This window comes from Pseudopodoces humilis, chromosome 4, assembly GCF_049639895.1.
Source record: "Pseudopodoces humilis isolate 2021_Gansu_Grassland_sample_001 chromosome 4, ASM4963989v1, whole genome shotgun sequence".
Taxonomy (NCBI): Eukaryota; Metazoa; Chordata; class Aves; order Passeriformes; family Paridae; genus Pseudopodoces; species Pseudopodoces humilis.
The window spans coordinates 39,955,470-40,243,499 of record NC_142203.1 but is presented as its reverse complement, the minus strand read 5'-3'; the positions used below and the strand labels follow the sequence as shown (position 1 = coordinate 40,243,499).

General features: G+C 38.6%; 1 protein-coding gene across 3 annotated transcripts; it reads left to right on the top strand.

The window, feature by feature from the left end:
* The first annotated feature begins 65,252 nt into the window (after positions 1 to 65,252).
* On the top strand, positions 65,253 to 263,435 carry NTRK2 (neurotrophic receptor tyrosine kinase 2). Of its 3 annotated transcripts, XM_088053983.1 has the most exons (18): positions 65,253 to 65,491; positions 83,871 to 83,945; positions 84,179 to 84,250; positions 90,183 to 90,251; positions 93,330 to 93,484; positions 105,953 to 106,089; positions 109,084 to 109,216; positions 110,719 to 111,018; positions 115,822 to 115,854; positions 120,022 to 120,122; positions 121,388 to 121,487; positions 142,173 to 142,244; positions 177,942 to 178,130; positions 210,513 to 210,643; positions 216,355 to 216,527; positions 219,975 to 220,209; positions 257,123 to 257,281; positions 258,109 to 263,435. In XM_088053983.1, the coding sequence occupies exons 1-18, from the start codon at positions 65,283 to 65,285 to the stop codon at positions 258,292 to 258,294; spliced, it is 2,529 nt and encodes an 842-aa protein (XP_087910109.1). In that variant the 5' UTR covers positions 65,253 to 65,282; the 3' UTR covers positions 258,295 to 263,435. The 3 variants fall into 3 exon arrangements, with proteins under 3 accessions (XP_087910109.1, XP_005522685.1, XP_014107804.1); XM_005522628.3 differs by lacking the exon at positions 142,173 to 142,244; XM_014252329.2 differs by lacking the exons at positions 177,942 to 178,130; positions 210,513 to 210,643; positions 216,355 to 216,527; ... (1 more) ...; positions 257,123 to 257,281; positions 258,109 to 263,435 and adding exons at positions 151,830 to 151,898; positions 152,782 to 159,238.
* The last annotated feature ends 24,595 nt before the right edge of the window (positions 263,436 to 288,030 follow it).

Genomic DNA, 288,030 nt, shown 5'->3' with positions numbered 1-288,030 from the left:
GCAGTATAGAACTTGTGTGACAGAAATATCAAGCCTCTGCCTGCACAGAAATCCCAACTGTCTATCATCACATGGTACAGATAAATTACACTTGTGTCTTTGCAGATATATCACTGGGTATATTGCATTCCATTATATCAGTTTAATTTGATCTAAGAATGCTAACAGGATGTGAATGGCCTGTAATCCGTAAAGCAAGACATTAAGATAATGCTTTAGAAACCACATACGACAAAACCTTCTTTGTTTAGGAGATTAATATGAAATATGGATAGGTGTAGCTGCCTTCTTAGAATACCTGGAAGAGAACATATCAAACTGTAAAAATGACTATATGTAAAAAGAGTTGAAAACTTGGTGACACCTTGCTGTGTGACTCATGAGAACTGAATTAAATGAAAGAAGACAGGAAGAGCTAGAAATCTAGCCTATGTTTATACAAAACATTCCAACTGTTGTAATTTTCCTTCATTACTGAATAGCTGTGTAAAATCTTTTTTTTTTTTTAAGAAAGAAAATATTTCTAGATTTGGCATGTAGATCTCACTGAAGCCTTAATTCTTAATTTCAATATGTTAAGTATTATGCCACTGAAATGCTTGTATTTTTAATAAGGGCTTTGATGAATCAGGGCAAAAATATCCTAAATGTTCTACTTTTAAAAGTAAAATTTTCTTTTACACCTTCATTAGACAGAGAGAGCACAGAGACTTCTACATAAAGCACTTAGAATAAGTATAATAATACTTCATTAGTTTTAGAATAAAGTAATGCATCTTGCCTAATTTTAATATACTTCAATAAGCCAAGGGAAAACAGTATGGGAAAACAGTATTTTGAAGCTGTACTAGGTAAAGGGACCAGTATTTGAGAGGGGTGGGTTGAAGCAGCTGGAGCGGTTCCTACTGCTGAATGTTTACAGTTCACAGCTCAGTACCATTTTTTAAATTACATAGACCTGTGATTTCTAGTGATTTCATTGCTACTATCTGAAAAGTGGTGGTCATTTTTACAATAAGGGTGCAATGCAGGAAGCATCACCATGGCTTAGGCTTTTCTGGCCCATGGAACTGAGCTATAAAAGATACTTAGACTTTGCAATCCTATGGACTTTCTTGGATTTGCAGAACAAAGTCTTGAACCCTTCCCATCCCATAGCACTGTAAATCATAGAATGGAGTGGAAAGGAGGAGAGTTAATCTGAAAAATAATTAAATAGCTGATTTTGATGTCTTTTTGCCAGCATCAAAGTACCTCCTTAAAGGCAACTTTAATCTGCGGCATCCTTGTTATATCCATTCAGAAGAGGTTTAGCTACAATCACCATCACCAGAAGATTAATTTAAAACAACATAGAGCTTCAAATCAGGTAGGGAACTAAATGCTCATTGATTGAATGAGGAAAAGAAGCTCATCAGTGCTCCAAATGTTCTGTGAGGATAAGGTGCTGGATAATAGTTTAGTTCCCTCTTCTCTGGCAAAGATTTCATACTTTGATTTCAGAAGCTTTTGAGATAGTAGTCTGAATATGGTATTGCCTCTGACAGGCAAAGGTCAGTGGAAGGTAGACTTTGAATATTAAGATATTCTGGAACTGCATCTAGTGAAAACATACAAGCTTGTAAATTTACTTATGCTTAGACTGGAATGGATGAAAAATTAGGAGTGATGAAAGGCTATAATGTTTGCAGATATGTTTCATTCTGTTTTTCTTGAAATTTTATCTGTGTCTAGTTTCATTAATTGAAGGGTAACTTACTAATGCACTAATGCACTAATGCTGGTCATTCAGCTCACTGATCCTGAAACGTCCTTGTATCTCAGGGAAGAACAAGAGGATTTCTAAGTTTGGATTTAATCTGGTACTGCAAGTGTACATTAATTATAATTTCATTTGTTTTCAAATACATAATGCCAGCTCTTTAACAAAGCATTTCCTTAATAACCACATTAGAAATTGAACCTCATACATCAATCAAAGCTGGTTAATTTTTACTGCCTTTGAATCAATAGGGAAATTGGTAGGATAGTAAAACATTTTAAAGAAAAGATATAAAGTTAGTGTTTAAGTGAAGAATTATTTTGTCACGGTCTTAATTTGTAAAGTAATCTGCATATACTCAACACATCATCACCAAGAGGCAATTTACTACCAGTGGGAAAAAACCCATTGAATATTACTGAAAACAGATATTAATTTCTCTTACAAAGTCATTCATTTATAAAAAAGATCAAAGTAACATCTAATACATGTTCTAAAATATATTCTCTCATGCTATAAAAGTATTTGTGTCCTATTATTAGCCAAGGACAGGTTAATTTTCCACAGTAAATGAGAGAGAGTGGAGCCTACTGCCGTATGGGTGTGTCTGGATTGTTATTCTATATCAGCTCCTGACCTTGCGGGACCCCAAGTGGGGGATTCTGGCTTTTGGGAAGAAGTGGATTGTGACATCAGCTGAAAAAAAAGGGTGCCAGGCAGGGAGGTCATTGCCATCTTGTTCCTGTTCTGAGGGAGCAAGTGGCTAATGGAGCAGTGGAGTGGCTCTGACAAGAGTCACATCACATCAGGTTGGACTCAGTGAGCATTTTTCATATAATCACCCTCTTTTATACACTATATTTATTAGCATTGTTGCTGTTACGGCGTATTTTCTTATCTCATTGCTGTTTCCAGTAAACTATTTCTGTCTTGTATTGGAATATTTGCCTTTTGTCTCTCTCACCTGAGGGGCTGGAGGGACTTGAGCAGCTGCATGGGGTTTAATTTCCAGCTGGGGTTAAACCATGCAATAGCTCCTGTCAATTTCTAAATAATAGGAAAAATGTTGCTCCAATGTGGTTAATGGCAAAACAAATGGATTTGACAGGCTTGTAATTTTACCACTTAGAAAACGGACTGGTTTGACTCTTGATGACTGCAGATTGATGAAGCTCCAATAGAGCTGGTGATTTGCACCAGTTGGGGGCTTAATCTATACACTTCTGTAACAAGTAGTTTGCAGGTACAGAGAGCCTCTCTAATGCTGCATTACCCCAGTGTGAATGAGAAGAGAATTAACTATGTGTGCCTAATGTCTCCTACTCTTCTAGCTCTTGAGATCCAAAAATTGGAATATAAAAGCTTTTTTTCTTATAGCTTAAGGGAAAAAAGACTCTTTACCCAGTTTTAAAACTGACTGTTCACTAAATGGCTGCTCCCAATGAAGGTCTTTTCTGTGTTTTTCTTTAAATTTGTAACAATAGCCTATAAACCTCAGCTAGACAGAGTGGTGATGAGGGCCTCTGCTGCATTAGCATGAAAATTAGAGCCATAATTTCCTCTTAAGTTTGATTTTTTGTGGTTTTTTTTTCCCCAGAGGAAAACTAAAGGACAAGCTTTCTTATTGTTCCTAACCAATAAAAGCATTGGTAGAACAATTCTTTCATTTGTATGGGAAATTTCATTTTGGGTAAATACAGAGATGAGTCAGGGAAAGAAATCATGAGATTTCTGCAATGCATTATTTTACCATGTGGAAATAAGTTACGTTGAAACAGCTGAGGCCAGCCAGTTTCATTCTTGTACTCTACAGTATACACTCAATACCAAACCCCTCTTCCTTTGCTTTTATCCTGCTCTATTTTTTTGAACCTTGTTTTTCTTTTGCTTCTGCTCTGCATAGAGACGTATACACAGCTTAGCTTGGGTATACAAGATATCTTCATGTTTTGAGTTTTGGAAATTTTCCATTTGCACATAAAGATAATTATCCTCAGGCTGCCTTTTCAGATATTTCTAATGTACTTTGCTTAGGTGACACCTAAACCATTCAAAGTTACATGAACAACTTCTAAACCCGTTCCAAGGTCAGCATGTGGAATAATTGAATATAACTCCTGATTTCTATGTTTTACAAAAGCAACATTCCTCTGTCTTTTCAGAAGCTGCCCAACACAGTCACATGCATGCAGCAGCAAAACAGAGGTAATCTGTATGCTGGTTAATCAAAGCAATGATGACATCTTGATAAACAGGACCCCAAATAATAAATTGATCAGAGTAGAAACAAATAGGCAGACTCTTTAACAGTACCCTGTAATGACCAGAATACTACCGATATGACAGATGCTAGATTTAATTTTGTTACTTCAGGAGCAGAATTACTGTAACCACAACTGCAATGTACAAAATAGCACACATTTGCCAAAAAAAGAGATGCACTTTTGTTTAGAAAGCTTCCTGAAATCCACATGGGAAGACGTTGTAGTCAGCATCCACTAGTGTCGCTCTATTGGGAACGGCGAGAAGAACGACACAGACTCTTTTGTGAGTTGAAAAGGAGTGTTCCTATATTGTTTATTACTTCAGATCTTCTTTTATAGACTGATAAGTGAAAGCACAGAAAAGTAAAACTCTTATTGGTTAGTAAACTAACACATCACCATCATTGGTCAGTGGTGTACACCACCCCTTGACCTTCTCTTGCAAGAAAACAAGATACTGACAAACAGCACCTGCAAGGCTGTCTTCTATCTCTGAGGATTGTTTTAATTCCTCCTTATGATTTCCCAGGCCACTTTGTCAGGCAAAACTGAGAAAATTATGCGGCCTGCTATTCCACAGGCACTGTGCTACCTGCTTCATAGTTAGCATCAATTCACTGGTACTGCGCAGCCCATTCTCTTCGTTGGTAGTCTTAAGCACAGTTGAATATGCACTTATAAATCCCATGCATTTCACAGTCTTGATGCCATGAGCACATAACTAAAATATCCTGTAGCATGGCACTTTTATGCAGTGATTTTTCTGATAAAAGGAGAAAAATCTATTTCCAAAAGTGGAGGCCTGAGGTATTTATTGCTAAGGTCATTGCCAAACATGCCAACATTTCTATAAAGTTTTGTTGGTGAAGTTCAATTCCCAGAGTTGTGGGCACTCAGTTCTTTTACTCTTAGATAGAAGGCTGAACCCTTCTCAGAGTTTAGGTAAACAGTGACAGCAGTTAGCTCCCAGGGTTAATAAGATCAAGCTCTTCTTTCGAAACTTGCCAGAAATAGCAAACCTGGAAGCTAAGTGTACCAATTAGATGCATGGGAGAAATGAAGAAGGATTCAATTCTGTAGTACTCTAAGAATAATCCATAGATGACCAAGACATAGGCATTTGGTTTAACCTATATAGGGAGTAGGTTTAACCAGTTTCTGAAACACACTGGGACTGAATTTTGATTGTATTGGTGCTGATTATTAACAATTCTGGAGTATGATAAGTGGAAACCAAACCTTTAGAAGAGGATTTTTACTTTACATAATGTTCACACTGGGTTTTCTGATGGGAAGAAAATGTGTCAAAACATGACAGCCAAAACCTGAGTCCATGCTAGAAATGAAAAATATGTTCAAGGTCGCTGATAGACCTGTATACTATTTGCAATGTTAGTCTCTGTAGATTAAAACTGGCTTGGAAATTCTTATGTATTAAGAGCCATACTTTCAGTATAGAGACATAGAATTGTGGAATGCTTTGGGTTGGAAGGAACTTTTAAGGATCATTTAGTTCTAACCCCCATGCCATGGGCAGGGACCTCTTTCAATAGACCAGGTTGTTCAAGGCACCATCCAACCTGGCCTTGAACATTGCCAGGGATGGGACATCCACAATTTCTCTGGACAACCTGCTCCACTGCCTCAACCACCCTCACAAAAAATATTTTTTTCCTAATGTCTCTTCTAATCTCTGCTCTTTTAGTTTAAAACTGTCTCTCCTTGCCCTATCAGTATCTGCCTGTGTATAAAGTTGCTCTACCTCTTTTTTTATAAACTCTACTGCTGAAGACTGCAGGGAGGGCTCCCTGGAGCCTTCTCCAGGCTAAAAAATTCCAGCTCTCTCAGTCTTCCCTTGTAGGAGAGGTGCTCCATCCATCTAAACATGTTAGTGACCCTCCTCTGGACCTATTCTAACAGGTCCACGTCCTTCCTGTGCCGGGACCCCAGAGCTGGATGCAGGATTCCAGGTGGGTCTCACCAGGGAGAAGCAGAGGGGCAGAATCTCCTCCCTTTATGTGCTGCCCACACTGCTTCTGATGCAGCCCAGGATGAGGTTGATCTGGGCTGCAAGAGCACATTGCCAGCTCATAGTCAGTTTTTCATCTGCCAGTACACCTCTTCACAAATTACTTAGCCCACATAAAACCTATAGACATATCTCCTATATAGACATATACCATATAAACCCTTTGGTATACATGACTTGATATAACTGTGTTGTAAGCATATGCCAGAGACTGTTTGGCATAATTTCTCTTTTGTTTATTTCTGTACCCAGTGTGAGACTAGATCTTAGAGTAAAATAGGTTCTTTGGTTTGGGAGCAGACCAGCTAACTGACAGTTAGTTTTCTCTAACTGTCAAAAAAATCCTTCCTAAACACCTCCACAGGTGAAGCTGAGCTGAGCAGGAAGAGAACGTTCTCTGCTGCCTCTGAAGACACAAATGTGGCACAACCTTACACCACATCATTGGAAGAACACAAACTCTGATGAAGTATTAGATGAATATCTTGAAGCCATTGCAATAAAATAGGATTAAGCAAACTACTGTTATTTACAACTTTCCACAGAAAATAAAGAAAGACTTAGTGAATCAGGTCAAATATCTACTGGTTTACTCTTTAGAGGAGTATCATTCTTCTAAAGTGTGAAGGAACTTAATGTGTGGTTTATGCAGAGCCAACTGTGCCCGATATAATTATTCATATTGTGAGGTATCAAGAAGTCTCAAGGTGATGTCTTTACCAGGTGAAAACACTTGTCAGGCTTTTCACAGCTGGAAATTAATTTTTATTTTGCATACTGCTATTTATTTGTATTATTTGCACAGACTGCCTGTTTCACTGCTTCAGAATGTTTATGAATACTTTTGCTAACTCTGTAACATCCCCTAATGAACACAAAACAGTGAGAGAGATAATTTCATGCATATTGGTCAACTGTTTTTTTACCCCCCAGATATGACAGGAATAATGCCTCCTTGCATGCTAGCCTTTGTGACTTCCAAACACAAACCTGCACTTGTGCTGTTCTTATCTTTATTCAAGTGGACTAAATCAATGCTCTTGACCTGCAAGGCCAGTTAAACAAAACCTTGCTGAATCTACACATCTCAGAATTGTATTGAATTAATGAAAACCAAAGGGAATTACCATATTACAGCTCTGTTGTAAGGAATCCTAGCCAAAAAACTATGGAGTAATATTTCAGTTGATAATGCATAAGAGATGAAATAAATGTATCACTGTGTATTTCTCTGCAATTTATAGGCAATATTCTAACTGTAAAATTGCCATTTTCAGACTCCAGAGGAGATTCTCCAAGGGCACTGGTGGGATTTAGGAGGCCAATCATGGTTAGATTTTTTGATAGAAATTAAACTTCTGAGGCTCAGATGCCTATTAAAAATATAATTAAAAATATAATTCCTACTGAAGTTGAACAGCAACTAGACCTCTAATACTATGTGTGTTGGTAGGAACTTCTTAACTGCAGAAGTGCACAATCAACAGGGACAACACCTCTCTTGTTAGACCACTCATTCATTTCATCCTCATCATCCTCACTTGATCACTGATAAAAAGCCAAGTCCCAAACTTTGACAGCCTCCCTCCTGCAAACTGAATACCAGCTGCATTCATTATTAAATAAGGAAAGACTAAAAGTATTCTGGTTATTTTCAATACTTTTTTAGAATTACTGACTGTTGAACTACCTGTAATTTGTACCTTTAGCAAGTAGTCATAAATTGTAAGGATTGATTATCTTTCATCCCTGGCTTGTCTCACCCATGGCAGTTCTGCTTCTAGAGCAGGTCTGAGACATATTTGTAAGGGAAAAGCTCACCTCATTTCCTTAGTAGGTAAAGGTGGCTTCAGTTGCAATTAAGTTCACTGTGGTTCAGATACACAAAGTTTAATACAATGTTAATGATAAGCAAAATAGTTTGCTAAAGAAGCAGAAGTATTATTTTCTCCTTTTTCAGATCATTGGGGTCTTTTGAATTTAAATTTCAGCATCCTGAGAGGTGTCTGAGATGACTTTTTGTTGGAATACATTGTAAATCTGATTCATTGCCAGTGACAAAAAAGTCTAAATTGTAAAGAATGAACACTTGCAAGAAGTGTACATACTGTTCTTTTGAGTGTCTGTATTTCATAATTTCTTTCAATTATATATTTTTCTGTCACCCTGCAATTACTCACTGTGATTTTTCTCTATTACTTACACTATTTAATTTCTACTTTTTGCCTTAAAAGAGATTATTTTCTTATTGTTTTGTCCTTTTCCTATGGCCTCTCCTGGGCTGCTTGTTACCATTCTGTTTAGTTTCTATTAGTTTGTAGCAACCACTGTCTACAATAGTGACCTCAGATTTCTAGAAACTATTAAAGACAGGACACTTCATTGATTGTCCTGAACATAACATGTTTCAGCAATGGACATGAATGGACATGAAATCCCAAGATGACAAATTGGTGAGGCTTTTAAACTATGGGGCTCTTAGTGCACCTCTGTGATTTCTTATTTAGTATGCAGTTTGGAAACTTGATAGAGTTAATAGCTAAAAAATGAAGCAAGAAAGGGCATTAAGACTTAAACACAGGCTTAGACTCTGCTTTGTAGGAATTGTCTCAAACATCAGCTTTGTAATGGAACATAACTACATCTTACTACTTTGCAGAAGAAAGAGAGCCAAGTTACTGTGAAAGTGTAGAGGCACCATGTTTCTATTGACAGAACTGTCAGACTTTACCAGCTTTTCAAGTCAGAGTGGCTTCAGATAGACTGGAAGGTAGTGGAAGTTTTTTAAATGGGAGCTCCTCAGAAAGAAAGCTCTCCTTTTTATTTTCTAAGACTGAAAAGATATTGGCAAGAAGAATAGGACACAGCTTTTGCTTCCGTGAAATTATTTGCTGTGTTGAGCCCTGGTCCATCTTTAAACTGAAACTCTCAAAGAAGGTTCAGTTTCACATACTGAGAATTCATCACCTTCCCTCTGTAGCAAGCAGGTGGCAGACAGCGTCTAATCTAAACAGGAGCATCAGCTGTTGTTCAGTGGAAGAAAACATTTGACTTCCATATTTAATTGAGTTCTTTAAGGTTGTGGGTGAAGGAGTAGGGCATCTGTATGGCCAATTCAGTATGAATCTATTGCAAAAATAGTCAACAAGCAATGAATCGCAAAGGAAAATCAAGATATCTTTTCAAGAGAAAAGTGCATGCTTTTCCTTGCAGTGTGGGAAACAATAGCAGAGAGGTACAGTGGCTTATCTTCATCTGTGTGTAACACTTTCATCATTTTCTACCATAGTCTTGGTCTGCATATAATCATAGTTAAGAAAGCATGCAAGTGATTAAAACATGAAAGAGGGGTGCTTTTTCTAACAGATGTAGAAAACACATCTTACCATAGAAAGGGAATAAATAAGATGTGCTGTTTTAATGTATGTATGTTTAAAATGATTAGTGAAGTAAGCTAGATCAGGATTCAAGAACATATGATTTCTCTAGCAAAACGAGCTATTCAATTTTACAAGAAGGTATAAAATTCCTAACTGATAAAGGCTGTACTTTTCTAGAGAAATAGTATATTGCATCCATGGAACTCATCATCACAGCAAGTAATCAAGAACTGTAATCTAGCAAGTATAAAAAGAAAATAGTGATTACAGTCTCAAAATTTAGAGCTATTGCAGCAATAGGCACTTAGAAAGGAACAGGTTTGTTAGACAGAGAGTCTAGAAATTAAGCTGAATTTTACCTATTAGAACTTAGATGGATACACTTGTAAAGGACTTTTATTCTACTGCCACTCTTGTAACACTCTTATACATTCTTCTGAAGCATCCCGTGCTGGTCAGACTGGGAAATGGAAAGATGGATTAGAAGGTTCTGAAGATCTAATTGTAGAACAATTCTTGCTTTTTAAAGATGATATTCCAACTCTCTGCTTGCATGTAAGTACCCTGCTCAATATAATTTAGGTTGCTCCATTCCCACACTTTTCCTACTGCGTTTTTAAACTGGAAGCAATTTTATTTGCTGTTTTGTAAAATGCAAATGATGTAATTGCAAGTGATGGTAATAATTGCATTGGAAACAAGCTCCATATTAAACTGTCCAATACACAGTGGACTGTAAATTTGTTATACAGCTACTATAAACAGAATTTTGTATTTAAAATGCCTACAAGTACTACAAAGCCAACCTTAACAATTATAAACAAGTCATACCGCAAAGGCAGCAAGTTTGCTACATCAGCTAACATGGAGCAGAAGATGACTACAATTTTGCATTTACCTATAGGCTTGTAATTACAAGACACAGAAAGAGTAAGCTCTTCTAGTCTTTGTTATTACTGCAAGTCAGTGAAAAATGGTCTCTGTAATATAACTGTGAAGACAAGAAAGTGTACCTAAGCAAACATCTCCACTTTTCTAGTTGATAGAGATTACAATTTCGGTCACAAAAAAGCATTAAAACTATTCCCAGTTGGACATGTCTCAGATGAATACACATCCCTCCACATCAACATCCTAAATGGCAAAGTTGTACCTTAGTGAAGTGTGCAACATCTAAGGGAAAGAAGCCATTTGAGCTGAAAGGCTAGAATCATTGTAATTTCTGCTTTCATGGCACCCTGTGTCGATCACTGTCCTGTTGTGCAAAGTCTGAATGAATAATATAAAAGCATCTGAGCTCTCAAGAATTTACATTTAAAGAGGGGATGCTGTTGACTGAGGAGAATGGTATAGCACTGTGTTGAGATGTATCCCTAATGTTATGATCTCCATGTACGAATTATGGCTGTCTTCTGTTTAAGAACCCAGGAGTTCTTCAGCACACATCACCGTGACAACATTTATAAGTGAGACTATACTAGATACATACTACAAGGGGGTTTTAATTTATGTACTATTTTTTGTACTATGTATTAAGGGGAAGGTTTTGTTTTAAAAAATGAAAAATAAAAAATGAAAAACAACACAGTGAAACCAAAATGCTGAATCTGTGAGATTAAACTGCCAGATCTAAAATGCCTGAACCATATGGTGCACAAAATAAAAACTGACATTTTTATTTTCCTGCAGATCCTTGAAAACTAAATGCATAACAGATGTAAAGAATCAAGGTGCCCAAACACCATTTTCAGGTCATAGTGCAGGACCATTTAAAGTTCTGCAGTGCAATACACAGAGAGCTCATATTTATACAAGTTGTCAGAAGTCACTTACATGTAAGCAGAGTTGCTAAATCTTGCCTGTAACATAATTTTCCTTCTAATATAAGTTCTCATCTCCATTTAGAATATATTGAGTACGGCTCTGGAAGGCTGTGTTTATCTTGTAACTGAGCTGATGTCCCATGTGCCAGAATCATAGAAACATAGAACAGTTTGGGTTAGAAGGGACCTTAAAAATCATTGAGCTCCAACACTTCTGCTGTGAGCAGGGCACTTTCTACTAGACCAGGTTTCTCAGAGGCCCATCCAGCCTGGTCTTCAACACCTCCAGGGATGGAGCATCCACAGCCTCTCTGGGAAACCTGCTCCTGTGCCTCACCACCCTCACTTCAAAGAATTTCTTCCTAATGTCTAATCTAAACCTACTCTTTTCCAACTTGAAGTCATTACCCCTTTTCCTCTCATTACACATCCTTGTAAAAAGGCCCTCTGCAGCCTTCTCCTAAGACCCTTTTAGGTACAGGAAGGCTCCTATAATGTCTCTCTGGAAACTTTTCTTCTGTAGGCTGAACAGCCACTCTTCATAGGAGAGATTTTTCAGCCCTGTGATCAACTTGTTCTCCTCTGGACTCCTTCCAACAAGTCCATGTCTTTCTTTTTTACCAGTCCAGAGGGCTTCTCAGACAAGCAGAGGGGCAGAATCACCTCCCTCAACCTGTTGCTCATGCCTCTTTTGATGCAGCCCAGGATACCGTTGACCTTCTGGGAGACAAGCATGCAGACCTGAGTCATATTGAGCTTTTTTCTGCAAACACCCTGCAGGTCTTTCACCCCAGGGCTAGTCTGGATGTTCTCCACCCAGCCTGTATCTGTGTTTGGGATAGCCCTGACTCACATGTAGTAATAGTACAGTAAACTATGAAATTTGTGTAACTATGTACTCTCATGGACTGCAAACGACTGAAGTTTCTACTGAAAAGATAAGCTCTGTTGCCATATGCCACAGTATTTGGAATCTAGTCTGTATTTAGGACACTTAAGACAATGATCTGTACTCAAGGTCTGTATGTACACTCATTAGGCAGCAGTCCAATTTTTCTTCTTCCTTACTACTTACTAGCTTTGTGAGCTGTGCATGTGGTTATTATTACAAGGAGTGGGTTCTCTTATGTCTTTACTGATTTCATTTTGCCTTAACTGCATTGAAACCAAAGGCAGCAATTTCTTTTCCAATCTTTTTGCAATGGGCAGGACATGGTAAGGCAAGTTATGCTTCTGAAAGCTTAAAGCCTTAGAAACTATTCTTGTTCCTTATTGCTTATTATATTTCTGAGAAATTATTCAAGAAAGCAAAAAGATGTTGGGGATTCAAAACCACTTTTTTTTTCTTGGAACATTCAAAGTTATTAAGATCCTAAGCATTTAGAAAGAAATTATCTTCATTACTGATTTTGTATTTTAGCCCAAGACAAATATTTTTAATATTAATATCTGATTAATATCAAAGATCACGAAGTACTTCCCAAGAAGCCTAGAGTCTGATTGGTAATGTTATAATACTTAAAATCTGCATGTGAGCACACAGACTAATTTTTGAAATATAAATGGATTTTTAGAAGAATTCTGACTGTTTCTGCTGTTCAGTGGAAAGAGTGAGCCCATGAGTCTTATACTTCTTGTACTTTATGTCAGGACCTGGAACATCATGTCTCTCTAGGGGTTTTGCCACTGGGAGTTGGGACCAGCTCATAGGACAACTGTGTTCCCCTAGTGCCAGGGCCTTCCAGATACCCTGCAAGGAGGCATTGGCCAGAGCCCCTCCTGTTCTCTGGGAGCTGATTTTCAGCTGTGCGTTGAGCTGGGGCTGCCCTCTTTCTCCCTAGCTGGTGTGGTGGGACAGCCCTGGCTGCTGGCTCTGTCCTGCCCCCTCAGGAAGCCCCCACAGCTGTTGGTCTCCAGGGAACAGCCAGTAGATCCCACCTGAAATGACAGCGCTATTCACCTACCGCTCCTTGACAAACCCCATACTGGTGCCATTTGGAAGACAAGAGCTTCCCTGCCAGCAACAGTGCATGGATCAGGCAGACCTTGCTGGAATAATAAAGACCAATCAACTTTACCATCTTTTAGCTTTGCATGCTGGAAGAAGGGCATATTCCAGAAAAGCTGCACTGTGAGGTCAAATCATGAGGACAAAGGTTCCAATCTGCAGTTCTACAGGAAGAAGAAAAACAAAATTAATGTTCCAGGTTGGTGCTCCAGGTTTTGAGCATCCTTTTAACATCGTCCACATTGACTTAACCTTGAAGTTCTTATGGAAGTCAGAACTGGTGCAAAGCATCTCAGCAGGCAAGTTAAAAGGCCTTCCAGAATTAAGTAGGAGTAAACTTGTAAATCAACCTACAAGGTGATTTGCCATTTTTGTATAAACATTTTGGCTTTATGAAAAGGGAGGACATGCAGAGCACCTCTGTGCTGCTGTTGTGCTCCCAGCAATCCATAAAGGTCTAACCCCAGCATTAGATTACCAGACTGTCAGTTCACTAATCCATTAGCTATTTCACCTGCATTTCAGGGTTTTAATAAGAAATTCTACAGCTGACCCCTTATATGCTTCTTGAAGCAATGACATACTTCAGCTCAGTCCTCTTCCCTCCAAATTAGCATAATGTTGTCCTATGGTAGATGGTTGATTGTATGCCTTAGACACAGATATGAACTTGTGGTGAGAGAACCACAAATTCTACTGCTAATCTAGTGGCAATAGAGTGTAGTGCTCAGGTTTTTTTCCCCTGAGATTTCAGATGTAAATTGTAACATTAATCTGTCAGCATTTTCTCTGTAAGAATATATCTGCAGTTTCTTCTGGACATTCTGGAGTATGTAAAGGGTGATATTGTTCTGAATTTAAAAATTCTGTTGCAATTCCTTACTCTTATACATTGTAGGGCATGCATTTGATGTCTGCAGTGGAATAATGACCCGTTATTATCAGTGTGACATAACTCATTCCTCATCTATAATTTTTTTTCTTCTCCTGAAATGTATTTTTGTAGTTGAAAGGCAAAGGTTTTAATGATCAGAAGCCTGCATAAAACATGCCTTCCTGCAAACTGATTACTCTGATTGATTTCCTAAATTGCAATGCCCTGTTTCTCTTCTCTGGATGAACAAAAAATAGGAAAAGTTCTGAGAAACTGAGTAGATCTTGATTCTATCAAAGAGAGGCTATAGGGAATTTTTTGACAAAAAATTCAACAGAGGAAATGAGTAATTATGTCTGATAAGTAAGCCTGGGAAAACATGAAGCCTTTTCAATAGGTTGCACCCTCTTTTTTTTTTTTTTCAGAAGTAAGTGTATTTTTTTATGTGACATTCATTCCATCTGTGTATCTAATCATATCTCAGAGTCCCTTTTGAGGGGGGGATTAAATAAACAGTGGTTTGGATAAAATATTTGTCCTCCTTTGTGATGGATTTATTGATTTTTATTAAACAAAATAATTTATAATTAAATAAAGTAACAGTTGAGTTTACTGGCCCTTACTCCCAAGTTTTGACTGCAGGTTCCAGGAGAACATGGACTAGTGCATTTAGAAAGTACTCCAGTACTCTAGTAAAGAATAACACCAAAACAAAGTTGTACCCTGCCACCATTTTACCAGACCAAGTTGCATGTATGTTGCTGAACCACCAGGATTTTTCTTTTTTGTCAGGAAGCAGACGATCTATAAATATGCTTGGACACTTGCAGGGTGGGACACTGAGTAAGTGACACTACCATGACAAAACTTAGAATTCTTCCTGGTTAATTATGTGACAAACAAAAGGTCTTCACATTCACCTATGAAGGAATCATTAGCAAGATATTTTAACAAAAATAGAACATGAAATAAAATGAAGACATCATGAGTCACCAAAAAGTTTCAATATAGTTACTACAGAAATAGATGTACCTTCCAATACCTCATTTATTTTTGCACTAAAATCTCTATAAGCAGTTATTATTATAATATATTTTCAATATATTATATTGAAATAATAGTGACATTTTGCACTTAAAAACTAAATTCAGACTTTACTTTTGCCACAAATTTATTTTCACATGGTTTTGTTTCAAAAGTGAGGAATTCAAGTTCAGTATTTTGAGTAATATGACTTCTTAGGCATAAAGGGTCTTGAAAACATACTCTCTAAAGCAATATTGAAACATAGGAGGTTTGTGTATTTTGGCCTGGGCAGGGTTGAGTTTTTACAGTAGCTGGGAGTGGGGGCATGTCTGAGGGGATATGACCAGGACCCAGATATCATTCTATACCATCTCACATCACTGCTGGGGTTGGAGAAGGGGCTCTCTGGCTCTGAGGTAGAAGGGCAGGTCTTCCAGTAGAAAAAACATGTAAGGCAGGTGAAAAGCTGTCCACCATTGCTCATTACGTCAGAGTCTGTGGTGACCATTTTTGTATGTGAATGACCCTATTTTTTGTATAATTTTAAAACTAAGATTGTTACTGTTACTGTTTGTTTTCTTATCTCATTGCTGTTTCCAGTAAATTGTTCTTAACTTGTGATCTTCACCTTCTGTGCCTCCAGTTCCCAACTCCATCCTGCCTCAGCAGGAAAGGGAAGGGTGAGAAAGTGGCATGTGGTTTGGGAGGGTCTCCGTGGGGGCAGTGAGTTGGAGAATACCACTGCTAAACTGCAACAGTTCTTGTAAATAAGCACTTAGGGAAGGCAGAGCCAATTATGGAGGGGTGTCACTTTGTGGTTAACCATGTTGTACTCTGAGGGGTAGGACATGAATGTTCATTAACCAGATGAACTTGGGGACTTTCAAAATGCTGCTACAGAAGACTACTGCAACTAGTACAATTAACTACACCCATGCTGTTCTGCAGCATCTTACCTGCAAACCCCACCCACAAAACATACCAAGCTGAAACAAACCCCAGATATCTTTTTCTTTTTCTGTTTTTGTGAAATTGAAGAATTGTCCTTCAGTTTTGCTGTTGAACATTTTATAGGGAGCAGCTCCATACTTAAAGGCAGTTTCAGGAAAAGCAGTGTATTTGAGATTGTGAATTCAATCATAAACCTGACACTATTTTATAAAGGAGGTACATCCTCTGTTTTATTTTTCTGTCTGTGCTGCAAAACTTTAATTAGAGTCAAAAGGTAAATACCTCCTATCTACAGAGCATCTCCTTGTTCAAAATTAGAAGCAGATGATACATGCTCTTCAAGAGCTATGATTTCATAGCTAAATGTTTCCACAACATTTGTTGAAAAGGAAATGTTCTCCATTTGGGAGCACTGAAAACTTTAGCAGACTTAGGAACTGCTGGAGGGCTGAGAGTTCTTGTCTTACTCATGTTGATTATGCCAGTGTATGATGCTTAAAGACCCAGTCAATATGTCTCAGGCTGTCTTCAGATTGCTGTGGCAACATTAGTGTATTGTCCTAAATATCCCCCAGGTCACTCTGCTTACAAGTGGTGAAATGTCCTAATTTCTCCTTGGTGATAGAAAACCGAATTGGAGAGTGTCTCTGTGTGGGAGTGGACAAGGAGAGATAAGACAGCAAAGTGCTGATAGTATTAAATTCACTGAGAGATTTGGAGGTACTTGATACAGTCTGACAAATTGTCATTTATCTGATTGAATGGGATACCAAAAGCTTTGGTTGGCTCTACTTCATCTATTGCAGAGCTGCTGTCCTTTTGAGTTTCCAAAAATAGCAGTCAAAATGGTTTAGTTTTATCTTCATTCTTGGATAAAAAATCCTTAGCAAGTGTTTAAAGGAGCCCAGTATATTTAGAAATGAGTCAGCATCCTTGAATGAAGACTTTTCACTTACCATTAACTTTAAAAACGACATCTTTCCCCAGGCATTTAAACTCTGTATTTATTCATACGTTGAATAATACATATATAAGAAAAGAACACATATATTTTAATATCTAGGAATTACACTAGAAAACAAAAACATCATACCATATCATAGCACAGGATTTCATATCCCTAAACATGCTCAGCAAATATATACTTGGCATAATACTTACCTTTCATCTTGGCATCTTGGAGTAGTGAAAAATCAAGCTAAATAGGGAAATAGGCATTTGGTGTTATAAAATTTGATATGATACCATTTCTTTCAGCAACAATAAAGTAATATTATTAAGGCAGTTGTAAAAAAATAAGACGAAAAAGTCATATGGATAATCTTGACAAATTCTGAGTACTTATGGCATCTATGGCTCAGACTTGCCTGGCTCACCAATAAAGTGATTGGATGGTTTGCATAGCACTAATATATAATAGTACTAATTTTTCAGTATTTGTCTTTTTCTCCTTGCCTTTGAAGAATTTTATCCTTGGAGTGAAGCTATTGGTAAATATTAAAAAAAGTAACAAAACCCCCCCTTTTTCCATTAGAATACTTTACTTTTGTGTCTAGAGGCACATTAAAATTCTCTGTAACCAGAAATGTAACTAGAAATGTGTAACTAGACCTTAGTTCTGCAGGCTTTTGAAGTGGAAGACTTTCCATTCCAAAGAATTTTGATGGGTTAGGAGCACTCATATGCATGCCATTGAAATGCCACTGACAAACGCTGGAAATGAATGGAATGTGTTTTAGCAATATCTGTGATATTATCAACAAACAACTGAGTGGAGTTTTTTAGAGCTTACGGTTCTGACATCAAAAACTTCTCAATAAAATGAGACATGTCCCTGACAGTTGAATTTTTTTAAAAAAGTAAGAAAAACAGACATGGAATTCTTCAGGTTTTGATTTTTTTCCATAATAATCATTAAAAGGAGAATTTATCAAAATATTTTTGTACTGTAAGACCATTGGCAATACATATCTAAGCTCTGAAAAAGCTGAAATCCCAATTCAATTTAATTTGGAAGTGGCAAAATTCAAGAGGAAATTCTGCTAGCACATTCATTCATGACTGACAGGAAGCAGTGATATAATTGGAGACAGGCTGGAAAGACACCTTATTGAAGAGTTCCTGAAATATAATCCCAAGATCACATAGAGTCCCTAGGGTCTACTAATCAAAAGGTTCTTCATTTCAAGTGTCAAATATTGCTAATTAACTGCAGATTACAAAAAAAGATTTTATCTATCATAAACGTAATATAAAAATTAAATAGGAGCTTTCTCTAACAAATTATCCTGGAGACAGAATATGGGAAGTTTTGATTTTAAACTGATAATCACTTATCAGGAATAATAAGCAAGTTTTGTTTTCAGACAAGTGCCTCATTATTCAAATCACAGGCCTTAGATTCTCATGTGAGTTTGGTAACTTTTTGTTTGGTTGGCTAGAGTTTTTTTAAGTAACAGCCTCAGGCCAGTTGAGATGTAAATTCATATGAATTCTAAAACATCAATGTGTTGGCAAGAGATTAATGCAGAAAGGATCAGTTTGTTCTTGAAACACCACTAAACCTAATTATTTCAGAGAATATTCATAGAGTCAGTTATAGGAAAGGTAAGAATAACTATTCCCTAGTTGTTATCTGTTTAGGTAGCAAAGGTATCCAAGTGGATGATAGCTACTTAAAAGCCCTTTGACAATGAACCTATGACATGAAATACCGAAACACCACTACGCATTAAAATGAGACCTTTCTGATTTTAAGTGCATTTAAGAGACACTTAAAGTGCACTGATTTTTCCTAATTTTACATAGAGAAATTAATATTTCTATTCTACACTGTTTGGTAATACAGGGTCCTGAAAGAGTGATTTGCTATGTTATTTTTGTCACATCAGGTTTTGTCTCATGTAAGAAAGCTGGCAGGGCTGAACTGGATGACTCTGCTAAAAGCTTGTTTAATATACCCTTAAGGAAACATCTGCTGCCAGAGATGGCCAATTGCTTTTATTAACTGCGGAGTGTAAACTTTGAACTGCACCAGGCTGACTGTCCTGGCACTCCTGCTATAATCAGATGGCCTTGGATTTCTTGGAGCATTACCTACTAAAAAACTGGCAAAAAACCTTCATGGCCATTTCAAGCCAAGATGCCCATTGAGTTGCTATCAGCCATGGCCAGGAGGAGTCTCAGGAGGAATCAAGCTTCCACGTCATGCTTTAGTTAACAGTTTTTCAAACCACCTTCATCCCAGACTGGCTAGGATGTAGGCAAATGCTTGACAGAATCCAGACCTCTGCACAAGTAGGCATGGCAGAACTCACCCACATTAAATGTCACATAAGGGGCAGACCAAGATTTGTTACCTATTATGCTTCCTATTATGCTTCCAAGCTGTGACTTCACTCCTTGTTCAATTTCAGGGTACATGTCGCCATTCACGGCCATACATCGGTTCATCCTGCTGAATACATCATTCATACATCCTGCTGTGCTGCCTCCACCAACCTCCAACCAGTGATGCTCCCTTATGTACCAGTGTTACCAGTCTTATGAGGATTCAGTACCATAGCTGGTTTGCAACATACAACACCACCTGTACAGGGACCATGTCAGTTTTTTGACTTCTAGAAGGCTACACTGAGGGCAGATGTCTGTAAAAGCATATAAAAGCTATTCTTAAAATAGCCATTAATCAGGGGGTTGGGAAAGTTTGGCACCTTCTATTTAGGCAGGGTACATTATTGATATAATTCTTTAGGTATCAATGTAATTACTAAAGCAATTATAAAAGCTCAGTGTATCTTCATAAGAGTTTGTTGTTCTCAGTATTGACTAAAAGTGTTGCCTCAGTCCATAAGGAATGAGGTGGATTACTGGCATTATCCAGTCAGCCTCTTAATTTCTGATAGCTTTCATCTTTCAGCAACTTGAAGCAATTAATTTCCTCCACTGAGCACTTATATAAGTGTATATATACTTTAATTATTATAAAGTATTTGACAATAATATTTAAGTGAAAGGTATATATCCCATTTTTTCCACAAAGATATGCCATTCTTACATAGCACCAATGTGCCACATAGAGCCACAGAAGCTTAGGAAGTCAGAAAGTTTTACATCAGCAAGTGCTGCTTTAAATTCTCATAGATTCAAACTTTTACTTTTGCTTACAACTGTGACTCTTTTTGGAAGCCTTTTTAATGATGTTTCATGAAGCTGAGAAGAATACATATACATCTTTCATTTACCATCCGCACTGTGCAGGGTTTGTTATAGATGGATAAATTCTTCATATTCTCTACTTACAGAAATGTGATAGGTTTTGAACTTTTCAGAAATCCAATAAACATGATTTCTTTCAGTACTGAAGATCCCAAATATTCCCTTAAGTTTCAGTAGCTTATCTGATTTTTCTTCTTTGAATTTTTTACCTGGAGGATGAAAGTCAAGCGCTAGGGTAATTTCTGTGGCCTAAGAGTAAAGCATCTAAGCATTGAATCTGTTCAGAGTTGTTTTAACTCTTGCCATTAGAATTTTTGGCCAATATTTTCTAGTCTCTCTAAGAATGTTTGTGTTTCAGTTTGAACTACAAAGATGCTGGAGTACTTAAAAAAATACCAGCCAAAGCATAGGTTTAGTGATTGTGAAGTCACTTGCATACCTTAAGACTTGAAGGAATCCAGAAAGGATTATATTGCTTTAAGGCCTTGGGCTGCACCTCCTGCAAGGAATTTTTCCATGGAGATTCCTGGCACCATCACAGCCATCAGAGTAAAGAATATTCAACAACAGTCACCTTACAACCTACTATGGGCGTCTGGCCTACTCCCTATCTATCCCACTATACTACTGGGATAACTTTTTATTGAAATGAATAACAAAGGGCTGCTAAAAGCAGATTTCCCTTATCTTCCTTGCTCTCATCCCAAATCGTTTTATACTGCACTTAAACCCTAATTCTGAGGGCTTGTAAATGCCTTAAGAATTCCTCTGTCTTTCTTTCTGTTTTAGCCTCTAACTTTGTGCTTTACATTTTGGTGGAATGGTAAGCAATTTCTTCCATTTATCCTGCTTAATATGTGAGCTTTCATATACACAGTTACTTTTAGACAATATAAATGTGGCTATTTAGTTTGTTTGTTGTTACAGTAAAGTCACATGTATGTTTTTAAATATTTTTGAAAGGGTGGGGGGGGTGTTGATAGGTATAGGAAGATAATGTTAGGCATTATTTCTGTAGCTGCTGCTGTAAGTCAATATGTCTATCCTGAACTGAAAAATTAAACTGAACAGATAAAATGAATGGAATTTTTGCCAGAATGAAGTTTAGTGTTGTGGCCCTAAGTGAATACCCTCCTGCTCCATAAGTACTATGGGTCTTAATCCAACACATCAGTAATTGTCAAACAATTTTATACAGTTTGCTATTATTTGTTGTAGAGCAATCATCTGATCTGTCTTGTGTGGCCACCCATGAGCTGCTCTTGCCTCTTTTCCAGCATTAGTTTTAGACAAAGAAGGGTGGATGAGGGCAGAGGTTGGATATGGGCACAAAGACAGCCACAATGCAGTCCCATTTAGATGGTGCGATCCTGGTGATTCAGAGCCTGCAGCAGTCCCAGGTGAGACTGTCCTGCTGCAAGGCCCAGGGCTGCATGAGAGCAGGAGGTGGGAAGACAACCGTCTCAGTATGACTTCTCCCTCCTGCCTTTGCACAAGATGCAGCTTGGAGACAGACAGAACAGTGACTCATTACTACCTTTTTTGGTTTTTTGGTTTTTTTTTTGTTTTTTTGGTTGTTTGTTTTTGTTTTTATTATTTAATTTAATTTAATTTAATTTAATTTAATTTAATTTTATTTTATTTTATTTTGCTTTTCTGATGTCAGTAGTTCAGGTGAGACTCAGAATTAGATGTAGTCGCAGGATGAAGATCAGAAATCGCAAAAGTCTGGTTTTGGTTAAAATCAATGGCATTTGTTGTATGAAATTCCATGCAGGTACATGTATGGACATGGAGAGAGAAAAGAGTCATGGCTTGACAATGTGAGCAATGATAATGCAGTGACAGCCATCTGGTCTAAACCTCACCAATATCTCACCGAGGCTAATGAAATCATTATAAAAGTAAAGTGAGTGAGAACCAGATCAGACAGCATAAGTAACAGTTTACAGCATGAGCTGAGAGTTCAAATCTATATCAAAATGTTCTATTACTCTGAACAAACCCTAAAGTTTCATAAAATAAAGGGTTCAATGGTAAAAGATGAGGCAACCAAGCATCTGCAAGGAGAATCATATGAAACCTGTAATATCTCCTTCCTTGCATTAAATAGAAATATTTAAAACATGCACGTTCCAAGCTACTAGTTTACACCTTTCTAGATGACACCTAGGAAGTGTCACCTACGGTGACAAAATGTGACTTAATTCCCTCTTCAATAAAGCAATTGAAAACTGAAAAGTCAAAAAAGACTGTGAAATAAAGTAGACTTTGAAGATTTACAATATAAACACTGGCCACTGTTAGAACTATGAAGCAATTAAAACTACTCTCTGAGATGACTTTCTTCCTCTTCTTTTTCCTTATTTTACCCCCAGTTAACTTCCTATATCTGTTAACTGAGGGTACCTACAGTGCAATTACTTTTTTCCTGTGTAGTATAGAAAGTTGTGTATGCTTCAAGGTCATGTTTGCTCCATTTTGCCCAATGTCATAGACTATATTTTTCTTTCCTATTCCGTCCCACACTGGTGTTTTGGTAGAGGAGAAGCATCTGCTTCCCTTGTGCCCTCATCTCACTTGATCCAGTCTCGGAAGGAGCAGAACAAACTGATGTAAAGTCATAAAAGCAAGAAATATGGCCTCTTGGTATGTATACTTTCAAAATTGCTATGCTCTGCATTTTCTGGTACCTTGCTTGAGCATTGATCTATTAACAAACTGTGTTTGGAGAACAATCAGTACAGTTTCCTATTAATAAGTAGATAAAATGTGTGTCCAGATTGCACTAATAAGGCTTTTCAAAATGCTTGTAAAGGGACACCCCTCTTGCAGTGTGGGTAAAAATACTAGAAGTTAGTATAATTTTCAAAGTTTCTTTGTGTCTAAATATAATCCCTAGAGCACCCAGAGGAACTGAACAGTCAACAGCTTTGACAGTTAGGCTATGTAGATTGTAGATTGATACCTAACCATGGAGCTGCAAGTATCCCACACATATGTTCATGAAAAATTTGAATCTTTTGTATTTAAACTTTGCAACATCTGTTTTAATTTAATATTTTAGTACTGTTAGGAAATACACTTCCATGGTCACACCTTATCTATTCAGCCTGTGTCTTATTTCATCTAGTATGTCAATTAAGCAGGAGGAAATAGCCTGAATATTTTATAAAGTAATAAACTGACATAAACTGCTCTAAACTAATATGTTGTTCTAAATAATTTTTCTTCATCTTTCAGCTCTAAAAGTATGTAACTTCATTTGACATTATGTTTTCACAAGCTCCCTAAATCCAGCACAGATGGTAGCTCTTGGAAAAATATAATTTCTTTATTCTTCACGGATAGGTCTTAGATTTTTGAGAAATAACATAAACTAACAGGAACAAATATAGTTGGTAGCTGAGTCTAAACAAAGACGTGGTACCTTCTCCTCTGGAAAATGTGTTATTGTCAGGAACCATGTAAGTTTCTTCATCCAATTAAATTCAGTGATATGATACATGCTAAAAGAATCTTTAGCCAATATAGCTAAAAGTGATACAAACTGAGCCATAATATTTATACATATAAGACATAATGTTGACTTGCTGAGTTCACCTTTAAAATAAATGATACTGTTTTGGGAGGATAATTCTCTTTGTACTTGTTATGTGATCATCAAAGACCTTAGGACTTGTCTTCAGTGTGTCTGAAATTACCTGCTATAATGCCCAGAAATTGCAGTTTAACTATGCCCAAATTAAAAATTAATTCTCTCTCTCTTGTTCTTTTCTTCTACCTCCTTCCCTGACAAGGGATAAAGAATCATTACAGTAGAAAGCAGTGCCAGCACTTTCAAGATCAAGGGATAATCTCAATGGGGATCTTAAATGGTGAAAGGTTCATGAATGGTTCATGAATGGTTCAGAATGTTCCAGATGGAACACAATTTTTATAAAGTGAGATATGCATTGGTAGAGGTTCAAAGATAATACATGAGTGTTTTCATAGTCATTTGCCTTATATTCTTAATTTCATTTTCAAGATGGATTGTACCCTAGGGATGAAATGCAGACTGCTTTTGAGTTCAGATGCCTTAACCTTGTGATTCTGCACTCATTCAGTATGGATGTATGGTAAAAAGCCAAAATGAGTCCTTCCTGTGAAGGCCAGACTTCACCTGCCTGCTGTGGTCTTCCAGATGAAATACAACCTGTTTTAGACACTCGAGTTTGAATGTAACTCATTTAGCTTTGACCAAATTCTCAGCATGAATTTCTGCTTTGTGTTCTGTCAGAGGGAAGGAGGTCAGCTAGAGACATTAGCCATCTTTGTCTTTCCTTAATGTTTGAGAGACCAAAGATCATAATTTTCAGAAAGAGAGATGAACTATCTTTACCTTCATTATCTCAAATTAAGGTCTGAGAAAAGCTTGAAGACTTTCTATAAATTCATTTTTTTAAAATCAGAAGGCAAAGATTAAGGGTAGAGAGAGGAGAAGCAATTTAAATGTCCTGCTTGTGGTTTGGGTATCCCTTAGAATAAAATTGCTTTGCTAATGACTCTTTGTGGAGCTTCACACAAGTTAGATTGCTTGAACCTTAAGCAATCATATTCATTATTTTTTCTTGCATTGCCTTGAAATAAGACCAGAGACAGGACTCAAGGAAACAGCATTAGGCTGAGTCAAGGGTGGTTAGTCTGGATAGCGGAAGGTTTTTCAGCCGGAAGGTGTTTGGGCACTGGAACAGACTCCCCAGGGAAGTGGTCACAGCACCAGCCTCAAGGAGTTCAAGAAGTGTTTGGACAATGATCTTTGGCACATGGTGTGATGGGGATTGGGATGGCAGTGTGCAGAGCCAGGAACTGGACTCAATGATCAAACTCAGCATATTCTGTGATTCAATGATTCTCTAAAATGCTATTTATTATCTCCAAATTTAATTTTAACTCATTTTCTCACTTTTCATGCCCTGAGAATGTTTTTAGAATATAACTCCTTAGAATAACTTCATTTAATAAATGAAGTTGCTCTTTTAGTTAAAAAAGTCTGCATGCAGGTTCCCTTCTTCCTCCAGCTTTTTTGGACTTGTTTATGCACCTCTGAGACACGGGGTTTATCTCAGCCTAGGGAAAAATATTTTTCTTCAAATGTCTGCTGAACATTTTGACAGCAGATCACTGACACTCTTGGAAAAGAGGGAGCACCTGAAGGGTAAGAATTCTCAGAATTCAGTAGGAAAACTTTTCCCTTCATTCACCACCCACACTTCCACTGCTCCCAAGATCTGCAGGGATTAAACAGTCAGAGGTTATCCAGAATCCCTTCCAGCAGCATGAAGCCACAGGGGAAACTCCATCCTGTTTTAAGGGAAAAGGGAGTGATAATCTCCAGTCAGTCATTGCTCTAGGAGACACTTCAGATAGTCACAGCTGTTGCATTTCTTATGAAAACTCTGGAATGCAAATGTAATAGCTAATGGATTAGTGAACCCCTGTGCATCTGGTAGTCTAATGCTGGGGTTAGCCCTTCTGGATTGCAGGAGCACAACTGTGTAGTAAGAAATTGCTCTGAATTTCCTCCCTGCTCAAAATATGATGTATCTGTCAATCATATCCAAAACTGGCTAAAGTGAAAAAGATGTGTGCAGGAAAAGGATGTTTTGGTTGGATCCCAGAGCCATGCCATGACCTCTCCTCTTTCAGTTTACTTAATGGAAGTTCTCTGCTTTGTCATGGGGATTTTTTGTCATTCATCCCTGTGACAACTGGTTTTTGTGACCTCTGTTTCTGTTACTTGTGTCACTTAGTTCTGAAAGTAGGAACATTTTTGGCCTGTAATAAGTTACTGTCTTTGTCCAGGTGGTGCTTCCAGCACTATATGTTCCCACCTCTTGTGTCTTTATCTTGTGTCTTAATGTGATTTTATCACATGCTCTTCTGGTCAGTGAAGGCTCTCGCATAATTTCATTTTAAGAAAATAGACTACCTGAACCTCACAGAATAATGTCAATCTTTCATTTTATTGTGAGGCTAAAACAGGAAGGGATTGCAAAACCCTGAAGAACATGAAAAGAATACCACATAGCAGTCTGGAGGCTTTAAAAAGACTTTCTGAAGGTTTATAATGCCCCATTTAATAATAGATTAATTAACCCCTTCTGAAGGAGAACTGTACTAGTATTTTCTAACCCCATCTAGGAGTGTATCCCAGAACACAAAGACACTAGAGATCCTCTTATGTGGAATAATGTGAAAAGAAATTTAGCAGCCTGACTGCTTTACTCTAGACACAATAAATAAATAATACCATATTCCATAATCCAGTGCTGTACATTTTCTTCTTCTCCTAATCTGGTGTGTCCTACTGTAAGAAAATCATGTTCTACCAAAAAATTGAGGTAATAGGGTATTCTGCTGAAGTACAATGAAAAAATAGCAACTTAGGTCTACCATGAATAAGTGGAAATTAAATATGTAGATATGCACATAAATATGTGCCACTTTTGATACATTTGAATATGCAAATGTAAACTCATACCTTGTATAAATAACCTTGTAATTCACTGAAGCCTTATATTTTGACAGCATTGGGGATTTGCAAGTTATTATTAGGATATTTTGCAGTGAATGATTTCTCAGCTATTGGTGTTTTGGGCCTGCTCTAAGGGAAGACCCAACTTCACATGCTCAAATTAAAACAGATATACTTACAGAGAGCTCCTTAAAGTCACTGTATAATACAGGCTTTCCATCAATTCAATTATGATGTGGTATATATTTTTGTGCTGTGATCAATGTGAGGTTGATAGAATGAAAAGAGATAGCTAGACATATGTTACACATTTGCATTTCAGGTGTGAGCATGAAAATAAACCTTCATTTTCATATTTCACCCTGTGTACTGCACACCCAATTCTCAATATAGTCTTCTATATAGTCTATAGTCTTCTATAATCTTCTATATCTTTAAAATGTAACTCTGCTATTTCTTCATATTCCAGGTCTGACTGTAATTTTATGCTGCTCTAAATTAGGTGTTTCCCATTAAAATGAAGGATCTAGATCCTGATCTCACTGTCTGTAATCTGAAGGAAGACTTTCAGATTAACAGAGAAACTTTGAATGTTCGTAAATTAACTGTAACCATATGCAGCTCCACACTGCCTGTGTATTGAAAACTGACATCACAGTCAAGTCTGTGTTTTTTCTTGGGAAAATAATTTATGTTTACTTTAAAATATGATCAGAAATCTTCTAATAACAGTCATGTTAAGCAATTAGCTGAAGGCTGACAGAATAATCATTGTTTGAAGTGCTTCCCAGCTGATACTTTCAGTTAATAACATTAATTCTTTTTTTTTTTTTTTTTTTTTTTTTTTTTTTTTTACTTCATATTCTTCATACATCCTGTTTCCACGGAGAAATTCTGATATGTGCTAGAGTGGACACCAACAACAATGATTAGAGCCCTGAAGACAACCCTTCCATTTTGAGAGAAAGATAAATGAAGTTGTAAGAGACCTCAAGAAAACCTGATCCACATTTTCATGGGAAAGAGAAACTAGATGAGATTATCTAGCATCCTCCAGAGCTGCGTCTTGATCATCTACAGTGATGAGGGTTCTACTGGTTTCTGGGAATGAAATCCAATGAAGGATTGTTCTCACTGTAAAAAATGTCTTTCTTATGTCAAGAAAATATCTTCTTGTACCTTTTGCCCCTTGTCTTCACCAATGTGACTCCTTGTGATGCAAGAACATCTGTGTTCTTTGTAGCCACCTTCTAAGTACTAGAATACTGTGCTGATGCCCCTTCTGATCCTTCTCATCTTCAGGGGTAGAAGGCCTAGCTCCTTCTGTATTTCCTCACAGGGGAGGTTCTGCAGCCCTTTGTTCATTTTTTTGGCCCTCCTTTAGACCCTCTTGTGTCTTTCTTGAACTGTGAGGACAAGGAGGAGATGCAATGCCTCAGGTGCTGCTGGACAAGCTCTGCTCAGAGCGTGGTGATCCCTCTGTCCCTCTGCCAGCAGTGTCCCTGCAGCTGCAGCCCAGGATCTGATTTGCCTTCATAGCTGCAGTGTCACACCAGTTACTTGGTTCAAGCCATCGTCCCCTGAACTTCTGTGTCCCTTTCAGCAAGGCTGTCCCCAGACACGCGGGTCACAGCCTGTGCTGGGCCCTTTGGGGATGTCACCCCAGAAGCAGGGCTGTACACTTGTCTCTGCTGCACCTCACACTGCTCTTGCAGCCCTACCTTTCAGCCTGTCCAGGTCTCTCTGTTATGGCACTGTCCAGAATATCAGTGAAGATGTGGAACATTAATTACTGAGGAAACACCCATTGACAGGCTGCCAGCCTGGGTGAAATACATTGAATATCTCTCCCTGAGTGTGCCCTGCTAACCAATTTCTTACCCATTTCACAGACTACTCACCCAGTCTTGTCAGTTTGTCCTGGAGAAGGGTGTGGGAAAATCCCTGTCCTTAATTCAGTTTCCACTCTAGTAGCTGAAAGTTCTTTGAAAGTTTATGAGTTGAGAGTCAAAATCCTGATTATGTATGAACTGTGTTCACTCCCAATTACCATGTCCAGTGCATCATCCTAATACCTGCATAATCGTATTTTCCCCTATATGAGAAAGTTATCTTCACTTTTAAATCAGAATTACTACCCTGGTGTTTTCAGAATTATGCAAAATTAAAGTCAGCTTTATTGGAGAGAGGAGATTGTGTTTGCTATAAAAATCTTCACTGTAGCTGTTTTGATATGGTCTCTCTGAGAAGGGTTCTTTAACTTTTATGTGTAGGACTGTACCTACTCTGTACAGTTTTGAGGTGGCTGGATAGTGGTGGGTACTTACAGCAGGCAATGGATGTACTGTGTTTTGGCAGACCTCCTTGGGAAGATTTGCTGCCCCCAAAGAACTTGGCTTCACTCAGAGCCTTGATCTGAACAAAATCGTACATCCACTTGATAAAACAGGTTACCTGCTTTCATTCTTTAGTCTGGGCTTTATGACTAAATTATCATGATTTAATTAAGTTATTCCTGGTCTACACTGTGGTAGAAGCATAACTGATTAATATCATAATTAATATCAGGGAGTGCTACCTTTCTAATCCGCATTTAGCAAAAATCCCCTCCTACTAAAAGCCTCCTTTACTAAGTTCACATATATTCAAGGTTACATCCCATGACCTTTAGTGAAGCATTTCATCAATGATCTTAAGTACCATGACTGAAAATCATATTTTCTACTTATTTTTGCTTTCAAAATCTATCTTTCAATACAAACTTCTAGATTTCCTGTCTCTGTTGTTTTTTAACAGGTAGAGATACATTGATCATTAGGATTAAGTGGAAGTAAATCTCCTGAATTTTGATTTATTTGTTCTCCTAGTCATTTTTACTAAATGCATAGTGGATTGTAGATGATTGTTCATTGGTCAGTGTAAGAGAAAGGATCCTGGCAGGTATGTGAGATAGCAGTCATGAGAATACCACAGTCTCCATAGATTCTATATATGATACATAATCAGAACAGCTTCTTAAATTGAAACATTTAAATGTATGAAAAAAGAAAAGTTATTAACTGATAATATATATTTAAAACCAGATTTGAAAGTCTATAGTGGTAATTTTAGAGGAAGAAAACTCAACATTAACAAACTTTTTAACAATTAAAAAGCTCTTACTTTTAAGATGAATGTATATATTAAACAGTAAAACTCAAACTAACCAATGAACCAACCAAGCAAGCAAAAAAAGCTGAGTGAAATTATGAAAAAATATATATTTTTGTAAACTATGCAGCATTTGTTTACTCAACTGTATCTAGCTATAAAATTAATACTTTCTTTATCTCTTCATTACTAGAATGAACTGAAGCTATTTTCAACTTTCATGGGGGAAATATTCTAGAAAATTAAAATTAATGTTTTTCATTATTTTATCACTTTGTAGCTGCTGACAGTCTTAACAAAATGTATCAAGCTGATGAATGGACAACATCCTCTTTGAATGGATAAAGCAATGCTATTCAGTTGTCAGCTATCTTCTCCTTAATTCCCTGGAATGCCATTATTTGTCTTCTAAAATTAGCTTTCTGAACAAATGTATATGACTTGCCAGAAAACTACTATTTTCTAAATCTCCAGCATAGATATCTTAAATATATACAGTTAATCTGAATAACAACAAGTTATGTTGAAATAAATCATGTGATGGAGATCGGGTTTTGTGAGAACCAAGAAGGTGGCAGGAACAAAATCTGTGTACTTGTAGTTTTCTAAATCTCTTTATTTTTGGTAAATGATTGACTGCCTGTGTCATAACTAACTGAAATGGCATTGATTAATGTGCATTTACCTAGACATGGTCAGAAAGAAAGACCTCAAAAATAAGTGAAGATAGCGGGATAAAATAACATCTGTAGTATCATGGAAATTATTTGTATTTCTACAAATTATAGGAACCCCTCAATGTTAACTACAGCAACAGGCTATAAAGGAAGGAAGAAGATGTATTTCAATTTGTGTATCTGATTCAGGGAGTTTAGCAAAATATCACTTCGGATAATGTATTACTTGGGACCAAACTCCATAATATTACTTCAAAATTTTTTGCATAATTTAAAAAGGCATGGGTATGACTTGCTTTTATGTCACTTGAAGAAGGAAAGGCTAACAAAAAGAGAAGTGAAAAAACTTTGTGCTTAACAGATATTCAGACAAATTTACAAAGTCAACAATAATTTATATTTAACGTAAATAACCTCCTACCTAAAATATATTGTCCTGGGCCACAATTCACAAAATTGTTAAGTGAATTAAGCAAAGGACTTGAGCATGTGATGAGCTCTCTTTTGAAATGCAGTAATTTGTTCAAATTCCTGTAAGATTTATTGCTATCAGCAATTTAATTAAACAAACATAACAATGACAAGAGTACTATCAGGTCATATCTCCATTTTATGAGATGGTGAAGCACACAAAGTTAGGATCTATTGTCCGGAAACCCGCACAACCTCCTCTAACAATGCCAGAAATATTTTCAATTGCTGTTCACCAATTCACAAAAAAATGCAGTATGTTTTTCTTGTCTAAACAGTGGCCCTAGTATTTTTTTACTTTTGATATCACTTTGTTGGATATAAAATTGCTAAGTGACACTGGAAAGGATGTAGCATTTTTATAAAAAATAAATTGTTTTTTAATTGCAAATTGCATTTAATTGCATTTAAGTGCAAAAAGGACTGACAGTTGTAGACATGTTGTCTGCTGCCCAGGACAGTGACAGGCAAGAAGTTGCATACTTCATTTCCTTTGTGTTCCCAGGTAGGAAGGTTTTAAAAAATTATATCATAATACATGGAATTAATTTTGCTTTTCTCCAACATTCTTTGTTTTCTAAAGGAGTTGAACTTTTTTGTCCCAATTTTATCAACAGAAAAAAAAAAAACCCTTGAAAATTTCAGGCAGAATACATATGTATGTGTAACAAAAAAACATCCAATAGGTCTGAATTCCAATGGATTGGTGTTTCACAGAGACACACTTCTTTTTAATGAAGATTCAGGTTACAACTGCTGCTTTTCTAAAGATATGAAATGTGTAAAGTGGATTTTTGGGCATCTAGTAACCTTTGTGTTTATGTTAATCTCTTTTCCTCATTTGAGATGATACAAAATTCAATACACTGATCTAAAAAGTCACTTACTAAGCCTAATGTCTTGGGTTGCAATGCAAGGTATAAGCAAAAGTATGAATTCCATTACCATCTGTTGAAACCAGGTGTGGCAGTGTTCTTTATCTCTTCCACAACCCATCCTCCCTCCAGGGGGATATCTCCTGTTAATGGGCCAGAGAGTCTCACTGCATGACTGATAAAATTACATCATCCCATTGGGAGATGCTCCACCCAGGGGGAGGAGCCAAGCATTCCTACCTGGATATAATCTGATACTTGGAGCACTGAAGTCCGCCTTTTTCCACTGGATTCCCAGAAGAAGAAAAGCCAGACCCATCTACACCACAAGACCTTCAGAGGAAAACGACACCCTCCTACAGGATCATTGCTTTGACAGAACCACATCTGTCACTGCAGGAGGGCTGCAGCCACCATTTAATCTGACTGCTACCAACACCCTGACCAACAGGGTGCCAGGCTGCATTCTGACTCTGTTGGTGGGTTGTTTTTTTTTGTACTACTGCATTTTTATTATATTTTTCCAAGTAAAGAACTGTTATTCCTATTCCCATATAATTGCATGAGAGGCCCTTGATTTCAAGATTACAGAGGGGGGGGCGTGATTTACATTTTTTATTAAAAAAAAAAGAACTTTCTGCTTTCCTTAGCAGACACCTATCTTTTCAAACCAAGACACATAACCAAAAAGCCACATGTTTTCCCAGAACTTAAAAGAAGTGATTCCTTCCTATGACTGAAACTACCTTTTCATTGTTTCAAATATGAGTTTATGGGAAAGACTTGGCAGACTGCTGATCACTCTGATACTGAGATCAGCAGGGCATAGCTGTTTAAGCTTGTCTTCAAGCAAATTGAGAAAAAGAATGGAAACCAATGTTCACTCTAAAATGCAGTTGGTGATACTAATCTAAATTATCTGTAAAAAAATATTTTTTTCAGCTCTTGAGGAAGTTTCAGGGGATATATTCTGAAGAAACACTCCAAACTGCTTTGTCATTTTTGGAGAAAAATATTTTGGTTTTTGGTTGGGGTTTTTTTTGGTTGTTTGTTTTTGGGTTTGTTTTTTGTTTTTTTTCCCAAGCATCTCTTCTTGTGCAATGGTATGCTCCACATAAAGAGTTTCTCTGGCTGCTTACTTGTGAGGCTGTTGAACTCAGGTCTCACTGTATTGGATGGTTTTTTAAAACTTGCCTTTGACTGTGTATCTGTTTGACTTTTTGTCTTGAATTTTTGAGCACATTAGTTGCATGGTTTAGTCGACTTGTTTCACATCCCAGATGCAGAGGCTTTGACACTCAGATAACCCAGTGACAGAAACAGAGCAGCTGACCCATCCTCACCTTGGACATGACTTCTGTAGAGAGCTAGTCTTGACTAACCGTTCAGCTCTTCAAGGAGCTAGAAAGGCAAAGACAAACAAATACAGAGGCTTACTCATTTTACAAGAAACTATTTGAAGATATAATAATATTTAGAACAGGGTAATGTAAAGTTTGTCATTCTTGCTGTCTATCTTCTCAATAGCTCCGTAAAAGCAATGCTCCCCTTACTTGGATTCAATTTTTTCTGCAAATCATGATTTTTTTTCCTGTGGTTACTTTCCTTCTATACTTCCTATGAAAAAGTGGTCTTTCTCCTCTCTTGGCTCAGACTGTATTGTTTTTTTTTAAGAAACACACTTACCCCAATGTGAGTACTTGCATGTTTTGAAAGAAGTATGTGGCATTTTAGGTGTCATATTTCTGCCCCGATCTGTATACTTATGCTATTTTGGGGAAGTTGGCTAGATCTCATTTCCATTAAGGTATCATTTTCCTAGACTGAGGTAAGTATATACATATTTTTTTTTAAGGTGCAGTTCATTAGCATCAAAAGATAAAAGGTGAGGTATGAATGCTCAGTGTATAGAAGATAGAAACAAAGTATATATACCTAGTATATATACATGTATATATATATATATATATATATACACATAGTATAATTAATCCAGTCCTTCATCTGGCTTTTGGCATGGATTTGACTAATTTCTCCTGTATTAAGAAGTACCTGTTTCCTGTTGTTTACTGTAAAGGGAGGCTGACTGGTAACATTGTATTTAATGCCTAATTTAGATGTCTAAATTTCAGTGAGATGACTTCTACCCAGTGTGCTTAGACTTTAAAAGACTAAAATTTTTCTGCAATACTTTATTTTGCAGATATATTCCTTAATATGCAGATTTTCAAATTCCCTAAATCTTTGTGAAGCAGAGTGCTATGCCCTGCCTATCATTTTTTCTTGTATGCAGTAGATTGCAGGCAGGTTATAGTATTACTAAGTCACAAGTAGGCATGCAAAAATAAAATCAGAATGTCAGTCACATTATCCTAATTACACATACATTGCCACCTGCAATCAGTAATTCACATCCTGATGAGACTGAGAGGTATTTTGCATTGACTGAAGTGCACTCAACTCAGACTTGAATACAACTGAGTAATTTGTAAAAGATAAAAATACCATCAGCTGCATTTATAGGTGGGAAATTCAAGGTAGATAGTCTTTTCTGTCTGCTTTTTAACTTTCCTTTTGTCTCCCTGTCTTTCTGTCCTTTCCAGTGACTGTCCTCTTTTCCACCTCTTTTTGCCTTTAACAGTTTTTGGGCAACTAAGAGCCTTGCAGAGGTTATTGATTTTTGTCCAGAAATACCTGAAATCAGCAGATTATATACTCAAATACTGAGAAATAGAGCCAGAGGCACTAAATTGGCAACTAGTATGCCACCAAGATATTTTTTGTGTGCAAGGAATGTGCCCATATGGTTTTTGTATCGCTTTGTTGTTAATGCTTTAATGGTAAGGAGATGAAGGTGCATGGGTGTTGAGAAAAAAAGGGAGGGTGTATGGAGATTATGACCATAGGTTTCTAGGATTCCCTAGTGCTCAAGCATATGGAGACTTTATCCTATAAATTTCTCTGCTTTATTACAGATTATCACAAATACAACAAAATTTAAAACTAACAAGTAAACTGGCACAAAAAAACATAGTAAAAAATCACCTATAGCAAGTGTACTTATGATTAATAAACTAAATGTGTACACACAGAGATGTGTATATATATATATATATATATATATATATATATATACACCCATCTATTCCAATCAATAATATAGTATCAGTCAATAGTATGGCAGCAGTAGTATGATAGCAGCAATCAGTCATAGAACAACAGTCACTAACAGCAACTACCAATTAGGTATGCATTTTTACAATGAACTTTTCATTACTGAAGCCACTTATCAACAGTGTAATACCAGATGTGATAGATTCTTTACATGGATTTATAATATCAATATAAAGGGAACCAGACAGATTTCACAAGGGGATAGACCACCCAAAGTGGGGGCCAAACTAATCCCAGAGGTGAACCCAACCATCCCAGAAATGAGAGTACAAATGTGGGTCCAAAAAAGATTACAGGCTGTCTCACTTCAAAGGTGATCTGTAGTACAAAATGTGGAGTGAGAACTCAAGATCTCATAGAAAGTTAATGTGGAAAATTCAACCTGTTTAGAAAAGAAAAAGTAGGTGTGGAAAGGTATGCTCCCAGGAAGAAAGACATAGCTTTGGGTAGAAATTAAGCTTGTTTTATATTAGAGACATAAAATGGCATAGAATGTCTGCTTCATGCAGCCAATAGATGATACAATTTCTGTTTTTCAACTGATGATGGGCTTTTCTGTTCTTTCAGAGAAATTTCTGTTTTTCTTAGACTGTTTTCCCCCTTCTTGAATTATCAGGTGTCATTTCAATTCCTTGTGTTTGCACTTATTAATAGTATCTCAGGATGTCTCCTCTTTCTAGGTATACCAACAATATTTCCAAGAGACCAGCTGCACTTGTCAGGGATGGTACTGGTTCATAAACTTAGCTCCCAAGTTCATAGCTTCCAAGTTGGCCTTTTTCTGTCAGTATTTTCCAGTAGACATTTTCTTCAGGTCAGTTTCTTTTTCCCCTCTAGCCAGGCTGTCCTTCAGGTAGCTCACATTACTGGTGCATGTAAGCAGAAGTCTCATTGCCAGTCTGATAATGAACCGTAGAACCTCTCAGAGTTCTAGTTTTGTTTGTCAGATGTTTCTTAGGTATCACATTGATTCCACATGCTATCTTAAATATGTATTTTAATTTGGTCTCTATTTTGTACCACCTTGTTTCTCAGCATCGTAACATTTTTAGAGAAAACAACAACAACAACAAAATTACAGCATTCCAGAACTGTAAAGTTATAAGTCACTTTTATTTTTATGGCAACAGACTACAGAAATAGACCAGAGAACACAGAGGATTTTAGGCTAAGCCTAGCATGAATATTTTGGAAGATTATGGCAAATTATCTACATTTTTTGCCACACATAATAAATTTGTATAAATAATGTTTTTTCAAGGCTTGAGATTTTCAGGGTAGTATATGTTTATTCAGATATTATCTAAAGGTCAGGAGTATACAATAAAAAAGGAGGCAGGAGATATACTGTGAAGAAATAAGAACCAATCAGTCTTCAGAACTTGACTGCACATAGCAAAAGCTAATTCACAGAATCACACAGCAGTTATGTTTGAAAGGCATAACACCTGGATTTCTTCTAAGTCCTAGATATCTGCTCTCCTGTCCTGTCAGTTGTTACCCAGGAGAGCTACACTACTTCCAGGTAGTTGCAGACAGTGATAAGGTCCAACCTGACCCTCCTTTTCTCCAGTTGCTCCTCATAAGACTAGTGGTCCCTTCACCAGCTCCATTACCCATCTCTGGACATGCTCCAGCACCTCAGTGTCTTTCTTGTAGTGAGTGAGGGTCCAAAACTGATTTGACATGTGGCCTCCCTGGTGCCAAGGAAAGGGGGATGATCCCTTCCATAGTCCTGTTGGCTACACCATTATAGATGAAAAAACGATGTTAATTTGAAACAGTGGTATTAATTATGGGAATAATTGTGAAAAGTGAGAGAGTTACATTACACTTTTGTGGTCTTTGTCATAATATCAAGAAATTACAGAAGTCCTTGTGTTAGAGAGAAGAAAGATCTCTTATTTCAGTATCCTTCCTCCTCCTTTCTTCCTAGTCTTGACGGACTGTTCTTTTTTCTAGAATTATTCACCCACCCATTGTACTCTATGTTAGCAACTCTGATATGGCAGTAGCAGGGAGATGTCACACTCCATATCTCACAACCACATTGGTATTTTTCCTCTGGTTCTGGACTTATACATCTTGAAGTGCCTGTGAATGCACTTTCTGCAAGCAGGAAGTAGCTCACACCCAGGGTTAGTTGCTGCACAGTAGTCAGTAAAGATTAAAAGTATTACAATTCACAGATCACTGATATTTTGCTGACAGACCATTCAGCAACTTACATTTTATATGTCTCAGACATGAGCATGTGATGATGTTTCTTGTTTTCCTTTCATTTCAGAATATTTAATTTTTGGCAGAATTAATAAAACCCCAAATCAGCCAAGGAGAAATTAATGATCATACAGAAGTTAAGGGTATGTTTTAGAGCAACAACTCTGATGGTGAAACCTGTTTGTAAAGAAACTCATCTAGTGAAGTTTAAAATTGATTACAGCTGTGTGTTTTAGTAGGTAGAAGATTGAAATCTGTTGCTGTGAAGTCAAAGAACTTTTAAGAATTATAGGATTAGTTGTGGTATGCAGAATAACAAACAGAGGAACTAAGGCTGAGGAATATTTGGTTGGTTCTGTTGGCTCAAAGAAGATCTAAAAGATCTTTGAAAGATCAAAGAGCATTATTATCCTGTACTTTTAGTACTCAAATTAGTTTATTGACTAGCTAAGCAGCTAGTTTTTGAAATAAGATTCCATGCAAATCGTGACATACAGAACATACTGCTCTAGGATTCGTGGTGAGGATGTCATGATTTAGCAAATCACTGATTGAGTAATTATAGAGCACTCCAACAGGACTGGACCACACTGAGAAAATACACTGAGCTACTGATGGAAAAAAAACCCAAATCAGGGCTACTTGTGAATTTTAGAAATGTGGAAGATGTTTGGAAAATCCTTAAAGAGCACTTGGTGGTGCTGACCTGTTGAGAAGATGACCACAGTAATTTAAACATATCCATGAAGTGCCCAGAAAAGGTGGCTGGGCAGAGAACAGGCTCTGAGAATTGTGTGTGCATTAGAAATACACGCATATGTGCTGTGGCTTCTGATAAATGTGAAGGGAAGGGTTAGTGCTGTGCTGCAATACCAGCAGGCATGCTCGTACCTATAGCTGAGAAGGCAACATTGAGTCAATAAGCACACAATTGTGCTGTTAGAGTTTTGTGCATGAATGGAAGCAGTTGAAGCAAGAGAAGTCTTGGCCTGTGTCAGTCAGAAAGGCAGATACTCAAAAAGAAAGCCCAGGAGCAGAGCTAGTATTGCTCATAGTCCAAATAACTCCCACTCACATCAGAATGTCTACATCCAACCCTCCTTTTGTGATGGCTTTCACTGCATCACACTTATGTTTTTCAGACTTTTGCTCTCTGCAATCTGAAAACTGGTGAATCATAAAATAGCCAAAAAAGGTCCTTTCCTACAGAGAGTGAAACAGAGCCTCCCTAGAGATCCTTGTGTTGAAAGCAATTGCTCAGCACTGTGTTTTCCCTAAAGTCCTTGCTCTTTCTGCAGCGCTAGAAAAGAATATATTGTTTTTGGAAGAGCTAAAGAAAATAGTGAAGTGTATGGAGTTTTTGTTTGCAGTGTTAAATTTTAAAATACCCTACATGTATTGTATATTATTTTAGTATAGAGGAAAAATAATAACTATATTAAGTCAGACTTTATTATTACAATGTCCTTACTTTCTTTTTGAGATTACAGATTCCTTTCCTAACCAACTATCCACATATTAATTGACAGGTACTGTGCTAAAGCTAGACAATTTCATTGCTATAGTGTTGATTTTTTTCTTTAAAGCTGTTGGAATTTCTGTGTTCCTTACAACTTTAATGTCAGTAAAAATTAAACAGAGTGTACTACTTTCTGACTTTCAGTGTGGTATTCTAAAGTCTATGGAGTATTAAAAATACTGCATTATTTATATGGCTGTATAATAAAACCACAATTACAATGCACTTGTGGTTTTGGGCTAAATTGAAATATTGAACATAATAATCTATTCATTCACTGGAAAGGGTCAATGACTAGTCTTACACTTAACATTGAGCATGTTACTGATCTGCATGATGATTAAACAATTGTTAATTTTCCTACTGCCTGTAGACTGGAAGATGAATTCCTTTATTAACTTTCTAAAAATAAGTTTCCATTACAGAAAGCTTGGTACTTTATTAGAAATGGGCCTGCTTGTGCATCTAATATTTTATCTTCTCAGATTTCATCTGAGAATTGCATTGCATTAATTGGTATGTAACATAAGATATGAAGGGTTCGCAGTTTGAAAAATGATGGATCACATTAGAAATATTCAGGGAAAAGGGAGAAGAGAAATTCAGATGGATGAATCAGTGTTACTGACATATCATATGTGTGGTTTTGATGTGTTTTGTATGAGAGAGAACAGCTACTAGCATGAATAGGACTACGTTTCTCATATACCATTTGGTAGTCCCATTTGAAAAGATTTTTGAGGAAAAAAGGCATATTTCTAGCTTGGTGTTATCTTGCTGTGGTAGCCAAAGGTTCCAGTCTGAATCAGGGCCCTAAGATTTGAAGCTGTAGGAATAAATTCTCCCATCTGTGAAGTGGTGTAGTCCAAAGGAACTGGAGAAGACATAACTGAAATGTGTAAAGGAAATGGAAAAGGCAAAAAAAAAAAAAAAGCACAGAGGGGCAGGGTCAATTTATAAGAAAAAGTTTTGCATTGGTTTACAACTTGGTAATTTTACTGACTTTCAGAACAGATTTATGCAAGTGGAAGGATTTATGCCAAGTTCCTTGTCTTCCGAGAGTGTCATGTAAGGCTTCTGTCATCTGATTCCTTCACAGGATTTTTCATTTGGGGTTGTTTTTAGGTTTGGAGGCTTTTTCCCTACAGGAAATATAAATGCTCCTAAAATCTAGTAAGGGATTAAATTTCAGTATAAGTGTCTTCTGCTGTAAAGTTCTACCTATGTGTTTTAGATCCTACAGTTTGCCTTGGCTTTACTAGGAAAATCAAGAAGAGAGCAAATGAGAAGAAAAGAGATGTTCAGAATGCTTATGTATAATGGGTTGACCCTGGCTGGATGACAGACACTCACTCAAGCCACTCTATCACTCCCCTCTGCAACCAGACAGGGAAGAGAAAATATGAAGGGCTCATGAGATGAGCTTAAGGACTGTCATCAAATAGTGTCACGGGCAAAACAGACTCAGTTTGTGGCAATTAATTGAATTTAGTGCTAACAAAACCAGATAATAGGATAATTAGAAGTAAAATAAATTTTAAAAACACCTTTTCCCAACTCCTCTGTCTTTCTCAAGCTTTACTGATGCCTAAAGATTTTCTTTTTGTTTTTATATATTTTTCATATATTTGTAGCTTTGTGGATTTTTAGTGCCTAGTTCTATAGCCTCTAGCACCTTAGTACCCTTTTTCACATTTTAGAAAAGTAGCTGTGTCTCATTCTTAAAATTCTTATTTTCAAGAAAAGAATTTCTAACAAAGACACTGTTTTGCAGTAGAACTTAAGAGACATAACATAACAAGAAATAGGGAAAATAAGCCCCTGGAGCAACTCCAAGGGGCTGACCCAAGGGCATATTCCTGGGGCAACTGATGTCTTATCGGATTCACCTGCTAAATCTACTAATAAATTAACCTTATAAAAACAGTAGAACTCCTGTACTGTGCATGTACGTCCTATGTTTTGTGCACCAGAAAGCTTTAATTAAAGATCTGCTCCTTGTACTACTACTTTAATATTGGTTAGAAAAGTTTTCCTTCTGATTCCGGCAACATTATCCACTCCCTCACAATGCTGCAGGAAGACAGGGAATGGGGGTTACAACCACTTCATCACAAGTTCTTCCTGCTGCTGCTCAGGTAGAGGAGTCCTTTTCCTGCTCCAGTGGGGTCCCACAAACTACCACAGGAGATAGTTTTCCACAAACTTCTCTCTCATGAGTCCATCCTGTGGGCAACAGTTCTCCACAAACTGCACCAACGCAGGTCATTCTTCCATGGAGTGTAGGCCTTTAGATGCAGCCTACTCCAGTGTGGGTCCCCCATGGTATTCCAAGTCCTTCCAGGAAACCTGTTTCAGAGTGCACTACTCTCTCCACACGCCTGCAGGCCCCAGCCAAGTACCTGTTACAGCACAGGTCTCCCCCAGATTTCTCTTAGGCATCCCTCTGCTCCTCCAAGGGCTGCAGGTGGATCTCTGTATCCCCATGGACCTCCACGGGCTGCAGGGGCACAGCTGCCTCACCATGGGCTGTACCAGGGGCTGTGGGGGAATCTCAGCTCTGGTGCTTGGAGCACCTCCTGCCCCTCCTTCTGCACTGAGCTTGGTGCCTGCAGAGCTGTTCCTCTCACGTGTTCTCACCCCATTCTTTGCTGGCTGCAGTTACATCAGTGCAATCACATTTTTCGTCCCCTGCTCTTAAATCTATTATCACAGGAGCGTTATCACCATTTCTGACTGGCCCAGCCTTGGCCAGCAGCATGTCCATCTGGAAGCCAGCTGGGATTGTTTCAACAGGGGGTGGCTTCCAGCAGATTCTCACAGAAGCCACCCCTGTAGCACCAAAAACCTGGCCATGCAAACCTAATGCACTGTGATATATAAAACACCTATCAAAAACACTTGGAACGTGTTAGAATTAGTAAAAATTAGTAAACAAATGCTGAGCAAAGATCAGACTAGATTTTTAAATAAATCTAAATGAAACCTAATATTTGTAAACATCAAAAGGTCTCTTTTTCATTGAGTTAATGCCTTATACATTTTGTGTAAGTGCACATTGCGCTTACAAAGTTAGTTTCCAGCCGTACTCTGCCACAGCCTGGGCAGTGGTCTGGGTGCCATGGCCTTCCCAGAGAAGCATCCCTGGAAGGACACTTTCGGGTGCTCAGGCACTCCCTGCCCTGCCAAGAGTGATCTCAGCTCTGAGCCCTGAAAAGGGCTCTTGAGTCATTGCAGCTCTTTGTTGATATCTGGGAGACACAAAAGGAAGGACGGGAGCCTCGTGTGGTGTTCCACAACAAGCCTTTATTCTTGGGCCATGGACAAGGAGAACTCTGGCTTCCACAAAGGGGTCAGGGACAAAAGACTCCAGATAGTCAGAGGGAAACAGGGGCTTATACAGGAGCATCAGGACTAGTCCACTGAGGGTTCAGGGGCAGAGTAAAGGGGAATGACCCTTCCTAGAGTACATAGAATTTGCACAGGGTACATAAAATTTGCAGGGGCTGCAAGGCATGCTGGAAGTGACTCCTTTTGTTGCCCCAAAAGAGAAGGAACTCTTCTAGGAGCTTTCCCTCCAAGGGAGAGTTGTGGGTTCATTGTTAATTGGCCCACTGGCCTCCACAATATTCATTTATTTATTCTGTAGAAGAAAATTTAAACTTTTCTTTCTTGAATTTGCATGCTTGTTATACAACTGCAATTGCATTGCTATCACATGCCTGTGAATATTTTTCCCCTGCCATTTTCAAAGTATTTTATGCACAAACTCAAAAGCTGTACTCCTCTTCATCTTTAGCTATAAATATAGCTTGCTTTTTTTTTTTTTTTTTTTTTTGCCAGCACAAGAACTGCTCTAAAAACTCTCCTGGAAATTCTTACGGATGTAAGATGCAGACAAAATCTCCAATTCTCAAATAAATAGTGACAAGTAATGCAGTCCAGGAAAAGATCAGCCAGGTTTTCAGTTGGCTTTTATTTTTTGCATTTTTCCAGTATAAATTTTTATATGAATGTCTTATTTCTCTCTTTTCCCTCCATAAATGAAGAATATGGCTCTTGAAAGGTGACTTGCAAGTACACTGTGTCCTGAAGTTCTCCCATTTAAATGGCAATAATGCTGGATTAATCCCCAAGAGTTTGTGACTTCCTTTCTGCAAGCCTACCAAAACTCACCTCAGCCACGGAAGATCCTTGATATAAAATGGCTCAGTGTCTCAGCAGCAGTGCAGAGGAAGTGATCTGAAGGAGACCAGGAGTGGGGGGTGGGTATTTGTTTAGATAGCCCACTAACAAAGCCTGTGTAATTGCATCACAGCCTCCCAACATCCAGTGTTTGACATTCAGTGTAGGAGAAACTGATGACTTGGAGGAAATCAGATATTTATAAACAATATCTTATACTTTTCAAATTTTCTTGGCTATCAGGAATGGTAAAAATATGGATTTAAAAATGCACACATGCAGCACTTAAACCCCATCCATCTTAAAAAAGTTCTATTTCTGTGATGTTATGCTTGTATACATGTTTCTCTTCTGTTCAAATACTGTAAAATGGATCCTCTACTTGTTTTTCTGAAGAGTGATTGTATCATTTACTTTGATGCCCAAATATTTCTGTGTCTCTGAAAAGACATTCTTTGTCCTTGGATCCAGAGGTGATGTGAGTTCCTCTTCTGACCCATTAAAGTGCCTAGGACTGGCTCCCATGTTGATATTACTTATTGGCATCAGCTTGTAAATCAAACTGGTCTAAAAAATGCACTGAAGGGGTGACATATTGGGCAGACCAATTGATTCCCTTCAGAGTGAGGGAAAGCAAGGGATCTGAGAACACATAGAGTCTGAAGAAAGCCAGATGAACCCCAAGGGGAAGCAGAGGACAGCACTGCCCTGGAGGAAAACTCATTTGAAATCAGTAGAAAGTTTATGTTTCCTCTCTGGGAGATTCAACCTTCATTGCTGAATTTACATTTTCTTCATTGTTTTAAACTCCCTTTCAAGACCCTGTGTCTCTGACTTGGTTTCTAATTTAAGTCCAGTATTTTAAGGACTGCAGAGCACTATATTTTTTTTTCTTTCCCTAAATCTAAAATGGCTTATGCAATTAAGTGCGTTGTGCAACTAAGTGTTTATCAATTCCTGAGATAGCAGGTACCACAACACATCTGTCACTTTGTCTGTCAAACCTTTCTTAGTGATAGCTGGCTGTACAATTAATAACATTCAATGAGGAAATGGAGAAGGAGATCACCTGAGATTACTGTACATATTTTGATCCATCACCCTTTGTAAACCATATACATTGATGTTCAACATTTTATTTTTATGAACAGGATTTTCTAGGACCCTGCTTCTCCTTTATAGCTTGTTACCCTCTGATCTGAAGAAGGTTTGGCACCTTTTTCATTGTTGGTCTCTGAAAATAAACAAGTGTGAAATAAGGTATAAATATTTTCTGCAATACTGCTATTAAATGTGGATATTCAGTGTAGACACCAGAGTTCTTGTGACACTAACAGAGCTGCTCAGCATTGACTTCCCAAAGTTCCTGTGTGCTAGGTACACAGCCCAGGGCTCACTCCAAAGTTTATGAATCACTCCTTGCATCCAACATCAAGAAATGAAAGTCATTGAAGTGGCAACTGCTGCCTCTGATAAACAAAGTTGTGGCATCTTTTCCTTTTCTTTATCCATAAGGCTGAATCCTGGAGCTTGTACTTCCTGCAAGCTCTGTGTTTTTACCTGGCTGTGTCCTCACCCTTGTCCAGGAGAGGCCCTGTGTTGCAGTAGCCTTCTGAGCAATGAGATGTGTGTGTTCCACACAGCAAGGTGAGCCAGCAGCAAGGCACCAGCGTGGGGCTGGCAGATGGGGTGGTGCCACCAGTGAGAACCCAGTTGTATGTGCTCCCACCCGCTCCAGTGCAAAGGGTTGTGGCAGTGTGGAATAATATGAAATGGGATTTTTTTTGGAATGTTTCCTACTCTCTCTTAGTCTGTCTGGTCATTAGTCTATGAATGGTGTAAATTCAACAGATTGTGCAGGATCAGAAGATAAGACTACCACAGAAAGTTCTTTGAAGATAAAGGGCCTCTTTCTTCATCCAGGGAAGATGAACAGGTCCTAACCATACTCAGGGGAGAATAGATTTTGTTTATTTTGCATGTCATGGAGATTGCTTGGCTCATGCCCGAGCACTGTACTGACCTTCAACTCATGCTTCAGTAGTAAACATGATATCAGATGTAGAAGAAAACAAAGCAAGACAAAAGAAGGCAATTTATGACTGGCTTCTAGTCTGAGTAGTATTTTTTTCTCTTAAACAGGAGCCACCTTGGGTCATCTGGAGACTGTCCAATAGTTTTTAAACTATGTGCTTAGTTCCTATTGCTTTTTAAAGCTATTACAACAGGAGCAGGATATAAATCTATGTTTATTAAAGGCAGTATTTATGTGTATTCAATTTCCACAGGCCTGAGGCAACGTGTTACTACAAACATGATAAGTAATTTCAGTGAAGCCCTTAAAGAAGATATTAGCTGTAAGTATTCCTTAAAGACCATTTGTCCCAAAACTAATGTAATGTATACCTGAATGTATAACAGGAGAAGTAGGTACCTCTGTAATTTAAGAAACAACTCAGATCTCTGTGGATCCAGTGTCTTAGAAAGGGTATTGATATTTTGGCTTTATCTCCTGTAATTGCCAAAGATAAATTTTTGCTTCAGTGTTCTTAGTAAGTTTTATAGGTACTTGAGCACAATTGTCCTGTGCTTGTGTTCGATAAGCCTATATTACTGGCAGCATCAGACAGAGCAAACAGGTCTCTAAAAATCTGAACAGAGAACAGAGACATTTGTAGATGTAAAGATAGCTAACATGAGCTGATACATGCTTTGAATTAATATTTTTAAAGTCGGCAGTTTCAGCTATACAAAGAAAAATTCTATCAGTAATGCAGAATTTTTAATTTAGAATGGTGTCTTGGGGTGATTTTATGATGATACTCTGTTCCCTAATCATCTGCTTTATGCCCAGAAGTGGCTGCTGTACTTGAACCAGGTGGCAGGCCAGCACCTGGGAACCCCAGGTGGGCTCTGCTCAAACCTTGGTCTCTCTCTGGTGTGCTCGGGCTGTGGCACAGACCAGGGCCCTACATTGTTCTTTTGGTTGCATTGGTTTCTGCTAGCTTGAAGCAAGAAGTCTCTTTTTTTTCCCTTCCTCTAGCTTGGAGGTGGTACTAGGAATGCTATCAGTGGCTTTTTGTTTTTGTTTTTTTTTCCCTTGCACTGTTTTCAGCTTGGGATTTTTTTTATCTGTCCAGGGAGCTGGCAGGGACTATCCTAAACCCAAAACCTTGGAGAAGCTGAACAAACATGAGAAAGGACACTAAAATCCACCAATTTCACCTGCTGTGAGGAGGAGATCAACACCAAGAATCCAACAGATTCCCAGCTACTGTGTGAACATTTTTTTCTCCCCTTCCCCTGAGACCAAGAGGGCAACCTACCATCTTTACCTTCCGACTGCGACTGCGAGGTAAGGTGGGTGTGAGGTGTGAGGTTAAATTTTTTTTTCAGTGTCTTACAGGCATCTTGTTTTGTTAATAAACAGTTTCACCTTTTTTTCATTTTCACCCACTGATATTAATTTCTCTTACTGGCAAAAAGGGATTATTGGAGCCCTTTTCTTTGGAGAAAAACACTCTTACCAGGGTGTTTTCTCCTAAAATTTGTCCCTTAACTGAGACAAATGGCTATGGAGATATGTCAGTCCATCTGTATCCCTGAAGTAGTATGGGCATATGTGGTATTGGCAAGGTTGGATGTCACAAAATAAGCAGCACAAGCACTGGGAATATGGAAAAGGTCTATTCTACTATTTGAATATTCTATTCAAATCTAGAGTAATATTAAAATAGAGCACTAAAGCTAAGGAAGCTGATAAGCTAAGGGATACAGGAGGTGTTTCTAAGTAATGCTACTGGCTTTAAAGCTATCTTTAAAATTTTTCACTTACACACTGGCAGTAGAGTAAATGCAGACCTGTGCTCATGCCTGAAGATGAACCTGCTAAGGATGTGCCTTTTTGTATCTGGTATTCAGATCCTGTACTAGCTGTGGTAAAGCCCTGGTTCTGGAAACATTTTTGCTGGTGATACTACACGAGGTTAGCAATGAGAAGTTCTCTTCTGTCATAATTTCTAACAGAGAAAAAAGTCTCTGTCCAGCTTAGATGCTATTGTTTGGTCGTCTGTGGGTGACTTTGTCATACTTTGCTCTCAGTCCTTAGAAGTAAATTAACTAACTGATTTCAGGAGTTAATATAAGGACTAAAGTGGCATTTTCTTCTTAAAAAGCAACTAAACAAGATAATCAAGTCTTGTTTTTTCAGTGAAAAGTTAGAATTTTCCACCCAGGGCTCCAGTCTGAAATTTGAGTGGAGTACAATAATTCTCAGCCAAGCAAGCTCTGTGAAACATAAAGTGGACTCAGGTTCTTACTAAAATTTTTAAAGCATCTGTTTTATTATTAATATACTTTTAATACTATCTCTCTGATTGTTTTACAGGCTGACTACAATTTAAGTTAATGCAAAGACATTAAAAGGTTGCCTTTTAAATTTTTAACAGGAATAAAAATGTACACAGAGCATGGGCTGTTTTGAACTATCTGGATCTTTCACACTTTGTTTTAAATATTTTCCTGGAAGTCACAGATGCTTCTGATTTGTATTTTTGTAGCCACAGTTTCCTAAGTGCTCTAAATACCAGTTAAATGATTTTCTGGAGGTTCCCAAAAAGTCGAGACCGAATTTCCACCCAGGTGAAATATACTTGGAAAATAAAAGATGGAGATTAAGTAATTTGAATTGTAGTAAATCCCCCCAACGACTGCAACAACAAAAACATCAAATAAAAGTAACCAACCAGACAAAACCAAACCCACCCCAAAACTACAAAAAAACCCCAACCCTTCACCAACACATATCAAAGGACATTGGAGAAATGAAAGCAGAGGAGAGAAAAATAAAGTAGCTTGAAATACTTTCTTCCCTTGCAGAAAGCTCTAATGGGTTTGTGGACTAAATACTGTGAAGAAATTCTGATTGGATTATCAGCAGTATTTTTGGCTGGACTCATCATCTGGCTCAAATGGAGAAGTGAAAAGCCAGTTATCTGATAGGGTGAGTTTAAGTGGTTTATACTGTGTTACAGTTGTGAAGTGTGGGAACAGAACAAACAAATGTGCTTGTCTACTTAAAGGAAAACTCTTTTTCATTGTTTTCTTATTTTTTTTTCTTCCCCTATTGAATTTTTAGCTGTTAAATCCCATAAGTACAGGAGTTTTGTGTGGCAGAAGAGTAAGTTTGCTCACTCACATGAACCATAGAGTAAAAGCCTGTTTTAAAAATGTAAATCTCCTAAAACACTGCATTTGCCACGTGTACATTATAGTTTATGAAACCTCTTTTTTTGCAGGTTTTCTTTCAAATAAATAGCAGTGATTTGATAAGGTTTTCTGCATGCTTTTAAGAAAAACACATGCAGCTTCTCTTTTGTTTTTCTGAACAATGTACATATCTAGAGCTTTAATGACATGATGATATTGGTAACTTCTAATATGACCCTCGTTCCATTTCAGATTATTTTCCTCATCCTTAACTAGTCCACAAAACTACGATTGAACACAGGAAATTCTGAGAGGTCTAATATCAGGCTTGAAGGTCTGCAACACCTCTCAGCTATCAGGATTTGAGGAAAAATACTGACTGTCACTCCAGATCTCATAGCTGAATTTGGAGGATCCCAGCTGCCCAGATTTGTGACTTGTTTGGATAAGCTATGCCTTGAATTTCCATTTCAAAAACCAGAAACAAATATGGGGAGGACACTGCTGGTGCTGTCCAGTGTCTGGAATGCATGTGTTGGCAGAAGAGCAGGGAAGTGTGCCTGCAGTTTCTGACTAAGAGATGACCCAAGGGATCTAGACCCAATAAGGATCTACTATTGCCCTAAATGGATGCACTGCAGAGCATGCATGCGAGTTATAGATGCCCCTAATCAGTCTAATCTAATCTGTAATGGAGAACTACCAGTTATCCTTTACTATCCCACAAAAAAAAAGCTGCATGTCTATACACATGTGAACATTGTATCATTATATACATAGGAACATTGGTTCCTATGCACCTATGATCTGTTCCTGTGATTACAGATATGAGGGTATGCCACACTTTACATGTTAACAGAGTTATTGACTCGGAGAAATAGTGAGCAAAACATAAATATTCTGTGCTTTGGCAATCAAATCTTTCTCTTATTAAAACTTATTTAATGTGCTGCTTTATTAAATTTTTACCCTAAAAACAACTAAAAAATTTTTTTTTTTCTCCTTAGAAATTAGAATCTCAATCCAGCTCAGAGTAGAAGATGACTTTGAAAAAGACAAAACAACAAACTGTGGCAGAGAAATGATACTTCTAACTATTGCAGTGAAAACATGGTTATAAACAGAAGTGGACTTCATTTCCTTTCTCTCTCTTCTTTTCAGTTTGGCTGTAATGAGCAGTGTTCAGAGATCACAGGGTGTTTTACACTGCTGATGAGTCAAGCCAACAGAGAAGAGCTTCTGAGCTGGGACCTACAGTAGCTTCCAAGTGTGAGTCATAGTCACTGGGGTGCCTATTCTTTGCATTTTCTGGGAATCACAGAGTCAAGAAGGCTTGTCACAGCCATCAGCTTTACCAGGAAGTCCTGATCTAAAACAAAAAATGACAAAGATCAAGGGTTCATCAAGCAACAGGAGTGCAGACAGCTGCAAAAGTAACGGAGTTTGGACTGTGAATACTTGGCTGAGAAGAGACAGTAAGTATTATTCATTCATTTGTTATCATTGTTAAACAAAATGCCTAGAAATACAGAAAATTAAATAAGTGTGAATATATCCTCTGTGCTCAGCCTCATCCTAAGAAATAAATGAATGAACATACCATGTTACAAAAGAATGGAGATATGAGAGGAGCATAAGAACTTCCTATTTCTGTTGAGGAATTAGTGGCAGCTACTACCTCTTAGCATTGTCTGGTGCAATCTTAGGCAGTTTACACCCTGCCATCAGGTACCCACTAATGTAGTTTTTGTGCTTTTCATCCCTTAAGATTGAATAATTGGAGGGGTTTTGTTGTTTTTACACAACATCAGGAATCCCAACAGTATTCCTCCTCTTTCCCTTAATGATGAGAGCTTGTGTCAGTGCCAAGCAATCTGTGGAATAATTTGTAGGAGTTGTATGCTGTCCAGAATGTGCTACGCTAATGCCTCATCTCAAGGATGCCAGTAGTACAGTGACTTTCTTTTAATTAACTGTGATGTCAGCTTCGTGTAGGAAGCAAGCTCACAGCCTGTGAGTTGAATCTCTAAATTTCTGATCCAGGAAAGAGAATCACAGCATGCACAGGCAAGCAGTATTTGATACAGTTATAAAAATTTCCATGAGTTTACTCTCCTAAGATAGAAAGCCGATCAACACTTACAGGAACTTCTATTTTTTACAGTTACAAGGTCTGGTCTGCACAGAATAAGGAGAATGCTGTGCACACATAGCACAGGAATTTGCCGTTAGAAAATCAATTTGCTGAACGAAATTTAAACTGTCCCAAATTATTTCTAAGTATTGAAAGTGAATGAAGTACAGGGATGAAGAAAAAAACTTTGCAATCCATTTGGAGATGGTGTTAATTTCTCATACTTTAGGTGAATCCTATAAGAAAAAATTAAGGAAATTTAGAAAGAGAGTCCATCATTCTCCAGAAATTTGCAGGAGAATATCACTGATTTCACACTGGTCCTGTCTGACTAAGGTTCAATTCTGATCCTTCAAAAGGTGTTGAAAAGTTTCTCATCAGTTGCAAAGCCATCACAATTCCCTCAATAACACACAATTAGGGATGTTGTTTCTGTGCCTTCATATGGCGACCCATACCTCTCTCTATAGTCTTCTGAGAGGAATAGCAGGAATGCTTTTCTTTGAAATAGCTTCATGCATGGGACAAAATTATGCTTTTAGTAAATATTTTATTTCCAAAAAGGGGTAAAACTAAAGCAAAACCATTGACCCAAACAAAAGACATCCAACGAAAGAGCTCACTCACCTGAACACAGTGACCCATTTAGTTCTTGGTTTGGTACTTGGCTCTGAACTTAGCTGTACTTTCTTGGGAAACTTCTAGGTATTTCGTCTGTGTGCCTTGATGATCACTCTGAATTTGGGACCTTTGAGCATCTGGATTCAGCTAGGGCATGCTTATTATTCTGGCAACTCTTTTCTGACAGACCATCCCATGGGCCCACTGGTTTTGAACTGTTCACCCACTACTCAACACCATAACTAAGTTATACTGGTAAACCCTTGGGAATTCAATGCCTGGAATTCAATGCCCGAAGAAACTACCCTCTGTTACAAGGGATTATCCCTACAGCATTTCTTCAGCCTCATAGAAAATACAATTAAATGGCTAAAACTTCTGCAAATTTTTTCCAAATCTCATTGTGACCCTGGATCTCTCCTCTGGTATGAAGTAACACATACAAAGGGTCTTTCAGATGACAAAATGACTGATTTACAAAGTCTAGGATTATTCCAAGATATGTATTTGTTACTTATATTCACCCTGTCTAGGGGGTCTTTAAATTGCATATAGCCAACCTCGTCTTTCAGCAATCCAGCAATGATACTTTTTCCTATTTTCAGATACAACTTTTCTTCAGAAATTGCCTCCTTTTTGAAACAAAAGTAAAAACTCTTCTGCCATGATTGCTTGCATTCATATGGAATCTCTCTCAAATTACAGTATAGTTTCTTTTGCTTTGCATGCTAAGAAAAATATTTTGAAGATTGTATTGGTAGTTCCTGATGACAATGTCCATAAAAGCATAGATAAGAGAAGTAGGATATAATTCTTATAGTTTGCTATGACATTTATAAGATTGTGCAGTTTAAATATAATGCCATAGAACATTGTCTCATGTTCTATTTCAACCAAGTAAGATGTTTTTAGTAAGCAAAACTGGCTAGCAGAAATCTTTGCCTTGAGACAAGCTAGATTAACACCTTTATTTCCCCACTTACATCTTTTTGCTTCAGCTTGTTTTCAGAGGGGTTACCATGACACAAAAGCAGAGTAACTCATTGTTGAGCCAGGCCTTTTGTCTTCCTGTATTTTTTGTGACAGCACAGTTTTTAGCACCATTATTGCCAGACAAAGAGATACTGACACTGTTGAGAAAGATAGTGTTGAATGTTCAGCACAGCCTGACTTATTCCAGTGCCCCAGGCCTCTATTAAGAACACTCCAGCATTATTCCCATGTTTACATTTGGCATATTACTCTTATTATTTGCTTTGTTTTCCTTTAATCAGAGCTCAAAATGCTATCGTGTTCCCTTATTATTTTTCGTTTCTCAATGCTGTCACACTCTGCAGTCAAAAAGCATGAAAAAGCTGGAAATAATTGACCTTCTCAGACTGATATTGAGCTTAAAAGTCAGATGGTCAATTAAGTGCCTGTAACAACCCATTGAGCAATTTTTCAGTTAGGAACATCCACTTTTACAGTGTCTGAAATCATCTGTGCCAGTGTACACCACATAAATAAATAAATAAATAAACATAAATAAATACATAAATAAAAAGCTAAGGGATGCTCTGTGAGATAAGATCCCCTTCTATAAAAAGAAGACACACAGGAAGTGGCACAGAAAAGGGAGTGAACTTCACTGAGAGATTAACTGCTTCTTCATTTTCCCCCCTCTCTACTCCAGAAAGGCAATTTTTAAATTGTTTAAAACTGTTTTTAAATGTAGGCAAAAATCTGAAAAATTCTCATTTAGCATAAAGGCAAACAACTTTTGACTCAACCCTGTATTCACACAGCCATGAAAATGACTTGAAAAAGAAGTGTTAGGTCACAGGTTTGGTAATTGGAAGATGATATTGGGCATCACTAAGGTGAACAGTTAGAATACTAGTGTGCCAGTGAAAGGCTATGCTTCACAGCAGAGATTATGCTGCTTTATTTAGTATGATTTTAGACGTGCCAGGTGTTGGTACATCCAGCAATGTTCTCATGGGAGACCATTCTACAGCCTAACAATTATCACTCTGGGCAAACACCCTCTGTTCTTCCCTGCCCTTGCCAACTGAACGCAGTTGAGCCAGCTCTGTGTTCTCTTTTCAGGTAAGTCCTCTTAGATGCTCTTGATTTTGCAGCGTCTCTTTGTGTTTAGGCTCAAGCAGGAGGCATTTTCAATTTTTTTTTTCTATTTTTTTTCTGCCTCAAAATATTGAGGCAAAAATCCCTATTTTGCCAATTGTCTCAAGTGGCAATTGAACAGCTTCCTCATTTTACCTGAGTTACTAGCATGGATTGCCTAGGATGTGCAGGCAAATGTGTTAATGCACATTGTGACTCCACAAAACTGCAGTATCATAAGAAGTGGAAGAAAAAGCATCCATTTTAAAAAGAGACTGCATGCTTTTTACACTTTTGTATAAGTTTTTAATCAAGACATTGGTCTTCATATGATTCTGAATTTTCAGGAATCATTCTAGGTATTCAAGAACAGGAACTTAATTCAAAAGCAGTTACAATCAGAACATTTTCATGGCTGCTGCTTTGCTTGCAGAAGGATGTGATTTCTGTTTTGTCAGCTTTAAAGGGTTTACATCCTTGTGCTTATGGTCTGCATTTCTAGGTCAACAGACATAACACACTCAGTGTGTTTGTGATCTTGGATAACTTTTACAAAATACTAGTTGTACCAGGGACTTCTGGGATTGTGCTACCACACTAATTCTCTAAATACCATAAATATGCATAAGCAATATACATAAGCATTTTAGACTACAAAAATGCTTGGGAAGAATAATCTTAATGATTATATATTATTGTAAACAAAAGTATTTTATGTATATACTAATCTACTATTAAGTGAATCACAAATGCATGTTGTTGTATTGTCACTTTTCATTTGTGTTATTGTTTATATCAAATTCTTCTGCTCTTACCTTTAAAATTAAATACAAATTTTACAAATCCAGGCACAACTAAGGAAGCAAGGCAAACTAGTTCTTTTAACTTCAGGTCAAAAAACCGGAACAGAAAATATTAAGCAGTTCCACAAGTATTAAAAACCTTGTGCAACTTGCACATTATCTTAATGGTGATACAAGTTTTGCCTATCATCTTGCTGATGGTATTCTTAGTATTTCCTTATTTGTTTTTCAGAATAGTGACATTCTTTTCCACACATGCCTGAGTCTGCCAAGTGAAATGAGTTCCTGAAACAAACTGAAGGTCAGTACTTACAATAACAATCTGAAAAGATTTTTTTCAGCTAGCTAGATGCATTGTGTCAACTCAATCCTGGCTTTTTGTTCACTCTCACCACATAGAAAGTTACACTGATGCAGCAGTGTACTTCCATGTACCCAGATTCAACAAACTACAGTAGTTATCATCCATGTACTTCAGTCCTTTGACCCACATTCTGTGGTCAATTAATAAGTTGACAGTCTGTAAGGTTGTTTCACACTGGGATTGAGTGAAGATGACAAGGAGAGGGCCCTACATCAGTGGTTTCCTTTCACAGTACACTTAAATACCATCAAATCCACAATCAATGGCAATGTACACACATGTTTAACAAAGCTTTTAACCTTTTAGCCATCAGGCCATCTGCCTTTCAAGAAATGTTGCTCGTGGTTCAAACAGCATGCAAGGGATTGTGTTCGTCCTACATGTTCTTATGACCAGAATCTCTGGGTGGATGATGGCTTGGAAATCTCTTCAACTACCCCACTGCCTCTCAAATTTAAAAAAAAAAAAATTAAGTTGTAGGGACTGCTATGCAAGAATCATTCCATGAAACAAATCCAGTCCAAACACCATAAATAGTGATGGGAAACAAGACTAACCATTTCTCAGTGACTCCTCTTAAGCCCACCAAGATCTAATGTGGGTACACATGAAACATGAAGTAGGACATGAGACCCTTTCCTTTACAGAAATGAATATTTTTTATAATATAGGCACCTTGGCCTTCAAGCATAGTCACACAAGTACAAGTGGAAGATCTAGGGATACCTGTCCCAGGCTTGGTGAAAGTGCTGTAGCTGCAGTAGAATCTGGACTGGACCAGCAACTTCAAAAGTGAGAGTACATCTAACTGTGAGTAATTATTATGTACATGAAAGGCAAAAACCAGCACATGAATTGGATTTGGCTGTCTGTGAACCCTGACTTTAGAAAATTATACTCTCTACAAAATATTGGGAAATCGCTGGCTGATATGACTGCACAAAGCTCTGATGAGGCATAGTCATGTGCCAAGAAGAAGAATGCTGCACAGAAGGTGTTTCATCCTGACTGTAGGAGCTAAAAGAAAATTAATTGTGGGGTTTTGCTGAGGTAGGTAGACTTCACCAGGTGTACCTGGTAGATCCACCTACTGGTGAGGACAGTAGAGGAGAAGAAAGGATTCTTGGGGTAGATAAATGAAACTAACAGGAATGGGCTACAAAAACATGAGCTTTTAGGCTAGATTTCAGAAATTACTGGTTCATGGGGGCTTTGCTTCATTGGTTAAAATAGGTTGAAGGATTTGAGTAGCTGGGATTCTGGAAGACAACACCAATCAATTACTCCAAAAGCAAGAGAGTCCCCAGGGGCAGACACCAAAAGCAAAAACTAGGCTGTTACAGGCATGTGTGTGTATCTTATGACACACATTGTTGTTGAACAGCTACATCTTTGGCAAAATAATTCCACTACATGTAGACTTGATGAAGAATCATCTGCTTGAATCAAGATGAAAACAAAATGTTACTGGCTATTAGTTAGTGAAATTAACCTTGTAAATATACAAACTGTATTGGAATATGATACATTTGAAATTGAAGGGGATTTTGCTCCGTGTTATTCTGGAGAATGCTCTTTCATATCTTTTAACTTCATTGACAGTGATAAAAAATGGTAAGGACTTGTAATCAAGAAATATTTTTTTTTGTGGGACAGAATGATCAAGGAGTCAAGGTAATTTTTTACTTGGTGCTTCTACTCCAGATATTTATAGGAACATCAACAGATTTCTTCAAACAAAGAGAGAAGTCCATTTAGGACCAGTATTCACTTAAATGTATGTATCTGGAATAAAAACTTCCACATCTAAGTAGTCACCTTGCAATCAGTAGAGAAATAGGTACTTCCAGGAAATGATCCATCTGAAATGGATCAGACTTAACTGTAGGGTGAGATATTTCAAACATTGTCCATCTCTCCCAACTAAATATTAAAGAAACACAGATTTATGCTGTGAAATTCTACATGTAGTAAGATAAATCCTGACACTAAAGTCTGCTGCTGCTAAGGAAAATCTGTCTTCTTCAGAAGATAGTAATTCTTCAGCAGAGATCTCCAAAAGCAGATTAAAATGGGCACAGCTAGGAAAGGTTGTGTTTGTTTGATATCAACATGTATGAGGTTTGCTATCAAACTTCTGGATTTTTTTCATCTTCTTTTCTAGGTGTGGGACCAAATTACTAACAAAATCAGAGAATTTTTTGCTGCAGAGGTAAGTGTTCACTGGTACTTGTAAGGAATAAGTTAAACCTGTGGAATGCCAACCTTATCTCTTTGGTGTGGGGAGCAATGAATCCACCGTGTTTCTTTTCCCTATTACAGGGTGAGTTCATCTTCTGTTATTTCATCTGCTTGTCTCTTCAGCTGGGTTGGACTAAATTCTGAAATGGCTGAAGAGATAAAAGATCAAGAAAAACCCTAAATGCTGCTGCTGATGTGCCACTGGTGTTGTTAGTTACCTCAACCATATATTTGTATTTTTCTAAAAAGCTTAGAAGAAGCCCTATGACATGTCTGTCATAGGTGTGGTATCTGAGATTAGTGGCCCTGGAAGAAAGAGAAGGCATTAGGAGGTACTTCTGATGGGAACAGATCCCAAAAAACATTGCCTATGTAAATGACAAGTAAAAGCACCAGCCTCTGAAGAGAGATGGTGTTCTTCAGGTGAATAATAAAACTGCAAATGATGGAGGAAAAACAAGTATTAACTACCTTATGTTGGCAACTTTGATAGAAGATCGTTTTTTGCCCTGTGATTCTTGGATGAAATGTTGAAATGAAAATATATTTAGTGAAAGCTTAGACACCCAAATGCTGTTTTGCAAAAGCAACACAGGAAGATGATAAACTCAAGTGTTTTGGGCATGAATAGAATAGACAAACAAGAATTTTCATATATCTAAGAAAGATAATCCATTCAAAAACTTAAAGCAAGTTCCACTGAAAGTAGATAGACTTTTGCTATATTATAATTTCAAGCTAACAGATGGCATACAGGGCCAAAGTAAAAAAGTACAACCCAAACAGGATTTAACTGCTGAGGACTAAGCTGTGCATAATAGATAAGCTTCAGTTAAGGTGATAAGAATTTTGCACCGACTTCAGCTTCAGGACCTAAGTTGTAAGGTTAATTCACCTTAAATGACTGTGAATACTGACAACAGTCAACAGTTCCACGTTGTTTCTGCACAAAATTATACATAATGTGCTTAATCCAACTGGTCCAGCTGCTTGGGGAAGGCAGCTGGACCCTGCCTTACCTAGATGTTTCAGGATGGTACCAAACTCACAGTGAGTGATTTAAACTAACACTTTCAAAAACACGTTTCCAGATTTTAAACTTTTTTTTGCATTCCTTGTTACCAGAATGATGACTATCAGCTCTTTCTTTGACTCAGATGTTGCCACACCACAAGTCAATATTACTGAACTTCAGAAAACTGACACCAAATGATGCCTCTGTCTTAGTTGGATATGACCATGTGAAAAAAATAATGTTATCTGAATCTTGTGAGATGGATTTATAGTGGATGATGGTACATCTTAAAATGTCTCCTGTTCTGTATGGTTGCTGTGGGAAACTGAGTGGAAGTACCATAGAAACCTGCAGGACATTATGTAAGAGAGTCCCTCATGCCTTGTGGGCAATTCTAGGTGTTGTGGAGAGGAGAAGACTCTGAAGGAAATGACAAAAAGATTAAAACATCTTGGTGGCCACTAAAGGCTGTGGAAGCCTTAGGAAATAATCAGCAAGGGAGTGGCTCTATAAGTAGTTGAGGCAGGGAGCGGATGTAGGGAGAGAGAAGGCTGGAAAAAGTCTTAAAGGGATCTTCATATCTTCCATGCTAGACTATAACCTGAAAATAATCTTGAACAGGAAAGCTCCAAATGATAGCAGAGTGACTTTGCAGCAAACTTGTCAATATGTTCTTTCAAGTCAGGCCAGAGGGCGGCAATGAATTCTGTCAGCATCAAGAGATTATTTCATAAACAGGGGATAAAATGGACATTTTCTGGGAGCAGAATATTTTATTGTTCTGCGAAGAAATTACCAGGTCTTTTAGAAAAGTTCTCCTGTTTTCTTCTTGCTCAGTCTTAGAAAGAGCTAACACTGTGTAAAATCTTCTATTGTATAGAGGCTGCACAAGCTATGTAAAATATAACTAGACATGGGAAGAGTCAAACAGGAAACAGAAATTGCTAACAAGTGTTACAATTACATAGTATTATTTCTACTACAAATAATCTTAACTATTTGTAGTAGGAGAAAGAAATTTTTCTTTTCTTTTTTTTGGAAAGAAAAATTAACAATGGCCCTGTACACGTGATTTTCAGTTAGATGAAGATTGGATTTACCAAGGCATTCACAGTATATTATCCATAAGTGGAATAATTACCTCCATTTACAGCTGCTATACCAACCATCAGGATCTATCAGTCCTAAATCAATCTGTTGGAAGCAATTGATTTCTGACCTTCTATGTCTCTACTGGTTTGACTGCTTATCACTACTCATGGCTGTTATCTGTGCCATTGTGACAAGAGGCAAGCTCAGACATCATCAGTAGTTTTGGAACACAATTACTGCGTCCTCTGTGTGCTGTCAACAATGAACACAACTGTACAAGCAGTATTTCCCCTTGGAGAAAGAGGCCTTATAATGAAATTTACCCTCTGTTAGAATGAAACACTAACTAGCACAGCCATGATAAGCATATCTGCATCAAAAACTTAATTATATCTATCGAGCAATAAATTACAGAGCTTTCTTTCTTCAGGTCCCTGTATTTCCTATGGCCTAGAAGGACAAGGAGTCCAAAACCATAACCACGAGCCATGACAATGTGGATGTAAATGATGACAGCAGCAGTAACTCAGTAATGTGCCAAATAAAGCTAGTTTGCCAGCTAGTTTTCAGATGATTTTGGATGTTTTTAATTAGTGTACTGGTGACTCCAGTGAAATTGGAGTTTTGGGGAGTCTTTGTCTGTTTTTTTTTTTTTAAATCTTATTTTACACTGACTACTCTAAAGGAGGATTCAGAATATCGGCTCAACATGGCCAAAAAATCCTTACCGTTTTAAACAGGGAAAAAACTAACAAATGGCTGTCAGATTTTTATTGTGTTGCCATTTTCCATCTGTTGAATCTTTGTAATCGGAAAGACAAGCATAATTTGCACAACAAAATATGTATGTGCAAACAGACATATAAAGAGTCAGCTGAGTTATCTGAGGAAGAAATTACTATGAACTGAGAAAATTGTGCAATTGATACAAACTTAACCTGAACAAACATTGCTTGGAAATAACCTGGGAAAATAGAACATTAGTGCTGATCAGTTGCTTTGGAATGTCTGCTGCTTACAGGTAAGCACACCATTTATGTTTGCTGCCAGGCATCCAGAATGTGGTAAGTGGATAGCTGCAGAATCAACAAGCTGTTCTGTTTGTCTGGCTACACAGAGACTCACAGGAGTGGTGGATAAGACAGACTGATGCTGAGGCATGAGCTCGCAGCGACAATAAGCGGAGGACGGGGTGGGGGGGGGACACGAGAAGGCAGAGCTGGGGAGGAGGGGAGGCACAATTAAGCACGTGGTGGAAGACGATACCTTTCTAAGTCTGTTCCAGTTCTACCACCTTCAGGATGATGTTTGCATTCACACATTACCAGAAAGGTACTTGTGGAATCCTGACAGACAGGAAAAAAGAATGCTGACTTAAGACTTCAGCAGAAAAGGGATATCCATGGCTCCTTACATGCATTACTTTTACCACCCCCTCAAAAATACTCTTACTTTTTTTATAAATGAGAAGGGTCTTTCCCTCTACTCCGTGATGTGATTTCTTATTGATGAAAAGAAAGTAGTGCTGGTCTCATAGCAAATGTGACCAAGTGCAACCATAATTCTGTGACTAATAACTTGAGCCATCAAACAGACAGAGGGTATGGGATGAGAGGCTGGATAAGTGTCTTGTCTGCATCAGGTCATGGGGGAGGCCACAGCTTCAAAACCCTGTGGGGATATGAAAAGTGGCTGTCCATGGCATGAACACTGTCTCTAGGAGAGTGACCGTCCTTTTGAGAAGATCTCCAGTAGACATCTCAGGCAATACTGAACTTGACCCAACCAATTGAATCTTCAGATCCTCAATTAATTCCTTCTCTAACAGGAACATGGTAGTTAATCAAGTTTTCCTTCCCCTTTCCTATTTCTTCTCTCCTTCCCAAAATAAAGAGATGTGCTAATTTTCTTGAGCACAAGGTGGCAGGATTCAGCTTCACTTTAAAGCCATTCAAGGCTGAACAGCACTCCAGAGTTACAAGGTAAACATGTTTCCATTATTAGAAATGCAAAATCAGCCAGGATAAAGTACCTAGATAAATCTGCAATTACATGGAACACTGGAAAGAATAAAATGTAGGCTAAAATACTCAGAGAGTGCCTCGTGTTTGAAGGAAATTCAGAAAAGTGCTGTATGGAAGCCAAATTTTGGCTTCATTTAAGGAAAAATATGTGGGATCTCACATAAGAGAAGCAGGTACACCTCAGTGTAGTTGTCAGCAAGAAGCTGTCAACTGGAGTTTGCAGGCTCACTCTGACTCAGGGTATAGACGTGTTTCTCTGACCACAGTTCCTGCTTGAACGCAAGAACACCTTCATGTGAAAAGTTTCATGGGAATTGGGATATTGCACTGGAAAACAAAATGTTTCTGCTAAGATCATGAGGTCCCATGAACTGTCCAACCCTTCAGCTTGCAAGAGCTAAAAATTCCCAAACTGTAAGCAAAATTTAAGCAGTTTATTTCTGCACAGTTTTGGTAGGACTGGTCTTTCTGCACACACTCCTTTGGATGGGATAGGATACCATAGCACACACACAAATCATATGGCCTTTACATATTCCCAGACTCTGTGGTATAATTTCTTATTCCTCCACCTAAATAACAGGAGTCTCCCAAGGAGTCTTTGAGTTTCCACCTCTTACCTCTTCTGCAGAAATGCATGTTTAAATCTTTACAGATATTTACTATAATTCCTATGCTGCAACACATTCTTTATGTATGGCGTATGAATTAAAGTTTCAAAACTTATGAAGTAATCAAACATTCAACTTTAGAACAGTGATTTCATGCAAACACTGAGGTTTTCAGCATCTTCAGGTTTTCCTTGTAATATATTCAGATGAATGTTCTCCCATAACATATCTATATCAGTAAAATAAAAATAGGCAAGGAAGTATGTATTGCAAAGGAACAGAATTTCTGGGAAGTCATTGATTTGCTTTCATCTACCTAGCTTGGAAGATGTTTACCGCACCTGCTCTGAGAAGGCTCTGTTACTCAAGATTTGAGTGTTCTCTGAAGTGATCTATTTGGTGTGCTTAACTGTCCTTTTCAAAAGTTTTCATAATGTCAAACATGAATCTGCCTTGTTGTGAATCAAGTGTATTAATCCTTGTCCTATCCCATAGACAAGGAACAAAATACTACCTGTCCTTGTTATGTATTTCAGGGGTGTTATTGAACTTCCTGTCAGACTTTCATGACTGAAGAAAGTGAGTTCTTTCAGTCTTGACTCAATTCATATTTTTGAGCCCTCTGATCACACTCTATAGCTTTGTAATATTTTCAGCTCTTTTCTATAATTTCACCACCTTCAGGATGATGTTGGCTCTTGTAGCATTACCAGACATCTACTTGTCTCTAGTGGTTCAGTTGCGTCTCTTTCTTATATACCAATTCATATTGTGGCTCTTCCTTAAGTACTCATTAATAGGAAGTATTTGAGTATTTTAAGTTCTTTTCTACTTTATTGAAAAAAAAAATTGTACAGCAAACATAGAAATAAAACTTATCTATATAGAAATGAAGTCATGATTTACCACAGAATTCCTTTATTCTGCTACCCTTTAGTAATTCTAGAATATAAAGACTCAAAGCAGGAGCTATGCCTGTAGAAAGAGTTGCTGTTTCCCCCATTAAACCAGCAATGGTATTTCTTGATGGAGCATTCCATAGCTTTCATTTTGACAACACTGGTGCCCTGAAAATATGACACTTTCAGTTTTTCTTTCCGCATTCTTCCCCCAGTCAGTTTTGGTAAAATACTTATTTTAGGGGGAAAATGGATTTTTAACAGTATTCAGTAATTTTACAGTTTTTCTTTTTTTAATATTTTCACATCTGGTAATTTTTGGCATTGTTGTGCAGAAATCTATGTGTCTCAAACCTTCTAAGACAATATTACAGTACAGTTCAGCAACATTCCTGTGAGAAATCTTTTTGAATTGTAGCAAATATAAACTGACGTTTACCACAACAAGTGGTAATACCCTTTTCCAAGTGCTGCCTCTAGCTTTATTTAACACTGATTTGCAGATTTATGAATGTATGATCTGGGCTATGGAACTTTACTCTTTCAACACTATTGAATTATCTAATTAGCCAGTTTGATCCAACTGCATGGTTTTATCTTAAACTCGTTTGACAACTCCTCAGTTTCACAGATTCATAGAAAACAGAGATGTCTGATAAAGAATAATATTGAGTATGTGCCTGTATATGATTAGATAAATGTGAGCTTGTTGTCATAAAATCACTAGGACAGTTAAAATGGGTACTTATTGCCCTAAAGACGTGATGTCTGTGTTCCTCCAGGAGAGAGAGTGGGATAAAGCATAGCTTCCAAAGCTGTAAGCAGACTTAACTGGAGAACATCCAGGTGTTGCATCAACTTACAGCTTTCAAAATTTTACTTCTATCTTGCATTAAACTCTTTCTCAAGGTATTTTCTAATTTGAAACATATTGTACTTTATGCTATTAATCTTTCTTTCCTCCAAATCCTTTAAAAATCACCAACTTTTGCCTCTAGAAAATTTCTGTGTGAAAATTTTATCTTACTTGCTACCCTTCCATAAATATTTTGTTTAGACAAATACTTTAAATTTATTAGTGCCTTTCAAAAAAAATAATTATTAGGTGTAGACAAAAGGTCCTTCCATGTTTTTATGCAGTATCATTTGCTTTGTTATTCATTTGGACTCTTCATCTTCCTTGTGTTTTATTTAGTACAGACAAAGTCCTGAACTTAATAGAGAGGCAGTATATTCAAACTTCAATAACTTTGGTTTAAAAATATCACGACTGACAATACTTTTGATTATGTCTTTTTGTGCAGTCTGCATTTGTTGCTTTATGGGGAGGTACATTATTTTGGTATAGTGTGTCTCAGGTAGGTATGGATATGACCTTCTTACCTAGTTAGGATGTTCTTTTAAAGCGAAATCAACCCATGCCAGGCACAAAAAGCCATCCGGTAAGATGTGGATTTTCCCGTTAGCCTGAGCAGATGCAAGTAGAATAGGGTGTGTTTTCTTTCAGCGTCATGTCAAATTTATTCCCAAGCACCTTCTAACACTGTATTAACTGTTCATTCTGTACCTTTGTAACAGGAATTCTGTAACCTTTGTTTTCTTTAATTCGCCCTGATTTAGTAATTTCAAAACACTCAGTTTGGGTAATTAGGTAAGAAAGGGCAATCAACATCTGTATACTTAATGGTAAAGTGGTAAGTGAAGAGCTTGTCGTCACAGACGAAGGACAATCTCAGAAACGGCAAGGGAAGAGCATACCACATCAGCTGCTCTTGCACCTGCGAGTACGTGACACACGTATGTCATTCAGACTTGCCTCAGCCTCGATGTACGGAAATGATAACTTCTTCTTGTGGTGCCTCGTGTGCCGTCCCCCCAGCGCCGACGGAGGTGTGCGCCAGGGCTGCACGGCCCCGCGGGCCGGGCCGCGGTGCAGGGCGGCGGCGGGACGCGCGGTGGCGCCTGCGGAGCGCCCAGCGCGGGGCACTGCGGCGGGATCCAGTGCACCGGCAGCGCTGCGGAACCCGCAGCCGGGGGTGGGGGAAGAAAAACGAAAAGCAGCCGCGACCGAGCTGTCAAGGGGAAAACAAGGCGCTTTAGGGTCGCTTATCCGTCGCCTCCCGGGGTTCTCGCACCATCCCCGTTTATCATCCGATAGCGAGTTCCCGCCTTGGCGGGCATGCCAGGTGCCTCTCGGCACGGCGCCTCCGTCCGCCCAGCAGGGCACAGAGGCCGCGCAGGCGGCGGCGCGCTGCCCATCCCGCGGGGTGCGTGTACGCTTGTATGAGTGCGTGTGTGTGTGTGTATATGTACGTGCGAGGCTGAAAACTCAAGTGCAGCCTGCCTATTGGTATCTGGTCTTCGGCACCCTCCCTTTCCCCCGCTCCCTCCTCCCTTGTCTTTTTTTTATTTTTTTATTTTTATTTCAGGCTCATTTTGTGGAGTTTCTGCCCCTCTCTGCGTCAGCCCCACGTCACTTTGCCGGCAGCTCCCCGTCTTGGGCTGGAGCAGGAGCCGGAGCTGCTTTATTATCAGCTGGAGGGAGGAGGAGACGGTGCTTAAAGGGGCGAGCGCGGTACTCTGACCCCCCCCGCCGCCGCCGATCGCTGCGCCTCCCTCGCCGCCCGCTCGCCGTCCCTCCGGCGGGCAGCGGCCGCCCGAGCCCCCACAGATAGGAGCGCAGGCTCCGCACCTGCCCCCGCCGCCCCGCGCGTTTTGCAGCATCATCGGCAGCAGCCGCGGGGGCAGGCGGTGCCGCTGTCCGCCCGGACAGGGACAGGTGCCGCGCCGCGCCGGAGGCCCCGCTCGCCCCTGTCCGCCGCGGCGCCCAGCTCCAGCCCCTGCCGCCCCGCGCAGCGCCCGCCCGGGGCGGTCAGCGCCGCGGGGCGCCCGTGGCTGCAGCTGCGGCGCGCCCATGTGAGCCCCGGTCGCGGGGTGCCCGCCCGCGGCGCGGAAGGCTGCGCACCCTCCGGCCGTGCGCCCCGGCAGCGGTGGCGGCGGGAGCAGGAGGAGGCCGTCGGGGCTGTGCTGGAGTGAGCATGGTGTCCTGGCGGCGGAGGCCGGGGCCCGGCCTGGCGCGGCTGTGGGGCTTGTGCTGCTTGGTGCTGGGCTGCTGGCCGGGCGCGCTGGGCTGCCCCGCGTCCTGCGGGTGCAACTCCTGGCGGATCTGGTGCACGGGAGCGTCGCCGGGCATCGCCTCCTTCCCCGTGCCGCAGAGGATCGCCGAGGGCGACAATGTTACCGAGATGTGAGTACGGCCCGGGGCCGGGCGCGGGGGCGACGGGCCGGAGCAGGAGGGGGAAGCTGCGGGCGGAGGCGGCAGGGAGCTGACCCCCGCCTAGAGACTCTTGCTCCGCGGGTAGATGCGGTGGCTGGAAGCCTAAAAGCCCCGTGTGATTGCACTTGGACGCGGCTTAAAGAGCTGCCGCTGCCAGCCCGTTTAGATGATGAATCTTGATTGTTCGCGATGCAGGTCGCGGGGACCGGGGCGGGGGTCAGCGCCGGCTGCAGCGGGACCACGGGGCAGCCGGGGAGCGGGACGGGGCTGGGGCTTCGCCTCCGACCCTTGCCCCAGCTGCTGCCGGGGGTTGCGCACCGCTCAGCCCGCACCTCTGCGGCGGCAGCAGGTATGAAACGGAGGGGTTTTTCTCTTTTTTTTTTTTTTTTTTTTTTTTTCCTTCCGTTCCCTCAGTTATCGCCGCGAACTGAGAGTTTTGGTGGGTGGCTTCTCCTTCGCCCCAGATTTCTCCTGTTTTATTTTCGTACACAAAAAGAAGAAAAAAAAAAAGGAGAAGAAAGTAAAAAGAAAAAAGTAAAAAAGTGAAGGTAGAGATGCGGCAGAAAGTGACAGCAAACTGCCTTTTATGCCCTAACCATAGGAATGCGAACCTGCTTTGACCTTCTCAGTGGAGGTGGCTGGAAGGAAAAAATACAAAACCTGCAGAGGAATGAACCTACTGCTGCTTATCAGCAACTGGGAGGGAATAAGAGAACCCTAATTAACCGTGAGGAAAAAAGTTTTTTTTCCTCTCATTCCCATGTGGTGCTTTCATCCTCGTTGGCCTCCAAGACAGTATTTGGTGTCGGAGTTCTGTAGGTTTTCGTGTTAAATCCTGCATCGTTTCGCAGATCAGAGCACCATAGCACTTACATACGCAAGAAGAGCTCTTGCAGAGATTAAAATTTTGGACACTGATGTGTAGATGATAGATCTCGGGAAAAAATCTTCTCAAGCCTTTTTGTTCGTATTTCCCTACCCCCGTTTTTTAATTGCTTTCTGTGGCATTTAATGTAAAAGATACCACCATATTTGCCCCAAATCTATACAGATTTCTCACTATTTGTATTCTCCATCCTTCTTCTGTTTTTCAGTGTCTTTTAGAATAAATAAAAAAGTACTGTGAAATACGGTGTGAGTTTAGATTAAATTCTAGCCTTTGGGCTACATTCCTGCAGTTCATTGAAGTCAATTTGCTGCATTTCCCTCCATGTGCTTGGGGGAAAAGCTGGAGGCATTCAATTCTACTACTTACGTATGGCCTACCTTTCAGAGTTCTTTTAGGACCTGTGATAAAAAAATGGTCCTTCTGAGTTATAACTGTTATTGATTCAGATGTTTGTGTAATATTCTGTAGACTGCTTAAATAGAAAAAAAACCATTACTTTGAGCTGTGCATCTGTGTTCATTTTTATAGGCTTTGGTAGCCTTTTTATCCAGTGCATTCTGTTTAGAAGTAACAGAGCAATTTTCCTCTAAAATTTAATCTCTGGTTTGAAAGGCCAGAACAGAAAAGACATATTATAAATGTGTTCTCTTCCATGATCAACTTAGAACATGTCTAGTCATTTGACACCGATACTTTTTGCTCTAATTTTTCTGGTTTTTCTTGAGCATAGTTGTCTTTACAGTTCTTTTTGGCTTTTACTGTATCATTCTGTGACATTGCACATTGTTGTGTTTGGGGATCTAAAAATAATTTTGAGTCATGGATTTCTCAGGAGATGCTGTTGCATGTATTTAAGATGGTCTTTTCATGCGTGCTCTTAACATAAAACACAGGGATCCTTTAATTAGTTTATATAAATTAAAAATTGAAGTGCAGTAGCTGTCATGTTATTTCATTGTGTGAGCTCTGTAACCCCTAAGTACATACAGAAGCAATTCTAATAAAGTAGGTACAGACTGTCAAACCATTTTTAATATCACTGATCTTGCTTAATTCTAGCTATGAAACAGGTTTAAGAGACTGGGGTGTTACATTTCACTTGTGTAGCTTTAGGCCTGGCTCTCCTTTTATGTGCTCTGCAGAGACATTCCATTGGTCTCTGGTGGAATTTTTATTGGTATAAGTAACATGTGATAAGACAATTAATTTGAAGAATTTATTTGCGTGTATTTCCTGAGTATCTGTTGAAATCAGTCCTTTACTTCTTGGTAATGTCCTGGTCTTGACAGGAGTGGATCCTGCAGTCCTAGGCGAAACATCCACTGGCTCCCGGGGCATGGGTCCTGAATCAAGTTCCTTACCCTATCCACAGGCACTGGGAGTGCTGGGATAACTGCATGGTCAGGGCTGTATGTGAAGCCCATGGTGGTGCAGAGAATTGGCTGTTTTCTAGGTGGATGGCACTGAGCAGGCAGCATGTGAGTGGGCAGCCAGGGTTTTCCACTTGGCTTTAAGAGATGGAAAAAGATGGGATGGTGCAGCAAGAATAACAGAGATGAGGTACTATGTATCTAGCAGCATCCACCACTTAACACCCAGGTGCTTCACCTCTGTTTTGGTCCACAGGTGGATTGTGCTTTAGAGTCTATAAGTAGTCTCATCCCTGTCCAGCTATTTCTTGATTCCTGCTTGGATCCAGCATCCAAATCGATGGAGAGGGTTCTTCTGCATCAGCCCTATGAAGGCCAGCTGCTAAAACTTGATGTGGGAGGGCATAAGAGTATTTATGCCTGGTGCTTTCTTAGTCATCTCTCTCACTCTTTCCCTTCCTGGCTGTTTTTGCATAGTTCTCTACTATGGTAAATAAGACAGATTTTAGATTTGCCCAGTTGATTAAGATGATGATGTGGGCTGGTCTTTATGTGGAAGGCAAGTACTGGTACTTATCATAACAGACTGTACTTGTAATAATTGTTTCATCACTTTGGTATTATTGGAGATAAATTGAATTCCGGAGTGAGATCCTGCATTAGGATAAATGGTCATCGATACATTAATAGCCAAGGACCAAGAGTGACAAAAGCAAAATGACTTTATTAGTTTTGTAAAATCCATGCATTGTAGACACAAAAGCAAATAAGTAGGCCTTGTCAAGATCACTCATGCAAAAATACTAATAGCATAGTTAATGAGAATTTTTTAGTGTTCAGGACTTCTTGTAAAAGGACCAGTGTAATATTTTCTTATTAAGGAAAATGTATTGTTGTTGTGTCTCGGTGTACACGACTCTTCAAAGACTTTGATTTAAAAGTGACAAATATATTCCTGGCCTAGCTTCACAGTTCTGCCATCAAGTCATTAATATGCTTACTTATGATTATTCAGGTGAATGAGGTTTGAAATTAATTGGTATTTTTCAGGAAGAACTGCTTGCCAACAAAATAGTAGGCAACTTTTAAGCTCTTGCCTATTAAAAGAGAGGTGATTGTGTATTGCGTACATTTCAAAACCACAAAATAAATTTCTAATGCAGTTATATAAAGCACTCTAGAATTGTTAATAAGTAAGACAGGATAAGTAATTTATAGAGTAAATTATTTAACAAGTCATGTGAGCTTGTGCTAAAAAAAAGGGCAAGTTAAAATTCATTGAAGCTCAGAGCTGTTGGTATTTTGAGTATTTTTTATTCTGGATTTTGAGACTGTTGTATATTTAATGTCATATAAAACCGTCTACAAGGCTCCTCAGCCTCTAGCCCCTTCCTCCTCAAAGCAGCTTCTCACTGTGCATGATTGCATGACTTGGCTGGATTGAGAAGTTATTTCTGGTGACTTGGAATTGTATAATAAAATATGAGGCACCAGGCTACAAATTATTAAAGGGATTTTGGACAGTAGTGATGTAATAGCTTCCTTTAGAAATTTGTATTTTTAAAAAAAAAAAAAAAACAAAACAAACTTCCTTTAAAATCTGACTAATTGGTTAAGGTGATTTAAAAGTATTCACTGTGAAAATCCGTTTTGTAATTTCTGGACTCTAAAAATATTCCAGGATCACAAAGCACTGAATTTTGTGTATGTTCCTTTTTTTTTTGCTCCCAGGGAACCTTTTCTATGGCTTGTTCTAGATGTTGTCCTGGTTTGTGAGGACTGATGAGGCTCCTGAGGGTTTCCACTCAGGCTGTCTCAATCAGGCAGAGACGAAAAAGCTCACGGGGCTGGAAGACAGCATCATCCTTCAGGAGGCAGTCTGTGATGGGCAGGGTGATAAGAACACTGTCTCTCCCTTAATATCTTTGGTCACTCAGGAGTTTTGAGGGAGGTTTGGGATGTATATACTGAAATGAAAGATTTGGTATTGAACTATTGTTTTCAAGAAACTTCCATTTTTTTTCCATACTAATGAGAAAACAGCGTTTGGCAGTGCAGCCTGTGATATCTTTAGGATGGCATTTTCCAGATTTCTGAGGTTCTATTTTTTCTCCATTATTTTTATGCTGACAAGTGTAACAGAGAAAGTAGCTTAGCAATATTCTGGATCCCTAGCACTGTTGAGCAAAAAATTTTACGTAACCAAACCTGGGCCTGATTTCTCCATTTTAGTTTTCATTTTAAAGTAAAAAGGGATCCTCTCTCTCTCACTCTCACTCTCACTCTCTCTCTCTCGCTCTCGCTCTCTCTCTCTCTCTCATGTTTGTCTTTTGTCACTACACAACTGTCTAAGAGTGTGGCCCTTAAAGTGGTCATCCAGATATCCTTGCCCAAGCAAGAGAAGTGTTGCAGGTAATGGAGCAAAAAACTCTAAAACTGCTTCAGTGTGTTGTTGATTTCACAAGTATATTTAGCTTGTTACCTCTGAAAAACTGCTCTTTAAAAAATTGTCCTTTAAAAAGCAAAGCAGATTGTATAAATTCACTAATTTACATGCATTTGAAATGGAGAGATAAATCTGTAGAGACTTGAAACCTTCTACTACTTGGGTTGTGAATATGCTTTTCTACAGGATGCTGTTATGTTTGTGAAGATCTCTTTATCCAGATGTATGTAATACATCACTGCTGATAAATTATATATGATTATATATAATTAGGATGCATCTTAATTCCTGTTTGGTTGTGGACCTATATTTAAAGAAACTGCAAAAGACAAACCAAACTGCTGCCTGTCCTGAAATGAATGTATGGAGATTCTGTGTTTTTACATAGCTACTGTTTAACATAATATTACAGTATCACAGGATTACAGAATGGGTCACCTTGAAAGGGACCACTGCTGGGATCATCTGGTCCAACCTCCCTGCTTGAGAAGGGTCTGCTAGAGCACAGTGGCACAGCATTGCATCCAGGTGGTTCTTGAATATCTCCAGCGTGGGAGATTCTACAACCTCTCCAGGCAATCTGTTCCGGTGCCTGGTCACCTGTGCAGTAAAGAATTCCTCGTGTTCAGGTGGAACTTTCTGTGCATCAGTTTGTGCCCATCGTCTTTGTCCTATTGCTTAGCACCACCAAGGAGAGACTGGTTCTGTCCTGTTGGCATCATTCTTTCCGATACTTCCATGCATTGACAAGATCACCTCTGAGTGATCTCTTCTCAAGGCTGAACAGGCCCAGCTTCCTCCACCTTTCTCTGTTTAGGAGATGCTCCAGTTGCTTAATCGTCTTCATAGCCCTCTGCTGGTCTCTCCCAGCAGCTCCATGTCTCTGTTGTCCTGAGGAACCCAGAGCTGGACACAGCACTCCAGCTGTGCCTAACTTGGGCTGAGTAGAAGGACCGGATCACCCCCCTCATCCTGTTGGCAGTGCTCTTCCTAATGCACCCCAGGCTGCCATTGGCCTTCTTGGCCACCAGGTCACACTGCTGGCTCATGGACAGCTTGTTGTCCACCTCCTGGTGGTTCTTCTCAGAGCTGCTTTCCAGCAGATCTGCCCCAGCCTGAGCTGGTGCCTGGGGTTTTTCCCCAGTGAAATGCAGGACCCTGCTTTTGTCTTTGTTGAATTTCAGACTGTTCTTGTCTGCCCATCTCTTCATCCTGCCAAGGCTCTTCACTCTGGGGTATCGGCCACTTCTCCCAGCTTTGTGCTGTCAGTGACGTGCTGAGGAGGCATCTTCTCTTTGTCTCAGTCACTGCTGAACATATTAAACAACACTGGGCCCAGTATTGACCTTTGGGGAACACCACATATGTGAAGCCTCCAGTTAGACCTTGTGCCACTGATTGCAGCTCTTTGAGATCTGCCATTCAGCCAGTTCTCAATTCCAATCACTGTCCACTCATTCAGTTCATGCTTCCTAAACATGCCTATGATGTGAGACAAGATCTAAAACCTTGCTGAAGTCAATAGCAACTGCTTTTCTCTATCCGTCCAGGTGGTTGTCCCATCATGAAAAGCAATTAGGTTGATCAAGCATGATTCCTCCTTGCTGAATCCATGCTGACTAATTCTGGTTACCTTCTTGGCGCCCATGTGCATAAAGATCGCCTCCAGAGTGAGCCACTCCATCATCTTTCCAGGGATCAAGGTGGGGCTGGCTGGCTGGCCAGTAGTTCTCCGGGTCCTCCTTCTTGCTCATTTTGAAGACTGGGGTTACATTTACTTTCTTCCAGTCCTCAGACACCTGTCCTGATCACCTTGACTGTTCCAAGATGACTGCAAACAGCCCAGCTCCCTCAGCATTTGTGAATGCATCCCATCAGGACAGCATCTTTTTATTTGTTCCAAGTGTCCTATTGCTGCTTTCACTTTCTGTGTATCTCTTACTTGTGCTTTACTTTTGACAGGAGTTTTTTGCTCATCATGCAGCTGTCTTGGCCTCTTTGCTCCATTTCTTATTCATCAGGATGCACTGGTCTTCAGCCTGGAGGAGGTGGTGCTTGAATATTTATTGACCAGCTCCCTTGGACCCCTCGTCTCTGCAAGGCCCATTCCGTGGGATTCTTCCAAGAGGATCCTTGAAGAAGCTAAAATCATCTTTCCTGAAATCCTGGATTTCAATCTCACTTTCTGCCCTGCTTCCTCCATGCAAAGTGCTGAACTCCACAATCATCTCATGATCACATTGCACAGTTGTAGTGGACTTACTGAAAAGAGCCACAACATGGAATTCTGCATTTATTTTTTATTACTTTCTTGTAAGAAAATTGCCTACATTGAGTGTTGTTCATTGTCAGAAGCTACAGCTGAAACTTAAATATTTTTAATACCAATTCAGCCATATATATTTCTGTATTGTGTTTTCATTGTTAGGATAAATTCTTGAAGACCAGGTTTCAGGCCAGTATTCTTTTTTTCCTAGACAAGGTCTGAAGTAATGAGATTGGTTTTTTTTTTCTTCAGAAGTAAGATAAAATGGAAGAAAGCAGGCCAAAGGTGTCCAAGGTATTTTCAGAGGCACTTTGAGAGATTGTAATCTTTGAGTGGTGTAACTTGAACTTTACTTTGCTAAAGAAATCTTGTCTGGATCTTGCAAGGTAGTTAGATGATTTTTATTTCAGGGGGAAGCTGAGGCTGGGATTCTGGCCTATGTAAAGTCAATGATAAAAATTAATGGAGTTAGTGTTTCACCAGCATAGTTTAAGAGTATGTATGTGAAGGATGAAAGGAACCTTGATTCAGGCATTTTCCTGCCTTTTTTTAAGTTTGGAAGGGATATGGCTTATTGCTCGATTACTTGATGTGTTTTTGACTTGCAGTTTTTTTGCCTTTCATGTGTTTTCATTCTGTATGAATACTAAATACATTGACGTAAGTGGAAGCTAAAATTGAGTATTTCAGGAAGGAGCCTTTTACAACGTTTTAGATAATTTTGCTTTGGAATGAACCTCCTCATGCAAAAAAAGTTGCAGCTCCTGCTATGGATTAGTAGAGGATATATAGTTCATTGTATACGGTCCTCTGATGTATAAATAAAAGACAGTTAATTAATCAAAGTTAAGTCAATCTATTGCTGAAACAGACAACAGTGAAATGGCAAACCTCTGAGCTCCTCATGGAAGGATCTGTTCACAGAGCTGTCGTTGAGGCTGGGAAAGCTACCTATTTTTCCTCTTGGTTTGACAGATGAGTCAAAAGAAACCTTCCAGTTTTAGATGTAAATGCAATTACTTTCACCTTTTTAATTTCCTAACCATGCCTGTAAAACTAAGTAAGGCTGCGTTCAGCAGGTATCTTACGGAGCACGACTACCCCACATTGCACAATAAGATGCATGTGAAGAGTGTATAGGGTGTGACTTCCAATTCTTTTGCAACAACTGTCTGTTTTTCTGAATGCCAGACGGCACGGCAAGCATATGCGGATAAATCATGTGCACATACTGGGCATGTCAGACTTACCGGGCCTGGGCTGGGAGGTCTTTCCACAGCATGTGCTCTGGATCTCATGCACTGGACCTACTAATCATGTCTGGGACTGTCCAGGCCTTGCCATTTAAAATCTGGCAACTCCCTACTAACTGTGTAGCAAAGGCACTTAACTCAACTGGCTACTCTCCACAATGTAGAATGCACTTCTTCCAGGAAGTGTTTCAGGAGGCTAAATTAGGTTCCCACTGCAAATTACCCCATACAGTCATCCCCTTCCATCTCCAGTGACTATTTAGAAAACACTGGGGACTTAGTTCACTGGGGTGAGGGGGCAAAAGCAAGACCTTTTAGCAAGCAGGGTCATACTGTGGAGTAAACTGATTTTGTGGTCTTAGGTGAATCATCTCTGTGATGCATGTGCATCATGCATGTGAGGAGCTGCTCTTTTAGAAGCAGAGCATGGGTCTGAACCAAGGTCTTGCATGTCAGCATCTTAACTGCTGGTCCTGTATGGTGTACAGATGTGGGCTTGCCTTGGTTCTTCCTGTCTGAGTTGCCTTCCTTGGCATAGAATATTCAAATGTGCTTTTGGGTCAGAGAGCAGGAAAGTCTTTCTAGCTAAGAAGCTGTGATGCTTATTCGTGTAGTGAGACAGCTGGGTCCTGCTCCTGCTTCACTGAGTGTTCAATTACAGCAAAAATTGGAACAGCACAAACAGGTAAGGTGGAGATTTTCCTCTTTAAGATGGCTTAATATGGTAAATATGGTATCTTCTATGAGACTGGAATAATTTTTCCTTAGGGAAAGGAAAAAACCATGAATGTGGTACCCCAGATGCTACTGAAGCATTATTTACAGCATTTCCTCCAAATCTGTGAATCTGGGGTCTTCAACCTTATATGGTACTTTTTTTTTGTTTTTGGTTTTTTTTAAATTTTTTTGTTGTTTTTTTTTTTTTTTTTCCCCCCCAGCCAGGTGGGTGAATAGTCTATTGCATATTCATCTCCTATTCTCCTCTCCAGTCTTGCCTCTTCTAGTTTTTAGAAACAGGTTTTGGAACACATTATGCTTATGTGGTCTTCACCTGGTAAACATATATACTGTACCCTCCAGCTGGGAGCAGTTTTTGACTCTGTGGTCTATGTAATATGTTTTAAGAGTTTGCAGTTTAGAGTGGTACTAAGTAAGCATCTTTCTTAGACTATTGTGCACGTATCACAGAATCACAGAATGTGCTGAATTGGAAGGGACCTTCAAGGATGATCGAGTCCAGCTGCTGGCCCTGCACTGTACCATCCCCAAGAGTCACGCTATGTGCCTGAGAGCACTGTCCAAGTGTTTCTTGAATCCTGTCAGGCTCGTGCTGTGACCATTTCACTGGGGATCCTTTTCCAGTGCCCAACCATCCTTAGGGGGAAGAACCTTTTTCTAATACCCAACCTAAACCTCCCTAGACACAACTTCAGACTGTTCCCAGGGGTCCTGTCACTGATCACCATAGAGGAGAGATCAGTGTCTGCCTCTCCTCTTCATGAGGAAGTTCTAGGTGATGAGGTCTGTCTTCAGTCTCCTCCAGGCTGAACAGACCTGTGAGCTCAGCTGCTCCTCATACGGCTTCCCCTAAAGACCCTTCACGGTCTTTGTTGCTGTCCTCTGGATGGTCTCTAATAGTTTAATATTGTTGTTACACTGTGGTGCCCAAAACTGCATGCCATATTTCAAGGTGCAGCCAGTGCAGAGTAAAGTGGAACAATCCCCTCCCTTGACTGGTGGGTGATGCTTTTGCCATTATTTATAAATATAATAAAACTACAGTATTACAAACATTTTGGATTGGCATAAATCCATGTGACATCAAGGCACCTAAGCAGAAAATATTAATGCTGGATTCTACTTCTGCTGTAGACATCACTGCAAATCCTGGATCATGTTTGTGTACTATGACTGTCTTATTGCCTGAAGCCTATGTAATTTAGGAGATATGAAGGTAACACGGGTGCAGAAATAGATACTGCTTGCCATAGAAGTTGGTCTGTGTGGAAGAAAGACTTTTCCTTTCTTGCTCTGAGCATTTCTCCCAACCCTTCATGGCATCCCTGTCTGCATTGATACAGGGCAGCTGTTCTTTCTGTTTCAGTGTTTGGTTACATGCAGAGTTTTTCCTGTTTTAAAGCACTTCTGCATGTTCTCATGAGTTTTAATGAACAGTTTAACTTGTAGCAGTGTTGCTCTTCACACTGAGTGACTAAAATGAAAGTTTTAGGAGGTGAGAGTCTCAACAGTTGGAAGTATCATCAATTTATACCAATTAAATACCAATTTATGTTATATTTGCAGGTGAACACTTCACCATTACTACCTGTGTCTTGGGCAAGGGGCATTACTGCAGAGGATGTGTAGGATGGAGGAATGCTGAAAGGTGTGTCTGGTGCTGGAGTGCAGTGAGGAGAACCATAAACAGAAACAGGCTGGAGGATGAGAGAGGTACTGCTCTACTCACAAGCTATGGCAGGACAAAAGCTGTAAAAGTAAATGAAGAATGCTGTGAAAGTAGTGGTGGTGAGAAGGCAGCTTTTCGGAGGTAGTGAAGAAGGTTGAAGGCTAGCTATAGATGTCACCTTGTGGAAGAGGTATATGCAGGGTAGGAGTTTCATCTGAAGGTAAAATGGTAAAGAAGGTGACCTAAAACTAGAAACTAAAATATATATATATAATATGTAATATATCTGAAATAAATGCTTACAAAAGAGTGTATTTTCCTTATGCTTCAAAAGTATAACAACACATGCAGACATGAGCAGGCTTTAAGTGCAAGCTGATTGCAGTCTAGAAGGAGCATTGCATATGTCACATAGCAGAACAAACAGAAATACAAAGACAAAACTCAAAGGCATGGGATAGTTGTATAGGTGCACCATTGTGACAGAGAATTTGCTCAAAATCAAACTGGCCTAGTACAGGAACGTGGAAAGTACAGGAAAGGAAGCAGTAGCAGCAATGTGGCAATCAGCACAAGTATTAGAAATATTCTGGATTCTGACAGTTGTGCAAGAAGTGTAATAAACACATCATTATGCTAATATATGCAATGCAAGTGAGAAACTATTTATATTAAATGAAGAACAGGATTCCTTAAGTGGAATAACGCTAATGGAAGAAGCTATGAATTCAAAAGATTGGCCAGCTACAATGAAGAGTGGACTATACTATAATGTAAATAAATGTGATAAAGTGAAATAGGAAACTGTGAAGAGCACATAAATGGGAAATGGTGAATAATGCAGTGAATGAGAGAGTAAACAGGGTAGCAGGTGCTGATATATGTCTTGATGATCCAATGATCCAGAGCAGATTGTTTAGAGTATTTGACATTCTAATGGCCAGTAATTTTAAACTGAATAAAGCCAAATATTAATGTCAAACAGTGGGAATTGTGTACGTGGGAGAAGACTGACTTCAAAGGAGATTTGAGAAGGAATGTCTTATGTTGAGTGAAAGAGTCAAGTCAAGGAATACTAAACAGGTCAGAAACCAGAGACAGGAAAAAAACAAAAACCTGTTGTGGGGGATACTGATTTATGTCAGAAGTACTATCTAATTCTGAAGGATGTGCAGCTGCCTAAGACATCCCTTCCAGAAAGTCACTGTCTGAGTATGGGCACCTGAAAGGAAGAGAATTCCAAGGTTTTGACAGCAATCAAGAAGCTTTAATGTTTTGATTCACTGAGGGACTTAAAAAGATGCATATAAGGGATGGTTGTCTGAAATCTTACTGTGCTCTTGTGGAACGGATGTTTTTCCATTCTCATTTGCATCAGGGCCAGTGACAGCTGTAGCGATGGTGTATGTAAGTGCTGAAAAAGAATATTTGCATTACTACTTTTTGAAGACTAGGTGATTCTGCAGGAAAAAGAACTGTCACATGTATTTGTATGTATTCATTCCTTTGAGATGCTCTTTCATCCTTTCAAGGAAATAATGACATCATCAAGAACAACAATAATAATAAAGATTAGTCTTATGGCTGCTTTCTGTTGAGAAATAATGGAAAGCCACACTCACTACTCTCCTTTGGTATGTTAAATTACTTCGTGATTTTTAGCATATGTATTATAAAAGGTCTGTATGGGAGTTTAAGCCTCTTCCTGTCAATCTGCATAGATTATTTCATACACGGGATGAAAATGTGTTTTGAAGATAAGTATAAGGTCAGAGATTAGATCTTTAGAAATAAATAGGTCATTGTTTGGCTTTCTGACAATAAAAAGGAATATCGACATTTCCAAAATATCTTTGCTAAGGAAAAACAAGTCTGTAGCTGTCATGTATTCCTGGAAAAACATCAAAAATTTGTGTCTTGTTGTGATATCAAATGTACAGACTTGGGGATCTCAAAGGAGAGGACAGGTCTCTAAATGGAGAAAATACTTAAATAAGCTCTGCGGGCATTTGAGGAAAAGTCATTCTGAAGGTGGAGCTTAAATCTGGAAAGCTGCATGAAATGTCTTGATAGCTTCCCTGATTTGGTCATCTCCTATCTGAAGAGCTTACAGCAACCTTGAAGCCAAACCAGAAATATAAGTAAGACCAAGGGTATATTACATTTCATTTTCCCTGACTTACAGTAACTTTATTTAAACTTTGTATTCCAGGCATATTAATTTGTTTTTACTTTTGCCTTTATGCTGTAAAGTGGGAACTCAGGTTGGCTGGAAAACCACGGACTTCCCATTTTTCAGGCAGTTGTAGTCACAAGCAAGAGCATGGATCTGCTCCTGCAGTTCCAAAACAAGATTGCAATCTCCACTGAATTCCCATTTTCTTCTGCTTTAAACTGGTGGGTTGGTGCTAATTGTTCAAGATGATGGCTTTGGAGAATCAATTTGCAGTGGCAGCTATGTGCTACTAATTAGATAATAGTATACTGTTGTGGAGCAGAATGTCTAGGCCCTGTTGCTTCCTGGCAGTTGACACAGCCATACATCAAGAACAGGGAATTCTTGGAATTAACTGATCTCTGACCTTGCCTATGAGATGCTGGGTTCCAGATTGTCCTGAACAATGCGTTACCTGAGTATGGGATGTGTGTAGTGCAGGATTTGCTGAAAAAATGGGCATGCCTGTGTCTATAAAGAAAGATCCCAGAGCTAATTATGTTGTCTCCAGAACTGCTGTACTGGCACGGGGAGAGCTATTTCCTGAAGTCTTCTGTGCCTTGTGGTTAAATACTCTAAATGTGAGGAAAAAACCCTTAGGGAACCTGGGATAGTGGCAATCAGTTTTTCATTCTTTGTGAAATTTGGGGTGATTCACAGTTTAAAATAAAAGAAAAAACAACACTCCAGCACTTGCTCAGAGTTTGTCATGAGGCACCAGGCAGCCATGGAAGGAGTAAAGTACTGGTAAAATTCTGAATGCTGGGTAAGTCCACTGTGGATGGTCTTAACACACTGCATCTTTCCTGAGTTATGGCATGCTCCTCTAGCAGTAGAGGTTCTGATTCCTGAAGTTATCCTTGTTAAATCTCACACTTACAGTACCAGGTGGAGGAAGCAAAATATAATAAAATAATTGGAGTAAGCTTGTACATCTGCAGAATACTTGCTGGGTTTAGATGTGTATATCACATTCATAGCTTGTTAGGAGTTTCCTTCCTAGAGCAAGCTTGGTCATTTGCAGGAAGATTTCTTGATTGAGCAGAGATTATAGCATTGATCCCTACATCTGTCTGAAAGTTTAGATTCCTGATATGCAACTGGTATAGCTCTGTTCTTCATTGTCCAACTGTGAGTTCATAGTACTTCATCATTATTTTAAACTTGTTTTCAGAAGGTCTACAAATGTCACCCAGTTGAATATGCCAGGTTTCACCAAGTATTGTATCAAGTTCACAAATTTTATGTGATCTTAATGCATAACAATGAATCGGCCCACATTTGTTGAAAATGCCTCTAAGGTTTAGGCTACCTTTTGATGAACTTGGTATGACATTTGAGTTTGTAAGAAGATACGGCACTAGGGAAGTTTGCGATGTTTAATTCTCAATGTTAACTTACAGCTTTCACAGTAGTATAGACTAGGGACATATGTGACCTGTCATTAAATGGTAATTCATCTAATGACAGTTCAGTGTCTGAAGTGTGCTGCCTTTGTCCCCTAAAGACTTAGTGAAAAAACAGCTTGAAATATAAAATTTTCACAAAGTTCAGAAACATTTCACCAGTGAGTGTTTATTAATTTTAAAATCTTTATTTCCCAGCTGTATGAACTAGAGCTAGACATATAATTGATTTATTTTTCTGAGCGTTAAGAAAATATGCTTTCCATAAAGGGAGTTTTTTGGCAACAGAAATACTTCTGGAGCTGCACTGCAGTGTTATTTGCTTGCATCTATGTTAAAACTAGCATGTGCTAGTTTTTTTTCCTGCATGTCCTTATTGCTCCAGATGGAGTAGTATACCTTAACATACATTAAGCAGGAGGAAATAGAGTAAGTTAAGAAAGTATATTTCTGCTGGCCTTTTATGTTCAGGTTAAGGAAGAGATTTAAAAGTTGTCATGGAATCCCTTTTTTAAATAACTAAGGAATAAAGTAATCTAGATGGCTTTAAAGCCATCAGAACCCACTTTCTTAATGCTTTTGCAGTTCAGAAGTTGCTACACTGATGTTAAACATAATCTGTATCCTTTTACTTTTGTCATGAGTGTAAGTGAAGACCCCCCTCTCAAAGGAGATCTTGGAGGAGGTGACTCTTACAGATTAGGATTTTAAACTATTGTTTCCAAAATGTTGTAGCAGTGGTGAAGTGGGAGTGTGTGACATTATTCAGTAGCTGCAGAAGTGTGGCAAGATGAACATGCTATTATAGGTTGCAATGTGCAATCTAGGTGTGTGATTCTGAATGCCTTTATTAGAATTAATCGGTAATTTACCGATTAAATTAGAGACCTGAAGGCAATTATTGTTTACTGATTACTCACTGAAGGAGCTGCAGAATGCTATAGTATAATCAAGCAAATAGCTTTGTAGGCAGCTGAGGGCTTGATTTAGAGGCAGCAGCCAGTATTTGTGAACTCATACGAGTGGTCTGTCTGGTGCTATCCAGCCAGGTTCTGGCAGTGCAACACTGCTGTGGTGTGCAGTGTGAGCTTCCAAGCTCTTCACGTGACTTCAGCCAGCCATGAGTCAGTATGTTTTTCTTTTGTGCTACAGTAAAAATGTTCTGTTAAAGAATAGGGTGGATATTCTTAAGGGCAGGCAGGCAAATTACTTTTCTCAGCATCGCCCACTGCAAGTCAAAGCTTTTAGAGTATTAATGTTTGATGATAAGTAACATTAAGGTAAAGTTGTTGTGAAGAAGGTAAAAATAGACTTCAGTTAGGGAGAGGTTTTATTTCAGCTCTCACTCTAAATTAAACAGAAGAGCAACTTTCCCTTATAGGGTATAACTACATCATTCTACTCTTTTCTTTCTTATGGCTATGACGTAGCTGTAAAGGCTTAACTTGAAACAGACCTGTTAACTGATTAAGGAAGTGTAAGAGGATGTGACCTGCTTACGGTAAATTATGTCTGTACACTCTTTTTTCAAGATTTCCAACTGCATGAACTTTGCTTTACTGTTGTGCTCTGTACTGAGAGTGGTTTTATAAGTGTATTGCAGAGTAGTTTTTGAGTTAGTTACACTTAGACAAAAGGTCTTCTTAGTCCCAAACAGGATGGTTGTGAAAAAGCAATGGTTTCTTTTTGTTCTTTCAGCTAGGAAATGGAATTATAAATCATTCATTTTAGAGAAACCAGTACCAGCTTAGATTAAAGAATACCCAGCTCTCCCCCACCTAGGGTTTCTTCTAAGGGATGCAAAAAGGGAAGGAAAGAAGATACCATAAGCTCATATTACTACTTCCCAAATATAATCTGTTTTGTCTATTCCCTGATGGTCTGATACCAATCTTTTTATATAGATTGTGTGCTCATGCTAAGAATTTTGTCTGAAATAAATTGTGAAGCTTCATTGGCTTCAGCAGAGCAAACCATTTTACACTGTGGCTTAACACAGGGTGTAATACACTAACAAATTTTTGTGCTACACTGTAAGTTATGACAGGTTCTGGACTTCGTTGTGATGAGTGGTTCTGGTTAAATGTTTGTGTGATTGAAATTGCAGTGTCAGATTTGGATGGGTGATATGTGTGTTTAAGTTATGGCTCTGCATTTTGGCCGTGTTTGTCAGTGTTTTTTTGCCTAATTTTTAGCAAGTGCAACTAGTTATTCTGTTTCTTTCTTTAAATCTGAGTTTCTTGACACTGTGTGTTCTACTGTCCATTTTCCTCAATTCCTGCTTTTATGTGATTTCCCCATCTCTGTTTGAGCTTGACAGAATTCCTTGTCAATCCCTTGTTTGATAACTGAGGACAGGATGAGGAAGGTATCTTTGAAACCTCTTGCATAACTTTAGTTTAGCATTATGAGGTCCAGGTGACAAAGATGGATGATACTTAACTCAAGATCGAGTTCTTCAGAGCATGTTTAGAGGAAGTATGTTCATTGACTTGCAGGAATCTTAGATGAAGGAATTGGTAGATTTTTATATACTACTTCATCACTGTTGGCAAAATACATAAACTTGCCAACACACAAAAAAACCAACCAAACAAAATAGGTTAGTAAGTATTGAGATTAGTAAGGTGAGCCTTACTGAAGGCTATCTTAAAAATTCAGGAAAGGAAGCACAAAAAACAAAGCACTCCGATCTTCTAGTGGGTACCCTGTGTTAATCTTACTCTGAAAAGTCTCGCAGAGCAGTCATTGTCATATGATGCTTAGTAATGTGCTCCATCCAGCATCATGCATTGTCTTTTTACTGCCCTTCTTTTTCCCAAGGGACAATGGATGCCATTAGGGGAAACTTTTCCTGGTACATGGTGAGAGCATAGCCGAAGTCAGCATTGCATCTTTGGAGGAGAGCCCAACCCAACTTATGGGATCTCAGGCTTCTGTTGGGATTTAGAAACACTGTGAATTTCTCAACACAACCAGCTCAGGCACATGGATTGCCTTTGGAAGAGCAATATGCCTTCTTACTAACTGACCAGAATTCCCTATAAATAAATTCTAAAAACTGCTTAGAATAAAGAAAAGTTTTCTTCTAACAAAGAAAGACTCATTCATTTTAGGAGAACCCCATCTGTTTAGTTTGTGATGCTTGGTGCAAACACATGTCAATCTCTCTTTAAATTTTTCTGGGACTGGGCTTATATGTTGAAATGTGTGGACTCCAGCAAGCCATCCCTTAAATCAGGCATACTTTTCTGCCCATAGCAAAATTGCGGTTTCCACTGATTTCTTCTTCCTGGACTGTATGATTTGCAGTGTGAAACTTTTTTCTTCCTGTAGAAGAAGTAATGATACATTTGTTGTGAACATTTTAATTTGCAGTCTGTGGGATGTCCCTGGGTGTTCAGATACACATGGTCATAATACAGACAACTGGCTTGCAGTTCTTGCAGAACTTGGATTGCCCACATCCTTTTAGGCAGATATTAAGGATATATGAGTGGATTCAGTACTTTAATCTGATACACCAGTTTCTCTTCTCTTAATTTCTGCTTGGGTGTATAACATTGTGAAGTACAACCTCTCTTTTCTCAATTTTCCTATTGCCACACCTTGTAAAAAGAACAGAAATTACTTTGTGTCAGGGAAAAAGTAAGAGTAAGAAGTGATTAAGTTAACAACATGAGGGAAAAGACTAGGAAATATGATTGTCTCTCATTGTAAGTGGTGATAACTCCAGTACTATCTTTAAACTTGTCCCCTTTGTTGTTGTTAAATCCATGAGGTAAGGACGTGTCTTGGAGAATGGTGACATTGTAATGCAGCTTTATTTGGCCTTCAGGTTGACTTGCTTTCATCATTTCCCCTGTGTAAAAATAAGCTGCTCCCCTGTCCCACAAAGTACCATTTAAATGATGAAGAAGATTTTAAGGAGCACTTTTGCTCTGCAGCTGGTCTAATTAGGACTTAGAACTAATTGCAGTAGGTCAGCAAACAAAACTGACTTCCATACATCAGTGCATGATTTCTGAACTGTATTCTAAGTCAAAGACATGGAAGCATCCACTTACATCCTTCTTTCGGTTTTGCTTTTTCAACAGTTACATTGCGAACCAGCCAAATTTGGAAAGTATCAATGACAATGAAGTTGGATTTTATGTTGGACTTAAAAATCTGTGAGTATGGGATACATTTTATACATCTGTTTTTCCTGTGTTTCTTTTATAGAGGCATGTAGAGACCTTATCAAACTGTATGTCTAACTTCATGTATTACTGAACAAAGTTGTAAATCTTGCACCTGATCCTTGCAGAGATTTCATCCAAAGTCTTACTTTAATAGGTATTATCATTACACTTCCCATTATATTTTAGTTTAAACATTCTAATAGTTTTATTACTTTTCCTAGGACCGTGGTGGATTCAGGCCTAAGATTCGTGTCCCGTCATGCTTTTGTGAAAAATGTGAACTTACAATACATGTGAGTAAGAATAGTGTCTGCATTCTAAGTCAAAACGGCCCAACTCATGTTCATTTATTTATTGTTAATTTATTTCTATCTCTTACCATTTACTTCATTAAAAAATATTTTAACAAGACAGACTTATAATGGTCTTCTATCATTAATTGCCCTTCAGGAAGATATATATGGTAAGGAACTTGTGGATCATAAAAACATTATGTGTGAAAAGACCATCCAGTTCATTATCCTGTCTCTAACAGTGTACTTCAGCTGTGTCTTTTGTGATAAGTAACGTAGCACAAAGAGTGTGTCTCTTGAAGGTATGATGTCCACACAGTGCATCACACTCCGTGACATGGTTTTGACTAGCTCTAGTCTGACTCGATGAGCTGAATATATTTAAGCAGCTGCAGTGCAGGAGACGCATGCATGGAGCACATCTAATATAATTTGATCAGTATATGTGCCCAGAGACTGTGATATGGCTGTGAACTGAAGTCCAAGGGGTGATTCACTTTAAAAGCTCACTCAAGATCACAGCTAATGCACCCACAGCAGAATATAGGAATGATGTTGCTTTCACACCCAAATGTGATTTGTAGGTCATGACCTACAAGAAGCAGATTTTGTACCTGTGCAGCTTTTTGACTGTGTTTTTCTCGATTTGTTATGCTTTAGATTTATCAAAGGCTGAACTGATCAAAGTTCTTTTTTTACAACTTTTGTGCCTTCTAGTGGGACAGACATAGAGTGGCTCACTTTGGTACTTACATGGGTCAATAAAACACTGAGATCACACTGTGAATGGTTCAGTTCTTCACAAGTGCCCTGTTTTAGCCAAATACTCCAGGTGTCTGCTTTAGTCCATACATCTTCAATAGGTGAACGCTAATATGTATTAGCATTTAACCAAACCCTTTGCTTTTATCCTAGTGAGATTTAGAAGACATAATGACAAACCTTGTCTTTGTAAGATACTTCGTTGTAAAAGGAAAGAATTGTTGAACAGAACACAGGGTCCTGTTTGATTTGATTGCTTTCTTCACGAGATGGAATCACTTTCTGACCTGTGTTTTCCAAAGAACAGCAATTAATTTTTGTACGGAAGTGGACATGAATATCTGTTTCTGCCTAGACTGTAATTGCTGTCCTTAATATGGAACAGTCACCAGAGGAGTGTGAACCAGATCTTGGGAACCTGTGAAATTTATATTACTTCATGTAGTCATTAATAAAGAACTTCTTCTATAATCAGTTGGTAATATAGGGGAACTATGTTCCAGAGTAAATTGAAGTGTTTGCCTCTATAACAGTTGCTCAGTGAATTATGGCTGTAAACTATGAAACTCCATAAAGCCAAGTGCATGTGCACTGGCTGTGGAAATATGCAATAAGAACATGGTGTCTGAGGGATATATTTGCAGAGAAAGATTTAGTGACTCTGCTGGGAAAGAAGTGAGATTCTCTGTGCAATGAAGCAGAACAAAACAAATTCAAGTCTGGGATCAGAAGGAATATTGTGTTACATTTTTACATCTTTTCCGCATTGCATTAGCTGCTGTGAGGGAATCTACTGGAATACTGTATATAGATTAGGACACCTAATCTACTCATCTTGAAAAATGCTACAGAGAAGAGCAGTGGAGCCATAAGGAGCTTGTAAGGCAAATAATATAAGGAGGCTCAGAGCCTGAGTATGATCAGTGCAATAAAGAGCCAGTTGAAAAGGTACATACATCATTGCAATGGGATAAAGAATAATTATTTGAAAATAAAAGATAGATATAAGGAAGAAGTTTTTTACAATAAGGGTGATTGTAAACAACAGAGTGACAACAGGCACTCTGGTTGCCCAGAGACATGGTGGATGACGCAGCCCTGGAAGCATTCAGGGTTAGGTTGGACAGGACTCTGAGCAAGCTCATGCAGATGAAGATGTTGGAGAGTTGGAACTAGATCACTCTTAAAGGTCCTTTCCAACCCAAACTATTTTATGATTCTATGCTTCTGTGCTCATCTTATCTTTAAAATAAGAGTAATTATGATGAAAAAAGCAATCAGTTCTCTCCATGACCGTGAATATAGTGTGAGAAATAATGAGTTTAGTTTGGAGAAAGATAAATAGAGTTTCAGATCTTCTCGGCTGTCTGGACAGGTAGACACCATGTAAGATGTGACAACTGGTATGAGCTCTTGAGAGGCATTTTTGCATGTTGCCTTAGGGAAATGGGTTTCATGCAGTCACAAAGTATGTCTGTCTCCAGTGTTTGCTTCTAACCAAAACTTACACAGGTAAACAAGTTTTTAGAAAACTGTCTGTTGAACAGAACAGAGAGACCCTATCAAAGTTACCACTTAAGGGAAAAGTATCACTCTACATATGTGAACTGCTAGACTTTACAGAATCCACTTGGATAAGATGGCTTTGACGTGTTTCAGCCATAGGAAGAGCTTTATTTGAGCATACAGTCAAACTGGGAATATGTTTTTGCTGGTGAGCAGACTTTAGTAGAGCTGTAGCTCATGAATCTCCTTGTTAGAAACAAATTAGACTAACTTGACATCTGTTCAGTTGATAGAGATGAATTCTTGATGCGGAATACTTGTATTATAAACCAGGAGCTTATCCAGTCTCATACTATGTTTTCTTTTGGTGGGATTTAGTTATGTTGGCAGACACAGGATAAGTCTAGATAAGATGGAAAATATTAAGTGGCACCAGCTGCTCTAGATGCACAGGACAAAGCAGCAAGTATGGAGGTATTTTTTACTAAGGCTGATCTGTTATCCCTGCAAAATGCATTTGTTTGTTTTCTTTGGCAAGTCATTAGGTACACTAAAATGTTTCTGAAAGCCCTAGTGAAACACGGCTTGTTGTCATCAGCAACAGAAATCCTGTTGACTGCCTATGGAGGAAGTATAGCTCCTGTTGTGGTTGGGACAGTGAAAACTATTAAGAGCTAAAGGAATTTAATTTTGCAAGGGTAATGTATGAGTACAGGTCTTACATTATATTTGAAGTATTTTATTAAGAAGTCTTACATTTTATTTGGAAATAAATTTTTTACTATCCCATAAGGAAAATAAAAAGCATTTTTCTGAAGCTTGATGTAACTATATAAGCATTAATTTTGTTATGATACAACTTTCTTTTTTGTTCTGTGAAAAATCTTGTAATGTCGTTAAGGAGCTACATTATATAAAAGGTATATTTCTAAATTTAGAAGGTTTCTTTATAAAATTATCTATCATGAGAAGATTTGAGTAATAACATAAATGACAGTAAAATAAATGTTCCAATGTTCCAAAGTGTAATTAATAGCATTGCTCAGCTAATTTTGGTGTTTACACTGCCCATAGACTCAAGCTAGCCAACAGCCTCATTTTAGTAGTGCTGTTTATAAGCTTATCTGCTGCTAACAGTAATTTAATGGACCTGTGTAATACACAGTGTATTGGTGTATTGTCAGTGCCTTTAAATATAAAAACATTTCAAAGCAAGTGCCTATTCACAAAAACTTTAAAATATAGTTGTTGTTACGTGCCAGCCTACGTCTAAGTGCATCGCTGAATCATAGATTGTGAGTGTAGTGTATACATACAGCTCCAGGTATTAAAATGTGTCTGTATCTCTACACTGTTCAGGTTTAGGTAAAGCAGCCAAAGGAAACCATTAGAGATCAGCCCTGCTGCAGATTTCCCCTTGTTTGCACACAGGGCTAGTTCCAGCCACAGGCAGAGCAAGCTGTTGCCTGTGGAGGGAGACTGAGTGTAGCAAAATGGTCATGTCTTCATCTCTTTCCCCGGTTCTCCTTAGATCTGTTCCCTCCTCCTCTTTCTTGCCTCTCCTTTTCAGAAGCACAATAGGTGATAGAACTCTGTCCATGTTGCTAGCTCTGTAAATCTTTATGTGGTTTCTCAGTCTGTTTTTGTTCTACTCATATTGCCACTGATTTGCTTTTAGCTGAATTAGGGCTAAAAAGTTTAAAGTGAGCTTGATCTTTTCATGAAAATACAAGCATACTTTTGACTAAATCTGTGTCTTCTCCTTAAGTTTAGCTTCAGGGCCAGGCTCTGTACTCTTGACTTTCTTTTTCTATAAGCAAAAAACCCTTTAGAGCCTCAGATGCATTTTCTTTGGGCTGCTTGCTGTGGTCTTTTTATGTGTGGTTGAATTGGGGAATTAATTTATATTCTCTTTCTATGAAAGTGGAAGTGGGATCATTAACTACTTCAAAATAAACCTGGCATTGATTCTTTTTCACTTGACATGAGTTAAGGAAACTGCAGTAGGCATCTCTGTAGTCAATTAAAAATGCTCACTTTATGAAATATATATATATATATAAAATTAAATTTACTGTCAAAGTATTACTTAAGGTGATAAATTTATAGCAGTGGTCTGCAGGTAAAGCCTACTGTATATCTGGTTGTGTTTTGGGAAAGGTAGGATTTATTTGATAACGCAGATAAGAGAGGCAGGTGCATGCCTTGCCTGGCAGTACCTCAGGGGCCTTCATACATGCTGCTTGTCAGTGTGGGAAAGAAGCAGTTCCCCTGTGTGGTGAGTGAAGAGTTTCCCATGGAGGGATGGGGTTTCATGTGGTTCTGTGTTGGAGGCAAAAATCCAAGTCAGTATGAGGATCCAGCTTCTTTTGTTCAGCCTCCCAGCACAGAGCATATGCATACTAGGAAAAAAAACCACATAGTGACAGTATTTGCTTAAACATAACTTCTGTTCTATATGCAAATTGTGCCTTAATATTGATTTATCTGATCAGAGTCCATGAGACATTTCCATCAGCATGTGCCATAGGGCAGTGCAGTTCACCTGACTAATGAAATAGTAGCTCCTGTGTTTCGCTCTCACACATAAGGACCAGTTAGTTTGTAAACTTCAGGCTCTTCTTTGCCAGAAGGAATCAAAAAAGTGGTGAAATATAAATATAATCTCTTTGTTTCTGTTCTAAACATTTGTACAATATCCAACTTGTAATTTCTGTGAAAATTGTCTTGTACTCAAAGATCAATGACTGAAAGTTGGGAAGTAAACACTGTGTTATTTAGTCAGATAAAAAATAAAAAAAAAATTAATCCCTGGTTTTAGATTCAATGCAATGCTAAGTTTGGAGCCCCTATGGCGCCTTTATAATACCACATAAAATTCATGGTATTTTGGCTCATAACACTGATTTGCGCTTTACTGCTGGCAGTTAAACAGTTTACTGCTCTCACTATCTTTAATTCATAGGCTGATAAGACTATACAAAAACAGCATTTTTTTGCTTTGGGGTGGAGAAAGCAGTTTTGTAAGCCCATGAGGGGAGGAGTATTTCTGGTTCAGATTGACATTTCTTTGCTCTGCATAATGGTAGAAGACCTTTCACTTAATTACCACTGGAAACCATAAATGCTTAATTGACATAAAAAAGCCCAATACAGGCATTTTACAGTTTTCCTTTTGATCTTCCGTGTGGGTGCATATTGCACATGCAATTTGCAAAGAACAACTAAAGAGTTCTGATGTGGATGTGTGCTAGCATGTGAGGAGGGCTTATATGAGTAGAGTTTGGTACAACATCAAAGAAAGGGATACACCCATTTCACATGAATAAATTGAGCATATAATTAACACCTGGACTTTACAAAATACTTTTGAAACACAGTTAAATCTGCTGCTTTTCTGCAATTGAAAAAGTGCTAAAAGTGAAAATATTGATCCTTGTTGAGTTTGATTTTGAATGTATTTGGCGTTAGATGGTGACTGGATTCAAGTCCTTGAAAACATTCAAATCATAAAGTTAGACTGGACACTGCCCTTTTACCACTGAAGTCAAAGGGCTTTAACAGCTGGTTCTACTTCTTAATTGCTTTTTCAAGAGACACAAACTGTATTTTTAGTGTAAGAAGAAGCAATTCTAATTAATGCAAATTTTTTCTTTTGCCATAGAAATTTATCCAGAAACAAGCTCTCAAGTTTGTCCAAGAAGCCTTTTCGCCATCTGGGTTTGTCTGATCTGTAAGTTGTCATTTCTTAAAATATAAGTTTATTTTTGGCTGGAATGGAAGAATAACACTTCGAAGTTTGTTCTCTTGAAGGCAGAGGTCCATCAGGAATTAGAAGTGCAGTTCTAGTCCAAAGAAAGCATCAAATCTGAACAGTTAAATGCAGAGAAATTTTCATTCCAGGGCTTCCAGAAGGTTAGGTATTTATTTTAAAGCAACATAGGGGTGAAAATAGGCTCATCTTTCAGCTTTAAGATATATTTTTTTGTGAGATTACTTCACACAAATCTACTGGTGTTTATTTGAATATTTGAACTTGTGAAAATGCAGTCTTTTGCATATATTCATACAAAGATTGTCTCTCATATTCTTATAGTGGCTACACAGCTTATATGCTTGTGGCTGGCTATTTAAGAGTATCTTTATTTTCTCAAATTCTTGAGTGTGCTTTATATAATCATTTAGCAAGGAAAGCACTGGTAAACATTTCTTTATCGATTTTTTTTCAGTGCTATATTTTTTATTTTTATAAAAGAAATATTTTATAGCAGATATTTTTATTCCCTGTTACACCTGCCATATTTTCTTACTGATATACGTTCCAAAATTTTGGTCATGCTGTGCATTCTCTGTTAATATGCAGAGAGCCTGCAGGAGTTCTGAGAGAGCTGGGGCTACAGAGGAGAGGGAGGTTGCTCTTTTGGATCTCAGAGCAGAGTCAGAATTTTTCCAAAGTGCCAGTCCAAGTCTGAAGCACCTGACATGCAATCCTAGGCCTCTTTTGGTGAACTTCAGCATGTGAGAAGTGAAATGAGCGAATCTCAGTGGCACAAAAAGACTATGTCCTTTAGGTATATTTTGTTGATAATTAAGTTGGTATAATTTCTTTATGGCCCAGGGAACACTGTTCACTGGAATATTTTTTTCAACGTGACAGTTGCTGAATTCTCTAATGAGGATACTAGCTAGTTGCAAAGCTCTCCCATTGTTCCATGCCCTTTGTTGTTCTGTTGCTTCTGCATGAAGAAGCAGGGCAGAGGTAGTGGGAGTGAGCGAGATACGGGAAAAATGGATAGTGTGAAGGTTGAAGAGAGTAGTATTTGAGGTACGGAGGCAATGCGTGATGATGATGTACAAGTTGAGAGAGAAAGGGGATACAAAATTGAGGTAGAGTGTTGTGGGCTTGGGAAAGGGAGTGTAGGACTAGACAAACTGAAGTTATGTAAATAGATGTTGTGATGAAGTGAGATAAACAGATGTGGGGAAAATGAGGGAAAAAAAGTGGAGGGATAACAGTAGAGCCTGAAAGGAGGAGAAGCAGTGATAAAATCAGTATATTTGAATAATTCTGTTGACAAGTGTTTAAGGCATAGTTCAAGATCAGAAACAGGAGAGAAGGAAGAGTGTTGGTAGGTGAATCTGAGATACTAATGTTGCCATAAATAGCTTCTGAAGAACTTCCCCTAAATATGATAGATAAGTATGTTTGTCTTGTTAGTACTCTTGCAAATCAAAACTTAAAGGGATGAGAAGTTTAGAATAAGGTGTAGTAGAGGAGAGTCACCAGGTATTACAGAGAAGGAGATGCCACCTTGGAAGGTTTCTTCTTGACAAATGAGCTGCAGCCATAAAATTACTGCAAACAAGGTAAAGACTTGGAATTTGCTGTCCACAGGTCAGAATTTTTTTTTCACACGAGTGTCTGTAGGGGGTCATTATGGGTCCAGCATCCTGCCAATGATGTGCCTAACTCCCTAGATGGGTTTAGCACAAAATAAAACACTAAAAGGCTGCTCAGCCATTGGTCAAGAGAAATTTCTCTTTACCAGGAAGCTGTAGAATAAAACAGGAGATGGAAGTAAATGTCACTGTTTTGAAAATGCACATCATAGGCTTTGACCCAAGGAATCATCGTATTCATACTGTGTCTTGTGCAAGCAATTTTTGTTCATGCTGCATTTGGTCCAGTGGATGACTTCTGTGAGTACAGATTGCTCCTTCAGACACTTTTGAGGATCCCTGCAGTTGTTTTTCCTCAAATAACTTGAGGTAGCTTTTGGAGAAACAGGTTATGGCTCTAATAAGATTGTTTTTTTCGTGATTTGCACGCTTCATGTCTTCAGGAGGCAGTTATGAGCATAGATTCTGGAAGAAACATGAGTTTCTGTACATTAAAAATACCTGTGAAACTTCGTTAAGAATGATTTTTCTCCTGATAATGGAATGCCTTAAACAGACACTTCCTCACCCACTTTATTTGATCTCATGTATGCCCGTAGAAGGAAAAATAATGCTGGTCACTGATTATGGAGATATTTTTCTGTTCCTACAGAACATGTTTAACATGCATGTAATTAATTGCTAGTTGTGTATATTTATCAAATTGTAAAACTAGAATTTGTTAAGTTTGCTAACCTGTGGTTTAAATTCTACACAGGGTACCATATCAATTTCTGTTTCAGGGCCATTTTTTCATTTTTCATTTTTAGTGTTTCTTCATAATATTACCTACGGTTTTACTGTGAGGTTTTTCTAGAGTGTTGTAGCAGATGAATTTGAAAGATTAGGAAAAATCCTCTTTTGTGATTAAAGTTTGTTAGAGTGTGCATATAATCCAAGACTGACTCTCTATAAAGAATTTACCACCCCACAGCAGTAAACCATTTCTGAAGTAACTGAGTGGTGGCTCAGGTGTAGAAGGGATGAATTCTAATCTCTTCCTGATTTATGAAATAAAATGGAGCTTCTTGAGTGGCCAGTCTCCACGGGCTCCTGATTTACACCGATGAATTGGAAATAGTAGCCAAATCCCCTGTGTGAGCTCTCCTGCCTATGATATTCTGGGTTCTCAGTGCATGCAGAGCTTAATTCCCTGCATGGAAACTGTTACCACTTGGCAGCTTACTTTGCACTGAGTTTACCAAAGGTGCATGTCTTATGCTTCTTAAGGAAAGGGTTCAACTTGCCTTTGTTAACCTTCCTAACTTGTATTTTCGCCCAGATGAATGCTTGGAGCCTGCCTGGCCCTCATTTTTTTTCTATATGCTTGGCATGTTTCACCCTATAAATAAACTGGTGTTTTTTCCTCTAGGATATTGGGTGACAATCCATTCAAGTGTTCCTGTGAAATCATGTGGATCAAGAAATTTCAAGAGACCAAGTTTTACACAGAAACTCAGGACTTATATTGCATAGATGACAACAATAAGAGGACAGCCCTGCTGGATATGAAGGTCCCGAACTGCGGTAATATTATTTTAACATAAAACTACTCCTAAATAATCATGAGCCCAGGAAAAACAAACATGCTTTTTAACAAAATACTTTTCAGGATGACAGTAGTGCTCCAAAGGAGGTTTTCAGTGGAGATATTAACTGTTCAGTGGTCTTTTGCCCCACATGGAATGGTTCTGGGAACTTCATAAAATAATAGGATATCCTGAGTTGGAAGGGAGCCAACAGGATCATGGAGTCCAGCTCCTGGCACTGCACAGGACACCCCAGGAGTAACACGATGTGCCCAAAAGCTTTGACCACATGCCTTTTGAACTCAGGCAGGGTTGGTGCTGGAACCAGTTCCATGGGGAGCCTGTTGCAGTGCCCAACCACACTCCTGATATCCAGCCTAAACTCCCCCAACTCACCTTCATACCATTTCCTTGAGTCCATTGGTTACACGTGTGAAGAGATCAGTGCCTGCCCCTCATCTTCCCCTCACGAGGAAGCTGAAGACCCCAATGAGGTCTCCCTTCCATCTCTTCCAGGCCAAGTGACCTCAGCCACAGCTGATATGGTGTCTAAGCCCTTCACTGGTTCATGTAAATATGTTTGTTCTTCTCTTGATTATCTAAGAGCGTATTCAAGTGCAGGGAAACAGAATACTGATTATAAATAGCACACAAGTAATATATAGGATGCATGTGCCTTTGTTGAACTAAATATTATTTCCAAGCTTAATAGACATTCATAGCTCAATTTCACCTACTTGAATTTTTTTTTCAGGTATTTATAGTTCATGAAGTATTTCTTTTCCCTCAAAAATACTAGTATTAGGACCATTGGAAGAAAATTCAGACCTGCATGCTACTTGAGACAAATTAGCAACAGCTCTGTTCTTCATGCAAATAAAATTCTCCTGAGCTCACTTTAAAGGCTATACAAATGAGTTATATCAAGCTTAGGTCTGTGGTATACTGTAGCATATTTTTTTCAGGTATATGGATCTAGAAAAAAAAACGGGTAAATTATATAACTGTAAGGTCATCTCCTTGCCTTTTTTGCCTTTGCCTTCCTTTGCCATACAGTTTTGCTGCCTACATATTGACCTGGGATAGCTGGGGAAAGGTTTCACTCAGTAGCTGGTGATTTCTCCACCTCTGTGTATGAGGGGCAGAAATGGGGTGTTTCCAACATGTCACATCTGCTGGACTCTGGACGCAGAGTGGGAAATGGCAGGCAGGAAGGAAAGGGAGCAAGGGGATCTTCATGGAGAGCTGATTTGGGTGGGAAAAGCTGCAAGTGAATGTGACCAGTAGGAGAAATTATACCTTTTATCCTTCTGTCTTTGTCCATTGAGTGTCCTTTTCTTCACTGCCTTGTGTGCATGCTGTAACATTCCCTGATTGCAGCTGCCAGCAAAGAACAGCCATGGTGGGGACCACTGCAGGCCCAGCAAATGCAGCATTTAGTGTCAGTTGTGTGTTTTGTGGCCTGATATCATTGTTGATGTTGTGCTTAGCTTCTTTCTGGGGCCAGGTGTGGTGGCAGAAATGGTTAGTGTCTCGTGCAATCAAAAAACTCAGGGAGTCTTGTGAGCTGTGGAGTTGGTCTTGGGTGCTCCAGGATCTGACTTACCTGAAATGGGAGATATAGTACCTAGCTGAGCTAAATGGATCCAACTTTCTGCTCCAGCTGGATGGACTAGAAGGTAGATTAATGTGCTGGGTGTAGAGAGGTCCGCTGTTGGACTGAGATCAATTACTGCAAAAGAGAAACTCCAGCACATTTTGTAACATTCTTGGCTGGCACCTCTAGAAGTTACCAGGTTGCTAGGATTTTCCTTTGAAAACTTTAGATTTTAAATACTCAGAATTAAACCTGTGAAAGGTTAGTTATTTCCCTTGATTTCTTAACCATCTGCAGCCAAAACAGGCTTGTCTCTGTGCCCTGGATGCTGTTTAGGTGCATAGGTCTGTACACATGCATGCATCCTGTGGGCATATCTTGACTAAAATACTTGTCATGACAAGGGAAGGTGGTACTTAAAACTAGAAAACGGAAAGGAGGAGGAAAGGTGAGTATATACAATATTTAGATTGGAATTTGCAGTATGTGTAATTTGCATATGGAAAACATGCATTGTATTGAAGATCTGAGTGGATGCCAGCACATGCCTACAAATCATTGATATTTACAGGGCCCAAATTTCACTAAATTTGACATAATTTTTCCTCCCTTTTTTCCCCCTTTTCTTTTAGCAGCTGTTTCCTCTTAATTTGCATTTTCAGAATGAACCAATTCAGGATATAGATTTTTAATAAAGATAACCACACTTTCTTTTCCTTTCTTTCCTGGGGAAGAGCAATGACCATATTGATGGAATGTGTTCTGGAAGATAACTTAAAAATCCAATGCATGGCTGTTGGTTTCAGTATCTTTGCAGATATTTTTCTGTATTTTAAAGGACAAGCCTTAGCTTCAAAACAAAACCACTGATGAAGATGGTATCTTTCATTTCCAGAACCTTTTGAGAAACTAATATGTAGAACCGAAACAGAAGAGGAATTCAGCTTTTGACATATTGAATTTTTTTTTTCCTGTGAAAACCGTGATGCTTTTTAGCTTCCTTTGCTGTGAAGAGAAATATTTAGGCATGTAGGCTCTGCATTTTTAGTAAAACATTTTCTCTGATTTTCTAATTTTTTCTACTAATGAAATTGTTTCATCTCATCTCCTTGTTGAACTTAATGTGCTGATTAAATATTGACTATCATTTAGATGTCATCAACTTTGTGATTAATTTTATTGATGTTTAAAGCCAGGTATGCTCACTATCTAGAGGATCCTTTCCATCTGCAATATAAAAAGTGCAAATCGGTAATGTTTTTCCAACTACATTTGAAATGTATGTAGATATGATGAAACTTGTCAAATTTTTCTAGGTTTTAGGATCACATGTAATTACTGTGTCAAAGATTTTCAAGTTGCATCTATCACAATAGTAGAGCCTTCTGTGTACAGAGATGGTGGTTTTCAGTTTTGCCATTCTCAGAGCATTTGCCAATTTTCTGTACAGCATGAGCAGCACACCACCTGGGACATCTTCTTTTGTTTTCATCTGATAAATAGCATTAGAAAATCAATAAATCAACTAAATGAGTAAACACTTTATTCTTATTAATGCTTCCAAGCTCTGGTGTCTATTATCACCAGTTTCTTAAGTCGTTGGAAGTGAGGCATGTTCTGTGCCTTGGGTAGGGTCATTCAAAAGACTGCAGATCACATGGAACTCACTGAATGCCAGGGAGGCAGGACTACATCCTTGGGACTGATTGTTGGTGTGTTGCTTTCTCCCTCTGGTAGACATTCAGTTACTGAGCCATTATTTCAGTGTTACTGAAAGAAATATTTTTCTTATTGTGTTTTGGGAAAAGGCATGGATTCTACAGCTGTCTCTTCAGTCCTGTGCAGATTTGGTATTTGCATGTCTGGTTAATGGCATTTTGCCTTATCTGGCCAATTTAGCTTTGTATATGGAGATGTGGTGCTGAATCTTTCAGTTTTGCTTACTGTGCCGGCTTTGGATGGTTTTTTAGCATATATTCTTTAGGAGTCTTCTTTCTTGTCACTGGTAATGTATACTTGCTACAATCCACTGAACAATATTACAGGTTAGTTCCCTGTGCTAATTTGCTTTATGTACCACCAAAGTATGTTCAGAGTGGCTGGCTGTTTGCATCTGCAGCCAGTCAGCAGAACTGTTGCTTGGTCTAGGAGCTATGTGGTTTAATGAATGCTCACATTCTATGCCTGTCTCTTCTCCTGCACACAAAGTACCATGGTGTTGCTCTTATTGTGTACTAAGATACTTGTGTACAACTGAAAAAATGTAGGACTTGTTGTAAAGTAGAATTTCAAACTGAAGTAACTGCTTGCCCATTTCTTGCTTGTTGGCTTCATTTAAACCTGTTTCTAGTGATTTTGTTTTTTTTGTGCTAGAGGTAAATAAGTGGGGATATGAGACTGGAAGCAGGTGGGTATAAATCCGAAGGAGGAAGATAGGCAAAACTGAAGGATTGACACATTTTTTTCTTTGAATTTACAGAAAAGATCTGTAGTTATTACCGAGCCAATAAAATAAGCATTAGATCTTGGGCAATCACAGTAAAATGCAATCTAAAACCACAAGCAAAGGCATAATCCAGTGGGTGTTGACATTTTTTTCCACTATCAGCTAGATTTCACCGATAAGACTATTAGAAGGAGAATATTACAGGCAGAATTGAGTTTAAAAAAAGCCTTGAATGTTCTCAGTGTTTACATTTCAGAATATTCATGGATTCTCTAGCCTGTGTTGTTTATTTTGGCACAAGAACTAGATGTGGTGCATGATATGTGGTGGCAAACTGTTCTTATTTTCTCTGTAAGAGTTTTAATTCTTGTCTGTGATTGTGGGCTATGTGAAAAACTTCATTTTTTGTGAGTCTTTCACAGTAATAGGGTTTCACTGCTGCTCTCAAGTTGAGTTAAAATTTTCCAAACTTAATTAAAAGAATTTTCTCGCTTTTAAGTGGAAATAACCAAAAATTATGGAGTTTGAAAAGGCAATGAGAATCTCATTTTTAAAGATACATATATAACTTTCTTCTGAACCTGCAATATTTATCGATTTGTGAATCAAATATCAGCTTTCATACAGATGTTTAGACATGACCATCTACGTAAATCAGGGATAGTGAATGATGATAGTTGAGCCACATGTGGCATGTGAATGTCTCAAAACAAAAAGCTGATTTTTGTTTGATATTTCTGATTCAAGTTCTGCTTTAATGTCAGCGAAGTAAATCTGTAATACAAAACAGATTAGAAATAGGAAGAAATAAAGCATTATCCAAGCGAAAGAAGTGTCTCTGAACTCAAGACATTGTGCAGGTTTACAGAGGTACTCTCTGTGCCTGACTTGATGCATCTGTGTAAGTGTGGAGTACTGATCTGCTAAGAACAGGTCCTTGACTCTTTTCTGGTGATGCTCTTACTTGGGTCTGTCTAGGCGAAGACTGGTGACTTGATAACTCTATCCTGAAGTCTAAAGAAAGTGCTGTTTTCTTTAAAAGGGGAATCCTGTCTTCAAGGCATCCCTTCAGTAATATACTTGGCGTATGGTATACTTGGTGCCAAAAGTGAAACCCATCAATTTACTTTTTTATGTTGTTCACTAAAAATGTTCCTGTTTCAGGATCACATGTTTATCATGCTGCAACATTAGGCAGGTCAGCATTGTTTTGAGTATTGTCTGGACACACATGAAATTCTGCAGATAGCCACACAGGAATTGCAGATGCATTACCTACACTTAGTGAATAAGAAGCCATTTGTTAGAGGTTTGCATAAGCTGGTTTGGGCCTCATTAACTTATTCTTCAAAGGCAGTATAACTCTCAGTTCATCTCTTAAGCTTGTGGCTGACATATTCAGCCCAATGGCACTACCTGTCTTTGGTTTTCTTTTGAAAGCTGTTGTGGATCAGCTGAAGCTTAAATGCCACATTAGAAAAATTTCTACAGATGTAATTTAATTTCCTTAGCCATTCAGAAAACATGGTTGGATACCTTCATGATACTGCTAGCAAGCCAACTGTTGATAAGATTGATAGCTCCTGTAAAAACATTTCATCTCAAAATTCTTGCAGTTTATATTTTTACTGGGGACTAGGTAATAATATGCAAGCTCCTATTTTATTCAGCACCTTCGTGATAGAATCCAGACCACACCTAAGGCTTTTGAAGGAAAGGTCCTGGGCAGAAGTTAAGGAGCTGATGTAAGCCTTGGAAATGTAAACCCTTCATGTGGTTTGAAATACCAGCAGCAATCGTCAGAGCTTCTGTAGAGGTTGACTGCAGATGACAGCTTGGTGTCCAAATGAATTTGTATGGGTGCACATCTGTTGGTGCTTTTTGGCTGCACTGCCTTCATGATGGCATTTGAAGCCCTGGATGGCGTGACAGTTCTGTGTAGACAGTGCTTGTCACTGTGGCTGTGAAGATGAGTTAGCAAGTCTTGTGGTCTTTGCTGTGGCATGTGCTGGCTCTACGTAAAGAAGTTTGCTTCTAGTGAAAATTTTAGTTAAGTATGGAGTGATGGAGTGTTTAAAGGCAAAGTAAGACTGCATTTGATCTGGGAAAGCATACTTTAAAGTAGACTCATCACCTGGTGGAGACTGTACTTGTTTAATTGTTTTCTGTCAAGACTCCTGGTTGAAAGTTGCAATCAGACATGCCATGAGAGGAGGCAGATTTCATTTAGTATTTTAAAATATTTGGGTGTCTCAGTGAGCTGCCATATCTTTCATTCTGCCTTCTGACAGAAATACATTCTGCCAGACCTGTGCAAAGCACCATTGGTACATTTGGTCACTGTGGAAAACACCCATCAATATTTGCTGTACCACATGGCAAGTGTACATCTATTCAGTGGTGATTCAGTGCTTTATTCAGTGGTTATATGTTCTCCTGAAGATTTGAAGAGATTTTGATCCAGGGCAGGTTTTTCAAATTTGCATTCACACACAGTGGGCAGAGTACGGGAATTTGGAGAAATGGGTCATAATCCCAGATTCATTTTGATCTTTTCCTCTTATACCTCTAAGATTAATGCCTTTACTTTCCATTTTAACCCACTGGAAATTCCAAGTTTTGTTGTTCATGATGGCAAAATCTTAGTGAAGTGATGAAGAGTAGTGCATGGTGATTAATATAATGAAATGAGGACTGGAGGGTAAAGGGATCGTAGAACTTAAGAAAAAAACCAGAGATATTTGGGCTCTAGAAGATAAAAGAAACATGAAAATTTGTATTTAATGTTCTTTATTTCCACTAATTTTGTATATTATTTGCCCAACATATTTTTTAAATCTTCATTAAATATGTGCTTGTCATCTTGTTACAAATTCTGAGATTTCTGCAATTTTTTACATACTGAGCATTTTGATTCTGTGGTTGTGATAAAACAGGAAATGGAAACAATTACTTGTGTTTCTTTCATTCATGCTTTGCTTGTAAATTTTTGGGGAATCCTTTTTATAGTTCTTTGAAGCCAACCAGGCTGGAAATTTGGCTCAGAGCTTGCTGGCTGCAGGTTTTTGTTAAGTGAAACCCAAGAGGTGAATCACATATCCAACAGCTCTTACCTTTGTAGCTGGAATTACTAGAAAGTTTCTCACTGTTTTGGTTGGTTTTTTTTTTTAAACCATTGAAAGCACATAGGAAAAGACCTCTGGAATTTGTAAACATTAGTGCATTTTCAAACAAGGCACAATTTCAGTAGAATGATACAAGGAGTATTGCATCATCATATCCTGTTTTCCTTACATTGATACAACCAGTTTTAAGCCAGTAAGACCTCTGAAAGTTGCAGATCCATGTGACAGTTCATGACAAATTGCATTGTCAACCATCCTGTTTTCAGGCTCACGGCAGTATAAGTAGTGGCTGTTACCAGGTTGTACTCTAGTCATATAATTAGTTGTATGTTTTATCCCTAGAGTGAAAAAGCCAAACCAGGAGAACCAAAAATCCTAGACTGTATTGGAACCTTATGTGAGGAAAGTAGACTGATTTGAATCACTGTGCCCTGAGAACAGCAGTGGATGTTTATAAATCAGTGGTTCTGGTAGGCTGCCTTGAATGGTTCAGTTTGATAGATGGTTTCTGCCTCAGTATTGTTTTAATCATTCTGTGTCTAATATATTTATTAAAAAGATTGTTAAGAATTTCAGGTGAGGATTAAAATTACCTGGTTAAAAATCAGATGCAGAAAAGATTGTCATTTTTATTTGGTAGCTATTTGTTCTTATTGCACAACAGATTGACTTCCAAAAGCATGCCAAGCAAAAAGGAGATGACATGGGCCATATTGAAAACCATTTAGTGATCTAGACTCCTGGGAGTTTGTTGAGAAGCCAGTGAAAATCAGGGGCTTAGTGTGCAAAGGATGGCATAAATGAATGCAATATTGAATTTATAGTATTCTCTCAGGTACTAATTTTTTCATCATGTAATTTCTTAGGCATTAGGCTAATTTACCATAATAATATAATTTTTAAATTTTTTGAACAACTGAAAAAAATCCTAGAACTGAGCTGGTGAAAGCTGAAGCAGAAAAAGTGAATCTAGTATTAATTTTGTAAAAAAAAATTTATAACTACAGATAGTGATACAGTATCTTCGGTGTAATGGTGGATTTGCTTGTTCTGGTTTAAGACCTTCTTCTAAATGTTCCTTTAGTATACTGACTAAAGTTCTTGATGCTAAAAGTTGAATTACAGACTAGAGTTTTTATTTCTCTATTAGATCATATTCTTCCTTTGACATGTAGTGACAGTCTGGCTTAGGGAGGCCAGTTCAGGTTTTCTGTAGAAAGTTATAAGTAGTAGCATGAAGACTTAGAAATCCCTCTAGGGGTATAGGCATATTCATTTTCTTAATTTCCATTGACAGCTGTGTAGCCAAATGTGGTAGTAACCTTTGAAAATGGCATCCAAAGTGTTGGTTTTGTGGCTGCTGAAGTCCCAGCCGTGTGCTGTGAAGATGTGAGTCATTCCCTAGTGGTGCTTGACAGTTCCACTGTCTGATGGCTTCAGGCCATTCTTTTGCCCTAATGATGGTCTATGAAGGTAAATGCCCCCCCTCCCCCAAACCTTACTTTAAAGAGTGTTTGTTTCTCCTAAAGCATAAGATGCTATTTGGAGAGACTCAGCTGATATAAATGAGTTTCCTCTTGCTTGTCTCTAGTTCTGTCTAGTTGTGCTGGGGTGAGGGAAGTAACTGCTTATTCTAATCCAGATCTGCCTATTCCTGGGAATAAAGTGTAATCACACTGAATATGAAAAAATACATTCTGTATGCAGTGGAAACAGGTAGCTATTATGTACCAGTGCATAATGGAAAGATATGGATTTTAGTGTATGATTTAATCTCTCAAACTGTGTTACTCTCTACATTGCAGTTTTAAGTTCTCAGTAGTAGGTTCTATTCTCCATTTTTGTAGAGGTTGAAAGCTTTGAATAGACTATTGAAAAGGAAGAGGAATTTAAAAACAAAATGAATCAAGGTGGTCTTAAAGAGATCATTCAGAGACTCTCTTTACTCTGTTCCACTAGAATAGGAGAGTACTCAATAAATTTGAATGTCAGTGAGAAATTCCAGAACTCATAAAAGGGAGTGGCTTGTGTCAAAAGCCTGTATACAACACATTACTGCAGAAGGTTAAGGCCAAGAATATAGCAAACTTGAAACATCGGTCAGGTACTACTAGAGTTATTGCTGATATCCAGACTCATAATAATTAATTCTGTCAAAGTTTGGAACAGAGATTGTGTTTTGAGCTTTGTGGCATGGAGTAATCTGACAGATACCAAGATGAAACTTGTAGAACGATGATGTCATGTCTACCTTGTACAGGCCCTTATGCTCCAGTGTAATCTCACTCTGCTGGCAGCATACAAAAGTATTTGAGTATGCTACCTGATAGTTTGTATCAACTACTGTTTACAAAGTCCCTATAAACAAAAGTGATAACTATCTAAAACACTGTATTTAACCAGATTAACTAGTGAGTAAAGGAAGTGTGGTTGGGTATCTCTGTAGTTCTGTAAGAGTCAAAGTGTTACTACTGGTCAGTGTAAATGGTCTTACACTATACTGGGCATATGAACTGAGCATTTGTGTATGTTAAGGTCCATCATGTTTTTTTAACATTCAGTTATTGTTCAATACAGGTTTTGCTGCTTAGTGTCATTGCTTTGCTGGTAAAAGCAGTGTATCACACGTCTAGATGAGGCCTTATGTGATTGTCTTTATTTTCACAAATAGAGCCACATCTCAACTTGTGTGGATTCTGCTGTTGAGCAGTCTGGGTGCCCTTGGAAATAAAAGGAAAATTAGCCTGCAGTTAAAGCACTCTATCTCAATACATCTAACCAGAAAAATGAATCCCAAGACAATTATTGGGTTTCCACCCATCTTATGACTGGAAAAAGAGTAAAATAACACACAATAATGCGATTTCTAATCTATTCTGTCTCAAATTCTAACTCCCATTCCATTCCATTCCATTCCGATCCATTCCATTCCATTCCCTTCCATTCCATTCCATTCCATTTGTACCTTTTTAGATTCAGGGACCTTGCAACTGGTTTTTAGTGTAACTTTATGAACATATAATACATAACATATAATAAGCACTGTTACTTTATAGCCTTCTGGCAGGATGCAGCATGATGTAGCTGTTTCCATTAGAGATGTAACACGAATATGACATGTGAAGACTTCTGCAAATAAACAGAACTAGATCTAGTTCTGGGTGGGAACCAGAGCCAGTACCAGAGGAATTAAACTTCAGTTGCTTATCCTATAAATAAACACACTGCAGGAAGAAGTTGTCCCAAAACTTAACAGCTATTTAAAGGAGAGCTCTAAGGGAAAAAAGTTGTTTTTATTTTTGCTTGCATGAGAGGTTTCACATGAAATGATGTGTTAGTAGGAACTGTGCCAGTTTGCACAATGAGATGCTAATCTATCATGTAGACCTCCTCCCAAGTGGTAGGGTTAAGAAGAGTGGGGACCTTTATTCTCTTTGCATGTTCAGGTCTGGCAAGAGTAATTGGAATAGTATTTAGAGGTGTTGTGAAAGTGTAACTTTATGAAGCAAATTACCTCATTGGTTCTCATGCTTGTTCCTTAACTAGCATAATTAATATCCAAATGTTCCCTAAGATTAGTTTTATTTCCTGCTCCGCTAGTTGACAGACACTGATGAGGTCTGAATTCACAGCAGGCTAGAGCAGATGGCTACCTTCGCTAACAGATTACTGCATCAAGACATACAAACTCCAGCTCTGTCTCAATAAACTTCAACATATGATTTATATAGTGAACATAATAGGAGAAATCCATGATGCCTATAATGGGAATCATATTACCATACCGCTTGAAACACTGTGAGAATTGCCTGAGCAGTTATTGTATACTTGTGCTGATCTTCAAATCTTATTAGGCAGGAAAGCATTGTCTGGAAAATTATTCATCTTCTTTTCTGCATTGCTTCCACTCAGTTATTTTTTATTGAACTAATTTAAGGGAGGTTTCCAATACATCTAGCTTCTGTTGAACCTCCAGCAAACGTATGAATCTGTTCACAGGGATTTGATGGTTATTTATTTGTTTTGGATCTTTTACATAAAGAAAAGTGTCTGCTAAACTTTTATACCAGGAAGTCCATGATGAAACTGCCGTACTCTCAACTAAAAAACACAACCAAAGAGAGCTGTTGTTTCAGACAAAGAAAAGTCATTGCAAAATCATGCATAAATGTCCTGCACAGCAGATAAGATTGATTATTTGAGATGATAAATTGCAAGTAAAATTTGCCTGGAAGAGCTGATGTGAAATGCCTCATAAAGGAGACCAAGACTCTTTACGGAATGTAGTAGATTCAAATGATGACCTAGTATCTTTTAAAAAAGATGTTTTTTCTAGAATGGTACATAATTATTTGCTACATAAATAAATATGAAATGTGAGTTGCTACATGCTTGAAATCTACTGATATTGCTACTGTTATTTTGGAGAGGGTCATTCTATAATTCCTCATGTTTTTCATTCAGCATGAATTTACTCTCTGGGAAGTTCCATTGCTTTGGGTGCCTTAGAATGAGGCACAGAGTGATTTATAGTTCTGTAAGATGGAGAGGGAGTTCTAATTCTTCTAAAACATGGTCTTGTTTCCTGATGAGTGCTAATCATCTCACTGCTTTTCTGCTTTCCTGAGGATAATAGAAAAATCAGCTGAGGTGCCTTGAGTAAAGCTCTGTGCAATTGCTAACTCTTTCTTCTGTCCTTTCCCTTTTCTAGTTCCATCTGTTAATTCTGTGTTTTCCTCCCTTTGAGCTTAAGACCTAGGTTTTGCCCCACTCTCTCTGAGTGATGTCTCTATATGAGAGAGGGCTGCAGTCTCCTGTGGGATACTCGGAGCTAATGGGATTTTCCTGTTAGTGTTGTGGAGAGCAGTGGAAATATCACAATGTCAGTGCAACCTAGAGGTTGTTTTATAGCTGTTCTAAAGAGACAGATACAATTTCCAGTTTTAAAGAGTAAAGGAGGAGTAAAGGAACTTCATTTTGAAGTTGAAAACTGAAGTTAAGATAATTACTGTTCGTGCACCTGACATGTATTCCTATATAATTAACTAGTTTATGTGTTTCCATATGCAGTAATGTTTTCTTAGGATGTGAAGCAGAGGAGGTGCAGAAAATATATAGCAGCTAAAGATCGTAGTTTTTTATTTCCAAAGATGCTGTTTGTACTGCCTGACTGAATAGTACTGTCTACAGTGAATATTTAATGTAGTGCTTGCATTTATATGGCTTGCTTAGAGTTGCATGGTGTCTATTCTGTCAAATACAAGTACATATTGGGTTATTGTGTTGTTTCTATTATAGACTTGCCCTCAGCAAACTTAAGCAATTACAACATCACCGTGGTGGAAGGGAAGAGCATCACGCTGTACTGTGATACTACTGGCGGGCCACCCCCAAATGTATCCTGGGTGGTAACTAATCTTGTTTCAAACCATGAGGTAAGGTTTATATTCAAACACGTGACAATTCAGGTGACACCTGCTGAAGGATGGAATGAAGTTTCATGTCCAGCTCTGGTTAACTTTCTATTAAAAGATGAAATAGAAAGTTAATGTTGGGATTACATTTATCTTCCAGTTACTTTCAATCTAGGCTGACTGTGGCAGTGCTTTTGGGGAATGGCAGACATTTGTTTCTCAAGATTCTCATTTGCACTCTGGTGTTTTGGATGTTCACTTGTAAATGAGAGTAATGTAAATTTTTGGAAGTAATGTGAATTGGAATACTGAAACACAAGGGCTTTCTTATTATTACTGATACCTGCCTACAAAGACTAAATTCAGTCTATACTGATTGTGAAAAATCTTTGCATCTGTAATTTTATCATATTCTCATTTAATAATTCAGTGTGTTGGAATTTGGTTGTAAATATTTTGTGGCTTGTTTAATTTTTCTTCAACACACTTAGCAGCAACAGAAAGCCTTGACATTGAAGATTTTACTTAAAAGACTGTCAGATTTATTTTGTTCTGGTTTGTTTTTTTTTCTAATGATGTATGAGTATCTTACCTCATTGAAATCATCTAGCTGAGTAAAGTTTGTTTTCTGGCCTCTTTATATTTTTTGTTTTTTGTAGACTGTGTGCTGCTTAAGTCCTTTTTGATGGAAATACTGAAAAAGGAGGGCCATATAAGCAGCTGCTGATCTCATAAGTTGCTATTGTTTCGCAATGGGAAAAACCCATGTTTATTACGATTTTATGGCATTTGCTTTCCTATATTCATGATGGTGCACACTGCCTAAAGCTTCTTGGTCTATAGAAGGTGTGGGAAGTGTACTTCCAAAACTCCTCCTGCAGTGAGGAGGAGATAGGACCTCTTGGGTCTCATAGTTGTTACATTTTCTTTCCAAAGTTCATTGTATCAGACTTGTATAGACTTCAGGTAGTCTGTCTTTTAGCCCAGCTTTCGTAAGTAAGAGCTCTGCAGAGCTCTAATTGTGTTTTTAAAACTTTCTCTGATCTGTAAAACTTCCCAAAGGCATCAAGACATCAGTTGTTTTTGAGAAATAGTTAAATTAAAGAACAATTAAAACAAGCTGTTTTAAATTGGGGAGCTCTGCCAAGTTGCCCTCTTCTTAAATTTTTTTTTTAAATTTTAATTCTAGGAGCCAAACCAAATGTGAGACTGTTCAAAAAGTGAGATCATCTAATTTTTTTAACCCTCCTATCTTTGAAATGCCATGATCAGTTTGCTTCAAGTTTTCCATGAGTATTTTGTCCTGGCATAACTTCATCATGCCATTGTAGAGGGGATTATAATACAGGCTGGCTGCAACCTTAGCCAGGGAACACAGCAGTCTCTTCAGCAGCAGAAGAGCATGAGCCTTTTAGACATTATTTCCCATTCCCAACTATCCTTTTCTATGAGTGTTGCTTTCGGTTTCTTTTCTTTCACTTCCATATATCAGTTTTTGCCTTCATTTTCTTCATCTTGTATGTTTTTTTCTCACTGTTTTCCTCTGTTTTCCACTGTTTTAGAAGAGGGACATTAGCAAATGTTAAAACTAGGCTCTAGTCCTGCAAAGCTAACCTTTACGTTCTGAGTTTCTGTGTTGATGGATAGTTTGACTGATGTTTGTTCGGATTTTTCTTGCTCTAGATTTCAGCCCTGAGCCAGTGTTACAGCCCCTCTGCTTTTATTCTAGCTTTGAGCACTGCTCAGCTCTAAGAACTGCAAAATAGGAAAATATGTGAAGAGGTGTTTGCTTTTCCACCTGCGTCCCCTACTGCCACACTGAGATTGAAGGGATATGGAACTCAAGTGGAGTTAGGGTGTCATCTCAAGGTTCAAAATTCTGTTTGCACAGGACTGCATGCAGGACCATTCCCACATATTCCTGTTGATTGCCACCTGAAGTTGCTGTGGTTTTACAATTATAGTGGGTTCCTTGTTTGTGCTGTCTCTAGCACTGATAGTGTATGTTACAAAAGTACCTCAAAAATAGTTGTGAAAATTATCATAATTATTTACTTTTGAAGTGTGTTTTGGTTCCTTTCCAATTTAACAAAATAGTCCAGCTCTCTTTATGAAAAGTTCGAGTATGGAAACAATAATTATTTGGAGATAATATGAAGGGCCTGATTTATTAACATCAGAGTAACAATTAGCTTTGCTAGTGCTTTTTGTGTGGGGAGGAGGTGGGGGTAGTTCAGCCATATTTGCTTAACCAGTGTGACATAGCTGCATAGTCATTATGTTATTTAAGGCTGTAGATAGACACTGAGCTTTCTAAGAATCATAAAAATCAAGATTTTCAAGAATCATCAATCTTACTTTAATTAGCTTGTTTATAAATACATAAAACAGTACTTGGCAAATAGGTTAGGTAGTAGAAGGTATGCAGTTTCTTTTGGAAGATTTCTTAAGAAAAGAAAGCTTTCAGAAGAAATTTGGTTAAGAAGGAGATAGAAAACATGTCAAGATACAGTAGGGCTCAGAAAACAGCAGTGGGAGAGATGTGAAGCATAAATTTAAAGGAAAGAGAGAAAAGGGTGAGTAAAACAAAGATTGAACACAATATAGGCAGGAAGAGATGGTTTTAGAGATAGACCATAGAAATAAGTCATAAAGTAGGAGAGAGGGATGAGCAAGGGTATATGATTAGAGGAAAAAACCCATTTGTGCAGAGGGGATAAAGTGGTAAAAAAACCCACTGACTGAAAGTGACAGGGCAGAAATATGACTGAGTGCAATATTTGTAGCAGGAGTTAGGAGCTTTGAATCCACTGTACTGACTGTTGGATTGGTTCTGTAGGTGTTTTATGTCTTTTTGGATAAGACACTAAAATAAAGCTTTGATTAATTGTGGAGAGACACAGCTAAAAGGAAGTGAAAATGAAAAATGCCATTCAGCTGTGGTCAGTAATTCCCTCCCTCTCCGCTGTTTTAATGTTGTCATTGATGCATACATGTTTTTCTGATCATTTTTAGAGTGACACAAATAAGAATCCTGCCTCACTCACCATCAAGAATGTTTCATCAATGGACAGTGGACTGGAGATTTCCTGTGTAGCAGAGAACATTGTGGGAGAGGACCAAGCCTCTGCCGAGCTTACGGTATTCTGTACGTATGTGGGCCTCCATACAGACCTGGAGGCCAAACTGCATTGTCAGGAACTGTTTTGGGTATTTTTTGGACCTTCAGGCTGTTGAAATGAAAACCCTTAAGGTGTGTGAACTATCTACTGCAGTTAATGCTAGGAGTAGCCCAGTCAGCCGTTGTTGCATTTATCTTTTTCAGCTCTGTATTCTGCAAAAAATGTATTTCTGGCTGCTTTGTCTTCCAGTTAAAAGAATCTGTAAGTAAAGGTCTGAAATCCTGAATACTGAATGGCACTGTCAGTGTGGGAAGGTCTGTAATGGTGTGTATGTACATACATGCACACTGTCTTAGGAATTGCAAAATGGGAATGCATCAAAAGGCTGGTAGAATTGTACAAGACTACACATGTACGCATGTTCTTACTGCCTAAAACAAGAACTCCTTTGTTCATTGTTTGTACAGCCAGATGTAAATTTATTTGTCATGGCTTTGAATAGTGCACTTATTTCTCAGGGCCAAGGAAAGGAGAAGGGGCATATAGTGTAGAGAACCACTTGTTTCTTAGATCTGAGCTCCAGGCTGAATTCATTTTACATGAACTATACAGCATGTTTTCACAAGTTGCAACCCTCTGTTTAATTGAAGATGGGAATGGAACACTTTGTAGATGGCAAATTTTGCTCAGCATGTGCTTATGACAGAGTAAAGTAGAAAAAACACTACAGATGTAGGTTTGTAGGTTGAAATTGGATATGTAATAACTATGGGAACGAACATAAACTAGAAATGTTTGAAGAGTGTAAATGAGATTCTGAGCTTGGCACTATTATGAGTGATAAAAGGGAATATAGCTAGAAGAAATCAAATGTAGTTAAGAATAAATATAGAGGAAAATAATGGGCAAGGTGTTGGAATAATCTTTTGAGGGAAACAGAAGAGGTCTGTAAACTTGAGGCATGAGAATATGTATACTAGAGAGTTATTTTTCCCTGAGAGAAGAATCTAGAGAATTAAATAATCTGTTCTGTCTTTGATTCTATTAAGAAAATAATCTGTAAATTTGGATTCCTAGCTGAGTGCCTTTCCAGTGCTTTTGTCCAGTTTTAAATATTTTCAAGATTATTGCCTTCCTTCAGCACTCTTGTGCACCATTTTTTCAGCAAAGTAAAGATAAAATGTCTTTCTCCTCCTTCTAAGTGAACCAGTAACTGATGTTCCTACACCTTACATGTTTTAAGTGATTTAATATGTTTTCAGTCTTTGAAACTAGCTTGTTTTATTTCTTTCTAAAGAGCAGCTTCAGGTCAGTTCAGCATAATACTCTAGACAGAGAAGGTATGTTCCTGTGTGAGAATCCTTCAAATAGGTACCATTCCACCTAGTAACATACTTTTGTACTGGTGAATGAAAAGTACTTCCATGAGAATTTGAGAGGGAGGGAGGGAGGGAGAGAGGGAGAGAGGGAAGGGAGGAAGGACATGTTCAGAATATTCTGATGCTCTTCACTCTTTTTTCCAATATAGTTGCACCAAATATCACATTTATTGAGTCTCCGACCCCGGACCACCACTGGTGTATTCCATTCACTGTGAAAGGGAACCCTAAGCCCACATTGCAGTGGTTCTATGAGGGAGCTGTTCTGAATGAGTCTGAATACATCTGTACTAAAATTCACGTTATCAATCAAAGTGAATACCATGGCTGCCTTCAGCTGGACAATCCTACACACCTGAACAATGGTGCTTATACCTTACTGGCAAAGAATGATTATGGAGAGGATGAAAAACGGGTTGATGCTCATTTCATGTCGGTGCCTGGAGATGGTGAGTGCAGTGTTTTTTTTTTTTTTTTATGCTAGCAATTGCAAATTGATGAAAGTGGTGAAATAGTGCTTTTGGCCAGTTTAACTATTTTGGAGGAAGGTTTTTATAGAACTTTATTTTTCTCTGAATGACTGTCTTCAATATTACTTATAAAATAATGTTTTTCTTGAACATTTTTTTCTTGTTTATTGCTTCTGAAGTCAGGTCATGCCAGTGCTCTGTAAATCTTCTTTTGAGTAACCATCCTCCCTGCCAGCCAAGGCTAATGAAAAGTTGCTGTTTCTGAAGTTTTCCCAAGCCTCAGTTCTTATCCTGAAAAGCACTGTGTGCCATTCAGTAACTGTGTAACTTGCTGTACTGCATATGAATGGAACTAGGCAGTGTGTTCAAGGACATGGAGGATGCTTGTGTGGAATCTAGTGCCTTGTTGCAAAATTGATAGTGCAGTCAAGTGAGTTCATGGCAATATATTGTTTTTAGGACACTAGAGGGAACTGGAGAGAAAACAAGTAACCCAGAGGCAGGATGGATGAGGTCTCAAATCTTAACAGGCATTTTTGGTGTCCAATTGCCATTTGTCTAGGTGGTGGCTGGGCACCTACACTGCTAGGAATATCAGCGCTCAAGATCGTTGCACCTTCAGTTGCTCTAAAGATTCCCCCTTGGCCTTTCTAAATAATCTGTGGGCAGGCTCAAGGTGGACTAGCTCACTGAATTGCAGACACTACTGTAAGTGACTGATGTTCACTGTGGTTTGATCTTTTCCCACACCTTCAAAACCATACATGAAGTGGCTGTAATAACAGTCACTGTGCATGCAAGCATATTGCAGCACATGGAAGAGCACTCTGAGTGGACCTTGCACATGTGGAGTAGAAATAGAAGTTGTGATCTTGTGCAGATAATTACATAGCCATACCTCAAAATATGAGACTGTATGTATCTTCGGCTTTTTGGCCATGTGATATAAACAGTTGCCTTATTTTTTTTTTAAACAGCAGTGCTCTGTTATGTTATCTGATGGGAAAAAAAAGTAGTGAATATTTAAATTCTCTTCCTACATTTCAGGCCACAGACCATAAAAATATGGTCAGTATTTCAATTTTCCCTTTCAGCTCAGTTTGCTGTAGGGAGAGAGATGGTAGATCTTCTGCTTTCCCATCCTTAGGAGAAGATGAAGAGCTGATAAAACCAGGCTTTATTTACTCCTGCTGTGCTCACTGCTCCTCTCCCCTTTTTTCTCTGGAGTTCTTCCTTAAAGGGACTCATTACAGAAACATGCCATGGTTTCAGCTACTGGTGTTCCCTAATACTGCATTTTAATTCAGCAAAACAGTTCACCTCATGGATGTTCTGTGGAAGTTCTCATACACCCTCATTATTTAATATGAACCCAGCTTCATTTTCTAGCATAGTATCAGCTACCTCTAATACATTACGCAATTTTCTTTTTTTTTTAATCCAAATCCTCTTTCCGGTCCTGCTTTTCTTTTATGCTTCTATCCACAGTAAATAGAACTGTAGCTATCCTTCCATTTAGAAGGAAAACATTTATTTTTTCCATCCCTTTTATATTCCTACATAAGGTAAGTCTACCAATATAAACTGTGCTGTGTTCTTTAAGAATTTCCCAAGATCTGTGGTGGAGTAAGCTTCACAAGAAGAGTTTAGAGGAAGTGGGACTATATATAGACAGGATGTAACTGCATTAGAAATTAGTTCATGCACTAATGATGGCACCAAACCAGTCTTAAAAATCAACAACAGGAGAAATGGCTTATCTACTTAGCCTCCTCAATGTTTTTTTTTACTTTCTCCTGCAAGAGTCATGGAATTGAGGCCTAGAAAACATCACAACATTGTTGTCTCCTCCACTGAAGCTCTCATTAAAGCAAATGCATCGTATTACAATTTTTGTTCTATACTATTGCTATTTAAAGCACTGTCAGGCTTTTTCAAATCCTTAAAAGGCTTTTTCAGTGCTGTCGTTACTGTGTAGTTTCTTCTTTTGGCCCACATATTGTGCACTGAGGCATAAAGATTAAGGCCCACGCCCTGGTATTATGTTCATTTTCATGTCTTCACGACTGAATTAAATACCAGTCCTGATGTTTCATGGGGCGGGGTACAGTCACTGAGCTTTAAACTGATTCTCTGCTTTATTGCATCACTTGAGCAAATGCTCTGGAAAAAAACAAAAAGCAAAAAAAAATCCCCTCACCTATAATCCATATGCCTACCCAAGGTGAATGTATATATAAGTCTGGAGCATGTTCTACATCAATAGAGTAATAGTCCACTTTCAGAGTGGGATCAAACATGATGAAGAGGTAATTTGTGCTGAGATGCTCCTAACTTTCAGCATGCTTCTTGAAGAACAGTTTTTCACTGGTCTGAGGATGCAGGCATGAAAGACAGGACACCATGTATCATAGTAGGATTTTGATTGTACTAATGATATCCATGTTAGTGTTGTAAATTAAGGATTTGTTTTAAATGTGAAGATCTAGAACAATGAATTTCATGTTTTACTAGCTGAATTTTTAACTTTCTTTAGTCTGCTAAAGTTCTTGGTTTCCAATTCTTGCTGAGAGAGATTTGATTATTTGAGACTAACTGTAAGCAAGAAATGGTCATGGTTTATTCTGGAGGCTGTTTTCATAGTTGATCCAAAATGGCTAATGAATGTGGGAGAGATTTTTACCAATCATATAAATTTTTAATTAAGCTTATTCATCTACTAACTCTCTATGTTAAAATTCAGCTGAAGGAGTCCAAGTCACATATATCTTGTCAAAGCAAAAGAATATGCTAAATATGCCTTAGAAATAGCATATTGCTTGTGCAGCATAACATGCTTTTTGCAGAAGCATGTTTTTGGATTGAGCCTTTTGCTGCTGCTTTATTTTGAAAATGCCAAATTTAGAAAGAAGTAAACAATCTGAGTGCAGTTGATGTAGTTTGTAAAGATGAGTGAATAGGATAAGGCTTTTGATGGCTCATTTACTCAACAACCTCTTCTAATGGGCGCCAAAACAATGGTGCTGTTCAGTACTTGGCCTTGAAAAAAATTGTGTATAAATGTGCAAAAGGACTGTGGTGAAGTTTAATTTTAAAATAACTTCAACTGATTATTAATATTGGTTTGGTTTTATGTGTTAAATAGAAGAAGTAATATTAAACAGAAATTTGGGGTTGTCCATCATCTTTTGTACATTTTGTGACTTTTGTAGCTTTATTTGAAGTGTTTAGTTATATAAAAAATATTTGAATGGAATTGAGGATTTCTTATTGTTTATGTCCAGGAGGAGTTAAGGGTTTTACTAACCTGCTTAGTCTATCCCAATTCCAGTGAATAGAAACAAAAATGTTGACATTTAACTATTAAATAAAGGATTTGGAGTTTTTTTGTTGTTTGGGGTTTTCTTTCCACTTCAAATTACAGAAGGTGAGTTAGAAATACTGTTTTTCAGCAATTGTATGTTCTACATGTTGGAAAACTGAATCCATTTACTTTTGTGAACAAAAATCTCTGGTCGGATTACTTGAGAATGGATACTCAGGCTTTCTTCACTGGTTATTTATTTCTGCCGATTGACATGACGGTTCTCATGGGATCTATTGACATGTATCCTTAGATACTGGAATATCTTCAAGTGCATTGAAAAATAAGCCTGATCTTCTGCACAGATTCTCATGCTGTTAACAATGGTGTTCTGCTCTTATTCCCTGTGGCATTATGCCCATGCAATGCTGCTGCTATGGATTTACTGTATGGTAGTGTAAACAGAATTATGTTTATTGAAGTTTGATTCATCTTTAGAGGTTTTAATTATTTGTTAATTTTATTTCCAAACCTGTGAAAATGGAGAGAAAAAAATATGGAAAAGATAACTATAAGCCTAATATATGAGCTATGCTAGAAGTACACTATAGATCAGAATGAATGGGTATGTTCAAACACAAGTATCTTGCAAAACATGAATAACAGTTCCATAATTTCTGTGACTGTTCTGTGCATTTTACTCACATATGCGTTAAATCTTACATGCATGCAGTAAGTAATCAGAAAACGCTGAAAAGAGGAGCTGGTAAAATATAGAGAAGTGTAGACTAGACAGGTATCCATTTGCTAGTGTAAAGTCTGGTTTCTGAGACATCTGACTCTCAGTAAGTTCTGTCTGTGTATCAGCTGTGCAGCTGGCTTCTTGGAAGCATCCTTTTACAGAGTGAATCAAATGGTGCTGCTTAAGTCATTTCTACCTGTAGCCCTTGACTTGACAGCTCACAGTTTAAAATGGTTTGCTCGCACAGTGATATAATAACATAATTATTTTTATCAGGTAAAAATCAATAATTTTAAAGCTCTGTGAAATCTGCTTCCACTTGAAATCAGGGAAAATTTTACCTTTGGCTTTTCAACAGGAATAGTTATTGTTACACTTATTCCATATATATATATATATATTTATATGTGTATATATATATATATGTATATAAATATTCTAGAAAGCAGGATGTTGCCCAGTTGTGAAATAATGCATGCCCCTGCCAGAGTTAGTGCCATGTGTACACATGAAGCAAAATGTTAACCTTTGGGATAACTCTAAGATGATTGTAAATGTAATTAATAAACTGAAGTTATTGATGTTAATTTGCATTTAAGTAGATACTTATGACGTTATGGCAAAATAAGTCAACTCTTAAAACTACTGCTAAAGAAACTTTTATTCTTCCATCATTTGAAATTTATTTACAAAGCTTTTCTTTCTTTTTTTTTTTTTTTCTCTTTTCCATGTACAGGTAGTGGCCCAATTTTGGATCCAGACGTTTATGGTATATATTTGATTTTCTTTTCTTTTAATAACAGAAATGAAGGAACTGAAACATTGAAAGTCCAAATGTTAGGCTTAGTAAAATTGAAATGTCACATAGAATAATACAGCTTTTAAAGGTACTTTGTGGTTTTGGTTTTCCTGCCTTATATTTAACATATGTGATGACAATATGATGTTTTACTTACTATGCTGCTTTTGATTCACATTTGAAGCATAAATCCACTGCTACAAATGGGTGCAGTTGATCCTGTAGGATGACAGCTGTGTGATGTAGTTCACAGACATGAGATTTTGTGAACCTTTTGGAGGCATTTCTTGGAGGAAAGAGAGTTTGTGATTTCTCTTTATACAACTTAATTTATTTTTTCAGGGATGATTCCTTACTTGTTTTGCCTCCAAAAATGTACCCCTAAATCCCACTTAGAAATGAAGTTGGCACAAGTAAGTTTTCCTGTAGGCAATTTATTTTGCTCTGTCTGCTCATTTGTACCTTCCCTTAATCTCTCTTGCATAAGCAGACCATCAATTCAGTGATGCTGAGTGTGTGCCAGGAGATTTTGATGGCAAAGTGTTCACATTAGTTTTTCAGTTAGGCAAAATGTACCAAGTGGAAGCCAGTGTGCACTGAAATAGAAGCTGCAGAATGAAAAGCAACTGTCTGATTTTTTAAAGTATTTCTGGTATACTTCTGGTGAATAGAAAAGTTCATCTTACCCACCATACACAAACAGCTTGGAGCTGGATCCTGTTTGGAGTGCTTTTTATTTGGATGAATAGCATGACTCAGGTTACCTAAAGCTGATCTAAATGTTATTGCTTTGATTCCATTCCACGTCATTAAACTTTAGCAAATGTGCAGTTGAAGCATCAATTTGACTTCAAATGCTTAGAAACTCCAAAGGATAGCTTCCCCTCCCTCTCTTTCCAAAATCCCTTTTTTGGAGGAGAAAGGAGGGTTGGGGATGGGAAAGTGGGGATGGTTTGCATGGTTTGTTCATGTGTTGTATTATATAAGCTGTATGCATGAAGATATTGATTCTGAGCTTTTTGTCAAGGTCCTGATACTTGTGTATGGCTTTGGCCATGTGGGTGCTGTGCTTTGACTGACCTGAGTGGGTTTCTGTTGAGGTGTGCACTTTGAGTTTTGCCAGCAGATCACAGCCTGCAGACCTAGTCCTGATGAAGGCAGCCTTCCTCTTTATTCCTGGCTGTTCTTCCTGCTGTTTGAAACTGCTGTCCTTGTGATGTGAGGTGATTTTCAAATGTTTTTGTAGAAAAAAAAAAGCGTGTTTTGAAGATACAGCAGAAATCAGAAGATCTGATGACGTGACATCAGGCTGCATGACATTGAGTTTGATGAGGGGAGTCCTGCCTGCATGGGGTACTGCTTGCCACAAGTGTGCAGCAGTTGCTTGTGCCTCTGGCTCAGGTCTGTGGCACCTCTTGGAAAAGACAGAATGCTGTCGTGACACAATCTGCAAGTTAACTGAAAGAAATAAACGTGGGTCTGAGCAGGACGTTGGATGCAAAGCTGGCTCCTTTGGCTCTGAGTTCTTATTTTCATGTCATGGTGCCTTTTCTAATGTGGTTGTGAACCTGAGAGAGACAACTTGCCCCAGTATGTGCCAAACTCCAGAATGACTGCATGGAGTGACCCCCCAGTGTTGATGTGTTTGTGCTGCTGTGTCTATTGTGTACAATATTGGCCAGCGTCAGCTGCTAATCACCACAGCTGTTATTAGTCACTGGTGGCTGCATGAGGTACAGAGCACTAGGGAACCTGGCCCTAAAGCAATATGAGCTTTACCTAGCATGAGTCAAAAGGCGTGACCCTGTCTGCAGGAGTGCTCAGTGTCTATGTCAGGATTTCATAGTGAAATGAACAGGAATTTGTTTAACTCAAATCGTCCGGCTTGGGCTGGATAGCTGTCACGTGTATTTTCCTTGCCTGATTCATCCATTTCAAGGGGCTTTGAAGATCTGGCAGTACCTCAAATGCAAATGAGTCACAGTTAGACAGCAAGCAATGTCAGCATACCAAGGTAGCCTACCTTAGCTCTTGCCCATTTTAATAAAGAAGTGCATTGAGAGGATTCATAGACCAGACCTGTGGCTCTCATTAGCCCTCCAGGGTGTGATTTCTAGTAGTTTAGAACAGGCGTGAGCATAAACAGAACTATAAATAGCATCAGCGGTTATTTACAAGTGAAATTGGGAGCAAAAAATTTCCTTCTTCAAACTTTGTTTTACATAGTCAGAGCAGCAAAGGCTCAAAATATTTGTTTTATATGTTAGTATTATAAATCAGTCATAAATATATGGTTGGCCAAAACCATCTTTGTGAATTTTTTCCCATCTAATTGTAAAGGAAGCCAAATTTTTTTAGACTGAAGTACTTGTTATAAAGCAGGCTTTGCCTGCAAATAATGAGGTAGAAGTCTCCTCCTTTGCTCTGGCAAAGGATGTACTCTCAGTGACAGATGGTCAGCACAGAACCTTATCTGGTAGTCTAGGCTGCTTGTGCGGGTGAGCCATTCAGGCAGTTATTGTGCTACCTGGATGAGCAAGGAATGCTGTCCATTCTCCTGTTGCTGCTGCTCTAACCTTGCTGCGTGGTAACCACACACACACAGATGCAGTATGGAGTTGGAGAATTCAAATGGTAAAAGATGAGGAAATTAATTTTTTTCTCTTGAAAGCTGTGTATATTTAATACGTATTTTGTCTTGAAAGAGTCCTGTCTTTTGGCATGCATAGTTTAGAGCCAAAACAGACTGTGTGAGTTGTTTAGACATCCTGACTGTGCTGACTGTAGCACTGGTGCCAGAGGTAGCTGACAGCTTCCTGTACCAAAAAAAAATCTGCAGCCTGAAAGTGCTTTGCAGAAAGCAGATATGTCCTTGCATGCCTGAAGATCAAAAGCCCAGTGCAACTTCTTACTAACGCTGCCAGCTGAGCTCTCCAAACTGGCCTTGAGAGCTAAAGGAGAATAGTGCTTAGGTGCAAGCCCTCCCTGTTCTTGCTCAGCTGGAGCTCCTTGCTCAGAAATGATCCTGCCAATATAGTTAGCAAGACCTTGTTCAAATTCACATTTAAGGTTTCATCTGCAGGCTTATGGCACTGATTTTAGCCAAGCATGTAAAGAAATACCCATTTAATTTCAAACTTACAATGCTGGAGGTGTATTTTATAATAGGCATAGTTATTGCCCTTAGTTTCTTTCATCTGCATACATTACAATAGTGAAATTAAAATGTTATGTATGTACCCAGATGTAATAATAAATTACAATAAAATACATCTGGAAGATGTAATAATAAAATAAATGCATTTTAAAATTTTATTTTAATGCATTTTTAGCTTAACTTCATATATATATAACACTTAACTATTTTTCTCTCATTGAATTTTTTTTTTTCAGGAAATTATGGACTATAAATATCTGTATTTTGTTTTGAAGTTCTTAGAAATAATTGAGCCATGATCATTCTTTGTATGGAGTAGTCCTGGTTTTGCCCCTGCAGCCATGTCAGTAGAACTATTTTGATAAATCAATCAAATCTCTTCATACCATCTCAGGCACTTGAATTTTTAATAGTTTAGCTGTATGATAGCAATGCTAAACTGTAACCTCTGTGCATATAACATGTTTGGTTTTTAAATTATGTATTAAACAAATGAAAACAGCTATTTCACATTTGATATTAGTAACATAGCTTGAAACCCATCTGCCAAGTTGTTCTCAGCAAATCAAAAGTGCTCAAGCTAATTTCTAAGACTGTCCTATATTTGACTGAATACGAGGCTGGTGAAGTTCAGTACAGAGGGCAGTCTTTCATTTTTAATGGGAAGTCAGAAGCACATGAAAGTAGTTCTATGGATGGAGTTCTCATTTAACTCTAGTGTTTCCTGTAGGGATACACATTATGATATAGATTGGGGTTTTTTCACATTTGCCAGTCACAGCACCTTTGTTCAATTACACGCCACAGTGATTACCCCCAAAATATTCCAGCTTTTTTAACAATTATGAGTTGTGTCCTAAAAGCTTAAATTCCTAAAGTTGATTGTGGTCTTACCATCTTACAGAGCAGAAATAATGTAGAAAACCATTTCCCCATCAAAATTATGAAGTGATAAAAGCAACATATTTTTCTTTTTTAAGAGTATGAAACCACACCTAATGATCTTGGAGATGCCACAAATAACAGTAATCAAATCACTTCAACGGATGTTTCCAACAAAGAGAATGAAGATAGCATCACTGTAAGTATAAGCATTGTTTCCTGCTCCATGATCTTCGTGATCTTTTTGGCTGTGCAACTTATAAAATTGCAGACACTATAAGACTCTGGCCTATCATAAAACTATAGTTGTTCCTGTATTGTGATCAAAGCTCTGGAAACAAAAAAAGGATGAAAAATAAAATCAGTGCTCCCCACTCGTGTCCTTCCCTCATATTTTTTGAATGAGTGAATCACTTTTTAGTTCAAGTAAAACCACTGTTTTGTGTCTTGCTTTTCTGAATGATTTAACTGTCATTTTTTTAGCCTAACACTTTGCATCTAATTTTTAGTCAAGAAGAGAAAATCTTCATTTACAAAAAAAAGACCTCCAAGGTAATATGAAGATTGTTGGTTGAATGCCCATCCTTGAGTCACCTCCATGTTAGAGAGGTGATATGCTGCAGTGAATTTTCAAAATCTAACTGTATGTTTTAAGACATGATTTCATAGAGGTTTTTGATTAAATGGCTTGTGATAGATTCTAGTACAAGTGGCTGAAGTGGTGGGCCTCCTCCTTTGCTGCCTTGCCTCTCATGCTTTCCTGAACTGAAATGTTGGAAACTGGTGGTTGGTTACCAGCCTGGTTGTCATTGCAGCCTCCTTCCATCAGTGACTCTCCAAAGCAGCAACAAGTCTACAAGGGTGTGCAGTCATTAATCAGAGAGCAGACTGTTGGGACAATGTGTTAAAAATTGGGAGGATCCAAGACAGTCTTGTCTCCTCTGATGACAGTCATTGGACTGCCAAGGTGGTAAAGGTGGGACCTGTGAAAGTCCTCCGGTCCAACCTCCCCTGATTAAAGCAGGGCCCATATGGTTTTTATGGTTGTGTCCTCTCTGGTTTTGGTATTTCCAGATGGAGTCTTCACAGCCACTCCAGGTAATTTATATGAGTATTCAACCATGCCCACAGTAAATTCTTTTTTCCTATGTGCTGTTCTTACGTGTTTTCTTGTAACATGCCACTCTGCTGGAAGGGAAAAGGGTGATGTACACTCCCTCCCACCTGCCTTGAGTGTGTAGGATGTTGAAAAAGTTCTCATAAGTGTCTGAATCTCTGTTCTCTGCAGAATAGAAGAAACCTCAACAAGTGTCTGTTTTCTGTACTCTTTGATCTGAGTGCAAATGTTTTCCAGTTGAAATTAATCTCTTTTCATAACTGGATTAATTTGAATGTATGCTGGATGTCTTTGAAGACGCAAAACCAAAACAAACAGTTCTGTTTGTGTCCTCATTTTTTTTTTAGGTGTACGTTGTGGTGGGAATTGCAGCACTGGTGTGCACTGGATTAGTAATAACCCTCATTATTCTGAAGTTTGGAAGACACTCTAAGTTTGGGATGAAAGGTAAGCAGAGTTGGTTTTACACCTTCCAGAATTGTTGTGGGTTGTATGAGCTGAGACTGTAGTCTGCTGAACCGGGAGCAGCTATATTAAATGCCGCCACATTTAACATTTTGTTATTCATCAGGTAAGTAAGGGCAGAGATAGGTGTAGACTGAGTGTAGAATTTTGGAACAAACAGTTCTACTTCTGTTTCCTTCTTAGGATAAATACCATTTCTCTGCCTTCTGCTTCAAAGCCCCCTGAGGCAATTCCTGGAGTAACATATTTCTCAAGTCATGGTAGGTAGGAAGAAGATAGGAAATTAAATTTATGCTGTTGCAAGTTTGATTGATGAGAATCTGTGCTGTATGTAAGAGGTACTTTAGACAATACTGCAATGTCCCATTAAGGTGAAGGGGAAGCAATGACAAGAGCAGAAGGTGCATTTGCTGTGGATCCTGTCACAGTGGTGCTTTCTGAGAGATGCATTTTCTTGTGCTTCTTGGGGAACATCATCTGGAGCGAGAAGAGCAGCAAGTACTCATGTCCCTGTGGAAGGGGGAAATCTCAGCCCTTCATTTATTCATTAATGTATTTTACAGACAGATGGAGCTGTGTGTAGCACAGAGGTACCTGCAACAACTCTCTTACTATATTCTTTTACTGGTATCATCAATCTGTGTCTGATGATGTGTGTGAAAATATATTAAAAAAAAAAGAGAGAAATTGAAAAAAAAAAAATTAAAAAAACAGCTTGCTGTCTTGTTGAGAAACCTAGAAGGTGCTTTGCTGTGTGCTAAAGGAGATGGGTATTTGTTCTTAAGATACATAGATGAGGGTCTGTGTAGAACATGGTAAGTAATCTTGTTGTAGACTCCTGTTAATCTCATGTCCTTCTTCTCAAATGTGCTTATGATGCAGTACCACTTGGATGTATATTTTAGTAATGTTTGCATGCTCTTCATAAGTGTTCTTTTCAGAGATATCTACTCTGTATTCCGTGTTCCTGTATTCTCTTTAGAGTAGATTTCCTGGAACAAATGGGATTTGAGCAGAACAGAAACTTAGTTGGTGCTGGGATGGTAATCTTGTCTCTTACCTCCTTCCAGTATGACAGTGTCTGCTGTTTGGGGTAGCATTAGCAGAGAACATTGTGAAATATTCTGAATAGCAACATGAAGTTAGCAGGACTGAGCTGCAGAGTTTTGGCAGAAGGCTACTCTGTGACTGAACAATTCAGCCTAAATTTTATTTGTGTTCGAGGCTTTTTGAATTGCATTTAGAGAGCTGAAGTAGGTGGAAGTTGATTGAGAGAAACAGTGAGAATTGTTTAATGTTAGCTCTTTAAATCTGACTACTTGTTAGATTTTTCAAAATATGCATTAAATATTTCAACACACATTATTAAAAAAACTAGGAAGGAAATCCTACCCTGAGGGAGAATGCACAAAGTTCTATTTTGTGTTGTAGTGTTAAGTTACCTTCTGGGAAGCTACTTGTTTTTTGGTATCTTCAGATACAGCTCCTCTCACAAAAATAGTGCTCTTGCCTAATCAGTAAGTTTGACCTGAGTAGTTGTTTGTTGCAAAATTGTCCACGTGTATCATATTTTAATAAGAATATGATTTCATGGAAATGACTGTATGAAATTACAAAAAGGCGGCAGCCTCATACATATTGGTTATTTTATTTTTAATGGTGAAATGTCACTGTGAGTTACAAATAACTTTTGAGTCCTTTATGAGGAAGGAGTAGCTTTCATCTCTCCCTTAAGTGGACCTCAAATTTTTCCAAAGCATGCATTCACACCTCAGATTCACCATCTGCATCTATCCATAGTCCAAAGTACAGAAACACTCTCTCCTTTTATCATTATCAGTATTACTGAATTCATATTAAAACAATATTTAAAGACTTGAGATTAGATAAATAGATAATGTAATACATGGGCTAAGAAGAAAATATTGCCTGCTCTGAAAAACCTGCATTGTAAGTATATGTTGAGAATTGAAATATGAAAGTAAATAATCTGGTTTATTTGAACATGAGGAAAATAAGGTAAGCATGATGAGAAGGGTTTTTTTCAGTCATTATTGATCAATACATTTAGATGTGTATCTTGGAATTTGTGAGTAAAAGGGTCAAGTCATCTACCTGAGAATTCTGAGACATTTGCAATTTAATTCAGTTAGAGCAAAATTAATCCAAACTTCATATACAGTGTGCTACAGTGGTAGTTTAATAAACAGTCTCTGTAGGGAAATGGGAATGAGCAAAATATCCAGATTTCCATAGAAAATATGTGTAAAACAAGATTTAAAGATCCTCCCCAAAGTTCATGATGATTTTTGCATTCATAAGAAGTAACCTCCTGAGTTACATCAGACAGAAATGCACAAAAGACTGTGCTTCTTTTTCTCTTGTGTTCTGAGAACACAACATGGTCACTCAGACACCCTATCATTAAATGTCTATGCACCCTTCTTCAGCAGCCAATTTGGAAAAAACAAAGTAAGCATTCAATAGTTGGAGCAGTCAAGCTGTCACCAATGGCATTTTTCATGTAACCATGTATTTGGAAAAAATGTTCCATGGAAAATCAGAAAAAAAAAAATGTATATAGGCTATCATAACTGTGTGTCCTGTAGGAAATATCTTTATGTAAGGGATGACATTTTCATCTCGTTTGGGTTCAGAGCAGGCATCTGCAGCTTCTGTAGACATTGTTTTATGCCTCCTACTTTTAAATGTCAGTTTATCCGATCTTTTACATGGGCATCATCTGCCCACTTCCTAAACTCGTGTCTTTGCTGAGTTCTGTACTTAGACAGTTTGAGCATGGTTGGAGTGTGGGACTGACAAGTGACTGAGTTCCCAGAAAGAGATGTGGAGCAGGCAGGTGTGTCTGAGCTATGGCTGTGTCAGAGCTGCCCATGCCTGGAAGTACTCCACGTGCAGAGGCTGCCAGCAGAGCTCACCCTGATACCTTCTCCCCAGTACTCAATGGAGCAGAAAAGTGTCCAGTCTTTCTGTTAAGGAGCACCAGGTCCTCTGGGAACTTCCAGTTCTTTGGCAGTATTGATGAATATGTCATCAAGGTCTGTTGAAGAGTTGTATAAAAATAACTTACCCCTAATTTTACTTTTCTCTAATCATTTGGTATATCTAAGGTAAGAGAATAACTTGGGATATGTTCATATTGCTCAGTTACCTTTCCAAACTATACTAACAGAGTGTTTTTAGAGGTGAGGACAACTTTCTCCTCAAGAGAAATGCATAGCATTTGGAAACACTTTTCTTGGGATGTTCTGTATTCTGATTGAACTTAGATTTTACTGTAGGAAGCAGTTTTTTTAATTCTTGCCTTAATTCTTTTTACTCTATCTTGCAGAGCTAGAGGAGATTGCAGTTTCTAATGATTGGCTTTGGGAACAGTATTAGTACAGAACAGATCTGTGATCTGTGCTAGAGGAGTCTTAAAATAGGGTTAGTACAAAAAACTCTCATGTTGTGCTAGACTTCAGACTTCCACAGCAAAATTAATCAGAATAATTGGTGGAACATAATTCTCTATTTTGCTGCTTTTGGTTGCCTGGATCTGGAGGTGAGGTTTTTAGACCTTGCAAGATGCTGTAGCATAAATGGTGAAAGCTTCAGTTAATTTCGTAAATGTGTTTGTTAAGACTTGTGGGTTGCTCTTACGAAACACCTTGGCTTGCTTGCCTGCTTGCTTGCTTGCTGTGGGATGTGAAAATGCTTATGGTGGAATTCACTGGAGGCTGCCAAGACAGCTCTTACTGTTTTGTGTTTATTTCTGACTCCATCTAACCAGCTTATGAAACTGAAAAATAACAAGGGAACTGGAATAGAGAGGACAAGGGAGCGTTTGTGAACTCCCTGAGAGGATTTGTGGAAGAGTAATTCTAATCCTGTTTTATTCTACTTTGCATGTTGAATAGAGATGGAAGTAACTGAATGGTTTGCAGCACAACCAGCCCAATACACAGTTTGCAGATGTTATCATGCCACTAAGCATGAAGGGAAGTATAAAGAAAACTGATGAAAGATAAATTAGTGGATAAACTTCAAAATATCATGATTGAGTTAAAAGGATGGAAACATTTTTGATTATATCAACTGTTCCTATTCCAATGACAAGACAATATCCCTAGTACTCCCTGCTTCCTGGGGAATCTGGAGGTGGATAGTCAGGGACAAGAGTACTATCAAAGCAGTTTTACTGATAGAGATAAATGGAGTTTGTATAGGTTTTTCCAAAATCAGAAAGGAAAGAGAAGCCACTCTTACCCAAAGCAGTGTCTTCTGTGTTTTAAGTTAACAGATAGAAACCGACAGAAATAGAGGGAAATGTGTGTACTTGTTCCATGTGGGGTGGGAGGGATTTTTTTTCATATATTGTATGAAACATTGTATACAACTTTCATACCTTGTATGATGAAGTCTCTGTCAGTGCCTTGAGCTGCATTTAATTTCCCTTACCTTTGCAGTGCAAAGGTAAAAGAACAAACAGTCTTAAATTCGCATTGTATTTAGGCAATGCCAGCTATCTTGTGTCTTTGGGCTTGAATGTCGTGCTTTGAAAGGTGCTTCCCATTCCTCAAGCACTCTCAGAACTACCTCCTGTGTCTAAATATATGTCCTGACTATGAATTCTTCACCCCGTTCAAGCATTGCAAGTCTGTGCAGATCAGGGTACAGAAATAAATGAGATCGTGTGGTTAATCTATCTTTAAGGACAAACACCCCAAAATACTACATTTCCTTAATGTTTTTCCTAGCTGCTTGTCGACTTTTTTGAGTGTAAGTTTAATTTCATTTAATTTGGACTGTCATGAGAGTGCTGTTCTTTTTCATCAAGCTGATTAACAATTAGGAACACACCCATGGAATTTGCCTGCCAAAGTCCAAACAGGATACTTTGTCCTGCTTCTTGATAGCTTTTTCTCTCAAGTTATTTGTGTAATGTATGGGCCATGAACATCCTTGAAAACTTTTTAAATAAAAACATTGGTTATTCCAACAGAAGTACACTGATAGTACAGGAATACTTCTCATTGTGTCACAGTTCAGTATATTTTACTTGCTTGTAACCACTTACAACTTTTTGAGCTTTGGTCTGAAAGATGGTACAGCGGAAAGCAGCATGGAACTCATTTCAGTTGCAGCATATTTCTCTTGTCTTACCCTGTTTTTGTTTGGGTAAGAAACACTGTACAAAAGCATGGTAAGAGTCTCCTTACAAGCCAGAATTGTCCTTCTGACACAATGACATAACATAATGACTGACTTTAACCCTCATTTACCCAAACAATCATGTTTACATGACTTTAAATAAAATCCAGGTGAAAGTAGAGTATCTTACTAGTCTGTCTGAGACTTTTGCATATTCCTTTGGTTGTGTTGGAATGTGTTACTTAAGGGCTGTCTGCAAAGATCTTTTATGTCTTACTTGTCTGTAAACATATAGCAAATGGTCATTAGTTTTTCTGCTTTAATACATTTTCCTTGACTTCACCTTGTTGTCTGAGAGGGGCTGATAGGGATTAAAAAAAAAAAAATCCCTCTGTTTCATTCACATTGATGATTGAAGAATTAGGATTTTGGAGTGTTTAGATGATGCTGAGTAGTTTGAAGTATTGATGTGGGAAAAGGGAGAATTTTTGTGTTTATTGCTAACTCATGTATCACATGTCTTGCTTAAGCAATTGGGTTATTGCCTATGGAGTAGGAGAAAAGTGAAATGCAGTTAAAATAGAAATACTTTTAATTCTAAAACAACTGCAAAATGAAAGCTTTGCAGAGTCAGCAAAGATCTGCAGTTTGACAAATATGCCCTAGTGTTCAAATTCTTATACACTAAGCAGTAATGTTTACAATTTTGCCTTTTCAGACAAATCATTAGAAGATCAAGTTTGTAGCTTGGGAATGTATTTTCTGCTTGACTTTCAGCAAGTCAGTGAAATAATGAGCTTTTTTAGTTTCCACTTTTACCTATAGAAGTGATTTTGTGCTGTGTTATACCTACCTAAATGCCAATTCTGTGGGTGTCAATCCTTTAATATCTTTAGAACATTCCATTACTTAGTCAATGAGCAGGATATAAAAGAGGGATCAATTCATGTGAGTCAGTGTTGTAAATCAGATATAGAGAAAAATGAATGTGCTAAAATCTGCAGTATTTTTAGTGAGTAGACAGTGTAAAGACAATGGTGTTATTACTCATTCTGAACCACACACAAGGAGCTTTTTTTATTGTTTGACACTAACATTCCAGTCCCTGTAATCATGGGCCAATCATATAAATTGTCAGTCTTAGGTGCATCAGTTGTTAATGGGTGCTGTAATACTGCTTTACAGCAGTAAAGCACATGAACATCTGGGAGATACGGTTGTTAATGATTCTAAGTACCTTACTTTTAAGAAGCAAATTGCTATAAATATGTAAAAGAATGAGAGTTTGTATTAACTGATCCATGAAGGTAATTCCATGTAAAGGATTTTACAAAGATCTTAAAATATTTAAGCTACCATCCTCTTGCATTTCAGTAAATAAAAGATCTCTGTTTATTGCATTGGTTTGGGTTTGTGTCACTGTATCAGAGCATACTGTTAGACATTTTTAGAGTTCCATTATTCTTACTTATATAAAATTTGATGTCTAGATCTCAGGTGTCTGTTTTGGTCTGCTGTTGGGTTTCCTGAGTCCAATCCTAAAGAGCAAGATACCATAGAAGAATGCAGCTGTTTCTGTAATAGGAACAAGCTGGTAGATGATGCCTCATAATGTAACACAAGATTTATGAAGACGGCTCAAATCTGAACTGGGGAATTTAATGATGCAGTGGTGCATTTGACTCTGATCTGCTTTTATTGCAAAATGTAAATGCAGTTGTAATGATCGAGGGAGAAAAGGAGTTATTAACTTGCTTAGAGCTTTAGATGATTCAGACTACTATGGTGGTATTATTAACACTGATATTATGAACAAAGGGAAATTATCTGAGACCTCATGGCCATTAGTAGTAAAAAATAAGGAAGGCAAGTGCAAACAAGGACCTATTATATCTCATTCCCCCTCCCCCTAAAAGGAGGAGGTGATGGGATGAAGGAATGCACAGGTATGTGGTGTGCATGAAGTGGAATGGAGCACTGGGGAGATGCTGAGTAGAGGACAGCTTAGGGATGAAATGCAAAGGGATTGAAGAGAAGGCATGGATACAGTAGAAATTAGGAGAGCTGAAAATTATGATTGCTATGTCTCTATCTTGGTATGGGCTGAGGCACACAGAAAAAGCAGATCTCCTAGTTCAAGGCAGTGAAAGAATAAGACAGTCTTAGAAGTTTAAACTGCAGAGTCCCAACCCCATGTTCAGTCTACATCCACGTTTGCTTCACAGGTCTTCATTTTACAGAGCCTAGAGTTTCTCCTTTGGTTTTTTATATTCAAAGGGTGAATTCTCACCTGCTTTATGAACTTTTTGCCCATATGCAGGTCATGCTATTTTGGGAGTGTGTTACTTTTTGAGGGCAAATTGTGGATTAGTCCATAGAGAATTTTAGAAGGAAGTGAGATGGGATATAGGAGGAAATAAGAGGATGAGAGAAATAGAAGGTAGAGAGAAAGTAGATCATGATAATGGTACGTGTACCTGTGATCAAAGTGAAGAAGTAATCAGATGAAATAGAAGCCAGTAAATCAGAAAGAAAGAAAATTACTAAAGAACAAGAAAGCTGGCCTATATTATCTATCTGTCTGTCTATCTATCTATCTATCTATCTATCTATCTATCTATCTATCTATCTTTGAGATGTCCCAGTTCTCCAATGGTTTAAGCACCATTTACTATAATAGTAAAGTACATATGTGCTTAGTTTTGATCTCCCTTTCAGGAATTGTCAATGCCAGAAAGCTAAATGCTAAAAACCAAGCAGTTCTTAAACACTCTAGCTTGGACCATGAATAGTAGATTAATAGAAGGTATTGGTAGAAATGAGGTCCACTGTATGATCTCCAATTAGGAAAAAGGCTAATATGGAAGTGACTGGCAGCAGAGGCTCCTCCTGAAGGCTGGGCCAGTTGAACTGACTTTCCACAGAACAGCTGATACTGACAGGCACTCTGCAAGTGCCTAGTCCCACACTCAGCACAAAGCAGGGTGAGCTGGTGATGTTGATGGTGTTCCTTCGTTCAGAATGAACAAGAAATTCTGTAAAGCCATTACTGCAGCAGTGCTATTGCTTCTTAGGAAGAAATGAAGAAGTACAAAATGTAGAATAATTAAGGAAAATCAAGACAAAAGGTAGTCAAGCTTCTTGAATATCTAGTAAAAGAAACACTTTAGGTTTTGCTTCAGTTCTGGGGAAAAAATTCAAGTAAGAATTTATAATTTGAACAAATTAGGTCCTTTTTATATCTCTTTTTCACACACACACACTCTGACACATGTTTAACATCTCCCAGAATATCTATAACCTGGGATCAGCACTGAACATTAGCTGTTAATTCACGGCAGGCAGTGTATCCCCAAAGTGTTCTCTTTGTGGGTAGCCAAGCATACTTGTTCCAGGTGACTCGCAACTCTTCTCAATTGTTGTTTTCCTGGAGATGCTGGACCTCCCTGTGCTTCCTCACTGGTGCAATATGAGTATGCCTCTCTGCCTCACAGTGGCTAGTGTTCCAGCCTTTCACATTTATGTACTTAAAATATTGGGTTTATATTCAGTCCTCAGGCTAGATGATAATCCAGTGTAAGGATCAGAATAGTGTATTACATATAATGAGACTTTTTAAAAAAATATTTTTTCCTCCATATATGGATCATGAGTGACATAGGAATAGTTATTCTAAATGAAAGAACTTTTTTTGCTGCCCTCAAAGTCCATTTTGTCCTGATACCTCTTTTGTATTCTGCAAAAAAATCAGAATTGCCTTGTTAAAGAAGAATCTGTCATTCTTTCTGTTTTGTTCTCTGACCTATTTTGTCCCATTTAGAACTGTTTGCTTTGCCAATAGCAGAAACCAGGAAAACTTGATGGCACTTCTAGTGTGGAAATGAGAAACCAGATTTAGGAAAATGACATCTATCTTTGAAATTGGAAAAAAAAATTAGGGCAGGATTGAGAATCTTTCTAATTTGCTCTATTTGATTTTTTGAACCTTCTTAAAAAAGAGGTCAGAGAGGAAGCAATGTAACAGGATCCTTTATACTGAAGTAAAATGGACAAGCTATCTATTAACTACTATTTAGCCTACATCAGTTTTATTCATGGTGTCAAATGCACTGTTCCTTCAACTGTCTAGCATGGCTGAATACCTTGGAGCACAAGGTGTAGCAAAGTAAACATACAAGAAGTATTTATAAAAACGTCCTTCACCTTTTCCTGACACATAAGGAAGTATGTGAACTAATTTAAGGAGTGTAGGTTTAGTTTAGACATTAGGAAGAAATTTTTTACTTTGAGGGTGGTGAGGCAACTGAAACAGGTTGCCCAGAAAAGTTGTGGATGCTTCATCCCTGGAAGTCTTTAAGGCCAGGTTGGATGGGGCTTTGAGCAGTGTGGGACAGTGGAAGTCTGCCCATGGCAAACAGTTTGAAGCCAGGTGATATTTAAGTCCCCTTCAGGCCCAAACTGTTCTATGATTCTATTGGTCATGAAGTTTCACTTCTTGGCACTTTGGCCAGCCAGTCATGACTGTGGTCTTCCTCCCTTTACCAGCCCCTTTGCCTCTTGCCTGCTCTGAGTGTTGATGGTGTGGTACCGCAGAGCTGGCTTGTCTGAGAACTCAGGCCTTTTCCTTCATAGCTATTTTGGATTTTAAAGGCATCATTTTCCTAAGAAGATGACAGTTGTTGCAGAATTTCTGTACTGCCACAACTCTTCTGCAGATCATATGTGTAAGCATCTGCAGCTGGAGGGAGTCCATTTGTTACCCTTGTGAGGAGTGTGATCATGGATTTGCCTCCACATTTGACAGGCCAGCCCCAACATAGAGACATGCTATGTATGGCCTCTAAAGTAGGAGAAATTTTAACTTTAGTTCTGGTCAGTAGATGTGAGTAGTTCAAACTAGGAGAAAAACATTCCTTAAAAAGTAGTGAATTGAGTTACCAGAACCCTTTATTTCACATTGGAGCTCTCAGGCATAGGAGCTGGTGGCTGCAGCTGAAATATTTGTTACCAAACATCTTCCAAGAGAGGTTTGTGGCCTTTGGGAAAGTTATATTTCTGTGACTTGTAGAAGCAGACAGCAACAGAAGTGTACCTTGTAATAACATTCCTTTTTGCACAAGAGTCTGAACCAGAACATGTTGACATCCCTTGATTTTTTGGAGAGAGCCATTGCAGTGTTCTGTCAGACAGTATCTGAAACTGCACTATTATCTATTCTTCTCCTGTGGCATGTGGGGATATGCACTATGAGCTGCCCATGTTTTCTGTCTTCAGCTGGCTCTGATGCGGCTGTGCGTTTGTTGAATGCCTCTCTTGTAGCTTGAAGGTCAAATTAAAACCTTCGAATTAAAATGTCAAATCCTATCTTCATGGCTACCACAAGCTAAATATTTCTGCCCATGGCAATCTTGGAGGCCTGTAAGCTCTCAAAGCTGTCAGTCATTTTGGAGAGTAGTAGAGATCCTCCTCTACTGAATTCCTCTTTCCTCGTTTTTGAATGGTGGCTTGCCAGCTAGGCGGGTGTTGCAGCTGCTTCTCAAGGTGCCTGGAGCTTGTGCATTGCATCTGCTTTTGCAGTGTCCTCTCCCAGTGTGCTCCAGGCAAAAATTAATGCAGACTATTCTGCTGCCATCACAAGAAGTCAACTTGCCAACCACTGTCAGTGGCATAGTAAAGCCAAGGTGCCTTGAAGAGTGCAGGTTGTGAGTCAGGTGGATGGCACAGGGCTTGTTCCTGCCCAGCGGCTGTGAGTTTCAGAGATACAGCTATTAAGCAGAAAGGTATCACCTCTGGCACATGCAGTCTTTGTGATGTGGTGTGGCAAGGATGTTCTGGTATGTGCTTGCTCTGTGCTAATGCAATCCCTCAGGCAGGTGCTTTTGACTCTTGTCAGAAGCAGGGCAATAGATGTTTCAGTTTGGTTGGACCAACATGGCTGTTCTTGCATTCTGTGCTGCACAGAGGAAGACTCACAAGGAAGGGAAGCTTTCCTTTCTGTTTATTAAGCACTGTTTATTCTGTTCTTTGTTTTGGTAAAGAAGAATATAAAATAAGTGCATGTCTTTATTTTAGAAATGTAATAGTTTGGAATGTCTTCTGGCTTAGGGTGCAGTTCACCAGGTAATCTGTCAACGAAGGCAGAGGAATCAGAGGAAATATTCTACCTTTCGCTCCTTGGCAAAGCAGGCCATACCTGAGTCTGGGACATGGCATACTCTACAGGTCCTGTGGCAAGTACAAGAGCAGCATGACAGCAAACCAACAAAGCAGCTCAGGCACATTTATGCTTTCAGGCTGTTGAGCCATAGTGTCTTGAGGCTGTGGAGAAATAATTTGCTTTTCCATTTGGTGTGTTGGGATAGTTGCTCAGGTCAGAGTCTGCATGTTCCTGTAGGGACTGGAAATGTCTGTCCAGTTGCACAGCTCAAGCTCAAGTGTGCCAAGTTTGAGTAGTGAGAAGTTGATAATCCTGGGAGGAGACTGTCTTTTACTGCTATCCTGCTGGTGCTGCCTGTGGCAGTTTTGAGCTGACAGTTTGTGCCCTCCTGGTGCTAAAGGAAGAGGGATTCCACATGTTTGCAGTCTTTATGCAATTGACTATTACCCACCCATGCTCTCTGAAAAGTGTTCATGCTACAGTAGACATTCACTATTAATCACAGTCACCTAGGATTTAAATGGTTAGGTTTTGTGGCCATGGTAATTTTCACAAATTTTAATTTGCTCCCAGCAGTCAGGACAGTGTTTTTACTAAGTACAACCTATGCTTCTACAAGCAGGCTTTTTGACTGCATGACATGTAAACCTAGGCACTGTTCTCACTGGCCACAACTGGTAAAAAAAGGATGTCCATGTGTACTGTTGTGCACATCAGCTGGCCTTGGAGCAGTGACCTTGCTGTTGAGCTCCCATACTCGCTGCATACCTAATTAATTCCTGTCATTTATTCTGCTTTTAAAGAACAAGGCATAGAGCTTCTGAGGGTTTTCTAGTGTCTCTTTCAGCTCTCCGAAGTTCCAAGATTACTTTAATGTTAATTAGGTACTTCAAAATTAGGTAGTTAAGTACCCTGTCTTTTTCCAACTCATTCCATTGCGGGTGGCTACTGATAACCTTTTTCCTTTGTTCCAATTCAGAAAATGCAATTTTCAGATTCAGGATTGTGAGCAATATTATGTAAATGCTTTAATGAGATATGTTCTTACAGTTCAGCAGCTTGGTTGCAAATTTGTTTGCTTCAATGTGAGGGGGAAAATTAAAAAAAACTTCTCATCTGCAGTGGCAGCTTCAAAATTCAGGGTCTGTTACTTAGTCAAAGAAATACCTCTACACTGAGGTGGTACCTTGCTGAGTAGGTGTATTTTTGAAGGGGAAGAGGATCTAGGCTGCATAGAATGCATCACTGGTATCTAAAGATGTTGATGTGGTTGTAGCATCCTTCATAAATTACAAAAAGGTCAATGAGCCAGAATGTTTTTTACACCATGGCCCCTTTAACTGCTCTGCCAGTAAATGAGTGTAGTTGGGAATCAGGCTAATTTAGGTTGATGGGGGTCAGCATTTCTCTGGGAAGAGAAGAGCTGCAGGCAGAGGTCCTGTGGTTGGCTGTGTCAGCTTCCATGTGCATCTGGGAAAGTAACATTGGAAACTAAATCCTCCCAGAGAACAGGTGGAACTTAATCTTGGCCTTCAGCTCCTCAATTAACCTTGGCACTGTAACACTGGATTCTGGTTGAGTGGGACATCTTTGAGTGATTCTTAAGTAACTTCTTAAATAGGGAATGAAATATGAGTGGTTTGTGGTATTACTGCTTTCAAACATGGCAGGACTTAAAAAAATGTAACAGAGAAGACCCCCAGGTAATAAGATTGCTTCTGAATCTGCTCTGGACAAGATATGAACCGGGACCAATTCTTCTCTGTCTTAGCTACAAAAAATGTTGTGGAGGAGGGAGTTTAAGGAGCTGAAATGTCAGAGGGTGCCCTTAGCTGCACTTCAGATGCAGCTGACTCCACTGGCCGGTGTGTGTATGTGTGTGTGATGCACAATGGGTGCAGCAAAAGCTATTTTGCTTGTGCCAGTAGTAGACACAACACAGGTTGTAGGCTGAACTGATGAATCCTTTTTACACAACTGAAGGCTCCAAGTACATTCATATTTGTGGTCACATACACTTGTGCATTCTTATTTTGGTGTGTAGCTACTCAGCTACAGGTAGATAAATATCTTCCTTAAATATAACTCAGAATAGTTTGCTGCATCATTTAGCAGAACTTCATGGTTTTAATTTTTCCAGTATAGCCATAGTTTAGTCTTAAAAACCAAATACGTCAATTTTTAAAATACTACACAGGCTTCACTGCTTATGATTCACATTTTTTGGAACGTGACTGCTGTTCTAGCAAATTTATCTTGTTTAATTTCACTAAAAGGGGTTGCTAATAATGCAGAAAAGGTCTATAAGATGATAGATCTAGGATGGAAAAATATGGAAAATGAATTTCATATGATTTTGTGTGATTATTGGAAGCAGAGCAAATAAACTCAGTTTTCCATTTCTGCAATATAGTGTTTGTATAGACTTTCATCTGTCTTACACAGCAGTACATGTGGTTGGAGATTTCACATACTAGCATCATCTTGACTGCTATTTCATGATATTTCATCAAAATTCCATTTTCTTCTTTCTGAGGCAGACTGTAAGGAATTCAATAATTGTATTGTCAGCAAGTGGCAGTTTTGATAGAACAAATAGTTTTGAACTGTAAATCAAGCAAAATTCTAAGCACAGAAGCTGAATGATATGTTAAAGTAAGAAGGAATAACTGTCATGGGTCAAGACTATGCTGAGTAAGGTTTTGGGTATACACAAAGTTGACTGTAGTCAGAAGACTAGTAGTCCAAGAATAAGAATAAGAGCAGGTGAACCTCCTGCAAACCATTCACTGAGCACAATGAGAAACACAGTTAATAGTTTCAGAGGCAGATGGGAGTACTTTTTCCAAAAAAAAAAAAACCAAAAAAGCCCAAGCTTGATGTTATAGAAGATGAGCTGAGAAGTGGTGAAGGGTGTGAGGGAGGAGTAGAAGCAAGAAAATATAGAAGACAAGGACTTCAGGTCCAAGGGAGAAGACTAGAAAAGGTGTGCTGATAGGGAATTTCTTAACTTGTGATGAGGAAAGAGGAAAATGTTGCTGTGTAACTAAGAGAAAGTAAGCCAAAGAAGGTAAATCACTGCCTCTTTCAATTTTGTACTGGAAGGGTTGATTATATTCTGAATACAAAGAGAAGTGTGTGAAGGGACTAAGATAGGAGCCCAGAGCTGTGTAGGAGTTGCTGGGATTGAAGATGTCATACTTGGTGGTGATGAGGAAGGTGGGACTCATTTCAGTTTTGCTGGAAGCATGACAAAAACAAGCACAGTGTGATTTCTTGTCTATCTGGGGAAAGTCCCAACCAGGCTTTGAAATGGTTCTTGATGTCATGGAGTGAAAAAAAAAAATCAGTGAGAAAGTGAATGAAGAAAGGAATGAAAGCAAAAGAAGAAGACCCTGAGGGTTGTGGAGAGTATCATCTCTGATGACATGAGAGAGGCCAGATGATATATTGCAAAACAACAACGTAAGAGCTTTTTCTAACTGAAGATGGTATTGGAAATGCATCTTTTACAAGTATTTTGCAAACATTGCTAGACTTTGTCCAGTCACCATGACTGGGCCCGGGAGCTGCTCTGAGCTCAGTGACAGCAGAATGAAAGCTTGGGAAGCTAGCTTTTTTCTTGTCTCTAAAGGCTGCCAACCTGAAATGGAACTCTTGCAGTCAGTGGAACTGTATGGTTTTGAGGCTGGTTTGTTAGTGTGGAATTTGATACCAGAAGCTATCTGTGTTTCAAAATAATATCATGGGACTGGAGGAAGACATCTGTGTTTCTGTTGTGACCGTATCCTGCTGCTTAGCTATTAGCAGCATCCTGGTCACTTGTTTTATTATGGTGCCCCTCACTAAATCTGCATACTTAGGAATTCCATTGCACCTTTTTAAGAAAACCAAACAAAAAAAGAAAAGAAAAATTAAGATATTTAACCTTCAACTTGGCATGCACAAAGGCCAGATCAGTGTCACTAAAGGCAGGGCCAAGAAATGTATTTCTTTTGCCACAGCCACTATAGGATCAAAAATGTAGGAGGCTGAGAAAGCAAAGCTCTGTACAGTGGCATTCAGCCACAAGATTGGATGTGAACATATCCAAGAATACAGTAACAAATGCAATCAACAGCCAGACTTTTCTCTACTTCAATGAATACCATGAATTTTAGTGTGTACAATATGTACAATTAAAATAATGAATGCAGAAATATGAGGCCTCTCCCACCCACCATGTGAAAATCATTGTGCCTGCAGAAGCAGCTGATTAGAACTGTGGATCAGCTGTGTAAAATTAGAAGGGTGGCTTGTTCTGGTATGGTGTTGGGTGCTGTAGGGTTCAACCAGCAGTGAGAGAAATCTCTTTGCCCTAGCTTGTCTTATTGCTTTTTCAGCACCACAAACACCACTGATGGAAATAGGAGCCACCTGTCAGTGCAGAATCAGCACTGTGACAGACTCCACAGATAGCACATTTGCAATATGCATGGAAGGGGAAAATTTTGCCCTTGGCCTGTAAATGACTTTATACATAGGATTGTATGCAGGTCATTGTTTGCAAATTATTACAGGTCATCTCTGACCTGTAGTTAGATGGCTGTAGTAGTTATAGACAAAATTATAAACTTTTTTTACAGAAAGATGTTCCATTGCCTTTTATTCCTCCTTGATTTTTGTGTAAAAAGAGCTGAGCACAGCCATGTTCCCACAGTGGGAAGGTTTTAATTTGAAATATAATTGGAATGAATTATTTAATAATGGCCTTTGGATTTGGAATTTATTTTTCTGTTTTTACGAGAAATAATTAATTCATAGGTGCTATAGACGTTGGATATGGCATTTAGATATTGTCCAGTTCATAGCATCGTTCATTGCTTGAATTTTATGGAACAGACAGAGCTAGAGGCCAAATATAAACTGAACAATAACATTGTGAATGATTCTGTGTGGCACCATGTAATTCCTGCTGTAAAGCTCATGCTGAATTTACTGTGTAGTCACACAGGAGTTTTGTACTAACACTAAAGGCACGTTTACTTCTGGCTTTGCTATAGAGTAGGTTTGTATGTTGCCCATTGCATGTTGTACTCGTCTCTTTCCCTGTTACTTAATGAGTGTCTGTATCATTGCATAGCTCACTAGTTTCTTACCTATAGTCTTTTAATCTTTTTTGGACATTTTTTTACTAGCATACAAAAATGCATATTTCCACAGTGTGAGCAGAAGTTTTGTATTTCAGAGGTCAGGGCTAAAGGGATAATCTCCTTCTGAATGCAATTATTCTACTATAGAATTTTTAATCCTCTGTATACGTGGTGTAAGATAATGTTTGCCACATTATCTTGTGACATTATTTCTAATTATTAAGTAAAGAAGCTGCAGTGCTACTGTGGTGGGGTTTTATATTGTATTATTGTAGAAGGCAACTGAATCTAGTTCCAGCAGTAGCAATTCCTACTTTTGTCAGTCTTGCCGTATTATCCTTTGTAAAGACAGCATTTCTAGTCTCTGGATGGTGAAGGCATTGGTAATTAAATAGGCAATTAAAAGGAAACTAATCACATGGATATTTTGAAAGTAGCCAGCTTCTCTCACACATGAACTCACTGTCTTGGACAGCACTGTTCACTTCTTTGTGCTGAGACAGCCTATATACTTCTGCTAATGCATTGCAGTGTGACAGTGAGGACAGAAGTCATCACATTTATTCCTTCTTACAGCGGATGGTAAACAGAAAAATCATTTCATATTTGCACCTTGATGGTTTTTGTTGGGCTGTGTCTCTAAGAGGAAATGTCTATAGTCAGTGACCATTTGGCTGTTGGATGTTTTTCTTCCAGTTCACTTTGTTTGATTGCATTTAAAAAGATATCTTGGCTTAATAGTTTCCCATTTTTAATGCAGCTGATTTGTTTAATGAAGGTATCAAAGAAGTAGTTTTATAAACTAAGTTATGACTTCTGTGTAGAAGTACATCATTAGGAAATTATTTTCTTTAGGACTGCTAGATGAGACAAGGACAAAGGAGGATGCTTTCTTTGTGTTACAGTAAGTAGCACTGTAGCTGCTGAATAAAAGCTGTTGGAGACAATTTATAGGACAAGAGGGTGTAAGAAAAACTAAGGAAAATGTTGAGGAGGGAAAATGAAGGGGGATGAGTGAAATTTAAGATAAATAAGGAGAAAATGATAACACAGCTCCCTGTGTTTTATCTGATGGTTGGCTTTTTGCTCCCCATTTACTTCTCTCTATCATTTTAGTGCTAATCAGTGCTAAACAACAGTTATTTGAAATTTTTCTGCCACACAAATTATAACTATTCTTATAATTTTATTTTTTAATTCTATAAAGAGCTTTTCTTTAAAAATCAACAACCCAAATGTTTCCTTTTTTATGGCCAAATTTCTCATAGAAAACATGCTCAAAGTACTTTCAATCCTAGGAATTATCAAAAGACTGGAAAGTCAGTTCTGCCTCAGTGGGGCTAACAAAAACATAGTATTAGCACAGGCAATTAATAGCATCTTTTATTAATTTACAGTAATTAACATAACATGAGTAAACACACATACACAGATGCAGATATATATATATGTGTGTGTGTGTGTATTTAAAAGTATATGTAACATTTATGTTAAGTGTTACACAATCTTTTGTGCATGTTTTGTCTAACAAACACAAAACTTTGATTTTGTCTGTTATCTAGAGACACTTCATGTTGTCTTAAACTAATTTACAGGTTTTTTTCATGACTAGATTGCAAATAGGCTAGTTTTGAGGAAGCCAAAAGAAAAATGCACATGGATATGTAAAAAATTTGAATTAGGACGATGCTGTGGGAGTTCATTAATGATTCAGAATGGTTGGTTTCAGTTTCCCCTCCTTCCTTTCACAAGGCAAAATCAAATCAATAGTTTTGTTTCAAGGTCAGAACTGCTGCTTGGTGTCTGTCCTTCTCACAACCCTTTGTCCAGTCATAGGAGTGTTTCGGAAGATTTAATTACTATTTTATTTGAGGTTGTCATCAGTAATTCTTATCATAGCTGGATTTGGACAGAAAGTCATGTTATTACCAGAGAGGGCTCTTCCATGATGCAACTAAAGGGTGCTGCATTTGCAAACAGCATCATGTCAGATGTGAATGAGGCTTTCCCCCTGCCATCCTATTCCCAGTAATACTGTGGTTACATTATGGACAGGAAAGCTGTAAAGCAGTGTTGTATATCAATTACTTGATTTTGCAAGATTTGTAAAATAGAGCTGAGTTTGAGAAAATTTTCTGTCTTTGCGAGGGAAAGGTTGTTTCAAATGATACTTCTTAATGTGTTTCGGCAGTTTGTTTTCCAGAGCTGCAAGTGAAGTGTATATTTAAAAAAATATTAATATATTTTTTGTCTGCCTTTTTTCTAGATTTTTGATACTTCTTTTCCTATATTTAGAATTAAGTTCAGTGTAGACTAAGTAAACATGTTACATGCTCATTAACTAACCTCACTCCCTGAAGTTATATTGTAAATCCTAAAGGGAATACCAAATCCAGTATTTTAACTGCAGCAAAGGAAACAATGCTCCTTTACTGGCAGTGGAAATATTTGTCCCTGTAAAATATTTTTCCTGCTTTGAGAAGTATCATAAACAATCAGAAATAGAGAATAATATTTTAATATCTTTTGTTTAGAATCCTGTTAGAGTATTCTCTCAGCCAAGCGTTTTCTTTCAGAATAAGCTACCAAAATAGAGGTTTGATGCTTTGTTGAGAAGCAAGCAAGGCTGCGTATCCTTCCTTAAATGCTTCAGTTTTCACAAAGACATCATACTGCTTTACAGTGTCTGCTTTTTGAAAATTAAATTCTGTGACTTAAAAGTGATCTTTAAGATCTGTTAACTCGAGTAGGATGAGGTAAGTGCATTTGCAGGAGCTAAAAAGTTTGGCCTAGTATAATTTTTGTGTTGGCTGAAATATAATAGATAACATCCAGGCCATCGTCTCTTCCTTCTCCTGCATTTTAGGAAAATCTGGACAAGATAGAGGTCTAAAGTCATGACAGAGTTCATAGTTATTGTAATAATTCCAGGAGCAAGCTTCTGGAGATTATTCTTCGTTATAGAATATTATTAAATTAATCATGGTTGTTGAACATGATGATGCATCCAAATTTGCTGTTGGTCCTAATCCCTAATCAGTCAAAGAATGTCCACAGTTCACTTTGCTCATTCTACTGACATAATATTTAATGTGGCCTAAATCAACTATTTTTTTATTCTTCTGATTTTATGGTGTTCATAAAATGCTAGTAATAGAAAATCTATTTCTATTGCTGTTTTTTTTTTAATGTTAATGTAATTTCCAAGGAAAAAGCTCTTCAGTGACTCATATGAAATACGTTGGAGGGAGTTTGTATGTACATATATATATAAATGTGCAGTTACACAAATTTTCAAGTGGTATAATTTAAATAGATTATTTAAATTGAGCCTTGCCATTTGGCTGGGATTTGCTTTTATATATTTTTTATTTTTAGATGTTTGTCCCTACATCAAATTCATAAACTATGTCCAGGTCTGCTGTCTGCAGATCTGCTGCCTTTGCATGTGAAGTTAGTCTTTTTTCATGTTGCAAAGAATACTCAGCACTGAATTTGCCAATCTTCTGTGAATGTGATGCCACTTGCTGAGGTACCTTGGAGTAGAACGGAGATGTGGATACTTGTTCTTTAGCTGCATGAGTACCTCCTGCCTTCAGCAAGGGTTGATTGGTTATAGGTTACTTTCAGTACTGGGAGTGAGGGGTGGGGCCAAGTCCTGAACAAGCTGTTTCAGTGTTAAGTAGTAAGGGTTTGCTTCTATGTCATACCCAACAAAAGCAAAAGTCCTGGACAAAACTCGTAAGCACCAAGTAAAAAAATTGCTGCATGCCATATGACCAAGCCTTGACTCTGACTTTTGTGCAGACTATAAGTACACCAAGTTTGTCTTTGCAGGCCAAGAATATACACCAAGAAGAATTAGGCCAATGATTGAAGAATATCTCCTTGCTGCTTATCATAAAGCATGATATTGCAATTTTTAATAAATATTTTAAAGTGATGTGCGTTTCCATAGCTCTAAAACACATGTTAAGTCTGGTAGAATCCAGACCAAAAAAGTACCAAGAACTACAGTCTTTCTCATGTTATAGATGGCTATGTGTGAAAAATGTGAAATGAGAGCAATCTGAAAGTATCACAGTGGATGTTTTCTCTTCTGCAGTGTAGAATGAAAAATAAAGAAATTAATGAAGAAATACAAATTTTAAAAAGAGTAGCATTGGCAATTGCAAACCAAACCCTTAACCTTGATTGCATTAATGGTAATGCATTCCATTCCAGTTCATGGTGAAGTAAAAGGCGTTGGTCTGGTAGATCAAATATGGCTTTCATTGCAAGACTGCGACAATGAAGGTGAGATAATAAAGCTATTCAGACTAACCTGTAAATAACGTTATTAGATATACCTGATGAATTATTTATTCTTAGAACAAATGTCACTATAAAATACTACATATATTTCAGTTATTTTTTCAGGATGTATGTATCCTGTTATGTATATCTGTGTATACATGAATACATACATTTTTGGTTGAAAAAATATACATGCAGTCAAAATTGTGAATAATTAATGATGCGTATTGTGTTCCCATATGAATCTGGGAAATTAATGTCAGGGCTTTGAACAGAACTTGAAAGGGATTTTTTTCTGTTGAAATATTTGAAAAATTTGAATGGTCTAAATAACCATGTGAAAACATAAGTTGCTGTCTTGCTTTGCTCATTACAAATACATTGTGAAGCAACTGTTACGAATCCATTGGCATAAGCAAACCTAACTGTGTATCCAAGGAAATGTCTCAAATCTTGTGCTTCGACTTAGACTTGTGTGTAGTTCGGGTGGGGTTTTTTTTAAAGTTTTTTAGCATTTTTTCAATCAACATCTTATTTCCAGTCCAGGCAAGATTAAAATCACAAAAGTTCTCAAGTACTTTTAATGCATTTTTCAGACAGAATGTCAAAAATTGCTTTGTGTCCCATCAGTAGTAATTGATAATAACATGCCTAAATAATCACCATTGGCCAAACGCCAGACTTCTGGGCCCTACACTAACAAATACTGGTACAATTATACTGAAAATTATAAAAATTCAGTTGCAATAATAGCATGTATCTCACAAACTGACTCACCTCTTCCAATTAACATAATCAGAAATAACTTAGTTCTGTATTATCTCTTAAGTGGTCTCTCTGGACAGTAGTCATAGCATGTGGTTTGCATATACTGTATAATTTGATTTGGTTCTGGGGCAATGCACAGCAGTCTTTGAGGTTACCAGTATGCCATCAAAGCCAGTGGGACTAGGGTATGTTCTCTGGCCTGTAGGGAAAGGCATAAATTGTGTCCACAGGTTTAAAACTCGCTTCTCTCATATTCCTCAAGTAGGATGGCCCCATATGTACTTGAAAAATATTTTTGACACATGCTGGCCTTTGAAACATACTGGAACATTTTCTAAGAGAGTGCTGTTTGTCTTAGGCCAAAATAGTAACTTACTTTAACACAGATTAAATAACTGTGGATTAAAAAAAGAGTATACAGCCCTGCATATTTTATTTACTGGCAAATATGTGCCCTGAACCTCTTTTTAAGTCTTTATCTTAGCACATGGACCTGGAAGCAAGTAGTCTTGCATATACTATTTACCCCAGAGAGTTTTTGGCTTGTAAACTACTGTTTGGATCTTCTTGTGTGTCTGTTCCACATCTTGTGTGTCTGAATTCACATGATTATTCAGGTGTGGAGGGGTCATTCAAGTTTACAGTAGCCTTGCTCCATGTAAGTCTTGAGTTTATTTTCAGGGAGGAGACTGGGGATGTGGGGATGAGTTGAGAACCTATCTCATGAAAGAAAGGCAGGTGTTAGCATTGTTGCTGGTTCTTTGTGCAGTGGCTGTGGTGGAAGTGGAGAGAGTCACCTTGGCCAGCACTGGCAGCATCATGACCAAAGCACTGCCAGTTCCATGGACTCCTGACCTGCAGTTGTTGCAGGCTGGAACCTGTTTAGTTTCTGGAGTCCAAAAGCAGGCTTTGTTTCTCTGACCAAAGAAGAGTCAGGTGTATTGGTATGGCTACTTACTGACTGAAAAGTCAATTAGACTGTGAAGACGGAGGACTCTGCTTTTCTTAAATGGTGCCTTTAGGGGAATTGTCACCAATGAAAGCATCAATCCCTCTTCTTTCAGAAGAAATATTGTTTATTTCAAATGCGTGTCAAGCATATTGTTAACCTTAATACATTTACAAGACCATTCTTTGTGTAGAAAGAGGGAAATTCAGAAGGCTTACCTCAGCAGTGCTGCAGTGATAACTGAGCAATAGCAATACATCTTTTCTGGTTCTGTCTCTACAAAGTTGACATATGACAATAATATATTTGAGAGTGGTTCTACATGACCTGGTTACAGGACAGGAGTTTGTTTCACTTGTACAGAAAGGGAAATGATACTTCTATTCCTGTTTAAATGCCTTGTAAATTTCTTTTCCTAGTGCATCAGTGGTAGCAAGCAAAGAGTAGTCACACAGAAATTCAAAATCGTATAACATTTATGGCATCCTGTGTGCCAGGTGTGGATGAAAACCCATGCACTCCACTTGCAGGAATACAGTTTCAAATAAAAGCAAATCTTACCGGTTTGCTAATAGCTTGCTCTGGCAGCTATGGCAATTACAGACGGTATCTGTGATAGATTCATGTCTTGTTTACTTGATGCTAACTAAATTTATAATTACATTTTTGGCCATAATTTAGGTGGAATTAGCACAATAAATGTATGTAATTTGTTGCATCAAAAGGGTGCTGTAAGAGGTAGCATTCATAAATACAAAAAGCGGAAACTTTTCCTTTTTCCCAAGACCACTTCCCTTTTCCTTTTCTTGAGTGTCCTGTGAAGAGTGCTCCTTTGAACAAAGATCCATCTTGTGTCCATGTAAAACTGACAACACAGTTGTTGGGGATTAGACAACAGTAAAGCAAATCAAAGCTAGACTGGAGTAAGTGCACATTATTTTCACAATGGCTTCAACTAGCTGTGATTTCGAAGATTCAAATTGCTTCATTTAGCTCTGTTTTGTGCAGTATTTTTTCCTTACAAATATTCTTAATCTTCTGCACTGGGGAAGGATTTCAACATACTGTAATATCTAGGGAGAAAGAAAAGTTCATGGAGCCTTGAAATAGGTTCAGGACCTGAAAGCATATTCTTCAAACTGCTTACAAATGTATGCAGAACTTCAGGGTGACTTTTCAGGAGTGTAAAACCAGGCCACGAGGTTCATGAGGAAACATCCTGTGCCTCATCCTTCACCTTCCTCAAAAGCCGTGTGTTACTGCAGAGGAGAATTACTTTAGTTAAGGTTCAGTGGATGGCAACTTGAAGGTTGTCTCTTTCCTGTGACATTGGATTTATGATAAGAGATAACTAGCAGCATTTTTTCACAGTTTTGTATTTTTCCCTGCTGAAAGCCACTGGTGACTGGCCACCGACTGGATGTAACTCCATTCACCAACACTCTTTGGGCTGTCTATCCAGACAGTTTTTAACCCTGAGAACAGTGCAGTCATCCAAGCCATGAGCAGACAGCTTCTCCAGGAAAGTGCTGTGGGAAAAAGGCTTGACTAAAGTACAGGCCAACAACATCCATATTCCTCCCCTCATCCACTGAGTGTGTTAGTTTGTCATAGACATAGATCAGGTTTGTCAGTCAGAACCAACATCTCATAAACAATGCTGTGTGGGCCTGATCACCTATGGGACCTACATCATAAGTTTTCTGTCGAGAGAATTTGTGGGGTGAAATACTTGAGCCAAGATTGTATCAAAATGGGGCAGTAATCTCTGGTCCTGGACCTAGAAGTCTGCAGAAGATGGAGGAAAAAGAGATGAACAGAAATTATGTAGTTTGTCTTCATGGAGCATAACATTAATGGGACTAGCTGGCATTTAGCTCTTGGTTGTTTGTTGTCAGTCCATTATCTTGATCGTTGGCCATGCACAAGATGAGTGTTTTTAAGGAAGATTGTTGATTGCCATGTGGAAGTACTTGATTAGTAGCGACTGTGAAGGAAGGCAGTTGAAATTAATGAAGAAAGCCCCCAGTTGTTTTACTAGAGGCACTCATAATCTTGAGTAGATTATGCGTCTTTTAAGAAATGTTCAGATTTCACAGACACATGGTAAGATGTCATAGCAAGGAAGCTGGAGAATTGCTCAATAACAGCTATGAGGATGGTAATTAATTAAAGGTGTTAATATTGTTGTAAGGGAACAGTAAGCAAAATAATCCCATTATAAATGAACATATGTGATACAGTTCCGTAACTCTTATTGTGCACTAACGGACAACGTTATTTCCCTAATTTTTATATAAAAACTCTCTTGCCAGGTCTTACTAAAAGGTCATGTGTTGAAAATATGGAATGTTTGGAATTGAACTAACTGTATGGTCGAGCTGTCTTCAATATTTGGGTAGAAACAAAATGGTTTCAAAATTGACAGTGATTCTCTTTTTCAAAGGGGCACGACGTAATTATGCTGTGTCCTTTTAAATGCTCTGATCTTCTTTCTTGTGGCTGTAAACTGATGCTTGAATGTCAAAATTGTGGCTGTGTAGTAGCATTTCTGTATTTTACATGCATAACAATGAGTGCATTAAACACAAATTCTAGGGATGTCGTAAGGTAAAGGGCCTTCTTTCCTAGCAGCTTTGACTTTTCAAGTACTTACAGGAACCTTTGAGAAAGCATCCCTTGATTTATTGATTGATCTCTCAGGCATACAGTGTTTCATGCAAATAAAGTGTAAAATAGCCCACAGATATCCATGTTTTACAATGCTTATGCAAATAGTAATTGCTACACTCTTTCCTACGAACTGAGTTTCTACTAATGCACATTTTCTGTGGTTCTGTGGGGAGCTGCTGTTAATGCCAGGTTCTGTTTGAGTTTCTAAAAAGTTGCTTATTCACACTTTCTCTTTTTTACTTTAACTGTCCCTGAATTAGAAGCTCTGGAAAATATATGTAGTGGCTGTCTCTGAGCAATGGTAGTTTGAGCTCCAGCCCTTAATGTCCTTGACCCTTACTAATCAATAGAAAGCAAAACCACTACAACATGATCAGCCGTACTGTAAAAGGACACTTCTGTTGGATATTGCGCTGGAAATCATGAGGGTAATGACCCTCATTAAGAAAGATACAGTATTTTCTCCTTCAAGAGTACAGAGCACAAATGTTTTGTTTTCTTCTGCCTGCTTGGAAAATGAGCATGTCTTCCAATGCATCATGCTGGGAGATAAAATCAAAAGTCCATATCAAACTAAAGAAAAACAGATTAAGACATTAAATGATCCTTGTTAGCAGGGTAGAGAACTGTCAACCCAAAATATTTTTCGTTTCCAAAATGTTGAGTAAAAAGGTCCAGTTTTACCATCTCTTAGTTCTAATATCTTTTACAATGAAAACATCTTTATGAGGTTCTGTACTTAAGTATGTATAATTCTGTTTGACCTCCATTCTCATTTTATGAACTTGTAGATTAATGAAACAAGCAACCAAATAGTTTGAATACCAGCTACAAAATTGACATTGATGACTCCAATTTTATTGTGTTTACTCAGAAATCTAATACAAGGGGAAGCATCCATAAAATTACAAACTATGTATCCTTATCCATGGAGCATAAATTTAGACATTAGAGGGAGTGACAGTGGTAGTGGTAAAAACATCTTTATAAGATACTGGATATTTTGAAGAAACTTTTTAGTTTTGGGTTACTGTTAATAGTCTTAATTTTAATATGATTGTGTGCTGCCTTACTGTTGTAAGTAATTGGAGCATGTAAGAGGGTCAAAACTCTTTACCTTGATGTATAACTTCATGGGTCAGTTTATTTAATATCTTCTGGTCATAGTTTTCCCATTTACTAAGTAAATTTGTTTACAGCGAAGTTGGATCAGAAAATACAGACTAATCTTGAATTCAGATACAGGCTTTTCTATGAATTCCTGGCCTCTAATAAGTTCATTTGTTTGTCTTCTATACATGCTTTTATCCTTAGGTTGAAAAGTAGTATTTATGCTTGTCATTAGAGCTTTTATATGAATTAAAAATATGGTCTTAGTACTTCATGAGGTAAACACAATTTTTAGATTAAAGAAAAAAATTGTAGTGAATATTTATGTTTTTGTGCTCTGAAACAAATGGCAGTATTGAGCCTGGTGCATGTAAAATCTACAAAATCCTGAGAAAATATATGTATTTCTTCAGAGAACTGTGTCTTCTGCTGCTGTGTAGGTATTGCTCTATAAGACAAGATATTCTTCCTTGTGCAATGAAAATTCTGCAGAAGCTATCCAGGAGCCTCTACTTGGTTTCCAATAAAAATTAGGTGACATTTTGTCCTGATTTTGACATAGCATTAGCTAGCACGGTTCTTTGAAGCAAAAGCTGAGATCTAAGAAGCAAATAAAACTAGGAATAAACTGTTTCATTTTCCTCTTGAAAAAAGAAACTGACAAATTTGATAAGAGTACTGTTTTAGGTAATGCAACTGCATCTTACCTTTGCCCTCCTCCCTTCCAGTCATCAGTTTGAACTTTCTCCATATAAATCACAGTTCAATTAAAAAGAATAGAGATATATGCCATGTATGCTCAATTTACTCCACACTGGAAAAAGTAAAATGTACATTGATTTTTGATTCAAAATGCTTTGGATCAAAGCCACAAACAATATTCTGAATAAACCTTATGCAATATTAGAGTAAACTTTATGCACTCGATGAAGAGAGAAGATGGAATGAGACTTCACATCATAGAAAGCTGCAGTTTTTCAGTACTTCTTTTGCTTATACTTTCCCTCGAATTATTTGGTTTAGATACATGGTCTCAAATTTATGCAACTCATATGTTGAGACATAATTGGCAAGTGGGATGTGAGTATATAAAACTTCAGTTTTTTGTTCAGTTAAGTCATCGTTATGGGAAGCTTTTATTTTTTCTGACAGAGTGTAGATCAGGTTGGTAATGACCAAGAAAGTCTGACTTCAGTTCTCCAGTTTATTACAATTCATTGAAATACAGTATTTCAAATCCTGTTGGAGCAAGAAGTATTTTAGGCAACTGAAATTTAGCAACTTGCTATGAAACAAGTTCAGAAGGTGTAACATTTTCCTTCCTGAATGACTTAGACAATGGCTTGTAGAGACCATAACCAGTGAGAAGAAGTGTGATTGAGATTGTTGGGACAGGTAGAAATTGAGTCCATGGATATCTGGCTATCCCAAGAACAGTGATTTTCCCATATATGGTAATTAGATGTTATGATGCATATGTTGCCATGATGCTGTTGACTGCTCAGTTTTCTGTTGTGTGCTGATTGAACATGGTAAAAAATTGGCTTATTTACATTTAAAAAGGATCATGTTTAAAGGCTCTTCTTTCAAAATCAGTACAGTAGGTATAAAGGTAGGGGATTTGCTATTATACTTTTCATTTAATGCTTTCCTCTCTAATGAGTTGAAAAGCTAGGAACAGTTAGTTGGTGGCATTTTATCCAGCTCCCAGTCAAAGTAAACCCTCAGAACAGTACAGATCATCCAGTATCTGAGATACAGATCTGCAAAACTCTTGAGATAGTCAACTGTGGTACTTCCAGAAAGTAGGATTAAAAAAAAGTCCTCACTGGTGGCTCAACTATATCATTATTAATAACATAATTCAAACTATTCTTCCTATTAAGCAGTTAGGCTTAAATGTGATGTGCCAAAAATAGTGTACTCCAGATTCTTTATGATGTTTATTTGAAGGCTAATAATTAATACAGTGCTGATTTCAAAGCATTTTGAATGAAGAGCTGCTATTGGAAATAAAGTTATCACCTGGTTACATTTTAAACTACCTATTATTTTCTTTACTGTCTTGGAAAAATTTGCATTTCAGAGAGACAGATACATAATGTTCTTTTAAAGGATGAATGAAGTTCTGTCATTCCTTGTACAGGGAAGATGAATAGTTTTTTTCTGTCTTCCACTTTCATTTTGACTTTTTTTTTTATTTTTTATTCTTTAGTGTACTTTCCTCTGCAACTTTGAGTGGCAGCTTATATAACAGCAGTGTACTTTTAAAACTAATATTAAAGTCAGAATCAGCACCTCAGCAGCAACTCAAACCAAAATCAAACTTTGCCTCAACCTGCCTGACTCCATTTGAACTCTGAGAAGCCAAATTGGAAGCTGGCAGTTAGGACATGAGAAATTATCTTCTAAATATCTACTGCCCATAATATTTTGCCTTTGTTAGCTTGCTCAATGTCTTCAAATAGTCAGAGATCCAGTGTGCAAATGAAGTTCTATTTTTTGAAGCACTTCTGTTCAGTTTCTGCATCTTTATATTTGTCCTGTTTCCTTGCTTCATTGTCCCCTTCCACTCCACTCCCCACAATTATTTTGTATTTATATATCCTTTTCATTTCTGTGTACTGCTCCTGCTTTCTTTCCATGTTTTAGTGATTAAAGTTAATAGACTCTTGTCCTTTTTTCACCTTTTTCTTTCTTTCACCTTTTTCCTTTCATTCTTCTTTTTGGACTTCTTTCTGTTTAAGCATTTCTTTCTTTAAAAGATGTTTTTATTGTGATTAATTTTTCTGCCTTCAATAGGACTTGCAGGACTCCCCTGTGGACTTCTTGACTCCTGTAGACTGCTCAGTAATAAGTGTTAGGTTTTTCCCATACTGTTTGTTTTAGACACCACTGTTGACTACCAGGGTTACTAAAATATGCAGAAATGCAACTAAGAATATAGAATAATAGAATCACTTCGGCTGAAAAATACCTTTAAAATCATCAAGTCCACTCATTAAACTAACACTACCAAGCCCACCACTAAACCATGCCCCTAAACACCTCTGGTGTGCAAGAGCACATCAGCTTGCCTTCCTTAAAACAGTTGTGCCACCTTCCCCCTACCCCTGCCCTCACATCATGACTTACCATGTAAAGTTTGCAGGAGTTGTAAGCAGATCTATTTCGTACCTGTTGTTTGCCTGTGTACTAAATATTAGTTCATAAGTTGTCAACTTCTCAAATTAAAATTCAGAGGTGACTTAAAACACAGAAATGTGATTAGACTGTGACTGCAGCAGACCAGGTAAGGAATAATCTGAAAGTCAGAACAAACTTTCCCTTGCAATGATTTGCTCTGGTGTTAAAAGTGTGGTAGAAAAGTGTGTTTTTATATAAATACATGTATGTGTCCTTTGTCTTAAGTTGCCAAGAACATGTGCAATCTCCTATATTTAAGAAAGCAAAATTCCAGGAGAGATCTGAATGACTTAGAGAATTCAAGAGGAAAGTAGCAACCATGCAGCAGACTTAATTGTAGGCTACCAAAAACCCCGATGTTATTTCTCCTTTGCTAACCTGTAACTTCTAAACATCCTTCAGATAATTGCTTACTGTTCTGAAATGAGTCTCTCTTCAACTGATACTCTATTTTTGTCTGAATTAGCATATCCCTTTGGGGTTTTTTGACACTTTACATGAGACCTTAATAACTGTTTCAAAGAAAAGGCATTTTGCCACTCACTTTTGGAAATGTGGGATTGCACAAAGCTAGCAAGTTCAGCTTCTGTATGTGTGATTACCTAGTTCCACGGTAGAAACAAACAAGAAAATGCAATGTAAATGAATTAGTCATTGCTACTAACAGTGAAATTCAACTTCTCTTGAAACTGGTAGCTTTAAGTCCCATTCATTGAAAGCAAATCAAAATTTGGCTCTGAATTGTTTATATTTCTGTGGAATATGGATAAGCTTTCAGTCTTCACAAACATTGAGTACTTATTAAAACAAGGTTAAATAGTCGACAAATCTACTACTGAAGTTTACATTTGCTGACTAATAGTACAAATCTCACATGTGTTTTTTTCAAATGTCATTAGAACAAGTAATGGTGGCTGTCAACAGTGATGTACATAATAACTCAACTGCAACAGATAACAACAGACTGGGTAAGGCAATGCTGTTCTAGGAAGTATTTGTGCCATAAAGTCAGCTAGCTGAATTCTATACAGGATCCTACATAGCCTTTAAAAAAAAAAAAAAAATCTTATCCTGTCAGGCAAAGTTTGGGAGATAGGTTTTTCCTTCACCTCAGAGCAGAACACATCCTGGGGATTTTTATGTATTTCAGTGTGCTGTCATATTTAGTGGCTGATTTTTAAGTTCTTCTTGATATTTAAATACAATTAATTTCAAGATAATTGACTAATATTTCCCACAGCTCCACTTTTTTCTGCTGTTACAGAGGCAGTTAATGCCATTAAGGGCAACAGCCTGGTCAGAGCAGCCAGAAAGGATGATGTGCACAGCACTAAGGTGTGAAATAAAAGGGAGAGAATCCCTTAGAGTATGTCTGTGGCATAGTAGGATACCCTTCATTTAGCTGGTGTACCAAACTAAACAAAGAGAACTTGATTGTGCATGTTGGGCTGTTCAGTATAAGCCTTGGCACAAGGCAGAGCACCTGGCTGAGGTTTTTCTAACCCATATATAGGAAAGTCCCTGGTTGGAGAATTCTGGAATTCTAGAATTACTGCATTCCAGCTCAATCTGAGTATGTTGATATGTTAAAGACAAATAGATAGTGCACATTATACATTTTCTATTTAACAAATAAAATCTTTAGCCACAAGATAGAGGTAATGTTGCCTCTAATGTTGTAATTTTCATAAATTCATGTACAGTTTTTATGTCATTTACGTATGCTTTAAGTGCCTTTTATGTGTATGTGTTCGATTATCAAGTATTCATTTGTATTTTGTATTGATTTTTTCTTTGACTTTTTTTTTTTTTTAAAGCATGATTTCTCACATTTTATTTTGTTTCTTTTAGGTTTTGTTTTATTTCATAAGATCCCACTGGATGGGTAAATGAAATAAGGAAAAGATGAGAGAGGGGCTGTTGAGCTTGTGGAATCTGTATGCTGCACTGTAGGGAGTGGACAGTGTTCTTGCCCAGTGAAGTACCACCTCCCTTGGATTTCTCTTTTAAACATTGATTATGTTTGGAGAACTATAGAAGTACATTCAAATCAGTAGCTGTTTTTCCAAGAGCAGGGAAAAGCGAAGCCCTGAGGCAGCTAAAAATCTCAAGAAAGTCCAGAAATAAGCTACCACACTCTTTCCTATTGCCTTGTCCTCACTGTGTCTTCCAAAATGACATCGAAATGAAATTATATTGTTTCCTCTGACAATTTTTTTTTTCTGTTTGAACTTAACTGGAAAGATATTGTTTTTATAAATAATATTATTCAAAGGTGAACTGCAAAGCTGCTTTTATTTTATTGAATTAGCGTCTCTGCAAAATTTCTACAGTGCTTAGTTTGAGTGTGTGTGCAGGCTCACTGAATTCAGTGGGAATGCTCACATCCTTAAATTTTAAGTTCTTGTATATTTGCAGGATATGGTCTTAATTCCTGAAGCAGTAAATTGCAGAGCTGGCCCTGCAATCTCATTATGTATGTAGTTCCACTGACTTTACCAGGAAGATGGAGAGTTATATAAGCTATACACAAAAAGGTGGCAATACTGTTTGGTGTGTTTGGGTATTGAACCAGTGCCATCACTTAGACATTCAGCTAGGTTGTGCTTATTGAAGATAGTCCCTAAGTTTGAATAAGCATACAAATCTGTAGTAGGCCAGAATGCTGATTCTGAGCCAAGAGCAAGAATAACAACAGTATTTGGCTGGTCCTTCAGATGTAGACTGAGAGACTTGTTTAACTGTCCATATTTAACTGTAAAATATGCTTCAAAATGTGCTTCACTGTACTGCAGAGAAGAGTCTACTTTAACAAGTAAAGCTAAATGAAGGCATGAGCATATTTCAAGAGCAGAGCTGCATTTACATATAGTACTAGAAATTAATTTTCATTTGATTTATGTATCAAATCCTGAGGGTCTACTTTGATCTTCTCAGTTTAGGGAATTGTAAGAAGTATGAGGTTTCAGGGTTATTTTTGAGTGAGAGTTAGCTACAAGGAATAGTAGTGAAAGACTGAGGTAGATGCTTATGTTTCTGTGTATTCTGGTTAGATTTTTGAGATATGGTTTGTATTTAATTCCTTTCAATTATGTTTAGTAAAAAAGAAGAGATGTACTTGCTTTTCATTGTTACCTGTTTTTAATATCAGTCATCTTCACTCTTCCATTGTAACATTTATTGCCTTTTCTTTTACTGCAGTGTTTTAAGGCCATACACCATCCCTCTCTTTCTACAGCACTGTCTTGACTCTTTCATTCTATTTCTGTGTATTTACTCACTTTTTGCCTTCTATAACTTTCAATCCTTCAGCTTTTTTCTTGCATTCTCTTGGGTTTCTTGCATCCAAGTTCTTTTTTCCTGCTGTGCTCAAGTTTCAGAAATATCCTTATTAGTCAAGAAACGTGTCCACATTTGCATTCTTCTGGGCCTATGTAGGGAGATACTTCCTTTCCCTTTCCACTATTTAGGGAACGGGAGATGGAGTTGCTAAAAATCTGTCCCAAAGATGTATTCTGTTCCCCCACATTAAAGAAGAGGACAGAGCTGGAAGACTACTGATGACCTAGGAATCGTGTTGTCTTTGTCGCCCTGCACATACTGTGGTGATTTGGGGAGGGATGGCAGCAATTAAGGATATCCATCATAGTTCCTGTTTGAAGTTAGATGTCATCAAGTGCTCTGCTGTTCCTCAGAAAGAGTATTAGGAATGTCTGCCTTTTTTCCTCCCTAAGTCTGTGTGGACATGGTCTTATTTTCCAGAGATCTTACCTTTCTCCTGCTTACTGATTCACTTTTAACTTCCTTTTAATTATTTTCTCCTCAGACTTCTTGCTTATTCATGAATCTATCCTCCTGTTGGAATAACACCTAATGTTATAGAGCTGATTCTAAATCAGTAGACAATCATCTAGCAACAATATTTGAACTAAAGTCAGTGGACTTACATCACACACATATTGGATCATGCGCAGTGCTTGACCCAGTGGCCCAAATTCTAGTTTGAAGTTTTGCTGGGACAAAGTCAGCATATTTCAGTTATGTGTTCACAGTTTATTGCCAAATTAATGAGGTGAGAATATGAACCCTTCTATTTTGGCAGGGAGAAAGCAAACCTGCAAAGCTGGAATTTGGCAGTTGACCTTTGAAATAATTAATTTTAAAAGGTAGTTCTTTCTGATTCATAATATTTATATGCATAAATATGCACAGTTATTGATTGGGGATTTTACATAATTTTTTTGTAATTTATTTTGTAGCACTTTGCAGTTCATCTTTATCAGACAGGGGTAGGTTTGACCTTCAAATGTTTCAGAATGTACTGACACAGTATTTTGGATTTTATGTAATCATGGAGGTAACTTTAATAAACAACAACTGATCTATGCACCACTGAAATATATATATATATATATTTTTATATCTGTATTGTAGAATATCCTTACATATTTTGTACTACATTATGTTAGACACTCAGTACATTATTACTTGATGCAGATATTCACAGAACATTATGGATTACAGCACGTGATTTGTTACTAATAATGTCTTAGCACAGATGTTTAATGCTTGATGGAAAAAGACTACATGTTCTAAAATGGTTTCTTTTCAGTATGTGGACAGAGCCTCTTAAAGCTAAGGGAGCTAAAACTTTTAACATGGAAATTATGATACCCACTAGCTTCTGTCTTTCAGCTTGATTGTAAGTGACATTGCTTGTAACTGTAGAGATTACGATCTGCCCAAATGGTGTTGGTTTACAAAGGGCTCACTTAATTACAAATTCTTGACCTCCTTAAAATGAAGTGAGACTGAAACTAAAAATCATACAGGAACCGTTAACATGGTAAAAGTTGATGCACATCCAGGATTTGACATTAAAAGGCTTTTATATTGTTTTACTGAGCAATAAAAAGGCTATGAAATGTCTAAAGGCAGAGTTGCTATTTTTTTTCACTGTGCCAGACATTAAACTAAAATAAAAGCATATTTCTAAGGTTTTGCTAGAAGGGGTTTATTTGTACTAGAATTTATTTTAGATAGAGATTTAATATGCTCAGAGACATGTTGAGATAAGCTGTTGAGGAGTTTGATGGGAAGATTAGTTGGGGGCCTGGAGAGGAAGCACTACTGGGGGTGTTTTGGTGTGAGGCAAGTCATGTCATCCAGTTAAATAAACCTGTTTCTGTTGAATGTGGTGGATGTTTGACCAGTGGCCAGGTCAGAGTTGCAAAGAAGTGCATAGTTCCCAGGTAGAGATCAGAGGTAAGGTTGCTGCAGCTGCCAGTCATGAAAAGCGAGATGGGAGCAGTTGCAAAGTGTCTCTTCCTGAAGAAAGCTGTGTAGGGACCATTTCTTTTTTAGTGGGAGTCCTGGAAGCTCACCGCCAAGGCAGACTGAGACTGCTATGAGATATTTTCATGGGAATATGTGCCTTGAGTATCCTAACCTGTGAAAGGCAGTCTTCATCCTTTCCACTGCCTTTGTCTACCAGCTGGATCTCTCCCAGGCAACAGTGAAGAAAAACATGCATTTCAGTGGGAGCAAGATCAAGATCCTTGGAACAGCAGACAGTGCGAAGAAAACCTGTGGACAGCTAGTTGAAAACAATTTTACTTCAAATAATTCTTGTGGGGATTGCTTTTTCTTTTTTGACTGTAGGCAGAAGCACTAAAAATACTTTTTTTCCCTAAGAAAGCCCAATCCTAAGCCTGGTTTTTCAAAAACTGTAAAACATATGGAATTTTGCCATATGAAAATGACTCGTACACTTCCACCAGAGGTGTATCCTTACACTTTTTTACACTTAAAGAGCTGTCTTCGTGCAAAGTTTGTCAATCCCATTACCCAGCTGTCCATGTTAAGTGGACAATTGATCATCACCATGAAGACCACTATTTCATTTGTGTCTATTTTAGTGCTTAAAAACTTGCAAATTGTTTGTAAAGTTGGAAGCTATTATCCAACAGATAAAAAAAAATCATCCTTTCTGAGCGCTTTTTAATTCAGCCATATTTTCCCAGTTAATAATTATTATAATAATAATAATTACTATTAATAATAATTTATTATTTGAAATAATTCAAAAGTTATTAGTGGACTGACCAGCTAAGTATTTTGTTCATGTTTATTTTAAAAGAAAACCCCAAAAGCTTATGTAAAGGTTTTTTAGTATTTTCTTCTTCTCCATCATTCTTTGTGGCTTCTTTTCCTTCCAATTTTTGGTGGTTCTGTTTTCTGTTCTTCAGAGAGCTCAATGTGCTACTTTGTGAGCTGTGGTAAGCTCTCTTCTTAGGGCACAAATGTCCAGGGTCTTGGGATATCCTTTTGAAGGACTTTGCCATCGTTATGTCATAGTGTAAAGTATTCCAGGTTATAACGTAGGTCCATGTGGTGCAAGATTTTTGTCATCTGATCTCCAGAGCAAGAGTTTGTAGGTGGTTGGAAATATTGAGTATGAACACAATATTATAAGATGCACAGAGAATGCCAGTGCTGTGTATTTCACATGTCACAGCCCATCTCATTGTCCCACTTCCACAGGAATCTGCATCCCCGAATGTTTGAAGCTGGCTTCCATTTGCTCCATTTTTTCTTTCCTTCATACAAATTAAATCAGTTCTAAAGATAGGAAATGATGCATTGATTGGAAATAAATATAGCTGTTCATTTCCACAAGCATGTATGGGACTGAACTTGCAGAACATGTTTTAATCAGCCTCAAGATTAACTGGTTGACTGACTTTCATCCAAAAAAAAAAAAGCAATACATTGGAAGAGCCCACACTGGAGTGTGTATTGTTTTGCTATGGACATGCTATATCCTTCTAATTTTAATAGCAACCTTCTGACTAGCTGTATTGATATGACTAGCTATATTTTTGCAGCTGCAAGGAGTGTGTAGGATAAGCACATGTCCTGGCCTGGAGCATAGTTGTAGGCAGCATAGAGCCAAACTGCTTTCATCTTGAAGGGGACCGTTCCCCCACAGTCTCTAGAGGCAGAAAGTCACAGTGGGGTTACGAAGAAGATTATGTCTTAATATAGGAGGAAACTTGTCTCCTTGCATACGTATTTTCATTGTTACTTTGTTCCTCAGCTGGAATGACAAGAACAATCGTATAAAATTTCAGGGAACTATCTGATATTCAAGCAAGTAAAGGGTAAAGTCATGGCTTTCTTACAAGAGTTTTGCTTTTTCTTTGATGTAAGCAGAGGGCTCCCTTGTCAGGCATGTCCACCAAACAGAAAGGAAATCCCTACTTTTTTTCCAGAGAGTTTTTTTTAACACAGCTATTTCATTGGTACTATTGACTTTACTAGTGCATGAATTTAATTGGGTTGCCACACTACAGCACAAACCCAAGACCAGAGTCTTCAACAAATACACTTTAAATATCTTTCACTGCCATTCAGAGCTATCTGTTCCTGAGTCTTTTTTATATTTCAGACTCAGTTTAAAAACAGGAAGAGTCGTTCAGTTGATATCAAAGTATAGAACTTTAACATTCTTTCCTAAAATATTTTTTTCACATATGAAAAAAAGTAATATTTTAAATTATAGCGCAAAATTACTTTCTACTATATTCGTTCAAATCATGGAAGCCAAGTAACAGGACAAGAGGCAACAGGCACAAACTGATGTACAGGAAGTTCCACCTGAACATGGGGAAGAACTTCTTCGCTGTGCAGGTGACCCAAGCACTGGCACAGATTGCCCAGAGAGGGTGTAGAGTCTCCTTTGTTGGAGATATTCAAGAACCATCTGGATACAGTCCTGTGCCATGTGCTCTGGGATGGCCTGGCTTGAGCAGGGAGGTTGGACCAGAGGACCCACTGTGGTCCCTTTCAACCTGACCCATTCTGTGATTCTGTGGGTTTAAAAATTACTTGCTGTGATCCATCAGCAAGCTGTGACTCTTCTCCCCCTCTTCCCTCTAATTCTGCCTATTGAAACTGTTTAATGTTTCTTAAAAGTAACAGGCAAACATTGTTTTTTGTTCCCAAATGCTACCATAACAGCTGGGACAATCTGTAAAAAATGTATTAGATGAACTTACTTTTAACAGGCCAATAAAGTTCTATAATGTCATATCATTGTGTCTTTCACTACCTGTAAATTGATCACATCTTGTATTTCATTAATAATAGTGCAGTGCATTGAAAAATATGTCAATCTTTGAGTTCCTCACCTGTTACCTGTTGTTATAAAAATGCTATTGTTGTCTTCATGTTCTGAGAAAAAAGTGAGATTCAACCCCTTTATTATATTTTACAGCATTATTAATAGTTGTTCTATTTAGAAAGCACCCAGCCCAACTGTTTGCAGTAGTTTTATTTCTATTTAATTTAATTTCATTTAAATGTGTGTATCTTTAACATGTACATTCAATCAAATGTGTGTGCATTCAGGTCAAATACCATCTTCAGCTGTTGCCTGTAAGACACAAAGTTTTACATGTTAAGCCATACTTCATCTGCTCAGAACTTAACACAAAAAAGAGTTGTTTGGTTAAACACTCAAGTACAATGTCGTGATTTTCCCAGCAATTTTGAGGAAACATCGGTGACTTAGAGGGTATGTTTTGCTTTGGGACTTCTGTTTGTTGGCCTGAACTATCTGGATTTCTTTCCAGATTTAATGAAACAATGCAAAAGAATGTCAAAATTATTGTATCACAGGTTATATCCAAGTTTTTTATCTTTTTTCGCTTCTCACTAGGGCATGTCATATTTTCCCATTAATGTGATTGTTGTATTTGGACTACAGCGGATCACATGTTCATTTTCTTGCTTCTGAAATGTTTTGTCAAGCTCTTCTCCTCTGGGATCTTACCAGATCTCTGAGTATTGCACCAAGTCTGCTTTGTATACCCATAAGCAATTTTGAAATTTTTCACCTATCTGAACAATTGTGATGTTATGTAGTGTATTTTACACATATGGCTTTTTATCATCATGTAAAATATTCTTTTGGAACTTGAAGAAGAAGCCTGTAACAAACAGCCCATAACAAACAGACCATATAAAGGTCCATTCTTTTTCTAGGAGGAGCTTTCAGTAAGACAAATGTTAGAGGTAAATTCTGATGTTGATTAAGCTGGTAGATATAACTATATTGCAGAAGGTATTCAAACAGTATAAAATGTTAGATTCTCTAAAATGCCAAGTAGAAGAACATGCTGAGATTGTGATGTATTTGGTATTTTTTTTGTGTAGTAACAAGCTTGCTATCAAAATACTGTAATAGAAGGTTTTCAGACTCAGTAGACCAAAAAGTTGTTATCTAGAGAGAAGAATCAAAAATGAAGCTGAATAAAGGCAACAGTGAAAATAGCCATTTACACTGCATGGGAAATTAGGAAGTCAACCCTGTAAGAAATAAAAAAGTCCTAATATTCTTGATAATTCAAATTAGTGTGAAACTACAAACAAGGCTTTATTTTTAATGAACTTGAATAGCAACTTAAAAGTACTGTTGCAGAACTCTTTATTTTATTATTTTAAATGAGAAAAAAAGATAAAGCATGTATTGGATTTGTATCTTGAGATATTGTAATTTCCATCTACTTTGATCATTAAAATACTTCAAGAATAAAAAGTTAATTTCAAAGGTTAGTTTATAATTCTGTTACTATTTTAAAACCAAAACTAATTCAAAGATCACTTTTCAGCTAGAGTAATTGATGTTTCTTCCTTTATTATGTTAGTAATCAGGCTCTAAAGCAAAAATGCAGAGCACATAAGAAGCAATTATTTGTGTATTGCAGTTTCATGAGAAGGTTGCAAAAAGTCACAAAATACTTGGTTTGGTAATATATATATTGTATTTAAGTTATACGGAAAGAACTTCTGGCTTTATGTTTTTTACCTATTGAAAGCAAATGCACTGCAGTTTTTTAAAATAAGTGTGAGTAAAGAGAATAGAGAGGTTTATTTGAAAGACAAATGAAAAATCATTTGAAGCTCTGGTAATTTTAAAATCTAATTCAAAGACTACTTGTTTGTTTTATTTATGTTTTTCTATTGTAGTTTTCAAATTCATACTTTTATTCACATTATGCCATTTTCTGATGCCATTATTGTGTCTTCAGTTGTTATTGTAGCAAACTTCAGATCTAGTTCCTTAATACATTGTGACTGTAATCAGTAAAATCCCAAATAGTGTCTAATGACAAATTAGAATATGAACATGACAGTGCCTTTTATACCTGCACTTTCTTCTAAGACTTTCCACCTAGAAGTGCTGTGCTATTTACATGTTCTGAAGGAGGAAACGATTTTAACTGGCTGTTCTAGCCACAGCACCTTCCCAAGATAGCTGATGTGAAGAACAGAAATATTCAGGTGTGTGTTGGGAACCACACAATGATAGTATGGCCAAAGGGAGGGAGGATGCACCACCACAAACAGCAATTGCAGTTCCTTAATAATTCCTTGCAGCTCATGTTGGATACTAGAAGTCAGAGAGCAGAAGGTGATGAAACTCCAGATGGGCAATTGGCTGTGAAGTTTCTTGATGACTAGTGTGTTCCACCATGTTTTCCCCTTGAAGGGTTTTAGCAAAATTTCAGTGTCTGCAGCACTGAAGTATATGATTCCTCAGGAATGTATGCATCATCCTTGCCTCAGGGAACAAGATCCAGGAAAACAGTTAGTTTCACATAAACCTTTGTCTGAGGGCTGGGTAGGGTTTCTTTCTTTTTTTTTTTCCTCAACCCGTGCTGAGTAGTTATGATGTCTTTAGTCCAGGAGACATACCAGCACAGACCCCGCTGTCTAAACCAAAATCTCCCTTTCTTTTTCTAAAGATTCATGCCATGCAATCAATTTTAATGTTTCCTTATGAGAGCTAGCATGATGCTGAGGTCAGAGCTTATCAATTAGCTCACACTTTTAATCCCCAGATATCTCAGAGAGGAGGTCAATAGGGCTAGCCGTATCAGAGATTCCTGATACGCTTTATTCTATGTAATCATTGCACAGTCATAAAAAGTTGCTTCATGTTAGATGTCTTAAAAATCCTAGGCAAAATTCGAAGATCCTTTGTACCTGTAGAGATTAACTATCAGAATTAGAACAAAATGTAAAATCTTGACAAGTCTGTGCTTTTTAGAAGAATACATTTATGGAATACTCCCATTTTCATTCAGATTCAAAACTCTGCTGTAAATATGAGAAAGAAGCCAGCAAAATCAATGTTGGCTTCCTCCTGATAAACCATGCCCATTAATCTCAGGGGTCTAGACAATCTAGGGAGTCAGTTTCTCTCTTAGTTGTATTTTCTAGGAGCCAAAAGTAATTTTCTGGTAATCTGAGATACTACCTGTATGTTGCAATATAACTGTCTGCCTGGCTTGGTGGAGTTTGCCTTCTTGGTACCAAGGAGCCCATTGATAGATATCTCAGTCTCTGATAGGATTGGTGAAGGCTTCTGAACACAACTGTGTTATTACTAGTTGCCTAGGTGCATAAGTTTTAAATATATTAAATGTTTTTAAAATACAAACCAAATCATCAACTCTGTATTTGTTTGCTTATGAGAGCATGAATCAAAATCAGGTAAGTTGACTGTGATTTGCCTGAACATTTCCTTTCTCTGGGCATTTGAGGTACAGTTTTTGAAGCAGGACATGCTAAGACCAGCCTTCTACTTTCTGTGTGGTATAACAAGTTACCTTTTCCCTGTGTCAGCATTGTTTTTCCCTTGGAAGTTGGCATAGTCTCTTTCCAGGTAAAGAATTACACTTTATCAGACTTCATCAATGTCTAAAAAAAAGTGTGAAGAGCCAAATGCAGTTTCAAGAGGAAGGCAAAGATTTATCATCATGCTTTTTCTTCCTAATGAAGATGCCAAGTTTCCATTGCTTACTGCAGCTTCACACTTTGATGGAATCTAAATGGATATATGCAACCCTGTTGCTGTTGAGTTGAACTCAACTACCCTAGTAAACAGGTGAAGTTGTTACCTGTCAGTAAGAGGTGGTGGTATGGCCTCTGAAACCAGTTGTTCCTAACTGCAAGGTTATTTTTCGCTCCTGGGTTCTGGACTGAACATGGTGAGAGCAGCTGTAACCACAAGAGATAGATAGATAGATAGATAGATAGATAGATAGATAGATAGATAGATAGATAGATAGATAGATAGATAGATAGATGGATAGATGGATAGATGGATAGATAGATAGATGACCCACATGATAGCAGTTTGATCAGTGATTGCCAGGGGACAGCTACTCATGCCAGGAAAGGGCAGCCTTTGGCAGAGGAAGAAGAGAGGTTGATGATTGGTTGCAGAGAGACTGAGTTACCCTGTGATCAACCAAACCACAGATCTCTAAGAGGAGAGTGGAAATTTCAAAAACCGTTTCTTCCCATGTGGAAACATGCAAGTTTTGCTTCAGGTGCCATTAGTCATGCTCCTATGAGATTTATTTGTTTAATACAGAGTATAAATGGAAGTTTAACTTTACATTCATGAGGTTTTCCACCTACATGTTAGGTAGGGATGTAAAGGGTCTGTGCCAGTGCTTGCCTGGTTGCACTAGAGCCCTGGCTCTGACCTTGGATAGACCACAGCATGGTACTCCACTATAAAACAAATCAGGGGTGTTTATTCATCTGAGATTTTTGTCATCACTGCAGTTATGGGTGGGAGAAGCAGTGCATGTATGTGTGGTCCTGCCTGAAGTCACATCTTGCTCTCACTCAAGTTATGTTACCTGTTTCAGGATTCTAGGGAGGCCTGCTAGAGTACCACGTTAAATTGTTCCTTAGTAATGTGTAACTGCTTTCTTTAGCATCCATGAAAGGTTTTGCCATTGCTGCTTACACATCACAATTGCAAGTACAGAGCTTATGCAGACTGATTCTCCCATGTATTTCCTTGTATGTAATTTCTGTTTATACCACGTAGCTGTAAAGTATTGACAGATCTGTCGGTCCAGCAGTGAATGTATCTGCATGGGATGCTAAACCACAAGGTACACAAAATCAGTAGGGATAGAGAAAAGTATGAGTCAGATCCTTTAACCAATTCACATCAGCTAAAAGACTAACTTAAGCAGTCATTTTTAAGTACTACTACTTCCAGCTATTTGGGAATGGTAAATTTTAAAGCTTGAAATTCATTGTCTGTTAACATTAGAAGGAGTAAACATCCATTTTAGGTCCTGCCAAACATTTAACATAAAAAGGAAATGCCAGCCAATTGAAGCAATGCAATTTTAATTCCAAAACCGTAAGGTGTTTGTGGTGTTGAATCTATAATACCCAGATTTCACGTAAGATCTGTATTTGCCTATAGTTTCATTTTTTTTTTTCTACAAAGTGATCTTTTAGGAGATTATGTAGGTGTAAAATAGTGCTATATATTGCAGTTTTAGTTGTGTGTTACTAACATGGTAGATAAAGTAACTAATTTTTTTGCTACTAGTATTGAATTAATTTATGTGTGTTACATACTTGGAAACCTGCTTTAGAACCTAGATCAGTGAGTTTAATTTAACATGGCTATCTTATTTTAAATTCAGGACTCCAGTGTCTCTGTGATGGTAAATTAATCTCTGTTAATCTTTATTTTGCAAGGGATGGTGGTCTCTAGACATACTTTTTTTCATTAAGAATTTTATAAAATATCCTTAAGTGTGAATATTAGGTAATTTTTTAGCAAGGATTCCTTGACATTCTGAAACTAAATTGATGCCAGATGGCATTGCTAGTGAGACAAAGGGTCAGAAACTTGTAATCATACTCTTAAAAATGAGATTTCATTAAAAAAATTAATCTATAGTGCCATGTTTATTTTTGATAAATAATTAAATGAGTGAGTAGCTCAGGACTTACTTTTTCCTTCATTTTTACAGATTGATTAGATAACTTAGCTGTTTCAGGTTGTCATACCTTTGTTCCTTGGGTACTGCTGCCACATCATGAAAACATGGAGAAATTGGTTGATAAACTAAGAAAAGTTGTACCTCTTTTAACAAACCAGATTCTAATGCCTCTGGAAACTACAGGCAAACAAAAACCAGCCCACCATTTAGCACCCTCCAGCAAGATGGCTTGTCTGCCTCGCATTTTTCCCTTCCCTGCAACCACACATGACTGCATGACTGAAAGGTGAAAGACCAATATCTTGCTAGTTTTTAATAGTCCTAGAAACATCATAATGAAAATCTAGTTCTGTAGCTTTTACATGTCGGGTAGCATGCAGCAAATCACACTGTCTTTAATCCTTTCCCTGGCAAAACTCCCACTGACTTCAGTGGGAGTTTTGTCTGAGCATGACCAGCATTGGAATTTCAGGTTTTGGTCCTACATTAATTTTTCAGCAAGAAAGAGAAATGGATATTATAGATTTTCAGTTAAACATTAGGAAGACATAAAACTGACATTCTCTATAATGTAGTAGTACAAATATGGGCAATTACCTTTTTGGCATTGTCTCATGGGAAAAATACAGATGAATTACTTTAACCCATTCTTAACATAACTCATTTGCAGCCATATATTACAGATGCTATCTTTTAGTGACATAACTAAGTGCAATAGCAGGAGAAAACTGCATTTGCCAAAAAGGTTGTCATCATTCTTAATAAATAGACAGTCCTAATTCCACTGTCATTCATAGGAATTTTAAACCATTGTCAATTTAATAACTTCCACCTGATTGATATTAAGGGGAAGGAAATTAGGCTCTTGGTATTGCTATTCCATTTTATCTGTTCAAAGGATTTCTTGCTTTGTGCTTGGTTTGACTCTTCCACCCTATCTCTGGATTTGCTTTTCTTTAAATTGGTGATGAGCTACCTAGCTGGAGTTTAGCACATTATATTGGATTTAAAAAGGAGAAAAAAACCAGGAAAACCTCATCTGGCAAAGAGAAGTAAGGTGTAGAAAAATCTCTGAGGGAAAATGATTTCTTTCTAAAGACTGGGAAAATTAAGTTGGAGTTTACTGAAATTATGTTATAAATGTAGTGATAGATAGATACGGTATAGATCTGTGGTGAATCTAGAGAATGAAATATCAATTACGCTCCTGCACTGAAGTCCAGTTCTTGGTTACCTAGTACTGCTGTGGTTGTATTGATCGTGAGCATTTTTCACACATGTTTCTGTCTTTTGCAGCTTGGTCCTTTGAGACCTTTTTTGTGTGTGACCATTGCAGCTGCCAGTTTTTAATCTAGTCCAGTGCAATAGCGGATTGTGGCTGTGCATGGTTTGTGCTTTCGGTTTTGTTTTTCCTTGTTGATCTTTAAAGGCGACAAGATTATTTTTGCAGTTCAGTTCAAGAGATACATTACTTAGGAAAGTTTATAAGGTCATCTACTTCAGTTGGTGCCAATATTCTACATGTGTTCAGTAGATTTTGTGTGGAATTACAAAACCATTTTCTTCTGCTTTTTACCATTTGCTTTTAATGGCGGTCAGGAATAAGGCTGTGCTTTAGCAGTTCCTTTTTGAGAGTATTTGATTTTCATGCAAATCTGTTCTGATAAATCTGTTGCTAAGAAACAGCCATGACTGAATTTTTGATAAAAGAGGAAACTAGACTGAAAATAAATGAATGTCATCCTAAAATACTTGAATTTAACAAGTAGTAATTCTATTTAATCCTAACATAAAATTGACAACATCACAGGATGCCATGTTGTTACTGGAAAAAGTGAGGATAGATGAGACAGGTGGTCAGGAGAGACTCAGTTTAGTGTAATAGGTGAAACTCTTTATAAAGGAGGAAGTGAGAAAATAAGCAGAGAAGACCCATCAGCAAAATGCTATATATAAATACTCAGAAGAAGTAGAAGCAGCAGAATTAATTTATAAAAATATTATGTGCAGCATCTTGGATGAAGAGAAATTCTGCGTTCTTCAGAGCCCTGAAGAACGGAAGTAAGATCCAGTATTATAGCAAAAGCCCATTGTTGTGTCCTGACCAGTTTCAGAAGTAATGCCAGAGTTTGTAATGTGTCCACTTTTGGCCAGTCTAGCAGATGTGTTGCAAATAGGCTTGAGTATGCAGCATTTTCCTGCTTCCCATAGCAGCAATTGCAAGGAAGGCTGGCAGGAGAGAGGTGACAGGAGGAATCTCCAGTAGATGAGGCATCATGTGGCAGAGAGGAGGAGGTGTCTGTAAATGGCAGTAGAGGTTTATCATATAGAGGCAAGACAGTCAATTTATGCAGCTAATCCTATAGCTTGTGAGTGATGCTGCTGGAACAGAAATTTGACGTTTCCTTTCTGTGAGTGTCATTTGCTCTATTGTAGTAATTTTTAGATCTGCATTTGAAAAGAATTTTGAGTACGCAAAGCTTCACTGCCTTAGGAATTGTGTTTTGGGAAAGAAGGGTGTTGCTGGAAGGCAATTCTGCATCTTTGATCTGAAGATGTTTTGGCCAAGATATTCCTCCAAACAGCTTGTTATGCTTCCTACCATCTCAAAAGGTGAACTGTTCCTTAAACAGTGTCCAAAATATCTAGTCGAGCATAATCCAGAAATCCATAACAACAGAAAATGACTGCTTTTCTTTTCCTTATGATTTCTTAGAGGTGCACAGAAGTGCTGAAGTGGGTCTGCTGGTAAGACTGTTCCAAATACTTCACCTGGATATCGCTACTGTTTTTCATGTCATGTGATTTCTGAGCACCAAAACCCTTCACGGAAGATTCTTGCCAGTCTCTTGGTAGCCACCAAGGTTTTCTGAGCATGGCCTGTGATCTGTTTAAAGGTCTGGGATATGTATGTTGCTGAGTGCTTTGGGGACAGGTTCTGTAGAGAAATAGCTGCTGTTGCACAGACACAAAAGGAATCAGTTTCATTGTTGCTAAGTAATATAAATTTGAATAAAATGTCAGGTTTTAATGTTCAGGAAGGAAAGTTAGCTCTTGCTTTGTGCTTACTGAGGGCTAGTTTTGGACAGCTTGTCTTCTGTGCCAAAGCCCTATGCCCTTCAAGCAACCCTCTTCCAAAGGCCAGCTAGTACCTTTGCAACACATGCAAAACTGGGGCCATCAGCTCCCAAAGCCTGTTCACCTAAGGTGAAAGCAAACTGCTTGACAAGGAATAGATGGGATAGTGTTAGTTCACCACCTTCCCATACCCTTCTCTTCACGCATAGGTAGGCATTTGTATTTAATTTTTAAAACCTGTTTTCCATGATGAGAAATGTTATAGATGAAGAGGAGGCAGTCCACATCAGTGCAAGTCCAAAACAGCTCTATTTAGGCTGTAAGATCATCTCAGTGAGAGCTTAGTGAACAGCAAAAGCAGATTTATGCAGATGTTGTTTACAATTTGAGTGTTATGTTTGGGATGATTTAGTTTTGCTTCCTTGTAGCTTGTCAGGTTTAAGGTTATCTAATCTGGTTGTAAATCAAAAATTACTTGGAAGCTGTTATGCTGGAATGCTTGTTAAGGACAAATTCGGAGGTCTGTTTCACTGTAGTGTTGATTTCATAACCTATTCAAATGCTGGGGGCCTGTAATAGTCTTGTACTGACAGCAAGTAAGAAATTATTTGAGGCTTTGTGTTACTATGTCATTAATGTAATTAACACTTCTACTAATGATCGTTTTTCAGAAGCAATGAAGGGAAATATCCTACTGAAATAAATTGTATGTAAATAATGCTATTAAACAACCTGTGTTCTAGTAGAATAGCCCACTGTGTAGTAGAGCACTGGTGTTCTTCTCACCCAACTAAACCTAACTTTATTCTGCAGGCTGGAAAAGTGACCTGCTAATGTGTGGAAATATACACATTTCACTGAGCTATGATGTGTATTTGTTGAGCTCTGGGTTTCCTTCAGTTACTAGTAGACATAATATTTGAAGACCTAAGGTGTTTCCTATAAGATCACTCATGGTCTACATTTTGTCATTATGGAAAGTTAGGGATGAAAGAACACCTGGGAGATCCTTCCCTATCCTAAATCTGTATCAACTATACTTGTATGTTTTCCAAGAGACATTTTTCCTCATGTGGCATCAAGAACTCAAGAAGTGGAGATTTCTGAGTCTTCTATGAGCAATTGCAGGGCTCATTGAAGCAAGACCTATTCAAAAGTTCCTGAAGATCTAATCCTGGCAACCAAAGTTTTTACCTTTGTCTTATTGTCATGGAACTTTTTGTTCCTGTTTGGCAAAGACATGCAATAAAAATTGTAACTATGCATTTGAAGGCTATCCTTGTGTACCTCCTCAGACTTTGGTTAAGGATAAAAGAAATCCCAATTCCTCAGTTTTTCATCAGGTCTCTGAGTATTTCTAGATTTTTCCATTTTGTATTTTCATTTGATATGCTTGAATGGAAGAGGCCTGTAGATGGTATCTCTCTGCTTCAAGGAAATAATCATTGAGGCTTAAAAAAAATTAGATAGTGTCATTAGTAATGCTTTTTATCTCCTTTAAAAAACCCTGCACAATCAAATACAAGTTCATAATCAGGAAGCTTTTCTACACAATCTAGCATATCTGCCTTATCATCTATGTTGAACTAAACTGAATTAAGAAAATTATTCAAGATAGCTACTCCAAATAGCTTTGTTGTTCTCTCAGGTAAAGATTGACAGCCAAAGTAGCATGGGGAAAATTTTATTGCTTCTGTACACTTTGTATTCATCTTCTGGACAACAAAGGACCTCATTCCCAGTCTTAGGAGTGGGAATGCTAACACTTAGATTATTTATAAGAAGTCTGTAAGGAAGCAGATTTTAATTAAATGGCTCTTAAATGAAATGAAAGGTAACAAGGATTTAATTTCAGGTGAATTATTTTTTTTTTCCTTGATGCCAACAAGTACCTTCCAGTTGATGTTTCTTATTATTGTGGTGATTTTCACTGCAGTATTTTTAAAGGATTTTAATTTTTACCCATGTTTCAAATACATCCAAACCTACAGGTGACTATAATGTATAGTGCTGATGATCTATATTAAAAAATGATAGATCATTTTTTCTTACATTCTTTCACATTTTCTGCTGCCTAGTTTCTTTAATTCTCTGGCTTATGTATTAATATTGATTAATATGCCACATCCCAGCTCGGTTTTTTTTTTTCTTAGGTCTGTGTTTCATTTGACTACCAATAATGAGAGGCCATAAAGTCTTCATTTTTCATAACAGGGCACATCATCTAAGCTGCAGATACTGCAGATGTGTCCATGAAGCAGTGGATTGCTGTAAAACCACCATCCATCCTGTATCTGAGGAGGGCTATGTGTCCCAAAGGGCTCCATGGTTTGACAGCTGGGGCTGCCTGTTCCTCCCAGGTTCTGGTCATGACTTTGACAGAGACCCCACCTTCAGTGCTGGGTAATTCAGTAACAAAGTGCTCTTCCTGTTGCCTCCAAATCAAAAATAATAGTATGACGGAATCATATATAATAGAATCATGGATGATCTACATGGATTTATTGGTTATGGTGCATGAGAATGTGACAGTGCATGCCAGATTGCAGTTGTTAGATCTGTTACACAAATGCTTTCCATTCTAGCTGAAAGGGAAAAAGAAATCAGCAACTTTTGTGATGCAGGTTGAGGTTTTGCTGATGGCATCCGTGGTGAGAGCTGGCCCTGGAGTGAAGCTGGGGCAGAAGGGTTAGGCACCTTTCATCCTGTCCAGACAATACTAGCAAATTCAGTATGTTTTAGACACCTCATTCTTTTCCCTACAGGGCTTTGTAGTGCTGCAAAGAGGCTCTGGGGTGAACTGTCTTGCCTGTCTGCACCAGACCAAGACACCAGCTTCTTTATTCCTGTGCCTGTAGGTTGCATGACTTTCAGGAGTTATTTGCATTATGAAGGGGTCCCCTAGGCTATCCTAGGGACTCCTGCCTTTTTTCTAGGCTTGTGTGTGTGGGGATGCAGGAATACATGGATACAGGGGAGTATAGAGGAGGTTGTGAGGAGAAAGGCAGCTGAAAGGAACTGACTGGGATTCTTTCATAGTCACGCACCAGAATAAAACCCAAGCAAACAAATATGCAGCTGTGTCTCTTAGATTCAAAGCCAGAACAAAGAACCCTGATGAAATATTGAGTGGCTAAAATCTGTGCATAGTCATGTCAATGGAAATTACCCAGATTGTGTGTTTGTTCCTCTGCAGAGGAGCTAGGCATTTAAATAAGTTTTCCTGCAAGAGGAACATGTGTTTTAGGGAAAAGACATCTTGACACCTAGCAACACTGAAAATTTGGTGCTGTAAAGCTGAATAACATACCTGTTATTTCATTAGACTCAAAGGTACACATTACTTAAATTATACCATGTGGGAATGATCAACAGTGTAGACTCTTGCTCTGTATGAAAGTGATACAGTTACAACCAAACAATTTAGATTTCTTGTGAAGCTGCAATAAATGAAAGAAAGCCAAGCATTGATTTTTCACATGGAAACAAAGGCAAAATAACTTTTATCCTTGATCACCCAAACAAAACAATTCACCGTTGAATTGGTCTAGCTTCATTATGATTTTCAAACTGATTTCTCCACTTTGTTTTGCAATAGTTGTAAAAAGATTCCTAGGGATTGCTTCTTGAGTTTAAGCCCTGGTTTCCTGCTCTCCTTTGAGAGACCTTCAAGAAACCTATTTTCTTTTGTTATTGAGAGAATGTTAGAAGTGCATGCTGTTGGGGAACAGAGGTATTTGTCTGCTGGATGTGAGGATGTTCTCCAGCTCTCTGTTTGGTTCCTGGGAGCATTGTCTCTGATGGGAACTGAACTTCTTGGGCAGTGTCAAAAGGTTTTTCTCATCTCATGTGTCAAGAAGCAAGAGAGTACAAGCTTAAACAAGCACTGGTGGGTGTAAATCAGTTAAACAGATTGATGATACCTGTCAGAAGATGTGAAATTGTTTATCCTCTAAACACTAAAGCCTGGCAAGTCTCAGTTTTCTGAGTCACAGACTTAATGTGTAAAAGTGTGGTTTTTGGCTCAGTGTACTGTTCCAGGCTAGGACAGGCACTCTTCGATCTGTGAAGAGCAATATGCTTTAGCAGGATGGATTCAATTGTAAGGCTTTCTAGTGTGGTCTTGGTGTTTTTTTTCCCCACAAAGGAGGATTAACCCCCTAATACTCATTTTGCAACTGCATGTGATAGTGACTGTAGAGATGACTACACAAAAGCTAAGACTAATGGCTATTGTCTGGGTAGCTGGCAGGGATAGGGATATGAGATAGGAAAGGTCAGTTGAAAGGTGGATAAAGGCTAAATGTGCTATTGCTCCACACAGCTGAACTGCTGACAAAACATGGGAGTGCCTTGCCTTGAGCCTTCCCTCATCACAAGCAGTGGCAAATCAAAGCAAAGGTTTTAATATGCCCATTCTAGATTTGAAGAAAAGTCTGACTTCACTTTGAAAAGCTCCATCAAGGAAAGCAAGACTAAACTTGTTTCTCTTTGGAAGCATATTCAATCTTCTTTGGTTGGTTGGTTGGTTTGGTTTTGGGTATTTTTCTTGAGTTCTATTTACACCTTTTAATTCTATTCCCTATATTCAACATACTGCATTTTAAGAGACCAATAGTATAAAATACTTTTTCTATAATTGCATTGATTTCTATTCTGCTGCCTTTCTTATCCAGTCTAACAGAATTGTACAAACATGATTTGGTGCCATGGTTTCTGAACTTGGGAATGCAAAGGAATATTTGAAGTAAAACTTAGCACCTCAGTCAGAATAAAAGTGCACCAAGGTGTGATTACTTGTCTTCCAGAGGCAGTAAAAGATAAGATGGCAATTTTTAGAGTAAAGCTGAAAAGGTGCCTCTTCTGGTAAGAAAGTTGGCTCTTGCTTTGATAACAGGAAAAATTGAATATCTGCTCTTGCTGAAGCATAACACTTTCATTTCAATCATGCAGAAAATATAAAAAATCTACAGCAAACATGGGAATCTCACAGGACAAGAAATTTTGTGTAATTGCTTTTCAAAACAATGTATTTAACTAGTGAAAAAATACACCCCTCCCAAAAGGAAAAAGGGAGAAGATTCAGTATTGCCTTGGAATTTAGCAGAGGTGCTGACTGATGTGACATACATTCACTGTTGTGGTTTTAATTTGATAGTGTGCTGTTACATGTCTTGGCACGGACTGGTCCCTGTTAACTAAGAGCCAATGGTAATGCAAAGTCCATTGAGAGATCATCCTAGGAATCAACATAATTTTTCATGGGAGGAATTATGTTTATTAAGGCATCATAGCACAAAATCATCTCTATAAATGCTGCTTCTTACATGAGCTGCTTCCTAACAGTTGAGTGAGTTACATCCTTGGAAATTCACAACTCCAACCACAAAGCTAAAATCAGGGAGGGAGTTGTGGTATTTTATTAACCCTATTATCTTTCAGTGTGCCTGAGCCGTGAGTAGTGGCTTCAAGGATAATTGGAGTGATGTGTGTTGCATAGAATTGTGTTGCGCAAATGTAGCTCCAACAAACAGCAGTGTAGCTAGGTCTTGGTAGCATGCATGTTAAAACTGCATTAATTCTGATGGTGATAGGAGTATAATGAACCATAGAATACAGTCATGGAATGGCTTGGGTTGGAAGGGACCTTAAAGGTCACCCAGTTCCAACTGCACTTACCAGTGGCACGGAGACCTTTCACTAAACCAGAGCTCAGAGCTCCATCCAGCCTGGCCTTGAGCACTTCCAGGGATGGGGCATCCACAGCTTCTCTGGAATACCTATTTCAGTGCCTCACCACCCTCACAGTAAAGAATTTCTTCCTAATGTCTAATTTAATCCTACTGTCTTTCAGTTTGAATCCTTGTCCTGTCACTGCATGCTTTTGTAAATATTTTCGCTCCATCTTGCTTGTAGGCTCCCTTCAGGTACTGGAAAAATGCAGTGAAGTCACCCTGAAGCCTTCCCTTTTGCAGGCTGCACAATCCCAATTTTCTTAGCTTTTCCTTTCATGAAAGGCTGTATATAATAATCATGAATGTCCCTCACCTGTTCAAAAATAGCAGCACACCTTGAAAATAATTAAACTTTATTTCTTAACCTAGGGAAACTAAATTTCTTTTGGCCCCACCAGGGTAAAGTACAGTGCAGACATACACTGTTCAAGAGCTAGCACAGTTCTCCTTGGGATGTCCAGTAAGTGAAGTTTGCTGTTTCTGCTTGTCCCCATATTATATGTTGAGGATAATTTCCCAACCAAAATTGGAGGCATTTTGGTTGTATAATAGCTCAACAGTTTGAAATACAAGTGTTTTTCTTACATATCACAACTTTTTTTTAGAGAGCTGCAGGGGGTTTTTTTGTACACAAAGGGGATTTTTCTTGAGCCTAGGTGATGCAGAATTGACAAGTCTTTAGCTAAATACCAAATAGAAGAGAAATTCATATCTGTGGTGGATAGCCATCTTCCCCAAAGCAGACTACAGATTTTTTTCTGGCTCCAACTTGTCTTCTTAAGAAAAATTGTCTAAAAATGAAATCAAGGGAAGATTCTTAGCACACTGGAAGGTGGAGAAGGTCTCTGGAGTCTTCTTAAAAGCTTAAACCAACTATGAATCTGTGCTTGACAGCAGCTAATGACTACTGATAGCATGTGATTTTCACTCCACCCCATTACATTTTCCCTAAAATTTTCAGATTACAGGTGTAAAACAGAGAGCAGATTTTATGAAAACCAGAGGCTGTAGTAGGTGACTGAGTGTAATTACCATACTTGTTCTACCTAATTCAGTGACCGCATTACACATGGATGAAACCACACTCCAAAGTGCTTCAAGAAATTACCCTTCATTTTGAGCACAGAGGCCATTCGGAAAAGGGCAGCTCTCATTTCTTGTCAGCACAGGTGATAGTCTCATCCTGCCTCCTGGAAATGATTTTACATTACTAGAATATCATAGCTAGCTGCAGGGCTGGCTGGTCTGTAGCTGTAATGCGGCTTAGTGCACTCAGACAATTAAATGTAACTTTCCGATGAGTAGATGGTCCAGCATATAAACAAGATTGGAAATGGTCTACGTAAAAGTTTGTTCACATTGATCAAAAGGTCAGGAAAGGGGAAGTTTGAAAGGATGTGAGCTCAGCTGCCTCTGATACACAAAAAAATTTCATCTGATGGGTTCTAATTGTCTTAATTAGAAAATAAATAGACAGGAAATAGGATTTTTGAATGCAAACAACTGTTCACAAGAAACACTGGATGAGAAGTTTACTTGCTAATAAGAGACATCACAGAATGATATAGCAACAAGATTCCTAGGGTGGAATTTTTATTGAAAAACTGTTTTGTGCTGCCAGGAATTGACCTGAAAGTCACCATATTTTCATGGTTTTCCTCACCTACATCAGACAGCTGCATATGCTTGGAACCTGCTTCATAACACACAGAAGACTGGCTTTTACCTGTTAGCCTAACTAACAGCTGACTTACAGAACTTTCCACCTGCAGCACTTTGCAGTTTGTACTGGTTGAAAAAATAGTAATTCACCATATAAAATTGCATCTTGAAGTACTGCAGAAATTATCCAGTGAACAGACTGAGTTCCTAGTCATTATCCCACTTTAAAGTGGAGAAATGTGTAATGGTCACTTTTCCTTGCCATCGCTATACCATTGCCATGGATGGTGGAAGCAAGTAATGACAAAAGAGCCTCCTCCTGTGCAGCAGAGAACAGCAGGACTGAGAAGGACTTAAAGACATACATCTATTAAGTTTCCGAGCTGAGAGAATTTCCCTATTTGCTGTGAGAGAAGGAATTTGATTCTCATACTAAAAAAAAAAAAAAAAAAAAAGCATTTTTTTCCCCCCAAAAAATATCAATCAGCCTGCTTTTTTTGAGCAAAAAGTTGAGATTCAGAAAGTTTAGAGATGTAAGGATGGTATCTGCCAAAAACTGAATGCAATTTTAAATGGGCTGCACTCTTAATGTTTGTGCAAACTCTGATGCATCTGAAAAAGGTGTTGTGACTTAAGATGTTGTGACTTAGATGGCTCTGCCATCTAAGTGGCCCATTCCCACAGTTCGTTAGGCTCTGCCCTTTATTACAGAAATCTTCACCAAAAATTCTTAATCCTGGCATCTTTCCCAGTAGAGTCAATCATGTGGGGATCGGGGTGATCAGTAATGACAAAACCAGCCTTGGTATGAGTATTTCATTTGATAAATTGCAGACGTTGAAGCTTTACTTACATTTGTCAACAGTGACTTTCCCGTGAAGTGCCAGGTATTTGAAAAATTACTTCTAGTGTTTCAGGCTGGGGGAAGAAGTAGTTTTTCAAACTATGAGAACACTTCCCTCATGCACCATTAAACCAACTAGGGAGAAACAAAAGCAGGACAGGGGTGTGAATATGCTTGTGTCTCAAAATAGAGGGTTGAATAGCCACATGCCAGAATATTTAAGTTTTATTGCTGTGAACCATGCCTCATAGTGATTAAGTGATTTTGTTAATGATATAGTGAGCCACAGGAGAGTAGGGGCTTCTTCAAAGCTGTCCTTTCTTTGCTGTGCTTGGGACTATCCTTTTTGTCACCTGGTTCTTCAGCTGTTTGTCTTCTGCAGTGGATCCTGTTTGTTTACTCTCATGTCCTCAGTAATGTGCATACAGAACCGGCTGCTGGTCCCCATTCTCACTCTCTCCCCTGTCTCTTCTGCAGACACAGATGCCATCTACATGGTGGTTTACTCAGCTCTGTCTTGCATCTGCAGTGTTCCTTCTATCCAGTCTAAAACTCAGTCTGGGAGTCCAACATGTTGCAGTTGGGTGGCCTGGAGTAAACACAGCTTTTTATCATCCTCAAGGTCTTCTCTTCTGCCCCCTTCTTTGCGAGGACATTTGCTCAAGCTGTTGCTGCTGCCCAAAGGCTAAATGCAGTTGGCTAAATATGCAATTTCAGAATAGGCATTTCCAGAAGGTGGTTTTTTCTATCTGTTTCTAGCATTGTCTTTTGATTGTTACAATTAAAAGATGTGAATGTCATCCCAAAAACCTTAGTTAATGTGGATGGAGAATGAAGTGAAATATGTTTGTGTGATCTCTGCTGTCTCTTCGGTCAGGAGACTAGGCAAAATGTCTTTGCTGCTAAATGATGCTGGTTTTCTATGAATACTGAATGTAAACTAGAAGAAGTAATGTGGAATTTAAGTGGCAAAGTTAGGTATCAAGAGTTTGAATGTCATCTGTGCTGGTTTGCTGTTTGTTCAAAGGCTCAATTAATGGAAGTGGGACACTGCTAAGCAGGATTTTTTTTTTTTTTAAATCAATTTACAAGGTTTTATCTCTGTAGCACTTTCATTAAAAATGCAAAGCTTAGAGTAAAAACAAAACAAAAATTGTCACTGAATTGCTGCTCACAATAGACCTTTCTCTGGAAGGTGACTAGATTCAGATATGGACTGGGGAGCCAGTAGAATGTGCCCCTGGACAGGATGAGCCTCTCTGCAGCAACTCCAGGTTTTAACTCCTCTATTCTTCTCAGCATCTTCTCTGCACCTCTGTGACTATGCAAATTGTCCCCTGGATTCTGGCCCTGAACCATGTTTCAGAGATTACCAGCTTTCCACATCAGGACAAGCCCATTTGCTCTGTGTCTTGTCTTGTTATAATGCCAGGATTTCCCTGTATTTCCTGGATTTGTGCTGTTACTGCTGTGTGCTTCAGGTAGGGCATAAGGTAAAAAAGTTAATGTGTGTATTCCATAGCTTATTTTTGAGAATGACAAAACGACTTCAGCAAGTTTTGAGATCTTGCACAGTGACAGACTGTGCTGGTTCCTGACATTTACTCTAGATGATGTACCAGTTCAAAAACTTGTTTCGATTCCACTTCCTAATGGAAAAAAACCCACTGTTCTCCATCTGCACCCAGAGATACAAAATTCTTCAGGTAAGGTCAACAAGACACACAAAGAGAACCATTGACTAGAGGAATGGAGGACAACTGGTCAGAATTTTTTTTTAAAAAAATAAAAAATTGCTCATCTGAGGGAAGAGTACCATACACTGGGTTACAAGAAAATCTTTTTTTCTAACTCTAGGTCCTTCTTCAGTCATCAGCAATGACGACGATTCAGCCAGTCCCCTCCACCACATTTCAAATGGCAGTAACACTCCATCTTCTTCTGAGGGGGGTCCTGATGCAGTCATCATTGGGATGACGAAGATTCCTGTCATCGAAAATCCACAGTATTTTGGAATTACCAACAGTCAACTCAAGCCAGACACCTGTAAGTACAAGCTGTATGTGTTTCAGTCATTCATTTTACCTGTGCAAGTGTTGTGGCTCCTTAACAGAACTACCATAACAACATACTCTAAATTCCTGGGAGTGAAATAGTGAGGTTAAAATGTGTGCTATTTACTAACGGTATATGGGATGAACTGCTTTACCTCTGTCTAAGCCAAATTCAGCCCTTGTGACAAGGCACTGAAGCGAGCAGTGTTATGCTCAAAGCCTGATCCATATTTCAACAAAGTCATTGGTAGCCTTTCCATTGATTTCAGTGGTCTTTGGCCAGTCCTGTGCACTGAATGTATTATTGGGAGAAAACAAATCTTGGATCAGAAAAAAAAGAGTATTGTTACATATGCACTATTTGTAAATTGATCATATCAACATCACCAGATCATATCATCAAATCATATTAACATAATCTAATCTGAGTTTTCAAATTTCAAATTTCAAATCTGAATATTTGTAAAGTTGTAAAACTGATAAGGGTTAAAACTTCAATTCTTGTAATTTCTTTGTACAATTCATCCTCCACAGACAGAAATTGTTTTGAATGTTTAAAAGTAGAGCAGAAGAGAAGGTTACATGATGGACAGTACATGTCACATACAAATTCTTTCACATTCAGTTAGTAGCAAGAGGAATGTGAAAAATATGAAGAGCTAAACATATTGAACTATGAAGAGTTAAAAAAGAGTATCACCTACTTCAGATGCTACTTTTCAAACCTAGTAATAGTTTCAGAATTGAGCATGTGAAATGCTGGGCTTTGAACCAGTGATTAGCATTAATGTACGTAACTGAAAAAATACCAAAAGGAAATTGTGGTAAATAGTAACTGCACTCCTTACTATTTTTCATCAGGACACTGTGTTCTCTAAGTGTTTCAGAGAAAGTTGTTCTGAAGTGTCACTGGGAAGTCTCAACTATTTCTCCGGGAAGTCACTCTAGAGATTCCCTGGAGTCAATCTAGAGATTAGCGAGCACTGGTCTTGCAACTAAGGGACACTACATCCTGTCTGTATTCTACCCTGAAAGATACCACTTTCTAGCACAAACTGTAGTGTAGGGGCTTACTGTCAAGTTTGGAAGCCTTTGCTTCCAACTTTGCAAAGCTTAAATGCTGTAACAGAAATTCTTTTTGACCTGTGCATGACCGCATGCATGCATGACACGAATGCATAACTTCTGACACTGCAAACAAAGACTGATGCTGAACTACCCACTTATCTTGTGACTATTAATGCTTATTTAGATCCAGACTGTTGCACTAAGCACAGTCCAGAAGGATGGTCCTGAAAAAAAGGGTCTTTTTCTGCCTTTTTATTGTATATCCCTGATGTTCACTACTACTACAGCTTTTTTGTGTGAAGCTATTTTGTGGCTTGAAATGCTGTATTACCTCTTCTCCCAGCATATAATCACAATCTGAATATTCTGACCCAGAATATGCAGTGTGATCACAGGAAATCACTGAACTGGTGATACTTGATCAGCATGAGAAAAATGTTATACAGATGCCTTCTGATTAGAACATTAATTCTTGTGAAAAACAGAAGCTGCTAAAGAATCATAAATGAGCAACATCCCCAGTAGTGCTTCCTATTGTTATGTAAAAGTCTATGCTTTTAAAGATGAGGCTACTGTACCTCTGTTCCCAGCTGCACTAGACAACTTTTTAATTCTTTAAATAAGCATCAGTAACTGCAGAGTTTTTAACTTCAGCATTAATGTTGAAACAACATACATGCTGTTCTGGGGAAAAACAAAAACTGCACTAAAATACAGAATTCTCTCACATTTAGAAAACTGCACATTAAGTACAGACATATTAAATCACGGCTGACTTGTGTTAAGTAGGTCCTGATCCTAAAAATACGTGAGTCTGTATTTGGTTTTGCGTGCTGCAATGAAACCCACATGGTGTCTCGGAAATTAATCACAGTACATGAAGTTGAGTTGTATAAATACTTGCAGGATACGCTTCAGGACTTTGCTGTGGTTCTCTGGGGAGGTTTGAGGGGCTGATGCTCTGCATTCTGACACATTGCCATTGTGGTCCCAGTCTTTGTGTTTTGGAGGGTGGGGGGGTAGTGTTGGTGGTAGTTGTTTTGCTTTAGCAGAGAGAATCAGGTAAATTATGGCAGTGTATAAACCAAGGCAGATTTCTTCTAGCACTCTGAGCATCTACCAATAAAAAGGTGTAATTGAAATTGTCTTGGACAAAAATGGGCTTCCCAGATATACTTTCGCATGTGCACTCTTTCCTTCTCTCTCAGTTGTTTATTGTTATGGAGCTGTGCTTGTCCTTTCTTAACCCACCAACCTCCTCCCAATGTGTATATCTGGTATTTATAAACCTCTAAGTAGCTTTTGTACCTTGTTCCTGTATGGAATAATGCCAGCTTCAGATGTCATCTGGTTTTGGTATCCAGCAAGATAGTTAACAGTTATGTTTATTTCCTATCTGATCTGAGTTCCATTGTTTACCACCATTAAGCCAAACAATCACTGACAGTCATGCTGGAAAAGGTCCTTCTGTATTTAGCATTTGTTGGTCTGTGTAAGGAGGTGAGACATCAAGCTAGGTGCAATTGTACACAATTGTCCTGCAGTTTTCACAGAAATGAAGGAATATTTTTGATGTTAGTAGCAAGTGGAGCTTCTTTTTTATTACCTAATTAGGCCGTATTTTGACTTATCTACAGAAAACCATTTCTGAATACAGTGTATCAAGCTTCATTGCAAAGAATTAGAAGTGCATGTGTTTAAAAGAAAATTTAAAAGCTGATTAAAATCAGTGTCATTTGAAATTCCATCACTCTATCTTGTAATTTGGTCCTTTCACTACTGAATAACTAAATCCAAAGAGTGATGACTTCAAAAGAGTCTGTCTCAGGCTAAAAGTTACAGCACTTTTCTCCTCTTAAGATATAGCCTTCAGGGTGGAAAAAGCAAACCAGTGAAGACCAAAGACCCATCAGCTTCAGTGGTCAGGTTCCAGTCATCACTTTAGAGGACTGCATTTCTGTCATTTCAGCACAGCATTTGTCTCTACCTTTAACTGACATAACAGTAGAAGATTACATCTTCCAATTGGGATTGGCTGATATTTACTGCTTAACTACCAGTATTTCTCATCAGCTTGTTCAGCATATGTCTGTCTCACATGCTATGCCAGAGCTCCTGGCTTTTCCTTTCCATGCCATGTTCTGTTGGTTGCTGCTGCCTGGTTCATCTGCCACTCCAACATCTTGATGACTTTCACCTTGGAATGATACAGACTGAGGTGCACAGACCATGTTTCAGACACCTACCAGACTTCTTGGTTCTTTTTTGTACGAATGCAGAAGGTATTTCTCATTTGTCAGTTCTTGTCAGACAGTGAAAATTCTGATTTTAGATGGGTGACAGAGAGCCAGAAGCCTGGGCCAGCTGCAGTGCTCTTTGTGGTTAAGGCATTATAAACCAGGTGCTGTGTTAGTGTCTACCTGAAAACCTCTTGCCTGGGAATTACCAACACGGTTCAGTTGTTGCTGTTGAAAGTTGAAGCACAATTTTGTAGGGGAGTAACATCACCAAGTCCATAAACCTTGCATGGATGGCAAATCTTGCGAGATTTTTGTTCCCCTGAAATCAGATGCACAACATAATATCTTGGGGGCATTGAGCCTAACCTTTACTACATGGTTAGCTTCACTGATCTTATGAGCTGTCACAGACCCTAAGCTATTTCAGATTTTCATTAATAATATGGTATTTCAAAAATTAGTCCTCTACATGTCTGAACATAAACTGTATCCTGAAGTTATCAGCCAAGCCTACCAGACCTGTTGAAAGAGGATGGACGAAACAAACCCATTTTCTCAAGGAACAACTGTGGGCTTTCTTCATCACTTAACTTGCAGCCCAGCACTTGGAATGTATCATGACTGCTAGATTTCCGTGATTAATGGTGGAAAATGCAGTCTGTAAACAGCATGGCTGTGTTGGTAGAAATGTGAAAAGCCATACCTCAGGAGAGGTCACAAAACGTCAGTGGAAGTGCCCAGGCTGAGATTCTTAGGGCAGAACTTGGATAAGCAATTTCTTGCAGGTGGTTTTGGGATTTTGAGAATCAAATTGTTCTCTGAGCCTTCCACTCCTGCCCCACAAAGTCTCTGTGGTTGTTTGGGTGATACTAAAAGGAAGGTTACAGCTTTTCCCTTTAATGAAGAGGTTTCAGGCCCCCTACAGTGGAGAAATAGCTGTACTGACATCAGTTTGCACTTCCCAGCTAAATCTGTACTTGCAACTCACTCAATTTTGTCAATTTCATTGATTTCAGTGTTGGAAAAGAGCGTGCTGTACTGGGCAGGCTTATTGATTTGTCAGTGGATGGTTTAGTGGCAAGATGTTTTCAGTGACTGGCCTTATAAATAGCCATTGTATTTCAGATAATGTGGTCTTGATTGTGATTTTCATATGGAAAATTTGGGTATGTTCTTGAGATAGTCTTAATATTTTATCTATATTTCTGCATTTTCAGGTTCTGTTCTTTCAAGTGTAGGAGCCTGAATATGCAGTTTAGATAATAGTTATTTTACTTCCACTTGGCTCCCATTACAGAAAGTCTGAAGCTGATTACAAGTTGGCAGAAATAATTTTTCTAAATTAATATTTATTTATTTTGCTGATCTGAAAAAATTAATTTAGCCCATAGTTCCTGTTCCAGAGTAAATTGCTAATTGCATGTGCAGTGCTAATTTTAAAGGCAGAAATTCTGAGAGCACCCCTCTTTTATCCCCTTCTGAACACTGAACTTTTCAGTTTATACTTAGGGATTTTTATTTGCATTTTAGTGTTTGTTACATCGTTTAGTTAAGGGTGACCTCAATATTTTTCTGACTTTCCTTGTTCTTTAACTATATATTTCTTTTTAACATGTGCATAGCCAGATTTTGCATGCTCCTATTAGTCAGTAAAGTTGCAGCAGTGCTCTGCTTCAGACCACCACCTTCTTTAATGTCTTTTGAGGGAGAAAAGAAATAGGACAGTTATTGTTATAATTTCATCATGACTCCCACAGTACAGGACTTCCGTGTTTAAAGCCATAGGTCTTGGATTCTGGTGATGATGTCAGATTTTATTTTAGAATGAAAAAAATCCAAGGAAAAGGTTCAGAATATGAGGCAGACCCCAGAAGCCTGAGGAAACAGAAAAAAATCTGGATTTTTTTTTTCTTTTGTTTATTATATTCCTTTTTGTTTTATTAATTACATTATTTTTATATTCAGCTTTGATTATTTGGGAGCATTTGAACAGGGCAGAAACACATCAGTGTCCAGAGCTGGCCCTTCTCTGCCACTGTGGGGACACAGCCCTGTTATGGCCACCACAGAGAACAGAGAGGTGCAGCCAGACACTAGGGCCACTGAGTTGCAGTTCCTCTACCAGGCTATTTGCAGAAGGGTGCAGCTTGTTGTAGTTCAACACCTTGTTTTTCACAGCTCTGACCACTCACACCTTACAAGGCAGTCTGGCTTCTCTTAATTTTGGAGCATGTTGACAGCCTTCTTCCCAACCCTTGGATCAATATCAGTGAGTCATTCAATATGAGAAAAGAAGTAGTTGTCTGTATTTCCAGGGTAGGTGCAGCAAAAGGAGAAGCTGTGAACAGCTGGTCTGTATTTTTCAAGTATCCTTGTTCCAGGAGTCCCATGGCAGAGCCTGGCCCCAGCATGCGTTTCTTTGCTGGGTGCGCAAGCTCTTGCTGCCAGGCAGGGACATGAGACTCCAGTGAAACAGAAGCTGCTGGCAAAACCAGAATTCACCAGGAGAATCTCTGTGCTGCAGGGATCTGACAGGCCTCTCACCCAGAGCAGCATATTTTTCTGTTTCTGGGCGCTGCTCATCTTGCACAGGTAGTGAGTGTCCTTTGGAAAGTAACAATGTGCAAAATGCAGACTGCCTGCAGCCAGTGGTCTCCATTTGACTTTATTCCAGACTCTGTCATCCTACAGCGTCCTACAGTCCTGAGGAATGGGGATAATTTTTGTCTAACATTATAAGTTAAAATATTAATTAAATTGAGTTGGTCCCTGTGCACAGAAGGAATGCCTAAGACAAACTCTGTGAGCATTTCCATCTCTTTGGAAAGGCTTTTGTAATTGAGTGACTACAAAATAGGGCTGTGTAGTGTTTTCTTAACCAGCTGAGCCCTGGGGCTGAGGATTTTCCATCAACTCCCAAAGTCTGCAGCACTGAAAATTTATAAGAAGCTCATTTTCCTATAAAAGACACTATGACCTCACAGCCAGAATGCAGAGGACCAAAACTGATGAATCTTAGTGAAATCCAGACTAACGATTGGGAAGAAAAACTTCTCTATCCAAACTGAACTTGTCATTCCTGGCATTCATTGGTAGTTGTGATTGTGAGGTTTAACAGGGCGCTCACTTTGGACTCTTCAGGTGCTGAAAACTGAGGAAACGTTATATGCTGAAAGCTAAACATGGATGAGGTTGAGATTACAAGGAGGGATATAAAAATTATATTTACTTCTTGTCCTGATCCTACTGTTTGTTTTACTCTGGAGGTATTTTATTGGCTGAATAAGGATATAAAGATATAGGAAGTTATATTTTATCACTTTGACTTAATACTTTTGTAGTTTGACTGCATATTTTAATCCCTGATTGCAGTCACCATTTAAAATATGTGTCTTTACAGTTGTTCATCAAGTCACAGGTATGTCAGAACTGGCAGCTGTACATATCAGTGGTGTATTTCCATTAGTTGCATTTGACTTTTTTTTTTAACTGGGCAAGAGATTTTTCTCTCAGACCATAGCATTCTGACCAAGAATGTGGTCACTTATTTCCTTTGCCCAACGAATAAAATGCAATAGGAAATAAATGCATTTTAGAGAAATTAGATATTTTTACTCCTGCTGCTCATTCTGAGTCTCAATTAATCTGCATTTTTTTGTTATCCAATCAAATGCAAGGAATGCTTCCAAAGGCAGAAGGCTTCAACTTGAAAAGCATGGGTTTTTACCTCATTAAGATTTCAGAATTTAAAAGAAAAGCTTATTAATGTCCTCATTTAGTGTTGAGGTGAACCCACAGAATCACTTCTTTCCCCTGGATGTGTAACTTTTGTTGCAGTCTTGATCTGTCCTTGAAGTCCATTTACATCTAATCAAAAAAGGAAGATATCCTGCTCTGCAAAATATTTGCATTTCATCACACAGAATGTTGTTCTGTGACCCAGATTATTCAGTAAAATATTTTCACTGAAGTCCAAATGGTGGAAATGCAACTGCAAGAAAAAACAGCTTTAACTCTGATCTCTGTTTTGTGGATAGCACAAGTATTCTACCACCTGGAAATAACAGTACATGAAACATACTTCAGGGTAAATAGCAGATGTTATAAGGACATCTGAGCGAAGAAGATCCAAAGTATGCATTTCAAGTATATATTCTGAATCAAGACAGTATGAAACATGCACTCTCAAGGAAGTGTCCAGTGTCAAAATGAAGGTGAAGCCTTAATTAAAGGCTTTAAATTGTTTCAATTCATCAGGTAAAATTCAGGTAACACTGTTCTTCCTCAGCAGACCACTGAAGTACATTGTCTGCATCCAGCCCAGCTGTAGGCTTCAGTCAAAGAGCACACTTTATGAAAGATAAGTGAAATTAAACACATGTTCAAACATTTTCTGCAATTCAGTTATTAGTCAGGGTGAAAAAATCCAGTGTAGTGCTTTTATTATAGTGTAGTCTGCGAGGCATTGCTACATTTCAGTTTGTCATTTGATAATACATCTGTATCAGAAATACATATAGTGCTTTGTCACCAGAATACCTATCTAAACCTGTAACACATAAATGACAATTAGTAATTTATATTCTAATGGTTAAGTTATGTTTTTCAGACTCTGCAAACTAGGTTTAATGGATGTTAATTTTATGTACAGAAACCTGCATGGGTAATACTTTAACCAAATGGGAAAAAAAAAAAGGTAATCCATTCTGAAAACATCCCTATCATGGGCCTATGCATGGGAGTAGGATTTGGCCTTGGATTTATTTCTTTGTGTTAGTGAAAGTTCTGGCTAAATGAGAAATACACATGCCAGGGATATAAGAATAAATTGAGAAATTCTAAATCTGAGAAATACTAAAGTATGAGCAAGTTAGAAATAAATAACTTCATAGCCAGAATTACTTCCTAAACACTACTTCTAATTTTCTTGTATTTATCACCAAGCAAGTTGCATCATTATTCAGAGGAATGTTTGTGTAAAAATGCAGTTAGCCTTGAGCGTGAGCTCAAGTAAAGATGAATTTTGGGAGAAAATGATCAGGAATACAGATGCCCACAGTAAGCATTGGTTAAGACATTATTTATTGTGGGTACAAAGTGATGAGCCATGTTGTTTTTCAGCTGTGTGTAACATCTTCACTGCCCTCGCCAGCAGCTGTCTCTGAGCAATTAAGGCTGTCAGTGCTTTGAGACTGACATTTGAGAGAAGTTTAGCAGTTTGTGTCCTGTAGGACCGTGTGGCTGGCTTTTCAAGCCTGCAGAACTGCCACAGGCAGGGAGGCTCTGGGATGCCTGTTACGCCTTCAGAACTCAATATATTCACGCCCCTCATGTTTTTGTGTGTGATTGGGGGTGTATTGACTTGCGTGGCAGCTCGCACCCAGCAGGAATTCACCTGCTCAGTGTCCTCCCTCCTTTTCCTGCATCATTTGTGCTCTGGTTACTAAATTATACCAAGGAGCTGCTTTCCCTACTGCATCCCACTGGAGAAGAATATGAAGGCTGGGATGCAGAAAGCTTGAGCTTTCAGCTGCTCTTCAGTGGTTAATGTCCCAAAGATTTTTTGTTCTGCAGCCTGTGCAGCTTGATTATCATCTGTTGTCAGGAACCTTTCCCAGCAAAAATGCCACTGAGGTTCATAAGATTTAAGCATGTTAGTTTTGGTTTTGACAGGTTTTTGCTGGGGAGTTCCTCAATGTCTCATACTTATCTGCATCTGTTTTACAAGGATAAGGGTAGACCAGCACAAGCTGAATCTAACAAACTTTTAAAATTCCATGAGAGATAAAAGTAACACAGTTGGTAGAATTATTAAGTACTCTGTAATGTTCTTCAAATATTTTTTGTCAGTGTTAGCTTGTTAATTAAACTTCTAAATAGGCTTCTCATATTCTACAAGATCAGTTGGGGAATTATTTTTTTCTCACTGGAAGATGTTTAATTAATATGCCTATTTTAATTTAGATGTATATATTCTATATAGTAAGTAATATAGTAAAATACCTGAGTTCAGCATTTTTTCAGTCATATAAAAGCTAGGATGATGTGAGCAGACAATTCCAGGAACATACTTCTGTCACTAATCAACTGAAATGTATTTTATGATAATTTTTTAAAACTCTCCCTTTCTCACTTGCCCTTATGCTAGTTCTCTTTTGATTTGTTGGACAGAAGTGAGAACACCTTTCATTACCCTCTGTTTTCTTGGTTAAGGATGCTGAAGGTACCTGTGCTGAGTGGGACAGTGTCTGAGGGGCACAAGGAGAGACAGACAGTCCTTGAGCTCAGTAGTACTTGGCAGTGAGGGTTGTAGTGGCTTTCTCAGGCTGTGATTGAGCAGAACACTCCACAAAGGATAGGCTATTGATCTTCAAAGGTCAGAATGTGGATTGAACTATGAGGCATACAGACCTGGTATGAGGTGAACACTGGATTGGTCCTACCTCTAGTCTATCCATGCCCATAATAATTGAAGACTCTTATTTGCAGGTTGAGAGGGACTTACTGTGATAGCAGCACAGAACTCCCAAAGGGGAAAGTAAGTGTCCAATAAGCAAAGTCAAAATGCTGCAACAAGATCTGAAATTCTTAAAAGTTCTCCAGATGAAAAGTTGTGCCATACCTATGCCTAATAACTTGCCAGTTAGCTTTGGGGGCCAATTAAACAATTAAATGCAAAACATACTGCATGGGAGTATTGTTTACATTTATAAAAAAATACATGGTGAATGCATGCCAATTATTTCCTGTTTCTCTGTATTGCAACATATCTCTGTATATCTAATATACAGTAATACTCTAATACTAATACTCTCTCTAGAGATTTTTTTTTTCAATTTCTGCAGCTGGGGAATTTAAATTCCGTTCTCAGATGTCAGCTAGTGTTCTGAAACAGCATTCAGGTGCTAAATAAAACTAACCAACTGGTTTTCTAGGAAGCCCTAAACAGCTTCAAAGTGCAAAGTCTGGTCAATAGAATTCAGAGGCTTAGTCAGCTTAGTACTTCAGGGAATTCCAGTAAATTATTGGTTCACCTTTAGCTACCTAAACACCTTCAAAAACTGGTTGTTGGAAACTGCTGAAAGTCAGTAGTTGCACAGGCTGCAGGAAAAGGCTGCAGGAGGATGCCTTGAGCAGCTCTGAGTTGTTTTGGATGGCTGGAATCAGAGTTAAGATGGGAAGCAAAGCTGTTTTCAGAGATTCCTTCCTTCTTTGCTCCTCCCACCTTGGTTTATTTCCCACAGAACTGGAATGGAAAATGGGGTGCCTGTCTCTATCGTGTTTGTTTTATTTATTCCCAGATTGGATAGAAACTGAATCTAACTTCAAACAATCTCCAGTCTGTACAATTTAGAAGGAAAGAAAGATTTGACAGAAAGATTTTCAACTGCCATTATGAAAGCTTCCTTGAGCCACAGTTTCAGTTAGAAACTTTCTGAAATTAAGCCATTTCCACACAGCAATTGTTATTTCTGCGTGTTGCTGAGGATTTCTTTAGATTTCTTGGGATTTCTTTCAAGGATGTACCTTTTTTTTCCTTTTTTCTCTTTTTCTTTTTTTTTTTTTTTCCCCTGGTGCCCACAGCTTGGAATGCCTGTGGCTGCCTTAAGAAAGAAACCCCAAGAAATAGCTGAAAACAATACCCATCAAGTGGAACATGTCCCACACAAAGTAGGAACATAAAAAGGGAAAAACAAATGGAAAAGAAACAAGAACCTCAGCTTCAGCTTTTTTTGGCAAAGAAAACACAATAAATAAATGTCTGATGTGTTCCAACCACTTTGCAGGAGGACATGATTTATCTTGTTCCTGTTTTATTCTCATCATAAGAAAAACAACCATTTTGCAGTATTTGCAGACTCCACTCAAGGGGCTGTTGAGACTGAAATAGCAATGGGATTGCCTCCAGATAGAAACACATTGACCTGCCCTATGTAGAAAAGCTTCAATAGCTCCTTCTTGAGTGATAAGGAGCAAGCAAAAAGCTTATAGGCTAATTCTCCAACCTCTTATGTAGAAGTACCCTGTTACACAGAGTTGTGTTTTAATGGGTTTGTGATGCTTGGTTCCATGAAGTTTACATGTGCAATGGCAGGTGTGCAAAAGTGCTGTATAATCAGGTGAGAATTAAATGATTTGTGTTATCATTGTCCAGCAATGCCATTCCTGCTTACGTTGATGGTAGGTTCTCAATTTATTTTGCATACTTTATCTGCTCAATTCAGGGATGGACAAATTGCTACAGTGGATCCCGGTAGTAACTCTTCTAGTACCTGAAAATGGCAGTACCTATTAAGAACTCTTCTTCAAATAAGTATCCAATAAACCTTAAGGTGTGTATTTCTTTCAAGTCCTCTAACACCGAAAGACTGGCTTATGCTCAGTGACACATTGTCCTTTTGTGAATACTAACCCTGTCTAATAAACAAGCAGATATTCCCAGAATAGTACGCAGCACCTTCCCTGACATTAACAGCAACATATTTATATCCTCCTATTCCTGAAATGCTCAAGACCAGGACAGCAGAGGAGAAGAGAGATTCAGAAGCAGCTGAAAGGCCAGAGGGTGACAGATCACCCACAGCCATTGCAGCAGAGAGCTGATGTTCATCTCTCCTGCCAGGTAATGACGTGAAACAGTGTTAGCAAGATCAGGTGTGATTAGAGCCCAGCACTCAGTGCAATCACAGGAGTGAGCATTTGGTTCTGCCTTGAGGGCTCTGAACCCCCACAGCATTCACAAAGTGCCTGGAGAAGAGCACCTCATCTATAGCAGGACAAGTAGAGGCGAGTTTGTGGTCCCTCAAGTTCAACAGCCTAGGGCTGACTGCAGGTGTAAGCTGCCTGTCCCCGAGTCACATCAGTTCTGTGGCCACTGCTGGGCAGGGTGAATTAGTGGGCTGGACTCCCTCAAGTGCCATAGCCAGCCCCAGCAGGTATCAAGACATGAAGCTCAAAAGCTCTGTGCTCACTCAGCCTTACAGGAAAGGCCTTTCAGCCTTGTGCCCACCCCTGAGAGGAGACATTTTTTCAGTGAGGTGTAGTTGCAAACACAGTAAATCACAGTTCTTACCCTGAAGATGTGGTGTAGGAGCACATATTCAAGACTCAAATTCACAGAGAACTTCTTGGAGAACATACTTCCTTTTTGTCTTAGCTTTTTTATCTGAATAGGAAGATGACTATTTCCCAACTTGCTAAAAGCTTTTGCATTATGCATTCTGATGTAGCACAGTTCCTTGTTGGAAATGCTTTCCCACATTTTCCATGAGGTTGTATTGCACTTTAAAGTTACATATTTTTGGCAGCATTAACTAAAATTAATTAATGGCAACATTTTAGAGAACCTTGAAATTGTACCACACTGAGGAATAAACACAGTGCAAAATAAAATGTATCTTTCAGAAATCATAGAATCATTAAGATTGGAAAAAAACATCCAAGATCATAAAGTTCAACTTCTGACTGAATGAGGAAGATGAGAAGATTCGACTTTTCTTTGCAGTGTTATCTTTCCTCTAGAGGCCCAATCCAGAACTGATTTCCCATTTTAACAAACATGAGTCTTTCCTGCTTATTGGTCTCTGTGTGTTTTGAAATTGGCCTCAGCATCTGAAGCAGGGCTGTGGTAAACAGCAACATTAAACAAACTGGTAAGAGATATAGTTTGGACTGGTAGGTTTCTTTTTTTGACAGCAAAATAGAGTGTTTTCAAGACAGAACAAATCGCACAGGTGTTCATTGCTCCTGCAGAAGACAGCTTTGCCAGCTCAACTTTATGCTTGTGTTTATTGACAGAGTATGTATACAGAAATATATAGAGCACTTTCTATGGGAAAAGCACAGAAAAGCATTGCATGTTTTTTATAACAATGGAGAGAAAATGTACAGAGAAGTGCTTGGGTATTGGGGTTTTTTGGGGGTTTTTGGGGTTTTTGGGGATTTTTTTGTGGGGTTTTTTTTGGGTTTGTTCTTGTTTTTTTGTTGTTTTTGTTTTGTTTTGTTTTGTTTTGCTTTGTTTTGTTTTTGTTGGTCTACTCTTGGGACAGAGTTCCTGCCTCCTTGTGCCATATTTTTCATCGTATAAAAAGGATTGTGCCCACCCACAGTGAGCTCTTGTCCTCATGAGACCAGTCATACATCCTATCTAGATGTCTGCAAAAGCTTTTAAGAAACATTGTTTTGCTTTCTGTGGTGTTTCTCTATGGGTATACTATATACAGTCATGCATGTTAAAATCCACGCTGTTCATTAGCTAAAGCATCTCAAGAGACGAGTTTTCATTTTTAAGAAGGAACAATTATTTAAATGGAAATGCGGTCTCAGAAAGATATCAATCCTGGGTTTCAATCTTTCCTAGATCTCGACACACTTGCAATAAGGAAAGGAAATCCTGGTTCACAAGCTAGGATATAAACCCTCCATGGTCACAAGCTGCCCATTACTAGTACTACTACTGCTACTACTATTCTGCTTTCTGGTTGAAATTCTGAGAGGCTGTGTCAGTGCTGAGCTGGACTTGGAGTTTTGCATGGCATATTAGCTCTCTGGGTAATCAGTCTAAGGCAGTCCAAGGCAGCCATAGATCAAAGCCTATTTGAACATATTCAAACCAAACCCAGCTACTACTGTTCTTTGTGTTTAAATTAGCTTTTAGGTTGTTGCTTTCATGTAAATTAATGAGCCATTTAATACTGTGCAAGCTAAGCATTTCTGCATTCAGAAACACTTGAGTTACTGAGCTTCTTTGTGTGTGTTGTTAAGTTATGCAAGCTGTAGGATGACTGTGAGTAAAATCATGCTTTTGAACAGTTAATCTGATCTACAGAAGGTGGATAGTTTGATTCACAGAGCCCAATAGTTTCTTCTCCCTTCCTCTTCAACCCAATGAAAGGTGGTGGAACAAAGTGCCAGGTAAAAATAATGTGAAGACTTATGAAATGAACCCTATACATGAATGCAAATATATGAAGTATATTCTTACATTTTTACCAAGATTATGGAACAAAGAAAAGTCAATGCAAACTCTAACATTTTACCTGTTACCTTTAATAGGCAGCTACTCCATATGAGCAGAACATGATGTATGTCCTTAGGCTTTGCTACAGGGTAGTAGCAAAGTAGCAGTAGGTACAGAGTAATGCCCATGTTGCAAACATGGAGAAAATAGTCTTGTCTTTAGGTGCTGTTTAAGACAGCAAGAACATTAAGGTGTCATAAATGGAAACTGTGAGAAAAAATTACTGAGAAGTTAATTAGACTGGACAAAACTGAACCAACGTCACAAAGATGCAGCATATATAAATCATGCTCAGACAATGGGGAAAGGAAACACAAAATACTATGACTTGCACCCAAGCAATAACCACAGAGGGCTCCAGTAAGAAGTGGCACTCTGGGAGACAGTGAAGTATACAGAGCTTCCGCTCCCAAACAAAGAGAAGGAAGGAGAGAATGGGGGAGGGAAAAGGAAATAAAAGATAAGCAAGACAAAAGGTAGGCCTGTTGTCAGTTTACTCTGATGAAGCCAATGTTTTGCAGCTGTACTTCTCCAAACTTAACACAATTACAATCACTATCTACCATGTTCTCCATGGTTTCAGGGTTAGGATTAAGAGAGCAAAAGGATTTAGGCAAGTAGTTTTTGCTTTTGATACGTTACCTGACTTGTTAAAGATGCAGTGTTTGATTAAGGATTTTCTAATTGTCTTTCACCAGGACAGTGTGTTCATTAAGTTTTCCAATTGGATGGCGTGTCAGGGCCTTGTAACTGTGGCTTTAAGAGTTGATTTTGTTTTATAGCTTTTAATATATATATATATATATATTTATTGCTCCTCTAGATGTTCAGTAGGAAGTCTTCTTGAATCCCTGATGGCACTGCATTATGGTCATAATTATAAAATGTCTCAGATCTTTGGGGAGTGTGGAAGGATCAACAGAGTACAAGATGAGCAACAAAAACTAGGTCACTCTTTATTTCTCCATCAGTCTGTGGCCACCTCCAGGCTCCAGCTTCTACTGCTGGAGATACAAGGAGGAAGATTATTAGGATGCTGGGAGAGGGGAAATGTAACAGCAGTGCTTGCGATTATCAAAGGGTCTGGGTATTTAAGAGGTATCCTAATTCACACTGGCCACTGAAAAGTTGAGGAACTATTCTTCAGATTCTCTTTTATTAGGAATATTGATATAACAACACTATCCTTACAGAAGATGAGATGGCACTTCATAATCCAAATGCTGAGCTCAAACACAAGAATACTGTTGCATTCAAAACTTTTGCTGTTCCAAATGATATGTACATAGACAAATCTTTGCAGTAACACGGGAATTAAAATGCAGAATCCCTCTTTCATTATTTTCATTTTGTTCATTCTGGGAGAGATTTTCAGAACAATTGCTTTTAAGTCACAGAATTCTGTAAAGTTTGTCACCTGGGAGTCCAAACTGCTAGAATGAGGAAAATAATCAGTGGAGCAATGTGCTGGTTTGCAGGGATCCTGCACAGGCTTCTGTGTGAGACTGGCAACCAGTTCTACATCTGGTGGCAGCCTTGAAAGAGTGGTTCCTCCATCATAATGCAAAGTGAGAGAGGAAGGTCCTGCAGCCTTTACCAACCACCTTGTACAGCCAGAATAATACAGCCTTTACTGAAGTAATCCATGTTCAGTACAAGCCCTGCCCCTCCAGAGTTCCAGGGTAGTAGCTGAGATTTTAAATGCACAGAAGTAAAGCTGTTCAAAAATAGAATTTTCCTCCCATGGGAGATTTCAGCATTTCAAGATTATTTGCTGCTTTAAAATATAAGAGAAAGCATAGGGCACTTGGTTCAATTTTGTCTCAAGTTTCAACTTGAACTGTTGAAACAGAAAAAAAAACTTCAATAAAATTTAAACAAGTTGGTATTTTAAAATTATATATTTTTTAAAATTTCAATTTGTGAAAATATTTCAAAAATATGTGTAAGAGTGTTTTTGTGTGTGCTTGTCTGGGGGAGGGGAATGATATTCCCACTTTGGAATGTTAAATTTGATTCTTTGTTTTAGAAAGCAAAAAAGGTAACTAAAAATCTGCTGCCAAATATTTAAAACTTTATTTTACATCATTAATATTTTTCAGTGAAATTTTTGACTAGCTTTATGCTGGAATTAATGCTATGGGAATCAAAATTTTAAATGTCCTGACTCATATTTAACTAATATTAATATATTTTCTTTCATTCCTACACCTGTTTCCATTAATTTTCTTGTTGAACTTAGCTGGTAAGGGACTCTAAAAGACAAAAATTTGTATGTTACTGCGAGTGATATCCAACAAGTCCAAACCTTCTTAGATTAAAGGGTGAAACTCCACTGAAGTCAATGGAGCTTTAAATATTGGCACCACCAGAAAATTTGTCCTGTGGAATGCACTTGCATTGTCATATTTTGAATGCTCTTCATTCTCATGACAGACATTACTAAAGAAGTCTCTTTTTAAACACTTATGCATTTATTATTTTCAAAACCCATCTGGTCAGAGAGGTCAAAAGCTCTTCTCACCACCATAGGGAGTCCATGGAAATTTCGGCATTCTGAAGTACCACAGGTATCCAACAGCATTAAAATATTAATGATTTTTTTTTTTTAGTTCTTCTTTTTAACCATGCTTTGTTTTTGTCATGAATCAAAAGTGGTGGAATCTAATTATTTTTTGATTGGAAGGGCAAACACTCCAGCAGGAAAAATGTCACATTAAAATCAGATTACTTCCAACTAGTCCATAACAAAAATTCTCCTAGTGACAAGTCCTGATCCCTGATTGCTTTGTATCACTAGTGTGGTGCTACAATAGCATTTTTATACTGTATTTCTGGCAATTTCCAGTATTATCTATAGAGAAAATAGAATGCAGATCTCCTCCAGAACACAAAAGCCGAGTGTTTTTCCTGTTTGGCTGTACAGTAAAGCTGGAGTTTTCCCTCCTTGCCTATGTTGATATTTTTCCTTAAAAACAGAGAATAATGAAATCAGTTTGTATTATTTCCATCCATTACTTTAGAGCCCCATGGTCCAACTAAGACCTCACTGTGCAAAGCACTGGGGACTCTGCAGGTGCACATAACCCTTGCCTGAAGAGCTTTTGGGCTATGGCCCCTCTGCTGTAACCTGGAGCTACTTAGTTGTCCAGTGGGCAGGTTACAGACCTGGGGCTTCACACACAGGGTGAAGAACGGGGAAAGGATGCTTGGTTGTCCTGCCTGTATGAGCAGGGAGTCCCAGTGATTAAATCCTTTGCCCCAGATTACACAGGAAATCTGTGTCTGACCCCGAGATGGGAAGCCAGATCTCCTATGTGGCACCTTCATCCCCTGACCTATCCGTCCTTGCTCCCCACTGTCATGTTGGCCTCCAGCGCAGAAACTTCTGACCAGGGAATTTTCCATTGAGTTCTGCTGCTGATGAGTTTCTTTCTCACCAATAGGTGGAAACTGACAGCCCGGTTTCTCAGGTGACACAAGGAACGGTTCTGCCATCCCAAATGAGGCAGGAAAAACATCACGCAGAACAAGGAATTTTCCATAAGAAACTGTACCATAGCAACTGAAAAAGACGTTGAAGCACATTACACTTTCTCATCTTGTTGCAACCTGTGCTTTGATGCAACAGGACATCAGAAAAGTGAAGACTTGGGTTTTTTGTTTTTCTTTTCCTCACTTATTTCTTTGGCCAGGAGAGTGATTGCTTTAACTGGTGCTGCTTGATCATACTGAATTTATTGCAAAATTATGTAACCTTTCCACATCCGTCTCCAAAGTCTGTGCCAGAGCTTATGTTCTGGCATGCATGGTCATGCTATAGCTGGGGAGGGAGAGGGAACTACATCTGCAAACTTCCATAAGAGATCACAAGCTTCTGAAATTGTAGGACAGCTAACAAAATAGGATGTAGAATTATTTCCAACAGGCAGGTAGCTGTGCAATATGTGGCATTAAAATAAAGTTGAGTCATTAAGAAGTAGTGATATAGAAGCTAGCAAAAGTTTCTGTCTTTTTTTCTAAACATATCCCAAATATGATTGTCTAGCGTAACAGAAAAAAAAAATAAAATTACTGTGCAGAAATAAGTAGCTTGTGTTGGTTTGGGTATGGACAAATTCTTTCTGTACTAGGCATAGTATTTATGTAAAATGTTACATAAAATCTTTAAGGGAATTCTTTGCAGGACAGATGTTTATATTTCTGTCTATAAAGCATCTATAAAACACAGTTAAGAATGAAGAAACATGAATTAACAGGACCTAAAATGCTTAAGTGAGAAAAATGGGGGATATCTATCTAGCACTACTAATCACCTGAGGTCTGGAGATCCCCTTTCTTTTGAAGTGGAGTAGTTTAGTCATCTTCTTTTCTTTCTATTTTTTAGAGTTCATTTGTACCCTGCCCGTATTTTATCTCTCTTCTGTGTTCCTTGTCAATAAACTCCACAATGTGCATCATCCTCCTCTCCTGTATATCTGCAGATATTAATTACTGAATGGAGAGCTGCAGCATGTAGCATATTTTCTATGTGTGCACTGTCTTCTCATTCAGACTCACAACCTGCCCAGTTTCAGAGGTATTTCTGTAGTAAGACATCCCTCGTTTCTCTGAGACTGTTTGTTTCAGGTTCCACTCAATGTCAGTGACAAGTTTGTCACTGATTTGGGAAAGTTATGTCAGAATCCTGCAGAACTGGACCTGAACTAAAAATGCTGGAGCAGGATTTGTCACAGCTGTGCTTAACTAGGACTTCCAGCAAGGTCTATATGTGAAAGCACAGTTCTTTCTGGCGAGTAGCAAGGATAATGCAGATTTTTCAAACTGCTTGCTCCTAGCTACTGTCCTAGCTTTCAATCTGGTAAATTATGGAGGAAAATACCTTCTAAAATAGTATTGAGAAGGGATTTTTCCTAATGATGTTGTTCCAATGCTTAGCTAGAATAGCCCTCATTAAGATGCAATTTACCATTTTCCCCAGTTTCCACAACAACTGGCATTTCAAAAGCCTACTTGGCACTATATGAAGGCAAATGATACCAGTAGCCCCTGTTCAGAAATCGTTATTTGTTTACATCTATGAAGGTGTGGACAGAGAGCTACTGCAACTAGTTTTGAAGTGCTGGTTGTGGTATTTTAGTCCCCAAGGACCTATTTATTTTTATGGAGGATAATACATAAAATACTGTAAACTAACAGCATAAAGATTGGAATAAGCAAAGAATTAGGGCACAGCTAGCAGCAGACCTCACATTTTCCTTTGTTCACGGCAAGTTTTTGGTTTTTTTTTTTCTTTTTTTTTTAATGTGTCTTAAATTAGGGGATGCTGTGGGTTTCTTAATTACTTCCTTCAGCAGTTTCTCTTTGTGACAGTTAATCTGGAAGAACTCCACTTGTTTTTCCAGCTCACATTTTGTGAGTGAGGATTGCTTTCATGGCATACAAGATAATTCTGAATGCAATGCAAGAGAAATAGTGTTGTTTTAAAATCTTTTTTTCTGAATGTATTCTTGATTATTTTATTTTATTTTTGAGTGCATTATAATACACTTTAAGGAGGCCAGAATCAGTAAAATTACAAGGAAATATTTATTTCAGCCAAACTCATAACTGAAGAGTTTCCAGTTGAGATTTTAAACTTATGAAAGGGGTGGCAGTGAGGAGTTTGTGCCATTGTTTTCAAAAGACACCAAATAAGAATCATGATGAATAGATAACTTATGCTTTATAGCTTTGTGACACTATTCAAGTAGAAAATAAGCAATACTTTTTAAATATCCCAACTACTATTAGGAAACAGCTAGGTATGCATTTCTGGCCTTATTTTTGAGGTGGAGAAAACAGTCATATAGGGAGGGATTCACTCAGCAGAAGCCTCATAAGAGTTGTTTGCCAAAATGCTTATGACAAATACCTTTTAATCTCTCTCATTGTGTGTGTGTGTGTGTGTCTGTGTGTGTGTGTGTGTGTGTGTCTGTGTGTGTGTGCGTGTGTGTGTGTGTGTGTGTGTGTCTAGTCTTCAAAAGTAAAAAATGTTGTCTCTCTGTAGTTTCTCTGTAAGGAAAAATGAAAATCAGTAATAGTTATTTTTGCAGTTAGAGCCTGTTATATTCTTGGAACATATGGCTGAATTACCATTCTCTTACTGAAGAAAAAATGTTACAAGAAGGGAAGAATAAATAAGCAATGTTGAAAGCAATGTACTAGTCTATTAGTTAGTTTAGAGTTGTACATGGGAAACACTAGAAACACTACCCAACAAATCTTGACATTGGTTTATAAATACTTACGTCAGCTTCTGACCCTTCCTTCTCATTAAAATTCTAAAGGACAGGCTGGAAACACAGAGCCCTGAAAATTGCCTAGGGGACATTTTGTGGATGTTAGACTACCTAACGGCAAAGTATCCCTCCAGCCTGACAACAGACTTCAGACATGTCCCTCCTCAAAGCAGGTCTGTACTTGCCCTCCTGCTAGTGGTGGTCTTGCAGAAGGCAGCAGTTAACAAACACTGTCTGTAAAGTGGTATGTGAGGTGACATTTTAACACTTCAGTGTTTTAGCTAAGTGCCAGCCAGGGACATATCAATGATGACCCCCATTTCCTTGGCTGCAACTGTCAGTTCGAGCAGTTTGAGACCAGAATTCAGCATTTTCACTGGTAACAGGAAAAATCATGGCAATTTTTACTATTTCCTTTACTGGTAAGCAGGTGGGGTACTCTGCCATTACAGTGCAAAAAATGTAGCAGCTGTTTGTATTGGTTACTGCTGCTTAAAATGTTTCCCCAGTAGGTGAGTGTGTAGGCAAACTGGTAGTTGTTTTTCTGAGAACTTGAACTTCAGGAGAATGGGGAGAAAACCCCTACATTTTGCCTATCTTAGTTCTGTGCAGGCAAAAGTTGCTGTAAATATCATGGTGTACAGTAGTTGGAACAAAACAGTTTTGTTTTTTAAGAGTTGTAGTCCTATAGATGCTGGGTGAGAAAAGAACCTTTCTGGTCCGTGCATTTCTGGTGTCTTGCAGAGACTGCCAGAATTACACTTGCATTAATTTCAGTCTACAACTAGTAAAGAAGATTCAACTGAAAGTACTTTCCAAATATAAAGAGTGCAGGGGATAAAAAGGACTATGATTTATGGTGACATCTGTTAAGATTTTACAGCATATCGTATGTGTATACTAGTTATCAACATAAAATGAACTGGTACTAATTGGGCAAAGCTGCCAATTCAGTCTTGTTATGAGTGTAACAATCTTCTTTAGGTCACATTTATTATACTGACATTGTATGTCAGATCCTGAATAAAGTTCGTTCAGCCATTTCTGCTGTTCTTCTTTTGTGCCCTGCTATGTATGTGTGCTGCCATCAGTTCATGTTTCAGCAAAGGCTGGGTCTGTGTGCTTTGGGATATGTATGTCTCAGGTATCTGCTCAGTGGCCACTTCTCCAGCAACAGCATGACTGTGGGAGGGCATCCTTTGATTGAATCAAGCCTGGTGTTTTCCTCATTCATGGGAACTGACTGGAACAAAGTGTTCAAAGCTTTCTTTTTCCCTTTCCTCTTATTTTTTTTTTTCTTCTCTCTCTCTCTTTCTGTCTTTCAGTTCCACGCCTCAAAAGGCTGTAACTGGGTTCATTATTGTGTGATAAATCAGCAGTAAATGTCTATGCATTTTGCTTCATTTGGGCAGCTCCTGTTCCTTAGTGACAGCTGGTTGGCTCAGCACACTATAATTATCAAGTCAAAACCAAGATGCTTTTAGGTAGTGAAAGCATTTTGGCAGAGACTGACTTTGTCCTCAACCTCATAATGGGCCACAGCTTTATAAGATCCATTTGGTGGTGATTGTTTTGTCACTGTTGGCACTGGGGCTCTGACAGTTTGTTATCACACAGGACACTGTGGGAAGTTGTTGTTATCCCAAAGGAGTGTATGTCTTTGTTTTTCATTAGCTCCTGACATACTGTATAGTTAACTTTCAATCAATGTATCTGTGTTCATTCTCTTTAAAATAAAATTTTATGGATATGTGGGAGGGGATTTATATGTGTTAGTGAGAGTTTACAAAGGCCTTACTTAAACAGAGTCTGAAGGAACCCTTGCTGAGACCAAACAGACCTGTGGATTTGTTGTCTGCAGTGGAACCAAGACACTCTCGGATGCTATTTTAAACACACCTCCATTTGACAGACTGACTAGGAGCTGACTGCATGACTGGTGCCTGGCTGTCCCTAGCCATGGGGGCATACTGGACAAGGCATTGCCTGTGATGCACTAAAGGACAAGTGGCCCTGGGCTGCAGGCTGTGCAGATCAGTTGCAAGGAGCTGAACATAATGGAGACTTTTTCTCCCTCACTAAATTTGTTTTAGTAAAGGTGTGGAATTCCTCCTTATTTATCTGAAATGTAATTTCAGCTGTCAGATAATGCAATCCGGAGCTCAAGTGAGTGAAAGGAGATTTCTTATATTCTTTTCTATGTCTGTTAGCTAGGTGTATCAGATTTCATGTTACATGAAAATAACATGCTGAACCAAGAGAGAAAATAAAACCTGTGACTTTTTTCTTGCAAGAAAAATGACCGGGAAAGTCCTCCTGTTCCCATTGAAAAATCAGTTTTCTTTTCTCACTTTATCATGGAGCAGGCTGGGTTTTCTGGTAGGAGAAGTAGAATAGGTACTCATCTCATTGCTATTAAAAAAAGCCTTCAGTGTTCTCAAATCTGGCTGAGCTATAGTTTAGTGTAGTTTACAGATAATGTCCAAGTAGGAGTACCACTGTTTCCTTATGCAAAGCTCGATGCAAGGAGCATGGTATTGTCTAGTTTGCATCCTTGCCTAGGATTTGGGAAGATTGTCAGACCCTGAAGAATGATAAGTCACCCAAACTGTAGAAACTTCATGGCCTTTGCACATGAAATAATTTGTTTCATGTAAACATACACTTTATTATATTAATCCTTCCAAGGATGAAGGAGAGAAGAATCAGGTCAGCAGAGGAGGTGATGTGTGGTCTGCAATTAGCAATAAGATCTTTTCAAGCTTGAAAGATTAAGCATGTGCTATGCTTGTGTGGAAACATAGAAAGATTATTTTTTTTTCCCCCAGCGCATTTATAACAGGACAAAAGAAAAGTCATCTTTTCTTTGCAATTTTTAAGGCTTTGATCCTGAAAAACCCCCATCATGTTCAGTCTTGTAAACCCTTTGCAAATCCATTTTGTTGACCTAAAAGTGAAATCTTGCAGGTCTTTTTGCTGGAAGGTAGCACAATATAATAATCTTCTGACTGCACTGTGGCTGCTGTAGAGGTATCTGTCACAGCCCAGTGGTAAAGATGGATTTTCTGGGTGTGCCTTGCATGCATGTGCTGCCAATTACATCATAAGCACTGGAATTCTGAAACAGTAGCAAGGCCAAGGGGAAAATGCCCTATGGGGACATAAGGCTCTGTGTATGGCATGTCCTAACAAAAAGGTGTGCCAGTCTGGCAGTGGAACAAAAACAGAGCAAGTGCCTCACCAATGGAAGAAGGCAGAAATTCTGAAGGACAGCAAGTCTGTAAAAAGGAATAGCTTCTTGTCCAGGTTTGTCCACCTTTTATGATGTTTTGGTCTTCTCTCCTGTCAAATGGGGCACAGACAATATAATGCTAACTCCTTCCGTGTACCCATAGGACAGAGGGCAAACTGATGTTCTTGGTGTGTCAGTGTGTAGGAAGACTTTTTCTTCATTTTGATGAGGTTTTTTTTTTTTTTCAGTAAATAATGCATGATGAGGAAGATCTTACATTTTCTTTGTTTTTTGTGTTAAGTGTCTTTATGTGTCATTTGGGGATCCTCCTCAGACATGGTTAAACTCTTAACTTTTCTTTCTGTTTAAAGGCCACTTGTGGCAAAATCCATAAAGGAAAGAAGAAGATATGTACAGAATCATAAGAGCAAATTACCATGTAGCAGCAAAGCCTTAGCTGTGTGCAGTTAAGGAAGCAGGCAGAGGCTGAGCCTTGTGCTTAGGGGAAGGGTTTAATTTGATTGGCTAAAAGAAAGCAAAGCATAACATAAAAATGCATTAATATTCAGGTTTCCTCACAAAAAGCCACACAGTGTGTTGCAGCCTGATAGAACTGTAAAAGGAAATGGGGAAAAAATTAAGAAAAGGGTAAATAATTTGCTCAAAAGTGAGCTGTAAGACTGGGTTCTGTCATGCTGCTATGATGTTTTCTCTAATATTCCCTTTTCTTTCTATGCTCAGTTAGCTGCAACAGGGCAGACCTACCCATCTAACATGGCTGATCAGATTCTATGCTGTCTTTCAGATAGTTCAGCAAAAGGTAAAGATTGAGTATGTGCTTAACTTTTAAAAAGGGAATAGAATTTCAGCTATGAGTCAAGCATATGGTTTATTCCTTCACAAGCTTGAAAGCTCCATTTGCTTTTCATATTTCGCTTTGAAAGGCCATCACTAAAACCCTTCTGTACTCCCTCATGTAGAGCTGTTACTGATAGGTAAGGCTTTATAAAGCCTTACCTATCAGTAACAATAAAGAGCGCTCCTTTGCACCTGCCTGGGGTCCCTACATCTCTCATTACCACAACATTGAGCCACCAAATTATTTCCTTTTCCTTTTGAAACAAGAAGAGCAGTACCAAAGCTGAGAAATGTAGATCAAAAACAGTGCAATCTCCTTTGAATTTCACATTATACCCATTTACTCTAAGCTTGAATATGGTTCATCTCTGGAGGTAGTTTCTTTCAGGTCCTACTTCTCAAACTGGCACTGTCAGATGCTTTTCAGACCATGTCCATTTCTGAAAACAGAGATAGAAAAGAGTTACTATTTGGAGTACCGTATGTTTATTAGCCCTTCCCCCTCTGCAAGTATCTATTATATGAGATATATCCCCCATCCTTTGCCAAGTACTCCTATTTCTGTGATACAGAAGATTCCTAAAGATTAGCATAGTGTGGAGGGAGAGGATTTCCAGGTCTGAATGGGAAGGGTGTCCATGTTGAGATCATTGTCTCCAGTTAAATATGAAAGACAGACGAGATTTACAACCATAAAATAATGCTACCAGGTTTTACACAGCAACTCACACATAATAGACTCTAAGTTGTATGACGATTAATTAACCTTCTGGAAGAAGCGCATTGGATTGGCATCTATAAATCAAGTGTATACATATCTGAAAAAGCAGTGTTTTGTCACACTCCAGCATGGTTTTCTGCTTAAAGCTGATTTACCATACTGTGCTGAAAAGCTTTTAGTAGGCTGGAAGCATCATAGAAAGAGAAGTGCAGGGTTATTAATTCTGAAAATAGCCAAATTTAGCTTTCAGCTATTCTGTTCTATGCAATTGTTTTAGCATGTAAAAGATCAGTTTTATGTTGCTAGGGCTTGAAGGTCTTGTGCATCTCAGTTTTAATATGCAAGGGTAATTTCATGTATGGATAAACTGTTGACTTTTTTTTTTTTTCCATGAAGGGTGAGTTAAGTTAATCAGACTCATGCATTTAAGACAATGATGGCATTTTTTTTAGAATTTATTCTTAAGTAATGCTTATTTGAATATAATGATCCAAAAAAGTATGGCATTATGGCTATCTCTAGCCAAGCTGAGGGGATCCTGGCCAACTGAACCAAATAAATTCTTGTAAAAAAAAGAGTAAAGTGAAATGGCTCATCAGGAATCAAATATTAACCCCAAAAGACAGTAAACACTTGTGTTCAGACAGACAAGAGCCATGCCAGCTGCAGCAAAATGAGTTTACAGTGGACAAGATCTGTGGTGCCCCTGCTGCTCCAGGCAGGTAGAGGAGAGCTGAGCACCCACCAGAGCTGCAGCGCTGTGTTACAAAAGGAAGCCTAATTCTAACTCAGGAAAATAAAAATTCTATGTTTTAAATATATATCCTGTGAGGATTTAAATTGTAAACAAAGCAACTGAAAGGTTAAGCTGCAGCAATCACAGATTTATTTGATTTACCAGATGTAGCTCCGGACCAGTAGGAAGTAAGTGCCTGGGAATTACGCCATTCCTGTGGCAGTCACTTGTTTGCCTTTCATAAATGCCTCCAGTTCTTCCAGGAAATTCAATTCCTGTTCAGACTGGTATTAGATCCTAAGTGGGCCATGCCTTCCTTAAGGCCCATTTAGGATCTAATGCCTGTGACAAGCCTGACAAATCACTGATGGCCACCCAAGGGATAACTGTTCTACCACTCTTGAATTATACTGTGTTTTTTCCAAAGACACAAAACAAGATTCAAAGTGCTTCAGAAGCTGGACTTGAACAGGTAATGTGACAAGGCCCAAGTGCCCTCCTGGCCTTGTTTTCTGTGAGTCTTCCCTACTCAGTTTTCTATAGCCTGTACCAACCCCTTTCATTTAGAGCAGAGTACCTCAGGTACTGAGATGAGATTTTCTGTCAGCTTATTTTACTTCTGTTGAAGATGTGTGAGTTGATTCTCAGCTGTGGACTATTACATATACATAGATATAATGGAGGGGGTGTGTGTGTGTGTGTGTGTATATATATGCACACATTTATATATACACAGATATATACAAATTAAAAATGTGTATATATATTTATACATGGAAACATTGTTTGTATCTACAACAGCTGGGCATGAGCCTTACATGAGCAATTGTTGCTGCTATATGGTAAAAATTAAACAGTAGCACTACACAAAAATCTGTACAGAATAATAAATAATGAATGTTGTATGGGATAAATGCATCAAATAATCAGAAAGATACAGCTGAGTTGACCTATTTCTGTACCCAGGTAAGGCTGACAGGTCAAAAGGTTTAAAAAAAGAACCAAAACCCAAAAAACTCCCACCATTGTTGTTGGCTTTTACTGCCATGTTAGAGAGTAGATATCTCAATAAGCCAAAATTTCTATTCTGGCGATAGCTTCTAGAAACTGCAGACATGGCCATCAGTCTAGACTTGCTGCATGCTGTTCGTAGTGAATTTATATCCTTCTGCTATAGGACTCCAGCAGAAACTTCTTTTCTATACAGGCAAATGCTGTACAAATTTGATACACTATCTAAACAATCACTTGGCCATTTACAACTGTTTTTTTTCTAGCTAGGTGTTAGAAATAGTTCAATACACAATTGCCATAGAAATAGTGGGAAAAGGAATGAAGAAATTTGCAAAGGATCTTTCTGTGGAACCTTGTGCCACATCACAAGCTAAGTCCTTGCTGTTACTGCCTTTAAACTTTAAGCAGCTGTGGGTATAATATTATATGAGATTATAATATAAATATAAATAATAAATAATATATATATTTATATATATTTATATATAAATATAAATATTATATATTTATGGACTATTTATGCCCGGTTTCTTGGCATTTTGAAGTCCTCATTCTCTTCTCAGAGTCCTGGCACAACAAATTTCTTCAGGACTGCCCCACATGTGCACCACTAGCAAAATTTTGAACAGTATCCTCAGAAGCAGACTCAGCAGATAATTTAAGTGGATGTGCAACACAAAAGGATCTTACAATGTTGGTAGTTCAGTGACCAGTGATGCCCATCAGCTGTTGTCTGTTTATTGTCTGTCAGTGAGTCCATGTTTCAGTCTCTCCATAAATCTCACTCTTCTCATGAGGTATATGGGAATGCATTTGAAACCTACAACATTTGTAATATTGTATTTGGGTGAGGTCTTCAAGACGAGACACTCACATGCATACCACATAATTATTTCACTTTTGTGCTCCTTAGGAAATCCAGCCTTAAAGGACTAGTGTAATGTATGGATGTGAAGAGATATAGGGAACTGATTTTATGTTTTTATCACAACCCTGGGAAGAGTGGCTACCAGTTGGGAAAAATAAACTGGAAATAACTTCTTTTAAAAGGATGTTTAAAATTTATCCAGAGAAAAGTCAAGACAATGCCTGGTGAACTGGAGAAAATGTTTTCCTGGGTGAAGGAAATTCTGTCTCTTTGCCTCACCAAGAAGGGCAAGAAGGGTGTTGATTACATGTATTTAATACCAAACCTGAAAAGGCCACTGAAACTATCAGGGAAAGTCCCCTAAAGACCAAGGGAGGAAGATGCAAACCTGGCAAGTTAATGATTAAGAGACAAAGAAAAAGACATGCATTTTTATTAACAATGAAATGATTACACATGAAAGGAAGAGGATAGTTCAGACTTTCAAATCACAACTGGCACAGCTCTCTTTCTGGAGACAGTCTTCTGCCATATACGAGTCATTTATTATCAATATTATGCTCTATATAGTTTAGAAGGTCAGCTTAGATGGTGTAATGGTCACATGTAGTGGTAAAATGTGAAGACCTATTGTTTGTGACCAAGGAGAAACTCTTTCACTTAGTCACATTTCATTTTTTAAATATGGGCCAAAAAATGCTAATTAATACTGCTGCATGTCTTGCTGCCCCTGGCTGGATTAATTTGTGTCCAACTCAGGGAATTCAGTGTGATGAGGTGACTCTGAGTTGCCTGTTTTGCTGGAACCCATTCCAGAACGTGGTGTGGCCCTCTCTGTTCAGCCTCACCATCAAAGGTAGGTTACCTGGGGAGTGCAGTCCCATACCTGGAAATATGTTACTGCATCGTTTCCAGTGTGACATGCTGTCTGCTAGTGAGTGAAATACCTAAAGAACCAGCTCTTTTTGTGAGCTGTTTCTCTGATGCTTCATAAGATGAGAAGAGAGACTTTTTCTGCCATTGCCATCTGGTTCTCTGTTGCCTCTGAAATCATCCATGGGAGCCCCCTGCTTTTAAGGATATGGCTGCATGGGTATTATTTTAACATAGCCTCTTTTCAGCATTTACCCTTCTTTAATTCATTTTGTCTTGCTCCATGTTTTATATTTAATTTCTATCTGAAGTGTTTCAACTCAACTTGGCTTTTAGCTTAATGGAACATATTTTTTTACAGAAATCATTTGAGATTTAAAACAGAGATGATATGACCTTAAAAGTACAAATGGCAGGTCAAATGCAATTGCCACTTAGAATCAAAAGGAGGAAAATACATAGCTGTCATTCGAATGTTTGTGTACCTTTTCTTGTGAGACAGTGTTATGAGATGACTTCTTTGTTTATGTCACCTCTTTGGCCAAATTCTGCTTTATTTCTTCAATGTAAATCCAGGATAATCTCTTGGACTTTAACAGACATAATTTGCTTTATCCTGATAGTAACTGAAAGCAGATTTTGACCTGAATTTTCCAGTGTATCTCTTGCTTAAGTATCCTCCCACTGAAGATGGGGGCCCTGAGTGTGCTAAATGGATTTTTTTCCTTAGCTCATATATCCGTCACATCATATGTGTTTGATTTACTTATATTTTTCTTACATTTAATCTCTGCCCATTTAGTCATACTTACTGTCATTTTTTATTTGTTCAGTAACTCAGTGCAGCTCAAAAAGGTAACAGGAATGGATAGAGCATAACAAGTTGCAAATAGATTCTGTGCAGACCTCTTCTGCGCCTTGCTGTGTTTCAGCTTATACAGTTTGGTTTATGGGATGGATTGTTTATTCAAATTCTAAGTTTATATAAGAGTGTTTAACAGCAGCTGTAAGTGTACTACAGAGAAGTATTGAATATGTTTCTTTTTTATTTTTATTCTATTGTTTGTAAAGTCCTCCAGGAGTTTCACAAAAAAACTCCTTTGTACTGCTAGGCCCAACATTAGCAGTATAATGGGCTCAAAATGGAGAGGATCTACACAAAATTCAGACTGTCTTCATCACCAAGTCTTTGGCAGATGTGGGCAGAAAAAAAGTTAAAAACTGCCTTTGCTGCCTTTGCCCTCTGAGAAAGGAAGAGAGGCATCCTCCTGGCAGTGCCTCTACTGGTAATACTACTAGTAAAGCAGAGGGAAAGATACTTCCCCAAGAGGCAGCGTTGGATGGTAGGTTTTTTAGAGGACAGGGGGTAGCACTCATTTGTTACCACAAATTTTTAAAGCTCAGGTGATGAGATGTGCCACACTCTGTCGCTCAGGTAGCATGCCAGGGCAGCAACCCTTCAGCTCTGCTGGTCTGCCTTGTGACCAGGGTTAGCAGAGGCCAGCGATGCCGGGTAACTTGTGCCCATGGGGAAAGGGTGTGTTTTGGTTCAGGCCTATCTTGTGCTGACTGCATATTGAGCCTTTCTTGCAAAGCCAGTGCTGAGGAGGAAATGAAAATTAAAAGCAAATTCTTACTGGCTGCTAGCACAGACCTGCTAAGGTAGCTGGCCAAATAAAGCATCACCATGACAAAACTTAATTTGATGCTAGACCAGTGTGTGACAAGAGTAAAAAGTAAAGGTACCATGTAGTCTCATTTCATGTATACCTACTGGGACATGTGCCCTCTCCTGGAAGACTTGGCACTGGAAAATGAGGCTGTGAATATCCCCTCTGCAGCCACCAGCTGTGGGGAAAGCAGCAAAGCCTGGTGAGTCTGGTGGGCTGTGGAGAGAATCCAGCCTTCACCACCCTATGCACAGTGTACGGGGGTGCTGCTTGCACACTGCCCAGGGGCCCTCTAGCAGGTGCCAGCTGGGTCTGGTGGAGATCTGTTCCTTGGGTGTGCTGCCCACTTGATGCTGGCAGATGGGTGGTGGATTGCTCTCTCTCCAAGCCGGCTCCAGCACCACGTTTCCCTCACGTCCACACGCACGGATATGAAGTGTATTTATGTGCAGTGCGCTCGGGTTAGGTTGCTGCAGGCTTAAGGTGTGGGACACACATTTTCTTCTCTTGTAAACTGTGATCCTTTTATCCAAATACTGGTGATGGGAATAGGGACAGGCTGTGTCGTTTCTCCATACTGATGTTATCATCAGCCCTCCTCCTTTAGCCATGGAGGCAAGGTGATTTTCTGTAAGTGGTCACCTGGTTTGGAATAGGCTTGTGACCAAGTATGGAGGCAGGTGTCGGTCTGCATCTGGTTAGATCCTAAATTATTGCCAGGGTTCAGTTCTGGTCCCTGCAGTTGAGCAGCCAAGGTGAAATTTTCACCCTTGCAGAAGCCAGACTGATGCCTGTACTCTGCTATTTAATTCACTGAGTTTAGAATTTAAGTTGCAAATGGGCTTCTTCCAGGCAGGGTTAAATTTCAGTGTTTGCAAAGACAGCTAAGTGCACTGAGGTTAAAATCATCAGCAGATGCTGTCTGGATTGTAGTTTCAGCAACACTAGCTGTCCACCCTATTGGCAGCTAAACTGCCCTTAGAACTGCTTTATTTAGGTTGAACGTTGTAAATTGATAATGTAGTCTACAAAATTTAGTACAATATTTTAAATATTAAAGATTTTAATGGAAGCTTTTGCTGAAAGGAGAATGTAAAGTAAGTCAAAAAATGTTCATGGGCTTCATGAATCAATTGATTCTGGGCAGCAGTTGAACTAAGGTTCTGTCCACTATGTGGACTAAAATCTTTGTCCATCTTGTTTCTTTTACTTCAGATCAATACTGTAAATCATGTTTGTGAGAACAGAATTTCTTATTTTACTGTAGCTATAGTGTAGCAGAACTTGGGAAAGCAGTGGTTTACTTACAAGTGGTAAGTAAAACAGAGTGTTAAGTTGCATTTAGTTGAAAGAGGACACATTCGGTTTTCTTGGTTTAGGTTAATTTTAAAACTTTTTGGATTTGGACAGGAGAGTTCTGCTATTGTTAAAGGTACAAAAGCAGAAAAGTTGTTAGAAAGGCTTGGTTTGTTTTCTGATTCACTGTCTTAATGTTTTCTAAAAAGTAGCATTGGCTCTTAAATATGCTCTGCAGCAGTCATCCTAATGTGATGATAAATGTCCTCTTCCCAGGTGACTCTCAATTCCATGTCTTCTTATCCAGAAAATGCACTACCCTCCAAATACAAATATATGAACTCAGTCTTTTTGCAGAAAGTGGTAAAAAATGACATGTGGGCACTTTGATTCCTTCCTTACTTTACAGGCAATCCTATCTCCATGTGGCTGTAAGCATGGGCTCCATCCTCGACTTGCAGCTCCCTTCTGACCTCTATTTTGTCTTCTTTTCACAGTTGTGCATCACATCAAGCGCCACAATATCGTACTTAAAAGAGAACTGGGAGAAGGAGCCTTTGGGAAGGTCTTTCTGGCAGAATGCTATAACCTGTGTCCTGAGCAGGGCAAGATCTTGGTTGCAGTGAAGGTAAAAGAGTCTAGGGTTACCATTATTAATTCATGGTTGCAACTCATGCTGTTTTATTTGTAAATGATCATGTTTACCTATTCCATAATCCCATGTTCTGATACCTGTAGAAGAGTTCACAAGACTAATGGAGTGTTAAGATAATTTGGTATTTGATCTTGCTGTGGATCATAAAATGAGACCTGAATCTCATAAGGAAAACGGAGGAAACAGATTGCGTCACGAGGTGGCCAAATCCTTTATGATCTGTCTGCAGCATTATTAAATATAAAAAATAATATATAGAAAAATAATATCTAGGTCATTAAAAATGCATGTGTGTGTGTCTAAAAAATGATCTGTTACTAGCTAACTGAATAGGTTACATGTATAATTTCTAGGCAAAGAACACCTTTCTGTTCCAGGACTGTGCCATTCTTTCAGTTTGCAACTGAAATTGTCAGTGTGTAGTTTTCATCAATGTAGCTTGGAGACCAAGCCTGCTTCTCTGCATGAAGCCTTTTTTGTCCCCCAAAATTCAAGAGCTGAGATTAGCTGTTGACCTTAGCTGTGGATGTAGCTAGAAAACAGTATTGGTGAAACTACACTCTCAGAGTTCAAAAACTTTCCCTGAAAACAACCTCTTATCTCCACCTGTAGTGTTCTCCTAAAAACTAAACTAAGTGTCCAGCATTTGAAATATCTCATTACATGCAGGGGGAATAGATGTCCAGAATTTGGGCTGTGCCAATTGACCAGAGAATAATTTTATCTGACAGGTCACAATTAGGCAACCATATGTGCATTTTGGATGAAACCACACAGTAAAAAAAATCATGTGGATCATCTTTTTAATTTGGTAACAAGAAATAGAGTCATGAATCTGGCATGGAAGAGCATGAAAGGAGGATAGTCTTGTAGAATGTTCCATCAAAAATAGTGGGGTTTTGGGTTTGCCAATGTAGTAGGCTTTTCAATACTTGGGATTAGTTCAGTCATGTTGACTGGTGAGAAAAAAAATAAGCTCTGAAGAGATATAGCATAGACAGGAGAAAACAAGATATAAGAGACAACAAAGCTATATCTGAATAATTTTTTTTGTTGTATTTTGGTGAAGCTATAATGGAAATGGCCTTTATCACTTTAGGGAACTGCTTAATAGAAAAATAAAAGTATTTCCATTCACTTGCTCCCTTTGAAAATCCTGTCCAGATGGAACCTAGCACTTCTTCTGTTAAATGCTGCACTGCACTTTCTGCTGCTCATTCTTAGTGTAAATCAAATGGAAGAGTACTCAGCCTTTAAAGGTATATATGTCTCCATAGACCTAGATGACAAATCTATCCATTTTCTGGGCAAGTTGTCATACTATTTTGGTTTGGTTTGGTTTTTCTTTCTCACTAAATCCTCTCTTTATAGTGTCCTTAATAAAAATCTTGCAGGCGGCTCTGGGAAGAACTACCTCTGGGAACAGGTTATGCCCATTTTATGTTTCTGATATTGGCTCTTAAAGATGTGACTCTGTTGTCACAGAGCAATTTTTTTGGTGAACTGAGCCACTGGATTGATCTTCATATAACTGGAGGGTTAATTGCCTGATGTTTGTCTCTTCCACTGTGGGTACCAGCCACAGATAGCAGGTATCCCTCAGCCACGGTGGAGGTGAAGGGCTGGGGCCTCAACTGGAGTGCAGAGAGCTATCCTGTGTCTGGACTACATCTCTGAGCACAGGATTTGGCAGTTTTAGTCGTAGAGGAGCAGACCTGGATGCCAGCAGCAGTAAGCAGCTCCTGCTGACATACAACAAGGTCTTTAGAGAACTTCAGCTCCATGGGCAAAACCAGAGCACGCCCATCACTATAAAACAGATTTGATGAACCCAGTGGAATAGGTACTTGCTGAAGAGTAAGGTGGTGCCAGGGAGATTCCAGCTGCAAGGAAGCACAGCCTCACCTGCACAATGGGGGTCACATTGGCTAGTGGTCCCTGTCAGCTCCCTGTGCCTGCCAGTTGCTGAAAAACTGAATGGCTTGTGCCTGGCCCTGAGCATCCCTCCTTCTAAATCAACATGTTCCCTTCTTATCAGCCAGCTAGTATCCAAAATGCTGATGTTGCTGCAGCAAATTATTTAGGAGCTAGGAGGCCCAGAAAAATCTGGGAAGATAAAAAAGATTAGGCCTAGCATAAAATACCAAAGAGCTTGAGCTTTTGCTCCTTTAAAGAGGAGAAAGCAAATTTGTTTGCATTGGTTTTGATTGATTTTTGGGGGCAACACAGAGTGTTTGGAAATATTTTCCATAGGACAAAACCTGGGCATTGTACTAGCATTGCCCCCAAAGCACATCATATCAAGACACCATTTGCTGCAGGCACTTTTAGAGAACAGAGGGTGGAGGAAGGAAAAAATACTGTTTTCTTGTGGGCCCATTTTACTATTTTTGTTCAGGCCTGGGTCAGTACTGTGTCCTCACAGGGTTGGATCCCCAGGCACAGTCTCACACTGGTGTAGCTTGTCCAGAGCAGGAGGCGAGGCTGACAAGACACAGGTTAGCAACTGTGCTTCTGGCTCCCCTGGGAGGTTTTGCTCAGCTAGCAGACTGTTGTGTGTATGATATCAAGAACATTTCCATGGCACCTGCACAGGAAAATCAAAGGTTTCCAGTTCTTCAGATGTTCAGTTCTGAGAAGGCTCGAAATGACCCCTTCATTTCTTGAGGAGACATACCATATGTTTATGGGAAGCAGTAGCAATTACTTTGTAGGAGAAGGCTGAAACAGTAGAAAGCAGTAGTAGTAGTCATGTAGCTGTCTTGAGAGTTTGGCTGCCAAGTCCTGCTGATGTTGGTGGCAGCCCCATCCTCCTGCTGTTGCTCTGACTGGCCCACAAAGGCAGCTCTGTGGTGTCAGAGTTCACACTCGCTGCAGGGCAGCACAGACCACACACAGTGCTGCTACCTGGACAAGGACTCTGTGGAGGAGAGTAAGTGTGGGCTGGTAGTCCAACTGTTACAAGGATCAACTTGGCAGATGTGGAGTTCCTGTAAGAGCCAGGGGCCCCTCTGCTTCCCAAGGAAGCTTGTTCCTCCTCTTTAACTGTGGGCCTGAGTGGCTGGGAAGCACATGTGATTGAATCTCAGATCCTGCTTGGGAAAACCTCCTGTCGACTGGTGAAAGTGCTTTGTATGCAGAGCTTTGGCATACTTGTCAGTAATGATAATAATAATTAATATGTCTTTCCTCTCTTTGTGCTCTCAGGGTTTTATTTTGGTTTTTTTCTTTTTTTTCTTGTACTGAGAACAAGCTAAATGCATTACTCGATGTGATTTCTATGTAAATTCTACATACTTATTAATTTTTTTACCTTCCAGTCTCCTCCTTGCCTGACTGTGCCAACTCTCTCTCATGTCATTGTGTCAGTGTTTTACGCACTGCATGAAATAATGAAAAGGAGATTTTGCAATGGTGGGTGACAGAAATTCTAGTCAGCACATGGTAGTAGAAACCCTGCATGAGTTTCACCAGAGTTTTAGACTTTTCTTCATTTTGCTGTTTGACAGAAAATGTGGAATTGCCATGGCAACTGCTCTGTCATATGATAATTTTGCTGTTTCTGTGAGATAAAAAGCATCTTCTCAAATATACAATATGCCATCCTCACAGGACAGAGCTGTCAGCATTTTTAGTGTCTTTCCAGGGAAAGAGCCTGTTGGAAAGAGGATCAGCCTCTGCTTCTCCCTTTCAGTTTTTTTCCAGATTGCTATTATTTAAAAATGGGTTTTGTGTTAATTGTTTTTCTAATTCTGTTGTTGAGAAGAATTACAGTCCAATCACTTCATATATGAAACCACCAGAGGAAACTCAAGTGACAACAGAATTATTACCAGTGGTTTCAGAATATATAGCATACACTTGACTGTGCCTTGGTGCCTGTACCATGTTAAAGCATCATCCCAGAGCCTGGAAGTATTGGAAGACACTTCCATTTCAGCCCTCACTAAGTTCAGATGTGATTGTGTGTAGACCAGAGTGGGAAGCAAATTTGATATCCATGCTACAGCTGTGTATTACTAACATATTGTGTCTAGTGAAGCCTTGATGAGGCAATATCCTTGTTTCACCATTGGTAGGTCATATGGAGAAGGTATTCTGAGCCTGAAGGCATGTTAAGGTTCATAGGTATGTTCTTCAGGGGGAGGGATAGCTAAGGCATGAGTGATTTCTTTTGCCTCTAGGATCCACAGAGCCTGAAACCCACAGGGAAAAGCCCCTGAACCCAGAAGACAGCAATCCATCCTGCCCTACTCCTTATCCCCCCATCTGAATTTTGTTGTGGTAGCTATCCATTTTTCAAGGCCCAGAATTGCGGTATCACAAGTAAAGCACGTGTTTTTTCCAGCAGTCATATCCTAGGCTCTTCACACATGCATACATCTCATACTAGAAAAGTGGACAGAATTGTCCCTGTTGAAGTAAAGGGTTGAACAAATCATGACTCCTTCAGCTAAAACCTCAGTTTGTTGGCAGAACAATTGGACAGTATCAGCTTATTCTGTTTCTGTTCTGGTGAGTGTGGTTGGTCCTATGCTCTATATATCAATTCAGGGTAGAAAGTAAAGTGTCTATATGGCCAGGAAAAAGGCGTCTTTAATTAAAACATAGCCACTAGTTTTGTGTCTTATCTTCCATTGTATTAAAGCTAGGTGTTGTTAAAATCTAGAGGTACAGAGCCCAGACAGCAGTTTCTGTGAAGAATAAATTTTGAATGTTGGTAACTTGCCATCTTTCTCTTGTGGTTTTAGAAATATTTTTTGAATTAGTATAGTGCAACCACTGTACCTCTTGACTATAGAGTCTATTAGTGGTTTATTGTCAATTATAATTATTCCTCATTTAATTGGTGTCTGAACTTGCTTTTTTTTTGTGCATGAAAGTGTTTTCTTTCTCACGAAATGTAGTTTGTAAGGAGAAATCAGAAACTGCCTAGGTGTGACAGTTAAATTAATATTATTTCATTATACAACTTTTAAGCCTCCTGTTTGATCCAGTGACATTCTCTGTGCATCTGCTTTCCTCCGTGTCTATCACTTTAGGATTTGACCTCTAGGTCAACCTACCTGGACTGTTGCCTAATCTTAGTCATGTGAGTAGATTAACAGAATTTCAAAGAAGTTTCTGGCTGAAGTCTCAGGTTTTTCTGGTCCAGGGACATACTCTCATGTAAATCTACCTAATGCATAGCACACCACAGGGACTAATGTCAGCAGTACATAAAGAATGCATCCACATTACCACCATGTATTTCAAACAAGCAGATTTTTATTTTAAAGAACTAACAGGAAAGGTAAATACCAGCAGCATACTAGGGGTTGCTTGAGTTAAATGCTCAGGGATACAAACCAGCTGTGTACTAGTATATTTTTGGGATGAGATCAGTTTATTTGTTCTGTGTTTGGAAAACACTTGTCACAGTGAGAGCATGAGTATTCATACATTCTCTTACAAGAAAAAGTGTTTGTTTGGGATAACATGTGGCAAGAGAATGAAAATTGTACTGCCATTATTTAATTGCACTTCAAGATCACATCTGCATTTCTAAAAGACCTATTAAGAGAGTACTTCCTCCATCCTCTGTGCTGTACTGTGTCCTTATCTTACCCTCACAGGGCTATCCCACACGTTTCCTACCTTCCGTGAAAATCTGTCCTTCCTTACATTTTCATTTTCTCCACCAGACACTGAAGGATGCCAGTGACAATGCCCGCAAGGACTTCCACCGTGAGGCAGAACTGCTAACTAACCTGCAACATGAGCACATTGTCAAATTCTATGGTGTCTGTGTTGAGGGTGATCCACTCATCATGGTCTTTGAGTATATGAAGCATGGAGATCTTAACAAATTCCTCAGGTAAATCCATGAACAAATGTTGTGATTCTGAGCCAAAAGTGAGCAGAAAAGGTAGGTGTTACTGGTACTTAAAGTTAAATTAACAACTACCACTGGAAAAAGCTGACACTTGGGAAAACAAATTGTATGACTGGTGTTTTGTACCAGGATGTGGGGCTCTCTTTCTTTGCCTGTTTGGAAGTACTATAAAATCAAGTTTTATATCAGAGAAATATTGTTTCCAGTATATTTCAGTGTATTCTGAAATGTCTGGTTATAAATCCTACAGTAGGAATGATTTTATTACAGGCTTTCTGATAACACTTGGAAGATCCCACTCAACACCTATTGCTATCTGTAGGTGTCAAAGAGCTTCTGAAGTCTAACCCCTTTTCTCTTCCCTCCTCTCACTGTTTTGGAAAGACTGCTATAAATCTGCAGCAAGAAAACTGTGAGCTATGGAAACGTCTTCTAGTTGGAAAATGCTATACTTTGGGGTCCAGATTAAGGCTTTATTTCATAAAGCTATTCAGGAACGTGCATAGGAAATCGAAATTTGGCAGTAGAGCAGTTACAAATAAATAGATGATACATAAGGTTCACAATAATAGGTAACCCATGATCCAGGAAGTTATGAACAGAGGCCTCGTGTATGTGCCATTTCTACTAGCTTGCACTTTTTGACATAAAAATAAACAGTTAAGAGATAGCATTTGCTTCTATGTTAAAAATGTAAGACTATTCTTTCCATGTCTACTGTGTAATTTTATCAACAGATATTGCAAAGGAATTTCAACATACAGAGGTCTTTCCTGCAAAAGGTAGCTAAGGATACCACCATTTTGGAAAGATATCTCTAACAAAGCTGTAAAACAATCAGAGCAGATTATTACAGAGATGTTCTGTTAAATGGATTCACATTTTCAATATAACTGAAATTACTATGATTGCTAATGCTGCCATTTATGGCATATGTGAAATGAGTTTACTGTCTTTCTACTGCCTCTTGAAAAAATATCCACGCAATAACACAAATGACATCAACTAGCATCCTCCCTTACTGGCAGGGTTGACAGGTTTGATGAAGAAACTGGGATCTGAACTGGAGATGCAGAGCAAACACTACTACTCTTCCCAGACTGACTGTCTCTCTGGCAAAGGATTTAAGTTTATTTAAGAATTAAGGGCATTTACATTTGTCTCCTTGGTCTTCTTCTATGAATCAGGAGAGAGCTGCAGTTTCCCTAGATGCCACCTTAGTACATTTTCAGAACACTGAATTTCCATTAGAAGAAGCCAGATTCTCAGTTGAAGAGAAATAATTTCTTACTCCATAAGAAATACCTACATCTTGATTCTTTTTGATTCGCCTTTTCTTACGTTGTAACTCTGATTTTGAGTTATTGTACAGAACCAGACAGTATATTTCTTACTTTAATGCCTTCACATTTAAAAAAACTATTAATCAGCCCTTGTCTTTAGAACATAAAATGATTATGCTGGGACAAGCTGTTAAACCTAAGCTCCGATTTGTCATTCCTCTCACATTTTCTGCAGCTTGTGCTGCAGACCAGAGGTTCATAAAGTGGGCTGTTCCATATTTCTTACCCTGCAGCGCCACCAAAGGCTGTTGGGGAAAAATTGATCTGAAAATTTAACCCAAATGAGCCTGGCTGCCTGCATGCAGCCAAAAGCTGTTCGGATCTAGGACTAAAGCCTCAAACTTGTGCCTGCCCAGTGCTTGGTGTGTGGACTAGTGGACGATGCGGCTGCAGAGAATATCTGTCAAAGTCCCTGGCTGTTGCAGACACTGAAGATCACCTCATTTACGGCCAGCATGAAGCAGACAAGCAAGCTGGGTGGAATGTTAAGAATAATCTACAGATTCCATTAGATACAGACCATGTCCTCAGGGAGACTAGCAAAAGATGAAAAGTTCTCTAATTTAGAAGCTCAGAGGTTCATGTCTAAGAGCACTTACTAAAAAAAAATCCATGCATGATAAAGGTACGCTATTTTTCAATAGGAATTTACTTGTGACTTTTAGTTGGAGATTTCATGTCTTCCCATTTATTCCTACCCCCATCAACCTAGTCCAGATGAATGGCAGCCTGAACATACCCTATGACAGAAAGCTGCTTTGCCTGGTACCAGATACAGTCCCATCAATCCTACACACCCTCCTTTGTTTTTTTCTCACGTCTGTCACTTTGCTCATGAAATTCTTCCCTTGGGGCAATTTTAATATCATATTTCTAATTGGTAGTGTCAGATTTGGTCTCAAAGATTTTGATTAATTTGGAACTCTTTTCCAAACTCCTGTGCCCTTACCCTAGAGAAAAATTAAGGCCTCACCTCTGTTGAGGAGGGAAGAGAAGAGGGGATCTCTTTGAAAGAATGCTTTTCAGGAATGGAATAAAAAAAGGGCTTCTGAAAACACAGAAAAATAGAATGGATGGAAAAGGATATTTAGAACATTATAAAATGTATCAAATGAGGAATGATTTCCAAATTACCTCATTGATTGGATAAGGATTAGCTAGTAGTTCTTCCTGTAAAACATCGTTAATATGACTGTTTATATATCTGTATCTTCAAGATCCTAGGATGTAAAGGCATACCAGAGCTCACATAGTTAAGATGGGTAAAGCTCATGTGTCCCAGTACTACACTGAGCTTTCCTAATGCAAAATATCTCTGTTTTTGATGAAGTGCATATTAAGCAGTTGATTGTTGCTTCTTAGGGACTTGCTAGGTCTTGAAAAACTCATATTTCTGAAGCTATTTTGTTTTTCCAAATAGTGTGTGTTTTGTGTCCTCTTCCTATTGTAAATAATTCCAGTCTCAGGCAGGACTCACCCTTGGTGATGAAATAAGCAAAAATCCTTTCCTGCTGTGCATTTGGATAGGAAATCAGAAGTATAAATTTAAAATTTCTGCCCTTGTTTCTTAAATAGAGAAGGAAGTTAGCTCTTTCTTGTTTAAGAAAAGATGGAAGGGTCAATGGCCTGTATCCCTGTAGAAATTAAGGAATGCCAGTCACAGGAAAAGTGATGCTGTGCATGCCACTTCATTGCCTTTCCCTCAATTGTTTTTCTGTCTTACAGAGAGATAAGACTTTCCCTTGGTTCCCAAGCAGATTTGTTTGTCAGCCTTTCTCCAGAAAAATTACTAGAATGGAACAGAAGAAAAGTGATGCTTTCTGACAGATGGGTACTATTGTGAACACAAATGTCTTATTTCCTTGAGTAATATATATCCAGTTTGTAATGCTCTTCAGAACACCAGTCTTTCACCAATGAAGGAAGACAGTAAATTAAAAAAGCTGAGACAAAAAAAAAATAATCCCTATTTCAATAAGTAATTTATAGCACTTTTGATGGAGTTGTGTGGGCTGACACACTAATACCTTTCACTTCTCCATCTTACAAGTGGCCTGTCAATTTATCAGATTGTGTTTTGGTGCAGGGCACATGGACCTGATGCAGGACTGATGGCAGAAGGCAACCGTCCTGCTGAGCTGACCCAATCCCAGATGCTTCACATTGCCCAACAGATTGCTTCTGGTATGGTTTACCTGGCATCGCAGCACTTCGTGCATCGGGATCTTGCTACCCGGAATTGTCTGGTTGGTGAAAACCTGCTGGTGAAGATTGGGGATTTTGGGATGTCTAGAGATGTGTACAGCACAGACTACTATCGGGTAAGTGAACTGCTGTAATAAGTAAAAACGTAGGTCTTGTTCAGTCTTCTTACCACTTTGCTGTGACTGATTCTGCTTTTACACTTAACCATCTGTCTGTCAGGTAATTTAGAGCCTAGCATATGGAGAGCCTGGTTCTGAATTAAAAGGGTTTTGTAAATGTGGAGAGTTAATCAGAGTAGTTTGTCATGTTTTGTTGTTTGTATATGTTGGGTTTAGATTCTAAATCACAGAAAGGTCTTTTTCCCACGATGAAAATTCTGCATGTTTGCTTGGCATGAGTCAAGAAGCAGCAGATGAAAAGGAAGAAAATTTGGCCCAACACTTTGAAGCTATTAAAATATGTTCCTAAATATTGCTAAGAAAAATGGAAATGGTAACTTTGGGGAGCAGTTGTATAATGTGTCAGTTAACTGGGGAAAACATAAGTACTGGGCAGCAGACATGACCAGTTATTTTACTCAAGAAGAGATTACGTGAGAAGTTGTTGTATACTCAGCACCTGAAAGCTTTTCCTGCCATAAGCCAGGCCTTTAGTCCTTCTTAATGAGCTGTTTTGCAGAGGGTAAGAGTAGCCCATTGCTCCTTTTAATTCTGACTGTTTTCCCTGAGCTTGGTTGTCATAAAGTGGTATAGTGAATTTTGCAAAGACCTTCTGAGATTGCTGGGATAAACAAACTGAGCGTATTAATGATGTTGTTGACACAGTCTTTGTGCTATGTGGTAAGTTACGGAGTTGACACCATTTGCTGTTTGCTATCACATTTGTAGTTTCATGATTGGAACTGAACCTGTCAGGTGTTTATGGCTTGGGGAAGGCAAGCCATGACCAAACTGATAATTTACAAACTCTAGAGTTTATCCTGTAAGGTAAACTCATCTTCTTTAAGCACATGTTTTGTATCTGCCTCTGTATTCCTTATTTCTTATTCCTTCTTCGCTATTACTTTCTTAGCCACTCAGTTTGGATTGTCTTAATAAAGGAAAGCGTCAACTCACCATCAGTGTTGGTGGGATGCCTGGAAAGAGATTGCCTCTACATCTGGTTGAGGCTGGGTAGACAGGATAGAGGAAGCTACACATTTGAAAATTATTGTTGAACACTGATTCACTTAAAAGCTCATAAGTAACAGCCTCCCCTCTTAATTTTCTTTCCTTTCAAAGACAAACCTAGTATTTAGCAAACATATGATCCAAATTCCTCTTATATATTGTTATTTTGGAAACTGGGACTTTGAATTATTTGCTCAATGTCTAACAAGCACGACTGCACTTCAGAGCTTGAAAAAAATATACATGATGGTAATAACTTCCTCTGTGGTTTAAAGTACACCAGTGAGCAGACCTCAGTGAGGCTGAGGTTTCTTGATTTTGCATCTGATTTTGCGTATTGCATCTTTGCACCACTTATCGGGACTGAAGTTATGTCTCTGTTCCATACCTCAGTGTTTATTGTGTTGGTCGTTACATTTAAGAATGAATGTATATGCAAAACAGTGTTTCCAAAGGTTGTTACAGTCAGCGGCAGCATTTTTGAACATACCCTTTGCTTATTTTTGGAAAAAAAATAATAACTCCCCCTGCTGCATAAAAACTACCTGCAAAAGGGGGTAGAAGCTCAGTAGTCATATGGCTTTCCTGGAGACAACTGAGGCCTGGCTCGGGCATGTGATGGTGCACAGACTCTGGCATCAGTGTACCTGCTCACATACCTCTGGGTTTAATCCTCAAGTCTTACACATGAGTACTCAAGCAAAGCTTCCTACCCACTGTAACACAAATTTAGAACACCAATGACCTTGAAAAAGCAGGAGTTCAGGAAATTCTGGGTAACCTGGATAGTCCTTCGGCACCTCTCAAAGGATCTCATTTAAGGGGTACTTTGTACTTCCCACTGTCCTTCATACAGAATCGCTCTCTTCTTTCCTTCTTCTCTCCCTTATCATCACTTATTTTTGAAGGCATAGGAGGGCTTCTGTGAGGTCCAGGGTGTAACAAAGTAGAAGAAAGAGGTAGTAGTGTGAAGATAGTGCAACCATTGATGTGAGAGAGGGAACAAGTAAGGTGGGAAAGGCAGTCATAGAGAGGTGTTAGAAAGGTGTTCTGAAAGACAGAAATGTGAATGGAGAGAGAAAGAGGTAAACATGTGTCAAAAGGGACAATGTAAAATAGAATGGCCCCATCCAAACTGGTGGTGTAAGCATGCAGAGTGATGGAAACATCAAGCTGGGAAGCTGCTTGTTCTACACAGTAATAAAAGCAAGAAAGATAATTTCTTTGGATCCTCATGGTCCAGCTGGTTTCTAATTAGTTTCTAATTAGTTCAGAGGAGGGACAGAGCCACAGCCTGCCATGCCACCATATTTCATACTTGATAAAAGTTGAGCCTGTGAAGTTTTGGCCTGCCCTTTCTGGGATATCTGTGGGCTGGTCAGAAGATGGTCATGAAAAAAATCAAGGCAATGATGAATTCCCAGATGGCTCTCAGGAGAATTGCATCCTTGACAGGCCTAAGTCAGTGATAACACTGGAATGGCAGTGACATACTATACCTAATTGCTTATAGGAGGCTAAGTCTTTTTAACCGTTCAGGCTTAATCACTCAGAGAGAAGCAAATCGTCCCCAACCCTGACAGCTTTATCTGATGCTCATTGGAGAGACTTAAACAATTCCAAAAAGTTCTGCAAGATATAGTTCATCATTTGTGGGTTTTAATACATAGGGATTGTGTTTTTTTTGGAGCCTGCCACTCAGTCATGATGTTAGATTTGCCCAAGATGATTATTTATAGCTTGCTTCTGTAAGATAAGGATGATCCCAAGTCATTGTGCACTGTTAGATTGTTAATGACATTCTGCATCGAATCAGCTCAGCTGTTAAGAGATGCTTCAGGGAAGAGGGGGAGAGAAGTAACCCTTGGACTGGGAATACATGTGATGTATGGCCCTGAAAAGCTTTCCTTTTCTCCCCCTTTATTTTTTTCTCTTTTTCATCATGCAGGAGTCTTGTAGGTGGGAGAAGTCCAGATGTACATGCTAGCATCCAATGTAACAGCAATAGGTTTTGATAGTCAGACCAGATTAGCCTGGGGACATGAAGAAACTTCGAAGGCTTTTCTTACCCAAAAGTGCTCTACACCCCAGGCCAAAGTTAAACAACTGTCAAGTAATTGGTTTGGTCTTCGAGCCAAACAGCTCCAGCAACACTGCTGCACTGCAATCCTTATAGCACAAAAGATCCTTTCACAAAGTTATTTACTTGCAGAGCTTAGGTCTCAAGTTTATTAGGGGGTTTTATTTGTTTTGTTGATGTCTGGGGTCTGTTGTTTGATTTCCTATACCTACAGGTCAGGATTTCCTATCTTACTCTTAAGATACCCAGGTAATGCTTTAAAGTAGCTTTCAGTGCTTTTAAGTGTTGACACTGAAGCCTGGGAAGAGCTATTTTGTTGTTACTTTTTTCTTGGATTCAGAGGTAACATATCAGAGTCTTTTTAGGTTTCCAGTTCAGGTTTGCAAGTGATTGCCTAGTACTTGGTCTTAAAATAAATTCATTTCTTAATTATAAGCAAAAAGCTTGAAAAAAAAAAGTAGAAGTCATCTTATCCCAGTACTTGGAAAAACTTAACACGGATATACTTTAAATATGCAGTCTGGTCAGCCAATTACAGGCTTGAGCCAAGGTTTTGGATAAAACTGTGATCTCACCAGACTAAGCAAGAGTTTTCCCATTAACTTCATTAGGACCAGAGTTTCAGCCTTCCCCAGTTTTATGTTTGTCCAGTGAAGGATAGGCATTCTGTTTCTTATTTAGATTTATGGAGCTCAGTTTTGTAATCCCTGTTTAGCTATTGTATAACCTACTTGCCTTTATGTAACAGCACAAGAACAGCAGAGAAAATATGGACTCCTTTTCTCAGCTTGCACAAACCACTCAAAACTCTGTCAAAAGACTGGGCCTAGTGAGATTTCTGACTTCCTTTAGGCCCAGCTTGCCTCTGAACCTAAGAGAGGTTCACAAATTAGTTTCCTTCACGTCTGGCACAGATTCAGCAGAAGACTAAGAGGATGTGTTTCAGTATAAATTTCATTGACTCCATTTCTCTTTAAAATCTTCTCCACATTTTGTACCATTTTGCTATTTAAAGAGAGCATTGCATGTCAGATTGTAAGAAGAGACAAAGGTTACCAAGCCCCTTTTACTCTTGAAGGAAGCCACGCAATAGGTGTTAAGGGTAGGAGCAACAAGAACCCGCTCCCTCATCATGCTGCCAGTAAAACACTCACTAGTACTTTAGCTCCTTCTGTTTAAGACACCAAGCCCCATAAAAATTCTAGTCTGCCAGGGAAAAAGAGAAGATTTCCAAAGTGTCCTAAGCACTTAAAGAGAAACTATGTTTGGCAAAAATTCCTGAGAGATCTTAGGTAGTCAGTCACACCTGACACACAGCAAGATGTGACAGCAATCCCCATCAGACATTTCTGTGAAAGTCATCTTCTGAACTGGTGAACCGGAAAAAGCTATGTGGGCCCAAGCCAGCTGCACCAGTCTGTGGCATAACTTGCATTTGGTGATGCCTCTCAGAGCACATCTGGCCATGTTGCCTGTCCTCAGCACCTTAGAGCAGTGTGGAAACTAAAGATGATCCAGAATCAAATAATACCACAAAAGGAAAAACAAATAGGCAAGTCCTGAAAAAAACTTTAGTTGAAAAAGTTAATAAGATGCAGCCTGCAAAATGTTGACAGGCTTCTTCTCAGATACCTCTCAGGTACAGACCTGGATAGCAGCAGGCTTTCTAAAGCCTGGAATTCTACCTCCTGAATCACTCCTGTACTGCCACACAGCCCCTTCTCTCAAAGTGGATGCTGCAAATAAGTAGAATCCTGTGCTGCCAGTGCTTTTTCCAGAAGGCTACACAACAGCTTCTCTGTCCTAACAGCTGCATTTTTTAAGATTTTTTTAAAATCCAGCAACCTGAATTAACTCATGAGCAATAGACACCTACTGAATCACATCATTCTACTCTCTTTCCAGCCTTTAAATATCAATTGTATTTAGAGAAACTACTCCTGTCCCCTATCAGACTGCTTTAGAGGGTTAAAAAAGACGCACTGTCAGAGAAAAAAGTGTCTTCATTTTTTTCTCCCTCACTAGCTTTCTCCAATGATTTTCACCGTGCAAAAACCCAGTATTTGTATCTCTTTCTGGTACAGACATTGCTAGAACTGTGAGTGGTATTTTTCAAGTCAGGTTTTTCCCTTTCTTGGATTAGAGGTACCTCCCAGCCCCTAATGAAAATGTGCTGCATAGTACATCTAAACTCACACAGCCTGTGTCATTGGCACATGTTAACTGTATTGTCAGACAATGCCCTGGGCCACTCTCATCTTCTACTCCCTGCAAATGAAGAACATCCCTTTTTTTTCCCCTAAGTTTTGGGTTTCAGTCCCTCAGTGAATGACTTTGCAATTCATACTGGCACATTTTGTACCTCCAGTGGTTGAGAAAGACTGTTGTTTCTCTTTTATTTTTTTGGCTTCTTTGGGGGCTGGGTTGTTTTGTTTTGGTTTTTTTAAAATTAGAATTTGGTCTTGTCTAAATCAATGAAAAAGAACTAAAAAAACAGAACCAGGGTACCAAAAAGTAAAGAGCTGATAGAGTGAGAAAGGGTTGTAAGGAAGCTTCCTAGATTTCTGTAGCTTTGTTTCCTAATGTTTCCTTGATGATTTTTATTTAATGCTAACATTAAGTATTCTGGGATGTTTGTCCTTTTAAAAAAATAGAGTTCCCATGCACTTTCAGTTAGGACAGGAGAAGTTATTAAACTCCTTAACCGCCCAGACCTCCAGAAATGGTTACACAATTTGCCATTCCAGGCAAATTAAATAAAATATTTAAAAATACATAGAATTTGGACCTTCTTGCTACATAAAAAAAGGTTAACAACCCTTTTGAGAAACCATTTTGACACCTGTTAGTGTTAAAAGTCTTTAACAAACAATTCTTAATGCAATTTTTGCTGTTCCTTAGCAAGACCAAAGTCGCAGTTTGAAGAAGAGTGAAATAACATTAAAATTAAAGGAGTGAAAAAGCATCTTGCCCACTAGCCATACCCTCCCTTCATATATGAATCTAGTGCTGTAGAGTCCGTATTTCTGGAAATTGCATGATTACTTTTCTGGTGACACTCTATGAAATATTTTCCAAAAGATAAGGCTAGTGAAATAATCACCAGAGAGTGATATTGCTTAAGCTATTTCCACTACCTAATGCCTATTTGCAAAGAGAATTAATGCATGACAGCAAGGGGCTAAAAAAAGAAAAGGCTGGTTTATCATTATTTGGGCTGTAACTAGCCAGGCAAACACCATGATACAAATGTTTACAGTGAGGAACAAGTGTCTGTCTATTCTGAAAGGGCAATAGCAGCAAACACCTGCAGGTCTCAGCTGTCACTACAGAGATGAATACCTGTGTGTGGGAGTTTGGAGGAGGCTGCACTAAAGAAAACAAGAAAGAGTTACTGGGAAGTCAAGCAGCTTGTCAAGGCATTCTCGTAGGTGTGTGTATTGAATTGTCACAGTTTGAAGGCACAGTTTGAAGGCTTTTTATTAGCTGCTATTTTTGCATCCATTGCTCAAAAGGAAATTATCTGCTTCCCTACATGGACTTCTCGGCTTTCCTCCTCCGTCAGAGGCTCATTGCATCATGTGTAGTGCTGGGGAGGACAGAGGGTTCCAGCAATCCTGGAGGACGTGCACAGATGATTTCATGCAACTGAAAACAATACCAGCAATACCAGAAATAATAGACTAGCCTGAGAGATGTAAATCCAAAGTAGCTTCCTTGAAGACAGTGCAGGACCTCTGAACTTCAAGTAACATAATCTCAAGCAGAATTGGGTCTAATGATTTTAAAGGGCTTTCTAAAAGTCACTGCAATGTCAGCATTTAGAAACTGGTATGTACCAGGACATGGCGTTATCCTGATGGCAATGGATGAGCACCATGGCTTGATAACTGTCACTACTTGCCCAAGCCAAATTAAATTCTGTGCTGTGCAGAGGGCATGGTCTGTCCCCAGCTCTTACTTACACAACTACTGGTTGGATTCCTGGTTTTGTTTGGAATTATTTGGAATTACAGCTGTTTAGCTTCCTCAGTTCTTTACAGAAAACCTAATTTCAGCTTTGTCTTAAGCAAGAACAAGTTCCAACTTTTTTAATACAGCTGTAGATGTAGTCACTTCCTTCACTAAGTGAAGTGTTTTCATCATCTTCACAACAGGGTTATTGGTCCTACTTGCATCTGCATTCTGCTTCCATCTGTTTTCACCAACACACATCCTAAGAGGGGAGTCCAAGAAAGTTTTCCTTATTAGTGTTAGGAGAAGAAACATCGGATGTCCAACATGTGTAGTGTGCTGCATTTAAGAGTCAGTTCTTACTAAACTCTGTCTTGCAGGGTTAATGACAGGTTGGTAATACAGAAAATGAGACTTTCAACTGGGAGGTTGTGACATACTTCACTTGGCCAGATTCAAGCTGCCTTTTGCTTTAAATGTGCAAATGGGAAGACAGCTTCATGGCTCCTGAAGTACTTTCTCCTTCAGTCTGCGAAATCAAAGAGTGTAAAGAGGGCAGAAACATAATAACAGAGGGCAGAAACCATAATAACTAGGTTGAAAAATTAAGCTGATTAAAAGACAGACTAAAGCAAAGTGACCTTGTTGCTGTGTCCAGTTACTTGATTACCCATTGAATTTCAGTGCCTAATTTTTCCTTCGTAAATCCACCCCCACTAGATTTATACCAACGTGGTTCTCATGCAGCATGTCAAGAAGTAAGTTCACCTTGAGAAAAAAGACTTCAAGCCAGGAGGCAGTACCTAGAAATATATGTTAAGCAGAAATCCTGTTGAGCTACACTATAGCTGTAAGTGTTGAATTGTGTGTCAATCAAAATATTAAAGTGTTTGGAAATTTTCACATGGAAATGTTTCCTCTGTTTGCTTCTGTTTAAAGCTTTGAGAATTTAGTATTTGGTTCCACACCGATTAAGGAACAGATATTACTGTTTTCAAGGGGCTGGAAATTTTGGATTTCCCACCCTATTGTTAAAGAATTTTAATGGAGTGCTTTTCAGCTGGTTACTCCTGCAGTACTCAGTTGGTAAGAGCCATAGGATCCACATGCACCCCTATAGGATAACAGGAAGTTTACACAGTCATCGTCACCAGTGGCTGACACAAGCTTTTCTGTTGAGGGGCTTTTAGCACAGATGTTCATTAACTTAAAAAGTCCTTTTAAAATTATACATACAAAACTGAATCATTCTCAAAAATAACCACACATATGGATATAAATTGCAGGAAAGCAATGATTCACACATTGAAATTAGCCTTAGGAACTGCAATTTGGAGAGCTTTGCAGAACTCTGATCGTAATCGCCTCATTCCATTAAGTAGCAGCAGAGCTGTACAAAGCTATTTTTTGCAGGTGCTGAAACGATTTAACTGTTGTTTAGATGATTAGCACATAAGAGAGCCATGTCCTCAATCCCATCCTTGTTCACAATTTGCCTGATTGTACTTGGAATATTGGTGGAGGCCATTTCCATTGACTTTACTAGAGCCAATATTTTTGTCCGGGGTTTTGGAAAGTGAAAAGTTTGTGGGCAACTTTTTCTAGGCATAAAATGGCAAAAGAAATTGCTAAGTAATTTCTGTTGTTTTTCTTCCTGGGCCAGGTCTTTGTGCAGACTCATAATGCCTTTTAGTAATTATGAGGAGGAACCATGTGTAAATATCGGGAGATACTGTACTGCAGTGCTACAGATTGTCACTTTTGGCAGGCAGTCTGCAAAGCAATTTACAGAATTCCAAAGGTTAGCAGCTGAAACTGTTGACTTTTTGATGTGTGATGTGCGCAGTGTGAGGAAAAGATGATGTGGGAACAAAATCAGTAAAAGATCCCTGGGAGCACAGTCGGAGGCTGGAATGGCATCTCCTGGGTGCTGCAGAGCCTTGGTGCGATCTGTGCGGCCGCCACTGCCCCCGCCGATGGTGGGACAGCACGGAAAGGCCACCCAGAGGGAGCAGTCCTGAAACGGGAATTCTCCTTTGATGTCTGGTCACAGAATCAGCTCCCAGCAGAGTCTTTGCAGGCTTCCAGCTGGAAGGTTTTCTTATGCAAATGGCCTCTCTCCTTGCACTAAAGAAAGCAGTTGCTAGGCAGTTTTCCTAAATATGCATTTTTTACCCTGGGCTTGATGAACAATCGGCACTCTTTTGGCCCACAGAACTCAGGAAGCACAGGAAGGAAGAACTAGACAATTAGACTATGAAGTGCTACGTGTAACAGGATGGATCGAGAGGATAAGAGGACAGCCCCAGCTAGTAATAGAGCCGAGGCTACAAATCTGGCTCTGCAGACTCGTGTGTGCATAGCAAAGAGCCTACTGGTGGTGATGGAAATGGGGAACAACTGTGTGACATAACTGCAGATAATTTCCATTTTCACTGCTCTCTGGGTCCTTTTTCTGTCCAGTAGAGCATGTGTCCTCTCCAACATGGAGTGGATGGGAAGTCAGGAGCAAAGATTTAGTCACAGGCTGTTAGGATCAGTGACAGAGAACTTGCAGTCAGACAATCTGTGGTTACCTGTGTAGCTGTAACACGTATGCCTTTGTGAAATGTTTTCAATACCAGATGTCATGAACAGCGGTGAAGTTTTTGACACCTTGTCAGGAACAGCTCACCAAGCTCCCTAGAAGGTGAGGACTCCAGAAATAAACTGATACCACATGTTACAGTCTCAGGAACTTTGTAATTAGACTTCAGAGATAATTTGGCTTTGAATTAATCTAGTCTTACATAAAATGGAGCCAAAATATGCATAAAATTCTGTCAAGCTTCTAGCTGTCCTACCTTAGGAAGAGATGAAGGCCTGATTTAAGGTGCATGACAGAACATGCATCTTCTATCAAGTACAGGTATAAAAGAATTATAAAATATTGTGGTGACTCAAATACTTCTGCCTCCATCAGGTAGATAAACAAACCTCCAAAAGAAAAGCCATATGGGTGGGAAGTAACTTCATTCTTTCCTGTGTACTGCAATGCTTTCAAGAAAAGGAAACCCACTAACTTAATACCCTTGGATTTGCTTTCAAAAGTTACTATTTATTTGCCCTTTAAAATATTCTTGCAAAGTGCTGTCCAGTCCATGAGGATTTGAAGAGCTTACATTAGATTTGATGTACAATCAGTTCCTATTTCTCTTCCACAGTTCATTTCATCCAGGGCTTGATATTGCCATAGTGGTGTCTCAGATGTTTGGGCTGGGAGCCGAGTCAGACCCATTGAAATGATCAGATAGAGCTACCAGTACTGAGAGGTGATGCAAATGAAATTCCAAAACTACTCCTTTATTTATTCTTATAATTGTTTTAATCTCCAGAGAGATATAACATTTATATTGTCTGTCTTCAAGCTATTTCCCAATGCCTTGGAAGAAGCTTAAACTATAGAACTCCATGATTTTTGAGCCTCATCAAACTATTTTTCAGTCCTTGGTTCAACGTAGCTGTGTTCAAGCATTTCTTCACAAATGTGAGTCCTGGAAGTGAACATTGTAGAATGAATGTCACTCCAGTTATTCACAACACACTCTTAGAAGCCAGGATTTTAAAGAAATAGCTATAGTGTGAGACTTCTGATAATAAGTGTGTAAGGCTACAAATTTACATCTACAAAAATATTGATCCTGTGTAATAAAGGAGTACATAACAAAAATAAAACAGAATTAAAACTAATTAAGATAAAAAAAAAACAAATCAAGATAAAATAATCTTGAGTCTACAATACAGTAAAGCACAAAGTATTGGGTCCTTTCTGTTGTTATTGAAAATTGTTATGGCTTAAGCAGTTAGTTTTATAGCCCACACAATTTCTCTAGAAGACAGAAAGACACTGGTACCTATTGAAAGAATGAGAACTTGTCTACCTCCCATCCAAACTGTGCAAACTGGCATTGACATTACTGGCGACAGAAATTTTATTTTTAATCTTATTAATTGCAAATTTGTAATGGCTTTTTATCTGATTTCACTTCCATGTTCACTGGTGGATCCACAGGGTGAAAAAAAATCACATCCCCTATGATCCAATTCTTGCATATCACACCATAAAGCAAATCAACAGGTTTTGTTGGAAATACAAGCTGGGATTTTTTTTAAACTGATATGTAAAATGTGATGCAGTCTGAGCCTCCCTTAAGGGATTCCTTTATAACACCATCTAGTCCATTTCAAGGTGTGTGTGAAGACAGTCCTTCAGATTATTTTATGGTCTGCAAGATTATGTCTCTGTAAATCTGGATTTAATAATGTACACAGAAAAGCAGAAATCTTAACAAAGCAAAGAAATCCTCTTCTCTTCTCTTCTCTTCTCTTCTCTTCTCTTCTCTTCTCTTCTCTTCTCTTCTCTTCTCTTCTCTTCTCTTCTCTTCTCTTCTCTTCTCTTCTCTTCTCTTCTCTTCTCTTCTCTTCTCTTCTCTTCTCTTCTCTTCTCTTCTCTTCTCTTCTCTTCTCTTCTCTTCTCTTCTCTTCTCTTCTCTTCTCTTCTCTTCTCTTCTCTTCTCTTCTCTTCTCTTCTCTTCTCTTCTCTTCTCTTCTCCTATTTTTCTGTCCATAGAATTTTAAGAAGATAAAAAACTGTTCATTAAAAATATTGCCAGATATTCTTTGATACTTTGATTCTTATCAGTATTGCAGTTATTTCACAGCCAGTATAAATATAAAGGGGAAAAAAAAGAAGAAGCCTGAATGACAGTCAGGGTGATCACAAATCATTTGTCCTAATGTTTTTGTTGTCTGTGTTCCTCATACTGCCTCAGCCCAGGCCCACAAAATAAAACTGTGATGCTATCGGGAGAATATGGATTCTTTCCAGATTGATTTACCAGATGCCTGTCACCACGAAGTCGCTTTGGAAGGCTAACTGATAGGCTGGGCTCTTTGCAAATTTCTGCTCTGCATGCAGTCCTTTTGCAGCTGATTATGCTGCCAATGTTATTTTCTGACGATGAGATTTAGTGCAGCATACTGCCTGGCACTATCCTTGTAAAAGATTTTTCTTGCTTGTGAGCTAAGCAAAGGGCAGGGTCTTGGATTCTTGGCAGCCTGTCATATGCATGAGCTGTTTGTTTTTTGGATTCGGCAAGCAGAGTTTTAAATCATCTTTAGCAAAACAAGACACAGAGAAAAAAGAGAGATCAAAATAGAGCTGAATATTTAATGCCATAATTTTGGCAGCACATCTCGTCTTGTCTTCTAGATTGAAAGCACCAATGAAAAAGGGAATTTTGCAGTTTTCAATTGCATGACTTTTCCATGCTCCTTGAGTATCCTCAAATATTCTAGGACTGGTCTCTCATGCAGTATCAGCCATTTTTAGAGAAAAGGATCTAGTGTTGAATAGTTGTGTGGGAAAAGCATAATTGTGTTAAAATAAAGGTCAATGCCTATACACAGTGAGTGGAATGTGCCTTTCAACAGAAAACCAATTTGAATCTGCAAAGCAGAGATCATATAGTGTTTAAAATATGTAGGTCCAATATTACCATTTTCTGTAAAGGAAAGTCTGTTGAAAGTAATTAGAAATCCTTGCACAACTTCTACCTGTTCAGGTAGACGCACACAGTTGTGATTCTTACACTAGTCAAGCTTGGAGAAACATACATGTTTGACCAATAAGTATTCCCATCACAATCTGGAAACGGGCTACTTGGTGGGTTTGGAGCTTGTATATGCACATATATTATTATTCAGTATTAACCTGGTTTTCCATCTCGATCAACTTTAGTTAGTAGAATAAAATGGCATAAATAGAAAATGAGGAAAGTGAAGGTTGTGCTATACTGCACACAGTAAAAAGCCCTTCAAATACATATTTAAATACAGCTAAAATGGCATAAATTAGAAAATGCAGACGAGTTTCATGGAGAGGTTTATACAGTTCCACTGTACAGTGTGAGACTGAAGGTACATCTAGTCTGCAGACACTGCTAGCTCAAAAACTGTGACACAAGCTTGATGCAGACTGCAAAGCTATTCAGAAGCAGGATGAATGTTCCTTTTCTGAGGCACACACTTCTTCCTCTGTGCTACTCACAATGTCTAAGCTAGTTGCTTTAAATGTAGTTTGTGTGTTTATATGTTCTCAGCTGTGTCATTAGGGATATGGAAAACAGTGTTATGCTCATTAACATGATCAGGGAAAAAAAAAAGGTATGTAAATAAAGCTTCCTTCCTTAGTTATTCCTTTTAATCTATTACATCTTGATACATTTGTTTAAGATGGAAGACAGGAAACATGGGGAAAAGAAAGGAATATATCTGGATCTGTTTAGCCTTCAGATTACATAAAATAGAATTAATCAATTATATATATATAGATTAATAATAATTAACCTGAACCTGTAGTTGAATAACTTCCTATTGTAAGTAAAGTTCACAGGGCTATTGATGGATTTAAAAACTGCCTAAGAATCTCAGAATTCCTAGCTTTAAAGTAATTGTGACCCCAAAATTTTGGGAGCACCTGTTTTCTTGCTGTCCTTCTGCTGCTGTTCAAGTCAACTTTGAAAAATAGAAAGCACTAGTTGTTAGGTTCAGTTTAAGAACTGGAGGAATGCAGATTTGCTTTAAATAAAGATGCAGATAGTAGATGGAAATTATGTCCGTAAATCACACGTAAAAGTGGGAAGGAATACATTGCAGAACTATTGATGATTTAATCTCTTAAAGGACACAGAAGGTAAGCAAAAATACAAAAGAAGGAGAGGCTAATGGACAAACAGGGATGCAGTGAAAAGGGCCAAAAAGCATTTGAGATTGGCTTTGAAAAGAATACTAAAATAGACAAGAGTAGTCTCTTGACTTTTTTAAATGTCAAGAGTATGAGGAGGAAAGTGTTGCCACTGCAGACATGATGATGTGGGAAGGAGACTTAGTTTGACCTGAAAGCAAAATTAATTTCTCACATCAGGTCTTGGAAGGATAGTGATAAATATGAAGATACAGGCAGCGAGGCCAATGGAATGAAGACTATATTGAAAGTTAAACCTGGAACACTCATAGAGAAGAGATCCTCGAACAATGAGGGACATTGACAGCCTGTTTTATGATTGGAGAAAAAGAGGCCAGAAAACTCTTAAAGCAGCATAAACCAGCCCTGCTGCCCAAAGCAGAGGTCCTGCCCTCCTCTTGTCTCAACAGCTAATTCCTGCAACATCTGCTTTTATGCACCAGCATCAATGTTTCTACAGCCACTGAGCAAACTTCGTTAATGAAACATTCCAGCTGAAAAACAATTCTTTTTTCTTGGTTGCAGAGAGGGCAAAGTACTTCTCCAAACCAAAGTGCAGCACAAGGACATTCCTGATTAAAATCTTTGTTGGAGGAGGGTCTAAAAGAACTGTACTATATGGGTGCTTCAAAAGGCTAAAATAAACACTAGAGATGAAAGAATACTATTGAAACTAAAGAAAAATGCTCATATAAGAACAAATTAATGCAATCTGGCTATCCAAGAATTTAAGCAAGAGACTAGAAAAAGATTTCTAACAAAGCATGGGATTCTTGAACAACCTGTGAACGCAGAAGAAAATAATCTCATTCTAAGGTGGTACTGGGCAATTTATGAAGGGAATGATTCAATGTAGACAAGCTATGCCTTAGGATGCAAGAGGACCAGAGGACTTGGTGTGCTCCACATAATTCTTAGTTTAGGTACCTTGAAGCACACAAAGAACCAAAACTCTTAATAGTGTCAGAAATACTTGGTTCAGCAGAGTGCCAGCATAAGTAGCAGTCTGAAGCACAGATAATTTTGCCTCAATCAGTTTACCCCATCATTAGTTTTCACAGATTATTCAAAGCAGAGCTGTTAGTATTTCTGAAAGACATTTCAAAGTGACTGACTTTTCAGGGGAATGAAAAAGTTTTGAAAATATTTGCTATTAATTCTGCAAATCTTATTTGGAACTTCTTGTCTTCTGTCACTGTGTATGAAACTACACACACAACAGAAAATCAGGTTTGACTATATCTTCTCTGATATGTGACTATGACAGGAAAAACCCATCTTTTAATTCAGCATGCATTCGCCTTGTCCTTGACTTTGATTAGATATAATTAAACTTTAACTCTCAACATTCCAGTCAGGTTGAGTTCTAGTTTTTCAGGTGCTTCTGTTTGACTGCAGTAGGAAAAAATACTGCTTTATCTTGTTTACCAGTGACTTCCATTACTTATAAGTGAAAGTCAGAAAATTTTAAAGGATGAAAACATGTAATAGCTCTGCTTCTGCTACAGCTGTATCTCCTTTCTGTTGTTTTTTTTTTTTTTTTTTTTAAGAAGAGTGAAAATTTGAACTTACCTTCTCAGCTCATGACCATTTCGAACCTGAGTGGCTTCTATTACAACCCTTGCTGGTTTGGTGAGGTGGAAGCTCACTTTAGGTCAAAAATTGCAGCTTTGTTGCGAAGTGAAGTACTGTAGCTTCCACACTAGATTGTGCTGGGTTCTCCCTGGAGTTTTAATGTATAGCAAATTCATCACATTCATTATTGCATATTATATGCAATACTCCAAGCTTCTTTCAGAGCAAGTACAAAGCCATTACATCTTCAGTCACTCTAGAGTATTCAAGTTCTGAAAGTCCGTTCACATTCTGGAGATCCCAAATATGACTGGAAAGTCTAGCAGCAGCAGTCCGACATGGATATGATGACCAGGACACTGAGTCAGTCTTCCTGAATTTTGGATTGTGGAGATAGGGAATGGACAGCCTCATTTTCCTGTTGGACGTAACAGAAGAAGATGTAATAAAGCAAACCTCTACCTCTACTTTTGTAATAAAGCAAACCTCTACTTTTTCTAGTCTCTTGCTTAAATTCTTGGATAGACAGATTGCATTAATTTGTTCTTATGTGAGCATTTTTCTTTAGTTTCAATAGTATTCTTTCATCTCTAGTGTTTATTTTAGCCTTTTGAAGCACCCATATAGTACAGTTCTTTTAGACTCTCCTCCAACAAAGATTTTAATCAGGAATGCCCTTGTGCTGCACTTTGTTATTCTCAAAGGTGAATTGTATTTTCCTCTCAATCCACCTTCCCAACAGATTTTGTGACTTCTAGAAAAAACATAATATTTGGTTAGAAGGGGACCAGTGGAAGTTGCCTGGAAGTTAAGAAAATGGTTCATCCTTTCTGCTATTGCGGAGTTTGGGACCCTGTTGAGCAACATCAAGATGAGCGATTTGATTTCTAGAGGGTATCTGGGTGCCTTTTTCTGATCTTGGTCTTCACTGCAAGCATTGGGAGCCTGGAATTGAAGGAAACATAAGCCCCAGCGTGGCTATGGAAATTTTACTCCACACTGAAATCGCAGAGAATAAAACTCTGCAACTGTAATTTCAATTTTATAGGATGACTCTATGACTTTTAAAGAGCAACTACTCAGAATTTAAAAAGAGCCTGGAGACTTCTGCAGACAGGTGGGTTAAATTACAGTTATTATCAGACAGCTATTTCAAGATTACTACCCTCTGAATAGCAAATCCCACACTGTCATGAAACACAAAAAAAACATGAAGTTTATTTGTCCATCCAAGATTCTCCTGGCATTCAGCTCATAATGTGAAATTTGCAGTCCTTCACCTCAGCACTTTGTTCTGCTTTATAGAAAAAATACCCTGACCATTAAAGTTTCTAGTGTGTCAGACTAAGGTCCTGAAATTAAAAGACTTAGGTACTCATTTGGTTTCAATAGTTTTTAATGTGTAATTTTGATGCTAAAATTGGTTCTTTCACATGCATGAAAGAGCAGGGGAATGCAAATACCCAGATTTGTATTGTTGTTGTTGTTTTCCACTTCTGTGAGATCCCACCTGGGGTGCTGCATCCAGCTCTGGGGCCCCCAACATAAGAAGGACATGGACCTGTTGGAGTGAGTCCAGAGGAGGGCCACTAAGGTAACATGAAGACAGGCTGAAAGAGCTGGAGTTCTTCAGCCTGTTTAAGAAGAAATTAGAGAATAATAATAAGAAGAAGAAATATTTAACAGCTCCCTCATTTGCTGAACACAGTCTATAAAATGTACAGAATTAAAAAGAGATTGTATGGAAAAACATTATAAGATCCTGTAATCAAAAACGTTTTCCATAATTCATTTTCAGATTGCTAATGGCACTGGGCTCTTCCCTCTAGAGGGAGAAAACCCATATGTATCATACGTGTGATATAAAATATAGATAAAAATATTTATATAGAAATGATACAGTCATAAACATGTGAGCAGTTGCACTGATAAAGTACATTCACAAATGCTTCTGCCTTTGTCCACTACACATAAAAATGGTTACCCAGGGACTTGTAAAATGCCAAAGATCTTCAGACATTTCATTATGTTTTAATTCAATATGCAAAGGTGATTTTTCATCTTCCTACCAAATGAAAGGTTTAACCCATTCCTACTGAAGCAAAATGCACCTGGTACATAAAAATAAGCAACAAAGTGTGAAAATTCAGCCCATCTTCAAAATTAGACATCTCATAGATACATGTGGCTCTCCATTCTAACCTAATCTTCTCTGTCTAGGAGGATACTCTCCTGACCTTTCTACTCTGCTCAAGCAAGTTCAATATGCAGACTCTCCACCCTTTCCAAAAAATGACTGAGCCTGTTCTTGGATATGAATCATGTTTTCTTATAATTTACATGTTTTACTTAATTTTTGTGGGAATTTTCTTATACTGTGACAGAGTCTATAAGCTCAGGATGTGGCATGTTAGTGGTCACTTCTGGCAGTTCCCATTATTACCTGTGTGTGAACCATTCCATAGGTTTAGTCTCATCCTTGTTTGCATCTACTGGTTCTGTTCGTTACTGTGGGAGCAAGCTCCAGAATTTTAGTATCCATTATGTATAAAAATACTTTCATCTGTTCTGAGTTTATCTCCTGGTAGTTTTTTTGAGTATTCTCTTGTTACAGTTCTTCCAACTTTGTTAATTACTGTTCTGCAGTAGTTGTTGACTGACCTCACTTTATCCATCATTTCAGTGAGTTTGTAAGCCTCAACTGAAGTTTAGTTCTCCTATTTTGTGCCTTTCCAATTACATTGCATCCTCCTTGAGATCTAGAGATCAGAACTGCACACTGAAGGCATGTGAGGGGGCCACGCCTTTATAAAGTGCCAGAATTATGACCTGTGCCATGGTGCTGGTACTTGTGCTGGTGATGCTCACTGTCTTTAGTTTTTGTGGCAGCTGTTGCTTATTGAGCTGATTATCATGCATTTAGTTAACTGCATTGAAACTTATCCCCCCGAGTTGGACTACCTGGCAATGCCCTTCCATCTCTAGGCTACTGAAGATGCTGAATGTAGCTGGTCATAGCACTGACCTCTGAGGACTTCAATGCTGCCTTCTCTCCAAACAGAAGTGACTTTGAAGTCTTACTTACTGCTTCTTGTACTTTAACCAGTTTTCACTCCCTAAAAAGGCCTTTTCTAAACATTGTAGCAGCCTTTAATTTTTTTTTAATAGCCTGTGATGTAGAGCCTTATCAAAGGTGTTTGTTTTGAAAATCCACATATGCTTTATCATCTGCTGTATCATCTTTGTTCACACTCATTCTGTGGTTCACCTCTGGGTTGATAGAGTGGATCTCTTTCTGCAGACTTTTTTTTCCACTCTGTTCAGAAAGATACAGACTGATAGGTTTTTTTCCCATGCATCAGCTCTCTGTTTCTTAAATGAGAAACCTGAAGTTTCCCACCTGCATGCCTTCTGTCTCAGGTGAATCCCTGGTAATATTAACCAGTTTCTCTATTTGCTTGGGAAAAAAAAAAAAATCTTTTTTTTTTTTTCCCTATTATCCTTCAATATTTTTGTTTCAAACATTATTTCCTATTTAATAAAATAACTCTCAATTGCATGAAACCAGAGGCTTACAAAATGCTAAAAATCCTGTAAAATAGTTTTCTTTCTTAGTTTAGACACCTTTATATCTTGCAAATATTTCTGCACTAATTCATCTTTTATGTACCAATTTTTGTCGTAGCAAATCACATGTGACAGACCAAGGGTACTGAAATTTATAATGGGTCAGTCCTTTTTCCTTTTCAACTCAATGGCAAGATCAGGTGCAAGGCAACACAGAAGTCCCTGAAAAAAAAAAAATTCCAAGCAGACGTCTCCTTTGGTGGCCTTAGCTAAGGAGGAAGAATCCCTTTGGGAAGCCAGTTGGGCTGTCTGTCCTTTGTTGTCATGCCTGAGACCTGTTCCCCAGCCTGCACTGCAGGTCCCCCTATTTCACAGGAATACCAAGCAGTGCTTTTGTTGGGTGTCTTGGGTACTTCAGCTCCAAAACCCTGCGACACTTCATGGCACAGCAAGTTCTCACTTGTATCTGGAGTAAATTTTCAGTACTAAGCTGGTTGTTCAAGAGGTTGGAACAGAGGAGAGCCGAAACCTTTGTTATATCCCTTGCATAAGTGGGTCTGCCTGGGACATAAACAGCTTCATCTTGTCTTCAGAAAAGTGCTGACCCAGTGGGGTTTTCTTCTTCCCTGTTTTGTTTGTGTATTTTTGGGAGCATTCCAGTTTTATTGACCTTCTGAGGGCTCCCTTCATGAATAAATCATATCATAGGGAGCTTTGCTTAGAAAAAAGACACACAAGGAGATTCTCCGTTGCTGGCCTGAGAGCTTACAAGCAGACTGGGTAGAAGTGACAGGATCCCTTGAAGGCTGAAATTAAGGTGCTAAGGTTGAGGCAAACATTCGTTTACCTTCATTATTTGCCCATAAATCCTCAGGGGACAAACTGAGGACAAAAGCACAATTCCCATAGCCACACAGCCTGAAGCAGAGACCAGAATTCTTTTGGACACAGAGCTGGTGTTGAACTAGGTGCCTGCCCAGAAAAGGCGTCAGCGCATACAGACAGTGCCACAAACGCTACATTTTCATGCGACTCCAGTCCAGCAGTTAGCCTGGGAAAGGGAGGCAGGACTGAAAGGCTGGGCAGAGGATCACAGCCTTATTGCCTAGGCAGGGGTTTGTCCTCTGCCAGCTTGTGTCTGAGGCCCCCTCAAACCATTTGCTTGCTGTAATCAGCCCTTTTTCTGGCTACAAACAGTCCTTGAGATGTGTGATCCATATTTGGGATTGTCAAAACCCCCTTGATGGTATGATGTGTGCATACACTAGGGTTATTTGATCCAGACAGTAAATGTATGGGAGGAAAGGGGCAGAGAGGTATTTGAATCATTGTGAAGAAAAAAGCTGGTAACAGAGGGTTATCCTGTTTTTCTCGTAAGTGTCTGATTCCTTATGCCCTGTATATACTCCTCTTGTGCAGTGCCTTCGCAGAACAGCCCAGACCCGTTCCTGACACGGTCAGATTTGCACCTTCCCACTCCTCCACTTCTATTCCCCCTCCAGCATCCTCTTCTTTGAGCTTCACCATTGGAATCCTCTCCCAAGGCTGGTGCAGCAGGTTCAGGGTGTTTGACGGCTCAGTTTCCATGGCAGCCGGGCTCTCCTGCTCCCAGACAGCAGCTTAGGAGGGGAAGGGAAGGAGAGCAAGGGAAAGTCATTAAATGTGCCAATTAGTATGCAGGGCCAGGCAGCGGTGGCAGCGGTAGGGGTTCCCGGGATGCCGCGGGCCAGGGGAAGAGGGCTGCAGCAGGCAGGAGCTGAAGGGTCAGCTGAAGGGGAAGAGGGCAGCAAGCAGGGGTCTACACCAAACACTCTCTTACATACAAGCTCTCCAGCACCATTCCCACCCCACAAGATAAATGGTATGTGAAAATGGAGGGACAGGGACAAAAATGATAACGTTCTGAAATGACCAACCAGTCCTCATGATGACATTCAGCTGGAGAACTGCAGGGAGGGGAAGCACTGGGGGAACTTAACTTGGATAAAGACTTGATATTTTCTCTGCTGCCTCTTAGTTTGTAGGCCATGGCAGAACGGGATTACAGAAAAGATGCAGCTTGGAGACCAGGGTGAATTTTTATAGGAGCAGATGACAGGGGTCTGGTAGATTGTAGTTATGATGCCAAGCAATATGCTGCCCCCTCCTGCAGAGCGTCCAGTTTCTCTTTACATTAGTCCTTATACTAATTTATTGGCCTAATCCAGTGGGTTTTTTTTTAAAAAATCTCTGTTCTGTTAAATGGTTGTAATTTTTTTTCCTGGGTTGTACTGTTTGACTTCAGTACTTCAGTAAAGCTGCCTCTTACTGAAATTTTATGCAGCTGTGCAAGATCTGTAAATGTTCTGTGAGGCTTCTGAATAAACAGGGCAATATAACAGTCTGTCATGGTTTAATCCCAGCAAGCATCTAATTAGTGCACATCCCCTTGCTGACTCCCCACCTCTGTTGGGATGGGAGGGAGAGTCAGATAAAGTAAGGCTTGCAGGTTAAGAACAGTTTAATAATTAATATAAAGTAAAATATTATAATAATTATTATTTTAACATTTATATCTTAAATAATAATATATATAAATTATATAAATATATAATGAAAAGGGGAGGGGCAAAGGAATAAAACCCAAGAAAAGAGTGATGCACAATACAATTGCTCAGTGCCTGCTAACCAATGCCCAACCCATCCCACAGAAGTGATTGGTGGCTCTCAATCAACTCCCCCCAGTTTGTACAGTGGGCATGATGTTCTACAGTAGGGAATATCCCTTTGGCCAGTTTGGATCAGCTGCCCTGGTAGTGCTCCCTCCTGGCTTTTTGTGAACGTGTTGTCTGTCAAAGGATGGGAAACTGGAAAATCCTTGACTTAGGGTGTGCACTATTGCACAGAAATTGAAACCCTAGTGTTTCATAAACATTATTCTCATATAAAATACAAAACACTGCACTGTGCCAGCTAGTAGGAAGAAAATTAACTCTATCGCAGATGAAAACAAGACACAGGGAGAGATTATTAGATGGATTAGTTCTGTTGTGATAGAGTGATACTACAATATTTAATATCTGAAAGGAGAACAGTCTAAATATCTTAATGGACATTGATTGGTGGTATTTCAGGTTTTTATTTTTTAACAACTCATGATATCTTTCTCCCATCATTTCACTTTCTATGGAAAGAGTCTGCCTAGGGAAATGTTAGAAGGATTTGCTTATTAATTTATTATTTTGTTGTTGCTTGTTTTTGTTTAGGCTGTAAAATAATCCATTCTCTTCTCAACATACTTTTGTTCCCTATATTATGTTCTAGTGCTTTATCTGGGATCCAGTTGCTTTAAGACATGTTTTATTGATCTCATGTGAACCTTTGTTTACTTTTTTTTTCTGTGAATATCCATAAAATGTACCTTCTCTCAGTGCAGATCTTGAGTATCTGAGTTGTATATGGAGTAGTTTCAAGCATGGGAAGAATTCCTTCTGGAAGTAATAATGAAAATCATTTAGAGACCGGTGGTATTGCATTAAGCCACCAATCATGCCAACCTTTCACTGCTCCAAGCTACCCAGGGTTGAAACACACAGTGAATCCCCTGAATGTTGCACACCCACACATTCAAAGTGGCACTGTGTGCAGGAAGCTGCCCTCCAAAAGGATAATGGTCCCTTCCACCTCCCAGCCCTCCAGCAGCAGCCTCTGTCGAGATTCTTCTTCTCTGACCTCTGTAGATCCTTGCTTCCTTTCTGAACCCATTTAGAAGATGCACAGTATCAAAAAGCATGCTGCAGAATGTGTGACCTAAATTGAGCATCAGTTACATTTTATTTTAAATTACCTTAGTAATTTTTGTTTTATGCTTTCATTTAAACTGAAATCTTTTGGGCGCATCTGGCTACTATGTTTTGCTGGGAAACATATAAAGAATTTTTAATTTTAAATTTTTTTTGCAGAGCTCAAATTTAGGAGAAAATGTTCAGTACTTTTACCTGATATAGGATCAAAGATATTTCAAAACTTCAGTAATTCTCACAAAGACAAAAACTTCTTTTTCTGACCACCCTAGTTTTGTTGAGTAGAATAGTAAGAGTACTATAAGTAGCCTGGGCAAAAATTCATTTAAATCAGTTTGAATGTGTTGCGAAAGAGAAGAGACTCTCTTTAAGACAGTATTTCTCTTTCAAGGGAGACTTTCTCAGATTAAAAGTACAGGGTGAACTTTTCTGTTGCCTTATTGACTTCTTATTCTGCTTATCCCATATCCTCTGCTACTTGTGATTCTTCTGAATCACAATGTATTAACATAATAGTCAAAACTTATAGTGATTCTTCTGTCAGTGAGTCCTTAGACTAAATACAACAAACTCTTTCTTTACAGAGCTTAATTCTTCTCTCTCCTTCTTTGTATCAGCAAAACAGAACAAAAATATGTAGGGTTTGGTTGCACATAGGCTGCTTCTGGATACCATTGCACAATAGAAAAAGGTTTTCCATTATTTCAGAATAGTAAAATATGATTGAATTCTAGAACCAGCATCCCAACTCATGCTTATAGAGTAGTTCTGGCTTTCATTTAAGTTATGGCATCTTTCTCTGCATAAACAGTGCCTATTACTATAACAATTAATATTAACAAGGATGATATAGTGTTAACATAAAATATTAATTTTTAAATGCATTTGAATTTTCTAAATCATAATGTGTTGTGGCTGGGTCCGGGGGTCTGTCGGACTCCCAGCTCTGCCAGCAACAATCCTAGATAGACGTCCTGAGAAGGAGCCCCTGTCTGGGGAGTTCCAGGAGGTTTCCAGCCAAGGGGTAAACCTTCAGAGCATGGCCTGAGGCTTCAAGTGATCAGCTCTTTTAGAAGTTATTTCAGCTCTTGCAGTGATCACCTCAGATCAGCCCAGCCTGCTCCACTCATGGGTTACCCTAGCCATGCATAGACAGAGATGGAAACCCATGTAGCTTCCCACCAGAGTTCTTCAATGCAGACTTCAGCGAAGGGGGACAGTGATGGTCTAACCACTGATCTGGGAAAAAGCTGGGGTTTTTATAGGAAGGGACCAATGGTCTGAGAGGGGATAAGGTGACCAGTAGTTAACAGGGAGATAACATGGGGTCCTGAAGCAGGAAGGGGTCCACAATTTAGTCACAGTGACTAGGCAGTTTTATCTTCTCTTAGGGGCTTGATCTCTGGGGAGGATGCCTGTCAGAGGACTGGCTTCCTCCACAATAGCGGTAAGATTTTTTTCATTACTATATAATGTTAAAGTTAATTATTTTGGAGATTAATTTGTGGTAAATGCACTTTAGGGATTGGTATGCATCTCAATGCTACTTCTGCTGCAAGACAGAATGCAAATGTACTTACTGTTTTGGAGAAAACAATTATGTCTGTTCCTATGATGGCAGACATAACCTCAAGACCTGTAGAAATTTGGGGCCAGTCTGCATGCTGTGATTCTTTCCCCAAACCTCTGCCTGAGTTTCACCTGGAGAGAGCCCATCTTCTGGTGGTGACAGCTGAAAAGCCCAGGGCTTTTTGGACAACTGCTCACAAGCCATGAAATCCATCAGGAGCCAGTGGAAATTGCCTATCACATTCCCACATTCTCTTTTCTGTTCGACTGGTACTCATCCTGATTCCTTTCCCTACTCTCCAGAGCTAGGATGCCATGTTGTTGCTTCATTTTGTAGCTGCTTCTTCATTAAAGTGCTCCTGCTGGGCATAAAGAGATCCTTATTTGAGCAAGAACATCGCGGGGAGTAACCTATATTAGGTTCATTTAACAGGGAACATTCTCCCCTACTTTTGCTATAGTTAATTTTTTTAAACTTAACTATAACTTTTTTTTTTTTCTAGTTTGCTATTATGGAGGCAATAAATTCCTTTTGCCATTATTGTGTCCTCCTGCCACAGGAGGACATGGAATCTGGGAAGTCGTCTGACCTTAAAGAGCAAGAAGTTGAATTGCGTTTTGTTCAGGAATTGTTATACTTAATTCCTGCCTGATTCAAGTATATTCCATATAGGCTCACATATTCATGGCTAGCTCCTCAAAACAGGCAAGGAAAGTACATGGAACCTTACATCTGCCTTTCAAATGTCTAACTTCCACCTCACTATTTCCACAGCTCAACAGCTCTCACAGAAAACTGGAAGCATCTCTTGCTCTCCACCAAAGACGACATACTGACCATAACAGTGAGGTGCTTTACCACATACACCACAGTGCACTACAGTGTTATATATAGGTATATACACAGTAACATATCAGAATTAAGTGGCACACATTTTGGGATAGAGTCTCCATGATCTTGTGTTTATCCAGTTCTTTCACTACCTAATTCAAGGGTCTCAGCATCAGAACACCCAATCACTCATATAGCAGTGGGTATGCAAATACAATATATAAACGTAATGAGTATGTAAAGTGTTCAAAAGAATTGAAAAGCAGCTTAAAACAGATAAATGCACGCTTCAACAGCTTGGAGGATAGTCATTTAAAATGTCAGTATTCATATGTACTTGCCATACTAGAAAGGCAGTCTCCTTTGTCAGTGTTAACTACTCAGCATAAGCTCTCCGATAAAATTAACACCCTGTTCTGGAAGGCTGGAGTAATCATACAGAATGGGTTTTCACAACACAGTGAGTTTTCAAACTCAGAATTATCATGGTAGGAAGAAGACTCTATTAAGAGAAGATTCTATTAGAACTTAAGTTTTGCATCTGCTTTTCATTAACAAAAATCTCTTAGCTCAGTGACTGTAGAGTCTTGAAGGAGAACTGCTATCTGGCAGAGAGGAAAGGCAAATAAAATGGGGCTGCAGCCTAAGCGTGGGGTCAAGGCTAATGGGAACACCAGAACCACACCTGATGGATACAAGATCCAGGGATGTTTTTGATGGAAATAACCTCAGAGGTTATTTAGGTGAATGTGATGGCTTAATACACAAAAAGAATAAATATATTTGCCTGGCAAGAAAGCAAAGAAAATAATATTCTAAGGGCTGAAGCACATAACATTTTCATAAGACCATCATTGAGTGTGTCTGATAATAATACTCTGCGGAGATCATCCTAAACATGTCCAAAGAGTAATATAAAATAACATGGCTTTAAAAGGAAATGCAGGCTTTATGGAACAATATTTCAGAAGTTTTCATCTGGACCAGATGAAAAATATTCTGAAGTACAAAGACTCACAAACAGTATTAGGGCTATATTAACCCAATTATTCCAGATATAAAAAAGTAACACTGCAACTGCTATGGGTAAAAATTACCCATTTGTAATTTTTTACAAGCGACTAGAAAAAGTGGTGGTGCTGATGTTACGATGATGATGATGATGATGGTGATGATGATGATGATGATGGCGATGATGGCACTGAAAGCCTATCTAGGATCCTCATGTAGATCAGGCCTCCATTGATCTAGGTATTATACAACCAGATGTCAAAATACTAGTTCCAGGCTAATAAAGATATTACTTGGTTTAGTAACAGATTTTCACAGAGTTTGATTTGGGTGTCCTAGCCTGAAGTATTCCTGACAATCTAAAAATCTGGGTCTGTAGACAATCTCAGAAAACACTTCAAAAATTGAAATATGTTGTCCTAACAGCATAGTACCTTCATTTTCCACTTGGCTTGTTTTGAATGTCTCCAGGACTTCATGAATCTTAGCAACTCTGGTGTCTGGGAAATCTCTATGCAAGATTTGTATTGAAGATTATAAAGTTGACCTGCAGTTCCAGTAGTAGAGACCTGAAAAATTAAATTACTTGTCCTAACTACTTTGATGTAAAATTGGAACCTGTTTTTTTTTTAAAAAAATTGAATCTAACCTTTGAGCTCTCAGTTTTACTGCAGATCCTACTTTTATTGGAGCAGGAAGACTAAAATTATGTTTCTATATTTATTTTGAATTAACGATTGAAGTGTAGCAAGTAAAGAATTCCACATGTAATAAGATTCTTATTTATCCAGAGAGGAAGATGTGTGAGGATAGAACCACCTCAGAGCTGCATGGTTACAGTAAGGAGTAGCTTCAATCAGACAAAAATGTGGAAGGAGTGCTCCCTTGGGGCACCACAAAATATGAGGGAAAAGCAAGGAAAATAGGTGTACCTGTGGGTTTCTTTCCCACCCACCTCTTCTTTGTTCACACACTTCCAACATTTGGTGAAGGATGTGAGGAGTACATTGCACAATCTGTAGTGTGGAAATCTGTATGTCAGATCTTCAGAGAGTCCTTACATGAAATGCAGCAGCGCTGGTGCAGAGTCCTAAATCCTTTCAAAGTTTCCTCTGATCTTCCTTAGTTCCCCAGGATCACCTAGTAATAAGCAAACTAAAGAGGCTTTGTATCAGAAAGCCAGACCTCCGCCCTGATGAGATGCCATCAGTGAATGGATACACCCAATGAGGTTTTGGGGGGGTCATTTCTTACTAGACTAACACCTTCTGCCAGTGCTGGCTTCTCAGGAGGTTATCCAGCCTTGTTTTTCAGGCAGAAGGTAAGATGCTTCAGCATCACAGGCAGAATTTAAACCTCAGTGTTGATGTTAAACAAATGCAGTAATGTGAATTCCAAGAACCATTGTATACACACTGTAGGATATTGTTTCCCAAATGGAAAATTACAGTGCTGAGGGTAGAGAGAAGCGCTGAAAAGGAAAAAAACAAAACAATACAAAACTTAATACAAAACCAAACCCCAAATTTATGGTTCCAAGCCCTCTGCTTGTGCAAATTTTCCCTTTACACCAGTACAGGAATTTGTCCAAGAGCTATAAAATGAGTTCATCACTCCTTGGGCTACACTTTGGCTCTTGTATCCAAGAACAGTATTTTAAGCATGGCTTGAGGAATAATTCAACATAGGAATTTGATGAGAACAATTCAGGATTTTGCAAGCTCCATAGGAATGAGGGGTTTTCCCCCTCCCCAGTACTAGCAGTTAACTTGTATTTTTAATGATTTTGTTGTGTGTTGTTTGGTGCATGCCTCATTTCAGAGCAAATGCCTGATACAACTCACAGAATGATGTTGTGGCGCAAGTAAGGAGACAAAAACTAGAATTCATGGAGGGAAAACAACAGAGATTTTTTTCTGTTCTATTTCAGTGAAACTTTCCTCTTGTGTTTTCCAGTTTATGTAAACAAATTATGGCCCAGAGAAAGTGTGAAGCAGAAAACATCATCAAGACTGCAGAAGAGAAGGAATATGAGTACAAGGACCTTGTCATTGCCTTGTTTATTAGCATCTGGGGGAAGGGGAAAGAGATTGTCTTACAAAATTCAAAGAATTGGAACATCTGAGACATTTCAGCTAAAAATTGAGGTTCTCCCATGCAGTGTACATTATAAAAATACTTTTGTGACTCACAAGGGAGAAGTAAAGTTACAAACCAAGCTCTGTTGCTCCCCTCTTCTCCTGTGATGTAATTTGACATGACCGATAGAGCCAGACATGCTATGTTAACCTACAGTAAATTTGAAGAAAAATGTGGTTTTCAGTAAAATATGGGAAAAAGTTGTGATTTTTAGTAACTAAGAAATAGCTTTCAGACTTACATTAGCAGTAAGAGATTTCCTAGTGAACACAAACTGTCTTATGTGGCATGTTATTTGGCTTTCAGAGTCTGTGCTCCAGTGACTGCAACTTGTTGATATTGACTGTGCTGTTCATCTAGCATCTCATCACATTACACCTCCAACCCCCACATGAAAAAGCAAAAGAGTTTTGAATTTTAACTGTGACACAGATTTGTAGAAGCCAATTTTCCAGTGCATATTAAAGATTATTTTTAAAACCTCCTTAGCTGGGGTAGCCTAAACTACTTAGGATTAATATAAAAGTGGAATTTGATATAATGTAAACCACTTGGAAAATCAGAAAGGCAGTAACTGAAATTCATTAATATTGCATTGCAAAATTGTTTTGCTGTTGACTTGGACAGATTAGATGATCATCCTGGAGCCTGTGAGGATTATAACATGAGTCATTCCAGCTGCTTGTCTACTGGTACTTGATATCTCTCTTCATCTGCTGGTACAAGCAGCAGACACTCAAATGTGGAAACAGTGGTAAGGTACAAAGGATATAGTGGCAAGTTTTTGTAAGGACTTCAATAACAAAGGACCTCCCATGAGCTCAACATTCTGAGGTGAAAGTCATGCCGCTGGAGTGACCAGTAACTGTATATATGTGGCATATGTATATATGTGGCATAACTTGATATTGAAAATTAGGAGAATGCAGAGTGTTTTAGAAAGGAGGGGCCATCTGATTCTGCAGAACTTCTCTGGCTTATCCAATCTTCTTGCTTTTTTACTAAGATCCTGAATTCTCATGTTCAGAAATTAATTTAGATCTACACTGAATTCACTGAAATATGCTGTTCAAAGTGTCATTCCTTCCAATTTTCCATAGTATATCTCCCTTTCTCTTAGCTTAGGTTTTATTCTTTATTGTTTAACACTAGAATACTTTATCATTTTGAATCAAAAGAAATTATATTTTAAAGGAATAGACTTGGTGTTTTCATTAATGCACACTTCATCTGGGACACCAAAAAGCTGTTATCCATTCATTTTAAATGCTGCAGATTTCTACTCAAGTTAACTTCACTTCTGTCTTTCTGATAAGGGATCTTTCTTTTAATCAGAGATGTGAATCACGTCACCTTCTTTGTAGCACTCATCTGATCTTACATCCAGAGCACTTCATCTTCTTTTCTTAGAAGAGTAAATGGCCTGTAGTGCCATTACTACTAAAGTTTATTAATTATCCTGTATATTTGTCAGGCCCAAATTTGTATTGTGTTATGTAAAATACAACAATAGGCACTATTGCTATATCTGCTCAACTTAACATTTTAAGACCTTTGGAAGATGCTGAATTGCAAGATGCTCTAGATCATTCATCTGTTTTAATTTCATGTGGTATCTGCCCTTCATTCCATCTTTTTGCCAGAATCACTTCTAGCCCTCCATAAGCATTGCTGAGAGGTTTAGTAAGGACTGAACGTGGACCATCTATACAGAAACATAGCAATGACTTCTCCAAAAGCCCTTCTAATCCAGGATCCTGTCACTGTGAGAAACAGATGCCTGTGGAATAGTATGGAAACATGCTAAGCATATATTAATATCTTCCTCAAGTACTCTCTTAGCCTCCAACATCCAAGAAGCTCCAGAGCTTCTTGGGCCAGAAACAGTATCTTCATATCTGATAGTCCTTGTCAGATTTTATCATCCATCACTTTCTGATCCCAGGTAAACCTTCCACATTGGCAGTGTCTCATGTCAGTGAGCTCCACAAACAGATGTACATTAGGTGACAGGGTGCCTCTTTTTGTTCATTATGAACAGTTGAAGAGAGATTTACAGTGCAATAAATGTTGTAGGCCATGTTTCCTTTTTCTGAAAAAAACACAGGTAGAATTAATTCAAAAATTTAGATATAAACCCCTTTTAATACAGATGAACAAAGTCAGGGTTAAAAGTGAAAATGAAAAGGTGCATTTTTAGCTATTGGCTAATAGTATGCCTTATTTTATAAACTGGTAACCTCTTGTGTTGGAGTGGTATGGCTTGTTATGACTATGAAAAAAATATATAGTTTTTCTGCAAGTAGACATACAGGAGTGATATTTCAAGAGAAGATATTGACTTCATCTGCAAGGCCAGGGCACGGCAGAAATTAAAATAATTATTGATTGATTTTTTTTTTTTCCTGTGCTGAAACATTTGCCAGGTTTTTGAGGGGGAAAGAGCAGATGTTCAGCAAGAGAGGAGAGGTTTTTAGTTTTAGCAATAAGACATGATAATTTTTGCAGAGAACATTTCTTTGCAGTTATATCATCCTGAGATGGGGAAACAAGTCAGAAGACCAAAATATAAATAGTGAAAAATACCCTAAAATGGTGTTATCTTTCAAGTATACAAGATTTTTTTTTTTTTTAGGAGAGGGTGAACAAATGATTCAAAAGATTCAGCTTCTTTCTCATCTGACAGACTAGGGTACGATTGTGTTAAAGAGATTGAATATATACTTGTCACATGACTTTTAATTTGGACATATGCTGAACTATGTTGCTGCACTCAAGTCTACCACCCTGAATTACAAAAGGCCTGAAAACAGTAGGACTCTGGAAAGATGCACCAGACAAGCCAGAGAGGACACTGGGACAAGATCAGGGCTGAATCCCTGATAGTCATTCAGCTTCATTGTGCTAGAAAAGTAAAAAGATTGCTTTTATCCTCTTGGCAGAAAAAACATCACTAGTCTTTAGAGAATATACAAAGTGCTATGACACATTACTGAAATGTCACACTGCAGGAATCGTGGGAACATGGGAACGTGAAATGTTAATGAGGAAGTCTGTTTTCCAAGGCTATGCAATTGGTTGCTGTGCTTTTTACTGCATGAATTCAGAGTAATCTACTACTTAAAGCCAGAAATGGTTGGGGGGAGGGGGGCGGGGGGCGGGGGTGGAAATCAGAAAAGGCTTGTGTAACAGGACGCCTTCAAAAGCTGGGAATTCCATTTGATGTTCTCTCCAGGAGGGCTGGAGCCCCCCCTGACATGGTCACTGACATTTGGGGGGAAGACTGTTCTGTCTGGTCTCTGTCCTGTCCTTTGTCAGCTGCTGCAGCACCCTACAGCTGGGTTGTGGAGCCCCAAAGCCGTCCATCACCCTCAGCACCACAGCCCCCGGTGAATGTATGGTTAGACTGGGCTGCAGCTGGCATGCATTGCAAAAGAGCAGACAGCCTCTCCTCATGGTACTCAGATGAATAAGGCATAAACCTGGTGTGAATTGATTGAGTGGTCATCTTAGCAGCAGTATTGGTTGATCTGCCTGAGGGTCAGAAGCTCTGCAAGAGAGATCTTGATGGACTGGATCAGTGGCCTAAGGACAGCTTCGTTAAGTTCAGCAAGGCAAAGTGCTGGGTTCTGCACTTGAGTCACAACAATGCAGTGCTACAGGCTAGGGGAGGAGTGCTTTAAGAGCTGTTTAGCAGGAAGAGACTTAGGGATACTGGTCAACAGCTGAACATGAGCCAGCACGTGCCCAGGTGGCCAAGAAGGCCAATAGCATCCTGGCCTGATCAAACATAGTGCATCCAGCAAGACACACGTCTAATCCTGTGTGCAGTTCTGGACCTCTTGCTCTGAGCTACTGAAGTGTGTCCAGAGCAGTGCAACAGAGCTGGTAATGGCTCTGGAGCATAGATCTTACAAGGAACAGCTGAACATGCAGGGGGATTTTAGTCTAAAGAAGAAGTTGAGGGGAGTATTCATTGCTGTCTACAACTGCCTGAAAGGAAGTTGTAGTGAGGTGAGGGTCATTCTTTTCTGCCATGTCTCAAGTGAAAGGATGAGAGGAAATGGCCTTAAATTACACCAAATTAATTTTTCTCTGAAAAAGTGATTAGAACAAGTTGCCAAGAAAAGTGGTGGAGTCACAGTCTCCAGAAGTGTTCAAGGGACATCTGGATGTGGCACCTGGGGACATGGTTTAGGGGTGACTGTGGTGATGCTATATATGAACTAGATGAGATTTCAGGTCTCTGACAACCTTGGTGATTCTGTGTGATGATTCAGTGTGATTACTTCTTGTGTCTTTCCTGGCCTGTCGTTTCAGTCTTATATGTGCAGCCCCACATCCTCCTTGTGCGTTCCATATCTCTGTTGGTTGGCTTTCCCGAGCTCCACCCACTGTCTTCTGTTTCCAGCAGGAATACAAGGTTTCATTTGCTTTTCTCTGTAAGACAGCACATCCATTTTCTTGGAATAATCAGACAACAGGGCCTTGGATTTCTATGGTAGCTAGGCCACGAAGTTGGGATACACAGATTTATTTTTAATTGGAAGAAAGAGAAAAAGCTATAAAATTAGAGGCCCTGCTTCAAGACTAAGGCATGGTCCTTCTATAGCAGCCCTAGAAGGTTAATGTTTGCAAACAGATTTAAATAATGTTCAAGGCCAGCTCCTCTGGCACCTTTCAAGTGCTAAATTCATTGAAAAGATGGTTGCTCAAAGCAGTGACAAGTGGTAATGAGACTGTATTTTTGAAAGTGCAACATTTCGTGCATGGGACATTGTGGCAGTTTTTCCTTGCAAGAGCTTCTTTGGAGAACATGACAGTTCACTGATTAGACATAGCAGTCTCCTCCCCATGGATTGTTTGCACATTGCAGAGAGTAATTCACCAGGTCTTCTAGCCCAGTATTGCTAGTAAAAGCAGCTAGTGAATATTATGAAAGGCTATAGCTGGGCTATGGTGTACTTGCTTTCATAAACTGGCATTTGGAAGTACTTAAGTCCATACTTCTGCAGAAGTACAATTCTAAATAAAATGGAACTGTGATATTGTATGGTATTATGGTGATAATGCAGCTGCTTACAGGTAGGTAGCAAGAAAACATGCTCTGATTTGTTTATATAAAGTGGTCATGCAGCTACGTTATGGATTTTAAAGTGACAGTATATTAAAATTCTAATGCTTTTAATCCTGTCATAACTTTAGCTAGACTGAATATAAAGGTTTTATTTACACATAACTGTAGTCTATTCAGCACAAAATCATTTGAAAAGTATGTGTACCAAGCAGCAGTGAAATTACAGTGTGCATGGCAGGGACTTTATACTGCAGAATGCTGGTGATATCTGACAGCTTTGTAATAACCTGCATTTCTTATTAAAGGATATACTGGAGGCATCACTTTGAAGCACTCAGAACCTATTAACTTTGGCCAGTGAAGTCATGTTTTCATTCACTAGTGCTTCTTGGAAAACACCTCCTAGCCTTGCTGAAAGTATGGCAACATCAACAAAAAGGCACCCCACCTCTCTTCACTGCTGTTGTAGCACAACCCTGGGTGCATGGACTCATAAGATAAAAATCAAAAGAAGCCCTCAACAAATGCCATTTGTTTCAGGCACCCTGCAAACAGTTGTGTCAAGTCCTAGGCTTCAGTTCAAAAAGCTCTGAAGTATGTGCTTCATTTTAGGCATACAACCAGCATGGCCCTTAAAGCTTTTCTGAGCTGAGTGAGTGTTGACTCAGTAAGCACTGATTTTTAATAAAGAAGGAAACATGCATTTAGAAGAGCTGCCTTCGGCCCAGACATGTGCTTTTGATGGAACTAAACTGAAATGCAATGTGCTTTTAGGCCATGGGTAGATGCACAGTGTGCTATAGAAGATGACCAGTGTTGCAGGTTATCTGTCAAGGAGGCCACCCTGTATAATACTTTTGTTGATACTTTGAGAGGCAATAAATTCTGTCTTCAAAAAGATGTTGAGGTGTTTGAAGTAACATGAATGATAGAGATGGAGAGACCGCAGGACTTCTCAGTACTGGTCAAGAGTCCTCTGTCCAGTGAAATCTTGTGCCTTTCAGGGACAGAAATGGACACAGCTCCAGGCAAGATGGTTTGGGAAGAATACCAGTGAGCCCTGTGCTTACCTGTAAACTGAATTCTTGGTGTTGATATTAACAAGTCAGTCTTGCTATGACTGCAAAGAGAGACAGTTAGGTGTGTGATGTTAGAGATCAGTTCATCACAGAGCCATAATTTGGTGTCAGTTTATCATCATCACTCTGGAGGTGTGTCCTTCATTTTCCTGAGTGACATTGGAAATTTGGCATGGAGTCCTACCAAAAGTAGACTGGATCTGTATCGAAAAAACATAAGAAGATTTGAAGAGTGGTTGGGGATTTTTAAAATTGTTTTCTCAAAATGTCTTGATTTAAGATTTGATCAAAAAAAAAAATGGAGTCACATATTTTATTGTCTATAACTTCCATTAATTTTTAAAGGAATGAGTCAAATAAATTGCTGAACAGAACCAGTAGCAGATGTTATATGATGAGCAGATGTAAGAGCCATTTTAATATTTGATGAGACCAAAAGGTTCTCATCACTAACCATCTCTTAATGGCACTTGGCCTTTGAATGGGTGTACGTGGCTGCATGTTTCTAAGGGACTAATTTTTTTTTCTTTCTAATGAAATACCTCTCAAGACTGGATTAAAAGTGGTGGTGGTTTGGAAGTGTTTGGTTGTCATGTCAGTTTAGGTTATGATAAGGTGGGAAACTGAAAGTTTGGTTGCATCTGAGCATGTTGTTGTGTTCAAACTCTCCACATCATTGAGAGGCCTCTTAGTCAAAACTAATGAAAAATACCAAAGCACAGAGTGCTTACAACCAGTCTGTCTGCCAGAGAGATAAACTGTTAACATAAAGACAGATGGGCCAAACTGTGAAAAAACACTTTAAAAATGTGTATCTGTTCTCTAGCAATGCACTGCACAGGAGCCGAGTCCCTTTTTAAATGGCTCGGACACCTGTGCATGGAAACCTGCCTGGAGTCAGAAGCATATCCACAGTGTAGTCAGGAACTGAAATTGGGAGCCCTGCCTGTCATTCAACAGCCTGCTAAGTAATATTCCTCCACCACTCGCATAACATTTCATGTGGATGGAGTAGAAGAAGGGCCTCATAATAAACCAAGTCTTAGAAAATTTTAGCGTGACTTTCTGTTTCTATGTGCATCTGTGGTGATGCACAGAACAGGACTGAGCTCTCACAGCCATAGCTGTGTTTGGTATGCTGCACTAACACTGAATTGTTGACAAATAGGTGGTAATGGATATCCTGCGCGATTTAGAAATAATGTCAGCTCTGACTGTTGGGTTTTTCTTCCATTAGCTGTTTGAACATGAGAACAAGAAGGCCGTTATTTATAGCAACAAATGTTATGTCCCAAAAGGAGAAATTTTATTTTGAATTGACAGAATCATGAAAGTGTAAATGTGGTTTCATAACTAAATGTATTTTCAGAAAGGAAAATGAGTTAATCAAGAGTAAAATTTCCTTGAAAAAGCTTTCATTTTTTTTCTTTAAATCTTCCTTGGAAATATTCTCAGCTGTCATGGTACAAAAGTAACTAGCATATCTTTATATACATATCACAGTATCTCAGCAGTTACACTGTTTAAAAATTACTGAAATTATTTCTTTGTTGATATGATCCAACCAGAAAAGGACATGCCAGGAACAATAAATTGTTTAGAACATGGAAATAAAAGACTTCTAAAAATTTTTATTAAGGTTAGGAAACCTAAGTCTTAGGAAGTTTAATTTTCTGGGGAAGATTAAAAATGTTCCAAAAACTTTCAGAAAGGCATTAATTCAGTGAAGGGCCCATTCAACAGGAGCTGATTTAAGGCAGGAATCCATATCTTACAAGTTGTTTATTATGAAGGAAATATATCCAAAGGACTGATTTTTATTATTTTTTTTTAATGGACAGTTAATGTGGAACAAAATAATTTCATGCATTAACTGTGGAACTTAAAACCAAAAAATAACATTGCTTTAATTCAGTCAGAATTAGGATATTCAACCATACAGATCAAATCCTACCATTTCATATAGTCAGACCTCGGTGTCTTCATGTATTTCAGTTGATGTTGATGAGTTTCTAGGTTAATCACCTGTCCGTATTTCATTTAATGAATCCTTTTGAGTTTCTTGTGGGTTAAAATAGAAAGTAAAACTGGCCTAATTCAAAGCTGGTTTGTAGTGCAATATAGATCTTCCTGTTCCTTAGGTCGGGTGTGGCAAATAAACATTAAATATTAGTTCAGACTCCAGAAACAACATTCTTTGAGATTTTTGTTGAGGAACAAATTGCATGGTACTGATTGTTGCTGGGGGAGAGGAGTTTGAACCATGAATCCACAGTTCTTCAAAGCTCCTCAAAGCAAATGTTACCAGATAGAAAAGAAAGAAACCAGGGATTCTCCATGTTTAATGTCTTCAGATTGCCTTGTGAGGGTCTGAAGAAACGACTTCTAACTCTTTTATTTGTTTTTCTCAGGTTGGGGGTCACACCATGCTGCCCATTCGTTGGATGCCTCCAGAAAGTATAATGTACAGGAAGTTCACCACAGAAAGTGATGTCTGGAGCCTGGGGGTTGTATTATGGGAAATCTTTACTTATGGCAAACAGCCATGGTATCAGCTCTCAAACAATGAGGTGTGTGTAATATATTCTCAAATTGCATTGGGAAAGTTGTTATACTAATTATTGGTGTGGCCTCCCTGGAGAAGGGACAGCAACAAATTTATTTCTTAAAGGCTGACACTGATACATGATATTTATTGTATTGTCATGAACCATATGGTTGAATTTCTTCTTTCTGACCCTTTTCTCCCCTGAGTAGATGGAAGGTGTTCAAGCAGAACTAGAACAGTTGGATTTTTTTTTTCCCTTTGTATAGCACAATATCTGCTCTGGGTAGACCATGAGGCAAAAAAAGGTAGACCATGAGAAAAGCACCCTAGCTATCTCCTGAGAAGATGTATCATACATGGTACTGTTTCAGAGTGGTTGTCCATACCATGGACAGATTAGATTGAAGTAATCTTATCCCTTGATTTCTAGGCAGTCACAAGTATCCCCCTTCCAGAGATTAGCCACAGTGATGCTCATAAATTTGCAGAGGGTAAAAAGAAGAAGAGGCATTCATGCTCTGAGCAGGATGAAAATTTATCCTCCCTCTGAGGTGGTAGAGAGAGAAGTTGTGGGATTAATTCCCAGCTCCAATTTCCTATTTGTGGAGTGGACAATGTGGGTGAATTTGACATGAGTGAAGTTACTGCTCTTTGATCACTTACTTTACAGTGAATTTTCAGATTGCATACTGCTACACATTCATCTGCCTAGAAAAGCAGTCCTTTCCAGAGATGGCTGCATGGCCACTCACAGCAGTGAGGCTGCTGTGGTTAAAGTTAACTCTCCTGGGGATGAATTCTCTATAGCTGGCACAACTGTGATGATCTTTTGCTTGTGATTTCTCACAGGTGATTGAGTGCATCACTCAGGGCCGAGTCCTGCAGCGACCTCGCACATGCCCAAAGGAAGTGTATGACTTGATGCTGGGCTGTTGGCAACGGGAGCCTCACATGAGGCTCAACATCAAGGAAATCCACTCCCTCCTTCAGAACTTGGCCAAGGCATCTCCAGTCTACTTGGATATTTTAGGCTAAAGTCTCCTAGCATTTCTTCTTCTGGGCTGCGGGAATGAATGTGTTCAACTGCCGCTGAACTACATTAAAATGTGTTCTTAACTTTGACAGTATTAATGACAAAGTTGTGGAGAAGCTTTCAAAGGGCAAGCAATGTGCGCTTCTCCATCTGTAGACACAGTATTGACTTTTTAGACATTACCAAGAAGTATCTTCTCTCTTTCTCTCAGTTTCTATCTTTTTTTTTCCTTCTCTCCTGTCTTTCTAATCAATTTGGCTTCTGCATTATTGTAACTCTGCATAGACAAAGGCCTTAAAAACCCAATCTGTTATATCAGCAGACTCCTCAGTTTGCCCACCACAACTAACAATGCCTTGTTGTATTCATGCCTTTGATGTGGATGAAAAAAGGGAAAAATATATTTGACTAAAACTTTGTGATTTCTGCTGTATAGCTACTGGGAGTTTCTATGGATTCACCTCATTTTTTTTTTGCTTCAGCCTGTGGGTGGAAAAAGAAGACTGGTGTTCTCTACATGAAGAATGTCCTTTGCAGAGATAAATCCAGATAGAAAGAAGACACTCTTGTGTGATACACTATCTGGAGGAACTTGGGAAATCAGGTGGCATCCAACCCTAGAAGACCCACTTCACACTGAAGTGATTTGATGGAAGATAAAAGGGGGTCTAGCTATTTCCCTGAAGAGTCTGAGGACTAAAGGGACTGTTTAAGGAGGTGCTTTGCCAGCACCATTCATTGCCAGAATCAAGTAAAACATAAAAAAGATTCTGCTTGCACTGCACGCAATTGTGTTACAACATGATAAACTAAACAGATGCCCTTTTTTTGTCTTCTGGTAGGATATTGTCATGCCACTGGTGCAAAAATATTCTCCAGGTAGTCTTTTTTAGTAAAGGCTGAAGCTAGGTTTAGTCACATACAATATTAATCTCAAGATCACATGGTGAAACTAAGGATTTTGATAGGACAAGCTGTAAATGCTGAGGCAGGTGTATCTTATACTGTGCTTGTCCAGCAGCATATTCCTTCCTTCCTCAATCCTTTCTTTTTCCTTTTTTTAACCGTGCAAGCAAAACTGTGCATGGTCTTTGTCAAGTAATGCCCTTTGTGCAGAAACAATCACTCATCTTGTAGTACACCCTAGTAGGCATAGCAAACTCATAATGATATAACGTATATTTCATTAGAAGGGGCTAATGGAGGACATTAGCCACGTTAAAATGCCTTTACAATGTTATAGATATTATAGGCTGATATAACATGAATAATCTAAAGCACGGAGATCACTGGTTATGTTTGAGACATAGCAGGGGATAAAGATCTCTATAGAAAACAAATTACTCTGTGGTTATGGCTTGCTATTCAGAGTGCAAAAATTCTGAGCTCAGCGTCATTTTTGTATTGGTACTATTGCTGTCATAACCAACATACACACTTTATTAAATAATTTATTTTTGGTTGGATTGGCATTGTATGTGTATAACATTTGCATGGCCACTGTGTTGATGACCGCTGCATGGACATACATGTTGTTTTTCAAACTAGAAGTTGACAATTTGAAATTTAGAGCTAGGATTATTTTTAATATGAATTCTTACAAATGAAAACCTACCTTACCTATTCCTCAAGACTTCTGCCTCCCTCTGTGAGGGGGCGTTATTGCAAAAAAAGTGATCTTTCTTTCCATTTTCTCTTTTTATTATTTCTTATTGATATGAGCCAGATCAAAATAGTCCATCTTCGTGTTGGGGATATTTTATTTAATAAATTAAGCATTTTATTTTTGTAAGTGTTCCCATAGCACATTTAATATATCATTTGCTCGCATGTATTATTTATTGAGGCACTTTAAGTTTTTCCTTCCAAAAGCTTTTAAAGCTAGCTTATAAAAATTCTGAACATTTTCAGAAGAAAAGAGTTCACTGGACACTGATGAAGTTCTACCCTTCTCAATGTCATTGAAAAGGCAGCATTACAAATAAACATGACAGTGTAACTATAAAGCCATACTCAGTATTTCTTTAATAAACTAGATGTTATTTCTTAACTGCTACTGAACTGGAAACTCGTAAAAAGCCAGAGGAAGATTCCTACAAAATGGGCCTTAAGATTTTATCTAGACTGTCTTGGAAGTTCTCACAGAAAAGTAGAAAAAGACTGAGCATCCAGTGAAACCCATTCTCTTGAGAATATGAATGTTATATTTTAAAGGAATTTGAAATTGATCTTCAAAATAACAGTGGTGGAAAAGAAAGACATCAGAGTCCTCTTACTGTGCAGTGGGAAGAGGGTGCAGTTGGTGGAGGGGGCTGCTAAGTTTCTACCTGCATATTCTGTCTTAGTTTCTTCTGAGGTGAAGAAAAAGGCATCTGAGATGATGCTTTTACTGTAGAAGAGTCTCCAGCCCAAAAGCAAGTAGGTGTGTTTTGCAAGCACTGAAAGAATGTATACCAAAAATAACCACAGGACCCTGAAAATGTACTTAGTGGCATCTTCTTTTTAATTTGCTAGTGAGACTTTTAGAGTCATTTCAGAGAATAAATAGTATTAAAATGCATTGTGCAATAACATAGCAGTTTGTTAAATTTCTAAAGGACCAAATGTTCTACAGAGCCACCACCATGGATAACCTTGACCTATATCATTTATGTTCTTGATAGTGCATAAAATGTATAATCACAGTAGAAAAGCTGTAAACTGTAGCTATACATAGTTTGCGTTTGTTCCTGAAAAGGTGGGTAAGTGTAGCAGAGTGAGCAGAGAAAAGGAAGAAATATGTTCAAATCACAGTGAAGGGTGAGTGTATGTGCATATTCACCATGCTTGCACTGTCGGTTAAATTGTGTACGCTGAGTAAATATGACAATCAGGCTAATTTAAAAAATTTCTGGACTGTGCTATGAACTGACCATATATATATATATATATATATGTATATATATATATATAATATATGTTTGTTTGCATATGGCATATATATATATACACACACACAGCATATACATGTATGCCTATGTCTGTTGTATTTTACTTATATATGTGCAGACATGCATGCACATTATGTATGGGCTGTGTGTATATGTATAAATTTACATACACCTATGTTATTACAAATTATTATTAGAGTGCTATTAATAAATTGATAATGTCCACTGAGTAACCAAATTTTTTTTTCTTTTGATATTTCTTTTTCTATATTTGTAAGATTCAACTTTCTAACTGGTGTGCAGCAGAGGCAGTGCTAGAATGCCAGAGATTTAACAACAAGCACTTTTCTTCCCCAGATGATTGCATAAAGACATTTCTTCCATTCCCATCTCACTTGTTGATTTCTCACACTGAAATTAATGAATAAGCTTCCAAGCTCAGAAAACAGAGTTTGTTTTACTGTTGTTTCTGGGTTTGTACTACTGTTGTTTTATTGTTCTAGCATAACAGTGCAGCTCCATTAGCATTTTATACTTGCCTGCAGTAACAAAATAATTCCAAGAATGAGCTGGACTATTCACTCTGCAACATGCCTTGTAGAACAACAAGAACACTGACATTCAGGAGTAATAATAGTAGCATTCGCCGTGCTCTGTCCTTCACTCTCAATAGATCTGCAGAACTTGGAACTGGCCATGGAGAAAGACGCTTGTAAAGCAACAGCACCCCATGATGTCTGATGGAGTGTACACTTTAAAAAGGACTGCCTTCATTTTGACCTGTAAAACAACATAGCTATATATTGTCTACAGGTTAATAAGTAACTGCTTATTTTTTATTTTATCGCTTTCTTTTCTTCTTTCTCTTTTCTTGTCTTTTGTCCTTCCTTCCTTATCTTATATTTCTTTCTTTCCCTCTCTTTCTTTCTCTGTCTGTACGCTCCCCACCTTTATAAGAGATTGTGGTTGATGTAGACTTTTACAAAACACTTCAGAAAGAAATTAAATAACCCAGATGACTAAGGTATAATGCATATGTGCTAGAACAAGCCTGCATTTGGGTTGTTGAGGCCTGTAACTGAATTTCAAATACTGCTATAAAATGTGGGGCAGGGGAGCAGGGAGGGACTGGAGAGCAAGTTGGGATTTCCAGAGATGAAGGTTTTGATAGCACAGGAAGTTGTATTTTCTTATTGTGAGGGCTGGAATAAACCACTGCTGCTTTGAATAAGAGGTCCTTTAGAGCCTTAGTTAAAACACCTTTATTTGGGCAGGGTGGGGGCATGTGTTGTTCATCACAAATATGAAGCAAAAAAAGAAGAAAGTCTACATGTTGCAGGGAAAACACTGTGAAATTCACAATAGCAACCGAGTGACTATTTTGCCATCTTTTAAACATATGTCTCAGGAGAAGAAATGGGAAATGATGGGTGTGTTATTTTTCCGTCTATGCATTCTGCACAAGGTCTGTGGGGATTTTTGTTTGCTTGTAGAAGGTTCTGAGTGATGACTGGCTGATATTTTATAAACACTGAATTTGAGCAAGGATTATGGAAGCTGCTAGTAAGTGAGGCCACCGATTGAAATACATGAGAAAACAGAACAAATCAAATCTATCCAGAGGCCTAATTCTTGCAGCTGATATGCATCTTTCTGTAACTTATAGAAAAGCACCTAAGAATGTTTTATATACAAATAATTTAATTCAACATTTATGTTTAATTGAATCACCAATAGAGAGAGAATCAATTAATTATGAAATATTTGTCCCAGCCCTTCTCTCCACCTATACTTTATGTATATATATTTCTAGATATCACTCTGTTTGTCACTTTAGATAAAGAGGAAGATAAATATCTACATACAAATATAAATCTCTATATTGTCACCAAATTGTGACCTGGTGTGTAGAGCTATCTTTCTCCTTTCTTTTTTCCTTTTTTATTTTTTTTTTAAATTTATTTAATGTGATGTCTCCGTGGAAATATTTAGTGGTTCTTGTTTTGCAGTTTGTTACAAGTAGTCATTGCTTTAAAACTTTCATTGCATCTTGGCTGATTTCAAAGTGATGCCTAGGTATCAGTGTTAAAAGTTTTGTTTGTGAATCATGTGACCAGCTTTCTCAACATGACATGGAAAGTCTCTTGTATTACAGTGTATTTAATAAAAATGATGTCTTACAATAAACAATGTCATCCAAAAGAAAGATAAAATTATTACTTTAAAACACTAAAAATTTCATGAAGTGTTGTGTGTTGTTTTCTGGTTTTTGAATGCCTTTGTTCACCTCTATTCTTTTTAGGATGAAATTAAGGAAAAGTTTGGTATACTTAGAAGCATGGCAGCTTTTCACTCTAAAACTGTGAAGCAAAAACAGGTGCTGAACTCACAGTTCACGGAAGAGTTGGCCAAAATTAATAGGACAAAGGAATGGCCAATCTGATGGCAGATTCATTTTTTTTGTCTTCATTGTCCAAAAGAAGATCCTATTTAAATTCTTGTTCATTTGGGCAGCTGGCAGCAAACACCTGCTTATCTTCTAGGAAAAGCAGGCCTTCAGGTATTTTCTGGCACTTTTCTTAAAGTGTGCCTCAAACTACAGCCCTGCAAAAGTGTGGGTTTTTTTCTTTTTAACTCATGTCAGTCTACTATGAATATATTGTGAACAAATATAGCATTAAGTCCAAGTACTTAATTAAGATTCAGAATGTACACATTCAAAGGAAGGTTCAGCAACTGTATTAGTGACACCTCCACAATCTCTTGATCTCAACCAAGCCCTTCAAGGTCAGAGCAAAACAATACAAGAGCCACTCTATGAATGTATGTGTTTCCTTCTGCCAAGAGACCTCTTAAAGATTAGATGAGCTGTCTATAAGCATTCAAAAGGTCAAAGGAAAATAATCCACTGAGAAGAAGCCTCAGGATGAAACCTGTCCAAAACTGAAAATATCATTAAAACACACTAACAAATTTGTTGACCGTTCATGTTCATGCAGTGGCTTAGAAATGCCTTACCTGCTTTCATGGTAAAATCCTGATGCCTTCTGTACTGAATACATCTTTGCTATCCCAAAATTAAACACATCTCTGCAGGCAACTGATTGTGATGAGTCTGGCTGCAGTGAGAGCTTCGGAAACCCCCAGTATTTAGCACTGCCCTGCAGTCCCATCAGCATGGATGCAACAGCCCGTATACACTGTCCCCACCATTCCATTTTCCCCAGCAATTTTTAAGGTGAGGGGCATGTAGCTGCAGCAGGGATGGGACATTGCCCCTTCTCTTGGTGGCTTTGCACCAAAGACACAAAGCCAGATGAGCCAGCAGGGCCCATGGAGTGCCTCAGCAGTACACTCAGAATTTTTGCAGCATTGCAGCAGGCAGGCAGGTACCTCTCCTGCACAGCCCAGACTACCCGAGACTCCAGTTTAAGTTTCCTCTCCCCAGCAACCACCCTGCTTACCCACGGAGTCCCATTGTTCTTTTGAGTTCAATCTCAGATGGAGCCTTGGGCAGGCAAGATGTGTTGAAACATGCTCATCGCTTGGTCACTTGAGGAAGAAGAGTTTTGTATCTTCTGTCTTTCCCACCTAGACACATATGGCCCTGCAGCATGCACTACAAATCAGAGCACAGGTGCAGTTTAAAAGCAGCGGTGACTGGTGCCATTTTTGTTGCCTTCTGTTCACTGCAACTGCAAGGGTAAGGGTGTTAGTTCAGGCTGCACAAGAGGCTTGGGAAAGACTAATGAGTCTGAGGAGTTCCTGAAGCTCTCAAAACATGTCAGACTTAGTAGTCTGTGTAAGATCACTTCTGCACAGATCAGCAATATCCTTCCACAGCTTCACATCATCTGAAGGTCTCTCAGCTTGCCAGTGCCTGCCTCCTGCATAAAATCTGCAGAGAATTCTGAAACACTAAACGGGTCAGCAAGGAATATGCAACAAAAGTCCTGCACCTGCTACTGCTAAGTCTCAACAAACTTCCACAAGTGATTTCACAGTGAGGAAGCAATTGTGTTAAATGATTCATATAACTTGAGAATCGTCTTGATCGCTGTATCGCTTTAAAGGTGATTCATGGTGCCTTTTGATTGTTGCTATTGGTATTTTTAATGGTTTTAATAATTTCCTTTTTAAATACTGAGAATGCTTATGTTAAAAAAAAAAAAAAAAGCATGGTGCTATAAAGGACAAAAGAAAAAACAAAATCTTTATCTACTCAAGACAGAGTAGGAAGACTCTACTTATCCGGCTCCCAGGTTTGCTTACCAAAGCAGCTTATTGATATTTGTCATAAACCATTGGTTCTGGCAAGAAAGATTTCATGCAAAAAAGAAAAAGATTTGAAGTAAACACTTGAAGAATTACTCAACTAGTTTCTGTGCTAAGAGCCTCATGGTTCAACCTCTTAGTGCATATATTAACATATAGTTAATATAGACATAGAGTTTTTTCAGCAATTCATGGCTTTCAAGAGTCGGGAGATTTTTACAATGACTTCTAGTGTCATGGAAAGTCCATATCTGTCACTATTATCCTGATTTTTGTCTTCTTTTTATTTTTTTTTCTGAACAGTTAAACATAACATAAAAATAGCAGAACATAAAAAGTGATACTTCTATTTCAGTGTGTTTCAACATGGGCAGAGCTGACTTCGGGTTCATTTCTCTGAGTTCTCTAGCTATCCCAGTTAGGAACTGTTGGGAATGGCTAAGTAAATTATTGATGATAAGCAGGAATGGGAGCATTGATTTATACTGGTAACTCCCAGGGTAGGCTCCTGTTCGTGGTAACCCAGGTCCTTCTTTGGAAAGCTGAGGCTGTGCAAGTAATGACAAGGGATTAATCACCTTCTGATTCACGGTCTGAAACCAATTTACAACTGGTTAATGATAGCTGATCAAAAGGAAAAAATTTCCTCTCTTGGACACTTTTCCATTGCTGTTCTAACCAGTACTACCAGTTCAGGACCTGGGTAACATTTAAATTGAAGCTCTTTTCTTCCCCAGCTTGTATTGGCAGGTCAGAACCACCCAATGGTCAACTTCACCCTTGAAGCAGAAAGCTCTTAGCCAATTGGTTTTTGCACATATAAGTGTCCTCTAATTTCTGAGCCCTGCAGAGACAGCAGATGTTCTCAATATATGTGAGGGCAGGTGGACAGTATGTTTTGTCGATGCAAGAGAAAGGAGAAAAAAACATGTAAATGGGAGCCAGCACAGCCTACAAAACTGACAGAAGCTGAACTTGTGGTTTTCAGGCCCTAAGTAGTGCTGAGAGGCCTGTGCTATCCACTGAGAAGCAACATGGAAACATCTCGGCACACTCATGTCTCATAGCCTGAACAGATGCTTCCCCCTCCCATCTTTCCCCAACGTACATCAGGGATAGACCAGCTGCAGCGCAGCTGCTCCCACAGAGGAGAGCACAGCCTTGGCCCTCAGCCTCATGTGACTGTTGGGCACAGTCCTGGCAAACAAGATGTCCCTGTCCTCAAGTGTCTGAACTGATTTGGCTTGTGCGTGTTCACATCCTGATCGAAGTGATGGACGTGATTCCTTTTCACTGGCAAACACTGGGTGAATTGCTGACAGCAGGCCTCCTTTTCTTCTGCAGTGAATTGGGACAGTCCCATGGTATGCTTGCAGAGGTGGTGTGGTGTTTCCCCAGCATGAGCAGGGTGCATGTGGTTGTGGTCAGCTTGAAGTCTGTAATACCCCTTGACTCTTTCCAGCAGCCTCTATCAGCCCAGGACTGATATACTGGAGAGGAGGAAGGAGGCAGCACACTTCCACTGAGGTGTGCAAAGGACTAATTGTGCAATGGTCTAGGTCTTAGGTGAGTGGGAAAATATGTTAATCACTGTGATGGGAGGCTCCTGTCCTTCTGTTCATCAAAAACACTACACACAGCTGCCCACACTCCCATATTCGTGCAATGCCATCGCAGCAAGACACCCAGTCGCCAATGAGAGAGCTGCAGCACTGCCTGCCTTGGCATGCACTGACTGGTGCTTGTGATAAGGGGTGCATGACCTCAGGAGTACACCCTCAGTTTTGGGTGAACATGCTGGCTGGGAGGCACCACTCATTGCCACTCAGGCAATTTGATATTGGCTGTGTAGTAAGCTGATGACTGCCTTTATCCCTGTATCTTGGTCCTTGCCGTTTTTTGGCTCCCTGTGCAGCTGCATGAGGTCTGTTAGCAGTGAATTGGATGACTCCCAGATGAGCCAGGAGGGGACACCTTCTCTCTGCAAGACATTGTCTAACTTCACCTTGGCACAGCAAGTGATAAATCCTTCAGTAGTGTAATGTAATACCTCTCCTGGTTTTATTGCATCCATTGAATCTATGAGCAAAGGGAGAACCAAAATTTCTTGTCCTAGAGACAAATCATTCCTTGGAGACACATTATGTTTGACTCAATTTCTCATCCTGGTGACCAGCTGGATGGCAGAAGCAGTATTTGCACCTGTGTGCCTCACCATTGTGGGGGAAATGCCTGTTCAGCCAGGTGTGCTCTCAAAACTCTTGCTGAGGCTGGTTTTGAGAGCCAGCACACCAGCATAAGGAAAAATCCACTGACAGAGCCCTGGCCAGAGTGGTGCCAGGTGGGCAGAGGAGCTGTCCTCCACTCCTCATGCAGGCCATTGCTTTTGCTGCAGCTGATCACTGCTTCTAAAACTGTCTTTTTATTCATTGAGTGATATTTATTTAAGTACTTGAGTCAGTCTATTAAGAGCAGCACTGACATCCCCAGCTCCTACAATTAACATTTCAAGAAAAATCACAGCCAGGAACAGCAAGCCTTTAGGAGATAAAGTAAGACAAACATATGGATCTCATATCCCCTGCTCCCCTTTCCCACTTCAAAGTGCAAGGGGTTTGGCACAGAATTTGTCTTCCAGTTTCTTGAAGCAGTTACACAAGAAAGTCTCTGCAAATGATCCATTATAAACTCAGGTAATCCCTTTCTGCTTTTGTTTTGGTTTTTTTTGGTTTTTTTTTTGGTTTTTTTACTGCTTTGTTATTTGGGAAGTTATGTGGGCAAATGTCACTAGGACCAAGGTTTTTTAGCAACCCAGAATCTAAAGAGACTTGGGTAAGAGAAAGCAGATGGAGACTAAACATGGTGCCTTCGATTCAGCAGGGGGTACTGAATAAATATGCACTTTGCTTGGTTAAAATAACACCTATTGGCAGTAATTGTTGTTGGGTTTTTTGCCAGTGGGAGTCTAATCACTCTGGCAAGAGCTAGGTGATCCACAAGCTGTTGCAGTGTGCTTTTGGCTCATCTTGTGTTGTACAACCCCACAGATCTCCACACTGGAAAACTATGAAGAGATCAGTAAAATTTGCAATATGAAATAGGTACTGCAGGATATGCAGTTTTTCCAAGCTATGCAAAATTCTATTGCACTGTCAAATACATTGCTTAGTGGTTATTTTTGAACTAGATTTGCTTTTAAACACTTTCGTGAATGTGACTCAGGGCAGGGTCCAAAAATGGTTTTCCCAAGCCAGAATGGCACATAAGGCAAATTTGGCTGCCAGCTCTTTTTGGACAAAGTCAACATTTTCCTTAGAAAGACAGAAATACAGCCAATGGACATGAATATTCTTGGTTTCGAGTCTGCGGCACCAATAAACCAGTCTAGCCTCAGCACAATTAGCAGCATACAACTGCAGAACTGGCATCATTGAGGACTATACAATCAAAACCAGGAGAGTGTCAGCTGTGATGAGAGCAATGAGGATGTCTTTTGGGACCCAGCCAAGCCACCAAACCCTGCTGCTGTTTTGCCTTCCAGAGGTCAAAACTCAGGGATCTCAATGGAACAAGTGTAATGCTAAAAGATTTGGGAGAGGATTAGATAATCTCATGCCAGGCTAAGAAATTGAGCCAGAGCCAGTCTGAAAATCCCTAAAATTGACAGTCTCTAGCAGTACCTTGAAATGGTAGCAAAGCTGTTGCATGTAAACTGAAAACAACAGTACTAGTGAAAGGCAGAAAATTACACCTGCTATTATAATTATCTTTCTGGCTGTGTGGTTACCTGCTCTATTACTGACAGCATTGAGTAACACTGTCACATTGAGGTAACCCTTCCATGCTGTTATTTTCTTTTTAAAACATACCAGTGATTAAATCTATGGCAATAGATTTATTTCCAATCTTGGAAAATAATGCAGCACAGATTTATTGTGTTTTACCTTAAAAATCCACTTCCAGCTGCCACCTTTCCTCCTTTCTCATCCTGGTGAAAATCCCTGGTGAGGAGGACATTCAAAGGAAGACATGCACATCAACTTGTTTTGTAGTGATGCTTAGGTGAGGTTAATGCTGGCCACCTTCCTCTTATGGTTACTCAAAGTTAACTTCATGCATCTTCTACTTCTTCTCTGACATAAAGACTTTGTCAAGAGAGATGAGTTACCATGGAAGTTCCTCTTAAATAGCACAAATTCAACACACATCAGTATCTGTACAATAAATACAATGGAGTACTACTTATAATGCATTATTCTGCATTCATTGGGTGATAATTCGTGCAGAGGGCTGCAACTAATTCTTATTTATTCAACTATTGGAAAGTAATTCTTCAAATCAGAAATTCTCTGGGCTTGGGCAGGAACACAACTGACAAGTGATTAAAAAGACAGAGTTCCAGTTGCTATAATAGAACCACTGATGAGGTAGCCATTCATGAAGAGGCTGATATACCCATACTGGGTGCTGGATGAGGCCTATACTCTCACAGAAGTGCAGACTTTTAATAGGTTCTAAGAAGGCTGTGTTTTATTTTGTAGGGGATCATTATTGGTATACCCAGTTGCTGCCAGACCTCAGAAAGTCAGGGTACATGGCCATAAGCCAGGTAGGGGGAGTCCAGCTGAGTTCCCTTCCCTGAGATGGGAGGCATGAAAAGACAGCTAGAAAACCAGTGATATTTACTCAGTTGCGAGACTGAAGACAAGACATCATGTGTTTCACACCCAGGTGTGGGGCTTTCTAGTTTGGGTTGGGCAGGTCACAGCTGAGCCAGACCACCAGGAGCAGCTCACAGCAAATGTACATCTTTGTATATCTCCTAGATCAAACAAATAACTGTTCTGCCTCAGACTGGAGTACATGACACAGTGCATATTTTTTCCATCCTGTTACTCTGCACTGGGAAGCCCTTGCATACCATTCAGTTGTCTCTGACATGCTGGGACTTTCACTATAGAAGTGTGCATACCAAGCTGTTCTATTGTTTTGCTTAGCTGAACATTATAATTTTCTTTTCTTTTAGAGCATGCTGTGTATCATGCTTTGGCACTTGTAGAGATCGTGATAAATGGATTTTCTGGTTCAGTGGTTCGCTGCTCTATTTCACTATGAGCAGGGAGAGGAAGATATGTAATGAATATCTATAATGAATATCTTTTACCTCTCTCCAGAAATAATTTCTGTGGTAAAAATTTCTTTGATGTATTTGGTGAGACTTGCGAGAGGTTAATTATGTTCAAGTGCTCCAGACCAGCCTGAATGATTTGGTTGAATGAGCATGGGGGCTGTTGAACAAATTTTCTATTAATTTCCTCATTCCTTAAGTTAAATAACTGTTGTGTGGATGCTAGCTCTGGAGCAGGCAGCAGGGAGCCTGCAGAAATTGCAGGCCGCATAGCTTTCTCAAGCCCAGCCTGAGAAAGTAGCCTGGGAAGTTTTAAGGAGGATTCAAAACAATTCTCAGAGACAGAAAACAGCCTTGCCAGGTGCTGTTTGTCTGTCCCTTGTTTTCTTTGCAGGAGAAAGTCAGGGGATAGTGTGCCCCACTGACCAATGATGGAAATGTAGTGATTTGCTAACCAATAAGAGTTTCCTTTCTGTACTTTCCACGTATCAGTCTATAAAACAGAGCTGAAACTACGAGATACTCTCCTAACCGACTCCATGAGAGTCTGTGTTGCTCAATCCCAGCTGTTCCTAATAGAGCGACACTGTTGTGATGAACTAACACACCCATGTAAATGACATCCTGAAGACAGGACAATTTACCTGGCAGTACTTCTGAACCCAATTCTATTTGTTATCTGCACAGTGATTAGTATTTACTGTTGCATGTTGTCCCATTGAATGAGCTCAGTGAGCTACTACCTCTGCCTCTCACCACTTCACTGATGCCTTCCACAGCAGTATGCTCAGGAAAAGATTGCCTTCTCACATGCTTATTCATCCCATTAATACAACAGTTCATATAGTTACCACTGGAGTTTGGTAGTTCTATTTCAATTTAAAAAATTCTTTAAAAGTCTTAAATTAGAATGTGAAACAAAGTTATCAATGACACAGTTTAATACTGCCTTTTACTTGCTGTTGTTAAAAATGCATTATTTCAGTGAAAATTTAGGTCCCTTCCATGCAGTTGTACAATAAAGCAAAAAAAGTTACAACTATATGAAGCATAGCAAAATACAGTCATACTCTAGAAACAAACAATACAAGGTTCAACAAAACCTTGAAGTGGCTTGTTTCAACTGCGTGCAGAGAAGTGGAGATACAAGAACTCATGTTGCCTTTATAACATTTCATAACATGAAAGCTGATAGTGTGTGCTTAGTCTTCAAGAAAAGTGCACTATCCACTGGTGTTTCCTCATGTCTCTGGTCCAGGTGCTACTGTCACAATCCTCCCAGACTCCTCATATGGAAAAATGATCTTGTCTCAAAGCTTTCAAAACTGTAGATTATATGTGAGTAGCTGGCTGCTATTTTACTGTATATGCCTTTATAAATCCTGTCTCCATAGTAAGCCAAATGAGAAAATGCTCCCTCTGCAGGGATGGGCAGGACAGCTCAGCACTACTTTCACTTTTGGAATTTTATCTACAACTGCCACTTCTTTTAAACTCCTTTTTAAAGCTCATGTATTTTGTATGTCACTGTATGCTCTTCTTTAAGCAAAACAAACAAAACATTGTAATTTCCAAAATCTTCTTAAGCCTGGGATATAAAAAAAATTATAAGCCATTAACTCCAAAATTAAATTGTCATCTGAATTATTAAATAATTGATTTAGAGAAATAAGAAAGATAACAACCCTAAAAAAAACCAACCAAACTTGCTGCTGTTTGTTTCTACCATGCAGCACAAACCATAGAGCATATACAAAATATTCATATTTATCTTTAAAAATAAAAACAAATATTAAAAAAAATACCACCAAGTAATAGAGAACAGCCACTTCACTGGTGCTTCTGAAGATATTTTTGGGTGAGAGTTGGAAACAGAGGTTTACGTAAAGAATGGCTACTTTACTGGTGGGCGTGATGTTATCTCAGTGCACCAGACAGAAACAAACACTATAGATAAATGAGCAAAGATTTTAGTCTGTAGTGGATCCCAGACTGATTACTGGAGATTATGTAATCAATAAATAGCAGGAAAGAATGAGGACAAGTGTATCTTATGCCACAGGAAAATATTTTAAAATCACCTGTATATCAGAAATCATTTAAAGGATTGGATTGAGACAAATGAATAGTAAATCCCCATAATCTTCCTGCAAAACATGTACCTTCTTTCGAAGTAAGACGGAATATTCATGTTCATGTACAACTGAGTTTTTTGAGTCTTCAGAAACACTGTTGAACAAGAGCATTGTTTGTTCTTGATGTCTTTGTGGTCTCCTCTACTTCTCTTTTTCTTTGTTCACTTGTCTTAAACTCTGAGTTTAAGAAGATAAATAAACAAAGAACAGCACACATAGAGTGCATGATGAGTCAGATGAACCAGAGGATGTAGATGCAGAAGATTGGAGATGTGATATTGGAGATGTGACAGTCCATCTCATCAGGACATCTGGGACGAATCAGGCAGAAGGCGTGAAAAACCTTAGCAACCTGAGATAAAGCTACCTGTAATGTCAAAAAGCAGGTTTCTGTGAAGAAACATTCGACTGTCTTAAGTGACTGGGAAGCTGTGGGATGTTTCACACTGTGCAGGTTTCTTGTGCTCAAGCCAGCAAGGGATCAAGAGTATCTGTAGATAACACTAGCAGAGTCAATTGACACAGGCATAAGGCAGCCAGTTTATACGTTGCCTGTTTTAGAAAGCCACCATTCATCCTGTTAAGCTATTTATACAGTGATAATATTCTGAATAGAGAGATATTTGTGCTAGGAGTTTCCTTATCTTATGCACTAAATAAACATTGCATGCCACCTTAATTGTATTTAGCAGTCAGCTAATTTATTCCCAGCTGATCTTGGGAAGCTATAATTCACCCCAGACATGTGAGCAATTGCCTCCTCTTTCTGTAAGGAGAGCTCCATATAGAAATGCTGCAGACTACTGGGATATTTGCCATAACAATCACTAACAAGTACCCCATCCTAGGAAGGTTTGACATAAACATTGTGGTCTTCTAGTACAGTGACATAGTACTACAGTTCAGGTCAGCATTGTCATTATAAACTGAAGCATAAGTAGATTATTTTGTTATTCATGCAGCTTAATTGCCCTGTATGTATGTACAGTATGGCAAAGGGACTAGACCAAAAATATTAATAATTGTAATTAAAAGCTTTTCTAAATTCCTGTATCCACAATACTTAAGCCAAAAAAAGTTATGACATACCTCTCAAACTATGAGCAGGACAACTCACCATTACATTTGCATTTGACACTCTAATTTAAACTAATGCTTCCTTTAAACCCTTATATATTTATGCCTGTAGTTTGTATAGTATCATGTGGTCTGCTGATCGTGTAGCTCCATCTCTCTCATAGCTATCACCAGAAAATAAGGGTGGATAGTTAGGGAGGCAGAGTAACACTAGCAAAAGCAGGGAGACAGGGATATCATGCATGGTTGCACACCGTTCTTAGAAAGCAATACTATGCAAACACCTAGACATCAACATCCAGATTGTACAACATCTTTTGGAGTATCTTTTGTCAAAGTAATCACAAAGCCGCTTACAACTTCTTCTGCCACACTCCAGAAATTGTGCAGGGTTCCAAAACCTGCTTTGCCAAAATAAACAGGGAAAATGGAGGCAAAAGACCTCCTGTAAAACAAACAAACAAAAAAACAAACAAACAACAAAAAAACCAATGTGATACAAAATTTCATGATGGTAACTAATTTTTCTCAGTTATTATGAGAAGAATAGTTTAGAACATTTTTAGAAATACTATAGAAGAAAATTAAATCAAAACTGAAATTGAGAGAAAACATTTGTTATGTCTGCAGCAAGTGAAAATTCCCTACTAAAAAGTTTGGTACACAGAGAAAATCTTGTACTTTCCAAAGCAGTAATTGTATTTTTATCTTTACCTATGAGCTCCCTCTAATTAGTGCCAAAGCTGTAATTATGGATGAAATCACCTTCAAGAGGACAGGTGACCATCATTAAAATCTCCGTGCTTTGTTCACAGAATCTGAAAATCTCACAAAAAAGCAAAGGTTAATACTAGATTAACAACAACAGTGAGGTTTGCTTGATAATCTTAAGACTGCTAGATATATTACACAAATTCTTGCCAGGTGCTTCATTTTGTTTTAAGACATTTTGAAATCTTTTTTTCCTCTGTTTTGGCCTTCTATTTTCATTTCCTTCTAATGGTGTAGGAACAGACTGCTGAGTTCATCTGCTTTATGTCAGTTAGAAATGTCTCTGTACAGAGCAGAGGGGAAGAAATATTGTTAGTGGAAAATACTGATTTAAGGAAAACAACTAAATTATTCTGAGCATATGATAATTTCTTCTCAGTATCTGAAACTAGTAAACCCACTGAAAATAAACTATTTAAAAGAGTAATTAAATCCATGAAACAGAGCAGATTGAATTTTCAGTTGTTTTTGTAAAATTCACAAGAAAATGTTTGCCTAATAACAAGTTTTATGGAGATGTATTATTTTTCCAGAATCTTAATTCACTACCAAATAATTTCCTTCCTTCCTTAAATTTTTCCAAATTACTTCAGCTTGACTGAAAGAAGACAGACTAGTAATGAACCAAGACTTTTATAATGTTTATCAAAGCACATTATATAATTTATAAAAGGATTTGACCATTAGTTAAATCATTGTCAGCTTCTGAAATTTGGTGCATTTCCCTGATTAGATTTTTAAAAATTATACTTTTTTTTGATGGCAAAGGATACATTTAAGGAAGATTCTCTTTCTTCTAATGAAAATTTCATTGACATTTTAGGATATAATTCAATTGCGACTGCACATCATTCAAGGTGCCTCAGAAAACTTAAGGACCATTAAAAAAGACAGTTTTACTTTCCTTCATATGTGTTTTCATACTGTAGAGAGAAGAAAGAACAAAACTAGACTGAAGTCTGTTGTCTCACTCTGGCACAGCGCAGAGTGTATGCCAAAGCCCAGGATATTTCATTTTTGTATGCAAAATATGTTAATTTGTCCCAGGGAAGCCCCCAGGAGTATTTGCAATGAGATGACTGGCCTGAAGTCAAGCCTCAAATCAAATGAGACATTAGTAATCAAAAAGGTATTTAATGATGTTTTTGCAGTCACATTTTATATCTAAAAGGATTTTGGAACTGTGGTATGTCACATAATTTTAGAACTAAATATTTTTCAGTAATTTAGTTTTAAAAATAACCATTATTTTACTTTTTATTGATTTTAGTTATTTTAAATTGTAATTGCAGTAAAATTTTGCAATTGTAAAGGTACCCCATGCATTTTGCACCAGCACAGAAAACCACACATTCATATAAACAAGTATGCAAATGCATAAGTACTATTTAAATTTCTGTGCTTCTAGTTATAATCAGCATGTACTTAGTGTAATAGTACATGCAGGGTAAAGTATCCAGTTAATTTTTTAAAAGCAAATATAATTTATAAGCTATGCTCTAAGACCAAATATGTCTGTATATATGTTTTTCTATATAAATAAATCCAAAACATAGCAGTGATTTTTCTAGTCAGCAAATTGTATCAGTCTATGATTTTTTATAAAACTAGGTAAACTGCTTGCTCTCATGGAGGGCAAGAAGGGATAATTGTGTTAAATAATTAATTAACGGAATGAAAGTGTAACAATGATATCTGAACAATAGGGCAGAATTTCAAGGTCTCATCTGGAAATAAACTGTACCAGTGCTTTTGCTGATTACATTTAGATATAATTTCCAATACATTAGAGAATTTACTATGCCCTTCAAGAGCTAGGAATGCATCAACTCAAGGCATTTAGTTTTGAAAGTATTTTAAATATTACCAAGGAGACAATTTTCTTCCTGTCTGATGATGTCCTTTCGGCTCCAGTATCAAAATCATTACATGTTTTTTGTAACCATAAAACCATATCTGAATGCCTCATCCCCACAAATGCAAGTTAAACTTCACTTGTGATTAAATTTGAATGAAAGGATATCGCTAATTTCTAATAGACTTGATGGACATCTATCTTTGTTGTGATGCCTACAGAAAATTAATCCCTTAACAAGTAAATCACTGTATACAAAAATGCTAAAAAATGGGAGAGCTTTGTGGGATGGAGAAGAAAAACATGTTCCCCACTGTAGAAAGCCCCTGCAGGGAGGTGTAGCCAGCTGATGAATTAAACAGTGAGACTTTTTTCCAGATGAGAAAAACAACTTTCAGGCCTCCATCTACCTAAAATAACCATTTTTAGGTTATTGCTCCATAGAGGTTCAACAGGGATATGTGGCCTGTTCAGCATGGATCTGAAGCAGTGCTGTGCTCAGGCACAAGTACAGCCCTGCAGATGTGAGTACCAGCTCACAGGCTTCCTAACAATCAGTTTGGAAAATAAGATTCTTTGAAAGACACACCTTTCTGGAGGCAAGCTAGCCAGGACACTGAAACCTCAAAGACTCCAGAAACTAAAATCCTGAAAATCAAGTCCCATGCATCACTGCATTGTGCCACTCCTGACATGCATGAGACACCAGGTATGAACCATTTCTCAGCCACTTGCACTCCTCCAGGCCCTGAAATTTTCCTGGATGCTGCTATCACAATGAAACTCATGTGGAAAACTCAGCCAGCTCAAGTCCAGACTGGCAACTAGCTTATTAGGGCAGCTGTAAGAAACAATTTATGAAGTTTAAGGCCAGAAGAGACCATTAGATCATCCAGTTTGGCCTTGTGTACATCACAGGCCATTACATTTCATCTAGTTACATCTTGCTCCGTTAACTCTGTTTCATTTATGTGTGCTTTTCTGTCAGGCAGCTAGACCTAAAGTCAAGACAGGGAGAGGCAAATACTTGTCACTTCCCTTAGAACTGTGTCATCCATCTTGGATCAAGCAAGGAAAGATTAGTCTTCAGTTTTCACCTAAATAGATTGGGCCTTTTCCCACATGCTGACTTGTTGTGCCTTTATGCATTGCATCAAAGCCCATTAAAAAACATTGCCTATATCTTTGCATCTTCAGATTATTTCTTGAGAGATCTTTGTTTGAGGTTTGGGGTTTTTTTTTTTTCTTCTGAGCATCTAGAACTTTTTATGAGAAGATGAGCCAAATTCATTCCAGTTTTGTCTGGAAAATGCTCTACTTGTTTCAGTCCAAATATGAGTTTTGTGTTTCTTTGGTTTTTCTCAGTGGTATTTTACAGCTGTGGAGGATTCTCCCAGTAGTCAGTTTTGAACTGTACAGAGAGATAAAATTTCCTTAATCTCCTCTCCTAATCACTTCTTCTTTGTTCATACACTCATTGTTATTATTAACTTTGTTATCAAATCAGTGGAATTTCTCATGTTGAATTGCTTTTCTTATTGTGACCTCTAATGCCCATTCAGGGCAATTGAGCCTGAGTATGTTTTCATGTATTCTCCCACCTTCTTTGCTCCTAAGTGTATAATCTAGCACTTATGCACATCCAGGACACTGTTGTATGGATTTTATTTTCTTTCTTTAATCACTCTGCTCATTTCTGTGGTAAGCAAAGGATCAAACTCTAGTGTGCTCCCATAAATGTTATCTTTCAGCCTCAGGTACCAAATGCTACCCAAGGATTACGTTAGAATTGAAAGTGCTAATGTACCACAAAGTAACCCTGGGGTCCCAGAATTAAAGGCATATTTAACACTTCGTCCTGGGACCTTAAGCATTTGCAGTTGAAAAGTTTTAAAATGGTCAAAAAAAATTAAGATCTCGCATGTTGTAGCCATTCTTAATTTTGAATCCTCCACATCTGTGAGATCACATTTTCTGTACTATTTCCATTAAGCCTGAAAACATGAAAAGATAAGACAATGGCTCATTCAAATTAAAATGTAAGATATTAAAAATGGAGCTCCTATCCTATTGAATTTGATATCCCCATGGACTTGCAGAAGTCAGCAGAACTGCAGAGAATTATGGAAATGCTTTCTTTTAAAAGCTACTATTTTCTCAAGTAAATTTAGCAAGGCTAACTTCATAAACAAACAGTTAATGGGAGATAGGCATCATGGGATTTCTTTGTTCATGTCAGTTTGTTCACCCTGAACAGAAGGTCAGTGTTCTTCCTTCTCTAAGACCACATCATACGTCCAAGAGATATTACATTTTGCATTTATATTGGCCACAAAGTGGAATTAGCAAACCAAGTGAAACATTTCATCCCTTGCTATAAGCATATTTCATCTAAATCCTCTTGTAAATCCTCCCCTTTGTTTCAGAGGTGTACTTCTGCTTTTGAATGCATCATTGGAAAACAAGGGACACTGTGCACTGAAGCTGGGAAAATACCATGCTTCATAAATCAAGGGGAAAATCTGGCGTTCATTATGGAAAACTCAGAGTGAAATCCAGGCTCCACTAGGGTCAGTGAAAAAACTCGCACTGACTTTACAGAAGTCATGGGTCTGCTTTGCTTTCTAAGGTGAGTGTTGGAGAGATCAGTCTGTGTTTCTCATGTTTTCCTAGGTTATAGGTTCACCAGCCTCCAGTCTGCAAAGCTAAAAAATGAGACAAATCCAAATAATTATCTTCTCTCAAACTCTCTTAGATACAAGCTCTACTGCAGTACTTGATAATAAGTCCTGATGTTCAGCTAACAGAACACAGAGCAGCAATTACTGAACTTTTTAACTTCTATTTTGCAAGATAAACATCTTTTTCCCACTCACACCAAGCTTTGCTTCTCTTTCACCTCTCTAAATGACAGGCCTGGAATGGAGGTTGCAGATACAGCAACTTTCAGCCCTGACATGGAAGCACTCGGTAAACCAGCATTGGGCTAAACAGCTTTAGTCTGTGATGGATGGATGCTTTTCTCAGTGTATTGCTCCCAGGGCACATCGCCAGAGAAAATTATGATGCCAGGTGAAGGAATGGAGTAAGAATGATGAACGTGCTGAGTAGATGTGCCCTCTTTGAGCTATAAAGCACTACACCAAAGTTTGGTCCCCTGAACATCCCATGATTATGTACTACTGCACGTGCAGACTGCTGTCTCAAAGTTCTTTCAACCAAAAAAAATGCAAAAATCTTTATGTGTGGCCAGAAGGAAACTTCTGCTCTCCAAGCATATCAAAAGTATGTTTGGTGAAAAACTCAGGTGCTGTGACAGGACTATGACAACTACATCGAGATAGGGCACATGAGGACTGATGCTGTCTCTTTTCTGGCCACAGAGAAGTACTGCAGGAGCAGAGTCCAAGGGAGAAGTGCTGCCCTTGGACCTGCTCCTGGTTCCCAGCAGCCTTTCACCATGTCTGCTGCTAGATGGCTCATTGTTACCTCCTGATGCCTCCCTAGAGGTGCCTTCCCCTGCTGAAGTGAAATGCTATCTTAATAATTAATTTAATTCTGGATCATCTTGCTTGGGTGATCCTTTTTGATTTATCAAGGAGAAAAAAAACCAAACCCAACACCAACCCAGCCCAAAACCATAAAATGGCACAAGACACAGCTCTTGCAACTGACATTAAATTTTTCTTGTGTTTTCAGCTGCAACTCAGAGAGATGGTCAGGAGAAAGCACTCATAGTCTTCTTGTGCTGAGCCAGGAATTAAATAGCATTCTTGGATGCAGAAGGTCTGGCCTGAAATTCCATCTCAACAGCATTCAGAGCTTGGATGAGAGATGAATGCAAAGCTTATAAAATTCTTACTTGCATGAAGATTCTGCATATTCTTGTGATTTTGAAGTCCAAACTCTAAACAAAGCATTTTTCTGTTCCAAGAAATGTTCATTTTATTTTTCTTCAGCCAGCACTGCCTAACAAAATAGATATAACTTCAAAAGTCACTTTGGTTGATCCAGAAGTTAATCTCTGAAGTGCTACACAAAGCAGACCAGTGGCCAAATCTCCAGCTGGTACCCATCATTGATCCTCCATATAAGTCAGCAGCCAATCAGGGTAGACATCAGCTTTACACTCTAATTACTTCTGTTTTCCTGATCCTCTTTGCACAAGCTAAGTGGGTACTATCAGACAGAATAAACACAGATCCAGAATTATTTTTTTGTGGGTAGAAGCTCTGTGCAGGAAAATTTAAAGGCAAGCCAGTCACAGACTTTGACTTCTGTTGTCCAAAAGTGGAATATGAGTGTTTTTTCCTTACTATAACTAAAACTTAATAGAAGACAAAGACTAATTCTAAATTGATTCAGGCCCTACATATCTTATTGCATCTGTCAGGGTCTCCTGGCATTCTCCAGCAGTCCTAATCTACGCGGTGGGACCACTGCTGTCCACATAAATTTTATTTACAATTACAAAGTGTTGCTCCAAGTTTAGCCTTTTCTAAGCATTTGGAGAAGGGATACATGCAATGATTCTGCTTTTGATGAGTGGGAGCAGTTAGTTCTGTGTTGTTATGCATGCTGTCTGTCTGTGGGGGTCCCTCCTTGGACACCATGCATATGAGGTGCTTTCTGCATGGCTGCTTTGTACAAGGCTGGAGAGCATAAAAGGTAAGGAAACAAAGAGGCTGGTGGGAGGACATGGGGTGGACTTGTGCATGGTTGTGTGTACGTGCATGCAAGCAGAGGGACGCAGGCAGCTCAGGGCTGGGGGCTGCCTCTCCAGTTACCCTCTCTTCTCTCTGGCATCTCTACATTGAGCAAGTGGCTATGAGAAAAACTGTCCCTGAGAGGTCTTGTGAATATTGAGCTAGTACCAGGAGCACATTAGCAGTAATGCTATTAATCTTCTCACAGACATTTAGAGAATAAACCACAAGCCAGACAAGAACTGCCAGTAGGGAGGGATGAAGCATTGAAAGGTGGCCTATCTTTCAGAGCCCAGTGGGAAACCATAACTGCAGGGCTCTACCAAAGAGCAAGTGAGCTGTGATCCCTGCATGACACTGGCTTACCAGCAGGGCCAAGGTTGAAAAGTGAAATGTGACCTGCAGGAAGACCTGGTCTTGCAAATGCCCCAGTTTGGCTCTGGCAAACTCAAGGAGCCAGTCTGATCAGGCTTGGACAGGCAACTATTGGAAAGATTCAGTGGTGAGTGCAAGGTCACATAAGTCTTGATTAGACTTCTGAGGGTCTGCTCCTGATGCATTAATTATTTTTTGTCTTTTATATGAAATTCGTCATGAATGAATAATTTTGCAGGGTAAGGTTCTTTATGAAAAGCATATGAAGACTGTCCAGATGCTATTAACTGCTGCTCTTATCTGCCACCTGTACCTGATTTGTCTCTTTAGTGACTTTTAAATATTATTCACTAATGCTGTTGAAGCATTGTGATTATTAACACCTACTTGGGAAACCAGGAATTAACTTCATTAAGATGCTGGTGTCCTCAGCCTCTCTGAGTGTGTCTCTGCCCTCAACTTCCACTTCACTTAACACCATTTCCAGCAGAGTAAAATCTGTTGCCTCTAGTCTGACCTCAAAGGCAGAAAAGAAATCCCAAATAATGTAAAGTAGGAAAAATCTCACTATCCATCATATCGAAAATATTGGTGACATCCTCTAGGTTCATCAGAACTGGCAAAACCTGAGCTTTTAGTCTTTCTTGGTTTTGTGGGACATCTTCTCCATGTTTCTTTGGCAGTGGGAGAGGTTGATATTATCTAGGAGGATGGATATTTTCACAGTGACAAGAAGAAGTCAGGAGTGCTTTTTGCTTACTTCACTGTCTCTGGTGGTGTTTATTTCAGTTCCATGTAGAGTAGGATGGGCTCCTACTTGAACCTTTAGAACCTTTAGAACCCAAACTCCCTCATAAAGCAATGGTTAGGTCTTCAGAATCATGGGACATGCATGGGACATGCACCACATAGTCAAAATGTAGCTGCACCTTGAAATTCACCACAAGGGAAGTGCATGGGGCAGGTAAACTAGAGGTGCTTGGATTAGCAGGGACAGCAAAATCTGTCCTAAAACCAAGACAAACACTCAGAGAATGGCCTGTACTCATCTCCATCTTGGTCCAGCACTTCTGGACAAGCCAAGCAAAAAAATTAGTTTTCTGTTGTACTGTTGTTGGTTTAGACCTCATAATAGAAGCACTATTTGAAATATATAATCTGATCCTAAAAGAACACCAAAGGTATCATTAATTTGAAGACAGCAATCATCTCCTGTTTGCTTAAACTCTGGTGTATACTTAAGCCCATATGTACAGCACTGATGATTAGACTACTATCTTTCTTGCTGAATATGAAAAGACTGCACACACAAAGAGGATAGCAAACTAATTATCCAGAACACTGGTTTCCAAGATACAGTATATGAAGATTAATGTTTGCATTTTCCCTTAGAATGGGAGATAGTGACCTTAAATAAATTGCTCTGAATTGCAGTAATGAACAGCGAGAATAAATCAGTTTCCTCTTTCATTTCCAGCCCTACTACATAGTCTCCAGCTACATAAGGAGATTTCCACAGCTGGCAGAATAGAGTGACTATCTCTATGTCTTTTATTATGTTTATATATTGAAGTTGGTCCTCTAATCAACACAGCAATAAAGACTACTGCTGCACCTGTGACTTCTGCTTTCCAAATCCAAGTTCTCCCCTTCTCCAGCACCAGCATCCATGGGAGCTGAAGCAGCAGGGCTTGAAAAGGCCCATACTCCTTTCCCTATGTTGTTTTTTGACTCCTGGAGGCAATGTGTGGGCAATGAGAGCTGCAAGAGGGGCAGTGGGCTGGTGGACAATGGGCTTGAGGGACAGTTTCCTTGAGAACCTGGCACATATGCAGGCCACCTCATGCTCACTAATTTTCACCTGCCCTAGCCAAGTAGGTCAGATTCACAGAGTCTGACATGAGCATAATGGTGACAAAACCACCATGATAGTCCTTGATAGTCACTCATGAAGAATTAAATTCCTCAGTGTTTGCCCCCCATTAGTGATGGTCACTGCTTATTAGCTCTCTTTTCAGTGTATGAAGTTGCTATGCAGGCAAATAACTGAAGGTAATCAAGCCTGAAACTGGCAGAGAAGTAAGCAAAAATAAAATTTGAAAAGAAAAAAAAAGAAAATTAAGGCTGGTCTTGCTGTGACAAATAGTCACAAGATAAGTGAGCTGTATTTTCGAAATGTCTCTATAAACAAAGACCCCCACACTCAATCATTTTTATGATTAGCAGGTTTTTTTTTTGCTTTTGTTCATACTAATAAGATATGACTGTACCTGAACTGCCCTAATGTTAAGAATTTCCTGCTGAAAAGCTGGTAAACTTGGCTGTCATCTAACAGTCTCCTCTGCAGGCAGGACAGAGAGCCTAAGCTGAGCAGCAGTTTCCCTATCATCCCTACCCAGAGACTATCTGGGAACAGCATGGATTACACACATGAGCAACCTGATCCTGGGCCAGGGAATTCAAAAGACATGAGTCATGTCACCACACCATTCAGCAGCAGGCAAGGTCAAAGATATCAGGATGCACTATTGTAACACTAAAATCAGATGCCAAATTCTGGGTAAAACAATGTCAGCATATAATTTCAAATACTGTGAATTTGAGTGCAGACTGAAATAAAGTTATTTTGAACCTTGGGTCCTTTTTGGAAAAGTGCTTCAACAGTAGGCTTTCAAATTGGAAATTGCATCTAGCACATTATCTATAGTTATTGGAACATCCTAGAATACCTGAATGCATAGGAATGGAAGAATTGATGCTAACTATAATTCATAGCTGCATTTTTGTCAGTATGAAGAGAGAAAAGAGCACAAGTAGCACATTGCACATGAAATGAGCCATTCTGCAGTTATCTTTTAGTTTAAATGGTTTTGGAATTGATCTGTGAGGTTTTTGCCTTGGTGATGTGTTGTTGGCATGGGTTTTGGGGACATTTTGGTTTGATTTAATCTTAAAAACTGAAAGGTGTTAATTTATGACTATTGGTTCTTGACTTAAGTGTTTTGGGCGCCATGACTTTTTACTAAAAATTACAAGTGCAGCAACACCCTTTGTACTGACCCTTATCAGACCTTGATGTTTCAGGAAGCTGCAGAGGTGACCAGTGTATGAAATATAGCTAGACTGTATTTCTCAAAGAATACAAGAAACAAGTCTTTCATACAGTATTATCCAGAATTCTGATTTAGGAAACATCAGGTAAGATTTAAGTTTCTATTATTCTCTTCTATTTTTTTCCTCTTTGTTATGAAGACAACAAAATAATATTCAGTATAAATTAAGTAAAATTATTGTTTCTTCTCTTTTTTCACTCCTACCAAATGTCCAAGCTTTTAACAATACACTAACTTGTAAGCTCCTACTGCAAAACTGCGAGTGCCTAAAATCAACCTTTTACCTGATAAGTTGATGTATAAATATCCCATGGATTTGTAGGACAAAAGAGCTTTTATTTGCATGTGCATTGTCTAACCTATGTGAGCAAACAAGCTTTTCTAATATTGGGTAGAGCACATTTAACATTCCATGGCCAGCTTCTTAGAAATGGTCCACATAGCTTAATGTGTGGGAAAATTCAATGGTACACTGTCTCACTGGTAACCACCCTTACTGCTAAAAATTATGAATGATTTTTCCTTTTTTTTTTTTCTCCCCTTCAAGTTCCACAACTGGACTTTTGGTCTGTTTGTCTCTTAGCAGTACAGTTATGAGTATTGTCTTGAATTCATGTGTAAGACACAGTGGTGTGCTTGAATATAAGAAGTGGAAAACACCACTACTGATGCATGTTTCTTCTTTGGGTTAGTTTATTCCCAATATGAAGTAATCACATAATTTCATACAATTAATTCATCCTCATCTTCTCAGTTTCCAAAAATGGGTGTCCACTTCTCAGCTGAAATGGTAGTTCTTATGAAAGCAAGAAGCTTGCCTTGATGTATCAGTGCTTGAGCATAGCTGAATCCAGAAAATTTTCCAACTAACTTGTCCAATTTATAAATGGTCAAAGAAGGTACATGCTAAATGTTTTTAAAGATAAATGGACCGACATTTAAAAAGCACTACGAGCCTTTTTATTCAATATGTTCCCAGAACACTGTTCTATTTCCAATTATCCTGCTTTTCTTTAAGCCTAGAAACAGCAAATGAAAAACAGATGTCACATTCTGTTGAAGGCTACTGATGGAATGGTAGCTGCTCTTGCTTATTGGAAACTGTTTTAGAATTATTCCCCTCTCTTTCAGTTACCATGACAATATTTGGCCTAATCCCATGGGGTTTTTTTCACATCTAAGAACACTGTGTAGGCAAGTGGAATTATCATTAAAATTAATCCTGTTCAGAACTGATAATGAAGGTCTTAACTGTGCCCTTGTTTTTAAGTTTTGCATTCTTACTATAATTCCTTTAGGAAAGGTTATATGGAAAATATAAACCTTTAACTGTCTTTGGTTGTAGTAAATTGGTCCCTGAATGTAGTAGGTTGTGCATCATGTTGTTATGAAAATACACTTTTCATGTTGATAATATTCTACTGTCCTACAAAAGAAAAAAGTTAGCCTGACAGACTTACCTTTATGTATGTGTAAAGATCAGCCTCCAAATTTATCTGGATATAAAAAACCAAAAAAATTACTCAATTAATCTTGTGCTTAAAAAAAAAAAACATTCTAGATTTGTTTTCTTTAAAAAACACCTCTAATCTAAAAGCATTAATTTGTACATATAAGTACTAACACATAGACACCTGGTTAGACTACTTGTAAGCCCTCTCAGTCTCCTTCCCAAGTCCGTGTGGGCTGAATTGTAGACCATTTAAAAATATGCTTCTTAAAACCTTGTGCAAAAGAGTTACTAATGAGGGGGAAAGGTACGTGCACTGAGTGGAATGATACCTGTGGGAAATACATTCTTCTCAGCTTTCCTTTTGCATGCTAGCAAACAAAAATCAATTATGATATTCAGGGTCATTTGTACATGTGGAAATCATTGTTGTGGGAATTCACAGTAGTGGCCTGTAGTACAATCAGCATAAGCTTATAAAAATACATGTAAACCTAACATGTTATGTCTTCTGCTGGGGTTGTAGGTTTGACTGCTAAAGGTCATAGTGTTAATATGATGCTTTTAGGATTCTGTAAAACATTTGGTCTTATATCTCATTACATTTTGAAGAAATCAGAACAATCCAAAATCAACATAACCCACATTAATCACAGAATCATAGAATTCCTGAATGACAAACTTTTTGGGTTGGAAGTGACCTTAAATATCATTTAGGTCCAGCCCTTCACCCCTCCCCCCTCCTCATATTGCAGGGACATCTTCCACTAGACCAGGTAACACAAAGCTCCATCCAGCTTGGCCTTAAACACTTACAGGGATGGAGCATCCACAATTTCTCTGGGAAACCTGTTCCTCTACCTCACCACCCTCACAGCTGAGTTTTTGTCTAATATCTAATCAAAATCTACTCTCCTTATGTTTGAATCAATTCCCCCTTGTCTTGTCACTACATGTTCTTGTAAAAAGTCTTTCTCCATCTTCCCTTTAGGTACTGGAAGGTCACAATAACATCAACCCAAAGCTTTCTCCAGGCTGTAAAACACAACTGTCTCAGCCTTTTCTCACAGGAGTGTTTTTCCACCCCTCTAATTATGTTAGTGACTCCTCTCTGGGCTCCCTCCCACAGTTCCATGTCCTTCCTGTGCTGGGACCCCAGAGCTGGATGCAGGGTTCCAGGTGGGGTCTCACCAGAGCAGAGCAGAGGGACAGAATCCCCTCCCTCCCCTGCTGCCCACACTGCTCTGGATGCAGCCCAGGACACGTTTGGCTCTCTGGGCTGGGAGTGCCCATGGCTGGGTCATGTCTACCAGCACCCCCAAATCCTTCTCCCCAGGGCTGTTCTCCATCTGTTTATCCTCAGCCTGTTCTGGTACCAGGGGTTGCCCAAACCCAGGTCCAGCACCTTGCTGTTAAACCTCAGGATATTCACTTGGGCCCAGTTCTTGAGCTTGTCCAGGTGCCTCTGGATGGCATCCTGTTCTTCAGGTGTGTCAACAGTACCACTCAGCTTGGTGGCATCTGAAAATTTGCTGAAAGTGCATTTGATCCCTTTGTCTATGTCATTAATAAAGATATTAAATAACACTCGTCCCAGTAATGACCCCTGAGGGACCCCACTTGTCACTGATGTCCATCAGAACTGTGAGCCATTGATCACTACCCTCAGGATGCCCATGCTGAAGACACACCGTCTTGAATCCCCTCCCTCTCCTCCATGTGCTTTAGCACAGCTCAGCTTCTAGAAGGATCTTTTCCATGATTCTCACAGGCACAAAGGAGAGGGTGACAGACTAGTAGTTCCCAGAGTTTTCCTTTCTACTCTTTCTAAGGATGGCTACAATGTTGACCCTTTTTCCGTTCCCTCGATTTCTGTGACCTTTCAAACATCATGGAACGTGGCTTGGCATCTGCATAACTCAC

Excerpts from the sequence above, each read along its gene's own strand:
- NTRK2 (XM_088053983.1), top strand. The coding sequence starts at position 65,283 with ATGGTGTCCTGGCGGCGGAGGCCGGGGCCCGGCCTGGCGCGGCTGTGG. Across the intron at positions 115,855-120,021 it reads TTTGGATCCAGACGTTTATG|AGTATGAAACCACACCTAAT; the intron begins GTATATATTTGA and ends TTCTTTTTTAAG. Across the intron at positions 178,131-210,512 it reads TCAACTCAAGCCAGACACCT|TTGTGCATCACATCAAGCGC; the intron begins GTAAGTACAAGC and ends TTCTTTTCACAG.